This window comes from Triturus cristatus, chromosome 5_1 (assembly GCF_964204655.1).
Source record: "Triturus cristatus chromosome 5_1, aTriCri1.1, whole genome shotgun sequence".
NCBI classification, from domain to species: Eukaryota; Metazoa; Chordata; class Amphibia; order Caudata; family Salamandridae; genus Triturus; species Triturus cristatus.
In genome coordinates, this window is record NC_140587.1 from 440,854,338 (window position 1) to 441,142,695 (window position 288,358).

A 288,358-nucleotide genomic window follows, 5' to 3' on the forward strand; every position below is an offset into this window, starting at 1 on the left:
AACCCTCCGAACCCTCCTTATAGGGGTTCGGGCTCGCTCGCTATGCTCGCTCGCTATGCTCGCTTGCAACGGTGCAGTATACCAATCATTTTACGCCTCACCACTTTCAAATGTCACCAGCCGCCCCTGTCCATCGCCTTCCATCAGTCACCACCCTATGTGAAGCCTTGCCCTCCCTAACTTCTGCTAGATCCAGGGAGCAGACAGGACAGAGTGAAACAGAGGTGAACCAAAGTACAAATACCTCTGTTTTTTAATTCTGGGAATGCCAAGTGTTTTACTAATACTGTATCCCAATTGTGTTTAACACAGGGGGTTTCCCCCAATTATATGGACACTATCGCCCTAGTTGGAAGGCAACTTCCACAACCTGCATAGCTGTCAGCCAGGCAGAAGGGCAGGCGAAATTATACGTTATCGTTACTCAAAACAATGGTACTTGTTTAATCGAACTCAAGGACGGGATAACAAGTGAACCACCAGGATCTGCACCTGTAACCAGAGGTCGAACCCAAGCCCCTCTAAGTTCTGCCGCTCCACCTGCCTGTGAACATAAATCCCAGGGCAGACCACAGGCACTAACCCATGCTTGGCCATGTCTGCGCTAAAAACTTCTGAAAGGCATAACAACACGCTAACCACCAACATTGCATTCTGAATGTTCGCTGACAACTGCCAAGGAAAATACGCTTAACTGAAGCAACTGGTACCATGCCATCAAGCTATCAATTTAACCTTCTATGACTGCACGATGTGCCCTGGTGGATGTCCGAATAAGTGCTGCATCCCCTCCATATCAGCACTAACAAGGCAACCCGCACTCAGTAGGGAATCGCACACACCGCACCAGCTGACAGGAAGTGCCTATTCACGTGTAGCCAACTGCCTTACATGTATAACTGACGGTGTACCAGGATATGTTGAAACTAGCTAGTTCTACCGCTTAGTGCCCATTGCACAATCACCGGTACATCTTGGCCTAATCAGATACTGGCTGCAAAGCTTTATGACATTGCCAGCTCCCATCCCAGGCGAGATAAAAGAGTTTTACTGCTACCTCTGTGAGCCGCTGCAGGTGCTAATGATGGTACAACTAGCACCGCTAACTAGCCGTGGAGAGATCCTGAGAAAAAGAGGCTACCCCACCACTACCACCATACCCCGCCTGTGAATCAGTAAGGTTTACCTTCTCATTTGCCGTAGTGCAGCCCCAATTTGCCGGCATCTAACCTGTGCAGTATCCGGTTCTGTGCAGTCGCCCACATGCTTCCACTGGGCATCTCTGCCAGATGTAAATGACCTAGGTACAATGTCTCCCTGCCTGGTACCGCCAGTGAAAATTACCTCACATACACCATAAGTACCCTACCTGCCTTTGCGCTTTTGCTAAACTCTTGCCTGGCCTTCCTACCTTCCCAGATATACCCATCAAACTTGGCTGTACTCGGTCGATCGACCCGACCAAACATCAAACCCCCACCCGTTTGGGCCATATAACCTGCCCCCAAACTCTGCTGAAACAATGGATAAGCAGCATATGACATAAAGGAAGGGGAACCCTGGTTGTACTTTAAATTTTTGTACTGCCCAACTAGAGGTGTCCCTCGGAAAGGTACCCCAATCGCTTTGGATTTGAGCCTCGCTCAGCACAACCGTTCATCCTGGACCTACCTCCCACATGACGTGTAATTGAGCGCGTTGTAACCTTAGGGGTCTGCTGGCTCTGACAGAAAAGTGACAAGATGATGCATGCTACCCTGCCCCCAAACTCCCAGCACACCCATGTGTGCGAGCTAACCACCACTGTTCTGTGAAGTTAGCCTACCCATATGTTTACTTCCCCTAGAACGAGATGGGGCAGTCCTGTCCAAAGGTGTATGTATCGAACCATATGCGACCTGTGAGTACCAAGACTTTAGTACAACTAAATAATTCATGGTACCTGGTGTTTTTATAACTAATAGCCGGTCTGACAGCAACACACGCATCCTCAGCTATCCTTAGGAATGTTGGATAACGGGGGATCCGGTGGCAAGAAAAATATGACAGCCTCCCATCTAACCAACAGTGGTGAGAACCACTCCTGTCTATTCTAGTACACATCGTCCCTGTTAACCTGGCACTGCCTGATGTGTGACCTAAATGCATGGTCCCCTTGCATGGCGGCCTGCCAGTGAGACAAACATCAAATACACGATGAGTACCACTACCTGCCTACGCTAGAATCTTGCCTGGCATTCCTTCATGCCCGGCTGTACCGGGCAACAGTGGCTCTCCTCAGTCAATTTACTAATAACCGATCTAACAATGCAACTAGGAAACTACATGCCGTCCATTCGCCTCACGGCACAGGGCGTTGAAACCCCCCACATAGAACCATGTGTGACAAACCGGGAGGTTACAGTCAGGCTAACCCCAGTCCTACGAGGAAAGACCAACCACACGGCTGTGCCCAAATAACAACCATCCCGCATCATACTGAGCATGTCGTTGCATCCCTATATTTACTACAAAAAGAGCACTAACTCCCACAAGCCCATCTGTTGGCTAATCAGTGCTTCTAATAGCATGAGGTGAGGTGAGCCACCCTTATAGCTCAGTTGCATAGCCAACCGAGAGCTCGCCGCCCACGAGGAGTTTGTTTTCCCTAGGCCTGCCTCATTCCCATGCTGACTACAGCAAAGGGCCCTGCCCCTGAGTGTTTATCTAAATCGGAGGCAAAAGGACATGTGCAAAGGCCCATCACCCGAGAATTTACATTTGATGTTATGGGTGGCCGAAATAAATGTGAAAATGATTAGCTACTTTGAGACGCTTAATTGATTTGTCAGGGTGTACTGAAACCCCTAGTCCCACTGAAGCATGTCCGTGATCGGAGTCTCCTAGGACGGCTCGCGACTGCACCGCCCTAAAACCAACCACGAGGGCAGAACCCACTATCTTGCCATCTAATAAAGTTTGTACAATTGAGGAAAAGTTGCGCCTTGTGGTTAAAACACTACATGAACCATACGGGCAAACCTGCGCGTGTGATAACTCTGGGCCCGTGTCCATCCCATTGAAGGATGTGCATTATCAATTGTGAGAGCCGTAGTCATACTGGTGGACCCAGGCAAAATCAGGCAGATCTTTGCTTCCCCAGGTCTATTTAAATCATTTGCTGAGATACAGCGCACGGTAAGGACATCCGCAAAGCATACCCACCAAAATACGTATGTTGAGCCGGTGGAGATTTAGATTAATTAAACAAAGGCTGGTAAAGCAAAGGACACTGAAAGATTTGTCACTTGAGATACTCCGGGTTGGACCAATAAATTCATCTACATTTTTATCCGTAGCTTGTATACACTATGTGGTAGCTCTGCCTTCCAGGACCATAGTGCATCTCCATAAATATAATTTCGATATGACACTAGCAGGCAGGAGACTGATGAACATTCAATATACTTCAATTAGCTTGACCATCAGTGTGCTTCAATGCATCCATTGCTGGGAAATAACTTTATAGTCACGGTAGAATGAACGGTATGCCAGACACACAAAGCTCATTTTCCTACTGTGGTGATATTAATAAGATGCCTATTCAGGGTCACCACTGTTCTTGATGCATATTATTTACCACCAACAGTCCGCACATACAGACAGAAGACCGACACAATCAATACACAAGTGCCATAACGAGTACTAGGCACCAACGGCCCGAACACTGTCTGCACGTAACCAAGTACGAAATTTTCTCAGTTATTGGTATCCCGTGAAACCTTAGCACAAGTCCATTCATCAGAGTTACCCCGTGCTAGAAAAATTCCATCGTAAAAACCAACCTCCCCGCCTCCTGCAGTCCATCCAACAAGAGTGTCACACAATCTACTGGGCCAGGTTCCTCGCACCTAGCAGCCGGATACTAAAGAGGAATTACAACTCTCCGTAACAAGCACAGATGCAGCCACTCGATAGACTGAGCCTGACTTCTAGATCTCCGGCCCGCACACACCGAAAACACAAGGTACAGCCGGCATTTCAAGGCATTGAGCTCATTCGTCTTGAAGCTGTAGCATGGCCGCACCCCCACAAATTAAGAAAGCAGCAGTGACCAAGTGACCAGCTTAAAACACCCGGTGAAAAGCTGATGCCCGAACCCGAATCACTAATTCTCTAAACCCAGGTCGGGAAATGCAAGTAGGATAACCGGCCTCACCTCCGACAATGTGTGCCCGCCTGCCGAGAAGACAAGGCGAAATGGACAAATGCAGGGGTGCCCTCGTGGCGATACCCGGCCTGCAGGCTGCCCGTTCTCAATCTAGGGGTTGGTGACCAAACCGAATGTGGCGTACTCTCCGCGGAAGCACAAAGAAGACCACAATGTCAGGGGAAGTACCAGCAGGCCCGCCCACCCAATGGCCGCAGAGCACCCAACCCACTCAAACTGGCCAGATGCGAAGGCGCGACAGCAACTGCCCTGCTACCAAGGGAAAAAACAGCTAGACCACGACCTGTTGATCGACAACGGGAAAGGCAAAGTGTGCGGACAGTGCAAGAGCAAGGTGGGGGTGGAATACCCCCCAGCCTACGAGACGGAAACGAGATCCCACTCCCCTGGACAGTGCAGACCAGGCCCCACACCCGCATGTCCGGATTAGCTGGGGTTCCCAACCCCCATGCACCCGTGTAGAACTATGTGTCCAGCGGGGGCAAGAGCCCCTCAGGACTCAGCAACAGTGTGTGGGAGGAGATACGCCCATCGTCATCACGACTGCCCCACCTGACATTTAAACATGTGAAACAACATAGCGGAGAGGGCCGCATGCACCTCCAGGAAACCCCACGCACCAAGAGGCCGCCCAACTTGACCCACCGCCCAATATCCAACGTTCAACTGGCGGTAATCCCCACAGTATGTGTCTCCCCCGGCGGCGCAGAGGATGGGAATGCAGCATTCGGTCTGGTCCCTCCCGCGACTCAAGGACCTTGAGGCCATCTCCTCAAAGTGCACTTCAGTTCGAAGAGTTGTTAGCGTGCCTCTGCCGAAGAGTTACTGTAAAAATAGCTGTCTTGCTTCTGTGCTCTCCAGAAACAGGTTTCAATTATTCTTGGGAAACAAAGCAGGAGTTGTTGGCAGAGCTTCGGATTAGCAATGGATGGGACCTCTCGGGGAATTGACCGTGCAGCAACTTCAGTCAGCATTGAGAGAAAGGGCATTCCCCACGCGCGTCTGAGGAGAGCAGCCAGTTTAAATGTTTGTTGCATTCAGCGCTGGCCGGCCATCTAATGAAGTGCTTGCGTTCCAAGCAGCCACTTGGCAGATGTTCCCGTTCTGTTAGCCTAACAGGACTGGCCATCGCGGGGAGCGGGCCACGTGGCGTCAAACAGTGCGAACTCGACCCGAAGGATGGAGCCTGTACGTGGGCACCCTAATTACCTTAAATCTTTAGTAACGGAGATATCAGATGATTTGTCCCAAAAACGTTGGACGCGGACAATGCCTCGAGGCTCGATCCCCGGGTACCTGCACCAAAGCCAGCAGGGTGAGACTCGGAGCACCGCGCCAACCAGGCGCTCCACACCCCCCACTGCCGTGAATTGCACCTCCCCCCCCCCCCTGGGATGCCTAGCGACCAAAGGAAACCGAGGTAAGCGCCGCCCCGCAGCCCCGGCAAAGCGGACATCTCGGCGCCCGTCCTCGCTACTCTTAAGAAACAATAATGACTCTTCAGCCGCCGGGGGCGGGCAACGTGGCGTTATATAAGCGAGCTCGACTGAAGGATAGGAGCGCTGAGCGTGAGCACCGTAATAACCTAACATAATTCAGTCACGGCGTATTGGTGATATGCCCCAGACACCGAGACGGATGCGGCTCCCCCGTGTAACCAGCGCAGGGAGGGAGGAGGAAGGAATCTCCATTGGGACATCCGCCCCCTGTGCAACAAAAGGCGGGGAGGATGGAGCAAGAAATGTACCCTGGGGCATCCGCCAAACGCGACTCCCATTTCGTCGGATAGGTGGAAAATCAGTCAGTGCATGAACAGACTCAGGCAACTGAGCCTACGACCTCGGATCGGGCCCAACTGGCAAACCTCAATGCCTGCAGCACCTGCTGTTCCCAGGCGGTCTCGAACCTGCAGTTGGACTGCCTCCGGGGGGCCGCGGGTGCGAGATGAACTAGAAAGCTCCAGGGCAAGCGGGACAGGGGCGCGCAGCGTGAGGCCGTGTAGCATGGGCCCCCAAACCCACCCCAGGCCAAAACCCTACCCCCAGCCCCTGCCGCGGGCACAAGCCACATACCTCCTACGGGCCGTGCCAGAGAAAATACTGCTGAGACGGGATTCCACACGAGCCATGGCCACCGTGGTGAGATCAGAAGGGTGGTGAAATACGTCAAATAGCAATATGTCGCCTATACATATAGCGCGCTCGACCCGAAGGTATTGGAGCACTTTCCACAAGCACAGCATTTACATCACACTATCAGGCACGGGGCGATTAAATGATTTACCAGCATCACAGGCTGTGGCCACAACTCTGAGGCCCGAACCTTCGTTTCAAGCACCCCAGTCGGCAGTCTAGCCGACGGACCACGTCCACTCCCCGAGAGTCTTGCAATAGGGCAGGGACACGAACCGTGCCCGTACGTGGACAAGTCTGCCCTGTTTGCATGCTATGCTATCAGAGCCGTTACAGAGGGTGAGGGGGGGCGACTCATCTCACGACCCAGCGTACTAATCGCACGACCCTACCAACAACAGGTCTCCCTGGCAGCACCACCCCAACGGCGTGTCTGGCGTGAAGAGGTAGCTGGGGCAAGCCTCATCCCCCCAGGCCCGCTGCCCGCCAGCCGTCTCTTGCCAGTCAGCTTCTATGGCTCTACGGATGCCGGTGCTGCGCTTGACCTGACTAGAAGCGCGCGGGCCGCCGAGCGGCGTGAGGCCCCTCTCCTCTGCCCCCATCGAGGTCCTTCACAGCAAACACGCTGGCGTGAATAACCCCGAGGGCCTCAAGTGGCCGGACTGGCCCGAAACACATGTATTCAGGGCAGAGGGTGGGGGGGGCACCCGGGGCCGCACTGACCTCATTTCCAATACACCGGGGACGATCAAACAGCGACGTTCGGTCAACCCTTCCGACGGCGTCGCTAGTGAGCAAGGCGAGACGAGAGGGACAAGAGGGCGAGGAAGGGGCGGGGACAGCCTAAATACCCCTGCCTCCTCCCCCCTCCGCCGGAAGTAACCATTTGCCGGACGTCTTCCCTGGCTGAGCCCAGGGACTAGACCGGGTGCCCGCAGTGCCTTCATGCGGCACTAAGGCGGCCGCCCTGTTAGGGGGGCTGCTGCGAGCTTCAGTAAAGAAATGAGAAGCATAATCCTCGCCTCCGTTGTCCTTAATAGAATTGAAAATTCTTGTCACGAATGTTCGCAAATTTTTAACTGTCCCTCATATGCCACTTATTTGGGGCATCCCTGCCTCCGAGGAAGTACAAATAAGCCAGAGCGGCTAAAATGACTGTGCAGTTCTGTGGGACATGGCACTGCAATTTGCCACCCTATGGAATTCACTGGTTCCTGGTGGCACTGCCGATATTATAACATGGGAGTGCACGTGCCTGGAGCGGCTTTTCTCATCACTTCCTAAAATGATTCCCTGGCAGAGTTAATTCTGGGTCCACAGCGCTGCTATTCTCCCTGACTGGATAATCCATTGCGTAATTTCCATATCTGTGCACTTCAAGGAGTAGGAGACCAATGGCAATGCTCTAGCTCAGCTGTTCTAGCTAACCGGAAGTGAGCCGTGCAATTAGGCCTCCCAGAGATGACGTTGTATATAGAATGCAAGGGTTGCTGCTAGGGTTCAGCTAGGGAGGGCAGTATTCCACTGAATTACTCATGAGGGGAACAGGCGGGACCCCCATCTAGTGTCCAGGTGGTTTTGGTCTGACAGAGGAGTCCTGGCAGATGTTGTGAAAACAACTGCATTCAATAGGAACAAACTGCTTAGAAGACAAAGAGGCCACCTGCAAGTACTGACAAAGCTGTCACAAAGCCAGACCTATTGGTTTTGTCAATGCTTGTTGGCCGTTGCTCTCCACCGCTAGGGTGACCAGATTCTCAAAACAAAAAACGGGGACAGGTCATAGACATAGAAGTAGGACTAAGGTTTGCCGTAACCATCGACATAAAAGTAGGACTATTTGACAGCTGTCATAGACATAGAAAAAGGACTACAAGGACAGCTCCCTCCGCAGACCGAGATGAAGCATTACAGACGATATTAGTTTTTGTCATACCTCATGTGGGCTACATAATGACAGAGATTGTCATCAGACTTGCAATTATACATCTTGGAAGATCTTGAGGGGCCTAATTCAGAGTCCTGCGGTTAGGGTACTTCATCAGAAACTTGACTGACTACCTTGTCTGGAAAACCCTCTGCTTGCCCACTCTATTTTGATTAGGGTAGGCTGCCTGCGCTCCAACGGCATTGCCCCTTCAGGCTCTGCTCACGGAAATTTCACTTCGACTGCCCAGCAGAGTATGGGCAGTTAGAGTAAAGGCATCAGACGGTCTCAATTATTTCGAGTGAACAATATGATGTGCCCTTCTTTCCGTCCATCACTGCCCAATAGAAACTAGTGGTCACAAACAGAAAAACAAATAATCATACCCAACACCAAGATATAAAACTCTCATGGTGTGGGGGCATTTTTGTATTGTTTAGAATAATCTTCCACTTTAGAAGTTTGTTTCGAATAAACAAATATGTTTGGAGCGCGGTCATCAGAAACATGGCGGGCATGCACCAAACTTTTTGAGCAACAAAGATCACTGCAGGGCTGAAGGTGTTCTCTTGATAAGGTGTCAGGCCAGACTGATGGAGGCAATGACCGATGGCTGCCACGTCATGATGACATAGGTTACGCTGCGTGAACAAAGAGAAGGGAAATCCCGAGAGAAAATGTCTCTCTTCAAAGGATTTCCCTTCCTGCTACAGCGCTCAACAGGAGCGCAACACCCATTGAACTCAAAGTGCTTCAGCCCCCCCCCCCCCCTCTGCCCCCCTCGTGTGTGGCAGCCCGGGATGAGACCGCTTCCCGGGCATGCCAGAGCACTTCACAGGTCTTTAAAAAGACCATTTGCATTTAATGAGGCCTCGCTGTTGTTTCACCCCTTCTAAGAGCCCCTGCAGCTCCACTCTGCCTAGATTCAGCCCCCCCACCCCCGAAATCAGCGCCACTCTGCCTACTGTTTAAAGATTCAGCCCCCCCCCCCGAAATTTTTGCTTAGCCCCCCCCGAAATTTGGCTCTAGTTGCGCCTCTGGCGCTCACCACAGTGAAGTCACACGCAGTGAAACCAGAGCATGCGCGCGGAACAGTAAAAAACCGGGACATTTCTGTGTTTAACCCGGACACTGTTCTAAAACGGGGACATTTGACTCACTTGGAGAGAAGTGTCGGGACACGGGGACACTTCTCTAAAAACGGGGACCGTCCGAGGAAAACCGGGACGTCTGGTCACCCTATCCACCGCACAAGTTCCCCATCTAACTTAAAGTAAATTTTGCACAAGGGTAATTCCAACATGTTCTGCAGTTTAGCAGTGAGGGACTGCTGCATTGTTTCCGTGAGATGAAACTGGTCGTATCTCAGTCACGAGCACCGCGTGTTTGCAAACTTGTTTATTGTTTCTGCAGTTCCTTGCGTAATGGAGAACATGTTGTACAATAACCGCTGTAAACTACTTACATTTTGCAACTTAATGAAAAGAAATGCCAGGGGAGTGAACCACGCGACCATACCAAAATATTACAAAAGAGCGAAACTGCTAACATTTTAAACAGATATGAATGAAAAAAACTGATGTTCAGAGATCTTTGTTAGTTGGCAGCACGAGAGGGAAATATTACAAGCAGCACTTCTGTAGAGCACTGCTTCTGCGCCTCCTGTCCGTGCTCATAAGACGCGCTGAATCAAACAAGCACATGAGCGCAACCACACACGAGCACACCCTTACAAGAGAAGCAGAAAAAATTAAATACTCCAATAGAAAAAACAATGCACCCCATCAGCAACCCCATGAGGATACATCAATGTGTATCTAATCTGTAGACCTGAGCTTGGATACGTGCAACGTCTGTCTCTGGGGAGCACCAGCGCCCCTCCCATTGGCTTTGGGCTGGCTGCCAGTATAACACACTGTAGATTAGGATCAAGTTTGAATGGCCGACACAATCCCAATGAAACAGCTGTGTATGCTGACCAGGCAGCATTCAGAGACACTCAAACACCTGGATAAGAACACATCGGCCAAAGCCAGCTGCTAAAGATTCCAGTCTCATGATCTCACATAATACTCTTTTCTAGAAAGCTTCATGAACAAAAAATCTGAAAATATCTGTTTTTCAAAAAGTCAGGGCGCAACAATTATCATTTGTTTGTACCAGTGAATTACGGCGATGTTATCCACCAAGGTGTTCTATGAAAGACATTGAATAGACGTGAGTGAAAGTTTTACCCATTGATAATCTTTTGTTATTTATGATGTCCAGAATCACCTGCCCTGTTACAACCGCTGCGCATGTGCAGCGGAGTAATGGGGGGAGCCATATATAACATGGCCCCCCCTCTCTATAGCATAAAAAAATCTGGCCTACCACCCACCCCATTCCCCTCTGCGCCTTCCTTTGCCCTCCTCTCCCACCCTGGCGTGCTCTCTGCTCTGCCAGCGCTGCAGTGACAGGCTCTGTGAGAGCCCGGCCAGAGCAACCTGGAACAACTTTATGACGTGGCAACAGTGGGCAGCAGCTTTTGTTAACAACTGTTGCTACGTCATAGCAGTGAATTGATAGATTTAGAATCTGGCATTCAAGCTAGTTATCTCTCTGATAAATATAGATAACATAAAGAATTATAGATGGCTGACAGTGAATTATGGGAATATTTTTCACCAAAGGGTTTGAGTGACATTAGATAGACAACTATCCTGTTTGCGCACAGCACCCCTCTAAATAAGGTGAAATCTGTTGCAGCGCAAATGGGTAAAATTTACATATTCCCCCTATGTCACAGATGCGTAATCACAACAACTCATCCATACACTCATTCATTGGTGGGGCCCATAACACCAACACACACTTGTCTCATTCGAATCCGTGCATAGGAGAAAAAGCGCTGGACATGTGGGTACCTTATTACCTATCAGGATTACATTTCTTTACATTATATACATTTTATACATATGCACCTATAGAATCCTGGCCTTAACATCAAGGCACTCCACCACTTGGTCGATGGACCAATTAGTTGGACTGGTTGATGGTGAATTAGAACCAGCTAAGACACAATTAAAGCCTAGAAAATATTTGTTTATTTTCTGTAATCAATTAAAGAACCACAAACGCATTTCTTATTAATCAATTTTGGTTTATCTAATAATATTTTTTCTCTGCATTAGCATTTATGCACTACAGTTCATGGTATAAATTCAGTTTATTTTCAAAGAGAAATCGGATATTTGGTAAATAAGAATAGATTTAGGAAGCGCATTTAATAATTACCAATTAGCAAACGTTGGCAACTTTCTGAGTAAAACAGGGAGTTCTCTGCATCCTCTAGTACAATATCCAGGATAAGCTGTCCGACCCACAGCAAAGATCAAACCATCAGACTAAATAACTTCCCGAAAATCAAAGAAACCCAAGGCAAACCATGGAAATCTTCACCAGCTCAATGCAGACCAACGCCATGAAAGATCAGCCCGATGACCACCCCCCCTTTGGCGGATGAGAACCTTATATACCCTTTTTCCCTATTACTTCATGCTAACGTGCAACAAGATAGGGGTAGAGAAATGTTCTGATTGGACAGTTCGAGGTTATCTGTGAGTTTTTCTAAAGTTTCCCAGGGTAAACTGGTTTCCCATGAGACTTGGCATAGGAAGGCGTAATTTGTATAATTTCCTTTTTCTCCCAGGCGAAAGTTGCAAATGTTACATTTAGAATAGGAGAAGACATTTCTCCACAGGTTCTGTATTGTCCCTTCCGCTGTTCTCACACCATCGTCAGTTGGCAGACAAACACGTTCATCCTTGACAAGGAACACGGTGTCACAGATCTGAGGTCATTAGGAGATCTCCATAGCCATCCGATTCTGCGCAGAAACCATCGCGCTCACATGGTGGCGTTCGCGGTAGAGACTCCATCTTGGGTACTGCGGCCTAGTAGGCCCGAATGCCAACTTAAGCAAAAACAGACATAACAGTAATTAAAATATAGAAATGGAGATTCTAATATTTAAACTCACTCTAATCCCAATTTTTATTAGTATTTCCCTATCTGTAGCAACATTTAAAGCGATAATACTCACCATTGTGTAATCCTAAAAGCACAAACAATCATGCAATTTTCTATTTCACCCCAATCTAAGGTTAGTCTGTGTACCATAATTAATTAATTATTTATTCTGCCATGCATTTAGCATTTTAGTCCCACGTGTATCTCGTGTTTATCAAGGTGTAAAAGTTGATTAATAAATTTCACTGCAAACCAGTTAGTACAAGTTAGATTTAGAATGATTACATAATTAATTTCATGCAATTTAGAGGAGGTATACAAAATGTTGTTTTACCTGCTCCCTCAATCCCCCCTTTGGTGATTTTAAACATCACCACTAATCACTAAATTTTCTAAATTTCTCTACGGAAATGGTTTTATTCAGTCCCACTTGCATTTGTTAGGTTACATCATAGTGTTTCCCATATCGTTCTCTTTTGTTTTCTTGTACATATTATCTTGCAACTCTTCTAATTCTATATCTTCTATCTCTCTTTCTCTTATTTCTTTCTCTTTCCTTTTCTTGTTTTCTCTTTTTATCTTATTTTGTAATTTTCTTCTTTTTATGCACACACATCCTAATCTTAATAATAACACTAAAAAAATCACAAAAGTCACAGGTATCAGTATTTTCCCAACAAAGGAGCTACCTAATTTTGTTAATAGATTCTTAATAGTGGAAAAACCCTTACCAAGTTTCTCCCATACACATTCAACCTCCAGTGGAACAATTTCCTCATGCAAATCAGTAATATTCTTAAAATAGTTCTTTAAATTCTGACTCTCGTCAGGAATATAAGTACAACAATGTTGTACTTTCAGCATTCCACAGACTCCTCCCTCTTTGGCTAATATAATATCAAGGGCAAGTCGATTTTACATATTAATTGCTCTCATGGCAACTATTTCGGTATTTACCATTAAGAACCCTCCAGCTGTGCTTGTTGATAACCGATCCACAACTGTAGACAATTTTCTAATTTTATGTGCATTCAGAGATATTCCAACTTCTGGTATCAGTGCTCCAAAGATATCGCCTATAATTTCTGACCAACTTTCCCTACTTCTACGTGTTAGTTGCCTACCTATTTTGTGCAAACCGTCATTTCCCCTTTCCACGTGAAATATTTTTGGAAAGACCAGGCCTAGGTAACATGTCCCGTACCAGGGGTCCGCTAACCTATAATAAGCTCTGTTCCCACAGATGTAATATATTCCAGGGAATACCGGATCATTCCCTCCTTTAAATCCCCATCCTCCCATGATTTTATATAAGTCATGGCATTCACTTGCACCGAGAAAATAATTATCATATTCAGTATTATCTCTACTAATGCGCAGCTTCCCTTTCTGGGGCCAATCTAAAGCCATTGCTGGATTTGTTTCTCCCTTTAAATGATTTTCCTTCCCAACATCCCAAAATGTTGTGTCCATCTTTTCCCCAGACACCTTCTTTTGCATTTTAACTCTCCTCTCCTCTACCATGTTCAGAAAAGTTTCTCCTCTTTTCTGAAACTACAAGTAAGGTTGTTCTTAAACACTTCTTCTAAAATTAATTCTCTTGTTTCCAGGAAAAGTTCACCTAGTATTCTACCAGGAATCACTTTGTTTAGTTCAGGAACTACAGGAATCTGTGAGAAAATATTATCTACATCAGTGTAATAGTATTCTAATTTTCCTGTTTTACAAAACAAACTAGCTAAAACACTACAAGTTATCCCATATGTCAAAGGAAGGTGATGATAAGTAACACCTTCTGATACTGATGCAGGTAACTGTATGCAAACATAACAGTCCCTAACCTCCATTGTTTTCACATATTCATACAATAATTTTGAAAAAACATTATTAGAAAAATCATTTATGGACTTATCTTTGTGGAGTTCTATTCTATCTACCAGTTTTGTAACATGACTTTCATCAGCCTTTTCACTATTAGTTCTGTTTACTGTATGTTCATCTATATTTTCAAATGTTACTCTTAATGAAATTGTTATTGCTAATATGATCCAAACAAGCATTAGTAATACTGTACAACAAAAACACATTTTACACCATCTTCGGAGAAACCCACATGTTGGATTTCTATTTTTATTGTTTGCCATTTCAGTAATGATCAGTGTCTTTTGACTTAGCCTCTTTTCTTCAACAATTTACCTTTGTCTAAACCTAAGGCTTTGGTTGCCTACTTGGTTCTTTTCTGGTCACGTGTCTTGTCCGGATTTTAAATTCCTGTGATTTCCTTTACCATTCAATCAAATGTATGAATCGTTTTTGTCTTTAGGTTCACAGTCCTTGTTCAGAATTTCCTGATCATCCGTTTCTTCTCTGGTGTCAGATAAGATAACTCTCAGGATTTCCGAATTTTCTTCTCCTTCGTCCACTTTCTGCACAGTCACTCTTAGACTTTCTTGGCTATCAGCTTCCTCTTCTATATCAGGAAGGGCCACATACATCCATTCCGGTGACTTGTACTTATGGTTCGGTTTCTTTATCCTCTTTGCTCTTTGCAAGTGCTTCTGATCAGTGTCTTCTTGTTTTTCTTGACTAGACACTTCATTCACTTGTTCAGCATTGGCAGATTTTATTCTGGTTAGTCGGTATCTCAATCTTTTGATTCTGTTGGGCCAAATATCTTCTTTCAATGACCTTTTTAATTTTGTTCCTTTCCCTTCTCGCTCTGTTTTCCAAGCTCTTTTCCTCAAAGTTCTTCCACCTTTGCTTTCTTCTTCACTTTCTTCTGATTCTGTATCTGTTTGAATTTTACTTTCTGTAGATTTTATCCTCAAGACCTCAGGTTCACTGTCTATATCTATCCCTCCTCGTGTTTCTTCCACGCAATCTTCCTGCTGACTATCTGTCCCTTTTTCTACCTGTGTGTGTTGCGTCCCTACACCTCCTCGGGATTTTTCCGCAATTATCTCACCCTTAATTTCTGTATCAAATTCCTCACCTTCTATGATTTCGGGCGGAATTTCTCTTGTGCTTGTGCTCGGGATTTCTTTTCCAAAGATTACTTGTTCAGTTTTTCCAGTGTCCTCATTTATTCTTTCTTGTATTCCCACTGGTTCTGTCTCAAATTCAGAACTGGTATCAGAAATTTCAAGGCGTCTTCTTAGCGGTATATTTTCTTGCCCAACAATTTGACTTAAACCCGTTTCTCCTGCTTCTGGGTTTTGTCTTGTTCTTGTTTCTTCTGATTCTGATTCGGAACTGGTATCTGATACTTCTCGTAGTTCCTCTTCAGATTGATCTTCTGGATTTGGGACTCGAAGAGTGTGACTGGCATGAATCCAGTTCTTCACTCCTGCACACTTCACAGCAGTCGTTGTTGTCAGAATCACTTGTCGTGGTCTTCCCCAGCGTGAAACCAGACAATTTGTTCTTCTGTGTACCTTTGTGCGTACCCAATCTCCAGGACTCAAGTCATGAACTGGCTTCTTTTCAAGAGTGGTTGCATCTGGTCCAACCTGATGAAACACAGAAGGTACCATATCAGCCAATCCTTTGCAATAATCCAAGATGAAGTCATCAGATATAGGCAGCAGTTTGTTGACGGGAATAAAAACATGTCTCATCGCTCTACCCATGAGAATTCCATGGGGGCACAGACCAGTTTTCCTATCAGGAATTGATCTAATTGTCATGAGAACTAGAGGCAAGACATCTGGCCATTTTAGTCCTGTGGTTAAACACATGTTTCCCAATCTGTTCTTTATGGTGCCATTTATTTGCTCCACCACTCCAGAAGCCTCTGGTCGGTAGGCACAATGCAGTTTCTGTTGTACATTCAATGCTTCACAAATCAATTTTATAATCTCATTCTGGAAATGTGTTCCTCTATCTGTTTCAATCGTCACCGGGAAACCAAACCTAGGAATGAACTCTCTCAGTAGGGGTTTTGCTACAGTAACTCCATTATTCCTTCGGGTCGGGTAAGCCTCCACCCAACGTGAAAACAGACAGACGTTCACCAGTACATATCTTAGCCTGTTACATGAGGGCATTTCAATGAAATCAAGCTGCATTCGAGTGAAAGGACCTCCCTCCCATCCTAAGGTTCCCAAGCTCACCACAGGTTTCCTTCCTGGATTAAATTGCTGGCATATGAGACATCTCTGACAAAGGCTCTCAGCTATAAGCCGAAACTTGGCATTATACCAGGTCTGTTTAAAAAGTCTAATCATAGCATCCCTACCTATGTGAGCCTGCCCATGGTACATCCGTACCATGGTAGAGATCATGCTATTAGGCATTACTGGTCTTCCATCAAGGTAAACCCAAACTTTGTCTGCTTCTCGTGGTGTACATTCTGATTTTATCCACTGTTTCTTTTCCTCTTCCCCTGCCTCTTCCTGCAGCTGTCTCACTTCATCCCATGTACTTACGGTGTTAGTAAAAAGCAAGGGACATAAATCCATTTCCTTCTCCCTGTTACAATTTAATGAAGTTTGGTTTCGGGCACAATACTGTGCTAGATCATTGGCAAACTCATTGCCTGCTGACACATAGTCAGTTCCAATTTTTGTGAGTGCTACATTTTATGACAGCGATCTGTTTAGGCAGCTGTATCGCCTCAAGTAATTTTCCAACTATTTCTAAATTTCTGATTGGAGTTCCACTCGACTTCAAGAAACCTCTTTGGGACCAGATTTGCCCAAAGTCATGCACCACTCCAAACCCAAACTGACTGTCAGTAATTACTGTGACTCGCAAATTCTTTCCCAACTTGCATGCTCTATCAGTGCAAACAACTCAGCAACTTGAGCAGATCGTACTCCTCACAAACAAGATGCTTCCAACACAGTCGGGTACAGGGCCTCTAAGGGTGGCACAATGAGTGCTGCAGCCCTTAGAGGCCTTCCCTGGTCACAAGGCTCTGGGTACCTAGGGTACCATTTACCAGGGGCTGACATGTGGCCAGGGTTTGCCAATTTGGGTTTGAGTTTTTTGTAGGGAAGGAAAATAGGCCCAGGGCACCTGATTGGCAGGAGTCCAGGGCACACTCAGTCAAAGTACATTCAGCAATTCAGCAAAAAGTGGGGACATACCATGCAAGAAAGATGGCACTTTCTCACAGTTCACATTAGTGCATCTTACGAGACTCACATTTGTAGCACCCAAAATCACCTTTTCATATTTAGTTAGACGGCTGTGCGTCATGAACTGTATTTTACTTCTTGTCAAAAGGATCACCACATCATGGGGAACAAACACTCTCACAGGGTATCCCACTACAATTCCTTCACTTTGTTCCAAGCTCTTACAGGTGGTTGCTACGGCCTTCAAACAACCAGGCAACGCTACAGCTACTGGATCTAGTACAGCTGAAAAATATGCAATTGGTCGTCTCAATCTTCCATGTCTCTGCACTAATACGGAAAGAGAACACCCATCTCTCTCACTGCAATATAGCCCGAATTCTTTTTCATAAGCAGGCATTCCAAGAGCCGGTGCATCACACTAGCTGTCTCTCAATTGTTTAAAAGATTTCATCTCTTCTTTGTTCAGCTCAAGGGAATCTTTCACATCACTCTTTGTCAAACGTACCAATGGTTTTGCGATCAGCGAGAAGTTGCTGATCCACTGTTGACAATATCCCACCATTCCAAGAAACATTCTGACTTCTCTCTGTGTCATTGGTGCTCTCATTCCTTTGATTATTTAAATTCTGTCCATTGTCACTGTTCTCAGGCCCTTTTCAATCTTATGACCGAAGTATTGTACTTCTTTCTGACAAAATTTTAATTTTGAAGGGGATAATTTGAGTCCTCCATCGGCCCTCCCTCCTACGAATTATTGAAACATTGTTTATGTGCATTGTACCTTACTATGCTCTTGTATCTGATGTAACTTTTAACGCAACGATCCTAAATGTAAAGCGCTCTTATACCCTCCTGGGTCAAGTTTGCGCTATATAAAACTTTATAAATAAACTGTGTCAACCACGTATGCTTCTCGCGTCTTCGATGCCACAAATAGGTCATCGATTTATTGCATGAGCACTGAACTTTTGGGCATTTTTAAATCTTCCAGTGACTTCTTTAGAATCTGATTAAATATTGATGGACTTTCTGTATACCCTTGAGGGATACGGCACCATGCCAAAATACGCTCACCGAACCATAACGCAAAAATGTGTTGGCTATCAGGGTGCAATGGAATAGAAAAGAAAGCATGACACAAGTCAATGACTGTGTACCATTCTGCATCATGGGGAATCTGACATAGAATTACTGAAGGGTTACGCACAATGGGACAGCAAACAACAACAATTTTCTTCACTTTTCTCAAATCCTGTACTATCCTAAAGGTCCCATTTGGCTTTTTCAAACCCATGATCGGAGAGTTACATGGACTACTCATTATCTCTCTCAGAATTCCTTGTTCAATCACTCTGTCTATTACAGGCGTTACTCCTGCAATTATCTCTGGTGTTAATTTATACTGAAGAATATTTGGGTAATTTACTCCTTCTTTTACAGTTATTTTCACAGGATCTACCCTTTTCATTAATCCAACATCCTCCCCTGTGAAATCCCACACTTCTGTTTTCACCGTTTCTTTTAACTCCTGAGGCAATCCTTGCGGATCAAATACAACAAATGCCTCAGTAATTTCAGGTTCTATGTTTGCCATTGTCATTCTATACAGTACGTCTTCATCAGGAGTTTCAAAAGCTATACCATCAGGGGTATAAAAGATGGTGCAATTCATCTTGCACAACAAATCTCTCCCCAACAGATTTACAGGACTAGTGTCGCATACGACAAATCGATGCATATCATTGAATTTCCCTATTTTAACATTTACAGGATCAGTAAGATAAGCTTTTATCTGTCTGTTTGAGACTCCAACTACTTGGATTGTTTCAACCGAAAGAGGAAGATTTTTCACTTCAGCTGATCTAACAGTTGAACGAGTAGCACCAGTATCCACTAGGAAAGTAATGTTTACTTCATTCTCCTTCACATCCACAAAGGGTCCTGTCTGGTCTACCTCTAGAGCTGCGCCAAGTACGCAGTCCTCTTCCTCACCAAGGCACCGTCAATAATTCTCTTCTGACTCACCTGACACTGTTGGGTAACAACCTGCTGCTGTCACGGCGGTTGGCAACTCACCTCATTCTGCACCTAGGGGTTCAATGATGAATTATCACCATTAGCTCTCGGTGGCAATTTACACTCGGATTTTCAATGCCCTAATTTTCCTCAATTATGACACGGCCATTTCTTTTTAGCTTCCTCTATGCTGATCTGTCCTTTTCCTTTTCCGATATTAGGCTTTGGCTTTGCTTGCCCTTTTCCATTAGCTTGCTCGATTAACTGAGCTTCTTGTCGCTCGGCTACCTTAACCTGTGCCCACATTGCCTTTTCTTTCAGTTTACGCTGTTTGGCTTCAATCTCATCACTAAAATATTTTGCATGCCGTAACACTTCGTCTATCTTTTTGTTCTGCCAATCTACTGTATGCTATTTAATCATTTCACTAACTTCAGGCCTTAAACCATAAACAAATCTGCACACAAAATGACTCAAATCCTTTTCACTTAATTTCTCATCTCCACTGTATTGTTTAAAAGCCAACAATAACCTTTCATATTACGCATGCACTGATTCTTTAGCCTCTTGGTGAGTTCTGTCAATCTTTACCCAGTCAGTTTCTTCCGGAGGTACTTTATTTTTCAAAAAAGTAATTATCTGATCATATTTTTTCATTACTTCTGGATCGGGGGCTCCCGTCTTAGGATCCCTAGGATATTCTTGTGTTGGCCAATCTATTGTAATTTTACATTCTGCCCATAAATCTGCAGGTACAATTATATCAAAAAGACCATTCAGATCTATCCACAACACCTTTAAAAGTTTGACAAACCTTTCTACCTGTCGGTACCATTCAACTGGTTTTTCTCTTAACCTTGGAAAATCATTTGTAAATGACAAAATATCCTGTCTAGTCCATGGAACATGCACATATCCTCCTCCAGGAATTTCTCTCATTGGATATTCTGTTACCACTGACTTTTTTTCTCTCACTGGGAAAGCTAGAGAGACCTTATCTGTAGTTTCCTCTCTCTTTCTAAACCATCTGCTTTTACATCGATCCACATCACCCCATTTCCTCAACAATGCAATCGGTTCTTTAATTTGGGTCAGTCTCCCTGCAGTATTCAAGTTTTCAATATCCTTTTCAGAAAAATCTACCCTATATGGTTTTTGTAATGACCTTATTTTCTCAAAATCGATTTCCATTTCGCTCGCTGTCTCTTCTATTTTCTCATGCAAAGTCCTTGCTCTCCAAGTTATGCTTTTACATAAAAACATTAGCTCTTCATCTTGATATGCTTTTAATTTTTCAGTTGGAATTGTTCCTACGATTAACTCTTCTAATGTTACTTTTAATTTGGCTACATCTAAGGGTTGTGGTTCTGTATCTTTTTTCTGTAAACTTCTGAACCAATCACTTAATTCTTCCGATGTCGGTCCTACAGGTGTTTTCTCTATTCTCATTTTATCTATCATTCTCTCTGGAGTTTCGGTTGCTGATTCTGTTGTCATAGGTGTCTTACTCGCTGGACTTTTATTTACAGTTAGATTTTTAGGGGTACTTAATCCTGATGTTCCTGCCATACTCTTCCATTCATTTTCTACGGAACCACTCCTTTCTTTCTCCTTTTGCATACCGTCATTATATGGGACTGTTAAGCAATGCTCACTATCTTTTTGTTTATCAAAAACAGGTATCACCGGTCCTATAGTTACAGGCACAGTCACTGCTTCGATATTCTTAGTTAATTCTCTAATTTTCTCAGTTAATTAATCTGCTGATTTTTCATTTTCAGTTCTTACGGTCTGTGACATTTCAGAATCTTTAAACTGATTATTTTTTCCCCAATTAGATGGCATTTGCTCAAAATTTTTATTCATCACAGTCTCCTTTGCCGGTGCACTCGGCGTCACCAACGTAGAATCCTGTTGATATGGAGGTGGGTTTTTATAAAACATGTCTTCCAGCACTTCATCTTCTGATTCACTCACCCCATATCTGTAACCTTCTGGCCCTGTGTTATTTCTCTTTTCTGTGCATTTTCTGCCACTCATCTCTTCAGCATTTCTCAGAGGAAACATACCATCAGTCATATTTGCATTTTGCCATCTTCTCATCCTGTCATCGTGACTCTCTTGACCACAGTGTCTATCAAACATATAATTATACCTTCTCCCATTCCGATGCCTTTCTCTTTCATACATCTCTTCTTCCCATTCAGTCAAAGCCTCAAATTGGGTGGGTCTGGGTTTCGGTTCTAACCTCATCATCCTCTCTCTTAAATTTTGTAATACTGCCAAACTAAATGAACCATTTTCTGGAAACGCTAGTACTCCATCATCTCTGGTATACTTCGCCCAATTCTCTAATCAAATACATGTATGATAACCATATTTCGCTACCATAAAAGATGCAGGCGATTTCGGTGGAGGAAGTATCTGTCCTTCCCTAGTCACAATCGGCTTATCCTTCTTAAATAGGCCTTTAATTTTTCCAAACCATGATTTTTTCTCTTTCTCAGGTGGATCGTACTACATCATTTTTATTTTTCAAAGTTCTTAATCAACTAAGCTTTGCAGATCACTTCCTTCACGGCTTCTCCGTGTTTTGTCCAATCCCAGCGTGACTCACACTAACGCACCAATCCTGGGCATCTACGTCACTCCTGAAAACTTCCAATCCCAGCGTGACTCACACTAACGCATCAATCCTGGGCGTCTACGTCACTCTGGTAATTCTCCACTCCCAGTGCGTCTCACACTAACGCACCAATCAGTGAAAACTTTGCCTCTCTACAGCTGACCAATCCCAGCCCAGTCTTTCTGACGTCAGCCTTTCTCGCTACTCCAGCTCTTGCTGACCCCTCCTTTACAAATTTTTTTGGCAAACTTTTCCTACGTTCCTTCACTCAAAATCTGTTAGTAACAACATAAAACATCTCCATTGCCTGTTTCGCTAAACCAAAGAGATAGTTTTTTTCATTTACACAAGAATTCTGGCTTTCCAGTAGGCAGCGCTTACCTCTACCCTACCACAGAATTTTCCGTTACGCCAATAATGTAACACCTCCCTCTACTTTATCCTTCTATCAAGCAATAGGCAAACTGTTACTCTGGGGATAAAACACATGTGGAGACTAAAATGCTCCTGAGAATTAAGGCCAGAGTTTCACAAGAGAACCTATTACTCTGCCACTCACACACATTCACACAGAGATTTCCCTAACATAACACAAGTCAGTGTTATCACAATTCTTGAAACCAGACAATGTTCAATTCCATGTGACTTCTCTTGCCACATAAATCCACTCCCTACTTCTCGAATGCTTCAAATTTCCAACTTCATTTAACGTAGACAATACTCAATATAAAGTGTTAAACATAAATCGATAATCACCAAACCAATGCAATAAAACCATCAATCTGCTACCAAGAAACCTGTTGCAGTGCAAAGGGTGAAATTTACATATTCCCCCTATGTCACAGATTCGTAATCACAACAACTCATCCATACACTCATTCATTGGTGGGGCCCGTAACACCAACACACACTCGTCTCATTCAAATCCGTGCATAGGAGAAAAAGCACTGGACATGTGGGTACCTTATTACCTATCAGGATTACATTTCTTTACATTATATACATTTTATACATATGATCGTACGGAATCCTGACCTTAACATCAAGGCACTCCACCACTTGGTCGATGGACCAATTAGTAGGACTGGTTGCCGGTGAATTAGAACCAGCCAAATCACAATTAAAGCCTAGGAAACATTTGTTTATTTTCTGTAATCAATTAAAGAACCACAAACTCATTTCTTATTAATCAATTTTTGTTTATCTAATAATAATTTATCTCTGCATTAGCATTTATGCACTACAGTTCAAGGTATAAATTCAGTTTATTTTCAAAGAGAAATCGGACATTTGGTAAATAAACATATATTTAGAAAGCGCATTTAATAATTACCAATTCGCAAACGTTGGCAACTTTCTGAGTAAAACAGGGAGTTATCCGCATTCTCTGGTACAATATCCGGGATAAGCTGTCCGACCCACAGCAAAGATCAAACCATCAGACCAAATAACTTCCCGAAAACCAAAGAATCCCAAGGCAAACCATGGAAATCTTCACCAGCACAATGCAGACCCAATGCCACGAAAGATCAGCCTGATGACCACCCCCCTTTGGCGGATGAGAACCTTACATGCCCTTTCTTCCCTATTACTTCATGCTAACGTGCAACAATTGAGGGGTAGAGAAATGTTCTGATTGGACAGTTCGGGGTTATCTGTGAGTTTTTCTAAAGTTTCCCAGGGTAAACTGGTTTTCCATGAGACATGGCATAGGAACGCGTAATTTATATAATTTCCTTTTTCTCCCAGGCGAAAGTTGCAAATGTAACATTTAGAATAGGAGAAGACATTTCTCCACAGGTTCTGTATTGTCCCTTCCGCTGTTCTCACAGCATCGTCAGTTGGCAGACAAACACGTTCATCCTTGACAAGGAACACGGTGTCACAGATCTGAGGTCATTTGGAGATCTCCATAGCCATCCGATTCTGCGCAGAAACCAGCGCTCACATGGTGCCATTCGTGGTAGAGACTCCATCTTGGGTACTGCGGCCTAGTAGGCCCGAATGCCAACTTAAGCAAAAACAGACATAACAGTAATTAAAATATAGAAATGGAGATTCTAATGTTTAAACCCACTCTAATCCCAATATATATCAGTATTTCCCTAGCTGTATAGCAACATTTAAAGTGATAATGCTGACCATTTTGTAATCCTGAAAGCACAAACAATCACAAAGCAACATAAATCATGCAATTTTCTATTTCACCCCAATCTAAGGTTAGTTTGCGTACCATAATTAATTAATTAATTATTCTGCCATGCAATTAGCATTTTAGTCCCACGTGTATCTCTTGTTTATCAAGGTGTAAAAGTTGATTAATAAATTTCACTGCAAACCAGTTAGTACAAGTTAGATTTAGAATGATTACGTAATTAATTTCATGCAATTTAGAGGAGGTATACAACATTTTGTTTTACCTGCTCCATCAGTGCACCATGCGCAAACAGGGAAAGTGCACTCTATTGCAGTGAGTGCGCTGCTCTCAGGGCAGCTGCAAACTCGCACTCCCCCAGGACAGCAGATTCAAGTGAAATACAGAATGGCTGCTTCAGAGCTGCTCAGTGTTTCACTGTGCAGACGGCAATCCGCCTGCAATTTAAAGAGGAATTAGCGATCCCTTTGCAGGCGGGTGCAGTGAGTGACTGTACCCGCCTGTAAAGGTTGTCTGGATGTTCCATATGACCTCCTTTCCCACCTCCTGCCCGCTGCCTTTAGGAGGCTCACTAAGAGTGTGCCACATTTATGTGCTGCACTTTTAGTGCACCTCCTAAAGGCACGTTTGCCTCTACATCTGCATCCATAAAATGGAACGTGCGCAGATATAAACTGATTCCCTCATTTGAATGATAGCACTGACGCAACAGGTGTATCAGCGCTATCTGTATTACAGAAGGGAACACACATGCACATACCTGTTGTGCCCCTGGGACACAGTGTATAATACGGCCCCGGGAATGTTAAGAGATTTTCACCATCCTATGCAAAATGGTATTAAGGCTGTTGGAGCACTGGCCATACAAAACCATTTCTCATGCCATTTTTAGAAATTCAGCACTACCAGAAGGAGGTGCGGTCAGATGTTTCCTGCCATAAAATAGGAACTGTGGGTGAGTGAGTTGAACCCAGGCCAGGGGAAACCTTTGCTGGACAAAAGAACTTGGCTGGAAACCTACGTCTCCCACCCACTAGGTGCACAGGTATCGGGAGGGGACACAGGAATGATGCATTGTCCAGAGGCATTCCCTACCCCCCACTCCAGATCAAGGAAATCTACACTTTTTGCAGCACTCACACAGGGTCCAAATAGATTCTGCCATTCACCAGTCCACTGTTAAAACACTCATGCTAAGTGTACACCAACATGCATCCTTCATACATGCTCCAGATATGATGAAGGCAAGGAACCCAAGGAACTGGACAGATAATTTACTTGAGAGATTCCCTATGCAGCCTCCCCACAGGGGTAAGAAAGCCTGTGCCACTGGACAATACTCTTGCTGTCCCCACCCACCACTGCCAGTCACCACGTAGCCTCGATTGAGGGTGCAGTATATACTCTGACTCAAAAAAGAGATGCACATTTTCTGTCCCTCTGACGCCAGGCAGCTCTGGTTTTGAGCAAAAGCTAATGATAAGGTGTGTGTACGAGATGTTGACACGGATCTCACACCTTGCATTGTGTCCCTTGTAGCTATGATGTCACTGGAGTGCTAAAGTGATGAATAATGCGGCCAACCGAATGTAGCATGTTTGAATTGGTGCCAGTGTTGCACATTTCAATGACTCTCCTTGGCTTGGATTGGTGGTTTGGGGAGAGGTGGGCGAACTTGAGCCCTACCCCCCCCCCCCCCCTCAAGCTTGTTGGGCGGGTGGAGTAGTCCAGGAGCAACGGGTGTAATAGTAGTTAGGACAGTAGAGGTGGCCTTAGGGATTTAAAAGGTTTGGGCTGTTAGGTCTGCCCCGACTTTTATAGCCAGCACGACACCTTGTTACCCGTCCTCCCCCTGAATTTAGGAGGGGCAGTACAGTAGTGGTGATGGTGATAACTGTCCTCTGTGGGGCCGCTTTGGCGATACATGGGACATATGTACAAAGAGTTCATGCCACCGTAGCATCGATTTTTTGACGTTACGTCAGCTTTTTTTTTATCACCTTATTTACAAGTTGCCGCTAACCTCAGTTAGCAGCATTTTTCTTGCGAAAACGTGAATTTTTAAAATCGCCACTTCTGTTAGCAGGAGTTAACGAAAATGGGATGCAAGGTAGGCGTTCCCATGCAAAAACCGCCGCTAACCCCACATCGCGATATTTCCTTGTATGGTGCAAAACCAAAAAATAGCTGGTCTTAAAAATGGTGCAAACACTTGGGGCCTCCTTCCAGAAGGTTTTGGCGATGGACAGCACTGCAAGGAATGTTGCTGCGCTGCCCAGCGACAAAACTACAGGGCAGGAATGTGTACCATCAATAGGATAGGGCGCATTCCTGGGCCTCATTCATGAAAAGTGTTGGATCACTGCAACAAAACAGTGTTACACCACTTATAACTACGCCCTTCTCGCAACACCCTGGATGCGCTGTATTCACTGTACGGAGCTCCATGTCGCAATTAATGACAGATACATCAGGAATTCTGACGTATCTGTCAGCGCTAAAGTCATGCATTGCTGCAGTTGTATCACAAGCATGACACAACTCCAACAATGCATGGGGCCAGCCTATCCCTGTGGCACTGAGTCACCATTACGCCTGCCATGAGGCAGTTGTAAGGTACTGACGCAGTGGCATCCTACAATTGTTGCAGTGAAATCTGATGTATTTCACTGCGCCACTCCTATGAAGCTTTGTTGCATTGGGAACTCCCATCCTGCATACATCATATCTGATGCAGGTATAATGTGGCACAGGGCTTCACAAGGTCACGCATATGCCTAGATGCGTCACTTTGCAAATACGGCGCAAAGTGGTGCAAGTATCACGCGGCAAGTACGTCAAGAAAATGACGCATTGGTGGGGTGAAACTGTCAGAAAGGGCTCATGAATAAGCCCCCCTGTCTTTTTCCCCAACGCTGGCGCACAATGGCTGTCATGCGCCAACGCAGGCACCCTTGTGCCATTGTGCAAGGGTGACTGTGTTGTGGAGTTGATTGATGTTGTGGTTCCATCTCTTTTTGAGAACTCTGCAGGTGCGTCTGGACTAGTGGAGGGTGGGAGTGAACCAGTTGGCCTTCTTGGAGTGTTGTTTGCCTGGTCTTTTCTTGAGGGGGGCGAGTGTTTCGAGGCACTTGGAGATCCAACGATGGAGGTTGCCCGCTGCGCTCGTGTCATCTGTAAGCATTGGTGGAGTGGTGGTGTTGAGGGAGTTGACAAGAAGTTCTTCGGTGGCCTTGATCCAGCTGCGAGGGGGGTGATGACAGCGGTGGTATGCGGTGGGCATGGTGAAGACTTGATCTATGCAATGATGGTCAGTCCAGGAGAGTCCAGTGCTGTGGCTGTCGTTGAAGTTCCCGCTGGCGAAGAAGCGTGCTCGAGCGTATGTCCAGCTATGTGGGTTGGTGGGGTGACTAGCTGCTTGAGTCCGAAGTTGGTGAGGTTCCCCAAGAGGGAGGTGGTGTTCTGGTCACTGGTATTGGCCAGGTGGAACTTGAGTTCTCCTAGTAGGATGTAGTCGGTGGATGGGGGAGCCTGGCGTGCAATGAGGCCTACAATGGCATCGGTGAATGGTGGTCCATAGCCAGGGGGCCTCTAGATGAGGGTGACGCAGAGGATGGTGTTGGGGTTGGTCCAGATCTGGAAGTGGAGGTGTTCCATGGTCCCCGTTGGGTCATTAGAGTGCATGGTCAATCGGAGTGTGTTCCATGGTCCCCGTTGGGTCAATAGAGTGCGTGGTCAATCGGAGTGTGCTTTTGTAGATGATGGCAATGCCTCCTCCTGGATGGTCGCGGTGGTCCTTGCGGGTGATTTAGTAGCCGTCAGGGATGGCGATGTCTGGTCCAGAGCAGTGGTTGGTCCAGGTTTCTGTGATGAAGGCGATGTCTGAAGAGGTGACGTTGAGGAGGTCCCAGATGTCTGTGGCGTATTTGTGGATGGTCCGCACGTTGAGCAGGATGGAGTTGAGCCAGTCGGGTTTGCTGTTGGTCGGCTGGGTGGCAAGAGGCGCTGGTGTGCTAATATGGCAGACGGTGCATTTGCAGTTTTGACAGGCAGAGGGTGCAAGGGTATTCATTGGTGATGCTAGATGGCAGGCGGCATGGTGTCCATGGTTGAGGGCGAAGAGGGTGCTGGCGTTGTAGCGGTGGAGTGTCCGAGAGGTAGGGTCCTTGGTTCTGGGCACAGTACAGGGACGGACAGACACAGTCAGGCTTGCCTTAGGCTTCCCTTTGGCGCACCAGTGGCACGCCCGCTGCACATGGCTGCACAGCATCCGCCATTAAGTAATACTGCAGGGGGGCTGGACAACTGTAAGGTGGGAAACGCAGGAAAGGACACTGGAGGAGGCGGGGATGCAGGTGATCGCGGCTGCAATGAGGAAGAGGATAGGGGAAAAGGAACTGCAAAAAAGGACAAACAAAGTCAAACACAGCAATGATTAAAAAAAAAGAAAAAGGTAGGAAAGCAACGGAGATGAGCAGAAAGATGAACAGGAACAGCAGATGAGAGGGACAGTAGGGCAGTCAAGCTGCGGAGCAGTGACGCTTTACCACTGGACCACCAGGGATGAGGCGCAGGCAGGAGCCTGTGCTTGGAGGAGGGACTCGAACACCTGACCTCCTGGTCAGAGGAACCAGCAGCAGCAGATGTGGACAGCAGCAGCAGCAACCAGACAGCACAGCGCTGTGGAAAGAGGAAGTCCACTAAGGGTTAGTCCCCCGTACACCCAAAAGAAAACTAACATGGGGCAAGGAAAGGCAGCACCACCCAGTTGCCTCTTCAGATCTGACAGTGGCAACCAGATTCCGTGTTCCCCAGCAAGTAACAGGGGATCAAGCTACATACCCAAGGGCCTGGGCCAGAATTGGACCCCGTGCCCCTGGCACCCACTGCCACCCACTGCCACCAATGGCCGTTCTCAGGGAATTGAGAGAGTTTGTGGAGTCCCCCACCAGTCTTGTGTGGGGCCCTCAGTGATGTAGGTCAACGCAGCACAGGGATTGCTCAGGGCATGGTGTGCATCACCAACAGGCGCTAGGTCTGGGCCCGACTCTCCCTTTGGCCTCCTCTGCTACGGATCCCACCTTCTCCTCACCTGGACAATGACACCGGGGCTCAATGCGCTGCCCTCTCTCCAAATCTGTGACTCAGCCAGCAGGATCCTCAGCCAGGTGGGATTTCACAAGCCTGGGTACAGCAGTCACTGCCAAGTGCGCTAGGGAACCTCCCAATGCAGGTGTGGCAACAGGGCCCCCTTAGGTGCAAAGTTGCAGCGCTCCCACCACACCACACAAGTTTGGTACAGCTCAGGGGCCTCACCCTCCACAGCGTCCGGCCAGCACAACATCCTACGGCCCACGGCCTTGTTAATCTGCTCCGTGCATCCCATGGTAGTGGTGGATTGTAGTATGCGATGCAGACCTCCCTACGTTGGTGCGCAGGAGCTCCTCTACCGTTCTTCTCACACAGGTCAGTAACATGTCTCCATGTGACCTGCCAGATGTCACCACCAGGTAACGGCGATGGCCGTGCCTTGATATCTACCGCCACGACCCAGCGACTCCATAGCACCTCTGCATCCCATTCCGGGTCCCATACGCAGGCCCAGCGAGGTCTCCGGGCCCCGGGGACCGTCCGTGCTTTCAAGGTTTTGGATGCCATGGTGTTGCAAGGAATGCGCAATGAAAAGTGATGCATCCCTGGTTTGGCACAGCGATGCACCTCTTTTCATAGATGTAGCCCTGAATTTCCTCTTCCAATGGGACCCTGGCTGGTCATCGTGGCTGATGGGGGGCTTGTGGGGGGTGTTGATCTGTGCTGCACTTGGCCCTGGCTGCTCCATTCTGCATGCCATTGGTTTTATTCCCTATTTTTCGTTGGAGGTGGACTTACAGGCTATTTTTGCCTCTAGAGGCAAAAAGAGCCACGCTGGGCTGACTAACGTGAGTTTTTTTGCCGCTAATAGGCCTTTCGTCAGTTTTCGCCAGCTAACGTCAGAATTTGTATCACCTTCTTGCTAGTGTTACCGAAAGTTTTCAGCACAGCTACCTGAAACTATCGCTATGTAGTGACGTATTATAAATGCATCGCTAACAGGGAGATAGTTTTTAGTAATAGGCTGCGTTAAGAAAACTGCGGTTAACTAGCGTTAGCGTTAGTTAGCGACAGTTCTTGTACATATGCCCTATGGTCTAAGTAATGTTTTGGGAGTTGTCTAGGTTTGTTGCTGATGAACAGGTACAGCAGGTCAAGTGGGGAGGTTTAGAACAGGATTTCAGGATAGCAAAGAAGGCTTGCTTCTGTTTGCCTTAGGTTGAGAGGTGCGGGGAGAGAGTGGGGTGTGACAAGTTGGCCTGGTATATGCTGTCCACTAGTTATAGTGGGCACCTTGCACCAGTCCAAACAACCCCTTATTGATGATAGGTTAAAGACAACCTTTATTGAAAGCTATCCTAGTCATAGCTATGGAGAGCAGCCTTCAGGCTAAGTCTTGAAGGAATGTAAATCAGCTTGTTTTACCAGTCTATAATCTCTTGAATGGCTAAATGAAAGGCAACCACACCAGGTATATATATATAAAATATATGTATTTATTACTAAACACACCCTACTAGTCTCTTTATGAGGCTAGAAGTCCAAACACATAAGTTACACTTCAAATATTACAGTAAAATAGCACAAATAAACGTTAGACCCTAGGGGTGAGCAAAACCATATACTAAAATAGTGGTATAAGAACCACGACTTAACTAGAGACAAGGCCTAGAGCCATTAGAATCGCTGGGACCCCAAGGAACCACCCAAGTAGTGACACAGGGGACCCACGGGGGCCGTGTGCAGTGTGAGAACACAGCCGCGAGCTCCCGTTAGCTTCTATGGGGAAAGTCGCTGTTAGATTTTTAAAGATTAGGGACACTTAGAGATGAGCTAGGACCAAACACTTTTGGACTTAAGAATTTCTAGGGTCAACACCCACGGGAGCACCAGAGTACTCGAGTTACCTCACCCAGGGAAGCCGGGTGCATAGGTGTCAAATGGTGTCGCATTGCGTCGTAGTTTTCTATGGAAGCTGGCGAAGAAGTGCTGCTGCCGGGAAGATGCAAAGTGTCCGAAGAGATCCAAGCCTGGGTCAAAGATGAGAAGAACCTGAAAGCAGAGGGGACAGAGTCTGGGTCACTAGCCAGTGACCAGGGGCACGATAGACGAATGCCCACCGATGTCCGGTGATTTCAGGTGAAGGAGGTGAAGCTTGACTCTTCAGCCACGAGGACCAGGAGGCGTTGAGGACAACCAGGAGCTGGATTCGAGCTGTCCCACGAAGGATATCGAGTGCTGCAGCATCGGTGCCCGGATTTGGACACAACAAGCCTTGGCAACAGCAACCCACGCAGAAAGGAGAAAGATGCTTCGGTGTAGACCAGCAAGGTCTGAGGGACTCACCACGCGGTGGGGAGTCAGGGCAGATCTGGAGCAACCAGGGAAGCCTAAGGAAAATCAGAGTTGCCTTCACAGGGTCCCACCAGTCAACAGACCAGGGATCACGAAGGAGCCTCGAGCAGAAATGCAAGAAGCGGGCTCACGGAACACATGGAGTGCAGGCCCACAATCTTCGGTGCAAAAGGTGCTCGTGGCTTGGGCTACACGTAACCCAAAGCACGACTTCAAGAGACATCGAGAAGTCAATGCACTTGCAAATGTGCAGGGTGACCAGGAGTTCCAGTTCCACATTACTCACGACAACTGCGGGTCTCAGCTTTGCTGGGGACTCGGTTCAGCCTCTGAAGAGTATGGAAATCCTCTTCCTGGGCTGCAGGTACTTTGTAGTCCACCGGGAGATTTGGAGATGCAGACCAGCAATTGCTTCAATGGTGCCTGCCAAGCAGGGGAGTCACTCCTTGACCCCAAGGGAGATTTCTGCAGTCCTCTAATCTTAAGTAGAGCATCGAAGTTCCAGGATTCAGTTGCAGAGTTTCATCCAGGGATATCTCAAGTCCTGTTGCCAGGGGGTTCCTTATTTATCCCTAAGAAAGGGGTTGGACTAACTCAGGGGACCCACCTATGGGAGGGTTTGGAAAGAGGGGTGGCTACACCCATTTCCTTTGTTCAGTTTCATGCCAGAGCAGGGGCTGGTAGCCCCTGAACTGGTTTGAGCTGGACTATGCACAGGGACACCAAATGTGCCCCCAGTGCAGGACTTCAAAGCACTCTCAGAGTGCTCCCACCCAGCCCCAGTACACATCAGTCTGTCTGGAAGGTGGTTACACCTCCCTGTGACAGGAAACCTATTGTCCAGGCCTCCCCTGCCAGAGTTTCAGTCAGCAGCAGGAGGCCAGACCCGTGTCTGTGGCTGCAGCATCCATTTTGTGATGCCAGGGCTCTTTTAAGTTGGTACCGGGTATACCGGTGCTGTCATGTCTCTTCCTCTAGAAGGGTGGGATCATACTCCCACACCAGTTACTGGTGAGGGGGTATGATTCCAAGGTGGCTGACACCAAAACGAAATGTTTCCGTGTAGCCAGTCCAAAGTTAGCATTTACCGTTTGGTTATAATGCACTTAAGAGTATATGGTCAGGCTGCACTACTGACAACCCCGGAGGATGGATTTCAAAGGCTGCAGAGGGGCTCAGCTCATGCCTGGGCACCCCTCACATATACCCAAGCACCCTGCCTTCAGGATTGATAAGGCCTGCCGTAGGGGTGACTGATAGGTTTCTATGTGCAGTTATAGATGAGATATAGTGAACCTATATCTCTGTAAGGGGTGCATACACCACCTTACCCAGGCTGCAGTAGCAGACCTGTGGTGTCATTTTGGAGGGCTTCTCAGGGGTGGCATAATACATGCTTCAGCCCTTGGTAAGCCTCTGGGGTACCTATGCCCTGGGTACATAGTAGACCATATACTAGGGACTTATAAGGGCACCCCAGAATCCAATCTGTGGTGTACCTAAAGTACATGGAATCAATTTAGAAAGGAAGCAGCTAGGCTGGGGTCCTGAATAGCAGGGCCCCAGCCAGACTAAAGTCAAAAAACAGTGTTACAGCAGCAACAAAGTGGAGGTAACCATAAGAGGCAGATCCTACTCTCCTACATGGGGGAGGTGCACATTGGAGGTTAAGAGGAGGATACCAAAGTTTAGAGTATAGTTGTGATGTTGTGGATGGGTGCAGCGAGCGTGTGGGCGATGAGAGTTTGTGTGGTATGGGGATGTTTCAGGGAGGGTTGTTTTATGTTTAGTGAGGCCGGAACTGTTATAGTCTATATGGCTAGTTGCCGAGGGGTTTTGTTTACCTAAATTGCACCTGTCCAATAAAGCGGCCTTTTCCATACCTTAATTTGGCTCATGTGGTCTCTGGCTGGGCTGTCCTGCCTAATGTGAAGACGATGCCATAGGAGAAACACTAGTAGATGTGAATAGGGAGCACCCGCTGTAAAATGTCGAGGAGAACTGAGATTGAGTCACTGAGTGGGCAACTATGTTGGCTTGAGATAAGCGTGGGTGCTGGAGTGATCTGCTGGCCACAGAGAGCTTTCCGGCTCCTGGCACAGGGTTCAGAAGAACGCTTGGAGTTCCCTCCTGCTTCTGAGTGGTGGGGTCAGACAGGAGCATGAGGACCATCACCTCCAGGCAGAGAAGGAGTGGTGAAGGACAAGTGAACTTTTGGGGATCCACTCACCTCTGTCTTTGTGTACACCAGTGCTTTAAATGAAAATATAAAAGTGCAGGTAGTCACTGTTTAGAGTACCTGTTTCCTCCTGAGAAGTGCCAGTACTCTCCTATTAAATGTATTGCATTTGCAGCAGTGCAGAAAAGTGCAGTTACTTTCCCTTTCAAAATGAAGAAGTGCAGGTACTGAGTACCAGGCATTTACAGCAATGGTGTAGACTGGTGAGAAGGAGCATGCAGTGGTCCTGCTGCCATCCATGACCTAAAATATTGCAGAAGCCGGAGTCAACATTGCCAGTTTTTTTGGGCACAACCGAGCGAGCAGCGGCACCGAAGCCCAACATTAAGGAGGCGGTACTGTGGCACTTCAGCCCTTCAGACATTTCTAAAGGAGTGTGAGAGGGCCTGGTGGCCCTGTTTCTTTTTGTGTTAGATTTACTGAATTGTATCCCTGCTCTGTCAGACGCCCACCTGGGTTCCACTGGGGCTACTACTAAGGAGGAGGATGAAATCCTGGTCTCCCCCCACTTTCTCGCCATCGCGTCAGGGGTGGCAGTCAATGAGGGCCCGCTAGCTGGGCAGTGTCATGAGAATGCATTATAAATGCCCACAGGGGCCACAGTCAAGAGTCATCAGAGGTAACCAAAGGCCAAAAGTGACTTTTGTGGAGTGTGCTTGAGTTGGTATCTCCAAAGCCTTGGTGCTTCCTTTGCAGTGGCTCATCACTCCATGATCAATGTGGATCGGGCACTTCCCCCTACTAGAAGAGAATAGAAAAGACAGGAGTAAGAAGAATTACTTCTGGGAGAGACTGAAACTTGTGGTACAGTAAAGCAGAGAGTGGATCATTGCCTGGGACCAGGACAGTGGTTGTTCTCAGCGAACCAACAAACCTAATAATGCTGCTGGTAGAGTGTGGAAACAAACAAACACTGTGCTTTGTCTGCAATGTTTGTAGGGGGAAATGTGCCTGCAATGTAAATAGCCCCTCCATCAAGCTAGTCGAACTTACCAATTTTCCGTCTTCTTGTGAGCCTTGTGATCCAGTTACCCGGGCAAGCAATGGAAGTGTCAACAGCAACCTTGTATGTATGGATGTATATTTGTATGTATATGGTATTTCTATAGCTCAAACATAGCCAAAGGGCAGGGGAGCAATGTACAGGGTTAAAGGCAAGCATAAAGTCAACAACTGATAGGAGAGGTAGCTGGGTTGTGGATGGGTAATGTATTGTGATGTAGTGTTCTTTAAAAGAGATGTCTTCAACACTTCCAAAACTGGAGAAGCATTGGAGTGGTCCTGATGGATACATGGGTGTTGTTCCCGATCCTAGGTACATAGCCGGAAAAGGTGTGCTGCCTTGTTTTTCCTTTTTTTCACTTCTTAGTCTGTAGGCCGATGGTGACCTTGCTGCAAGTGTGCCAAGAACCCACAGAGAGGTTCAGCTTGTGTGCAAGATAAGCAGGAGTGGTGGTCATGACTGATATGTAAATAATGAAGCTGTTTTTGAAGATGGTACAGGCCAGCAAGGGGAGGCAAAGAGTACTTTCAAGATGGTGGTAATGTGATGTTACTTCTTCATGCCGTGGATGAGGTGTGCAGCTGGCGGTGTGGAGACAAGTAGGCCATGGTGCAGGACATTACCACCCTCCAGATGCAAGAGTGCAAGGGCTTGAACAGAAGTTCTGAAGTCCCTTTCTGCAAGAAATGGTTCCCCTTTCTTTAGAAGAGAGAGCTCGTACCAAACTGCCTTTGTTTCTTTGGCAATGTTTTCCTTGATGTTGAGGTTGGTGTCCAGGGTGAATGTAAGTGACGTAGCATTTGGTGAAATTTGGGGTGCTAAACCGTTAAGGTTCATGTCATTGATCTAGGTCTGTACTGATTCTTGTTTGAAGTTCTCTGAACGTACTGGTACCTAAATGAAATTGGAGTTTGTGGGTGAACAATCTAGGCCAGAGGAACTGCAGATCCCTCTGGCAGCTGCTCAGCTTGAATGACTGGATTGGGAGCCTGTGGACACATTTTTGACTGAAGAAACATACGTTGCTGAGAGGAAAGAAGTGACTCTGCTCTCACAGCTGTTTTTTAAAATGTTCCTCTAAGTCCTAAGGGTAACGCAAAGACACCACTGACCCTTAGCACCACTCCTTCACCCTACTGCATACTTCTAATTTCTCCTTCGTAGACCTGTATCATTTAATGGTTTATGGGCCTGAGGGTGTGGCCTTGGCATTCAAGATGGCGGTCGCAGATTAACTCTGCCCCGGACCTCCTCACCAATCCGCGGCAACCATGCCCATAATGTACCCCCACCAGCTGCTGCCTTTGGGCCACTGATGACGCTGGGCTGTCTGCCACTGGCTGTTGGGAGCCCAAGTTCCGCGGGGACCAGAGAACATGAGACAACGCGGCCTAACATGGTGGACCGGGTAGCGCTGGGCCGAGCAGACGGTAGCAGTGCGAAGGAAGGAACTGCTGTGCCCCGGAGCCGCTGTCAGTGCAGTGGAGAGATGAGGGGACTTTGAGGAGGAGGCAGTGGAACGGTCACCAGCTGTGACATCCAGATACTGGAGACTATGGGGCTGCAGTGATCGCAAGGAGGTAGGCAGCGAGTGACGCCCTGTTTGAGTGCCTCCCTGGGGACGCCGAGTGTCTGCACCGGCCTGCCCTGGGTCTGAACTGGGTGCCGATTTCTGTGAGGCTCCTCCGCTCTCCTCAGTGAGCTAAGCGGGGGCCTCCCTCCTTGATGTTGTTGGGCATCTCAAAGGTGGTTGGGGTGCCATGGGGGAGAGCTGAGGGTGCCCACTTCATTCAGAGACTGGGAAGCTGGGCTGGGGCCCACGTACAGAGCCCAGAGCACCAGAGCCTGTGCCTGTGAACCTGGAACCGGCAGAGCTGGGCGACCCGGGTTGTTGAGGGATCTCTTGCTGGTGGGCCCTTACCTGAGGGGGTGCATCCCTGCCTGAATTTCTGGGGTGCCTGATGAGCCACTGAGCCCCCTGGTTGCTGTCCCTGGTGCTCCACTCGCGGAACCCAGCCATGGTGGGCCTGAGTGGCCTGAGACCCTACTTACCACTGTCGACAATCCTTATGACACCATCTGAAGGTCTCTTCCCTGGCTGCTCGTGCTGCCCACTAGGGATAAGCAGGCCATGGACCTTTGGGGCCATTCCCTCGTAAAGATATGGGTAGAGACAAACCTCCGCCACCGGAGCAGGCACACACAAAGATTGACCGGCCCTTCTGTGTCACAACGGCACCTTGAGACCTCTAAACTCGCTACAATTCTCCAAGCCATCCAAGATTCATGAGATGTGATGGAGATCAAACTGTGAGAAGTCAAGGTAGAAGTCTCGCTCCTACACAAAGACATTAGAAATGTCGCCAACCTCAGTGGAAGATGACATGGCCACCCTCAGAAAACCGGTCTCGAAACTGCTCTCGACAATGGCTGTCCATGAGGAGCGTGCTTAGGATGCCATGGTTTACTGGAGAACTCAGAAACTTCGGACATAGAGCATTTTCTGGAGTGCTGGTCGTGGTCCTGGGTCCCTGAAGGCAGGCTGACACTATGGTTTGCAGTGAAAAGGGCCTACTGGTCCTTGGCCCAGAATCCCCCCCCCCCGAGGCATGCTGTGCCTGCAGTGACTTTGCTTTGTCGACCCGGAGTCCTGAAGCCTCCCCGTATTTGTCCAGCAGCTCCAGATTACTAAGGCCCAAGGACTGCAGGTTGGTTAGAAAGGGCAAGATGTCATCAGGGTAGAGCACAATCCTTTCCTCCTGTCCACCCTACCAGGACCACCACTGTACCCAACCATTGCAGCACATGATCCATGCCAGAGGCTCAGTAGCCGTGTCAAAGAAGAGAGGGGAAAGAGGACATCCCTGCCGAGATACTCTGCGGATAGAGAAGGGTATTTCATTTCTGATAACACTCACAGTGCGTTCCAGCATGCGGTATATGGATATAGTTTGTACTGGAGGAGTGGATGCAGGCCCGCTGCACCCAACTTTCGTTCTGCTAATGGTGAGCGCCGGGCCAACTAAGTTCTAATTCTAATTCCAATTTAAACTCCTTGGGTGTTAATGTTAATCCTGTCCTCCCTGACAATCTTCACTTGCAAAAAAGCATGCCTCTCTTAGAATTGATGGACTTAGACAAAATGAACACTCCAGCTGATATAAAAGTAAAAACACTTCTACATTTTCCTCGGATGGAAGGAGGGGGAGCTTAACGTCCGCAGCACTAAACCAAGGGACTTTGCCCAGCCTCTTCCAGTTGATGACGATCGCAGGATGGGCCCACCCTTGGCCCAGGCTTCACCCGGGTGCGTCCCGTGCCACGTGGAACCGGTAGCGCTTTGAGCACTCATTCGGAGGGCAGTCCTAAACCCTTCCGGGCTCCCAATGATCACGCCTCCTGGCGTGTGGTGAACTGGGTGTTGGAGTCTCCCCTGTGTGGCAACTGTTGTGGCAATGGGTGAGGGCGCACACGCCCCCTGCAGCACCTCAATGCTGTAGTTTGTGTGTAGTGTTATGTTATTTTTTATCATTGTTGATTAACAAGCGTGCTAGCACTTGTGCCTTTTGGTTCGAATTTTGGGAGGATTCCTGGGTGATAGGGGACAATTGTAATGATGATGGTTTGGACCAAGATCAGAGTGGAGGTGTGCTGCGTCTTTCTTGTTTGCTGTTCATCTAAATAAAGATATTAACTGCTCCTGTTGTGAGAATCATCATTACAGTGTGCTTCTGAGTCCAGCACAATGGCTAGAGCACTGCTGCAGAAGACCAAAGGTCTGAGTATCTGACTGCTTCTCCTGCTCTACAACATGAGGAGATGGTCTGTGCAGTAAACCTTGGCATAACCATCTGTACAGATGAGTAGAAGTGGTCATTGGGGAGAACTGCAACTCAGATAATGGTTGGCTACCTTTTCAACATACATGGAAGGTAGTGCTTTGTGGTACTTTTGGGCGCTAGTTAAGGCACCAGTGACTAGTGTTATGTGATAGTTGAGTCTGAGAATGATCTACAAACGTGTTCTGGTGCTGAAAGATCCTCTGCATCTGATGTACATCTGAGTTCCACTGTGGTAGGAAGGCCATAAAGCGTTTACATATTTTTAGATCAAAGCCTACCAGACAGAACAGCTGTCTGGTTTGCTACAGACGTCTTGGGGACATTCAGCAGCTGACCTAGGAATGCATTCCATCAATTGCTGACCATTGGCTTTTTAGTTTGCAACTCACATTTTCTGGCTTTCTTTTGCTGGCTTTATTTGTTTTACGCTGTCCAGCTTGAGTTCGTCCCTCTCGTTGACCAAACCTTGTTTACTGTATTCTTCCACGTGCTCACTTTTTGTAAGCAGTGTAGGAAGGTGGATATCTGACTATGGTTACCCCCAACTTTTTGCCTAGTGTCTAGCTGGTTTTTCGACTTAGTTGGCCTGAGATCCTGCCATTTAGGGTCTCAGGCTGTCTGCTCTCTCTTTAAAATGGACTCCATGTACCCTAGGTACATACCCAATTGGTAAGGATCACCTTATTGGACCCTGTACAGTGTACCCTAGGTACCCAGGGCATAGGTGTACCCTAGGCCTCCCAGGGGCTGCAGCATGTATTATGCCACCCCTGGTCTGGCCTTCCAATCAGACACAACTGGCTGATCACTCAGCTGGGGCAAGGTCGTGTAATCACCCCTTGCTTAGATATAGTATACCTGTATCTACCCTTAAAATAGACACCTGTGTACCTATCAGCCACTCCTATGGCAGGCCTTAACAATCCTGGAGGCAGAGTGCTTGGTAACATGTGAGATGGTGCTCTAGCATGAGCTGAGCCTGTCTGCAGCTTTCGAAACCATGTCCTTATAGCTGTTCTATGATATAGCCTACCATATACTCTTAAAGTGCCTTATAATCTTAAACGGTTATGGTAACTATGGTTTGGCTTTATCAAAACATGTTGTGTAAGGTGTCTAACACTTTGGAATAATACCCCCATACCATTTCTGGTGATGAGGATATTATTCCCCCCTTCTAGAGGGAGAGACATGTTAAAATCCTACTTTGCTGTTTAACTCTGACCAAAGCCTCAGCATCACAAAATGGATGCTGCTGCCACAGACACGAGTCTGACCTCCTGCAGCTGGGAGCCCTCCCAGTCAGGGAGGCCTGGACAATAGGTTTCCTGCTTGGGGAGGTGCTAGCACCTCCCCAGACAGACTTTAGTGTATTGGGGCAGGGAGGGCTGAAAGGAATGAGACATGCCTGGGGCACACAAGGTGCTCCATGCATAGTCCAGTTCAAACCGGTGCTGGGGCACTCCAGCCCCAGCTCTGGCGCGAAACTGGACAAAGGAAAGGGGGTGTAGCCACTCCCCTTCCTGGTCCCACCCATAGGAGGGACCTTGCAGGTAGCCCAGCCCACTAGCCCAGTATATTAGTAGCTAGTTGGGCCCTGCTAGATTAGATTATCCTGAACCTGCAACTTGAACAGAAACTCTGGACCTTCGACATTCGACGAAAGAAGAAGACTGAAGAATCTCCCTTGTGGCCAAGGAGTGGCCACCCTTTGCGAACAGGCACCATCAAGAGACTTACCCTTTGCTTTGCTGAAGTTCTACGAGGGACCGACTGCAGAGCCTGACCAGAGCCTTGACTTCCAGACTTCTCCGACCCTGATCCACATCCACAGCCGAGCTGAGATCCGTGGAGGCGACGAGAGATGGAGGACCGGCTACCTGGGAAAAGTGGCGAGTATCTTCCAGCGCAGCTTCTGAGGCACCCTCGAGGTTGTGCACCGGGGATTGAGAAGCCCCAACCCCAAACACCATCTGCACCGAAGATCAGCCCCCACACTCCACGAGTCCTGCGTGGGGCCCTTCTGCATTTTCCTGCTTGCCGCGTCTGTCCGGTTACTTGCCCGTTGGCTAGTAACCTCTGTGACGACACACCTTCAATTTTCCACTGCTGGTTTGGCTCCTCCAGACTGGCTCCTGCTCCTCTGTGAAAGAGAAGCACCCCAGATCTTCCTGGTCTGCACCAGAAGCAAGTCCTCCATTCTTCGTGTGTTCCGCTTGCCAAGGCTTGGTGAGTCCTAGTTCGACTTCGACGCCGCCGACAGCACGAGCCTTCGTGAGACAGCTCGCCTCCTGGTCCTGGTCATCCTCGACGTCTCCTGGTACCCGTGGCTGCTGTGACAAGCTTCACCTCTTCACCTGCAATCTCCCGACATCGCCTGGTTCCTTCCTGGTTCCACGTGGTCACTGGCTAGTGACCCCGACTCTGTCCCTTCTGCTTGCAGGTATCCTTCCTTCTTGATCCCAGCATTGGGATCCACCGGACACTCTTCACTGACTGCCTGTCAGCATCTTTCCTTCAGGCATCCATAGGAGTCGACGACGAAACCCGATGCAACTTCACACCTATGCACCCGCAGCCCGTGGGCTAGGTAACTTGGGTACTCCGGTGCTCATCAGGGTATTGACTATCCTAGTGTCTAGTTCTCAAGTCTCGACTTCCTAGTTACTCCAGAAGTGTCCTAAATCTTATTATTTCCAAACTGTACTATTTCTATCGATTATACGCATTACGCATGAGTGTTTCCACTCTGCACCTGAATCCCGTGGGCCTCCCACTTCCTAACCTTTGGTAGTATAGTGTAGCCCCAGCGATTCCCTAGGCCTAGGCCTATCCTATTTCTGTGACAGTGGTCCTTATACCACTTACTTAGTATATGGTTTGCGTGGCCCCTAGGGCCTAACTGTATTACTTACCTGTGTGACTTAATGTATGCTTGAATAAGACTGTGTTGTACTTACCTCGAATCTCATAAAGAGTGCTGAGGGTTTGACTAGACTAAATACACTTTATTTTATATATATATCTGTTGTGGTGTCCTTTCATTTGGTATTCAAGGGGTTACAAACGGTATAACAGCTGGCTTCACATGCCATTCAGAGTTTAGCCTAAGACGGCTCTTGTCCATGCTACCACTAGGATAGCTGGTCTATAAGCTTGACTTTACAACCAATCACCATAAGGGTTGTTTGGACTGATATAAAGTGTACACTAGAGCTAGTGACATCATACATCAGGCCAACTTCTCACAAGCAGGCCTTTAAATCTTGTTCTTACCTTGTCACATTTGCTGTACATTCACACTGCGTGGCTTTGAGTGGCCTCATAAATCATGAGTAAAGCGACGCAGCGCAAATCGCTGCGACACCTTACTCTGGGCCTGGAAGGCGTTACATGGACGTTGTGGTGGATTTTCCCATCCAATACATATGGAATTTGACCCTGCCCCAGATTTATAAAGTGATGTAAACCTGGGAAAGCGTCAAATCTATACGCCTCCTGAGGTGAGGCGTAACAAGGAGAAATATGTTAATTTCTCCTAGTTTTTTCCTCTTTCTATGTGAACATAGAAAGAGAAAAATGCCTCATAGGATTGTTTTTGTGCAGGAAGATGCCCCTTACTGCACAAAAAAAATCCTTCCGGTAATGGAGGCATCCTTGCACCATGATGCAAGGGTGCCTGCATTGGCGCTAGATTCCCAAGGGCAGGGAGAAAGGACAGGAATGCACTGTATTGCTTTAATACGGTGCATTCTTGCCCTTTCCCTTTGGCATAATTCTATTTTGGTGTAGGGTAGTGCAGCAAGGCACCTTCCTGCACTGCCCTACACCAAAATAGCATAAATTAAGTCACTCCACTCAACGTCACGCCACTCCAATCTACAAAACTCACTCCATGACACAACAGGTCATTCCACTCTATGCCCCTCCACTCCACACCACTCACCCCACTCCACCCTATGCCACTCCAGTCTACCTCACTCCACTCCAATCCACCCAACTCCACCCCACTCCACCCCACCCCCACCCAAATCTACTCTACTCCAATCTACCCCTTCCCAATCTATCCCACCCCAATCTACCCCAATCCAATCTACCCCATGTGCTAAACACCAATATATCCCACTCCACCCCAATCCACTGGAATCTACCCCACCTCACTCTACCTGCTCCAATCCAACCCACTCCACTCCAATCTACCCCACTTCAAACTACCCCATTCCAGTCATCCCTCTTCAATCTACCCCACTCCATACCAATCTGCCCTATTCTAATCCAGCCAATCTACCCCACTCCACTTTGCCCTAATCTCCACTCTAATCTATCCCAATCCACTTCACTCTTCCCCAGTCTATCTCACTTCACTCCAATCTCAATCCCACTCCAATCTATCCAACTCTACTCTGCCTCACCCCACTCCAATCTACCCCACTCCACTTTACCCCAATCTACCTCACTCCAATTTACCCACTCCAATCCACCCATTCTACCCCACTCCACTCTACCCCAATCTACCACACTCCATTCCAATCTACCCAATGTACCCCACCCCACTACTATCCAATCTACCACACACCACTCAAATCTACACCAAGCCAATCCAATCTAACCCACTCCATCTTAATCCACCCTACTCCAATCTACCCCCCACCCTAAACTACCCTACTCCAATCTATGCCACAACAAACTACCCTAATATACCCCATTCCATTCCATTCTACCCTACTACAATTAACTCAATCAACCCCACTCAAATCCACCCTACTCCACTCCTCCCCAATCTATCCCTTTCCATTCAAATCTACTCCAATATATCCAATTCCACTCAACTTCAATCTATCCCACAGCACTATACTCCAATCTACCGTTATCTACCTTACCCTTATCTACCCTAGTCTACTCCACTCCAGTCTATCTCACTGTACTCCAACCTACCCCGCTCCACCCCAATTTACCCCAATGTAATCTAACACACTCCAACCCACCACGCTAATCTACCCAACTCCCCCACTCCGATCTACTCCACTCCAATCTACCTCACTACAATAAACCCCAGTCCACCCCACATCATTCTAACCCATTCTACCCCACCTCACTTTACACCAATCTACTCCATTCCACCTTCCTCCAATCAAACCCCACTGCAATCTACCCCACTCCACGTCATGCCACTAACGTTTAACCATGCTGAGCAGCACACATTGGAGTACAACATGGCTAAAACACCTTGCCAAAAGCTTTCACATTGGTGAGACCTACTGACTTTACGAATGCTTGTTTTCATTCACCACTATTTAGCTCGCACCAGATTCTGACTGGCTGTACCACACATTTACCCAAGATGATAACGAGATTAATTTTCAGAAAACTGAATAAAAGCTTGAAGTCTAGCCAGGATGAACGCCCTCTTCAGATCCCGTCCCCCCGCACCTTTCCCATCAAGCTGGCCTCCTAGCCTGCGCTCTCGTCATTACACCCAGTTCACATGACCTCCTCTCAGGGTTCTTAAAATTAAAGCAGTTTCGGACACAGGACCAAGCATCAGTGCTGCTCAAGAATAGGCTCCGCTAAACGTTCTGACATGCTTACATTATATATGCCAAGCCGAGCCGATCTGCTCCTATTTATAGATTGGCGTCTAAGAGCACCCCCAAGTACGTCAGAGTGCTTTATTTCACTTTAGTGCATTAAAAAGGTTTGCAAACGCAGAATAACTAGTAAGAGTTTCACTACTGTTGGAAACCCCAGCAAAGGATTCTTGCTTGGTAAGCTAAGTGGCTGGCAGCGCCATTTGATGCTTTTAACTTAATAGCGTGAAAGGAGTTCTCCTCGCGCCTAAGGTCAACAGACGAGACGCATTTAACCTCCGAGGCCGTGCGTTGCGCAACGAATTCTGCTGACGCGGAAGGCGCGAGCCAAGGGGAAGTGGGAGCCCGTCTCTCAGCTGACTCCCGAGGCAGCGGCTGACGTCGTCTCTAACGCAGCCAGGCAACGTTAAATAATGGAACGACTTGCACAACGCGGGCTAAAGTGCTTTCTGCAGCTGAAAAGAACCTTAAAGAAAACCAAGACAACATCAGAATAAAGGGCATTGAAAATACTCGGCGCGCCAAGCTTTCCACATGCATGTACCTACGTTTGTACTATACATCATATATAATAATCACAGAGATGTTTTAAAGGCATGGGCAAAGTAGGCTCTGGCCCAGGGTCTCAGCCTTTCACGGGGCCCCTGATAGAGCCAGCTCTGTTCAGCAGAGAGTCTTGCCCTGACAATTTGTTGAAGATACTGGAGAAAAAGACAGATCATGGGACTTCATGACGTTTGTCAGCTCATGAAGTCCACCTGCAGGTTGTCTTGTGCTTTGAAATAAATTGCTGTCAGTGATAGTAAATTATGTCCTGCCCAAGCTCTGGTCGTCATGGCTACCAGATTGAGAGAGGTACATTTAGTGCACCCCTGTCTGTTTCTATAAGCCATGGCCACCTAATTATCCATTCTCACTGGAACATATTGATGTAGGAGAGATTGAAAATGAGTCAATGCCCTTAAGATTGGAGTCATCTCCCTCCAGTTTGAAGATTGTTGCCTCTCATTGTAAGTCATCTTCCTTGAATTGTATGGTTCAAAAGAGTCACTCCTCAGCCTCTTCCAATGGCATCCGTTGTTAGTACTTGAAGAGGACCTGCACAGAGAGGAAATCCCTTGGCTAGATATTCTGGCATTAGTCACCATTGAAGATGCAAAGAGATCCTACCAGTTACTGGAATCTTCTCATACTCCATGGAGTGTTTCCCTCTTCAATGGAATCTTCAGAATACATATGTTTACATTTCTTAAGTCTTTCACCATTAGGAAGCCTCATGCTGTCTTTGGGACCAAGTAGATAATTGATAAACTGATGGCCCTCTTTAATATTAGGGAATGCACGACTGACTCCAGTACTTATTTCTTGATCAGATCGCCACGGCATGCTGTACGAATGATCCCTGCTTTGGATGATGCAAACTCAATCTGATAGCCATCTCTGACAATCCTCACAACCCAGGCATCTTAGAAGTACTGTTCAAATGCTAAACTGAAGTGTCTTATCTGACCTTCAATCTTGCCACTTTTAGCCATTTCAAACATAATAAGGAGTGCTGTGATTTGCATGGTGATAAGGTCTTAGTCATTAGCTCAGAATGACCACTGAAGCTCTTTCCCCTGTTGCAGGGATTTCTTGGTAAAAACAGAAGTAGTATGCAGTTCCTAATTTATGGTGCAGGTAATGGTAAGAGCTCAAAGGGTAAACGGGTGTGGATAATAAGGCGTGCAGGAGAAGTAATTCCTCCTTTCGGAAAAAGACCTTCACACAATACCCGATCAGGCACCCATGATGGGGCCTTCATGGCGGAGATCTTTATTCCCAATGTCGTTGGATGTAGTGCGTGTGAGGGCCCTAGTGGATATGTATCTAGTGTAGGTGATGGTGATGTGTAGGGATGTGAGAATAAAACAGGGATTAGTGATCCACTCAGAACAATTTTAATGAGTTGTAGTCACTACACTGATTAAAACCAGAAGAAACACACACTCTCACTCTAAGGTATGTGAGGATATATGCTAGTGAAAAATGGTCAACATGTTTCTTGCCTGTTATCTATTGATGGCAATTCCTCAGGACCCGATTTCGAATTACCTACACTTTTTGGTGGTGGTCAAGACCTCAGTGAAGTATAAAAGCGACCACACGTACAGCACCCTAAAAAATGTGGTACCAGTTGATCTATACCAAGACCCAGGTTGGGTCAAGGACTAACGGCATCGTGTACCGGTAGAGGTAAATACTTAGGTGTAGTGTCAGTTTCGGCGTGAAGAACCTTCCGTGTTCCTACCCATTCACTCAGTTGATCTATACCAAGACCCGGTTGGGTCAAGGGCTAACGGCATCGTGTACCGGTAGAGGTAAACACTAAGGTGTAGTGTCAGTTTCGGCATGAAGAACCTTCCGTGTTCCTACCCATTCACACTAGAGTGAATGGGTAGGAACACAGAAGGTTCTTCACGCCGAAAGGATAGGATAGTGTTAAGCATTTGTTGTACTCACTCAATCAGCAAATGATTGCACACAATCAAAGACTGAACTCAGGGCAATTTGCTTTGTATAAAAATATTATTTAGATATATTTATTTCTTAGGACTAAGCAAGCCTGGAACAGGTAAGTGATTTATACTTTGCAGTAACAATACAGTTTGAAAATGCAGTTGTATATATACTTTGGTTTGATTACAGTAGAATTACTGGAAATGTAATACCTTAAAATATGTAAAGATACTTTATAATGACTTTTCAATAGCAGATAATGTATATTACTTTGCAGATCAATTTTCTTACACAGTGTAGTATACCTGGATACTGCACTGGGACATCTCCTGTAAAAAGGTAAGTAAATGCGTTTCGGTTAATTGTACACAGTTGTATAGACTTTTTTAGATTTTCTAACTCTACGCTTAGAAACTTTTTAACCCCTTCCATGCCCATGACGGAACGGTTCCGTCATGAGCATCGGTTGAGCTGTGCTCATGACGGAACCGTTCCGTCATGGCCCCGCCCGCGCTCGAACCCTTCAGCACCGCGGAGGAATCCGCGCAGCGCTGAAGGGGTTAATCAATGTTATCCTATGGGAGGAAATAGAGTCATCGGTTACCAGATAAGTACTTTGTTGTGGGAGTTGGTTTTCTGGGGATAGACTCAGGGGTCTCCCAGGGTCGAGGATGCACTCTCAAAGCACCCTCAGAGGCACTAGGATGGCCGGGTGCAGAGTGTTGAGGCCCAATGTTATCCAATGGGGGATAGGAGGCCTCTGGTTGGTGGCTGCTCAAGAGTGGGCCACAAGGTTGTGGGACCAAAACTCCTGGAGTTTAGCTCAGGCAAATGGGGGTTCAAGTTAGCACCAAAGGTACACTTTCAGCGGCACTAGGGCGCATGGGTGCCGGGTGCTGTTTTGGTGTCGGGTGCCCTGTTACTTTCAATGGGGATCCTCCTGTTTGCAAACACACTGCAGGCTCGGGGACAAAGGTCTTCTGGGAGCGACCAACACTTGGAGTGGTAAGTTGGGATGCTGGAGGTGGGCTAGACACCATCGGTTGGGCCACTCAAGGCCGTGGGGTGTCGGGTGCAGGGGTTTCTTTTAGGGTTAGATCTTATCAGCTCCTGGTCGCAGTTGTGGGGACCCTCCGGATTGAGGCTGCAGGTATCGGCTGGAGGCTTGAGGCAGGTCAGGGATCACTGGATCTTGGGTCAGGATCACCAGGGAGACCTCCTCGTGGCGTTGGGCCACTCGAACTCGTCTGTGGGAGACGGGTGCAGAGTGGTGCAGACTCGCGGATTTTCCCAGAGCTGTAGTCTGTGGATGAACAAGTCCGGTGTTCACAGGAGACAGAGTTTTTTCTTTGGAAGGCAGGATAGGTCCTCGGGGTTCTTGAGGTTGCTGGCTGCAGGACACACCGGAGTTTAGCTTCTGTAGGTTCGAGGTGGGGACAGGCCGGTAGGGCTGGGGCCAAGTCAGTGGGCATCCGCCTGTTCTTAGCTTTGGCACCGCTGTTCGGTCCTTCTCCTTCTTTTAGTCGTTTCTTGTCTGAAGAGGCAAGGTTCAGGTGTGCCCCTAAATACTAGATTTAGGGGAGTTACAGGTAAGTAAAAGGTTGGGCCCAATGGGTCCCTTCCTTGGGGTGGGTACACCTATTATGCCAACCTCCAGTGGGAGGGGGCATATGCCTCACTCTGGTTGGCTGGGTCCCCCCATCTGCAAGATGGCAGGGACTGAGAGTGGTGCTTCTCCTCGCCTCCCCCACCTGAGGGGTGGGGTTGGCAAAGTTGGGCATACCTTCCTTCTTCAATTGGTTTTCCTGCCGGTTCTCCCGCCAAAAGTGGGGGTCAGAACCAGTGGGGACCAGTTGCTGAAAGCAGCAAAAGGCCTTGGGAAGCTCACAAAGGTGGCAAGCCTTTGAAGCCTCACCTTAGTGGACCCTGCCCATCCTGGGGGAGGAGGCTTGGCACCTCATCCCAGGATGTACATTGTTTCAGGCCCCCGAGAGCAGCAGGCTATCGGCCCAGGGGTCTAGAAACATGTTTGGTGGTGGCAGCTGGGGAGCAGCCACTCAGCTTGGACACTAGTGTTAGGTCATTTTTTAAGGGGCATATCTAAGATGCCCTCTGTGTACATTTTTCATTAAATCCCACATTAGCATCAGCGTGGTTTTAATGTGCTGGAAAGTTTGATACCAGTTTTCAGTAAAGCCATTATGGTACTGTGGAGTTCGTAATTACAAACTCCCAGCACCACATACTCTTAATGGCATTACTTCACCCACAATGTCTAAGAGTTGGCTTAGGCACTGTAGGGGTACAGAGCTCATGTACCAGTAAACTCACCACTGGTATAGTGCACCCAGCTAGAGGGCTGGCTGCTCTATGCCAAGGCAGTGGGTTGCAGGCATGGAACACAGGGATGTGTGCTATGTCGACTCTTCATTTTGTTCTGCACCAAAACACGCAGCCTGCAAAGGCAGTGTGGGAGTGTGAAGGTACAGGGCCTCTAAGGGTGGCACAATAAGTGCTGCAGCCCTTAGAGGCCTTCCCTGGTCACAGTGCCCAGGGTTCCTGTGGTACCATTTACCAGGGGCTGACCTGTGGCTAGAGAGTGCCAATTGGGTTTGGTCTTCAATGCAGTTTTAGGTAAAGAACATAGGCACTGGGTACCTGATTGGCAGGAGCCCAGGGCACACTCAGTCAAAGTACATCAGTAGTTCAGTAAAAAGTGAGGGCAACCATGCAGAAAGAGGACACTTTCTCACACTAACAATCTGAATGGTGATGTTAGCTGACTAGTGTGTGCAAGATCGGCATATTATTTAGAAGCAGGATGATATTCGCTACACTAACAAAAATAACAGAATCACAGCAGAGAGAAATCTTTTATCCTCCAGTCTGGGGGAGTGTGTTGTGATTAAAATTACAAAGCCATCCAGTCTTGTGCAGAACAGGCGTGGAAGGAAGAAGGAAGCAGAATTAGTAACAGTTGCTTGCCTTAGGAACACATCTCTAACAGAGCCACTGCTTGTACACTAGAGTGCATATACTAGAGGCTTCCCTTGTCTATAGAGAACCATTTGTACCCTCTGCCCCTCCCCATCGTGTTTTTATTCTAGTTTAAAAAAGAAAAATAGGGGGATGTTTCTCTTCTGATGGACTGGGCATCTGCACGTGTCTTCCAGGCTGCTCCTTTATCTTTGATATCCTTTATTGCATATTGTTTTAATTTCATAGTAAAAATTTAGCAAAGCTCATGGGAACAATGTGTACAACCAGAAGGTGAGAGGCTGCTGTTTGTGGATTTTGCGCTTTTTTTTGATCAACAACTGCGTCCTCACATACATTTCTCACTAAAATATAGCACCAAATGTCAATTTTGCATTTCATGAAATTACATATAATGTTGTATATTTTTTCCTAAATTTCATGTAATTATGCAAATGTGAATTATGCACACCAATAAAGCAAGGCTTATTGGCTTTGCCAATGCTTATCTTTAATGATGTAGCCATCTATAAACAGCACTTTGGAAAAATGTGCCCTAATATATTCAAAGAAAAATGATGGATCCTGCATCCCACTAAGCAATGACGGGGTACTCCCATTTCCTTTGGGGCCCAGTTTTATTCAATGGCTTGCTATGATGCTGGCAGGGACTGTGACTGAACTAGTGATGATAATACCCTGGACTGTCAAATGGCCAAGGGAATCAGAGTGAAGTACAGCTTGACCCGGTGTATCCCCTGACAGCCCTTGTATTTGACACTTAAGTATGCCTTATAAAAGTATTAAAATGAATGCCAGTATTATGTGCTTATCATTTGCTTGCTTTCGATTTTCTGGCTTTATTTGTTTTAGTCTGTCCAGCATGTCTGTGTCCCTCCTCTGGAGCATAACCTGTTTACCACCTCTCTGACTCGCTCCTTGAATTATACCTTGAGCGCTCACTTTCTGGAAACAGACTTTTACATTTTGTTCTTATCTTGTCACGTTTGCTGTGTATTCTAATACTGAGGTCAAATGTCAGGCTTTGTCTTTTCTTGGGAGATTGGTGTTTACATTTCTTTGTCTGACTTCAATGGGAGAGGATTTATGTGACAACCTGGAGTTGTGAAATGAAAGGATTTTTTCTAGCACACAACTAAATTTAAATATCTGTAAATGAACTGTGCAAACATTTCAGAATATATCAGAATTATGAAAACACAAATGAAGCACATTTGTTTGTACTTCTGAAGTGTGGTGGAAACAAATATTTTAATATGATCAAAACAAATTAATGCACTAGGTGATGCTATTTCAACACATTAGTGTTTGTGTGCTGCATAATTTTATCAGTAAAACTGTATGTCTGTGCAAATGTAATGGTCATTTCTTTTGAAAATGTGTTGTCTGTAACGGCAATGAGCTACCACACCATGTATGCTCCACTCTATGAGACTCTATTCCACTCTATGCCACTCCACTCCACTCTACTCTGCCCCACTCTACTCTACTCATTGTCACTCTACACCATGCCTCTCTACTCTACTCCACTATATGCGACTCTACTCTACTCTACTTTATGCCACTCCACTCCATGCCACTTCACTCCACTCTACAACACTCCACTCTATGACACTCTACGGCACTCCACTCTACACCGCTCTACTGTACACCATTTTACACCACTCTACTGTACTCCACTCTACACCACTCTACTCCACTCTCTGCCACTCTACTCCACTTGACTCCATTTTACTACAATCTTCTCCACTTGACTCCTTTCTATGCCACTTCATTCTACGACACTCCACTCTATGACACTACACTCTATGACACTCCAATCTATGACACTCCATTCTACGGCACTTCACTCAATGACACTCTACTCCACTCTATTCCACTCCACTCTACAACACTGTTCCCCACTCTATGGCACTCTACACCACTCCACTCACCGACACTCCTACTCAACTCGACAACAATCTACGCCACACTACTCTATGCCACTCTACAACACTCTATGCCACTTCCCTCTACTACACTCCCTGCCCCATTACGCCTCTCAACAACACTTCATGCTTTTCCACTTCACTCTCTGACACTTTCCTCCGCTTTATGCTATGCCACTCCACTCTACTTCACAGCAATCCACTCAATGCCACTGCACTCTACTCTACGACACTTTATTCCACTGTAAACTATGCCACTATAGTACTCAACGCCACTCTACTCCACTCTAAGCCACTCTACGTTTTGGCACTCCACGCCACTCTCTGCCACTCTATTCCACTCTGCACCATTCTACTCCACTCCATGATACTCTACTCCACTCGATAGTTCTCTATGCCACTCCACTCTGCAACACTCTACTCCACTCTACACCCCTCCACTGTTTGCCACTCCACTCTATGGCACTCTACTCCACTCTACGCATCTCCCTCTATTCCATTTCACACCACCTTACTCCACTCTACCCACTCCACTCTGCTTTATTCCACGACACCACTGTACACTACCACATTCAACACCACTCTCCTCCACGATACTCAACTCCAGTCTGTGCCCCTCCACTCTATGCCCTTCCACTCGATACTCCTCTGCTTATTTCCCCACTCCACTGAACACTAGTCTACCCCACACTACTCCAGTCTACTTTACTGTATGATACTCCACTCTACTACACTACACTCCACGACACTCCACAACACTCCAATCTACGATATGCCACTCCATGCCACTCAACTCTACACCACACCATTCTACGCCACTCCACTCCACTCCACTCAAGGACACTCTACTCCACTCCACTCTTTGACACTCAGCTCCACTCCATGCCACCCTCCTCAATGCCACTGACTTTTAGCCATGCTGTACAGCAGCCACGCTGATGTACAACATAGCCAAAACACATTGGCAAAGTCAATAGCTCTTGCATAGGCGAGACCTATTGACTTTGCCAGTGCTTGTTTTGATGTGCCCATTTGGCTTTCCACTATTTCCATAGTTTGTCTTGTACTTGCAGCGCCTGTAAGTACTTTCCTTTTCCAAAAAACGTATTTTGTTTAAACATTTATGTTGTTGTGTATTCTCACTTGCATGCTAATTTGTGGTTATGGGTTTACCGCTGTTGCTGTTCTTGCATTGTTTGTAATCTTTTGGTACAATTCCGGCAAAGCCCCAATAAAACTACATCCCATTTTGGATATTTACTTCACCATGCCTGTAGACTTGCTTAATCTATAGTTCTTCTTTCTGATGCCCATTTCCTTGAATTCGCCTCCCACTTTGTGGTTTTTATTGTGCTTTTCAGTAGCTCGTTTGTGAAATACAGATTTCGTATTCAGTCCGTGTTTCCCCTGATTGTTTTCCCAAAATGTGATTCCTGAAACGCTTTTCAGAAAGAAATAAGAAGACGTATGCCGAACAGTTATGAATCAAGAACAAGTTTAAAATAAATGTTTAAAGCAGTGGTTTTCTAATTTCTGGTCTATGAGTAGAAGTAGCAAAAACATAAATGGCCTGATGTATCAAAGGGTTATACCCATTCCGTGTTCCTACATATGGCCCAAAGTGTGTCAAGAGACTATATGCCAGAGTGGGGCCTTGGATGAGACTTTTGTGGGCTCACGATTAGTACTGAGACACACGCTGATCCTTATCTTTGGTTCGTTATTTGTAATTCAAATCAGTGTTCAACTATTTACATGTTTACTGTTGGTTAGTTAGTTATAACTTTATTCCATTTTCTTTCAAATCATAAAAGTACATAGAAAAAACATCATGCAGTGTATAAAATCGGTATCCCAAATATCCCAACATTCAATACAATATATACATAAAATCCACTTAAAGATAAAAAAGCATAGAATAAAAACAGCTTATCAATTAAAAGAACATCTGTCTATAATTTATTTTCGAGAAAAGGGGTAACCCGGTGTCCCTCAGAACCTGGATATAAAGGTTAACAAGCAAATTGGTTCTGTCGGGTACCAAAGAGATATTTCATAAGCGCAAACAATGTCGCAAAATCAAAACATTCATAAAACATTGCTATCGCCACAGCCTATGCATATATATACACTAATCATCATCATCATCAATCAATCAATCAATCATGGAACTTATATCGCGCACTACTCACCCGTAAGGGTCTCAAGGCGCTTGGGGAGGGGGGTCTGCTACTGCTCGAACAGCCAGGTCTTGAGCTGTTTCCTGAAGGCCAGGTGGTCCTGGGTCATCCGCAGGTGGACGGGTAGGGAGATCCAAGTCTTAGCTGCCAGGTAGGAGAATGACCTTCCTCCAGCGGTGGCTCTCTGGATGCGAGGGACGACGGCGAGGGCGAGGTTAGCGGAACGTAGCCGGCGGGTGGGCGTGTAGAAGGTGAGGCGGCTGTTGAGGTACCCTGGGCCTAGGTCGTGGAGGGACTTGTGTGCGTGGGTGAGGAGTCTGAACGTGATCCTCTTGTTGACCGGGAGCCAGTGCAGGTCTCTCAGGTGGCACGAGATGTGGCTGCGTCGGGGGACGTCCAGGATGAGTCGGGCGGAGGCGTTCTGAATTCGCTGAAGTCTTTTCTGAAGCTTGGCCGTAGTACCGGCGTAGAGGGTGTTTCCGTAGTCTAGTCTGCTGATGACGAGAGCGTGGGTGACCGTCTTCCTGGTCTCGGATGGGATCCATCGGAAGATCTTTCGGAGCATGCGGAGGTTGTGGAAGCAGGCTGAGGAGACGGCGTTGACTTGTCTGGTCATCGATAGGGAGGAGTCCAGTATGACGCCCAAGTTGCGTGCGTGGTCCGTCGGTTCAGGTGCGGTGCCTAGTGCCGGGGGCCACCAGGAGTCGTCCCATGCGGAGGGTGATGGTCCCAGGATGAGGACTTCTGTCTTGTCCGTGTTCAGTTTCAGGCGGCTGATGTTCATCCATTCAGCGACGTCTGTCATCCCTTCGTGCAGGCTGGCTTTGGCGGTGTCGGGGTCTCTGGTGAGGGAGAGAATTAGCTGGGTGTCATCGGCGTAGGAAATGATGTTGAGGTTGTGTTTGCGTGCGATGGCAGCGAGGGGTTTCATGTAGATGTTGAAGAGAGTGGGGCTGAGCGACGATCCTTGCGGGACGCCGCAGATGACTTCGGTGGCCTCGGAGCGGAACGGAGGGAGGCGTACTCTCTGTGTTCTGCCTGAGAGGTATGAGATGATCCATTCCAGAGCCTTCCCTTGGATGCCGGTGTCGTTGAGGCGTTGGACTAGTGTGCGGTGGCAGACAGTGTCAAATGCTGCGGAGAGGTCTAGGAGGATGAGTGCCGCTGTTTCGCCGTTGTCGAGCAGGGCTCGGATGTCGTCGGTGGCTGCGATGAGGGCGGTCTCGGTGCTGTGGTTGGCTCTGAATCCGGACTGTGATGGGTCGAGGGATCCGTTCGTCTCGAGGAAGGCGGCCAGTTGCTTGTTGACGACCTTCTCGATGACTTTGGCGGGGAAAGGAAGGAGCGAGATGGGGCGGAAGTTCTTGAGGTCGGTCGGGTCCGCTGTTGGTTTCTTCAGCAGAGCGCTGAGTTCGGCGTGCTTCCAGCTCTCCGGGAAAGTTGCTGTGTTGAAGGAGGTGTTGATGATGTCTCGGAGGTGGGGTGCGATGGTAGAGGCTGCCTTGTTGAAAACATGATGGGGGCACGGGTCGGTCGGAGATCCGGAGTGGATGGTGTTCATCATGCGTGACGTGTCTTCGGGGGTCACCTCGGTCCATGTCTGGAGGGTGGCGGCGGGGTGCGAAGGTACGGCCGATGGGTGCGGGGGTGAAATGTCGAAGCTGTTGTGGATGTTGGCGATCTTGCGGTGGAAGTACGAGGCGAGGGAGTCGCAGAGGTCCTGTGAGGGAGTGATGTCGTTGTTGCCGGTGCTGGGGTTGGAGAACTCCTTGACGATGTTGAAGAGCTCCTTGCTGTCGTGGGCTTTCTTGTCCAGTCGTTCCCGCAGAGATTTCTTCTTGGTGGTGCGGATGAGCTGGTGATGTCTGCGAGTGGCGAGTTTCAGTGCTGTTCTGTTGTCGGCGGTCTTGTTGAGGAGCCAGGCCTTCTCGAGGGTGCGGCAGGCCTTCTTGGAGTCCTTAAGTTCGTCGGTGAACCAGGGGGCCTTCTTGCTTCTGGGCCTGGTGAGGGGGTTCTTCAGTGGCGCGAGGTCGTCGGCACAGGAGGTCAGCCACTGCGTGAGGTCGAGGGCAGCTGTGTTAGGGTCCGTGGTCCTGACAGGTGGGCTCTGGCTGAGGGAGGTGGCGAGCTGGTCGGCGGTGATCTTGCTCCAGTTTCTGTGGGGAGCCTGCTTCGGGTGATGGTGGACCGTGTTCTTTCTGAAGCTGAAATGGACGCAGCTGTGGTCGGTCCAGTGAAGTCCGGTGGAGTGGCTGAAGGTGACGTGCTTGCTGGACGAGAAGAGTGGGTCGAGCGTGTGGCCGGCGAAGTGGGTGGGGGTGTTGACCAGTTGCTGAAGTCCGAGGTTGGCGAGGTTATCCAGCAGGGCGGTGGTGTTGCGGTCATTGTTGTTCTCCAGGTGGAAGTTGAGGTCCCCGAGGAGGATGTAGTCGGCGGAGGGGAGGGCGTGAGGGCTGATGAAGTCGGCGATGTCTTCGCAGAACTGTGCGCGTGGTCCCGGGGGTCTGTAGATGAGGGTGCCTCTGAGGGTAGTCTTGGGGTCGGTGTGGATCTGGAAGTGCAGGTATTCGGCGGCGTTGAATACGTCGATGGAGTCAGTCGAGATGCGAATGGTGCTCTTGTGTACGATGGCGATGCCTCCTCCGGTCTGGTTGACGCGATCCTTCCTGATGATCTTGTAGCCGTCCGGGATGGCAATGGCGATGTCGGGGGCTGAAGAGTCGTTCATCCAGGTTTCCGTGAGGAAGGCGACGTCTGGAGATGCAGTGTCGAGGAGGTTCCAGAGTTCCACGGCGTGTCTGTGGACGGAGCGGGTGTTGAGCAGGATGCATTTGAGGTGGTTGCTGTTGTCCGTCTTGGTGGGCGTGGTGCTTGTTTGGAGGCAGGAGAAGTTGCAGGATCTGCAGGCGAAGGGTCCATGGGTGCGTTGCGGGGACGCTCGGTAGCATCCGGTGGCTCGGGCGGTTTTGAGTGCGATGAGCGTAGCGAAGTCGTAGGTCCTGCGGGGGGGCTGGCGGGCGCGGGGACCAGGGGGTCTGGCGCTGGGCGCGGTCCAGGCGCGGACGGGCGCAGACGGGCTTACCTTTGGCGCACCTTCGGCGCTCAGTCGGCGCTCCCGCTGCGCGCGTCCGCTGCGCGGTCGCTGAGGGGGCGTCATAAATAAGGAGCCGGGAGGGAGGGTCAGCGGGAGGCGGGAGCGGGGTGGCCAATGGGCAGGGAGGGGGGGCGGGACAGAAGGAGGAGGCGGGAGTGGGAGTGTGCGCCTGGGGCAGCGGCGCCGAGAAAACGGCGGGAAAATCGGCGGGAAGCGACGGAGCCCAAGGAGTGACCAGGTAAGTTGCGGTGGTCAGCGGGCGTGGGGAGTGAAGGTAGCGGCGTGGGTGGCGACCAGGAAGCAGCAGGCGGTACCTGGGAGGCGGCGGAGGCGAGATGCAGGCAGCGGCGTCAGGTAGGTGGTCAGCGGAGGCAGGTAGGTAGCAGCAGTGGGAGGGAGCGTCCGTCTGTGCAGGCACAGGGGGTCGCACTGACCAGCACGCGGGGTCCCCTTAAATAAGGAGCCGGGAGGGAGGGTCAGCGGGAGGCGGGAGCGGGGTGGCCAATGGGCAGGGAGGGGGGGCGGGACAGAAGGAGGAGGCGGGAGTGGGAGTGTGCGCCTGGGGCAGCGGCGCCGAGAAAACGGCGGGAAAATCGGCGGGAAGCGACGGAGCCCAAGGAGTGACCAGGTAAGTTGCGGTGGTCAGCGGGCGTGGGGAGTGAAGGTAGCGGCGTGGGTGGCGACCAGGAAGCAGCAGGCGGTACCTGGGAGGCGGCGGAGGCGAGATGCAGGCAGCGGCGTCAGGTAGGTGGTCAGCGGAGGCAGGTAGGTAGCAGCAGTGGGAGGGAGCGTCCGTCTGTGCAGGCACAGGGGGTCGCACTGACCAGCACGCGGGGTCATCAAATCTTTATTTCGGCCTCCAGGGCCATAAAAGAGTACAAATATACATCATTACTTAAACAAGATAAAAGACAATAAAAACAATTCATAAACAATGAATTGAGCTCATTAGGGTATAGGACTCGGTGGGAAAGACTTCAGGTGGCGCATGCGAGTAAACCACATTGATGTTAAAAATTTTGCCACCGCGAATACTATTGGAGGGGAGAGGTCTGATTTCAGTATTCTAAAAGCGGGGTCAAAATGTCTAAAACCCATGTTAGTCAGAAGGGGGCGGAGCCAGTAGTTCCTTGCTCTGCGATAGGCCGGGCAGAAAAATATAATATGTAGATCCGTTTCCTCAGGGAGTGAACATATGGGGCATTGAGCAGTGTGGTTTGAGTGTGCCCACCGAGCCGTATAAGCCCTTAGGGGCAGTGTGTTGTAACGCCATTGCATAAAGAGTTTCTTCGTTAGAGGCGGGCCCATATCATCATAAGTGAGCTCGAGACTAATCATAAATGATCACAAAAACACATCATTTGTATGTCTATTTTCCTTTTTATCCAAAATAGAATCATTCAAATATGTTCCATTTCCGATATACTCAAAGTTTTTGCTGCAAATAGTGCTCAAGTGACATACGTGCTCAAGTCAGAAAACAATTTGTGCCTTATATACACTGTGGTACAGGGTAAATATACAGGGGATAATGCACGGTTTCTTTAATGGCCAGCCGTATAACCATACGCCCTGATTGCTATCAATGCTCCTTTTGTAATACAGGGCTGTGGTTGGTCTGGGCCTTGGTGTATCGTCGACCTTTCAATCCTAGAGGTGCTCCTTTCGGTAGTCACTGCGGGTCTTCATCAGGACTGCGTGCGGTGGGGGTGGGGGGGAGGATAGCCAGCATCAAAAAGTAGGTACCACTCAAAGGGCACCACTTTTGACACATTTGTGGGGTTGGAAGATTCACTCACTACTCCTGTCCTGACAAAGCTCCACGGATCCTCCTGACCACCAGTTTGCAAAATATGTTGACTGACTAGATTTGGACCCTAAAGAGGGAACTCACATCAGACTACCAGGGTACTTTATGACCCCAATTGGTAGCATTTGCCCATACAGGTTTTTAATCTGACAGGGCGGTCCAGTTATTAAAAGTAGTTGGTGGCCTCCCTGACCAGTTTTAACCCACATCATCACACATGAGATACCACCCCACCTAGACTCTACCTTGCATGCATCATAATGCATACTAATGAAAGAGCTCAGCCAAAGTGACCCTTCGGGGGACCCATTGGGCATTGCAGCGCCGGCTCAACGAGGAGCAATAGCCCTATGATGAAGCATGACATCCCTTTGTCTGTATGAGGGAAACATGAAACAGTCCTGTTGACTGCCACCGTCCATATGCCCGAGCCCTGGACAACCTGGCAATATCTCCTCTTTCTCTTTAGGAACAGTAGCCCTATTTTTTATTTGTAAAATCATGATTCAACAGAAGAGGCTGGACTAAATTGTGGTGCAGCCGATTAAATCTAGGACACATTATAACATTATGGAAAGTATCAAGAAGGGGCATTTGATCGCAAGAGCAAGGAGGGTGATCCGAGTCTGTACACTAAGCCCCTCTAGGTAACAATAGCTGATACATCTTGTTATACCTGAAGTACGTCGGGAGCCTCCTATGGTTCATTACCCTGTGCTGTCTTGATCGTAATAAATTGTTGAAAGGAAAGCTTATGAAGGGCTAAGGCTTCCCGTTCTGAAGCCGCCCTTTATAAAAAAAAGCCTGTTTTACCCAGGGAATGTCCCTCTTGACTATCCCTCAGGATTGGAAAATAGCTCAGGTCGACCCAAAGACTTAAAAGCAAGCTTGATATAGGCTAACCAAGAAATACTCATCGCTCCTTCCAGCTCCATGCAATCGTGTATTATGAGCCTATTAATCAAAAGATCTTCTTTTAACCAGACTGATAGATAGAAGATCAGGGGATGAAGGGCAATCCAGTCTGGTATGTAACCAATGCCTACATCCTCATGCAACAGTTCGGAGGGGATGCTTGCTGGAACTTTGAGGAGGCCCCTAAGGAAAGAGTTTTCGACCACCTGTAGCTGGAGACACGATACATAACCTCAAATCTCACAGCCATAACTGGCCAGTGACACACATTTAGCCTTGTAGACCTTTAACATCACCTCTACATTAGCTTGGCCCAAGCTTCTAGCTTAAAGGGCAACTCCCACAGTGGCTGATTTAAGTTTCAGCGAATTATTCTTAATCAGGGAGTCTAAAAGAATCCCTAGGTAGGAAAAGTGCTCTACTATGAGATGGAATGAACCTTTGACACAAAGCTTTTTGACCTGGTATTCCTAGGTCCCACCACCATCACAGGGGATTTGATATGGTTTGTGGAAAGGTCCAGTCCTTCCATATACCCTACATACAGCTCTTCCAGTCATTGCAGCCTGTTGGCAGTCCCAGACATGAGGACAGCATCGTCCTCATATAAAAGAACTGGCAAACGGTGAGCACCTACTAATGGGACGTCAAGATCTTGTTCCAACAAGGCCGCCTCCAAACCATTAATATACAGAGTGAAGAGAAAGGATGCTAAAATATACCCCTGACACACTCCTCTCTTCAATTCCAGGCATGATGGGCAATCTCCCTCTGATCCAAATCTAACCGTGGAGGAAAGGCCCTCATGGAGGGCTTGCAGGAAAGAAAGCAAGGCCGGCTCAACCCCAATGGACTAAAGTACAGCCCACAACTTAGCTCTGTTGACACGATGGAAGGCTGAACTGAGGTCCATGAAGGCTAAGTGGATCGACACTCCGCTTGCTCAAGTATACTTGTTTGTCAACAACATAAGGTTAAGGGTCTGATCCACTGTCTCCCGGCTGGGCCTAAACCCGTCCTGAATCTCTGTGAGAATGTTTCCCTCACTAGCCCATGATGCCAAGCGGTCCAACAAAACCCTTCCCAGGACCTTAACTTTGCTGTCCACAAGGGATATAGGATGATTGCAGGCAGAATTAGTCCTGTTGTATCCCCTAACTAGCGAATGACCGTCTCCACGTACTCCATTCATGAAGAGAGAGCGTCCACTATGCCAGTTATAAACTCCTTCAATGATTCATAATGTCAGGTAGGTTAGGCTGGGGGCCTTGTTCCAACCAAGGCAGATCTGTTTGAGTGCCCACATGAGCAACTGAAAGTCCTTTCCGGACCACTCCCCCTTTCTTCTTCCCATTGTTCTTTAGGATAGGCTGTAGGCTGGAGACATATCTCTCGTCTACTGACCCAATAAGTGAGACTTCCCCCCCTCTTATTTGTGGAAGTCAGAAGCAGGGATTCTACCATATTCCCCTTCTGGGAGCTGGATGGCTTGTGAATAGTAGAGCCTGAAGGAGTGGCAGGAACCTCCTGTACCCTGGTGGGGTCACGGGAGGAGGAGACATGAACCGTGCCTTCCCTAAACAGGGAGAGACTCCTTTCCAATAAATCAATTTCCTTAGGTACTACAATAACCGCGCAAGTCAGAAACCCCTCTATAGTCGTTTTACGGGGTGTCACCTGACATGAGATAGGGGTAGGCCCAAACCATTTCTTTTTTCCCATGACAAAACAAAGACTCACGCCCCCTTACCCACAGCTGCCTTGTATGCCCGAACAGTTATGCGTCAAGAACAAGTTTAAAATAAATGTTTAAAGTAGTGATTTTCTAATTTCTGGTCTACGAGTAGTAGTAGCAAAGAAATAAAAGGGCATATTTACAATAAAGTGGCAAAGTTTGTCGTTAAGCAAAGAAGGCTAACAACACGCTTCGTCACTATTGGAAATGCAGGGCTGCACTATATTTACTAGAATATGGTGCAGCCCTGCATTTCCTCTGCGCTGGCACTACCTTTAGCTGCCTAGAGCCAACGCTGGCACTCTTGCACCATAGTGCAAGGGTCCCTGTGCTGAGGAGAAGATTATTTATGTGCAGGAAGGTCCCTCTTCCTGTTAAAAAATCTTTAAATGCCATTTTGTAACTTCTATGTGTGTTGCTTAATGCAGCACACATAGAAGTTGCAAAACAGCATTTTTTTTAAATGATTGTTTATGTGCAGGAAGAGGGACCTTCCTGCACATAAACAATCAATGGCAATTTGCTGTTTTTATGTGTGCTGCACAAGGCAGCACAAATGGAAACAGCTAAAACGAGGAGAAATGAAGCATTTCTCCCCGTTTCACCTGTTTAAGACCAGGTTTACCCTGGTCTTAATTTTGGAGCTGCCTCCTATTTACTCTGCCCTTTTAAATAGGGGGCAGCGTCAAAATCAATAGGTGTTGTGGTGGAATGCCCATTACCCTCCCCTTTCACGCTACATACAGTGTGAAAGGGTGCGTTATTTACGAGGCAGCGTCTAGCCACGTTAAGTGGCTTAACGCTGCCTTACAAATAAGGCGAGGCCCCTATCGCCACCACAATGTCACTGAAAGTGACGTTTGGTGGCAGTAGTGGCTTGTAAATATGTCCCAAAGTGTGTCAAAAGAATACATGCCAGAGTGCGGCCTTGGATGATACTGTCGTGGGCTCACGATTATTACTGAGACACACGCTAATCCTTATCTGTGGTTCGTTATTTGTAATTCAAATCATCAGCGTTCAACTATTTACATGTTTACTGTGTATTGCACGGCTGAGAGTTCAGAAGTCCCGAGCATCTTACAACATAATTTCCCCACATTAGGAGAGCTGTCGATCTACAGAGTAAATGAAAAATAAGAATAAAGATGTCATAAAAGCCACCAGAAATCATTACAAGGCCTAAATATTTATTTGTGTTTTTCCAAGATCTTTAATTACAGACGTCGAACGTTCTATCATGTTCAGATCTCAAGCTACCAATACCTGCTATTCTGACTCTGACAGATGTGTGAAAATTTGAAATTAAACTATGAAAATAAAATAATTAGCAACTATAAAATATGTTTTAAAATCTTTAAAAAGATGCTAATTATTGGTGGAAATGATAAGATGATAAGTTCTATGGAAATCACAACAACATGGTGAGACTCCACAGAGTGGGAATGCAAAGCTAGGGTGGATTTTGTTGTTTTTATCTCTAGGTTAATATTCATTTTAAACTGCTTCACGAGTCAATGCTTAATCAGCAAGCAAATCAGGCATGTACGTTGTTTGATGGTAGCCCAACCAAGTTAAGGGGAGGTTTCTAGGCATAAACGAGTGATACAACCCTTCAGGAACAGAGGCAGAATCCTTCTTTACAGAGCATAAACAAGGACAGGAGAACAGCAAAATTCTTTCTCAAGAGTTAGCATCTCCTGTTCAAAGAATTACATTTTAAAATTACATTTAGAGCTCTGATCTGAAGAATTCTCCCTTTAATTGCATTTGGGTATAGACACCAAGACCTGTCTTTTTCTGTTGCATTTGTAGGGAAGACCTGAATGCATCACACTTTGAACTGCACTTTTGGCAAAGCTCACAACTTCCTCTATAAAATGACATTCTTGTCCACACTATTTTTAGGGCTAGTCTGCGACAGCACATACACTATAGTGCTTGCAAGAGATATTGTATACCAGTGGCGGCCAGCTGCAATTACCACAGGTGAGGTGACAGACACACTGACGGACACTAATAAAAGCCAGCACTGCCCTTAGGCTCAAAGCCAAAGACCTCTGAATCGTGGTCCGTTTAAAACTGTAGGCCATATGTACAAAGAAGTGGCTGAGCGTGTTGTTAGCTTCCTAGGCTTAACGACAATCTGTGCCACTTCTGAAACGCAAGACTGCCCCATATTTACAAGCATGTGGTGCAGCCTTGCGTTTCCCCCTGCGATGCCGCTAAGTTTAGCAACTTAGCGCCAACGCAGGCACCCTTGCACCATAGTGCAAGGGTGTCTGTGTGCAGGGGAGGATTGGTTATGTGAAGGAAGGTGTCCCTTCCTGCACATAAACAATCCTAAAATGCCATTGTGTAACTTTCATGTGTGCTGCTTCATGCAGCACACATAAAAGTTACAGAATGGAATTTCTTTTAAAAGTTTGTTTATGTACAGGAAGGAACACCTTCCTGTACATAAACAAACCATAGCGTTTTGCTTTTTCCATGTGTGCTGCACAAGGCACCACACATGGAAGACGCAAAAATTTGGAGAAATAATGCATTTCTCCTCATTTCGCCAACTTAAAACCAGGGTTTTCCTGGTCTTAATTTTGGCTTTGCCTCCTATGTACGCCACCCTTTTTCATAGGGGGCAGCATAAAAAACAATGGGTGGTGCGGTGGAACGCCCACCACAACAACCACTGCACGCCCCTTTCACGCTAACCATAGCGTGAAAGGGCACCTTCTGTACTAGGCAACGTTAACCCACATTAAGTGGCTTAACGCTGCCTTGTACATAGGGCGCAGGGCCTATCGCCACCACAACGTCACTATAGGTGACGCTGTGGTGGCGATAGGGGCTTGTACATATGCCCCTGTGTTTCTAACGGGCCACAATTGAGAACTCTGGAGTTAAGACTGATGTCACTAAAAGTTTCTCCTAGTGTCTGTCAATGAATTAAAGCAACTTTATATTAAAAAATAAAAAGATTTACTTACCTATTGCCTCGTGCTGGGTGCTCCCCTTCATCTCGGTAGCACAGGATCCAAGAGCTCCAGCAAGCAACTCCCCTCTACCAATCCAGATGCTTCTCTCAGCAGCATGAGAGAAGCACCAGGATTGGCTGGAGCACACTGGTGCAACGCTCCTTAAAAAACTGGGGTTCTGTGCTTGCTCTCCACCCAGCTGTCTAAGACAGCTTGACTTGGAGTGTTTAAAGTGGGCATGTCAGGCTGGCAGTTGCATAATGGCCAGCCAAAGTGACATGCACACTTTAAACTAGGTACACAGTATTACTCTCTGCTACTGGCCCACCCCAGATTTGACTGCTGCCAGCACGAAAAATAAAATGGTAATAAATGTGTTTTATTACCATTTTATTTTTCATGTTTCCTGCTCTCCAGCGGAGGAGCGATGCTCTACCCCATCCTGGAAAGAAAAGTGGAGGTCGCCTACTTGTTATACCCTTGTTCTTGCAGGAACTCCAAGAGGGTCATCCATGTAAACCGCCTTAAACCCTATTTTGAGTGGACAGATGTGGCCATGCTCATGGTTACAGATGAGGATCAGGAAGCAGAGAGTGAAACTCTCCCTGACCCCTGTTGAACAACCCAAACGATGGACGGAGTGATCTTGTCAGACACCCTCACTACCCACCAGCAGACTGATTGCAGGCAAGTTCTAAATCAGTTTGCTGAGCTCTTCTCTTTGACCCCTGGTCAGACTAGCTGGTGTACCCATGATGTTGACACTGGTAAAATCCTACCTGTCAAAAAAAGATGTACAGGAAGTCTGACCACATGAAAGAGAGCATCAAAGCTGAAGTAAGCAAGATTCTGGATTTGGGAGACCTAGAGCCATCTGAGAGCCCCTGGACCAGCCCAGTCATCTTAGTCCCCAAACCTTATACCCCCGGTGGTAAGAAAGAAATAAGGTTTTGCGTGGACTATAGCAGTCCCTATGCTGTGACCAAAACCGATGCACACCCAATTCCTAGGGCAGACAAATTTATTGACAGGTTGGAAGCTGCCAAATATCTTGAGTACTTTTGATCTCACATCAGGGTACTAGCGGATCTGCATTTTCTACCCCAGATGGGCATTATCAGTTTACTGTAATGCCTTTTGGTTTGAAAAATGTACCTGCCACTTTTCAGAGGTTGGTGAATAAAGTCTTGGATGGCTTGGAATCCTATAGTGCAGCTTATCTTGACGATATTGCTGTGTACAGCTCCACCTAGCCAGATCACCTGATCCACCTCAGGAAAGATTAGAGGCTCTGCATAAGGCAGGCCTCGCTGTCAAGGCAAGCAAGTGCCAGATAGGTCATGGAAAGGTTGTAAACCTGGGTCACCTTGTGGGAGGACGCCGGGTTCAACCCCCACAGCCCAAGATCCAGACTATTCTGGACAGGGTGACTCCAACAACTCAGACTCAAGTCAGGGCTTTTCTTGGCTTGAATGAGTACTACCAGAGGTTTGTGAAGGATTATGACACCATGGGGGCCCCTCCCACAGAAGTGACCTCCAAAAGAATTCCCAAAAAGTTCAACTTGACGGTGAGCTGTCAAAAGGCTTTTGACGCTCTGAAGGAAGCAATGTGCTGTGCACCTGTTCTGAAAGCTCCAGATTATGCCGAGCATTCATTGTGCAGACTGATGCCTCAGAACATGGGATAGAGTGGTCTTATCCCAACTAAACGACAAAGGTCAAGACCAGCCTGTGACTTTCATCAGTAGAAGGCTACACCCCAGGGAACAGCATTGGAGTGTATTGAAAAGAAAGCCTGTGCTATGGTCTGGTCGCTGAAGAAGCTGAGATCATACTTGTTTGGCTCTTACTTCCTTGTTCAAACCACCCACAAACCTCTCAGATGGTTAATGCAGATGAAAGGAGAGAACCTTAAACTGCTCAGGTACATATTTTCACTATATATATATGCACTGCAGGTCTATCACTGAGCACCCAAATGTCACCTTGAAAAACACACCTTGCTCTGTTTTTGACAGCAGTGTTGACAAATATGTGAATGTATTTGAATGCTGGAATTCATCTTAATATCATCTATTGCAAGCAACTTTAACTTTGTTCTCCTGTCTTGTGTTCCATTGCTTCCATGTTTTGCATTTAAGGCATGACTTAAATCATTATATTTAAAAGAAATGTCTGTGTGACAGAGCTCTTGTTTGCAAAGGAATAGTTTATTCCCGACAGAACCATTTGTTGTTGTACATATATTTACCCAGGTTCTGAGGGACACAGGGTTACCCCATTATCGTTTACTTCCACATGCTGGTTAACAGCACGTGAGCAGGCCAGGATTGTTCAAGGGAGTTTTCTGGGGCCTGAACTGCAGTCCCTGCATAAGAGGTCGGAGTGGGAAGAGGACGCCGTTGTCATGATCAGTAAGTGTTTTATATTTTTTTATTTTGTTTGCCCGCCCCCCTCCCTCAGTAGATGCCAGCAGCCATTGCCCCTTCCTCCGCTCCAGTGACAATATGAAAAACAGAAAAAGAGAAGGGGGAAACTTACTGTTTTCCCTTTCCACAGCTTCTGCCTCACTCATTCCTCTGCGCAGTAAATATACCGGGGGGAGAGAGAGAGAGGGAAAGTGAAAGGATGTACATTAGAATCTTGAAAAGTTGACAGCAGCGGGTTATAGCAGTTTTTATACCCCGCTGCTGCTCTATTGACTTCAAAGGAGCAGTCAACATTCCAGTGTTCTACTTAAAGATGTGAAATTTGAGCTAATTTCAATGATGTCAACCTGGTTTTAGACATAAATGTCTAACTGCTCCACAAAAGATTCTTCCACATGATTCTGTTTAATGCATAAAAACAAGTCTGGTTAGTGTGGTGGCAGAGTCACTATGCTCTCACTGTGCAGAGGCTACTACTAATCTCACTCATCTTTTAAGCATATAACTATGAAGTGTAAGACTGGGTGGGAATTTTCTACGATAACTGCTGGTGTATAGCAAGTTCCAGATTATAATGCCTCACTTTACCTGATTTCTAATAGTTTCCTGAGGAGATGCATATGTTAGTAAAAGCGATTTTTTCTGGAAAAATCTAATTAAAATGTCAAAAAAGTTAATCTTATGAAAATTCTAAGTTACTGCAAGGCTTTATTTTTACAGTTTTTGGGAACAGTAGTTCTGTGACAGTTAGAGGTACCCCCACGCAGACTACCACATGCTTTTAAATTTCCTCTTAGAATGTAATGAAACATTGGGTCGTTTTTTTAAATCATATATTTATACAGTTTTTAAATGTGCACATCAAGCATAAACAGTATCATTTCCCTCTTAGGCAACTGTCACAACACAATCCATAAGCTATATAGTCAGTAATACAGGCATTGACAGCAGCCATCCCACAGGTTTGAGGTGACAAGGCCTTGAAGAAGAGGGACGGGAAGGAGAAGGGGAACACAATGGGAAAGGATAAGGGAAACAAAGCGTGAACAAGAACAGGAAGCACTTCTAAAAGAACATTCTTTTCCAAGAAAAGTATCATTTGTGGCAAACATCTAGGGCATTTGCATAGAAAAAATTCTGGGTAGTCTCCCACGAGCAGAGTGGAACCATATCCCCTTGTGAGAGCACCTCATTCTAGTGCCCCTTCTATTGGCTGTTCTCATTGCCTGTTTCAGGACAAGTTAATCGAGTAAATATCAGAGCTTTTCAAGTAACGGCAGGGTTAATCTCTACAAGAGGAGGTCTCCGCATTATCTTGTCAGCTGTCTTCCCCTCTCGTCCCATGAGCCAGACATTCCATGCAGGCCACATTTCCTTATCAGATCAGGCAAGTGTGTAGACATTTTCCATCCACACGCCTGGAGTTTTATGTGAATTTTAAATGGCTTACAGGGTTTTTCAAATCACAGCATCTTATTAGGTAAAAGAACTGTTCGTATTTCTATAGTGTATGCCTACTCTATCTTGGACCACTAGATGCTTGAGTGGGGGTACAGTTAAATTTTTCCATTATTGGGCTAAAGTAAGTTTCCCCAATACTAGAAAAGTGTTAAGGGTTTGGCTAAGGGAGGGTTTGTGGATAATACATTGTCTAGTTTTAAAATCACCCCAATACCATTCTCCAGTGATGCGCTTTTATATTTTAATGTGGACACAGATACTACAAATGTAGCTCAGACATCACCTGAATAGTAAACAATGTCCAGGTTAGAAAATACAACATTACTTGGGGGGATTTGTTATATGTCCTTTTCATTGTGTCCGAATATCGATTGAAATCAGTGAAAACATGTGGTTAAACGTTACTTCCTGAATGGCAAGCTTGAGGTATTCTTGATAAGGTTGTCATATTATTAACCAAGAAAGGAATAAATGGTGTGAAAGAGAATATACAGAATTGATTGTCAATGCATACAGATTGACCCCAGTTGGATGTCCTCGACACTGTTTAAATCTCAAATACAAGTTGATAACAGTCACTGAAAGCATCACAGATAGATTTAAAAAACGCAAGAGGTGGAAGTAAAAATGCATTTTCTGTATAACCAGGTTTTTTAATCCAAGTCTAGTACATCTGAAATAATTTGTATCTGTAATGAGCTATCTGCAATTCCAGATGAGATTCATTTGCATACATCTTCTAATGACATTTGTAGTACAGTTGTTGCAGGGATTCTGCGCATGCTCAGAACTATGCGCAGGAAACCAGGACCTCAGTGAATTGTGGTGTACCAAAAACTCACCTCAGAACCCAGAACCCCTATCCGACCAGCATCAGTGTTCCATTCGTTCTCCGTATTCTCTTGGAGGTCCCAATATATAGACAACCCAGAACAAGCGACTTAGAGTACTCTCAGGAATGGTGGGAATCAGAAATACCTGTTCGCTATTATTCTCATATCAGTCCACAACAAGAGTAATCAGAGACACGGTAAAGTTTAAAAGGTTTATTTTATAAACTACGTGTCCTAAGATACAGTACTTTGGCTAACATAAGCAGACAAATGATTAAAATTAAAACCATCAGCATTGTTACAATACCATAGAAAATGAAAGGAGAAATCATAGTATAAATGACAGTGGAATGCAGCCACCTTCCTTTCGCTAGTAAACTAATATTATTATGCTAATAGAAGGTCTCTAGGCTTGAATGGGGAACCCCATACCGTAAAGATCAGCTTAGGTGAATCACATCACAGGATCAGCTATGCTCTGCGCCTGGAAATGTTCTTCTCCAGAATGTGTGTGAAGCATGCAGCCTGCAATATTAAAAGCACTCGACTTTCATTTATTTGCAGCTGTGTGCGTGTTATGGCTAAATAGTGGGCCGATCAACCTGAACTCAAAAACATGCATTGTCTGGCGACCCAGACTGTTTCTTTACACAATGTTCCGACCAAGGTCGCAGCGCACGTCTAGGGATGTGGACAACAGACAGTTCTCATGTGAAGAAAAGGCAAGCAAGCAGTTTTCAAATAATAACATGTCTCTGCAGTGTCGTGTGCAAAAGCAGCAAAAGTGGCAAGATGACTTTCTAACATCTAACGCGCTTATGCCAACATAGCAATGTATGTATCTAAATCGCCGCCTTCACTACACGGTTGCGCGCAAATTTGTTGACTAAAGTGGAAAGAGCTGGGATTGGCCGAAAAGTGAACGTAGAGTGGTAGGTGTCTCCACAATCCACTGGATCAGTCTTTCTCACACATTGAATTTCTTCCTTCCCCTAATGGGTCTAAAGGGCTGATTTGGTGAAGAGGGTACTCCATCGCTACAGAGTACAGGCGTCAGAGGTTAGCCATCCATCCACCGCCCAAATTAGAGTGAGAGATCTGAGTGTTTTTTCATGCTGTCCATCATCTCCAGTTAAAACCTAGTGGTGAGGGACAGTAAAAAGAAATGCCTCCCTTCACCAGTGGTTCTTAACCTTTTGACTTCTGGAGACCCCCACATAATCATTACTGGATCCCCGGGACCCCCACTAAATCATTATTGAAATCTGGGAAACCCTCACGGATTCATTACCGAGGACCCCGGCATAAGCATTGTTGATGATTTGAACCACAAAGCAACACACAAACAATACAGAAAAAAGCATTAATCAAACAAATACACAAATTATGAAATTTTATTCAATTTGCAAACATAAATTAATTAAAAAAAACATTTATTTTATTTTAATAGTAATGGTGGAGCTTTTCTAAATTCAATTGAGGCCAATCTTCTTCATACTATATTCTGTTTGATGCACCTGCACTGCTCCCACGAATCAATCCGAAAATACGAATTACATTTTTAGCCTCCAATTTCAAATTCCTTCACATTTACAGTACTTTTTTAAATGTTCAATTGCGCATTTAGCTTCTTTATTTATGTACACTTTGTTAATCTGTTAATATTATTAAATTTTCTAAATAGTCGCTGACCCCCTGAGGAGGCTTTGCAGACCCCCAGGTGTTCCCTGACCACAGGTTGGTAACCACTGCCCTACACCATGAGAGAAACTGCCATGCGTTCGAGCTCAATAGTTTATCATTTATCAAAATCAAACTTAAGCTTTGGAAGTTTATTTTTGAAAAATGAAAAACTGTGTAATAGTTTGATGGGGGGCTATCCTTTTTGACAGAGCTATCTGTCAAACCATTACAATATTGACAGAAACCACAGTGATGGTGGTTCCTGCCAATGTTAAGAAATGTCCAAGGGGCCGGTGGCCATCTCTAGATTTTAGGGATGTGATGTCTGTCAGGACAATGGACTGATTTACTTAGTCACCTTGGTGAGCATAGCTCCGTCTTCCAAACTGAAAATCAGGCCCAAAATTTGTTTTTGCAGAGTTACTGGTAGGTGGACCACCCCAGTCATGGTCACTAAAAATAACACCAGAACCAGTATAAGATCTTTTGGAAGGACTCAGGGGCATATGTACAAGCCCGTATAGCCACCATAATGTCACTTTTTACGAAGTGGTGGCGATAGGGGCTGCGCCTTATGTACAAAGCAGCGTTAAGCCACTTAAAGTGGCTTAACGCTGCCTTGTAAATAAGGCCCCCTTTCACGCTATGCTTAACGTGAAAGAGGTGGGCAGTGGCTGTTGCAGTGGGTGTTTCACCGCAACACCCATTGATTTTGACGCTACCCCCTATTTACAGGGGCAGCGTAAATAGGCGGCAGCGCCAAAATTATGACCAGGGAAAACCTGCTTTGTGCAGCACACATTGAAAAAGGCAAAATGCCCTGGATTGTTTATGTACAGGAAGGTCCCCCTTCCTGTACATAAACAATTTTTTCAAAAAATTCCATTTTGTGACTTCCATGTGTGCTGCATTAAGCAGCACACATAGAGGTGACAAACTGGCATTTAAAGATTGTTTATGTCCACAAAGGGGGGACCTTCCTGTACATAAACAATCTTTCCACTGCATGCAGACACCCTTGCATTATGGTGCTAGGGTGCCTGCGTTTGCGCTACACTGCTAAGTGTAGCGCTAGCGCAGGGGGAAACGCAATGCTGCACCATATCATTGTAAATATGGTGCAGCCTTGCGTTTCTGAAGTGGCAGGGTGAGGCGTTAAGCCATGATGGCTAATGCCCCACTTCCTTGTACATATGCCCCTCAATTCTTAAATAGTCACTGGAGTAGTCTGAGTTGCTCTTAAACTTGCAACAGTTATTCCTCTATTAAAATGCTAAAAGCTATTGTGAAAGACACTGTTCAGTTTTGCCCTGTTTATTATGTTCTGTCATACGTTGATCGGATTCTGGGCACAGAGGTGATTCGGAAAAACCAAGGGCCTGATTTAGAGTTTTGCGGAAAGTACTGTTACGAACGTGGCGGACATCCAGCCCCCTTATTTCAAGAGCATTATACTCTAATACACATGTAATAAGACGGACAGGATATTTGTCATGTTTGTGACAGGATACCCGACCTCTAATCTGTAAACCAGGCCCAAGTCATTTTCGCACTGAATGGCTGTTTCTGTGATTGTCAAGGAGTAAGCCCTATAGAAGAATGGAAGTCAGCAGGCCAGACTGGTCGTAGCAGGCACCAGGCGTTTCCCGGTGGCAGCCAGGGTGTGGGCTGGTTTTGGAACCAGGGGGGGGGGGCTGTTTTTGTTACCGGGGGCCATTTATGCAGCTGCAATGTTTTCCAATAAATGAAACCCCTTCCCCCTCTGTATTCCCCCCAACCCCCGCTGTGCCCGGTCTGACTAAATTGCCAGGGCCGGTTTACATTCCCAGTGCGGCCTTGCTGAAGTTAGACTCTTTCTGATCAACTGTGGAAGTATAATCCTTTTTAGGTCTCGGCTAGCGAAGGCTGCGCTTGCGCAGTCTCGCTCGCGAGATTTAATGACTTGGAGTAGTGGGGCTTGAACCCGCCCCTCTACTCTCCTCTTCTCCATTGGCTGTCCTCTTAAATGCTGGGCAGCCATTGGAGAAGAGCTTTGTCTCTCCAAACAAGCCCCGTCTTTTTCGGATTTGTGGCCGTGTTTTTTCGATTCTTTCTCTCCTCTGGAATGTAAACATTCCGGCCAATGGCAAGAGGAGAGAAAGAAAAACACGCCCCCGAATCCGAAAACGCCGCTTCCATCTCACATGGTCTGAAGGCTAGATCGCCGTCTCTGGTGCTGGAAACCAAGGTTCGGGTCTTATCCTGTGCAAATCACTTAATCTCCCCGTCCCTGAATGTGTCGTAACCGGTGCTCATGAAAAGTGCTGCAATGCTTTATTTAAAAATAAAATGCAGCGAGATATTAATTTCTCAGGCTGAATGAGACCTGCCTATGCTTCTACGAAGCGTAATCACATTTCTTCTATTTGTAAATCGCAGTTTAAAATTAGCAGTCATAACAAGAAGAGAGCTGTTTAAAGGTAAAAAAAAAAAATAGTATTAAGGTTGGATCTTCTTTGAAAGTCATTGTAGGCTATTGAACTTTGCCTTTCTAAGATGGTCGCCACCATATTACATAGACATATGGACGCAGAGCGGTTCGCTTCAACGTGTGTCCTTCTTCTTTGTTTACTGCACTGTTCACTTCCTAGTGACTTCCTGAATCCGGCTGTCGCGTCATATACACAAAGAACTTGTGAATGAGGAAGTGAAACCAACAATAACAACCACAACAAGACCCAGCAACAGGAGCGTGCACGGCGCTCACAAACTGCAGGGATGCTGCGGGGTCTGGGCAGCTGGCTCGGTCTGGAAGCGGAGGAGCACCCTGCCCAAAGTCAGGGTCAAGTAGAGTCTAAAATTGGGGTAGACATTCCTGAGCAGCGGCGGCAGCAGCCCGAGGAGGAGGGGAGCGGAGACCCTCAGCGGCTGGGAGACCCCGATGACCAGGAGGCGCTGCTGAGCCAAGCCAAAGGGCTGGGGAGTAAGTGTCACAGTGTCGTCTGTTATTATGGTAAACATTGGGAGCGGCAGATGAGCGTTCTTATATTTGGGGGTATGTTCCGGGCGGGGCGGTGGAGAGGTACATTGGATCCGGGGCTTTAAGTGGGCCGGGTCCAGCCGGTGCTAACAGCAGGTGCTTAGACGGGTCGCTATCGGGCTGTCCGTTTTTGCCCTTATCCTCAGGTTGAAAAAAATAAATATTAACTCTGCAGCAGTACGACCCTAAGCTGCCTTAGATGTAACTTCTTATAGTTCTTTTACAGTCTCATTTTTTCAGAACAGACGCATTTTCAATATGCTCTACAAAGTAGCCATGGTTGTTGCTTATTTATCTTATCTATGTATCAAGCAACCATTTGCAAAACCAATAGTCATGGCTTGTTACTTGTATTGTATATTTGGGTACGATAACAGAAGCATCAAAATACCAGTCGGGCTGCACACTGTGCTAAGCACAGATTTTCAGTTTACATATTTCTAAGCCACGTCCTTAATTACATCAGCCACGCCCCTGTGAAAGACCCCCCCCCCTTTGTGTTTTTCATCCAACTTAAAGCCCTGAACTGGTTCAAACATAGTAGAACCACGCATATCACACAACTGACCCCCGCCCCTCTAAGCCGATGTCATCCTCAATTGACTTTTTTGCATCCTCCACATAAGCTACTTGCTTCCCTTACACTTAAGCTGGGTACCTTTAGTTAGTTACACATTTTCCTTCCTCTGTGTGGGTGGCTCTGTGTGTGTGGGTGGCTTTGTGTGTGGCTCTGTGTGTGGGTGCAAATGCAATAGGTCTCGCATTTGAGAGAGATTAAGCTATTGACATTGTAAATAACAATGCCGTTTCTTTAAATGTTTTAAAAACAAAAACAAAAATAATGTCATGAGCAATGCCAATAGCTCTAACTTTAACAATGCCGAGACCATTGCATTGTAAATGCTTGTTGGACTGGGTGAGGACATGCAATCGAGTGAGATGACAGGTTGGATAACCTGAAAACGTCCGCAGTTTCCTGTCCAGCCTCCCATATTTTCCAGTGTTCACATGTATACATTAGTGGTCCAAAGCTGTGGGTAGCTTTCTTGCACGTCTGCATTTAGCGTCTGTGTACAAAGGTTGTGAGTCAGACAAATGGAGTTATTTTCACAGTTGTTTCGGTTAATCATTGAGCAAAAAGGTTTAAGGCCAGGAAAAATAACGTGCTTTCGGCAAATGCTAAAGTGCAATCTAAAATCCCTCGCGAGAACCATGGACTTGGAAACCTGTTTCATTACAAATCTCATATTATCACATCAGAAGACATCGTTTTTGTAAATTGGCTTATATTTTGGAATTAGATAATGTTCCATCAGCTATCATACTTTTGCAGGTAATTTTGTAGAAAATGTATCAGTTAAGTAGAATAATTTCTGCAATTGAAAGAGATCAAACCACGCAGTTTACTTTTGGAGTGCATTGTGTGATGTATTAAATATGGAATTGCAGGCACGAAGGGTCTGTCAGGGCCAGCTCTAGGGCAGTGCGACCGGTGCAGCTGCACCTGGCGCTGATGATCTTTGGGGATGTAGGGGAAAGGGGGGGGGTTCACCGTGTTTAGAAATGATACCAGATCCTACTGCAGGATTTCTTGTGTGCCCAGTAGGTTTCAGGCAACAATAAAAATGTCAGGATAACTCTGGTGATTAATGTTTCTGTTGGAGGGAGATTGGAGTTTTTTCTACTGGCAGTTTCCGTTCATGATAAAGTAATGCAGAGGGATAAGATGCCTGCTGCAAAGAACGTGTACCACACACACTACTGAACTATGGGCAGGATGTATCGAGCATTTTTCTGTTTGCAAATGGCCGGATTCGTCGAATTGCAGTTTGGAATTGCGAATACATACCGATTTAGTATTAAAAAGGGGTGTGTTTAGGGAGTCTCTTCCTAATACTGAATCGCAGTGGTATGTGTGAATGTTTTGTGACTGAAATGCAGTCGCTAAACTTTTTCATTTTACCACCTACTTTAACTAGGTGGTAATCCATACACAAACAGAAAGGAGTCCCCAAGGGACACCTTTCCTCTTTGTGAATGTTCGTAAAAACGTTTTTCAGAGCAGGCAGTAGTCCCACGGATAACTGACTGGTCTTAGAAAATTAAAGGATAATTTTCATTTTTTTTTTTAAATACAGCCCATTTTCATTTAAGGAAAATGGGCTGCATTTAAAAAAAAAGATTGGTTTATTTAAAAACAATCACTGACCCTATCAGGCCACCATCCCCGTGACTTTAGCGATTCCTACATGGTCGCAAATTGCGACCTACTACTCAGTAGGTTGCTGCTTTTTTAACAGATTTCCTTCTATTACTTGCAGTTCATACGTTACAACACTAATATAGCACAGTGACCTATGAACTGGCATCTAAGAGTAGCATGCAAACTGCATGGATTCGGTTGGAACGTAATGTTTTCCCCCAGGCTTTCATTACCCTAATGTTGCTAAAAAAAGGCTAATATGGTCTTATTAGTTAAGCCAACCACTGTGTACGTTTTAAATCCTGAGTTTGTGCTTCTCCAGACCAAACACTCCTAAAATATACTGCCTACTAGAATTGATGACATGTGACTCCTACACCTTGTAACCCTCATTGTTTTATGTAACATTTCCTATAGACTGCTTTACACATGTATGATTCATTGGCTTTGTAAAAGGTGTGTGCCATGTATTGGGCTCTGACACCCTACATTGGTATAAGTAGTGTTATAAAAACAAAATAAATGCATATGAAAGAGAGACTATGGAGAGATGAGGGACACTGGTGAAGCATGGTAGTTAGAGAATTTGTGGAGAAGGAGATTTTTGGGGTGAGATCGCACCAAAAAAGATTGTCGCACTGGGCACAACCAGTATTGAAGCCGGCCCTGGTTTTTGTGTACATGGATGGACGTATCTTCATGGTGCTCCAGCGTAACTCTTTCACTGAGACCGATTGTGGAGGCCTTAAAGCTGCTGATTTTTTTATACATCTGCGTGTGAAAACTTCAGAGGCACAAGACTGTCCAATCCCAATGTGCTGTGAATAAGACTCAACCCTTTGAAACAGAGACAAACGGGCCTCCACTGCCATTTACGTGAATCCCAGATGGCGCTAAAGTGACTTGTTAAGACCTTCAGGACGCCTGCGACAGGGAGTGATGCATAGAAGCACAAATACCTGAGTGCCCAACTAGATGTGTAAATAGCATCCTGACTTTTATTTTGGCCCTGCATTGCTACTCTAGTGTGTGCACAGATGCCCAGGACCTGCGCTGTGATCTGGATGGGTACACCAAATGTGCCCTCATAATGGACAGAGGACTATTGACCCTGTGCTATATTTAACACATATAGCATGGTGGCAGTGTTCCTTGTTTTGGGATATTATAGTTGACGAGAACATTTTTATCTGTGTCACTGAGAATGTGACCTACTGCCCCCTTGGAGGACCCAAGTTTCATGTCACAAGAGGGAGGATGAGGATAGCTTCTCCAGGCATTGGACGGATATTGTGTGCATTCCTGTGACTGGAGGGTGTAGATCTGGACACTGAAGTGAGGAGGATGGAGACAGGGACAAACTAAGAAATCCCATGAGGCCCTTGTTCACAATGGGCTGCTGATTAGTTCTTCCCGAGCCTTGCAATTTGGCAGATGGAAGGAAAGAGTGGTTGGACTGCAGTTTATATTGAGGATGTTTCTAGGTCAGGCTTGCCTTTTTGTCTGTCCCTTAGTACTGCTTAAGTGAGACTGATGACAGCCAGATGCAGAAAACTCACAATTCATGATACCCATTTTGTGGGTGCTCTAGTTTGGAGACCGCACCTCAGACCCTGTTTAGGAGGCCACAGGGCAGGCAGGAGCTACTGGGCCACAACAGTGGGGGTTTGCCACTGCTGTTCCGGGGCCTGTCCTACTATGCCGCTGGAAACTGGGACAAAAACAACTCTTTCTGCATTTGACTCTTAGTGTTAGCAAGAGCGAGCGGTGACTAGCTTCTCAGAGAGGTTAGTGCAGGTGTCCTTATGCTCAGGAATCAACACCACCCCTAGCAGACCAAACCAGTTGATGTCCATTCCACTGCTTCTCTTTATATAAAAAAACAAATATTTTATTACACAGAAACCACATACTCCTACCACACATACAATAATGCATTGATAGCTGATTTTCAGGTGCAAGTCTTTATGGTTATAGGGACCTTTTGCAGCTAGCTCAGCTACCCATCCACCTGTCCCTTGTGGGGCCCTCCATTTGTCTTGCAACCCCCCTGCCCCCCACCCATAAGGTCCAGAATTTGAGGTACTACCAACAGGTTTAGCTTATGCTCCCTCCCCCTGTTTAGTCTTAGCACTTAGTCTCTAGGGCAGAGGTCTTCAAACGTTTTTGCTTTGAGACCCCCTAAGCAAGTTGTTTTGAAGTTGGAACCCCCTCCAAAACGTTATGAGAAGGATTGGGGGAGCAGTAGTGACGGGCTGAGCACAGAGGGCAAGACTTATGAGATCATTTCAGTGGTACTGTAGTTCACAGTCCACACTGAATGTAAAACAGCAAATACATCGAACAAAACCCATAATTGACCCAAAAATACTACTCCCCGTAATTGCGGTGTTGTGAACCCCTCACACTCCTGGGCCTCAATGCAACTGCGCCTGCTGCACCAATGATAACTGAAGCCCTGCGTAGCAGGCTATCACCTCTGCTGTTTTCACCTCTTCCCTCCCTTGCTTAACCCTCATGCCAACCTTGCAACAGGCTCTCTGTCCCTTTCAAGAAAAAACAGAAGCTCCCACATGATATCCCTCTTTTTTCTGCAAGGGTGCCCTAATGTTACATATGACAATAAGTCCTCTAGACCCCTTTTTAAAGTGAAAGTCATAACTGTGATGCACTGTGTCCCTCAGAGCCCTGGACTTGCGAACCTACTGATAGCTTTTGCCATGCAAAGCGGGCTATCTCCTCTGCCATTTGTGCCCCTTTTTCTGAGCCATATCTTTGTCACTACCCATGGATCTTGTTCCTTTTGTGGTTCTCCTCTGTCATTACTAATTAATTATGACTTACATATTCACAGTGCTTTCTGTCACAGGCTGGGACTAAATAGCACTATAAATACATAAGTCAGTATTTCACACTGTGCCAACTAGGATACAATTCTGTGCCTGTCTGGTCTCGCCTACACACACACAAACAAACACACAGACATCTACAGTGATCACATTAACCAACTGAGATGTCGCATTTGGCACAATAAGATTACTTTTTTTATGGTAGTTTTATGTAGCGCAAATTTGTCCCGAGATGTTGCAGTGCTTTACATGAGCACAAATTACATTCATTACACAAGGTCACGTTCGTTTGTAGGCATGGGAGATTAAGTGATTTGCCCAGAAAAACAGGATGTTTAACTTGCATTTATTTTGTATTTCATGTTGTGCCTTTGTAACTGCATATAAAATGACACAATCCTTACAGAATAGGTTGTTCTTCCTAGCCACCTCTTTGACCCTGCCACCACACTCAATGTCCTTAGACCCCATAGCACTGCGTTTCTATACTTTACACTTCAAGTCTGTTTGTAAATGAAAACGGCCTGGTAATGCGCAAAGAAAAAGAAGGTCACACTTCCAGGCTATTTTCATTTACAATTCTTTGCTGAGGCATTTGCGCGCCGCTGGGAATGCAGACACGGACCCCCAGGGGGGCTCGCCCAACAGTTTGAAGCCCTCGGCTCTTTTTAGATTCTCACCCAGTTCATAGGAGCAGTGCCAGGCCATGTTTGTCCCCCTCACCCTCGTCCTACTGCAGCATGACCTCCCCAGTAGCATGAAGGTTCCAGGAGGCACACAGCAGTCTTCAAAAGAGCTGCCTGGCATGCTGTCATACAGCGCATCACTCAGAGGGCCTCTGTTGATGTGTTCTTCTGCGCTGGGAGTAGATCACAGCCCATGGCATGGCTCACACCTGTGAGTAGGTGGCACTTTATCTTGAGCCAGACAACAACCCCGCAGATGATTGTTTTGCACCACAGTACTTGCCAGGCACTATTTTTGGCACACAGTGCCTCAAACTGACAACCTCAATTCTTCACAAGGCACCCCAGGGGCACCTCTCAGATCACTTGGTCTTCCAGACTAGTTCTGACCCAAAAGCCCACTTTGACAGTGCCGTGGTTCTTCCACAGTCCACTTGTGGGGCACATTGGCTATCAGCAGGTGCTTATCCCAGCTTCGGTCACGCCTGCCACTTGGGCACACAGCTCCAGGTGCTGTGGTAGCACCGATGGGTATAAATGACAAAGATTGCACTGCCGCATTCCAGCACTACCATGATTCTTTTAGCTCAGCTGCTAAGCGAGTCCTGTTGGATGGACCTTATGCCAGGATCAATAATGGCAGTCCCTTCCATGATCAGCTCCTCCTGCATGGTTGGCACTTCCTTCCCTCTCTCATACGTAGTATGTCTTGGCTCCCAGGACAATTCAGTAATTCCTCTTTCAGATCAGACTTCAGATGTTCACTTGCGTCTGGGGAGATGACTGTTAGTGCAAGACCCTTCCCTTAGCTGATTAGTAGTTCCTGAGTACTCTGCCGAGTAGCCCGTTCCGTGAGAAGAGTCAACAACAACGACGATGGAGGACATGTATTCCAGGTTTGCTTCCCTGAGACCAATTTGGGGTGGTTCCCCTTTAATGTGTCCTGGTCAGGCCATCTTCCAGACCTGGCCTTTGTCTTCAATGATGCTCAGACCAACAGGGCAGTCCCCATTTGGTGTGTCCACCACAAAGGTGCAAAAAAGATGTGAGCAGGCTGCACCCATTTCTTTACCACTCCTCCTCACAGAGATCAGGAAGAAAGACAGCAATCTGTGCCCCCTCAAAGAACTACTTTCTCCAACAACAGATACTGCAGGGCTCACCCTGCACACCCTGTTATCTACCTAATAACAGTTACAGTCAGAGTAATTTACAGCCCAATAGTATCAGGAAGGGCCCTGGCACTTCTAAAGAAAGCCTATTTCCTCTTTCCTCCCTATAGCATCTGGTGTTTCCCCCTGCTATTTAGGAAATACCAGCAATAAACATATGCTATCTGGGGAAAGCAACCTCTCCTCCATCTTGTACTTTGGTCCAGGCGGTGGGCTTCCAAAATGGAACCTGCCAGCCTGTATCACACTTGCATGGCACACTATCAGTCCTATCACGCATTCACGGATGTCGGCATTCAGGATCCCAGGTTCATCATGAGCAACAGAGCTTCAGATGAATGGGCCTGTAAGTGCAAATTCACTGGTAAAAAGGCCTGCCACTACAATTCCCAAACATGGTTTGCTGTCACTGTGCATGAAACCTGCAACTAGGATGGTAGTTCCCTGCCACTATGAAGGTGTGCTTGGTGCGCCCCTGCTGGTTCAGGACAAGGCCAGAACCTATCATCTTCAAAGACTGGGCCTAGGTCAATGCGCGCACATGGGATTAGTATGTGAGAAGACCAGAAATATAAAACCAGGATCACAGCTACATGCAGTTTGGCATGCAGGGCAGGGGACACTCCTGTACATCATGCAGGGGACAATCTCATCCCAACTAGTGCTACCTGCTATGAGAACTAGCACTTTACACAAATGCTGCATCAGGAGAGCAGGCTGAAAAGAACACTTGAAAGAGAGGCATCCCAACCTGGTTCTGAAGTTTGAGATCCACATCCCCTGTATAGAAAATGTGTATTAAAAGTGGGACTCACTGAACCCAACTTTCATCCAGTCCCAAGCTGTTCATGACCAAGGAATAAGGTGCTTTGCAGAGTATTTGAAGGACTGCTTAGTGACCAAGGCTGGTGTCTGTGAGATAGCTTGTCTCTCAGAGGTGAAGCGATAACACCTGTAATCTCCACTTTCTGCTGGAGGAGCTACGAGCCTGCCTAATGCCTCAAATCCTGCCTGCAGGGAGAGAGAAGGAGTCTGATTGACCCTACAGGAAGAGAGACTGTTTAGGAGGAAAGCCCTATGTGCCTCTGGCCTCAGGAATGCCCTGAGAAAGCGGAGTGTCTGAGAGAGAGAACCCAGGAGCGACATGATACAGAGGATCTCCTGGTCTCTAAAGGCAGTTCCTGGTGAGAACAGAAAAAAACTACAACAATAAAACAATGGAAGAGTTGAAGAGTATATGCCTGCTTTTTGTAAATTAGCATCCATGTGCAATTTTGCAAAATTTATGATGAAAGGATGCGGGACAAGTTTATGCTCGAATGCAAAAAGGATAAAATATCACAAGATATATGGCTTGAGGGAGATCCCAAACTAAGTAAAGTCCTTATAATTGTAAAATAGGTTAAACATACTTTTTGCTGTGTTGAAGAATTATGTTGAGGCAAGGGGGTTGCCACCTTAATCCAAACTGTTGGAGCCAAATCTAATTTATCCTTGAAGTGCAAAGAACCCCTCAGGTTTAAAACCGTTTGTTTTAGTTGTGGGAGTCCAGGACATGTTTTTTAATCTATTGTGTTTTAAATATGTGGCTTTGGATCCCATCTCCATTGCCGAAACTGTAGTAGTTTCTTGAAGAAAAACAGACAGATTGCTAATTGGTTTCTAGAGAAAAAGAGTCTCCAATTCATAAGAGTAAGTTGTAGTTTATTATAGATAAAAGAAACTCCACCCACCATCCAGCAAGTACAAAGTCCAACTCCAATAGCACCCTTTCACATTCATAATATAACGTTCCAACTCAGAACTGGATGGCGTGCTGAACAAACGACTAGAAAGCTGACCCATAAACAATTAGCTAACCTCAGATATCACACCTACGTACATCAATACGCTGGCCCAAGGCGGATGCATCTACCTTGCTGTGTGTATTGGGGTTGCAACTGCCTTTGATTTGCATCAGCCAGGGGTGGGCTGCATTTACCTTGCTTTGTGTGTTCCCTAGGTCAGGACCCGGGGCATAGCTTCAAGTGGGGGGGGGGGGGTGGGGGGGATAGGGTGCTACACCCGCCTAAAAAAGTATTTTAAAGTAAATAGTTGGGTATAGGTGCTTTAAGTTGGGCATTGTGAGATGTTCGTCGGATTTCATTAGGGAGTTTTTCATACACGTACAGACAAGCACACACACACACTTGTCTGTGTTAAAGGTCTTAAAATGGTTTATTTTACAAAATATTGAGTTTTAAGTATCCCTAACAACCCACACTCCTCTCCCTTTCTACTGTCCCTAAGCCCCCTTTCATGCCCTGCTTCTCATATAATGTATTTTAACTAACATGATTGTTGGAAAATCTGAAGCTCTTTTTCAAAAGGAAAATCACAGGGGGGAAAGTAAACTTACTGCGTCTGTTGGTTGATTGAGGCATTCCGAGCTTGTCCCCCCCACACTACCCCTGTGACTTCTCACCTTATCAACCATGAGAGTCAGGTGCGGAAAGGGTTTTACTTGGCCCCACTGGCAAAGCAGTGGTAGGATGGACCCCAGGACACCAGTGGCAAATGACCTCAACCACCACAGGTGTGGCCCAGTCATCCCTGTATGCCCCCTGCCCCCTCCCCACCCCCCACTCAAATGGGACCATGGTGAGAAGCAGAGACATTGAAGGGTAAGGGCAGGACAGGGCCTGGCTGCAGAGGCCCTTTGGATGCTGGTCTGCAGCATGATTGAGGCAACCACCTACTGCCACAAGTGAACTCTGTCCTGCCCCTTGTGCACATGAGTGTACTATATTATCTTTTTTAATGAAGAGCAGAGGTGTTGACGCCTGGTGTCCCTAAGTCGATGCATTGCCTTCCAGTGATTCTAAGAATACCATGGAGTAGAAAGAGTTATTTACATCTTGCCAAAGGCCTTCTCCCAGGTCTCCAGATAGACAGAGGATGAGGGAGTCTTGGCTGGCCAATCTTTCTCCGGGGTAGTCTCTCCTGTTTTTAACTTTTGATTTTGATGCCACAACTCAGAACAATTGATAGGAAGGCCTCCATTATAAAAAATACATTTGAGAAAATGGGCATGAAGACAGACCAGTCTGAGAAGCAGGTGGGGAGCTTGGTCAGAGAGAGTCAACATTGGTGAGGCAGATGGGAAAAAAGAGGAGGATTTGCGTCAAGATGATAAATGTGCGCTGTAACCAGTGTGACTCGCCAGGAACACACGATTCAGACACCAGACAATGCAGCATGAGTATCTAAAGTGATGGTCCCAGGCATGCGCCAGCGCCTTGGCACCAACGGGTATTAGTGTGCTTTATAAATCCTCATCTTATCCTATCCTATATATCGCTGAAAAACAAAATATTGGGGACCTGGTGCTCTATTTTTTTGTAATTGGATGTACTAGGATCAGGCAGCAGAATAAGACAGGATGCTCACAAGATTACCGTCGATCCACAAGAGGGCCAAGAGTGACACTCCTGGAAGCAGGCACTGTCTTGTAGGACTAGGGTAGTGCAACACACCGTGCTGCTGTGATCCAAGCAGCATCCAGGGCGAGGATTTACAGTCCAGTTACAAGAAACCCATTTACCTTTATGTTGGTCGGGCTAACCAGGATAAGAAAACGGAACTTCAAGGAGTCAAAAAGGAGATCCTGCCTCTGGGTCATGAGGTGTCACTTTGGTATCTGAAACTGAAAGTGACTTGTGATGATAGAGCTTACACGTTCACTGACCCAGAGGCTTCACAAGACTTTTTAGAAGGCCTAAAATCTTTAAAATGAGGTGGGGAGCAAGCCAAAGAGAGGGACACGTGGTTGTCGACTTTAGAATTTGCGAAGAGATGCATAGCCAGTTTCCTCAAGAAGGGAGATGAGATGGAGAGACAGGTTCTGCCCAACATTGCATTGAATGATATGAAAATGCTCTACTTCTCTTCCATCTGTCTTCCTTTTGTCCCTCTTTCTGTCTTCCCTTTAAGGATTTAGGAGGGTTCTTGCCATGCTATGATGTGTGTCTTAGGATGGGATGTGATATACGTAAGGAGGAGGCCTTTGTTGCCCTTGCACCACTGTATAGTGAAGTTGTATATTTTCTGTATGCTCAACTAACACGATCCAACTGGAAAATAAGGAGCTACATACATTTTCAGCCTTTTACCCACAGTCTGATAATCAGCGGTGAAGCAGAAAACAAACCATTGCTGTTCTGCATGTTGTCAGTGAGGGTCAGGATAATTGGACAATATTATCTGTTTGTGTGTGTTTGTTCATTATGATGTATAAGTCAACAATTGCAGCGGGCGAGTCTTCAAACATTTGCAGAAAGATATAGAAAACTATGAGGAGCCTGGGAGTTTCCTGCATGATTGGCTCAGATGTTGGACATTAGAAACAGAACTGTCTTCCTGCTTCATCATAGAGTGGGCCCACCAAGCCCTGGCTAGTAGATGTCCCTGGGGGTGTCCTGCATTGCTAGGGTCTTGGACTATAACGACCGAGATGCCATCTTGCAGGTGTCATGCAGACAGGGTACCTGTGTTCATGGATCACCTGCGTTCACATATTCCCCAAGTATGCATGTCTTCTACAGCACCAGGAGAAATCCTCTGAGGGAGTTAAGCAGAAACTTAGTGCTCTGAAACTTGAGTAAAGTCTGCTCTACCTTGCAATACCAAAGGTCTTGCTACACTCCAAAGCATCATTTCAGATAGTCTGGAAAAGGTGTGGGATTTCGCCGCCAAGCACAAACTCGTTGGATTGAACTGCTGACCTAAAGGGAATCCAGCAAACCAGAGGAAACCAATAACACCCACAACAAATGAGAACAGAGGAAGCCACCGGCGTCATCAGTTCTCCAGGTCAGGGGGAGGTGGAAGTAGAAAACAGTCACACTGAGATTCCGATTCCAAACCTGTCTCAGACATAGCTGAGCATGAGAGGAACTCCCTCATGGCAGAAACTACAAGAACAAAAGATTTATCTCATTAAACAACATCCTCCTTCAACAAGTGAGTAAGACAAAGTACAACTAGGTATATCAGAGACAGAGGGATAGGCGGGAAATATGTCAGCTGTTTTTTAAATCCTGATAGCAGTAGCGACTCGCACCGGTAAGAGTGGTGAAGCAGTGCAGGGTGGGCAGTGGTGGAATTCGACAGACACCGGGATAAGTAATATTAAATAAATAAAACCACTTACTTTGTGCTTGCCGCATCGCAACGTCGGCGATGAGCGACAAAATGGATAAATTATCACAATGAAAAGAAAGGGAAAAGAACAAAAACAAAGGTTAGAGATAATACTTGCAAACAATTGAAAGAGAAGAAATGAGCAGAAAAAGAGGTCAGATTTGATGAGAAGGCTAAGTGCAAACAATGAGCTTGAAGAGAATTCAGATAGGAAAAGGAAGGTACCACAAGTCTAGATATACAGCAGGAGGCTAAATTAAGAAAGGAGAGAGGAGTGGGTGGAAAGAGGGAAAAGATCAGAGGACGATTGTAGTAAAGATAGAGAGAGGACAAACTCGATTTACATGCCTTAGATCAGTGTCCTAAACTGTGGTCAGTGAGTCACAAAAGTTCAAGCAATAAAGAAAGATGCCTTCAAATTCTGTGTTTATCTTGTCACATATGCTGCCCTTCAAAGACAGAGATCAAATGTCAGGCTATGCCTTCTACTGCTTTTTTTTTTAGCATGGGGATTGGAGTTTTACAGGCTCGTCTCACTTCAGGAGAAAGAAAAGATTAGTGAATTATGTGGCAATCTTGTTGGGGTACATGAAATGTGAAAGGAAAGGCTGTAGGATGTCATTTTTTCGTAACACATAACAACATGTAAATATTTGTAAATGAACTGTACATATTCAGAAGTTAGAATAGCAAAAAAGAAGCACATTTTTGTAATTCTGAAGTGTGATGGAAACAAAGATTTTAATCGAACTTGAACAAATTAAGACACTTTACTGGTTTTGCACCCATAATAAATATTCACTGGAACCTGATTTCCACACATTATCATTTGTGTGCTATATAGTTTTATCAGTAAATCTGTATGTCTGTGCAAATGTAATGACCATTTCAATTAAAAATGTGCTTCTGTGAAGGAGAATGGGCTACCATATGATGCTTTAGTTACATTAAAAAACTGCCCGCCTCATGTCCATTAAAGTTGGGTGGATCGCCAAAGTTTGTTGTACTAAAAAGTGGGTTGTGGTTCTAAAAGGTTTGGAAAGCGCTGCCTTGAATAGAAGTGTTGGGACATGAAGCATCACCTCTTGGTGTGCACTGTGTCTGCTGCGCAGGGCACAGATACCTCTGAAGCTTTTATAGCTGCTCATGTCAGCAGGTGGAAGGGCGGGTTCTTTCGAAGTTGGTAGCACAAAATCACTCCCTTTTGTTTGGTTGACCTAATTTCAACATACCATGATTTAGATATAGTTTTATTTATCTATAATTATGTAGGCACCACCCTAATTCGAGATGATTTTTTTTTTATGAGCCTGTTGAAGCACTGCTTGAGTAAAGTATGCATCTACTTGTTGTTCCGATTTATTCTACAGTCTGCTGTTCTGCTATAAAAGGTATACTCTATAATTGGTCGTCACCTCACAATTTATGGGATTTCCCAGAAGCCAAAGAAAATGAAAAATTATGCATCAGTCTGCTGTGTGTCATCGTTAATACTTTCTTTGAAGAGCATGTGTAAATGTGCCATAACCATTGTATTGTAAACAGTAGAAAAAAAACCCTTGGCGGTGGCCAGTTCACCATGATTCATACATTGTTAGAGGAAGTCTAGGCTTCTGCAGAAATGGCCTCTGTGCAAACATGCAATGCTGTCTGAATAGTGGAGATTTCTTGGTTTTTGGGAGCCAGGAAATGACTGTCACAAAGTGATCTAGGGGGCGACGACAGTGGGAGGTCCTCCTTCCTGGGCTTGGGCGAGTGGTTTAGGCTAGGGACCAGGGGAGACAGGGGCCAGCAGGGGGTTGCACAAGGCAGGTTTGAGGTGGTTTTGAGGCAGGGCTTAAGATCAAGGATCCCCTTTAATCCTTTAGGTTAATTGCTGGGTGCATCCTTGGGAGCCAGCGGCTATTTAGTAGCGTTAGCATTAGTTAGTTGGATTGGTATTTGGGTAGTTAGTAGAGGCTGAAGTAGGTGGTGGAGAAAGATTGTGTGAGGAGTAGCAGTGCAGCTCTGGGGGTGGGGAGGTGTCCCCCAGCTGACACACCCACATCTAGGCATACCTGTTACACTTAGGGTCCGATTCCGATCCCGGTCAGAAATCGGTCCGACTGACACGGATCTGGACCGACCTCCGACCGACTTGTACACGCGCTGTCCCAATGGCCTAGTACGATGCAATGCCTGTCAAAGACAAAGGACTCGCTCAGAGTACAACACGGATGACCAACTCGTACGGAAAACAATCTGTCCGTGCGAAACGACCGGGAAGGAGCCCGACGCGACCGACTCGTATGCGAACGATCCCACATAGCCTAGCATCAGTGCGACGCAACAGACTCGTACGCGATCGTTGTTACCTAGACTAGCATCCGTGCGACACGACAGACTCATACGTGAACGATGCTACATAGCATAACGTGAGTGTGACAGACTCAGACAACCCCGCAAATCCTGAGAAAAGCATCCGTCGCGGTCAACTGAACGTCTCCGTCATGCTCAACGGAAGCCAACAGAAACAGACAGAAACAGACTAAAGAAGCATTGTCAAAGAAAAAAAAAATCCCAAGTCATGTAAGACACACCCACAACTCCACCTACATAAAGGCCCAAAATCCTAACCATGATCCTTTGCAAATTCCACAGAACTACTAGCAGAGAGAACTACCACACTGCACTGAGAAAAACACTCACAAAGCACCCACCACACAACCTTTACACCACTAGCACCCCTCTAAAAGCACACTCACAAACACCCAGCTTCACTTACACTTACTCACCCTCATTTCCACACTCACACACACATCCATCTCCACCACGACCAAAGAAGAATCCAAAGTTCACAGACAGTGAGTTGGAAGTCATGGTCGATGAAATTCTCAGAGTAGAGCCACAGTTATTTGGCACATTGGTCCAACAGACCCCCATGTCCCAGAAAACCAAGATGTTGGAGAGGATTGTGAACAAGGTGAACACAGAAGCATCTTGCCTCCGCACAATGGACGACATCAGGAACAGGTACTATGATGTGCGAAGGAGGGTCAAGAAGCTGATTGGCAGAGACCATGCCCTGAGCCAGCAGACCGGCGGTGGCCCTCCTGCAAAACCTACGCACTTCACTTCCTGGGAGGAGAAGGTGCGGGCCATCTTCCCACCGGAGTGCATCCATGGATTATCAGGAATACCAGAGCCTGGTGAGTACATAAACAACTAGGCAAAAGTGTGAGGCAATACGCACCCACAGACATCACTGTCAGAGGGTCAGTGAAACCATTCCCTGTTAGCAAAGCCATATCAACCCAAAGCTAAATATACAGTGATGTGTATGCCAGTTAGATAAACACAATACCTGCAATCTCAGAGTAACATGTAACTATGTCATAACATGTACAACTTAGTAACAAATACAGCAAGGCTTTGGCTCAAAACCCCAACAAACACTGTCAACCATCTTGACAGCACAGTTCCACTCACTCCCAGGGAAGCAGAGTCACAGGAAAAAAGGTTGGCTTTGCGGGAAGGTGGGTGTAGCCAAAAGCATGATGGGAGTCGTAGTCACAGTCAACAGTCCACCTCCCACATGGCCCAAGAATACCACCTTGCACCATGCTCACCTCACAGGGAGTGGAAAATTACTACCAAGATGGCTGACACTGGCCTCTGGTGTAGGCAGCACAAGGCCCTGTTGGGAGTATTGCACAAACAAACTCCAGGCCCCAATGTCTGACACCTTGCCAGCACTGCATCACTCACTCACAGGGAAGCTGCGTCACAGGAAGGAAAGTATGGTTTACTGGGAAGGTGGTTGTAGCCAAAAGCATGATGGGAGTCGTAGTCACAGCCAACAGTCCTCCTCCCTCATGGCCCAGGGATACCACCATGCACCATGCTCACCTCACAGGGACTGGAAAAGTACTGCCAAGATGGCTGACACTGGCCTCTGGTGTAGGCAGCACAAGGCCCTGTTGGGAGAGTCGTGCTCAAACAAACACCAGGACACCACTGTCAGACATCTTGCCAGCACTGCATCACTCACTCACAGGGAAGCTGCATCACAGGAAGGAAAGTATGGTTTGCTGGGAAGGTGGGTGTAGCCAACAGCATGATGGGAGTCGTAGTCACAGTCAACAGTCCTCCTCCCACATGGCCTAGGAATACCACCATGCACCATGCTCACCTCACAGGGAGTGGAAAAGAACTCCCAAGATGGCTGACACTGGCCTCTGGTGTAGGCAGCACAAGGCCATGTTGGGAGTAGTGCTCAAACAAACTCCAGGCCCCACTGTCTGACACTTGAATGTAAAGTCTGACTCACTGTCATGGAAGCATGTTTCTTGGTGGCCTATCTGGGCTGTGATGGAGGAGGAGTGCTAGCTCTGACCACATCTATCAGCAGGTCCTGTCACACACACACCCCTCCCACCCACACCAAACACCACCCCTGGGACAATGCTCAAACTGAGACTCAAGGTAAATTGACTTTCACGATGCCTGACACTGGGTCCTGAGCTGAGGAGCACTAATCCGTGGTGGGATCTGTGTTTAAATTTAGATTGTAACTAACAACATACCTGCAATGTAACAGGAAAGCTCAACAGTCACACATATGACAAAACTCAGCACAAACTCACAGCAAGGCAATGGGATCCAAACACCAGTCACATGCAGCAGCCATCTTGTTTGCACACATTCACTCCCAAGGAAGCTGAGTCACAGAAAGGAAAGTATGGTTTGCTGGGAAGGTGGATGTACCCAAAAGCATGATGGGAGTCGTAGTCACAGTCAACAGTCCACCTCCCACATGTCCCAGGAATACCACCATGCACCATGCTCACCTCCCAGGAGTGGAAACGTACTGCCAAGATGGCTGACACTGGCCTCTGGTGTAGGGAGCACAAGGCCCTGTTGAGAGTTGTGCATAAACACCCACCAGGACACCACTGTCAGACACCTTGAACGTAAACTTTGACTCCCTGTAATGGAAGCATGGTTCATGGAGGATTATCTGGGCTCTGGAGGAGGAGGAGGAGGTTCTGCAATGACTCCAACTGCTAGCAAGGCCTGCTCTACACACACCTTCTCAGACAAAACAAATTGCACTCTTGGGACCAGTCAGTTCATGACAATGAAAGTAACTGCCCTGGGGGTGATGTATGAATTGTCCACAAGTCACACATAGGCACTGGCACTCTCACACATGTTCACACTCTCAGCCATCTTAACTGCACATTTCAATTCACTGTCTGGGGATGCATTGTCTCAGGGGCGCCCCCTGGTCTGATTGTGAAGGCGTGTGGAGTACAGGACAAGTGGTGACATGCAGACATAGCATGCATCAATACACACACAAAGCTACATATACATCATTGACAAGGGATAACTGACAGTGAATGGAATGGCCACAGAAAGATAGCGGACACTGTTGCATGGTGTCATTTACACAAAGCACTGCAGTGAGCTGCTTTCAACTCCTACATCATGCAGCGTTCTCAGCATCCATGCCACTACACTCCCCTCACTGTCATTTACACTTTCCACACAAGGAGTAATATGGACTGGTTTGGAGGAGGCGTACAACTTACAACACCATAACGCAAACACACAAACCTCTGGACCTCACTGTAATCAGCCTGGAAAAGCAAGAAAGCAGCCATGCCTGACTCCTCCTTCCATGGAGGACATGGACAAGATAAATGACGTCATCACGTACAAACCTCAGCAGCAACTTCCTTTGCAATGGTAACACAATCACATGAGTGCAATGAGATGAGAACTAGGAACACATACACCCAAAAAGTACCTCTCACTTCATCACATACATACTGGACTGTGACTATGATGTGTGACACACCAATGTGACGGAAAAATACATGCACAAATGGCAGCACACATACACCAATCTTGCCACACGTTGTAAGAGGAAGTGCACGTATGTCATTTGGAAAGCACAAATGTAGAAAAAAATGACACACCGGTGTCTGGCCCAGGGTGGCACTTGAGTTTCAATGGCTATGTACAGTCAATAAATCAATACATGAGTTTCTCATGCACAAAGCTCTACGTGCTCATCAAAACGCTTCATGTTGTAATTACAATGTCTTTAACCAGTATAGGCCTCTGTCTGTGACAATTGAGGACAATCAATGTACATACACTCATCATTAAGTACAATAGCAACTGTAATGTGTGTGATCCGTTGATGTGTGCAAAACCACAACATACATTGTGTGTTTCCCCTACCCACAGGACCTGCTGGGGACTCTGCAGGAACAGAACAAGAATCCCAGTCCCAGACTCTGGTTGACCCTGAGCTCTCCGGTGTCGATGTTTCTCAGTCCTCTTTGGACGACGATGAACGACCTGGTCCCTCCGGTGTGGATCGGAATGCAGCACCAGCACCTGTACCTCCAGCACCCCCTGTGACCACTCCTGCTATATCTCCCAACACCCAGATGACCTCTACCAATACAGACAGACCAAGGCAAGAGAACACCGATGGCACAGCTACACAGGGCACCCCGGAGTTGGCGGACAACAAAACCACTGTCAACAGTGAAGGAGGCTCAGTGTTGTCTGTGCCTGCAACGGCAGGTCCTGATCGTGTAGGTAGGGGTGATGTGAGGGAGCGCGGGGTGAGGTCACGTCCTGAAGATGGTGCTGCTGTGGAAGATGACCCACAGTTAGGACATATCATAAATGCATACCATGAATGCACCGGAGACTTTGACCAGGTCGTTGGGATCCTCAGGGACATACAACATCAGCAGTCTGCCCATTATTCCAGAATGGACTCCCACATGTCCAGGGTGGAGACCCACATGTCCAGGATGGAGTCCAAAATGGATAAAATGGATGACCTCACTGCGGTGCACAGGGACATACTCACATGCCTCCGCCAGATTGCTGACAACATGACCACACCTCCCTGTGTGTTCACTACATCTGTTGCCACAACACATGCAACTGCCACAGGGAGGGATAAGGACTCTGGCGCAGAGTCCCCAGCACCACTGCAGCCTGCACCTGAGGGTCCCCCTGAAAAGAAGAAGAGGGGATGTCCAAAGAAGGGCAATTGAGAGACTGATGGCCATGCATACCCCCCAGGAAGTGAACACCTGCTCCTGATATCCTCCATTGTGTGCAAAGCGTTTACCTTGTTGACTGACATGGAACTCTTCCACATGGGATGGAGGGTCTAAGTTGGAACAATGACTCATATGACTGTGGACTTGGCTCTGAAAATTTCATCTACCAACACCAACAATTCCTCTGTGAACTTTGGATGTATATCACACTGTACAGCACTATCAATTTTGTGTACTATTTCACGCATGCATATAAATTAAATCATGATCACACAATACTTGCCTATGTGGTGAATGAAACTTGGTTTTTAACAAAGAAATGATGACCTGCTCTAAGCAAATACTGTTCAGGAAAACAACTACAGCAATTAAAACACAGTCATGGGGATGTGACACATATGAGAGATACACACTGCAAGGTCAACACAACAAAATATTTCCAGGCCACACATACTCATTGCCTCCACTATAGTGAACTGAAAAGACACCAACATGCACATACTGAGGAAATATGAATTTTGTGATCAGTTATGTCCCCTATCGTAGACCCCAACGGCTCCATGTGCATGCTATAAGTACATGTATGTTCCCTCCAGTTCCAGTTTTGAAGACGCAAATATATGTGCGTCCACCGTCAACATGTCCTCTTTCAGCTCCGCCATGAATGGGTCAGATATTCCATTCCTAAGTATGAAAGGCCACCGACTTTATGTGGTTCACTTTCCACATTTTACAGATTCAGGCGAGTAGGCCCTGAATTCTGTCATCAAGCCTTTTCCTGCCTTCTGCCTCTGAAAGCTCCAGTCCGAGCCTGCATCTGTATCCATGAACTTTGTCCTACTCCCTGCGCGGCTAACGGTGCCTGATCCCGCCTGTTGCCTGCCAAAAACTGTATTTCACCTTCAAGATTATCTGCTCCGCTCCTCATCCGATGCATTCCTGTCTAGTAGTTTAGGTAAACATTCTTCCAGCTACCATGCTAAGGGCCAGGCCTCACTGTCCTCATGCAAGTAATTCATAGCCCCTGTTACCATGGAAGATTCCTGCCCCCTCGCATCTCATGTAGACACTTAGACGCTTGTACACGCACTAACAGTCAGTATAGAATAGATTTCATCATAGAGACCTTTCCTTTTGGATAATACAGTTCTTTAAACATAAGATGTTAGATATGATTTGGGATTAGGTTGACATGACCCTCCAGACTTCTGTCTCCACATGTAGAGCTAAATGTCAAGTCCCCTTCACCCTCTAGTTGCACGTCAATCACACGTCATGCGGCTGCGCACGCATCTCTGCCAAATATTTCTGCTGACATTGCAGGATTCTCTTAGGGATCCACCCACTTGTGACATCATGTATAATGACGTTTACTAAGTTACGCCTATATGTCCGCCTTTTTTAGTTACGTACGCATATTTTATCTGTATTATCAGCTGTTACGCCTCTTGCATCTGTCTTAATGTAATGCTTTCCATATAAATACCATTACTTGTCAATAATGTATCGCCTTCCTTCCTGAACCCCCACGGTGATGGAATTGGAAGCCTGCAGTTCGAATTGTAATTCCTTTGTAGAGGAATAAAGCCTTTTAGAACCTCTAATACCACGGATTCTGCCTCTTATATTTACTGAGTTATTCTTACTAGACTTTACCGCATAACAAATAGTACCGGTAATGAAATATTTACCACATAAATTGGCGCCCGAATAGGGACACTTTCTCATCTCACGCGCCGGAGGTGCGTTGCAGGCCCGGTCTCCTGCCACAGCTGAACGGACAAAAACGCGTACCTGCAGGATTTCCTGTATCTCCCTCCGGCCAAGCGGGGGTGACTGAGGCTGCGATCAACACCCAGACGAGGCGGTGAGAAGTGCGAAGTATCCCGACCAGAGCCTAGCTGAGAGAGCAAGATCCGAGGTATACAGAGGCCCACCAGGTTCCGAAGTTCCGAGTCCAGTCGAGTCGAGTCCAGTCCGGTCCAGTTTCAGTTCAGTTCCGAGGCCTTCCGTTCCGCGCTACCCGGTGAGTACCATTGCCGGGGAGGCATTTAACGTGCACATAGTCTGTGCCGGTCAAGACGGGTTTGGGTACACAAATCCGGTCTGCACTGTTTCAGCAGTGTATCTGTACTGTTTAGCAGTATATCTAGTATGTCTTGCATATAATTAAGTATTATCTAGTGTCAGTAATATGTCAGTAACTAGTTTTCTATTAGTTATTATCGTTCGTTAAACCTGTTAAATGTTAAATGTTTTAAATACGTTCTATATATTGTGGTGTGAATGATTGTTCCTCATTGTGTTTTACTGTATTACGTGTGTTCGAGGTTAAGTAACCAGATCTAAAAATGCCGCTCTTTTCGAAACTAAGACAGATCAAAACTAGAAAAGGGGTACTCGAAGAAGCTGTTCCCATTCCACCTAGGGACACTCCAGGGTACTTTATGTATCATAAGCATGGCCTAGATGCCGTATTATTTCTTGATTTATGGGTGGACTACACCAAAGAGTTACCAGAGAGTCAGAGATGGCCCGCAGCGGGGACCTGGGATGCAGATTGCATCATGAGAGTAGAAGAAGAATTATGGAAAAAGAAAGCCAGACAGTCACAGAAAGATGCCATTGAATTATGGCGTAAAGAATCATATAGACGTACAGAAAAAGCGCTCAGACAGGAAGAGAAAGGTAGGGAGAATTCAAATAAAGCCCGAGAAAATCTATTAATTGAGGAAGGTACCCGAGTAAAATCAGAACAAGTAGATAGACAAAGAAACACTCTTATGAATGGTATGTATCCTCTTCTGGCCGAAGGGTTACCTAAGGCTACCCCGGAAATACCAAAAGACTTAACTCCTCCATTGCTCCCGATAAAAGCACATCCCAAAACACATCCCAAAACAGCAAAGGACGTTTTCCTTTCCTCCTATTTAGATGACGTAGCTCCCGAGTATGCTAATACCATACCACACTCACCGCATGACGATGGTGTTCAACGTCAAGATCATCCGTCTGTATCCCCGCAACAACAAACTCCTACGCCCATTCCCACAGGTCCATCCGTTTCTACTGTTTTTCCCGCATCTACAATTTCTATCTTACGTCCAACGAATCCTTTCTTGCCCAGCACCTCAGATGGTGCTACAGGAGGTACGACAGACATGTTTGCCACACCGCCGCGAAATAAACAGACCCTTAGAGATTTAGCACTCCAACGTACACCCCAACTAGCGACATCCGACATGTTTAAAGAACAGCTTGTGGATTGTAGATACGATCCAGTACCAGGTAAACAGGACAGATTGCTAATATCATCACTACGTATACGACGAGCTACATTGTATTTAATGACGATACCAGGAATGGTTGAACACCTAGACAATATATATCACTTTGTCCAAACAGGGCGAGGTCCAGAAAGTATTAACGAAGCTATGGAATACCAAAAAGTGGATGTCCAAAGACAACTACTACGTTTTTTCATAAACTGCGTGATTAGGAACCAAGACAGGCCTGGGGCAGATCATGATACCATACAAAAACTTGCCAAATGGGGTCAGAACATATCAGACGAGAAACATGATAAACAGGCGTGTATAGTCGCCATGTATCGAAAGATCCGCAAAGAAGTAGAAAGAATACATAAAGAAAGACGAGAAGCAGACAGAATTGAATCAGAGGAAGAGGAGGAGCAAGAATCAGAACAATTAGATACGATAGCTTACGTAGGTAGAGGAAGACCCCATAATAATGCTAGAGGCTTTAATGATCCGATACGTCCGATACGTCCAGAATGTAATAGACATTTTCAACCCCCTATGTTAAATATAAGGTCCCCTGAACACCTATTCCAAGCCGCTGATAAATTACTCCGAGATCGAAGGGGGTACCATATGCCCGATTCCATGGACGAACAAGAATTAGCCAGGTCAGCGGTACAATGGGCTGACAGTCCCAGTAAATACAGTGATGATGCACTAGCACACACGTTTCTGAATCTTGCCCCAGACGAACAGCGTTTAGCTAGTATATACATGATTCAACACCTCCTTATATTATATAAAAGCCAACACTCCGATCCTGGACCCTTACCTGACATATTGACCGAATTACTCACGAATAAATGGAGAGGGTCAGGTACTGATTTAATTAAAGAAATTCTAGAATTCCGAAACCAGTATATAGCTTTCGTATGCCCAGAACACGTTCCAATTCCCATTATGGGAAGAAAAATGTATCACATAGATAGACAGAATCCGTTACGCGAAGTACACCCAATCAGAGGTGAAGGTAATAACTTTACACGCGTGTTTGTGTACACGCCTATAACCAAAATTGAATTATTAGAAATGAAGAAAGTAGTACCCAGCCATGACAAAGATCCAGCAGGTTTCCACCGTGAGATAAAAGACATGTTACTCATGGGAGAGTATACTTACCCCGACATTATGAAAATATTGAAAGTGTTAATGCCTGCCGGTATTTACGAGAAACTCAAAGAAAAGGAATGGGAGGTGGGAGACCAAAAGATAGATTGGACAGCATTAGAAAACGAAGAAAAGGCCCGAGCTGCAGGAGCAGGGCTTGGGGAAAAGACTACAGCACTACCAGGATTACTAGTGCAGGTACTGCCACGTTTATTAACCACGAAAAAGGAGGACTGGGGTGCAATCTCAGCATGTAAACAAAAGCAAGATGAAGACACTAGTGATTTCTATTCCCGATTTGAAAAATGTTTTGGTATTAATAGTGGCATAAAAGCAAGTAGTGAGTCATATCCACATCTGTTTGTGACAAAATTAGTTGAAAATTCCCTGCCACAAGTTAAGAATAGAGTATTGAAATTTGAGAGTACCTGGCAAGGTAATACCCCGTCACAGATGTTACAGATGTTACAATATCACCACAATAGAATTAGAGAAGAACAAGAACACGAACAAAGACGTATGAAAGATACAAAAATGAAAATGCTTGTTGCTCAGTCAGTTCCAGCTGATGGTCATCAAAAGGGTGATTCCGCAGGTCCGACAAAAGGGACATGCAACTATTGTAAACAACAAGGTCATTATATACACGATTGTCCAGTCCTGAAACATAATATTGCCACAGGTAGAACCCAGGAAAGACCACGTCCACCTAGACAGGATCAGAATCAACAACAAATCCTTCAGCATGCACAACCTAGGTCAGCTCCGCAACAACTAGCTCCGCAACAGGCAGCTCCACAACAGACAGTAGCACCACCACAAGCGCAGCCTATTGCTGCCACACAAGCAACAACGCAACAGATGTACCAGTATGCACAAGCAGATTATCCCGATTATCAGCGATACACATGAAATAGCCTAGAGAGGGAAGTTGGCTTACCCCTTATTGAGGTTCCTGTAGATCAAGAGGGACCTTATGTACATAGTGAACTATTAGGGGAAGACAGAAAGTTTTTACTTGATACAGGGGCAAGCAGAACAACTATACGACGCAGTGAAGTTCCAGGGGCACCCCTCTCAGGCTCCCAGAATATTTCCCTTGGATTCTCAGGAAAGCCTATCATTAATGAAGTAACGCAACCTCTTCCACTCACGGTTGGTCCATTGACACGTACTACAGATCTATTACTTACTAAATCATGCCCAGAAAACTTGTTAGGAATAAAAACATTGAAAGCTCTAGGAGCTATAATATGTTGTTCTCCGGAAGGAGTACGACTATTTTTACGTGACTTTAAAGGTCACTACGTGTCCAGAGACATGGATCACCGGCTGCAGAACTTACCTACACATTTATGGGCACAAGGCCCCACTGATGTTGGTTGCATGAACATTACACCATATCGTGTCACACTAAAAACAGGAGTAGTACTACCACGAATGCGACAATACAAGTTACCACCAGATGCTGTTGTGGCTTTGCTGCAAATCATTGACGAGCTCATTGCACAAGGAGTGGTTGTAGAAACTGACTCCAATGTATGTAATTCCCCGATAATTCCGATTCTTAAAAGAACGGATCCAAAAGCACCACCAGTATATCGATTAGTTATTGATCTGCGTGAATTAAATAAATGTATTGTACCACAATACCCTGTGGTCCCAGATATCTCTTCATTACTAACAGCTATTGACTCAGAAGCAACGTTCTTCACTGTAATTGATCTCAAGAATGCTTTCTTTAGCGTCCCAATAGATCCGGAAAGTCAATATCTGTTCGGATTCAGTTTAAATGGACGAAGTTTTAAATTCACACGCGCACCTCAAGGATTTACAGAAAGCCCCAGCATCTATAGCCAAGCACTGAAACGAGAACTTGACAGTATCCACATGCCAGTTAACACTGCCTTGCTTCAATATGTCGATGATCTGCTGATCACCGCCCGAAGCGAACCTGAATGTGAAACAGCGTCACTGACGGTTTTAAAAAATTTTTGGCTGACAAGGGGCACAAGGTGTCCCCTTCTAAGCTGCAATTCTGTGTCCAGCGAGTTGTTTACCTTGGGCACTCGCTGTCCAAGGAGGGAAGACAGCTTACACCCGACCGCATCCAGTTAATTGCTAACATGTCACCACCCAAGACACAAAAGGAGATGCGGGCTTTTATAGGTCTCACTTCATACTGTAGGCAGTGGATCCCTCAATATGCATTTCTAGCAAAACCACTCATCCAGTTGACAACACAGGAGGCAGCCACATCGACTGTCCTCCCTTGGACTCAAGAACATACACATGCCTTTGAAAGCTTAAAGAAAGCTTTATGCCAAGCACCTGTTTTAGCAACACCATGTTATAGTAAACAGTTTACACTCTTTGTTACAGAACGCGACGGTACTGCCTTGTCAGTACTCACTCAGGAACAAGCAGGATCACACAAACCATGTGCTTATTTCTCTAGTACATTAGATCCAGTAGCTCAGGCTCTTCCTGCGTGCCTGAAATCAGTGGCAGCAACAGCTTTAGCAATCAGACAAAGCGATGCCATAGTGTTAGGACATCAATTGACAGTACAAGTACCACACGCAGTAGAGGTTCTCTTGAACCGCACACAAACACAACACTTGACTATAGCGAGACTCACCGGTTACGAATTGACATTGTCACAACAGACACTGAAGTCATTGAAACAAATCGTATTAACACTTTGTCAGCTCAAGCAGCAGAGCTCATCGCTCTGACACAAGCCTGTATCCAAGCCAAAAATAAGAAAGTCAACATATACACAGATTCACGTTATGCATTCGGAGTCGTCCATGACTTCGGCGTACTGTGGCGAGAGAGAGGTTATTTAACTTCTCACGGTGCCCACATCCAACACGGACCCCTCATTCAAGCCCTATTAGACGCGATTCATCTACCTACTGCAATATCGATTATGAAATGCAAAGCCCATACAAAAGTTACTGATATCATTTCTCAGGGTAACGACTTAGCTGACAGAACAGCTAAACAGACTGCTCAGAACCAGACTCATATAACTGACGCGACAAAGACAATAGTTCTGACACCAACACATTGCATGACAGTTAAGGATCCTGCCCTTGATGTAATTGACATACAGACACATGCTACACCAGAAGAAATAAAGAAATGGACTGAATTAGGAGGGATCCAAACGGATCAAGGATGGATGACGAAGGAAAAATCTATATGGTTTCTTCCCGACTCCATGGTTCAAGTCATCATTAACACAATACATAGTCCAGCGCACCTAGGAGAAAAAGCTATGCTAGACAGTATTCAACACATTTGGTTCAACAAACACTTGCGAGCAGCAGCCAAACAGAAAGTACGTACCTGTATGATATGTTGTCAGTTTAATCCAGGTAAAAGCATCCCCGTAGAGCAGGGTGGATTTCAACCTCCCGATCATGCTTTTGAAGCCCTCCAGATGGATTATATCCAGATGGAACGATGTCGAGGATTCAAATATGTTCTCGTAGTTGTTTGTGCTCTCTCCCGTTGGACAGAAGCCTACCCGGTTTCAGATTACACTGCCCCGACTACTGCCAAACAGTTAGTTCGAGAATTCTTCCCACGGTATGGTTTGCCACGTGTTGTTTACTCAGATAACGACCAGCCATTCTCATCCGAACTAATGAAACACGTTTCCCTTTTGTTAGGCTACCAATGGAAATTCCACTGTGTCCGACATCCCGAGGCAGCAGGTCTCGTGGAACGCCATAATCAAACTCTGAAAATTAGATTGTCCAAAATATGTAGAGAAAAAGGTGTCGATTGGATAGTAGCCTTACCAGTTGCACTCTTTTACATGAGAATGGTAGCACATTCTCGAACAGGGCTATCCCCGTACGAGGTGATCTTCGGTAGACCACCAAATATGTGGGGGACGCCTATACCTCGCAAAATCACTGATGTTGACTGTAATATGCTGACAGATTACCTGGCTTCCTTGATGTCTGCACTACAATCTTGTCGTTCACAGGTAGCTGCAGCTTTTCCCGATAACACTGAGGTGAAGCCCCATGACGTGGTTCCAGGTGACTTGGTTCTGGTACGGAATTTCGACCGGAAGACCCAACTAGAGCCTAGGTGGAAGTCGCCTAAGCTCGTTCTACTAACAACAAGGACAGCCGTGAAGATCGAGGGACGTAAAGGGTGGTTGCACTCGAGTCATATCAAAAAATTTTATGGACTACCGTCCAGTGTGAACACTCAGCCTGCATGCCCTCACAGACAGACTCAAAGCTCCCCTTGGTTGAACCAACAAAACACGAACTTTATAAACTGAAATTAAGGTCTAGCAAGTCAGACAATTTGATTGTTTAAGTCCTCTCCAAGGTGAATCGGTTGAATTTGTCTCTGACATGTATCCTCTAGACCGGAATAGAGAAAGAAATCGACAGATGCAACTTAAAAAGCATGCGTATTGTAAATCACTTCGTAGTCACTGCACAGTAACATTATTAATTTTGTTTTTTCTAAGTCTTCTGATCATCATTTCTAGTATATTGCTGCATATGTATTACCCTATGTCTAAACGTGCTTACAATGTTACTGCTGAACATTCTTTTAGTGAATTACCTCCGCATGAGTTGTCCTATAGATTTGCGCTGCGCAACAACACATTCATTAGTATGTTACATCATTCCCATCAGACCAGCAATGCTACAAATTGTTGGATATGTGGCCGACTCCCTCCCTATCAGAACTATAAGGGAGTTTTGCCCCTCTTTCCATATCCGTTCACACACAATGGCTCCTGTGGAGCATGGTTTAGTTTGATTAATTCCCTAGATTCAAATTCCGCAGTTTATCAAGACAACTGGGTATGGGGAAACCTGAACCTAGTTTTGCTTAAAGTCTGCTACCCTAACAAGGAGGGACTTCCCAAAAGAACAGGAACTGATCTAGAAAATGAAGTATATGGATTAGGTAATTTTACACTTAACCTCATGATCCTGAACGTTGAATCTGAAACTACACCAATCTTGCCCGCCATGTCAGTATTCCCAGTTAAAGGGGAATTATGTGTAAGAAAGAATGGTTCCATACACATGGGCCATAGTAAATGCACCACTGTAATAAAATTCAGTGATCAAGGCAAGTCTACATTTAGAGCTTCCCGTCATTCCTACTTCATATGTGGCCAGACCGCATATATACGTCTACCTCTAGATTGGGATGGTACCTGTTACATAGCATTCCTTCTGCCACCTGTTTTCCTAGCTCCTCCTGATTATCATAGAAATACCCATTTAGTACACAATAGACAGCAGAGAGATCTCCCGATTGTCGATTACACTGAAACGGCATGGGAGCAATACACAGATTTCAATAAAGGTTTCTTTCCCTATATAGGTACAGTCACTAATAGTAAGCTGATACGTAGATTAACTAGAACCCTTGAAGCAGTAGTGAACGAGACTACTTCCGCCTTAGGCAATTTAACAGAAGAGCAGTCTGCTATGCGGATTGTTGTGCTTCAAAATCGTCTTGTCCTTGACGTCATCCTGGCCGATAGGGGCGGAGCTTGTAGGGTCATCGGATCAAGTTGCTGCATTTTCATACCAGAAAATTCGCCGTCAGTATATAAAGCCATAACCCGCATTCATAAGATTATAAGCCAGATACACCAGAGTCCAGGCACCTGGACTTGGTCCGGTTGGTTCTGGGGCGTGTTGTCCGCCTGGGGATGGAGGATCCTATCCTTCCTAGGTATTGGCTTCCTCATACTATTCAGTTGCTGCTTATGTCTACAATGTGGGCCAGCGATTTGCGGCCTGTGTGCCACATCGTGTATCCCACCTCCAAGTTTTCGTTCAAAATCCCGGAAGAAGAAAGAAGAACAAATGATGCTATATGAACAGATCGATGGATTGATGAAGATCGATATCACCTGAGGGTCCGTAGGGGACAAGGAGGGAATGAGGAAATATGAATTTTGTGATCAGTTATGTCCCCTATCGTAGACCCCAACGGCTCCATGTGCATGCTATAAGTACATGTATGTTCCCTCCAGTTCCAGTTTTGAAGACGCAAATATATGTGCGTCCACCGTCAACATGTCCTCTTTCAGATCCGCCATGAATGGGTCAGATATTCCATTCCTAAGTATGAAAGGCCACCGACTTTATGTGGTTCACTTTCCACATTTTACAGATTCAGGCGAGTAGGCCCTGAATTCTGTCATCAAGCCTTTTCCTGCCTTCTGCCTCTGAAAGCTCCAGTCCGAGCCTGCATCTGTATCCATGAACTTTGTCCTACTCCCTGCGCGGCTAACGGTGCCTGATCCCGCCTGTTGCCTGCCAAAAACTGTATTTCACCTTCAAGATTATCTGCTCCGCTCCTCATCCGATGCATTCCTGTCTAGTAGTTTAGGTAAACATTCTTCCAGCTACCATGCTAAGGGCCAGGCCTCACTGTCCTCATGCAAGTAATTCATAGCCCCTGTTACCATGGAAGATTCCTGCCCCCTCGCATCTCATGTAGACACTTAGACGCTTGTACACGCACTAACAGTCAGTATAGAATAGATTTCATCATAGAGACCTTTCCTTTTGGATAATACAGTTCTTTAAACATAAGATGTTAGATATGATTTGGGATTAGGTTGACATGACCCTCCAGACTTCTGTCTCCACATGTAGAGCTAAATGTCAAGTCCCCTTCACCCTCTAGTTGCACGTCAATCACACGTCATGCGGCTGCGCACGCATCTCTGCCAAATATTTCTGCTGACATTGCAGGATTCTCTTAGGGATCCACCCACTTGTGACATCATGTATAATGACGTTTACTAAGTTACGCCTATATGTCCGCCTTTTTTAGTTACGTACGCATATTTTATCTGTATTATCAGCTGTTACGCCTCTTGCATCTGTCTTAATGTAATGCTTTCCATATAAATACCATTACTTGTCAATAATGTATCGCCTTCCTTCCTGAACCCCCATGGTGATGGAATTGGAAGCCTGCAGTTCGAATTGTAATTCCTTTGTAGAGGAATAAAGCCTTTTAGAACCTCTAATACCACGGATTCTGCCTCTTATATTTACTGAGTTATTCTTACTAGACTTTACCGCATAAAAAATAGTACCGGTAATGAAATATTTACCACAATACACTAAACTCATTCAGAGAAAGTGGCAATCATGCAACAGGTACAGTATGCCAAGGATGTTTGATGTGTGTATACAGAAGAGGCACCCCCCAATGTGGAGTACAGGTTTATTACACAATAACACCATGTCGCCTCAACAACAGATGCAAGGTAACCGCATCGTGACAATGCGCACAGAGCAACCAAGAGGGTCAGAAATGTCAGCACTGGGTTGTGTGGCACCGCATCCGGTTTCAAAGAAAAGTTGCACTCTGTAACAGCATTGTGTGTTCTGGAGGTCACATAACACCAGACAACAGCCAAAGGACCCTGTGAAGGACAGACAGAGAACAGTATTGAAATTAAGGGTGGGCGCAGTGCTCCGCTCCGTCCACGGAGTGTGCGTAGTACCTCCCACTTCGCGCTGCGCAAAATAGGCGTAGCAGGGACAGACTACGCACACCCCGCGGCGAAGCAGAGTTGCCCGCCCTCATTTTACAATTATTACAAACATTAGATAAAGAAAAATTACTTACCTGAGCTGCCGCGTCCCGGGGCTCCATCTTGTTGCTTCCTGGATAGCTTCTCCCTCACGAATGCGCATGCGCGGGCGCCCGCGCATGCGCATTAGTGAGGAAGAAGATATCCAGGAAACAGCAAGATGGAGCCCCGTGACGCGGCAGCTCAGGTAAGTAATTTTTCATTATGTAATGTTTCTAGTAATTGTAAAATGAGGGCGGGAGGGAGGCGGGTGGCGCGTAGTGGGGCTACGCGAAGTGTGCGGTGGGCGTAGATTTGCCCCCACTCCGTATTGCTTCACGTAGCCTCACTACGCCCACTACGCCCAGGGCTGATTGAAATACCTAAATATCTGCATACATCTCCAATGCACATTCCACAAACAAATCACATGATTTGTGGCAACAACCTAGGACACATATCAACACTGTAATGGAGAACATACTAACTTAACGGACACATAACTGCAAGGATCAGGTCAAGTAGGATGCAGCCAAACGTGCGTAGAGACATTGCACTACATACACATGTCAGGCAAAGAAAAGAGCTGAGTCAACTCATCACTGTATACTCACAATCATGAGAAAATGTTGTTGATGAGCTGGCTCCGAACATCACCCTCACCCTCATCACTGGCAACATGACCCAGGGCTGGATCCTCCCCTGCTGGAGGCTGCTGATCGTCATCAACTTGGATGAGCGGTACCTCTTCCCTCACTGCCAGGTTGTGTAGCAAGCAACACACAATGATGATCTTACACACCTTTTCAGGCGCATATTGGAAGTCCCCGCCTGTCCAGACCAGGCAGCGGAATCTGCTTTTCAGTAGTCCAAATGTCTGCTCTATCACTCGCTTGGTCCGCCCATTTGCCTCATTATAACGTATGTCAGCAGGGGTAACAGGGTTCCTGAGTGGAGTCAGCAACCATGGCATGTTGGGCTATCCGGAGTCACCTACATACAAACAAAGAAACATATCATGGTTCTGAGAAGATGGTTCAAACCAGAGATACAAAAAGCACACAAGGTAAACAGACATTGCACGCCAACAAGCCATGCACACTGGTTTTGCAGCTGGGACATCATCTGCGGGATGCTACTATTCCTCATGATCTATGCGTTGTGTGCGGATCCGGGGAAACGTGCACAGACATGTGAGATTGTCATGTCAGGCAGACATATCACCAGGGCATTGATGGAGTGAATATGTTTACGATTTCTGTATGTGTGTTCATTTGCTTGTGGTGGTACCAAAGCCACATGTGTCCCATCTATGGAGCCAATGACATTTGGCATCCCTCCCAGAGCTTAAAAATCACTCTTGATATCAGTAAATTGTCGTGGAACTGGGAATTTAATGTACTGGTTCAGCAAAATCAACATAGCCACCAAATCATCACGTAGCACACGGCTAAAAATTGTGTGGGACATCCCACCAGTCGTAGCCAGAGTGTACTGGAAGGTTCCTGTGGCAAAGAAATGTAGGGCTGCCATCACCTTCACCTTAGGGGTCAGCGCTGATGGATATGGCCGTCCAGGTTGCAAATGTTGTGCCAACTGTTCAGCCATATCCTCAATAAGTGGTCTGGTGAAGAGGTAACGTCGAATGCTGTCATATTCAGCCATGGTTTCTAGGTGTGGGAAGGGTCTGTGGACAGCTGGTCTTCTGCGGTACATAGGTGAGCAAAGAAAGATTAACATTTTGCTTTCATATGTGGAAACGAACATGCAATAATTTCCATGCTCCATCATAGCATGACTCAATGAATTCAGGTATGTGCTGTTGAGCATGGGCACATATGCTAGCTATGTGCCCCTCAAAGAACATTTCATCTCCTGATGGTGACACAACAAGTGCAATGGTGTGCTGTCACAATACATCTGAGCAAATGTCACATACCAAACAAACACCTCAGTGACTATTGAGGATAGATGTGTTGTCAAAATGACAGGTGTTTGTAAGGTGCACACACAGGGATCTTGTAATATCACATGGACACTGTCATTTTTGTAGCGCCTAATGTAAACGTACCATCACACCCATGAAACACACATGATGTACTCCCAGATCACTTTGCATGTCAAACCCTAATACGCAGACTCCAAGACGCAGGGATCCAAGACAAGGCCCTCAACTGGATCTGCTCCTTCCTCTCTGGCAGAACACAGCGGGTCAGACTCCCCCCTTTCCTCTCTGACCCTACACCTACCACCTGCGGAGTCCCCCAGGGGTCCTCCCTCAGCCCTACACTCTTTAACGTCTACATGGCTCCGCTCGCCTCCATCGACAGAACCTACGGACTCAACATTGTGTCATACGCAGACGACACCCAACTCATCCTCTCCCTATCCAACGAACCCAATACCGCCAGACACAATTTTCGAGAAGTCATGGAAGCCGTCGCCAAATGTATTGAAAAACAGCTGCCTACAACTAAATACCAACAAAACAGAACTACTCATCATGGGCCCAAACCCCGACGCATGGAACGACACCTGGTGGCCCCCCGCCCTCGGAAGCCTGCCCACCCCCACGGACCACGCACGCAACCTGGGAATCATCCTGGACTCCGAACTCAAAATGGACCACCAGAACAACTCCGTCTCGTCCTCCTGCTTCCACACCCTCCGCCTCCTACGTAAGACCTTCAAATGGATCCTCCTCGAACACAGAAAGACCGTCACTCACGCCCTGTTCACCAGCAGACTCGACTACGGCAACGCATTTTTCGCTGGACTAAACAAAAACCTCATCCGCAAGCTACAGAACATTCAGAACACCGCCACAAGACTGGTCCTCGACCTGCCAAGACACTGCCACATCTCCCAGCACCTACGCACACTCCAGTGGCTCCCCATCGAAGCTAGAGTCACCTTCAAGAAGCTCACCCACGCCCACAAGGCCCTCCACGACACCGGACCAGCATACCTGAACAGCCGACTCAAATTCCACACACCCCAGAGGACCCTACGATCTGCCCAGCTCTCCTACACAGTGGTCCCCCGCACCAGAAAGACCAGATCGGGAGGCCGCTCCTTCTACTTCCTCGCAGCCCGAGCCTGGAACGCCCTGCCGCTCCACCTCAGACAGACAACATCGCTCCCCATCTTCGCAAGAAACCTCAAAACCTGGATCTTCGACAGACCCCCGCCTTGGTGGACTGGATCCTGCTAACCCCACCCCCCCAGCTCCATGAGACCCTTACGGGTGAGTAGTCACGCTTAACAAACGCCTGATTGATTGATTGATTGATTGATTGATTGATTGATTGATTGATTGATTGATTGATTGAAACATGGATGTCTGTGACACACAGACCCAACAGCAACCCACATGCCATATTCTGATGGATGTTGGAAACGATTTACATCTACCACATACCAAAAGACACATGTGCGTAGCACAATATGCAAATACTCTGGATTAACCTCACAATGTTAGCTCAGGAACACTTTGTTACACACAGTCCATTTCAGCTCTAAGTCAGGGTTTATGTAACATGTGAACACACAATGGGCACCTGGAACTGTGTACAGGCCTTGGGTGGTGATCTGCAGAGTTGTCACTCACAGTGTGATGTGCATCACACACAATGGTTTTTGTCCCCATGAAGCATGGCATAACCAGGGAGTGTGTACCACAATGTGCTTCCTACAATATGAAATGTGAAGCCATATACACACACGTCATTATGCGTGAAATGTGACTTCATATACTGTATGACAGGCTGTTTGTCTGTTGTAAAGCACCTGAGTCTCTGCCAAAATATTGTGGGTGGCATCCTTTGGCTGTTTTCTGTAATGGTGACAGACGAGGGGTGAGTATTCTAAAAACTCGTCGTACACTCGATGGACCAAGCCGGGCGCATGCCTTGACTATTGACTGTCAAGGAGACTGACACGGGTGAGTATTCTAAAAACGCGTCGTACACTTGAGGGACCAAACCGGGTGCACGCCTTGGCTATTGACTGTCATGAAGACAGACGAAGGTGAGTTTTTTAGAGACGCGGCATACACTTAGTGACCAAGCCGGGCGCACGCTTTGGCTAATGACTGTCATGGAGACAGACGAGGGTGAGTATTCAAAAGACGCAGTGTACAGGTATGGACCAAGCCGGGCGCACACATTGGCTATTGACTGTCATAGAGACTGACGCAATTTTGCTACGTGTACGAATCACAGGCAAACAGATTCGGTTGGCTCACAACAACAATGTATCAAAGTAAATGGTGTCATGATGCAGAAGATTTGAAAGATGTGGAATATTCGAAAAACGCGGAAGGCGTGTACGATGCGTGCAATGTCATGTCTGTTCCCCAGAGACTTCACTTGCCTGCACTACATGCCAAAGGATTACATCTCTGACTACCACTGCTGCTGTCTCTGCATCATCTGGGTTCTGCAATGGCACGGACTGTGGAGAGGGCCCCAGCATTCACTGAGGAGGAGAGCAAGGCCCTGCTGGGCAGCCTCCTCCCACAGTACGGTAAGCTGTATGAGAAACCAGGGGAGCAGGTGAGTGTTGAGCACACTGCTCTTTCATTTGTACCAGTGCCTAATTTATAAAATATTAAGATCATTCTAGCTGTGGCTTCCAGAAGGTGCCTTGCAGCTGATCTTCAGTCCTATATGATGTGCAAGGTCCAGACAGTCTCAGTGAGCTACATGAAGTCAAGTGAGGTATTGCTCTCAGGTTTGCAGGTGGCATGCAGTCTGTAATTACAGGGAGGTCCAGCGTTTACGCTGGTAGTGCAGGGTGCGACAGTGTTTTTTTGCTGCCCCCCCATAACCTCATTCTCCATTAACTCCTTCACTACCACTCTCCTACAGTGCTCCTTATCACTCCATAACCTCACTCTGACATGCATTCCATTTCTTATAGTGCTACTCATAGTTCACTCACGCTATGTTCTGTGATCTACATAGTACACGTTCTTTGCAGCAGGCACATTAACCATCCACACTGCTTTATGATGAGCAAAAACTGCCACTAAATAAAATTCCAATCTCTCACCAGTAGGAACATTAATTAAATTGACATTTACATTGTTGCCTGAAACTGCTAGATGAACAGGGAAGTTTATGAGTTTTAAAAACAAAAGTTATGTTTAAATATAGTACCCCCACCAAAGTCAGAGCCAGATGTGGCTGCCCTGATCGAACCTCCCTAAAACCAGCCCTGAGTGCAGAAACATGCACATCTCAATTGCTTCTTCTTTATTCAAAGGGTAGATGTAATATTAGAAGGTGAGGCATCAGTAAGAATGTTTGTGGGATTATAAAATGTCATGTGAGAACTCGGAGTTAAAGATATTATTTGGGCCTTGTAGGCCGGTGTGCGTGGGAAGTCACAGAGAGCATTGAAACACTTCACAGACATGTCCAGGCCTCACCCCAGCACGAGGTAGGCAGGAAAATTGTCAGTATATTTTGCAAGCTGTCAAAAAAGAGAGTGCTATGAAAGATTAACATCACTGAGAAACTAGAGTGAAATGTAAACCTATATACGGGGAGTCAAAGCGGTGCTGAGTATCTCTTGATGTGGTTATTTCTCTCTCTCTCCAATGAGCCCTCACACCTTGTCAGAGACATCCTGCAGTGTCAGGTCTGGCAGCGGGGGGTGGATTTCAGCTCAGGTGCACCAGTGACCCCCATGGGCTCAGAAGAGTTCCCTCATTGTGGAAAGTCTGCATGCACAGATGAGAAAAAATATCGCCCATTTGTGTGAGATATCACCTAACTGGCAGAGAACACTGATTACCCAGGGATGGGTTAACTGTGTGATGATATTGGCTCTTCACTGAGAGACAGTGTGAAGTGCCGATATATTCCGGGACACACTTTGCCACCACACCATGTGAGTTGGCTGGTGTGTCAAAGACCTGGCTCTGAGAAATAAGTGCCGGTGCTAAGTACTGGAAAGCACCTTCACAAATTAAGCACTGATTTGTAGATGTTATCTTGCTGGCACTACTGGCATTCTGATCACCAAGGGCAAGCATGCACATCGAGTAATTGTAAGTCTCAAAGTGTGCAGATACATGTACTGTACAGGTACAGTGATGCAAAAGTGTGTTTTTTCATGGTTAGGATTTCAATGCACTGTTCCCATGTTGTTATTGCAGCCTTGCACACAGGACAACTGCCCATGACCATAAATGCACTACCTGTATACATCATATGCTCTTCTGACAATGACATGTATGCCCAACGGTGGGATCAACAAACATGTTGCTTGTGTAGCAATGGGGTCTGACTTTGTCATCCTTACAGGTTGATGCCCATCAGAAGCATGAGATTTGGCAGACCATCATCCATGCAGTGAGATCTGTGGGGGTCTTCAAACGCCGCATCCGCCACTGCCAGAAGAGGTGGCAGGACCTTCGTGGCTGGACCCGGAGGATTGCCAGAGTCCAGCTCATGCTGTCGCCTCCTCGCAGAAGGGGCGGACGACGGATACTGACCCCCCCACATGCTCCGGGTCGTGGCGGTGGTCTTCCCTGACATTGATAGGCAGTTGAAGGCCAGTCAGCAGGAAGGAGGGGGTAAGTTCATTCCTTGTTGGTGAACTATGTCTAACATGCAATTTGCACTCCTTCCGCCTGATAACACTCCCACAGTTCATCTGTCTGCTGAGACAAGACTCATGTGGCTAAATGTGGTGATGACCCATTTCATCTGATGACCAGGTGTGCCCCTTTTCGTCTGTGACATGTGTCACTTGGGTTGTGTGTATTTGCTGTCGTCGAGGGTTGATGTTGAGAACAACATCTGTAACAGGTGCATTGAGTTGAGCATCATGAGTGAGCCAATTGTCTGACATGTGTCAGCAAATTGACTGACACATATGACCTGTACTCTGAGTGTCCCATACATTAATGTGCGAATAACTGATGTGGGTCAGCATAGGTGTCTGAGGTATTTACTACACACCCACGCAGCAGGCAAGACCCATGTTGAGGCCTCGGACAAATGAAATGTATGAGTGTAACAAATGTGTAGTCACCTGCCTAGTGCCCCGGGTAATCCCATGTTTCACATGGACTAAAGAGAGGTAAGCCAACTCCAGAAATCTGAGACACTGTGGCCTCCTAATTAACCCTGGGCGTAGTGGGCGTAGTGGGGCTACACGGAGCATCACGTAGTGTGGCCAAATCTACGCGCACTCCGCGTAGCCCCACTACGCGCCGCCCGCCTCCCGCCCGCCCTCATTTTAAAATACCTTAAAGTGGTTAAAAGTAAGAAAATGTCATCCCTGAGGTGCAGCGTCCCAGGGCTCCCCCTTCCTGCTTCAGCGGCACCTTCTTCCTCACAAATGCGCATGCGCGGGTGCCCGCACATGCGCATTTGTCACGAGAAATGCGCATGCGCGGGCGTCAGCTCAAGCGCATTTGTGAGGAAGAAGTTGCCGATGAAGCAGGAAGAGGGAGCCCCGGGACGCCGCACCTCAGGTAAGACATTTTCTTACTTTTAAATACTTTAAGTTATTTTAAAATGAGGATGGGCGGGAGGCGGGTGGCACGCAACTCTGCACCGCCGTGGCGTGTGCGTAGCGCTGCCTGCTACGCCTACTTCGTGGACCACGAAGCAGGCAGCACTATGCACACTCCGCGGGCAGAGCGGAGCACTATGCCCACCCTTACTCCTAATCTTGGGTGTCAGCCAACAGTTTGCCCTTTGTGAAATTAGTAATCATGTGTCTGACTCGGTGTCAGTGTGGACTGGCATAGCTTTTTGGATTACAAATGTGACCCATATGTTTGTTATGGACAGACATCTAGTATGTGGAAATTGTCTTTGCACACAGGACTAAACATATGTGTGTTAACCCTTGACTGTGCCTAATGGTTGATTCAACTGATATGTGTATGCAACTTTACTTTGTTATTGGGAGCATGCAATATGTTCATGTATACATATTTGTTGAACCACAAACTCAAATGTCTCATGAGGTTAACGTGGGATCAGATGTTTTCAAGTGTGTGTAGCATGTGGTGGACATGTGTACTTGACCACTACAGAGGTTGCTTTAACAGACAATGCATGAGTGTGAGACCGTGCTGACTGTTAAATCGGGATGCTGCTCCTGTGACAGGAGTCAGTACAGACTGCCTGGCCAGACGGGCCTGTGGCATGGTGTGCCACATGAAAATCTGGGAGTGCAGATTTGTCACTTGTCTGTTGTCCTGCATGCACACCATTCTCGCATTGACTTTCAAAACATGAGCCCATCATGCTGTCTAAGGATCGAAGTATGTTCATCATGTCAACAATGACTTTGGCCATCCCATTTGCTGTGCCAATTACAGTCACTTGCACGAGATGAGATGTGTGTAATGACACATGACACAATCATTGCAGATCAGAGAAGAGACAAAGTGATGCAAGCTTGCCCATGTAATTAGTGAATTCATATATACATCTGACAGATGGGTCCATTGCCAGCATGTGTACGAGAAGCATGGTTCACTGGCAGACTGACAAGTGCCTGGTTCACATTTGTGTCAGTCAAGTAAGCAGTGGCTTTTGAATTATGCAAGGGCTTGCTCTGTGATGTGTTGCAATTAAACTCATGGGTCTAGTCAATACAGGTGACTGATGTGATTCTGTTTCTCCTCCTTGTTCACAGCATCATCTACGGCTACTGGAGGAGACAGCTCCACGGACCAGGAGGAGGCGGAGAGCCAGACTGGGTCCGCTGTGGAGGAGGTGGAGGGACCCAGTGGCACGGAGGGTGAGGGGAGCCACATCGAGGGACGCTCTGCAACATCGACGTCAGCTGAGAAACACTCCAGCTCCAGTGACGACTCCCTTGTGGAGGCGGGTGTGACTAGACCACAGACCATAACTAGCAAGTCTGTCCCCGCCACCACCACCATCTCCACCCTCCCAGCTGCTCCCATCCCAAATGTCCGTGGAGCATCCTGTGTAAGGGAGCATGACTCCTTTGGTCCAGGCACCGCACCCCTTGCCTCCGTCTCCCCTGATGCCCTGAGTGTGGAGTCTGTGGACTTGCTGAAGCAGATCCATGTGGGGCAGACATCGATGCTGAGTGTCTTCCATGCCCACACCAGTTTTTTAACGCAATTGGTGTCTTACACAGAGGGCATGTCATCACACATGTCTGCCCTACAGCGGACCACTCAGTCCATGGCCTCTTCACTGACATCAGCAGTGTCCCTCCTCCAACAGTCCCTCACTCCTCCTACCTCTGCCCCATCCACACTCCCCACTACCCTACCTGTCCAACACACACTCACACAGGCACATGCACTCACCACTACAGACAAAAGCAGCACACAGCAACATCAGGCAAAGCCAAAACTAACAAGCACGCACACTCAGGGGACTGATGGCACACACACAGGGACTAGGGTACAAAAGCACACACAGCCATCCACACGCACTCCGCATTCCTCAGATACCTCTCCCTCCAAAACCCCTTCCCTTGACTCACCTGCAACCCCCCTTCCCAGAAGCTCTTCCTCTGTGACCTTGGCATATTCCCCACAGATCCATCTGACCTGACTCACAAGGGGAAGAGGAGGTCACCACACACAGAGAGGAGATCCCCCACCACATGCACACCCTCCCCCAGGAGCAGGAACACTGAGGCCCCCACCCGAAAATCACCCAGGACCAGGAAAAGCAAAACCCCAGCACAATCCCGCACTCCCACCACACAGTCTCCGTTTTCCAGCACACAGACGTTCCCCCGCCTCACCCTGTCTCAGGTTCCCCCACACACCGTTACACCATCCCCAAGATGATTAGGCCCTCCCCCCTACCAAAAGCACTGCCACTCACACAACATCGCACCCTCAGTCAGTTCCTGCAACTGCAGTGAAGATCGTGTCCTCTCAATGCGGCTTGCCTACTGCATTTGAGCCCCTGCCCACTCCTTCGGACATTGGCACTGCAGTGGAGATCCCGCCCACTCCATCGGACATGGCCACTGCAGTGGAGAGCCCGCCCACTCAGTCCGACAGGTCCAGTGCAGTTGCCTCAGAGACTCCATTTCCCACCACCCCTTCCCAGCCCCATACTGGTATCCCTTAATCTTGTCCCTGCGGTGCCTGGTCTGTCCCTATGGATGCCTATCCAAGGGGAGATGTCCCCTAGTCATGTCAGTGCAGGCAAGCAATGTTTAACAACCTGTCAGGTGTCAACCATGAAGGACTGTTGACATGGACTGGCCATTGGCCTTTTGATTAATCAGGATCTCTCACTTTCTTTTTTGTCCAGCTGGATAAAGCTTATTTTTGTTATTTTGTAGATTTGCATTTAATGTACATGATGTTGCTTATGAGTGTCCTGAAGTTGCTGTTGTAATAGTGTTTGTTGACAAGAAGTAACATGGTGATGTGATGGACCACATGTGGTCTATGGTATATGTGTCCCATTACAGTGTGTATCCATGTTATCATTGGCTGTAATTTGAGATTGGCATGATCCCAATCATTTGGCACAGGGAGTGTGACATTCTTTTCATCACTTCACATCTTTGGCGTACACTGTTGCACATATGTTGGGCTGACATCTGTGCACGTTGTACATTTTTCTGACTGTAGGCCTGTCTCCACTGGACATGCAGATTAGCACATTGATGATGAACTAGTCATCTGTGTCATCAGTGCAACTTGCTGAACATGTGTTTTGGGTGTGTGCAGATGACTTGAGAGACACTCCTTTACACAGGATGATGTGACCAGAGGTTTCTGTGGGTTGTGATTGTTGGTTCTATGTTGGAGTTTTATTCTGACATGACAGAGCCGTACGAAGCCAACGTCTGACACAGCTGATCTTCCACATGAGTGAAGTCACCTCATGGCAGTTTGTTATTAATTGACATTGCCTGAGCCCATGGTGTGGGTTCTGTGAGCATGACTGTGTGTTCTCATCCCTTTTTCTACACAGCCTGTAGTCCCTGCAGATGTACCTGTTTGTGATGCTTGCTGTGTTGTCCTGTGCTTTGTCAACATCTTTGAATTTGGGTTTCTGGGATGTAGATGCATGGAACACTGCTAGTCATTAGAGTGTCATTCCTGGGTGTGGTTAATGTAAGAGCCTGCACTGTATGCAAATGCACTTTTGACATATTCATGATTCCCCGAGTCACATTTGTGTTTCCGACCTCAGCTTGTTTTTACTCTGTGCTCTCTTTCTGTGATTTTGTCAATTGTATGTGTGTGTGACTGCTCACACTCATCGGATTCTAAGCTACAAGGTTGGATGATGGCAACTTGTGTACTTTGTGTGTCTCCTTGGGTTTTTTATCGGTCTGGGACTGTGATGAAGATCCCAATGTGTCTGATACATTTCACGTCATGCACATGTACCTCATACTATGCAGTGTGCAAGACATTCACAATGTTTGATGACTGGCCATGTGTAATGTGTTTGTACACCTCAGATCCCACCACCACTCCTGGGATTGTCATGGGTGCATGTGCTATGTCAACAGTCAATGTGGGCGTAGCTGATGCACATTGGTGCCGATCAAGGTGGGTGGCATTTAGACTGGCCAAATGTGAATTGTGTCATTGCTAGGCCCCTTCCTACATAGTGGCCTTCCATTACAGGCCATGCCCGGTGAGTTGTGATTGGGTATGTGTGATGGAAGTTGATCTGTCAAGAAACAGTGTGCACAGGTGAATGTGCTCCGTTGTGTGGGCAACATCCAAATTTGTCATCACAGAGGGTCATCAGACAGGATACTGTCACCACAGTGTAGGGTCCTTGAGGGTACTGCTGGAGTGGGTCTGTCTCTTGATGTGTTGGTTGTTGTCCCGCCCAGCTTGTTTCATATGTGTCTGTTGTGAACCCGCTTATCTAACAATGCCCAATTGGCCACAAACAGGAACCCAATTCAGGAGATATTTCTGGATTGTACTGAAAATGCATATGTGTCAGTGGAGTTCAGCCCCCCATCATGTGTGTTGTTGTAGCCTGGAGACACTTACACACACACATGTTGTGTTTGTTCTGCAGTGTGTGGCTGGCTGTTTGTGTTAGTGCATTTGCAACCATGTATTTATATTGGCTTTGAGGATTTTTCTACAGGACCTGCAACTCCGACATGGTCAGTCTGCACATTCATCATGTTCACTATTTCCCGTTGCTGGAACAGTATGGAACATGATCTCCAAAATGCTGTGGTCTCCGTGGGTTCCTTTGTTTGTGTGTCTGTTTGTGAGCAAATGTATGTTCATGCATCATGATGGTTACTTCTTACATTGTCCAATGGAACATTGGAGGAATTGTTCACCCTCTTGGGCAATGATTGTCTGCACATGGCTGAGGGTATTTTTAAAGGCACAACAATGTTTCCCTCAACAGATCTTTGTTTGTTGGGCACACAACCACTACTTTGTCACTACATTGCTAGTGGTTTTAGGACCAGGAATCATACGTGATAGTTTGCACATGCTGGTATTTTGAACCTCAGACTCACCCTTTGGTCACTGCAGTGAGGGCCAATTAGACCCCATATCCCCATTCTGTCTCACAATGCTGGTATTTTGAACCCCACACTCACCTTTTGGTCACTGCAGTGGGGGGGCGTTAGACCCCATTTCCCCATTCTGCATCACAATACTGGTACTTTGAACCCCACACTCACCTTTTGGTCACTGCAGTGAAGAGGAATAAGACCCCATTTACCCATTCTGCCTCAAAATGCTGGTATTTTGAACCCCACACTCACCTTTTGGTCACAGCAGTGAGGGGGGTTAGACCCCTTTTCCCCATTTTGCCTCACACTGCTGGTATTTTGAACCCCACACTCCCCTTTTGGTCACTGCAGTGAGGGGGGTAGACCCCATTTCCATGTTTTGCCTCCAAAGGCTGGGGGTTTGCACCCCACACTCACCTTTTGGTCACAACTGTGATGGGGCTTTCAGTGCTTTTTCCCTTTATGTGTCACTATTGTAAGCAATATGGACACATGACACAATCTTGGCATAATAGTGGGGGGAGAGTGTTCAGCCTCCACACTCTATAGGGTGGACAGGGCTGGGAGTGATAGCCATCCACCTCCCTATGGGTAGCGACTGCTGGGAGTGATAGCCATCCATGCTCCTGTGGGCTGGACAATGCTGGGAGTGTTAGCCATCCATCCCCCTATGGGTAGAGACTGCTGGGAGCGATAGCCATCCACCCCTCTATGGGTAGGGACTGCTGGGAGTGATGGTCATCTACCCCCTATGGGGTGGGCAATGCTATTGGAGATAGATATCCACCCCTTATGTGTGGGTCACTTTTCACAGGTTCGTGACGTTTTTGTGTGTGGTAGGTGTCTGACTTACAGTCTGCAACGTACGCGTCGGTTCCAGTTGTTGATTCGGTCATAGACGTACTGTACAGGGATGACTTGCGTAATGGGATACATGGTTGGTTTGTCTCGTAGGCGTAGATCGTTGGTTCGTCTCGTAGGCGTAGATCGTGTTGTGGCGCGATTCGGTCCTGATATACTGCTCTTCCGGATGCTGTGACGTGCTGGAGGTGGTGACCTGTGTGGCGCGTAGGAAGTACGCACCGTACTTGGCCGGCCGGAAACTGCTGTGAAAATGCTTCTGGACGACTTCATTCCACGTTTACGGTACCGGCTTGTACGGGAAATGTGGCTGGATTCGGAGCATACGTGTCGTTCGGGATTTGGACACATTTGCGCATCGTTCTTCATCGTTCAGACTGACCGGCTCCCGGAACGAGCCGGTCGGCAGGTAATGCTACGGACAGCTCTGGGAGGGCTGTCCGAGTGAGATCGGAATTGGCCCCTTAGGGTGTCACTCTGAAGTCTAAAAAAAGTGATGGATGGAATGCTTGAAGTAATCTCAGCCACTGGTAATTACTTGGGGCTGCATCCAAGTCATTATTTTGCATAGCATGCCACCTCAGTTTTGGCCTAACCATATGCAAATCAGTCTTGACCCTGTTCCAAATGGAGTGAGAGGGGTTGTCCATAAAAAGGAATTAGAAATATGGGGGGATGGTGGTCAGATTGCTTAAAGAGGGTTTACTGACACAACATCGATGTCATAAATATTGATGTAAAAAATATCGATTGAAAAATATAGACTACAAAAAAATTAACTCCTATACCTAAACGGGTAAGTACAAAAATATTGACTAAAAAATATTGATGTAAAAAAAAGAATGTATAAAATATTGATTTTTATATAAATATAAATTAAAACATTATATATTAAATATATTAAATATTACAATCGATTTAAACAAAATAAAACACATTTAATATACATTTTAACAAAATATAACAAATAAACTTAATAAAAAAAGAAAATACACAAACATAATTATTTCTACATATATATTTACTTTAACACAATTAATAAACTATTATTTTTAATTTATGTTAGAAGTTTAAAATTATATAAAACATAAAAATATATATCAATCATTTAAAATATAGAAAACAAAATTCTACAATAAATTAAAACATTAAACTATTAAAAAATATTTAAACTTACATTTCACAATACAGTCAGTGCAACAGTGGGGAAAGTGTTGGATAGCGGAGGGATACAAATTACTATTCCCACTCCAGTGAGTGCAACATTAGGGTAAGTGTTGCATGGCGGAGTTTTAATATTCCAACTCCAGTCAGTGCAACAGTAGGGAAAGTGTTGGATAGCGGAGGGGCAAAAATTACTATTCCCACTTCAATAAGTGCAACAGTAGGAAAAGTGTTGGATAGCGAAGGGGTAAAAATTACAAGTCCCACTCCAATGAGTGCAACAGTAGGATAAGTGTTGGATAGAGGATGGATTAAATTTACTATTCCAACTCCAGTGAGTGCAACAGTGGGGAAAGGGTTGGACAGCAGAGAGGTAACAATTACTATTCCCACTCCAGTGAGTGCAACAGTAGGGAAAGTGTTGGATAGCGGAGGGGTACAAATTACTATTTCCACTCCAGTGAGTGCAACAGCAGGGTAAGTGTTGGATAGAAGAGCAATTACATTTACTATTCCAACTCCAGTGAGTGCAACAGTATGGAAAGTGTTGGATAGCGGAGGGGCAACAATTACTATTCCCACTCCAGTGGGTGCCACAGTAGGGAAAGTGTTGGATAGCGGAGAGGTAAAAATTACTATTCCCACTCCAGTGAGTGCCACAGTAGGGAAAGTGTTGGATAGCGGAGGGTGAAAAATTACTATTTCCACTCCAGTGAGAGCAACAGTAGGGAAAGTATTGGATAGCAAAGAGATAACATTTACTATTCACCCTCCAACAGTTAAATATATATTAAAAATTAAAAATAAATATTTTAAAAATTAAAAATCAAATATAGTAAACATATAAAAAGAACAAATATTATGATATTAATTACATATAACAAATACCTACAAACAATATATAAAATAATAAATACATTTTATAAACTTCTTTTAAACTAGAAAATATTTACTAACAAAAACATTAATTAATACATAAATGTATTTATTTTATTTCCTACCCTATAACACCACACCAATAACAACACACTTCTACATTTTAAAAAGAAATGTACTTCCATAATTAACATAATTACTAATCATGGTAAGTAGGTAAGTAGGTTAGGTAGGTCGCTCCCCCTTCGCACAGCACCGCCTGTGCGTCCTGTCCCTGCCACAGCTGCCGCTGCTTAGGTAAGTTCTGTGCCCCGTTTTTCTTCTGTGCCCCTGTGATCTGTGCCCCGTTTTTCTTCTGTGCCCCCGTGATCTGTGCCCCGTTTTTCTTCTGTGCCCCCGTGATCTGTGCCCTTGCCCCTGTGCTGTCCACCGCTTCAGATCCCGCCACTGCTTCACCTGCGGCCCTGCCCCCTGACTGTCCATTTGCTACCCCTACCTCCTGCCTCCCGCCTCCCAGCTGCTCCTCCCTCCCTTCTCCCCATACATGGCGGCCGCTGCGCGGTGAGGTGAGCGACCCTTGACCTTGTTAGGTAGGTTGCTCCCCCTCCGCACAGCACCGCCTGTGCGTCCTGTCCCTGTGCCATCCACCGCTCCCGTTCCCGCCACTGCATCCCCTGTGGCCCGGCCCACCCTGACTGTCCATTCGCTGCCCCTAACTCCCGCCTCCTGCTTTCCAGCTGCTCCTCCCTCCCTCCTTCGCATATATGGCGGGCGCTGCACGGCCACGCAGCGGATGTGTGCAGCGGGCGTAAGGAAAGCCCGTCTGCGCCCGTCCGCACCCGTCCGTGCCTGGACCGCGCCCAGTGCCAGAGCCCCTGGCCCCTGCGAACGCCACGACGCCCGCCTCTGCTACAACACCAGCACCCTCCACGCACTCAACGCCAGACGATCACGCACCTGCTGCCTGGCCAACCCGAAGCGCACCCAAGAACCCTTCTCCTGCCGGAACTGCAGCTTCACCAGCATCTGGCCCGCCAACCCACCTACCAAAAAACCCAACCACCTCAGATGCATCCTTCTCAACACCCGCTCCGCACACAAACACGCCGTGGAACTCTGGGACCTACTGGACTCCAACACCCCAGACGTCGCCTTCCTGACGGAGACCTGGCTGAACCCCTCCTCGGCACCCTACATCGCCATAGCCGTCCCGGAAGGCTATAAAATCAACCGCAGGGACTGCACCAATGGAGTAGAAGGAGGAATCCCCATCGTCCACAGGGACTCTCTCAAAGTCTCAACCAACACCGACGACACCCTCAGCACCGCCGAACACCTGCACTTCCAGATCCACACTGATCCCAACACCACCCTCAGAGGAACCCTCGTCTACAGACCCCCGGACCATGAGCACAGTTCAGCGACTCCATCACCGATCTCGTCAGCACACACGCCCTCGCCTCCACGGACTACATCCTCCTCGGGGACCTGAACTTCCACCTCGGAAACAACAACAACACCAACTCCTCTACCATGATCGACAACCTCGCCAACCTCGGACTCAGACAACTCGTCACTACACCCACCCACTCCGCCGGCCACACGCTTGACCTCAACTTCTCCGCAAGCTCCCACGTCTCCTTCAACCACACCACCAAGCTCCACTGGACCGATCACCGCTGCATCCACTTCACCTTCCGGAAGCCCACCACGCACCACTGCACCCAACAGATGCTGCGCCGCTGATGGAGCAAAGTCACCAAAGTCCAGCTTTCCACCTCCCTCGCCCGGAACCCACCCGCTGATCCGACCGACCCCGACACCGCCGCTCGCAACCTAAAACAGTGGATCAACGACTGCACCAACACCCTTGCCCCCCTCAAGAAGCCCTCCAACACCCACACTAGCAACAAAGTCAGCTGGTTCACCGAAGACCTCCAGGCCTCCAAGCGAACCTGCCGAAAACTCGAAAAAACCTGGATCCGTGAACAAACACCGGAAAGCTACACCGCCCACAAGAACGCCACCCGCAGACACCACCACCTCATCAGATCTGCCAAAAGGACCTCCTTCTAAGACCGCCTAGACAACAACGCACACAACAGCAAAGAACTCTTCAACATCGTGAAGGAACTCTCCAAACCCAGCTCCAACACCAAAGACATCCCACCCTCACAAGACCTATGCGACTCGCTGGCCACCTTCTTCCATCACAAAATCGCAGACATCCACTTCAGCTTCAACACCGTCACCACCCCGGCAACCACTGAGGCCCCCACTCCCACAACCACCACCCGCACCAACCGCCTGATCTCCTGGACCAACATCAACGATGAAAACACCATCAAGATCATGAACACCGTCCACTCTGGATCCCCGGAAGATCCCTGCCTACACCACATCTTCAACAAAGCCAGCAGCACCATCGCACCCCATCTCCGGAAAACCATCAACATCTCCTTCGAGACAGCGACCTTCCCGGAGAGATGGAAGCACGCAGAGATCAACGCCTTACTCAAGAAACCCAAAGGCGGACCCCAAGGACCTCAAGAACTTCTGACCCATCTCCCTGCTCCAGGCGAAGATCATCAAAAAGGCCATCAACAAACAACTGACCAGCTTCCTCGAGGAGAACAGCATCCTGGGCCCGTCCCAGTCCGGGTTCTGCAGCAACCACAGCACCGAAACTGCCCTCATCGCCGCCACCGATGACATCAGGTCCCTGCTAGACAACGGCGAAACCGCTGCCCTCCTCCTCCTGGACCTGTCAGCCGCCTTCGACATGGTCTGCCACCGCACACTAGGAACATGCCTCTACGATGCCGGAATCCAAGAGAAAGCCCTGGACTGCACCTCCTCCTTCCTCTCCGGCAGAACACAGAGCGTCCGCCTTCCCCCCTATCGCTCCGATGCCACCGAGATCATCTGCAGCGTACCCCAGGGCTCATCCCTCAGCCCAACGTTGTTCAACGTCTACATGGCACCACTCGCCCACATCGCACGACGGCACGACCTCAACATCATCTCCTACGCCGATGACACCCAGCTGATCCTCTCCCTCACTGAGGACCTCCACACCGCCAAAGCCAACCTCCACGAAGGAATGAAGGCCGTCGCTGACTGGATGAGGAACAGCCGACTGAAGCTGAACTCGGACAAGACGGAGGTCCTCATCCTCGGATCCACCCCCTCGGCCTGGGCTGACTCCTGGTAGCTGACTGCACTAGGAACACCCCCAACACCCACCGACCACGCCCGCAACCTGGGGGTCATCCTCGACTCCACCCTCTCCATGACGAAGCAGGTCATCGCCGTCTCCTCCTCCTGCTTCAACACCCTCCGCATACTTCGCAGGATCTTCAAGTGGCTCCCCACCGGCACAAGAAGGACGATCACCCAGGCCCTCGTCAGCAGTAGACTGGACTACGGAAACGTACTCTACGTAGGAGCCCCGGCCAAACGCCTGAAACGGCATCAACGCATCCAGAACGCCTCCGCACGCCTGATCCTCGACATCCCTCGCCGCAGCCACATCACACCCCACCTGAGAGACCTACACTGGCTCCCTGTCAACAAGAGGATAACCTTCAAACTCCTCACCCACGCACACAAGGCACTCCACAACACCGTATCAACGTACCTTAACAGCCGACTCAGCCTCTACACCCCCACCCGCCAGCGCCGCTCTGCAGACCGCGCCCTCTCCACCATCCACCGCATACAAAGAGTGACCGCCGGCGGCAGATCATTCTCCCACCTCGCTGCCAAGACATGGAACACCCTCCCCATTCGCCTGCGGCAGAACGAAGACCTTCTGACCTTCAGAAGACTTCTCAAAACCTGGCTCTTCAAACAGTAGCAGCTTCCCCCCTCTCCCCCCAGCGCCTTGAGACCCTCGCGGGTATATTGTGCGCTTTACAAATGCCATGATTGATTGATTGAATCAATTGAAAAACATTATTATTAAAAACAACTAATTATCATTAATGAACTACACACACTAACACTATAATGCCCACAATACACACCTAAATTAAACTATAAAAAACACAACTAAAACTTATTTTTAAATTAAAAACTATTACTATTAACACCTAATTATAAAGTAAATATAATGTATTTAATACCCACCCTTTACCCCTTTGGAAATAAAAACAACACACAAAAAATAAACAATTACCCAAGATAAAAATCCAATAATTAACATTAACAACGACATATTAATTAATTAAACACAAAATATTTCCTGCTCTTTACCCCTAAAAACACCACAACACACACCTAAAATTAATTACACAGTTGCCATGATGCATTTTAATTAAATTAATTAATATCAATTAACAAATAATAGTTAATAAAAAATAAATAACTTTCTTGCCACCCTTTACCCCTATAGACCCCAAAACATGCACCTAAAACTAATTACACAATGACCATAATAATCTCAATTAATTAATTAAAATTAATTAACAACCATCAGTAATTCATCAATTAAAAATAAATTACTTCCTACCAGTTTACATCTATAAACACCAGAACACACACCTAAAATTCAATACACAATTACCATAATTAATTAATTATTAATTAACAATCATTTATTAATTAATTAATAATCCATTACTTTACACAGTAAACACTATAACATCTCAATTAAATAAATATTAATAAATAAAAAATAATCAATTAATTTAATATAATTAAATTACCTCCCACCCTATTCCCCTATAAACCCACAACCCGCTACGGAACTAAAAACGCAAAATTCAAATACAAAAATATTAATAACAACTAACCTGGTAACACATATATTAAAAATATAAACAATTCTTATACAAAAAACATACATCACATACATGTAAAATACATATTAAAATACATAACATTATTTTAAAAATTTATATTTTTAACAACTATATTTTTCCAAACGATATTAAACACTTCGATATTTTTAATATTGATATTACTTACCGTAAGTTGATATTCTTGACCACAATATTCTTGCTGTTGATATTTCTGAATCACGATATTTATGTCTCGATATTTGTCCTGCTCGATTTTAAAAACTCGATATTATGTCTGCACACCCTTTAAGAGATAAATGCAACCTAATTGGGTGGCTATTAAAACTTTCTTTCCTTCTGTTGGGTGGTAAAACAAGCTTAATTTGGCAAGTAGTTAGAATTTAATATTAGAAGGATGCACAGTCAAAGGTAGGGTGAAGGGGGCACCATTGGGGGAGTCACTGCTGACTCTTCTGAAACTATTAAAAGGAAGAAGTTGTCCCAATGTGCTGGTCGTTCACTTGAAAGAGATTGACTTAGTGCAGATAAAACGGCTGGACCTCCTAAAAATATGAAGTGACTTCAAGGAGATTAGGGCTTTCTGGGCAGGGCCTGTAGTGGGCTGGACAGAGCTGATTCCCAGGCAGATGGGTAAGAGAGCATTTAAATAGGCAGCGATTGGGGCTTGATGTAAATATAGAAATGAGAATGATTGCAGCGAACAAGGGGTGGGCCAGGTGTGTCGTAGAGAGATACATTTTGAAGAAAAACTGTGTTTTCGGGACAAAAGGGTGCACATTGGCATGGAACTGCACTCAATGGAGTCATGTGGTACCTTGGTTACATTGCTGGGAGTAAAGTGTTTGAAAGTACGACATGACTGAAAAATAGGTTGAGGGGATGGGTAGGACAGAAAAACTCCACAAGAAAGATTGGTGTTTTGCTGGTTGATTGGTTGTAAGAGTTTTAGACAGTGGCGGCTCGCAGAGGTAACCAGGGTGAGGCGAGGCGGGCGGGGCTAGGTGAGGGGGTAGTGGAGTCCGACATACAACTACAAAGGTGAACGTAAATAAATAAATAAATATCTGCCATCGTGTGTCGCACTCCACTATCCCCCGCCCCACCCAGCCCCGCCCCCACCCCGGTTACTGCCCCACAGCGTTACTTCTGCGAGCCGCCACTGGTTTTAGATATCAGGTGCGTTCATGGTTGGTGGATCAGCTCGTGGGAGAAAGATGGTGCAGGGAAGTTGAGGGAGTTTTGAAATGCTTATAGCAGTTTAAATAAAATGTGGGTCAAAACTGTTACCCTTGGGCTGCAGGCAGAAAAGAGTTTAAACATTAGCAGAGATGGTGAGGTTTTTACATAGGAGTTGTCAGAGGCCATTATGGAGTCGGGTTCTGGTGTTCAATAATGTATAGTGAGGCAATGTTGCTGTGATTTGTTTTGTGATACACACCTGCTTCATCATGGTGGCCTTTACCACACTATAAACGGTCTGGTTCTGCGCTGTCTCGTCCAAAACGGAAGGGAGGAGTTTAGACTGGGGGAAGGGAAAAGCCTCCAAATTCTGGAAGAAATGCCAAAATGTCAAATCTAGAAGAAAATGCAAATATACAATTTCCTCCACTGTATTAAAGATAGAGTAATAATACTAGTAATGAGATGATGTAGGAATTTTCACAAGAGGGTTTTCAGACTTTCAGATGTAGCATTTCTTCCAGAAATCCAATGTTTATCGATTAACAAACAACTTTAAATGAACCACTAAACCGGACTGAAATTATTAAAAAAATATAAAGAAGTTACATAAAGAAACTCTAGTGAAAAGGGGAGCACTTCCAATAGAGTGGCGACGAAACAGTAAAAATGTGCCGTATTTCACTATTACACAACTGCATTGTTTGTAAATCTTTTGAGAAAGATAGCACTAATACCTCCCAGAATGGACATATCTTGAATGATTACCGCCGTCAAATGGCTGTTGGTAAGCATGGGTGGAAATATATGTAACAGCGTTCGATATAAGGGTTGCGATATCAGTCCCTGCTGTACCACACGTTTTCTTTCTCACTCAAACTCTAACTCCTGCCATAATAGTGCACTCCGACATACGTTATTACCGCATTACGGTATTACCAGTGCTTTAAATGGGCTGGTTTTATCCGGTACTGAGTACCAGCATTTTTTTCTTTTGGGAGGGAGAGTACCAGCACTTCTCAAGAGAAACTTAATACTTTTAATTGGAGAGTACCGACACTTCTAGAAACAAGCAGGTACTCTGGTATTTTTCCATTTCAAGCACTGGGTATTGTAGTGTTGCGGTCCAGCCTTCGCGCAGTCATGTGACCCGCGAGAAGTCATCGCGGGAGGACGTGACGCGGGGGGCCAGCATTCGGACTGCAGCACAGCGGGAAGAAGGAGCGCTCTCCATTATACTTGAATCCACTTAAAATAAAGTAACAGTAACTGGCCCCATAGTCTCCGCTCTTCATTTTGTGGGGCCTTACTTTGAAATCCCACAGTGACGACGAGAAGGAAGGACCAGCGCGCCGCCCACTTCGGCCAGGTAGGGGAGAGCCGGCGCCTGTCACGAGGCAGGGGGCACACCGCTTCTCGCGCTCCACCTTGCCCCCGCATCTAGTAGCAGCCCACCGCAGCGCCGCATCAGTGTGCAGTCCAGCGCGGAGCGAGGACCATGCCCACCTTACTCTCGGCACGCATTTCGGCACACGGCGCAAGCACCACGCTGTTCCCGGCTAGGCGTGGCCTGCAATAGGGGCAGCCACCACCAGGCCCCGTTCCAAGAGGGGCCAGCCACTGCACAGCATAGCCTGGGGCATGAGGGACAACCACCAACAGGCACTAGGGGCAGCCACCACCAGGCCCCATTCCAAGAGGGGCCAGCTACTGCACAGCATAGCTTGGAGCACAAGGAGCAAACACCACCAGACCTTGGTGCATGGGAGCCCACTGTTACGTGGAAAGGCCGTGCGTTAGGGAAATCGCCCCCAGGCCTACCTTCACGAGGAGCCACCCTCTGCATGTGGCCAACTTGGCGGGCACATCGGCGCGCACCATCCTCACCACCTACACTTCCAGAGGGCTGCTTGCCCCACCGATTACGCTTACAGAGGGCCCCTAGCTGGCCTCCTGTGGCCTTAGCGACCACAAGGCCACACAGCTGCCTTACCCACCAGCACGGGAGGCGTCCCGGAGCGGCACGTGTCAGCCTGCAACCTAAAAAGCGGTGCTCTCTCAGCCCACGCAGGGGTTGCAACCCCTCCAAGCCAGCAGTAGCCCCCTGGGCTCTACGTATACCGTAAGGTTCCACTGCTGTCTCCTTAACAAACCCAGTGCCCTTCCTGCCTAAACCCAGGGAGCCGGCCAAGAAATGGGCTGATTGGAAGGGGTATTTCTTGAATTACCTCTCAGCATTGGAGGACGAAGGCGAGGAGGAATTTTCTAGCAAACGGCGGAAGAAGATCCTGTTACACAATCTAGGGCTGGAGGATCTGCGCGTTTACAACCAGCTGGTGAAAAAGACCAGGGCTTCTACCGATGACGACGTTTTCCAACACACCCTCGAAGACCTGGTGAGCCATTACCAGCCCGTAATATGCACAGCCATTGACCGTTACTTCTTCCAACGGAAACGGGCAGAAGCGGAGTCAATCAATCAATCAATCACGGCATTTGTATAGCGCGCTACTCACCCGGGAGGGTCTCAAGGCGCTGGGGGAGAGGGATACGTCACTGCTCGAACAGCCAGGTCTTGAGCTGCTTCCTGAAGGAGAGGTGGTCCTGGGTCAGCCGAAGGTGGATGGGGAGGGAGTTCCAAGTCTTGGCTGCCAGGTAGGAGAAGGATCTTCCTCCGGTGGTGGCTCGGCGGATGCGTGGTACGGAGGCGAGGGCGTGGCTGGTCGATCGTAGCTGGCGGGTGGGCGTGTAGAAGGTCAGGCGGTCGTTGAGGTACTTTGGGCCCAGGTCGTGGAGAGCCTTGTGTGCGTGGGTGAGGAGCCTGAACGTGATTCTCTTGCTGATGGGGAGCCAATGCAGGTCTCTCAGGTGGCCGGAGATGTGGTTGTGTCGTGGGATGTCCAGGATGAGTCGTGCGGAGGCGTTCTGGATGCGTTGGAGTCTTTTTTGAAGTTTGGCTGTGTTTCCGGCGTAGAGGGTGTTTCCGTAGTCCAGTCGGCTGGTGACGAGTGCCTGGGTGACGGTCTTCCTGGTTTCGGTGGGGGTCCATCGGAAGATCTTGCGGAGCATGCGCAGGGTGTTGAAGCATGATGAGGAGACGGCGTTGACTTGTCTGGTCATCGAGAGGGAGGAGTCCAGGATGAATCCGAGGTTGCGTGCATGGTCCGTTGGTTTGGGAGTGGTGCCCAGGGCAGGGGGCCACCAGGAATCGTCCCAGGCGGAGGGCGATGATCCCAGGGTGAGGACTTCCGTCTTGTCTGAATTCAGTTTCAGGTGGCTGTTCTTCATCCACTCGGCGACGTCTTTCATCCCATCGTGTAGACTAGCTCTGGCGGTGGTGGGGTCGTTGGTGAGGGAGAGGATCAGCTGGGTATCGGAGTCAGTGGAGGACTACGTGGTGGCCCTAGAGAAACTGGCCATCAACTGCAAGTTTGGCACCCTGCACGATGACCTCATACGAGACTAAATCATCATGCACTCCACCCACACGAGTGTCCAGGAAAAGCTCTGGGTTAGCGGCGAAGCGCCCCCTTCCAGAGATCATTGTGATTGTGAAACAGGCGGAATTATCCAAGCGAAGCACTCTCGCGGCCAAGAAAGACATGGCGCCAAAAGCCACAGTATGCAAAATCACAGAGCGCAAGGCGCAACCATCAAAAACCACGACGGACTCCGCCTCACCCCGCCAATCGACGTCTAAGGGCAGAGGTCTCGGTCGCGCCCCTCAGGGTAAACAAGGTGCCTGTTACAGATGTGGCAGCCACTCCCACATGGGTAATGACAAAAAATGCCCGGCGTTCCACGTTAAATGCTCGTTCTGTGGAATCTCAGGACACTTCGGCAAGGTCTGCCTTCGGAGGCCCAGAAACGCTTCAGTAAAATACGTCTAGGACGTCTCCGAAGATCAAGAGGGAGCAGATCTCTCAGACCCAGACAGCATTCTGTGCATCGAAGATCACATCCTGGGCATAGGGGGTGTCGCAACAAAAAATCCCTCATGCAAGATGTCGATAGGGGGCGTCCACGTCGTCATGGTAGCGGACTCCGGTTCGCCCTACACCATCATCCAGAAACAGATTTGGGACCGAGACTTTGCCCGAGTGGTGGGGGACCAGCTTCACCCCACGGACGTCCACCCAGTCACATACACGGGAGAAAGGATCCCCATGGTAGGCTTCCGGCAGCTCCTGTTCGAGTTCAAGAGCGGCACACCACAGCGAAATTGTACGTGGCGAAGAAGGGCCCATCGGTCCTGGGGCGGGCTGACCAGGGAGCGCTTGGCATCCAGCTCAAACCCGGTAGCGACACACAAGTGCTCCTGATGGATGACACGTCCATGCCGTCCTCACTCCAAGCAGAGTTCCCTACTGTCTTCAGCAACCAAATTGGCAAAATGTGCAAGTTCTCCAACAAGATTGTACTTAAAGACAGGGCGGTACCAGTCCCCCACAAAGTCTGGAACATCCTGTTCAATTGCCGAAAAGCAGTACAGCTAGAACTGAAGCGCTTAGAAGACAGCGGCATCATTGAACCGATTGAATGCGCTGAATGGCTCGCGCCTTTGGTGGTGGCGTGCAAACCTAGTGGGAAGATTCGCCTATGCATTGAGCTCCACGAACTTAACAAAAACATCATTGTGGACAAGTTTCCATTGCTGAAAATAAGGGAACTGCTCAGCCAGACCAAAGGTATTAAGTGGTTCTCTACCATCGACCTCAAAGCCGCCTACCACCAGGTATCACTCCACCCTTCGTGCCGAAAACTCACATCCTTCATCACACCCTTTGGATGCTACAGGTTCAGATGCCTGCCCTTCGGGCTCACGTCCGCGGCGGCCGTCTTCCAAAAACTCATGCACAAGCTGTTCCAAAGTGTTCCAGGAGTCCTCTACTTTCAAGATGACATCCTTGTCATGGGAAAATCCAAAGCTGAACACGACGACATCCTGCACACCGTCCTACACACACTCGCTGCGAATGGCCCCACGGCCGAATTAGAGAAATGCAAATTCGGTCTCCGCAAGGTCACATACCTAGGACATGAAATCAGCGACACAGAAATCACCCCCAAATCGGCAAAAGTGGAGGCCATCATGTCAGCTTCCTCCCCGAAAACCAAAGACGACATTCGCTCTTTCCTGGGGCTGGCAGGGTTCTACAGTAAATTTGTCAGGAACTTTGGGACAAAGATGCCCAGCCTACGCCAACTGCTCAAGGAAAAGAATAGTTTTGCCTGGTCGGAGGAGACGGAAGCGCAGTTTTTAGCCATCAAACAGGACATCTGCAAGGCTGTTCCCTTACATGGGTTCGACGGCTCTGCTTCCAGCATCCTCACCACGGACGCCAGCTACATGGTACTGGGAGCAGTCCTGTCCCAGAGGGCTTCAGATGGCACCGAAACCACGGTGGGGTTCGCATCACGATCCCTCACCCCCAGTGAAGAGAAGTACAGTGTAATCGAGAAGGAAATGCTAGCCACCATCTGGGCGATGGAGAAATTCCAACAGTATCTGTGGGGATCACACTCCGCACGGACCACAAGCCCCTGATCAAGGTCCTCACATCCAGCGGAAACGTGACAGCCACACCACACATCGCTAAAATGACATTGCGCCTATTGGACTTTGTCTACGATGTGGAGTACATCCCGGGCCCGCAGAACAGAGTGGCGGATTTCCTGAGCAGGGCAGCAGCCATGGAAGAACCCGTCACATCATGGAGGATCATGAACACACCATCAGTGCCCAGGACTGGGCAGACACCTACACGCAGGACACAGAATTATCCCAAGTCATGTGGTACGTCACGCAAGGCTGGCCGGAGAAGAAGCACATCGACAGCAGCCTTAGAAAATTCTGGGAAGTCCGTGAGGAACTCTCCATTGGCGAGGATTCCATATTCCTGCTATGAGGTGACAAAGTGGGGTCCCCGAAGGCTCTGTATGACCACATTCTTCACATCAACCACGAAGGACACCTGGGCATCGTAAAAGCCAAAAGGCAGATGAAACTGCTGTACTGATGGCCCGCCATGGACGCCCAAGTTGAAAGGTTTGTGAGGGACTGCGCCCATTGCGCCAGAGCTGACAAAACTCTTGTCACGCTGAGGCCCCCCCCATGGGCGAATTCTCCACTCCCAACAACCCCTGGGAGGACTTATCCATCGACATTGTAGGCCCAGTCCTAGACACCTGGGGCACACCCAAACACCTGATCGTCGTCGTGAACCGTTATTCAAAGTGGCCAGAAGTCGAAATCTGTGAATCGGTTGATTCTGATGCCGTCATCAGCTTCCTCACCAGCATCCTCTTGAGGGAGGGCATCCCCAAGTCCATCACCAGCGACAATGGACCCCAGTTCACATCAGCCAAATGGACGGCCTACACCAACAGAAACGGAATCCAGACAAACCGCACTCCGGTCTACCACCCAGCGGGTAACGGTCAAGTGGAACGCTTTAACCGGGTGATCATGGGCTCGATCCAAGCAGCCATCAGCGCCAGTAAGAACTGGGAGTCCGAAGTCAGACACACAGTATGGGCCTACCGCATCACACCTACATTGACAGGCTACAGCCCGTTTAAGATCCTAAGGGGCAGAGAACCTTTCACCAGAGACAACACAGCCTGGATGACCATGAGACTCCAAAACAAATGGTCCCCAGCCACTGTCCGCAGCAACATAGAGAAGGCACAAAGCATCTACAATGCACATTATGACAAAAGGAGCAGTGTGCATGAGGCCTCATTGGCAGAGGGCGAGTGGGTCCGAGTCAAAAAGGGCCAACCTTGGCTCAAAGGAGACAGCAAATTCAGTGAGCCCATGCGGGTGATAGAAGCATACACCCGCTCTGCCTCATTGAGTGATGGCAAGGTTTGGTCCCAATTCAGAATGGCCAAGTGCAATAAGATCCTGCATTGGGGCATGAACAACAGTGAGCTAGAAGAAAGCCCCAGCGTAGCGAGAGCGGCAGCACCCTCTACTGACCACGTGAGTGCGGCCGGACCCGCAACCAGTGCGGAAGTACAATCACCCGGACAGCTGACACTGTGTCTGCCCAGCCAGGACGCAGACGGAGGGAGCATTCCGGGCAAGACACCCAACGCCTCCCAGAGAGATCAGGAGGAGAGCGCGAGGTCAGACGGACCTCGCGGAGGAATGGAGCAAGGGACCGGAACGCACATCCACAAGGGCCGTGCGGTGAAGCTGCCGAAACACCTCAGTGACTTTCAGTTGTGAATCTCTCTCTCTCTCTCTCTCTCTCTCTCTTTCTTTCTCTATCCTTCTTCCCCACACCTGTGGGGACAGTCACAGTTATGTCTGCTATTGTTAAGGGGGAAGATGTGTAGTGTTGCGGTCTAGCCTCCCCGCTGTCACGTGACCCGCGAGAAGTCATCGCGGGAGGACGTGACGCGGGGGGCCGCTCTCCCCTATACTTGAATCCACTTAAAATAAAGTAACAGTAACTGGCCCCATAGTCTCCGCTCTTCATTTCGTGGGGCCTTACTTTGAAATCCCACAGGTATTACCCCAGTGTTTTGTAACTTTCTCTATATGAGTGAAAGTAAAACAGGCAGGGGATTAAGGGTGACATGGCAGCCCCCCAGCCCATGTGCACCCACAGCATAAGCTCCATCCATGGCCATATGTGCCCGACAGTACTGAACGACCATAGCTTCTGCCCGGGACTTCTTCCACACGGTTCCCCGCACAGCACTCCCTGTATTTTCACTACACGCGTGCACTGAAAGCATTTAGCGCACATGCTGTAATGATGGGCCCTAGGCCCACATGCTAGGTGAAGGAGGACACAGGACACATAGTTGGGGATAGTGGGAATGGCCACGAGCACGTGCGCTCGGCCCCTTTTATTGACAGCGTCACCTGACACAGTGACGTCTGTGGTGGGTGGGTGTACAGTGTAATACAGCAGGTCGGAGCACTAGAACGTGTCCATGCATGGACACTACATCCCTCCCAATTTTTAATAACAAAACCCAACGTCAAAGTTCAACCTGGGGGAGAAAGAAAGATATACACAGTTGTAATACAGTGACCAAACTTCGCAGAATCGCTCACGCTTCAGCTGCTTGGAGTCGCAGAAGATGTTCTTCCTGTCGCGGACGATGCTCTTCCTGTCGCAGACGATCACCAGTTCACTGTGGCACCAGTCATGGGTGCTCGATGGATCTAGTCTGTTTGACGGCTCTGCCTTGAAGTTGTTCTCACAGTCTTTTCTTCGCTTTACTTTCGGGGCGACAAACGCAGTTGAGTTCTTGTGGTTTACCGCTAGATGTTGCCGTTCGTCTTTTGGTCCAGTCCTTTTCTTTATCTGTGGCGTGTGTTCTGTTTTGCAAAAGACGGATTGGTTGCAAGACACCCCTCTCACCATGATGCCTCTCTCGCAGGTGTTCCCCTGCCACGGGATATCCCTGAGGCCCTCTGGCTCGTCCTGAGCTGGGTGTACTGTGTCGTGTTACTCGCACGCCGATCCGTGTGGGTGCAGAGGAGACGACAAGTCTCACCTCGGGTTCTGCAGTCGTGCCTGGAGGGTAGCTGTTGGCTCCTGTCTTCGCACACAATGTCTTCATCCTCCTGGGACCTTTGCTGGAGGGCGGCTGATGACCATCTCTCGTCGCGGGGACGCTCTCTCACTGGCATCCCTGAGGCCTCTGCCCCTGGGTCACCACGGCTGGCGTTGTCCAGTGTCCGTGTGACCCCAAAGGTGGGTGTTTCGAATAGTCCGGCCTGCTCACCCCTGCAGATCCCAGGTGCGCTGACAGCATCATCAAACAGATGGTCTTTTCTCCGTGCCACGGGTGTTCTTCAGGACTTGCGCACCGTGCTTGTCACCTTCCTTGTCTTTGAGGTGTGAGTAGTCTTGCCACCCTCTTCTCTCTTTCCTCTCTTCTTTCTCCGTGAGGATGTCATGTCACTCTGACTTCTTCTTTGTTGCAGTGGCAACCGTGCCGTGCCACTCCGATATCTTCATTCTTCTTTTCTTGTAGTGGCAAACGTGCCACTGCGATTTCTTCTTTCTTCGTAGTGGCGGACGTGCCACTCTGGTCTCTTCATCTCTTCGCTTCACGACCTACTCTGGACCGTTTCTGTTCTCTTATCTGGCCAGGCTTCTCCATGCAGCGCGCGCACTCTGCACGTGTTCCCCCTGGTCTTGTCCTCGTCCGAGAACACTCTCTTCATCTTCCTCAGCATTCCGAGTTAGGGTCGTGACCTTCTCTTCATCTTCACCTTGTCACCAGTTACTTCGGTTGAAGTTCGTGGGGCCATGCTCATGGTCCGCTTCGGTCTTCTCCCTTTCACCAGTTGCTTTGGTTCTTCTTGAGCTTCTTTGGACCACTTGACGGTCCGCGCTGCCGATCACTGGCAGGATATCTTCGGTCTTGCGTCAGACCTCTTTGTGCGACTCCTGGCGAGTCGGCTTCTTTGGTGCGACCATGTGGCAGGTCGGCTGGGCCTTTGTGGTGCGACCGTTCGGCTGGTCGGCTTGACCTTTGTGGGGCGACCGTTTGGCAGGTCGGCTTGGCCTTTGTGGTGCGACCATTTGGCTGGTCGGCTTGACCTTTGTGGGGCGACCGTTTGGCAGGTCGGCTTGGCCTTTGTGGTGCGACCATTTGGCTGGTCGGCTTGACCTTTGCGTTGCGACCGTTTGGCAGGTCGGCTTGGCCTTTGTGGTGCGACCATTTGGCTGGTCGGCTTGACCTTTGTGGTGCGACCATTTTGGCTGGTCGGCTCGACCTTTGTGGTGCGACCGTTTGGCAGGTCGGCTGGGCCTTTGTGGTGCGACCATTTTCTGCTGGTCGGCTTGACCTTTGTGGTGCGACCGTTTGGCAGGTCGGCTGGGCCTTTGTGGTGCGACCATTTTTGGCTGGTCGGCTTCACGAGGTGTGTCACGTCGTGTGACTACCTGTGTCCGCTGCCTTGTCAGGCGCTGGTGCGTGCTACTCTTCGTACCGTCGTGGTACCTCTTCAGTGTAGCGTTGCTCCTAGTATCAGGATCACTTGATGTGGTGGCTTCTTGGCGCCACTGGGTGTTGCTCTGCATCCATGGCCGCCAGTGCCGGATACTTGCTGCGCCCATCCTCTTCAGTGGGTTCCTCTCCTGTGTAGGCGCTGCAGTGTACTGTCCGCGTCCGGGGTACAACTGCGCTGAGTCCGTTTGTTCTCTTGAGGGTTCGCTCCACTTGATGCGGCGACAGCGCAGTCCTCGCTGGGGTGGATGTGGCTCGACACCGTTCTTCTTTCTTCCTCCTTGTTGCTGCGGGATGGCGCTGCATCCCTGTGGCACACCGTCTCTTCTTCCTGTGCTTCTGTCGCGTTCCTGCGCGTCTGGCACATTCCTGTGCGCCTCCGTCGCTCACCGTCGCATTCCCGTGTGCTCACCTTCGCGCCTCCGTCAGACCTTGCGGTACTTGCCTTGCTGCCTCTTCTCCCTTTCCGTCGGTCTCCTGTAGCTGCTGGACTTCCTTGGCTTGCTGTAGGCTTGTTGGTTTCTGTGTGCTGCAGTACCACCAGTGGCCACTGGGTGGCAGTGTTGCTTTTCCTTGGCTTCAGCAGCAACCTTCTGTACTGCCAGAACTCTATCCCTTGTTTTCCTTTCCACTGCTCCCGGCTTCACTCGTGAGTAGGAGAGCTGGAGGGAAGCTGGAGCCAGGCAGACCAGCGAAAGGCAGGACCGGAGCTGGGCAGCAGGTAAGTCTTTATTACTTGACTTTCCATTTACTTAAGAGGCAGGGGGCACCGGCACTGACATTGCTAACAAGAGAACGATGAGGCATCACTGGCAGGCTGGATGAGAAATGCTCTGTCCTCACTGCGGGTAGGCTCCGCTTCATTTCTGCAGCTGCATGGAGGGCACAGGCATGTGGGCTGCGCAGAGGGCGAGGCAACACTCCTTGGGGCATGGTGCCATCGCGCACACAGTATAAGTTGATTTTCGGCGGCGCTGGCCGCTTGCTACTTGTGTGAGCACTGCTGGGGGTCCGGCGAGGTGGGGCATATCTCCCATGGCCGGCGGCGGCCGTTCTTTGCCTTCTTGATCGCCCTCCCTGCCCGCGGCAGCTACATGCAGTCCTCGCGCGGCAGGGAGGGGTTAGGGGCCACTCGCAGAGGTTTCCTTTGCGCCGCTTTTACGGGCGTTTTGTTCATTTGTGGAGCGTTGTCAGTACCCTGTGCACCTCCCTCCCGCGGCAGCCTCGCTCCCTTCTCCATACGCTGAGCGGGCGGGGGGGGGGGAAGAGTAGACCCGGCGTGTTGTGCTGCGGGTGGGCTCCGCTTTCACTTTATGCAAATTCCGCCCCCACTGCAGCAGCGTCTCATAGCTCCCACGCTGCGGGTGGGGGGGGTCACGGCATACCTTCAGTCGGCGGGGTGAGCTCTCGTCCGGCTTCCTCGCACGGAGCTCCACTGCACTCTCGGACGCGGGGTGGGCTCCCGCGGACCGTGGCCGTTACTTCTAGTGCGGCTCCTCACCTTTTGGCCGGCGGGCCACTTTTCTCCCGCGGGTGGGCTCCGCGTGGTTTGCGCCACTTGCCGGGTCGCGGCCGATGCGGGTGGGCTCCGATCGGTCCGCTCCATGTTCGGGGCGATCCCCCACCGGGATCACGGCAGCCACGCGACGGGGTCGGGGTGGGCACCCGACTTCCTCGCTTTTCCCTCCGGGGCGGCCTGCCCGCCCGCCGGACTTCGCAGCGGTGGGTTCCGATCGGCTTCTTCGCGCCTGGGGCTCTGCACATGCCCTGCGGCGACCGGGCGCTTGTCGCCTGCTGGGAGCCGTCGCGCCGGCTGCCCTCTCCCCCTCGTCATCAGATGGGCTGCTGCACGCTGGGTCACATCCCATCCTCGTCGCCAGTGTAATGATGGGCCCTAGGCCCACATGCTAGGTGAAGGAGGACACAGGACACATAGTTGGGGATAGTGGGAATGGCCACGAGCACGTGCGCTCGGCCCCTTTTATTGACAGCGTCACCTGACACAGTGACGTCTGTGGTGGGTGGGTGTACAGTGTAATACAGCAGGTCGGAGCACTAGAACGTGTCCATGCATGGACACTACACATGCGAAGAGGAAACGGCAGAGTGAAAGGAAATAACACGCCAAGAGCATGCCACATTACACATCTGAACCCCCGCTGAAAATGACTCAGCATTTCATAGTGCTGCGGTTGATAAAATGAGCACCTTTGAGTTGGATAACAAAACACCGATAATTCACAGACATATACAAAATAGTGCGAAGGAAAAGACAGTGAGACAACTTCACAGAACAGCCCCCTCAAAAATATTTCAGAGATCGGTTCGAAGGTGTAACCAGTGAATCGGTATGCAGGAAAGAAATGTACTAAGACATTCTCACACCACAGAAATAGCATAACTGCCTGTCATGCACGACAGAGGAGACAGGAGGAAGTAACCACAGAAAATATTGAGCCTAAATGACACGCCAGCGCCATGTTAGACTGCCGTTTTAGATGTGTTGTGCTTCAAACGGAGATAGTTTCACTTGTGTAAGGACAGGCTCTCCAGACAGGTAAATCAACAACCACCCATGTTGTGACAAAGGAATGAACTGATAGTTCTCAGCCAAAAGGAGGAGGCGCGGGCCCCCAGGGCAAGGCGGTCCCTTAATCCCAGTTTAATCACAGATACGAGGTGAAGCTGGGTGTTCCTGCTGATCTGGTCTGACGGACTAGTTGCATAAATTCAATGTCAATGTGGTGTCACCAGGTTCGGACTTGCCTATCAGGCAATCTGGCACTGCCAGAAGGGTTGGTCTAATAGGTCAGTGCGTGGAAAGTGTTTTGGTTGTTTGTGGGCCTGTTTTATGGTCTGGTGGACCGGTTTTAATGTTGACTTCCCTTTCTCTTCCGGTTTTTAGAAAACATAGCTATTTTCATCCTAGTTGGTGGCTCCGTGCTTCTCCCTTCTCCTCCGTCTGCCCAGCGCCTTGACACCCTCGGGCATAAGTGCGCGCTACAAATTGTATCCAATCCTATAATACCACAAACATCACCTGCAGAAAAACACAAATGCATGCAGTGGCCCATTACTTGCAAAACAGCATGTCTTTACAAGGTTAAAACTGCCCCAGTTACTAGAATGTGGGGTGGGACACGTTTTACTTATCTAATTGACTAATGTGAGGGGGATCTTTAATTTTGGTGCTTGGGCCTATACTTCGTTTTTGTCCCTGTCTGACCCTGGGTGTGATTGCAATAACCAGCCCGGAAGTCTGAAACAATAGAAGCCCGTTGTGTTGAAGAAACAAGTCATGCAATGGTGGTGGAGCAATTTTCAGAGTGAGGGTGCTGCCAGCAATATTACATCAATGAACTTGCAGGGACTGTGAGAAGTGCAAATATTGCACAAAGAACAAGTGTAGCAAATGAGCCGCGCCCATTTCGCCAGAGAGCGGAAAAGGTGTAGTAAGGTAGTGTATGTGGCTGGTGTCGCATTTAGGAGCACACTGTCACAAATATATTACTAAAGCATGGGATTGTAGTGCCCTATCATTTACAGACAGCGCATTTTCCCTTGGAGTAGCAACTAACTTTGCACAGACATATTTTTGCTGATAAAATTATATAGCGCTCAAACAATATTATGGGGAAATTGGATTTCAGTGAATAGTTGTCACTTGTGAATCGCCAACTAAATTGTCTTGAATTGCTTTGATCTATTAAAATCTTTGGGGCTTAGTTACAAGGAGCATGAGCCACCAATGTGTCAAAAGGTTTGCCACAGTATCAGCGCAGTCAGTGTAGTTTAGTCCTAATAGTACCCTGTCATGCAGTACCTACGCCGTTTATGGATAACATATATTGTGGCTCTGGTGGCAGACTGACTCCGTGCACCCCCGCCGCATATGTTAGCCTATCGTTTGCATTAGCTAGCTCTCACTGCCACCAGAATCTCCTGCCATCAGAGAGATTCGTTTTTGGCAACCTCAGAACACAATAACCTCAGACTCGTGGAAACAATATACTACTTTTCAACCAGTCACTCCTGCTTGCTTGTTTAGCTCTCAGATAGACACAGAGAAGAAACAGTCGAGCGTTTTTACAATAAGAATTTATAGTACTGTGGTTCTTCTCATGTAGAATAAGTGCGCTGTTACAACTGTAACACAGTAGCAGAGATATAGAACCAGCAGGACAGTGAATACAAAGGAATAGTATTGTTCTACCATTTTGCAATAGTCACGAACATATACATGAACATGAAATGCATTTATAAAAATAAAGTGTGTACTCCTAAGATGCCTAACTAGATGTACATAAGTGTTCCTACCATGTGAGTAGGTGCAACAGAGCCTAAGCCTAAGAGCCTATGAGTCAAGAATCCCGCTAGGATTGAGTCAAACCCCCATACCTGAATAGTGAGAGTGTGGGACTTCGTCCTGGACTTGAGCTGGACACCCGGAAGGGATCGTCAGACCACTGTCAGCTGGAGCGATGGCATGCCGGAGCTGCAGCGTCTCTGGTCAGTGTGTCTGTCTTGAAGTCTCGGTTCCCTCTTGCCTTCTGATAGCAAGAGGTGCTGTATTTATACAGTCTATGTACGTGTGTTACCCATTGTTCAGTATGAGGATGACGTTGGGGATTAAACCTTGTGCGTCGATGGGAGAGGTGAAGTATGCCTCGTGGAGAGTGTACTCATCAATTATTCATATGTGCTAAGGATGACGTCTTAGCAATATCGATTGGGAAAAACCCACCCTCGGCATGGAACTAGGTGAAAGATTTAGTCCATAAAAGGCTACAGTCCTTATAAGGCGTGATGTCCCTATAAGGCATTCTGTCCTTATTTGGAGTTATGTCCTTATAAGGCTCGTTCATATGAAATAACAGGAGCTGATGTAGGGAAAGAGTACGATGTATATTAGGGTACCGATATGAAATATAACTTGTACTTAACAATAATAATACACTTTCTGAGATACACATTTTCATAACAGTGTCAGTGTATAAAATTATCAAGCAGTCATTTAAAATGTTTCTAAAAATGTTTTAAAAATCATTTAAAAACAGTTTAAAAAATGAGGGAAAATTTTCTTTGTAAGGTTTGACATTGTCGTAAAGTTCCGCAAATCACAGTTCTGAACGAGTTCGATCACACAAGTAGAATTACTGCAAGCGTACTTAGAAGGCCATGCTTCGTGATGGAAAGTGTCAATTTGAAAAAGTTATTTTAGAAGGAAAAAGTTCCATATTTGTTCCCAGCACACGGTGAGCCACATTTAGATTAAATGTCCTGGCTGGGAGACATAATATTATCACTGCCAGCTACAGCAGGGGACAAACATTGCAATACCTTGCATAGCACGTCAAGTGTGCACAGATGAAACTCCTCGCTGCCCACAGCTGGTGTGTAGGCTTCCGGTACCGGATTCGAAACCTCAGTGTCAAAGCTGGAGCTGAAATTAATTCAATCGTGAAAGGCACCTGCGGTGTCTCAAGGAAAGCATGCGTCAAGATGGGAATATGATGGGGACAGAGTCGTGCATGGGACCACATAGGTTCCAGCCTGGAGTCTAAGTCCGCTGGCATCTCCATCAGAGGTGTCAGACAGATGTCCAACTCGCATTTGCCTCCGCAGAACAGGTATCAGAAGACAGGTACGATGCAGTCCTCAAAGACTGGTCTGAAGGATAAGAACGAAGAAGCACTTAGTTCTCGTAGGCAAGGTACACTGAGATGCTTTACCATGCGCTCACGGTAATGTCTCTCCAGAAGAGCCTTCGCAATCTCGTTGGCGGATGGTCCGTCCATTGCACAGCAGGTAGACAATAATCAGGATACCAGCTACAACGAGCAGTATCAGAGTTAGACCCCAGAAAATACTTCCTAACACGGAGTGTATGAAGTTAGGGATAACTCAGAGGATGATCTGGAAAGTGCTAAGGAATCCGGACCCTATGGTCTTAAATAGGTGTATAATGCCACTCGTATCTGACATATTAAAGATACGTCCCACCATTTCTACGAAATGTAGGGGGCAGTTTTTTCGAATTAGCGCCTGTATCTCGGTTGAGGTCCTTACAACTTGAAGTTCAAAGGTTTCTCGAGCGGAGGTCAGTGGCACGGTTTTCTGTAAAAGCATGACTTTCATTCTGCTCAAAGCATCAAGCTGTTTCAACAAAAAATTCAGTGAAGGCCATACTAGCGCCACCCTGACTGTATTTGTCGGAGGAAACAATACTTGCATACAGCAATTAACCCTGGTGTTCACGGTGACCAGATATGCAATGCCTGGAAGCATGCCACAACAACCTTGATCGTTCAGCATCAAGTAACTCCCATTCGAAAGTAACTCGAACACTGGCGATTTTACGTCAGCTGGTGGTCCTTTCATGTGGCAAGACAGATTTGAAACTGAACAATTACAGGCTCCGTGCAAAACGATATCTTGGCATATGAGAGAACCGCTAAAAGCGTTCTTGCAGTTAGTACCACTAAGAAACACTTCTTGATCCCCACTCCGGCATCGAAATCTATATGGTAAATCCCAGAATTTCTTAATCTATTCTTTACCCAATTTTTCATATCTGCCTGCCTGCCTTTGCTCAAGGCAATAGTGAAACTGAAATGTAGTGACCGGGAGAGTGATTTGGCCATGGATTAGCCACTCAGTTGATGGTAATTCAGCTACTGTAAATGGTAGTCTGTCCAGTTTTTCAATTTGCAGCATTGTATATCTAGCTCCCTTGGTGCCATTTCAATCTGTGTATCAGTTAGATTGTATTCTGAAAACAGAGACGTACTATTTATAAAACGCCAAGGCACAAGGCCTGCACGCAAAGATTGTAGCGTCCAGCTCACTAACATAATAGAACGTAACTGTGATTGGCCATGTTGTAATATGGCTAAATCCTGTTCCAGTATGTCAATAGCAGAAGATACAATCTTGCCCAATGAATAAATTCTTGAGGTCAAAGTTGTTAACCCGTTATCTACCACAGCAAAAGCTTTTTCTAAGTTTATACGGTCTATTTCCCGTATTCTCTCTGCAGCTTCTTGTTAGGAAATCTTCCAGATTTCATTATAGGCAGCATAAATGCCTGCATATATGAAACGTTTTTGACGTTGTTTCTTAGGTCCTAATAAAAAGTCCCTAAGATCCATGTCTTGTGAGAGTAAAGATAAGTGTTGTTTCACTTCTGTAAGTGTTGAGGTTTCTAGCCGATCTAAGCACAACTTCCCAACACTATAGGATGTCACTACCCCTGGATGTTCTCTCTGTTCATATCATGGATCTGGCCTATGCATACTGAGTCCCTTGGTGATGTTAAGGAACCGTTTATGACATGTGTTATGACACCTACTCCTTTCAATATGGGTCTGGTCTATTGTACTGTAGTATGTCATCAACTGTAGCCCCTTCCTTTGTAGAAGAATTCTGCCACCCCTGTGTTGGTGTAGGTAACCTTGGAGTGTTAAGGTCCTTTATCTTGGCTATTCCAACACAGGATGTCTATTGCACAGTATCATTTAAAAAGATCATCTGCTGTGGAATGAGGCATGCTCTAAATAGTGCCTCTGTACCCTGGTGTCAGGTCCCCAACTAAAGGGTCTCATATCAAGAAAGGTATCCAGTATAAGAAGAAAGGAATGATGGTTGTCGTGTTGTCTAAACTGTGTAAACAGCATTGGGTGCAAGGTCGATTGCAACATGGCGGCAGTTTGTTCCTTAATAGGAAACGGGTCAGCGCTCTAGTCAGATTGGCAGATTGGAGTGTTACAGGTGAGGCGCGCAGAGAGCTGCGCACTTCACCTGAACAGTAGGAGGAGTAGGAGGTGTCTTCAACGCGTCGCGTTAGTTTAGGGAAAAGAAGCTACGCGTCGCGAGAATCCTGAGGAAATATTTGAGTTCGTGTACAGTCAGCTATCCTAAGTAAGACAGTTCCAATGTTGCTTGAGAAAAGGTCCGTAAAACTTGTAACTGCGTATGCTCGCCAGAAGCTCCGTTTCCTTAGAGCGAGTGCGCAGTATTTCTGAATAAGTCATCTTGTAGGAGTCTAGAGTCAGCACAAGTCTTGAATATTAAATAGTACAAGGTACTCGACAAGAGTTCTGAGAGGTGGCGGCATTTTCGTTTGAAGTGAATGCCGTTTCCTAATAGTCCTCATACAAATTAGAGAGTGAAAACAGGCATGAGGTCAGAATTCATATGACCCAGAAAAGATTAAGAGAATAGAAATAGCGTCTAACCACAGTGACGAAAAATAACAACAGTGAAGCAACTGTAGTTAGATAATAAGACATATATATATATATATATAGGTGAAGAAGAAAAAGAAACTTACTAAGGCTGCAGTTCTCTGTCATGTAAGTGAGCACCTGTGGAGAGAAATTAGAAGTTAGAAATAAGAGAAAGAATAACAAATAACACAAGTCCATTACATTACAGTGAATGATACTAAGAACAGAAGAACAAGTAGCATAAGAAGAGAAGCAAAGGCACACAGCTCCTGGGTAGGTTTAGAGCGAATTTAGGAGAACAAGGTTAGAAAGAGAAGAGGAGTCAGAGAGTGATTTACATGTAATTTTATTTTTCAGCATACTAGAACAGTAGAGCAGAAGAAAAATAGACAATATAAGAAGAAGAAGAAAGGAAGACAACACGTGTGTGCATTCTCTTCTCTGTCCAATTCCCCTTTCCCCATTGGGGCTCTTCTGGCTACGCATTTAATATTGTACGTGGCTGGGGAGTTCTGAGGAGGAATTGGGAGCTTATGTCGTTCTGCTCCTGTGTCACCCGCCAGCGAAAAGAGACGAGCTGGTCCTGACAGAGTGAAGTGCCCACGAGGTAAAGGCACCTGAGCAGAATGGCGGAAGGTTTGGATTTAAAGAAGCTGGGGGACATTTTGGATGAGATACAAAGAGAATTAATTACAGTTAGAGAAGAAAATAGAGAACTCAAAAAGGATACCACAGAATTGGCACAAAGAATAGGGAGTTTAGTTTCAGGAGATGGGTTTAAGTTGTCTTCCCCAGTTTTGGGTTCATTTGGGGAATCAGCTTCATCCCAGTCAAAGGTAAACACACAAGTAATACATTCCTTATCTCCGGTGATTCCCCTAGCACCCCCTAAACGCTTTAGTGGAGACCCCCAGAAGGCTCAAGTCTTCTTAACACAATGTTCCTTGCACTTTATGTGCAGACCTGCACTGTTTCCTGATGCGCAGTCTCGTGTGGCATTTATCCTATCTTAAGTGGGGATGCCGCAGCTTGGTCAATGCCCTTGGTCACCAGAAACGACCCTGTGCTATTTAATTTAGATGACTTCAAGAAAGAGTTCATGCGAATTTTTGATCGTCGAAAGGTGTCTCAAGCTACAGATAATTAACTTTTGGAGATCCGACAAGGAAACAGAGAATTAGTGGCATACTTGGCACAATTCAACAAGTTGGTGTTAGAGACGGAATGGCCAGAGAACAAACGAGCAGCAGTATTTTATCGGGGGCTAAAGGATGAATTAAAGGATGCTTTAGCGCAAGTTCCCAATCGTCCTACTGACATCTCCGCTTTGGTGGACCTAGTATTGGAGATTGATTTTTGCCAGAGCGAGAGAAGGGGCGAGAAGAAACGAGATTATCGACCCAGTGTACCGTGTTTTGATAGGGCCAGATACGAACCTCACAAGGAACATGATTCAAATCGCGGAATTGAGCCCTTGCAAATAGGAACTATCCGTGGACCTCTTACAAAGCAGGAAAAGGAAAAGAGGCGGAACAATAAATTGTGTCACTATTGTGGAGGAAGCGGGCATTTTGTTCGGGATTGCCCCAAAAAGCCCAAGACACAGTCGGCGGAAAACGCCACGTGCCACCAGTAGATGGAGTTGGACTGGTGGTTGCAGAAACAAATTCAGCTCCAAGGAATCATGCTTTGGCAAATACATTGCAATCAGCCACTCCTCATTTGGTGATATCTGTAACTCTGAGCTATCGAGAAAATAGATGGGCACAGATTGCTGTGATGATAGACTCTGGAGCAACGGGTAATTTCTGCGATTTACAGTTTGCAGACAGAATTAGATTACAAGCAATCCGGAAAGAGAAGAGTGAACCAGTCAGAGCCGTAGACGGTACCAAGCTGTCATCAGGCCCCATCGTGAGCCACACAGAACCAGTGCAACTAGAAACTACAGAAGGACATCGCGAAATTTTACAATTCAATTTAATTGACGCCCCCCAATTTCAATTGATCTTAGGGTTACCTTGGCTCACCAAGCATAACCCCACCTTAGATTGGGCAGCAAGAACGATAACCATGAACTCAAATTACTGCAAGGAAAATTGTCTCAAAGACTGTAAAATCAGAACAGATCATTCTCCTGCTTATCATTTAAGTGAAAATGAAAATTCGGTCTGTCTGATAGACACGGTGACCTTACCTGAAAAGTATCAAGAATACCAGGATGTCTTTAATGAAGTCGAAGCAAAGAAATTACCTCCTCACAGGGAGTATGATTGTAAGATAGATTTGGAACCTGGAGTGAATTTACCCTGCAGTAGAATCTATGCTTGAGCGAACAAGAAGATAAACACTTAAAGAATTATCTGGCAGAATATCTAGAGAATGGTTTCATTCGGCCTTCGCAGTCTCCAGTTTCTTCCCCCTTGTTTTTTGTTCCAAAAAAAAGTGGAGAATTACGAACGTGCATAGACTACAGGGCAATAAACCGGATAACAATCAAGAACCGCTACCCTTTACCTCTGATTTCCACTCTTCTGGACCAGGTGAAAGAAGCTAAAATCTATACAAAACTTGATTTGCGAGGAGCTTACCACCTGGTCCGAATCAGAGAAGGAGATGAGTGGAAGACAGCATTTAGAACTAAGCAAGGTTTATTTGAATACCGGGTGATGCCGTATGGGCTATGCAATGCACCAGCAGCATTTCAACATTTTATAAATGATGTTTTGAAGGATTGCATAGATCAGATAGCGATTGTATATATCGATGATATACTGATTTACTCGACAGAAGTAGAGACACATGAAGAACATGTCAAAAAAGTACTACAAAGACTTTGTGAGAATGGGTTATTTGTCAAACTGGACAAATGCGCATTTGGTGTAACCTCAGTCGAGTTTTTGGGATTTGTACTCGCTCCTGGAGGAATCACCATGGATGAACACAAGATAAAGGCTGTGATTGAGTGGAAATCCCCTACATCAGTTAAGGAAATCCAAAGTTTCATAGAATTTGCCAACTTTTATAGGAAGTTTATCCAGGACTTCTCAAAAAAGTTAATTCCAATCACACGTTTATTGAAGAAGGGAGTTCCTTTCCAGTGGAATGCGGAAGCTGAGGCAGCATTTGTGCGGTTAAAAAAGGATTTCACCACAGCGCCTATTTTGTTGCATCCAGATCCTGCGGAACCGTTCTTTGTTGAAACGGATGCATCGAATCTGGCCTTGGGAGTAGTGTTATCACAGAGACACAAAACTATGGGCCAACTCCATCCAGTGGCCTTCCGCTCTCGAAAATTAACACCCCTAGAAATCAATTATACTATCACATGAAAAGAATTACTGGCCATTAAAGATGCTTTCAAGGAATGGAGGCATTATCTGATGGGAGCTCGGCATGTAGTAACAGTGTATACTGATCACCGAAATTTGACATTTTTAAAATCAGCCAGAACTTTAACTCCCAGACAGCTACGCTGGTCCTTGTATTTCTCTGAATATGATTTTGTCATTACTTATCGACCCAGAATGGAAAGGCGGATGCCCTATCCAGATTAGAGACGGAAGGAGTTGTAGAAAAGGTTCTAGATCAGGCAATTATTCCAGCGGAAAAGGTAATCAAAGCCGTATTATAAGAAACAGTTGAGAATCGAGAGAAATCTGATACCTTGAGTTGTGAAGAAATGAGGAGTTGGTTAAAGGAAGATTCCAGGAGAGAAATTCGAGAAGGTCTACCCTATCACAATGGAGCATTATACTTGCCCACTCCAGAGATGCAATTAAAGGCTTTAAAAGAATGTCATGATAGTATCTTAGCAGGGCACAAGGGCATCAACAAGACTAAGGACGAGACGAGAGGCAACAACCTCGAAACACGTGTCCAGGGATGGCTAACGCTATTCACACTTGCACTCACGACACGAGCATAGGTGTACTCGCCGACGCTGACTACAGGGACCACAGTTCTTTGGGGTAACACGCAGGTAGGTCAGCAGTGTGCGACCATTTTGGATTTAGTTATTTAGTGGCTCCTTGAGCCGGGAGAGCCAACGGGCTCTAGGTTACGCACCTGCGTTGCTACGAGAGGTACATACCTGATAATGATTTTAGCAGCCTACACAGCAACCCTGCACTCTTTCCTACTCCCTGCTGACGAGAGGCAACAACCTCGAAACACGTGTCCAGGGATGGCTAACGCTATTCACACTTGCACTCACGACACGAGCATAGGTGTACTCGCCGACGCTGACTACAGGGACCACAGTTCTTTGGGGTAACACGCAGGTAGGTCAGCAGTGTGCGACCATTTTGGATTTAAGACTAAGGAATTGGTGCGCAGACGGTTCTGGTGGCCAAACATGATCAAGGACATACATCAGTATGAGGCAACTTGTGAGACTTGCGCAAAAGGAAAATCAGAAAGAAGACGTCCACAAGGTCTGTTACAGCCTTTACCCACCCCTCCTTTTCCTTGGCACACTGTAACCTTAGATCTCGTAGTAGATTTACCCTCTAGCCATGGTTATGATACCATTTTAGTTTGTGTGGACGCCTTTACAAAGATGGCGCATTTTGTGCCTTTAAAGGGGGTGCCATCTGCCAAGGTTTTAGCGGATGCTTTCAGCCAGCATGTAGTTCGCGCACATGGCATACCTAAGGTTTTAGTGTCAGATAGGGACTCTCAGTTTCTGTCTCATTCCTGGAAGGCATTCACTAAGCGTTTGAACATAGAGAACAAATACTCCACTAGTTTCCACCCAGAGTCTGATGGACAAACAGAACGCACCAATCAGGAACTGGAACAGTATCTAAGAATGTGTCTACTAGAACATGAAGGAGACTGGCCAGATTATCTATGGGCAGCAGAATTTGCACATAATAACACTACAAATGCTTCTACTGGTTACACTCCGTTCTTTTTGAATGCTGGTAGACATCCACAACATTCCCTAAACTTCCAAGAAGTTGATGTTCCCGCAGTATCTGATTTGGTAGAACAACTGACACAAGTTCATAGTAGAGCTATCCAAAATTTAACTGTAGCAAAGGCAAATTACAAACACTACGCAGACAGAAAGAGAAGAAAAGAACCTGAGTTGGTAGTGGGAGACAAGGTTTGGTTAAATACAGAGAGATTTGTTTTTGGCAACCTCAGAACACAATAACCTCAGACTCGTGGAAACAATATACTACTTTTCACCCAGTCACTCGTGCTTGCTTGTTTTGCTCTCAGAGAGATACAGAGAAGAAACAGTCGAGAGTTTTTACAATATGAATTTATTGTACCGTAGTTCTTTTCATGTAGAAAAAGTGTGCTGTTCCAACTGTAACAAAGAAGTAGAGATATAGAACCAGCAGTACAGTGAATAAAAAGGAATAGTATTGTCCTACCATTTTGCAATAGTCACGAACATATACATGAACATGAAATGCATTTATAAAAACAAAGTGCATGCTCCTAAGATGCCTAACTAGATGTACCTAAGTGTACCTAGCATGTGAGTAGATGCTACAGAGCCTAAGCCTAAGAGCCTATGAGCCAAGAATCCCGCTAGGATTGAGTCGAACCCCCATACCTGAATAGTGAGAGTGTGGGACTTCATCCTGGACTTGAGCCGGACACCCCGCAAGGGATCGTCAGACCACTGTCAGCTGGAGCGATGACATGCCGGAGCTGCAGCGTCTCTGGTCAGTGTGTCGGTCTTGAAGTCTCGGTTCCCTCCTGCCTTCTGATAGCAAGAAGTGCTGTATTTATACAGTCTATGTACGTGTGTTACCCATTGTTCAGTATGAGGATGACGTTGGGGAGTAAACCTTGTGCGTCGATGGGAGAGGTGAAGTATGCCTCGTGGAGAGTGTACTCATCAATTATTCATATGTGCTAAGGATGACGTCTTAGCAATATTGATTGGGAAAAACCCACCCTCTGCATGGAACTAGGTGAAACGTTTAGTCCATAAAAGGCTACAGTCCTTATAAGGCGTGATGTCCTTCCCTATAAGGCATTCTGTCCTTATTTGGAGTTATGTCCTTATAAGGCTCGTTCATATGAAATAACAGGAGCTGATGTAGGGAAAGTGTTCGATGTTCCCTGGACCTATATTAGGGTACCGATATGAAATATAACTTATACTTAACAAGAGTAATACACTTTCTGAGATACACATTTTCATAACAGTGTCAGTGTATAAAATTATCAAGCAGTCATTTAAAATGTTTCTAAAAATGTTTAAAAATCATTTAAAAACAGTTTAAAAAATGAGGAAAAATTTTCTTTGGTAAGGTTTGACATTGTCGTAAAGTTACGCAAATCACAGTTCTGAACGAGGCATTCTGTCCTTATTTGGAGTTATGTCCTTATAAGGCTCGTTCATATGAAATAACGGGAGCAGATGTAGGGAAAGTGAACGATGTTCCCTGATCCTATATTAGGGTACTGATATGAAATATAATATCAGTTCTCTACATTTACAAGCTGACGCATCTAGGCCGATGTGTCACTTTTAGTAGTCCTGCGTCGAAATGTACGTGTGCCTGAACCGGCTGCGTGACATAAGTATTAAGATATGCAAGGTAGGCGTTCCAGGGTAATCTCCACCATAAAATCGAAAAATTGATATTTACAAGTTCAGGGACAAGTGACGCATCACCGGAAAGTGTGGCGCTGAGGGCCAAATGCATCAAAATGTCTGTGCTTAGGTGACCCACACGTGGGGCGTCATTGGCTTTAGAATATACAGAGAAGCTAGACAGAACAGTCTGGCAAGCTCAACTTCACCATGGAGCTCCTGATTTTGCAGCTGGGAGTTTCAAGGAGATGACCACCACCCCTGCCCCCCTCACCACCACAAAAGTAGCGCAGGAGAAGGGAGCGTGTTTATCGGCCGCGGAATTTCCTCATTGATCTCAAGGAGGATAAGTTCATCAACTACTACCGGCTCCGGAGGGAGTCCATCATCCAACTGCTACAACAGATAGTGCGAAGGCTCTAGCCACCAACATCCCTCCGCAGGTCAAGCTCATATTGGCATCTGGGTCATTCCAGATTACAACAGCCAGAGTGGCAGGAATCTCATGGCCATCTTTCTCAGCTTTCCTACCCTTTGTCCTGGGTGCCATCATGTGCCTAACACCGCAGTACCTCCTCTTCCCCAACACACCACAACTGCGGCTGGAGATCAAGCAGACTACAATGCCGTTGCCGGTTCCCCACATGTGCTGGGTGCCATGGACTGCACACATGTGCAACTGGTCCCCCCTGCAGCTACATTCTGTTTCTACAGGAACCAGAAGCATACATACTCAATGAATGTCCAGGCCTTCATGGACCATCGGGGCATGTTCACCAACATGTTGACCAAATACCCAGGAGTGTGCATGACACATACATCTTTAGGCACTCCGTCATCAATGAGCGCCTTCAGAATGGGAGATATAGGAATGGTATACTGGTTGGTAAGTACATCTGAAGTACACTACAAACCTAATGACAGTAAATAATTAATGCCCTAATGGAAATATCTGTGTGTGCTACCTGAGCAGTGAATATGTAGAATGGGTGGACCTCATACATGCACCATTCATCAGGGCACATTTGTCATGTAAACCTGCAAGTCACACGTGTCAAGACATGCTAAGCCACTGTGTGTCTTTCAATAGTGGGAAAAACCTGAGCAATGCAACACTTGCGCAAATGCCATATTGCAAGACTGTGTGGAAGGAAGGGCTGCTGTGGCTGTTTTCTGTGTCTCCAAATGTAACATGTCTCACATGTACTCACCACATTATACTTCCGAAAGGAAGTTAACAATTCAAAGGCTCAGTCATCGGTAGGTACTGCAGCAATGACATCAGTGGTTCCACAGGGAGGGACACATGTATGTGTGCGTGTGAAACAGGTTCGTACAGGTACAGCGTACCTATGGAAGACAACAACCCCCAAAATACTCTCACTTACAGTGGCAATGGACCCACAAAACACCTATCACACTAACCACAGCACAAATGTGTATGGCCCATTATGGCAATGTCAAAAGCAGCAAGTCAGGCACATGTTTCAGTCTGACACAGAGAAGAGGAACAGACTTGTGGAATTAATTGTGCTAATCTTAATTATAACCAATTGCGTACAATAGTGGTAGAATTGTGTATGAGTCTTTCAGTACACATAACAGACATGTAATTGAATGTGGGTTGATCAATCACCATGAAAATTGAGTGAATGTTCTCCCTTTGTCTTTGCAGTCATGGGTCATGACCTTGTCTGCACATCCCCAGACAGAGGCAACAACGCACTGGACAAGACCAGGGGTATCGAGGAGCAGACTTTTGGGGTACTAAAGTTTCGCTTCTGCTGTTTGGACATGTCTGAGGGGTGACTGCTTTACTTCCCCCCTACAGTTTGCAAAATGTTCCGGGTTTGTTGTGTATTGCACATCTGTGTGCGGGCAAATGTCCTGTGGAACCAGTGTCATGAGGAGAAGGAATCAGAGGGTGAGTATGAAGATGAGGACAGAGGGGATAATGTAGGCACCATTGCTGGGACTCGGCAAAGGCAGACTATTGCGCAGAACTTTTTCAGTGAAGCCTGAATCAGTCGGATGGCCAAAAATCTTATTTTTGTTATGAAAGATTATAAAAACATGTTAATAAATGAATGAACACTACCTTTGTGTAAGCACTTTCATTTAACAGTCACTGTAAACATCAATACACTCACATCTCACCTAATTGTATTTGCCCCATCACAAAAGTCAGTAGCTAGGTGTTATTCTCACCAAAGGATAATATTATGTGGTCCAAAACATGTGTGCGTATCAACAACATGTGCCAAACGCATATGTGTGTGGAAGAGGCATACCGAGGAAAGGAAGCAATGTGGACCAGTGTGCACATATCGTGAGTATGTGTGGTGCAACTGTGTACTGACTGTCAAACATCCTACTACAATCCAAAGGGAGTGTAAATGTAAACAGTGTGCAATGACTCAGTGTGTGTGTTGTAAGTCATTACATTTTCCACAGCTGTATACTCTAGAGAGGACAGTATAGTGACCTTAATGTCCTGTGACTGTGAACAGAGGCTCATATGATGTGCATGGCCGCACAATGCAACCCAGTTAGTATACATATGCTACACAAACGTTTGCAAGCACATACCAAAATCAGTGTGGCATCTCACCTAACACCTAGTAATGTGGACTCTTTTTTTTTTATAAACATTTTTATTGGCATTTTTGGTTTACAGCTACACACAGAGTAAAACAACCAAACAGACAGGTCAGTATTGAGCACCACCCCCACCTCGCCCGCCCTCCACCCCCACCCCTTCTCTCATCACATCGGAGGTCTGTTTCGGACTTATGCTGCGGGTGACTCCAGCGTCTTCAGTATACACCACTGTCTGTGCCCTAGGGCTGTAGACGTCATCCATGAACCATGCCGGCCCCCTCCATTCCACCGCCCCACTAGAGCCCCCCCTCCAGGCCGTGATACCTCCGCCATCTGGACCACACCCTGGTGAATTTTTTGGGGCAGCCTCTTGCCTTGTACGTGACCCTTTCTGCCGTCATGTAGACGTCAAGACCTCTCCTCCACTCCTCTAAGCGGGGTGGCGAGGGCGCCCCCCAGTATTTTGCTACGTCCCTCTTTGCCACCACCAGAGCCAGCACAAGGAAAATCAACAGCGGGCGGGGGAGGTCCACATCATGCGTCATACCCAGTAACACTAACTTGGGGTCCTCCTGCAGTGGCACCTCCAGCACCTTACTCAGTTCCCCTAGGATCCCCCGCCAGTACCCCTGAATCTGCGGGCAGAGCCAAAGTATATGATAGAAAGTCCCTCCCTCCCTTCCGCACCTCAGACACGACGTGTCCCCCACCCGTCCCATTTTGAACAGTCGGCGTCTATCAAAGTACGTTCTATGCAGAATATTGAATTGGATCAGCCGTAGTCGGGACTTAATCGCCACCTCTCGTGGGTGCATGAGAACTGTATCCCAGTCCACCTCGTCCATCTCACCCACGTCCGCCTCCCAGGTCGCCCGAAGCGCCCCCAGATTATCGGGCATATTGTTCATGAGGGTCCGATATGTGAGGGACACCGCCCTTTCCACCATGTGTTCCTGCAGCAATCTTCCCTCTAGAGGTGCATATTCGGGAAGAGAAGCCGTCTGTACCCCTTCTGCCTGCCAAGCATGTTTCAGTTGCGCGTACTTATAGTACTGCGTGGGGAGCAATCCAAATTCCCTGCGGAGCATCGAGAAGGGTTTCAGCTCCCCCCTCACTAGCACGTCTCCCAGTGTCGACAAACCGATGTTATCCCATTGCGTGAACCCCCTCAACTTGTTTAGTTCTGGTAGCCACGTGCAACGCCATAGGGGCGTCTATCTACTTAGTTTCCTGTCCCAGCCAATCTCCCGGATCGCCCTTTTCCAAATCGCCAGGGTGATTTTAGTGGCCATCAGTAGCCGTCCCGTACCCTTGCCACCATATAAGTAATAATGACACGAGTGGGCGCCCATGACATGTCTTTCCAAAGCAAACGTCGGGTGCATTGCTGGGGCGTGAAGCCAATCATTAATGTATACCAGGTGTTCCGCCCAGTAGTAGGCCTCGATGTTGGGAAGCGAGATCCCCCCGCTATACTGGTGCCTCTGCAGGGTCTTTATCGCCACCCTGGGTTGTCTACCAAGCCAGAGAAAGCTACGGAGTTCCGAATCAATTTCTCGAAAGACCCGCCAAAGGACCGGATAATATTTGTTCTGTAACGCATACAGGAACCTGGGCAGCATTATCATTTTAAACATGGCTGCACGCCCCTGCAGCGTAAGCGGCAGCCGACGCCATCGTTGCGCATCCTCCACGAAATTGGTCAGAACCCTCCCGACATTCCTGTCGTAGGAGACAGTCCGGTCTAGGGTTATAAACACTCCCAGATATTGAAACCCCTCCGTCGTCGCCTGGAGCCTGTCTGGGAGACTCGGCCAGTCCCCCCGCCCCTCCGGGGCATATAGCACCGACTTATGCCAGTTCACCCTGTAACCCGAGTGGGCACCATAGCGCTCTAGCTCTGAGAAAATTACCGGGATTGTCGTATCGGGGTGCGTAATATACAGAAGGACGTCGTCCGCATAGAGAGATATTTTTTCCTCCAGGTCATCTAGCGAACCCTTCCGAAAACCACGAATCTCCGGGTGTTGTCTGACCCGCGCCGCCAGCACTTCTATCGTCAACGTGAAGAGCAGGGGGGACAACGGACATCCCTGCCGCGTACCCCTGCAAATAGGGAATTCCCCCGATGTATCCCCATTGACCCTCACCCGCGCCCTCGGGCCCGTATACAGTAATCGCACCCATTGGCGGAAGACAGGTCCGAATCCCAGACGCCCCATGACGCCCTCCAGGAAGGGCCAATGCACCGCATCGAACGCCTTTTCCGCGTCTAAGGAGAGAAACCAATGAGGGTCCCGCCGGCCCCGTACCACCTGTAGCCAGTTGTGCGAGCGCCTCAGATTCAATCTCGTCGCCCTACTGGGGAGGAAGCCCGTCTGATCCAGGTGGACCAAGTCTGGGATCACCCGCCGCAGCCGGAGGGCCAGCACCGTCGCCAGTAATTTCACCTCAGTGTTAAGCAGTGAGATCGGGCGGTACGACGTGCACTCCTCCGGCGGTTTCCCCTCCTTGAAAATCGGGACGATCGTGGCCAATCTAAGATCCGGGGGGAGACACCCCTCTCCCCGCGCCCCCTCAAATAACGCCAGCATATGGCGGGCCAGAAGATCCGCCGTTTTTTTAAAGAATTCCGCGGGGAACCCGTTCGGACCCGGCGCCTTCCCCACCCGCAGCTTGGTCAATGCCTTTGTAACCTCGTCTAACGTAAGGGGGGCCTCCAGCTCCTTGATGTCTCCATCTGCGAGCGCCAGTAGGTCTAAATCCGTCATGTACCGTAGCGCGTCCTCTTGCGAGCCCAGGTCTCGAGCAGCATAGAATGCCCGGAAGTGCCCTGCAAAGGCTTCCGCGATCTGCGCGTCGGAATTCACTAAATTCCCGCCATCATCTCGCACCCGTTCTATCCACCTTGCATCTCTCTCTTTTCTACTGAGCCACGCCAAGAGCTTGCCTGACTTATCACCGACGTCATATAAACGGTGGAGTGTTGCCAACGCCTGTTGTTTGGCTGCTCCCGTAGCCAGATCCCGGTACTGCCGCTGAACGTCAAGCAACCGGCGCAGTGTCTCCCGCGCCGGGTCCGCGAGGTATTCCCTGTCCAACTGAAGTACCTGACTCTCCAGCGCCTGTAGCTCCCTTTGCCGTTCCCTATTTTCCTCTGCAATTCTATCCTGGACTCTACACCGCATGACCACCTTCATAGATTCCCAGAGGGTCACCGGCGACGACACCGAGCCCACATTGTCAGCTAGGCAGACTCTAACATCCGCCCGAATACCCTTCAGCACCTTCGAATTCTGGAGGTCCCATGCTGAGACTCGCCACTGCCCCCTCCCCGGTACCCGGGGGGCCACTGTCACCAGAAGGGGCGAATGATCCGACAGGCCCCGTGCTTTATATTCAGCTCGAACCCCCTCATGCAACATGTGACGCGCCATGAAGATATAGTCCAACCGGGAAAACACCCTGTGGGCCCCTGAGAAAAAGGAGTACTCCCGCCGTGTAGGGTGTAACCTACGCCACACGTCCGTCAGACCTAGAGTCTCCATCGTGGTGGCGAGGGCCGTCCGAGGCCGGTCCCTTCCCCTATCTCCCGTCCTGTCCAGTGCCGGGGCCAGTACATCATTGAAGTCGCCCCCAAGCACTTGCACCGTGTCGGATGTGGCAAGCAGTATTTCCGCCACGCCTTTTAATGTGGACGCCTGCAGCTTAGGTGGAGCATAGACCGACACTAACGTGTACTCCCTTCGGCGCCACACTCCCCGGACCCCCACGTAAGTTCCCAGTGAGTCTGTCCACGTCTGTGTCACTCGAAATGGGTTAGTTTTTCGGACCAGTATCGCCACCCCTCTTGAACCCTGGGTAAAGCCCGCATGTGCTAGAACCGTGTAGTGACCCCGGGCTAGGAATCCACAGTTAGTCCCCATAAGGTGCGTTTCCTGTAATAACGCTACGTCTGGGCCGGCCCTCCTAATGTATGCGTTTATCAGGCCTCTCTTAATTTTGCTACCAAGCCCATTGACATTCCACGTTAGGACTGAGAGCCCTTCCTCTGCTACACCTTGTGTTACCGTCGTGGTAGGCATTGCAACTCCATCCGTGTGTGCTGTCTCGGGGGTACCTCGCTGGCGGTCAAGCCCCATGGTGTTTCGTGTGTGCCTGAAATGACCTGTCTCCAACCCCTCCCCGCCCAACCGTCCCCAACCGTCCCGTCCCCCCCCCTCCCGTCCCCAAACAAACCCAAACTGAAAATCCCCAACACTCCCCCGCTTCCACCCCCTCCCCACCTCCCCCCCCCACCAGTCCCATTGCTCACAAGCACAGGACTGCTGGCGGAGTAGGCCTGTCGCCCTCCCTCGCTATCCCACCCGTCATTAACCTATCTCGTGCCCTCTATGGGAACAGCACTAGAACAGTCTCAGTCTGCCCGACCCGAGAGCACCATACATCAACGACCAAATGAGAAGACTACCAAAAGATATACACAAACAGGAAATAACAAAAAAAGGGGGGGGGTGACCACTTGCGTGCTCCATCAGGCCAGAGCTGCAATCAAGATCGTCCGGACCAGTCTCTCTCAGGAGTGGGAGTCTTGGGTGTCAGGCCTCCTCTCCTCCGTAGGGTCGGGTACATCCCGCTCTAGATCTCGGATCGCTACTTCCAGCGGGTGGATGGAGCTCTGCGTCGTCCCGTCTCGTCTCGGCCCGTGGGTCGTATCCTTGACGTCCTCCTCCGAACTGCCACTGTCCGCCAGGCAACTAAAGCGAGATCCCGGCACTCCAGCCCCTCCGGATGACGGGGAGTCCCTCTTGCGGCGTCGTGGCGAACCACCTTCCGAGCAGGGCGTTTTACGCAACCTCTTCCCAGTTCTCCGCCCGACCGTCCCCGGGACTGCCGGAGTGTCAGCTCCTTGGGACGTGCTCCACTGCCACCCGGCCGCTCCCGGCCCTCCTCCCTGTCGGCGGGGCGGCTGTCCGTCATCGATCGTGTCTCCAGCCATTGCCAGGCCTCTTCCGGGTGAGTGAAGAAATGCGTACCACCATCATAGATCACCTTTAGCTTTGCCGGGAAAAGCAGCATGTAGGTAAAGCGGAGGTCTCTGAGCTTCGCTTTGACCGCGTCAAAGGCTCTCCTCTGTTTTTGCACCTCCAGACTGTAGTCTGGGAAGATCATAATGTTCGTGTTTTCTATCCGGAGCGCCCCCTTCTTCCGGGCCTCCCACAAGATCAGATCCCTGTCTGCAAAATTGAGGAACCGGGCAATGACAGGACACGGCCGCGCCCCCACCGGCGGCTTCACCAGGAGCGCCCTATGTGCCCTTTCAATCATAAAGCAGTTCGAGAATGGGGCCTGCGGGAACGTGTTCTTCAGCCAGGTGCGGAGAAACTGCGCCATGTCCGATCCCTCAATGCCTTCCCTAAAGCCCACAAAGCGAAGGTTATTGCGTCTCGCCCTGTTTTCCGCGTCGTCCACCTTCCAGAGTAGTTGTCGGTGCGATGCCTGCAGTTCCGCCACATCTCTGCGGAGATGGGTGATGGTATCCTCAGCCTCACTGATCCGGGTTTCGGCCGTCTGCACCCTTTCCGACAGGTTGCGGAAGTCCTGTCTCAGTAGCGTGACTTCGGAGCCCACCTCACCGATCTTAACCTCCAGCGCCGCCCTGGACTCCTGAATGTCCGTCCTGGAGGCTTGTATGGCCTCCATCAGCAATTCCGCGTCCGAACGCGCTGCCGGGGGGGGAGGCGGTGCCCCCGTTTGCATCCGGGTGCGGGTAAAGTCGTCCATCGTCCCCTGCCGGGCAGGTTTCTCAGGCGGGGCCTTCTTCCCCATCTCCGACCTTGAGCTCCAGTCCCCAACGGGCCCCCGGTCAGTAATTCGCCTCTTGGTCTCTGGGGGGGGGGGCTGCGCCGTCCTCCTCTACCCCCGCAGGATTCCGCCGCAACGTCCACTCCACCCCGGCGGCGCCGTGCTCCTGGCGGGGCCCCTGTCGCAGATTCAGGTGCGGCCGCCGCTCGTGCCGGGGGCAAGGAGGGAGGGGAAACAAGGGTCCAGCCGCGTCGCTCCGGGCCGTGTAGAGATGCGCCCAGGGTCCACCAGTGTCGCGGGCCGTCATCCCGCCGAGGCCTCAGATGGTCGCAAGACCAGATGTCCGACCGAGTGTCCCCCGCCGCTTAGCCTCAAGGGCTCCGTACCCGGAGCAGCCGGCGCAATGCAGTGGTGCGCCTGGCGGATCAATCACCCCGCTCCTCGCCTCACAGGCCTGCCAAGTCCCCCCGCAGACTATTTTCAACATACATTTTGCCTCTGACACCATTGATCACAACATTTGTTTTATCAGCTAGTCTGTTTAATGACTGCGATCTGCAAAGCAATTTTTTACTTATCAACTTTTCGGTTCGATGAACACTACTCGTTAGACATACACTTATTGTATACAATAGACAGTGACATATATATTTACATTTGTACAGTGACTTCAAAATGTGTCGGAAATACCATAAAAGCTATCAAATCTATTTTACATGACCATAGTCAATTGTCCGAAACTTTTTGATTTGTGGAACTTGAGCGATTGGCTCTTATAGTTATGGCTATTATTGCGGTCCTGGGCAGAGTCGGATACTTGTGGCTATAAATGGTTAAAACAAGAATGCAAGTTGTAGTCTTTCTGTGCATTGGCTTGTGTAGAGGAGCTGATTCTCGCTTTGTCTTCTACAGAGGTGTTCGCGATCTCTGCTTGTATGCCAACGCGTTTCGACCTGTGTAGATGGGGACCTATGTGGTGTTTATAAGGTCGTCTTCAGGGCGGATGTGATGATGGAATCGGACTTCTGTTCCTGTAATTCAATCGTAATGGTATCTGATTACTGGTTGTGCTGTATTTGAAGGTTGTGAATAAACAAGGAATAATTCTGTGTCAACTTACGCTCACTCCGAGATGAGGTGGCTTGTCTTCTATGTGATGCCTTGTTCCGTGTACTGCCAGCTGGTGAGAAATGACTTGCTTTATATGTATCTCGTTGGTTTCTTTCTAGAAAAATGGGGAGTCAGAGGAGTTGGCATCTACACCCTCTTAATGGCGCCAATGCTATATCATTATATCTGGCGGGTTTCTAACTTGCGATGGTATTTTTCTTGCTATGACTGCTCACGCGCTTCGATTGATCGGTTTCTTTACTGCTTATTGTTCGTGGCTCGCGGTGGTTATACGTGTCTTAATCGTGCTGTTTTAATTTTGGGGCGTGACCTCTTTGGTGCATGCAGGGGATTTCTATAAAGGAGCTCCGCTTCGTCGTGCCTAAGTTAACACCATGCTGGTTACGAATGGGAATCACGGTTCTACTCATTGAGTGTGCATGGGCCGGTTCAGCGCGTGATGTTAGATCGGTTTTTTTGAATCGCGGCATGCTGTTTACAAATGGCCCGTGGGGGCTTGCTGTTCCGTACCTTTTTAATTGTGCGTGTTTTGGTCCGCTTCTTCGGTGCTCCGGGGTCTCCTCTCTCCTTTCCGGCTGCTGTCACTCTTCTGGCGTTTCTCGAAGTGGTAGGAAGCGCTCTTGCGGTTGGTGGATTTATATGGAGTTACGACGTATTGGCGCGCTGCGTGCTCCTGGTTGCAGCTGTTTTAACTTGGGGGTGTGTCGTAGTCATGGTGACCGGGTTGTTGACACTCGCAAGCACTGTTTTGAATTAAACTTTATTCAGCCGCTTTTATTTGGTAACGTCTTTCGCGGTCTAAATTACTGATTGTATTTATCACATACGTTAGTTGAGGTTGTATTGGTCCGTTCTTGCTGACTAACGTTTTGAGTTTGCGCTGACAGGCGCTCTTTCGATTGATAAATTTATGCGGAATACCAACGCGTTGGCATGCAGCGTAGCTGTCACGACTTGGAGGTGTGTGTTTGTAGTCATGGTGATCAGTTTGTTGTCACCCTCTAGAATCAATTCGAAAGAAACTTTATTGAGCCGCTCCCTGTTTTGATGCGTCTATTGCGGTCTCAATTGTTTTGTTTTATTGACTATTTGCAGTAGTTGGAGTGAGGCTATGTTTGTCCACTTTTGCTTACTGGCGTATTGGGGTTGCGTTTTAGGAACATGATCGTTGTTGGAGGGGTGCCGATCTCGCACTTTGGGCTGTTGTCAAACGCGTGATTCTTATAGCAGTCATGTTTTTGTTGGTGCGCAGAGGCATTCCGATACGGGCGCTGTCCCAAGTTCTTCGGAGCACCGAGGGGAGGCGACACGCGTCCCAGCCCCCCCGCTCCAGCCCGTCACTTCTCACCTGTGCAGGCGAGCCCCCACCAGTGCATTTGGGGCAACCAGGCTACCTCTTGCCGGTCTGCGCCGCACTCCGTCCGGCCGCGGCTCCGTGATGTTACTCCTGGCAAGGTAAAATGCACTGACGCATTCAAAGTCAGGATGGTGTAACCTGTTAATAAATGGACATAAGACTATATGGTGTGAATGCCTGCCCACATTCATGTAAGCTCTCTCCGTAGCCGAATATTGTGATGCATTGAAAGGCTAAACATATTCCTACTTGGCAGCTATCACACTTGATAGGCCTACACAAGCATGACTAATTGGATATTGGCTCACAGTTTTCGCTGACGCTGTTCTGCAGGCATAATGTGCATGTGTCACACATATAGTGGCAGACATCACGCCCAGAGAGCAGATGGGTGTACCCCTATATCATATGGTGGTCGTTGGGTATCATAGTCTGCTATATGATGTCATGCACATAGGAACAGTTGACCTGTTGGCCTAGAAATATACCTTTCAAATCTATACAGTCAATCTGTGAGCTGGATGCCACATACACTGTAGACAGGCTGAAGTAGCCAGTGTATATCACTTCCAGAGTGAAGGAGTTGCTGGAGGAGCAGGATGACCAGTACGACTTGATGACAACTTGATAAGACACTTTAAAAAATAGCTTTTGAAAAATCGATGCTCCAGCATTTACATTGGCCCGTATCTATTGAACGCTTGAAAACAACTTGCAAAACTGAGATATGATTATCTCATTTACACTTCTACAGCTTTGGAAGGACGATCAAGTAAAAAATATTAAGAGGAATTGAAGAATTGTGGCAGACATTTGGCGTTGTTATCGTGATCAGCATTTATTGATATTACTTATAGTGCCCTTAAGAAGCCCTAGTTGTAGGGCAAAATGTGTTGGTTGTGGCTACATGACATAGAAGAATTTGGAATATAGAATTTTCGGTTCATACTTGGAACTGTGGATTGAAACTATTGGAAACTTGACTCTTTATCTGTGATCATATTGCCTCTCATTTTTTTGTTATATTTGCATTTGATTTATGACCGTGTGGCAGCTGGTCATTTGAAGTGGGCAGTATAAAAGTTTGTAACTTGGGAGTTACTTTACAGGGTGGTGCAGCAAGTTGTGTCTTGCTGCCATTCTTTGTTTTCACTTCCAGAGTGGGTATTGCATCCGTAACAGATCCTTTATCAGTAATGCAGACAGATCATATGATCTTCAAGTATGGGAATCATCTTATATGACAATGTGGATATCATGTGCATGGGAGTGCAAAATCCATGAACAAAAATGCCTACTATGCAGATAACTATATCAAGGCAAGCATAATACAAACTGTAATACATATCGATTATGTCAAGATATGCACGTTTGTCAATATGTTTGTATATTTCACAGCAATCTATTGCCTGTCCTAGTGTCTGCACCATGGACGCAAGGAGTCACCCACATGAGCACTATTAACATACACTTGTGACACATCCCAAGTCTACAATCATGTCATCAAAGATAATTTGAGCAAGAAAAGTCATCCCTAGGAGTGTTTACCTGCATGCACCAATCAGTACACTGTACCACACACTTAGGGCTAGTTGCAAAAATGAAACACACACATTGCCCATTTCACTAACAAAGCGTCTGACAAAAACGATGCTTTAGTAGGAAGCATGACACTTTAGAAGGATACGTGACACATTAGTAGAATATGTGATGCTTTAGTAGGAAACGTGACGCTTTAGTAGGATGTTTGATGCTTTAATAGGATATATAACGCTTTAGCAATAAACCTAATGCTTTAGTAGGATATGTGATGCCTTAGTAGGATATGTGACACTTTAGTAGGAAACGTGATGCCTTAGCAGGAAACGTGATGCTTTAGTAGCATATGTGATGCTTTAGCAGGAAATGTGATGCTTTAGTAGGATATGTGACTATTAGGAAATGTGATGCTTTAGTAAGATATGTGACGCTTTAGTAGGATATGTGACCCTGTAGTAGGAAATGTGACGCTTTAGTATGATATGTGATGCTTTAGTAGGATATGTGACGATCTAGTAGGAAACGTGACGCTGTTGTACAATATGTGACAAATAAGTCGGAAACGTGACGCTTTAGTAGGATATTTGACGCATAAGTCAGAAATGTGACGCATAAGTTGGAAACGGGACGCATCCTCACAGTAAATGATGCAATGGCTCAGCCAAGCTGCAAATCCAGAAGTGTGAAGTTCCTTTCAGTTTCACTTACAGTCTTTTTGTCTGTGCTGGCTGTTGGAGGTGTTTAGTGTGTGCTCTTTATTTGGTGTGTTATTTGGTCTTGTTGGTATCTCTGCAGTCCCTGTTGTGTAAGTAAACTGTCATTTGTGTTTTGTAATTGTAATTTGTAAAGTTTTGTGCACTGTATTATCGGGTGTTTGTCCATTCAGGGGTTAGTAGTTTTAGGGGTAGGGGGAAGGGATAGTTCTTGCGCCTTTTGGGTTTAGGGTAGCTAGTGTTGGTAGGGAGATGTCGGGCAAGGGCAGATCCAAGAACCTGTCGTAGGAGGAGTTTGCTGACCTGCTGTGACTGTTGGTGCGATATATGCCAAACATGATCAGCAGTGGAGGTTGGGTGATCCAAGTCTACCCTACATGTGAGAGGGTCCAATAGGTGCTGTGGACCCATCCAGCACTGTGCAGGGAGTATTGTCACCCGTTGTTATCCAAGCAGCTGGGACCCAACTCGAATAGATGAGACAGCGGGGCAGGACCCTTGATGGCGGTTTGACTACAGGGCTACCCCACTAACTGAGGTCCAGAGTGAAGTGGAACCTCTCCCAAATTGGGATGGAGTGACGACACATTGCATGAATATAGATAAGGAGCAGCTACCTGCCCTTAATAAATCGAGTGTAATGAAATTCCCTTATCTCCATTCTACCAGGGGGGTCACAGTTTTTGCCCTCAAGAAAGTCCAGCACCCTTTATGGGGCACCAGTGGACTGAAACATGTTGGCAGTAGGGTCCTAGGACCATAATATCCCACACAACCCTATTCCTTTATCTTTTTAATGTCCCTGCCAGATCCAAGAATAAATGGAAACCAGGATCTGACAGAGGAGGTTCAAATCTTTATCCCCCTCTGGCCCAAAAAATCTTCTAAGAACTCCCTGAGATATGGATGAGCCCACCCTGACTTTTAGGCATCAGGGTGTCCCGATGATGAAGCATAACACCACTAGGGTGTGTGAGGGAATATAAAACAAAAGGAGTTGCCTTCTTTCTTACCCAAAGGTGATGCACTATCCTAGCTTCACGTAGGGACATTCCACCAGTATCAACTTAAGTCTTACCGTGATCCGGGTCCCCCGGATCAACAACTAGGGGAGTACTTTTTGTGTAATAGTATTGTCACCCGACCTGCTAGATCATTACTGGCTCCAAACTGTGGGGGCCACCCACCAAGTTTGTTGAAGGGCATCGCACTCACTTGGGTGCCTCACCTTGGATGTGTAAAGGATCACATGCTCTTGGTTGAATTTCATGATGTTATGTTAAAATTATTTATTCAGTGCACATACACCAGTTGGTTTCTTGGCGATAGTATAGGAGTAGTTGAGCCCCGCTAGATCTATTCGTGAGCCTGGACAAAGAGCCATGCCTTAAGGAGTTTTCTAAAGACAGATAGAGCTGTGCATGATCTAATTTCATAGGGAAAAGAATTCCAGAGATGCGGAGCCAGCACAGCAAACCTGTTGCTGCCTAGTCTCTTCCGTTGATAGGAAGGAATGACCAGTAAATTCAACTGGGCTAATCTCAGATTATGTGTGGGTACATGTCTCTTGATCAGTTTAAAGATGAATTTAGGGCCCACATTCTGTAAGGATTTAAAAATAAGGCACCCAATTTTGAAGGTGCAACGTTGATATATTGGGAGCCAGTGCAGCTGCCGCATAAGAGGGTGGCACATTGCCATCTTGACTGCTGAAAGATGAGTCTGGCAGCCTGGCTCTGCACCAGCTGCAGTTTCCTAACTAGATATGCAGGTAACCAGAGCTATAAAGAGTTTGCGTAATCTAGGTGAGAGATGACCAGCGCTAGGACAACCTGCACCAGTGCATCTCTAGTGAGGAATCTACCAATCTTCCTGATCCTCCTTAACTAAAAGAATCCGGTAGAGACCACATTTGTGACCTGAGACTTCATAGATAGATCATTATTTATTGTGACCCCAAGGCTCTTAGTTGAGGATGCTGGCACTGGAGGGCAACCCAGCTCCGAAGGCCAAAAATGGGAGCTCCAGGGATTTTGAGAGCCACCAGTCAAAATCAGTTCAGTTTTGTCCGGGTTTAACTTCAAATGTTTGCTATTCATCCAGGTACTGATGTACAGCGAGATGGTCTGAAAGTCAGAGATGGACCCAGTTGAGGTGTTAATGGTGAATATAAGTTCTAAGTCATCTGAGTAGTTAAAGGTGTTCACTTTCTGCTCCCTTAAGAAGCAAACCGAAGGGAGTAGATATAGGTTGAACAAATGTGGGGATAATGACGACCTCTGTGGCACTCCACAATTGGTCTTAACCTCCGGAGCGGTAAAGTGAGACAACCAAACAGATTGAGACCGATCCTCCAAAAAGGATGTAATCCACTCGAGGGCTGGTTCCTGGAGTCCTGCGTCTCTGACACGATCCACCAAAATCCCATGGTCGACCGTGTCAAAAGCCGCGGAAAGATCTAATAGGACCAGGGCTTGAGGGGTGCCCTTATCGGCTTCCTTTCTGAATTCGTCCAGTACCGACAAAATGACTGTCTCCGTAGAGTGGGATGGACGAAATCCCACTTGATTGGGATCAAGGAACTATGATTGTTCAATGAATGAACATAAATATTTGCTATGTGGGATTCCAATATTTTCTTCAAATAAGGAAGCAGAGATGTGGGACGGTAGTTAAGTGGGTCCAAGGGATCTGCCCCAGGTTTTTTCAGAAGGGGAACTACGGTAGCTTTTTCAAAAGCTCTAGGGACACAGCCCTGCATCAGAGATTCAGGAGACGAAGGGCGGGGCGGGATTAACAATGAATACTTCCTTAAGAATGTGAGGTGGACAGCTGACTGTGGGGGAACTAGATTTAACCTTTCCCAGGAGTTCCAGGAATCCTTTGGTTATTAATCGGTCTGAATTGATGTAAGGAGGAAGGGTTCCTCGAGGCAGTAGGCAAGGCCTTTCATGGGGAACTTACGTTAATACTGGATTTGATCTTTGCAATTTTATCAATGAAAAAAGTATTCAGTGAGTTACAAAGGGACTGAGATGGTGCTGGGTTTATTGTAATTCTATCAGGATTGGATAATTCATTGACAATAGTAAATATATCTTTGGATTTGTTAGTGGAATTCATTATTTTCACAGAAAAATAACTGACCTTAGTGGTTTGAATCGCTTTCTTATACTCCTTGAGTTGAGCTAGGTAGGGGATTTTCTTGTCTGGAGAATAGTTCCGTCTCCATCTTCTTTCTAATTGGCGCAAGGTCAGTTTTTGGGTCTTTAAGTTGTCAGAGAACCATCTCTGAACCTCGGGGGCACCTTGCAACTTTAATTGTACTGAGAGGGGCATATATGTTACTGGCTACAGTTAGCCAATAGGTCATAGTTTCGGTACTCGGGTCGATGTCAACGGATGGCTGATCGATGGGAACAGTATCCATCAGTGTTTTACAAAAGGCATCAATATTGACATTATTCCATTTCCTTGCCTTCAAGCCTCCTTTGGTTGGGGTTTTACTTGTGATTACATTACTAGACACAAATTCTATTAAGAAGTGGTCCGACCAAGTACATGGGGACACTGTCAGATCGGTGATTGCAAGATTAGATGTCCATTTGGTCCAAGGTATGTCCCTTAATGTGTGTAGGGGAGTTAACATGATGTGATCTATGTTAAAGTGTTCCAGGTATGTCCATGTGTCATTCTTGGGGAAGTGTGCAACAGGTCTGTTGATTTGGAGGTAGCTAGCCACGGTTCACTGACAAAATATCGAAACTTAAAATATCATCCTACAAAAATATTGTGACAGAAATATAGAAGCCAAAAATATTGTCGTCCTATATTTTATGTAAATGACAAAAATATAGGGTTAAAAATATTGTTGTCACAAAATATCATTTTTTTAAATATATAAAATTATTTATAATTAAATATATTAAAAAGTAATATAATACAAAATAAATATACTTAATTCATTTTAAAATAAATATAAATATTATACTTATTCACAAAAATTAAAACACATATATATTAATATATATATACATTTAGTTACACATATATAATAAAAAATATTATTGAACTAATATATATATACATATATATTGGAAAATTTCGCGAGGATTCGTCAACCGGCGCCAGACTTATTGGGAATAGAATGTTGCGGATTTCCTATGGAAAATAGGTCCTAACTATAACTACCTACTGGCCTACATACCAATTTAATTACAAAGAAAAAATTCAACAACATAAAAAATTGTGATATACTATAAAATATTGCATTTTAAAAACATTAATAATTAAAATGAATATAATTTTAAATACAATAAAACATAATAATATATATTTAAACAACATAAACTAAACTATAAAAGTATACAAACAATACATATACAAATCCCTCTCCAATTTCTGTAATAATAGGTAAAGCTTTGGACTCAGTAGGGATAAAGTTTACTATTCCCATTCCTGTTAGTAAAACAGTAAAGAAAGTGTTGGACTTCAGAGGGGTAAACTTAACTATTAGCACTCCAGTCAATGCAATAGTATGGAAAGTGTTGGATTGCAGAGGAGGAAAATTTACTATCTCCACTCCAGTCTATGCAACAGTAGAGAAAATGTTGGATTGTGGAGGGGTGAATTTGACTATTCCCACTCCAGTCAATGCAATTGTAGGGAAAGTGTTGGATTGTGGATGGATAAGATTTACTATTCCCACTCTAGTCTGTGCAATAGTAGGGAAAGTGCTGGATTGCGGTGGGATCAAATGTACAATACCCTCTCCAGTCTCTGCAATAAAATAGGGAAAGTGTTGGACTACCAAGGTGTAAAAGTTATTATTCCCACTCCAGTCAGTGCAACAGCAGGGAAAGCGTTGGTCTACAAGGGATTACATTTACTGCTCCCACTGCACTCTATGCAACATTAGAAACAGACTAATTCACTTCAAGTAAATAAAATATTTGCAAAAACTATACTAAATAACAAATTAAATAAATATTTAAATATAAAAATTCAATATATTTTTTTCAAATTAAACAATATTTTTTATAATCTTTAATGTATATAATAAATGATTACTTAAGTCCGACCGCCACCTTAGCGGTAACTGCACCGCCCGCCAGCCATGCGGCGGTCTCGCCGCCCCAATCATGATGCGACCGCCACCGCGGCAGTCGCATCAGGCATTTTAACATTGCGGTGGGTGCTGCTAGCTGCTGGCTGCAGCACCCGCCGCAAAGGTGACATGCCATGTTGCGCATTGCCATGCACAACGTGGCAGGCACCGCGGGGTACCATAGTTACCCCCAAGTGCAGCCCCCACCCCCCCGGGGGCCCGCAACAGGCCCCTGAAGTGAATCCTGCCAGCCTATCCATGGAAAGGCCTTGAATGCCACACGTCTGGGGGGGGGGGGGGGCTGCGCCGTCCTCCTCTACCCCCGCAGGATTCCGCCGCAACATCCACTCCACCCCGGCGGCGCCGTGCTCCTGGCGGGGCCCCTGTCGCAGATTCAGGTGCGGCCGCCGCTCGTGCCGGGGGCAAGGAGGGAGGGGAAACAAGGGTCCAGCCGCGTCGCTCCGGGCCGTGTAGAGATGCGCCCAGGGTCCACCAGTGTCGCGGGCCGTCGTCCCGCCGAGGCCTCAGATGGTCGCAAGACCAGATGTCCGACCGAGTGTCCCCCGCCGCTTAGCCTCAAGGGCTCCGTACCCGGAGCAGCTGGCGCAATGCAGTGGCGCGCCTGGCGGATCAATCACCCCGCTCCTCGCCTCACAGGCCTGCCAAGTCCCCCCGCAGAGGCATTCCGATGCGGGCACTGTCCCAAGTTCTTCGGAGCACCGAGGGGAGGCGACACGCGTCCCAGCCCCCCCGCTCCAGCCCGTCACTTCTCACCTGTGCAGGCGAGCCCCCACCAGTGCATTTGGGGCAACCAGGCTACCTCTTGCCGGTCTGCGCCGCACTCCGTCCGGCCGCGGCTCCGTCCCCTAGGTCGCGGTGGCCGCCGCCATCTTGCCGCCTCCAGGCCTCGGTCGCTCCTCGGGCAGCTTCGCACGGGATCCGGCTACCAGGCGCTCCGCGGGTCGTCCCCCCGCCACCGTGAATGCCTCCGGTCTCGGGGCATGAGATTTCCGTGTCCTGCAGACTGCCAGATTTATGTAACTCGCTGGATTCAGAGCAGCTCTGTCGGAGCTCTCGCGAAGCACGTCTCACTCGGCCATTGCGCCGGCCACGCCCCCAGTAATGTGGACTCTTAACCTGTGCCGGTGTTGGATAGGCTACCTAGCCACAATTCAGCCACACTTAACCCACTGGGCTAGGATGCAACTGCTACATGCAGGAATGGATGTGAGCATGTAGCTCTGTCTTACTCTGAAACAAACAATGCTGTAACTCCTACAGCTCCATCTATGTGTGCTAATTTGTTAAGGACACAAAGCAAATCTAATAGCCAAATACATGTCAAGTTATAACTACATGTGATGTTACTCCTGGCAAGGTAAAATGCACTGACGCATTCAAAGTCAGGATGGTGTAACCTGTTAATAAATGGACATAAGACTATATGGTGTGAATGCCTACCCACATTCATGTAAGCTCTCTCCGTAGCCGAATATTGTGATGCATTGAAAGGCTAAACATATTCCTACTTGGCAGCTATCACACTTGATAGGCCTACACAAGCATGACTAATTGGATATTGGCTCACAGTTTTCGCTGACGCTGTTCTGCAGGCATAATGTGCATGTGTCACACATATAGTGGCAGACATCACGCCCAGAGAGCAGATGGGTGTACCCCTATATCATATGGTGGTCGTTGGGTATCATAGTCTGCTATATGATGTCATGCACATAGGAACAGTTGACCTTTTGGCCTAGAAATATACCTTTCAAATCTATACAGTCAATCTGTGAGCTGGATGCCACATACACTGTAGACAGGCTGAAGTAGCCAGTGTATATCACTTCCAGAGTGAAGGAGTTGCTGGAGGAGCAGGATGACCAGTACGACTTGATGACAACTTGATAAGACACTTTAAAAAATAGCTTTTGAAAAATCGATGCTCCAGCATTTACATTGGCCCGTATCTATTGAACGCTTGAAAACAACTTGCAAAACTGAGATATGATTATCTCATTTACACTTCTACAGCTTTGGAAGGACGATCAAGTAAAAAATATTAAGAGGAATTGAAGAATTGTGGCAGACATTTGGCGTTGTTATCGTGATCAGCATTTATTGATATTACTTATAGTGCCCTTAAGAAGCCCTAGTTGTAGGGCAAAATGTGTTGGTTGTGGCTACATGACATAGAAGAATTTGGAATATAGAATTTCCGGTTCATACTTGGAACTGTGGATTGAAACTATTGGAAACTTGACTCTATCTGTGATCATATTGCCTCTCATTTTTTTGTTATATTTGCATTTGATTTATGACCGTGTGGCAGCTGGTCATTTGAAGTGGGCAGTATAAAAGTTTGTGACTTGGGAGTTACTTTACAGGGTGGTGCAGCAAGTTGTGCCTTGCTGCCATTCTTTGTTTTCACTTCCAGAGTGGGTATTGCATCCGTAACAGATCCTTTATCAGTAATGCAGACAGATCATATGATCTTCAAGTATGGGAATCATCTTATATGACAATGTGGATATCATGTGCATGGGAGTGCAAAATCCGTGAACAAAAATGCCTACTATGCAGATAACTATATCAAGGCAAGCATAATACAAACTGTAATACATATCGATTATGTCAAGATATGCACGTTTGTCAATATGTTTGTATATTTCACAGCAATCTATTGCCTGTCCTAGTGTCTGCACCATGGACGCAAGGAGTCACCCACATGAGCACTATTAACATACACTTGTGACACATCCCAAGTCTACAATCATGTCATCAAAGATAATTTGAGCAAGAAAAGTCATCCCTAGGAGTGTTTACCTGCATGCACCAATCAGTACACTGTACCACACACTTAGGGCTAGTTGCAAAAATGAAACACACACATTGCCCATTTCACTAACAAAGCGTCTGACAAAAACGATGCTTTAGTAGGAAGCATGACACTTTAGAAGGATACGTGACACATTAGTAGAATATGTGATGCTTTAGTAGGAAACGTCACGCTTTAGTAGGATGTTTGATGCTTTAATAGGATATATGACGCTTTAGCAATAAACCTAATGCTTTAGTAGGATATGTGATGCCTTAGTAGGATATGTGATGCTTTAGTAGGAAACGTGATGCCTTAGCAGGAAACGTGATGCTTTAGTAGCATATGTGATGCTTTAGCAGGAAATGTGATGCTTTAGTAGGATATGTGACTATTAGGAAATGTGACGCTTTAGTAAGATATGTGACGCTTTAGTAGGATATGTGACCCTGTAGTAGGAAATGTGACGCTTTAGTATGATATGTGATGCTTTAGTAGGATATGTGACGATCTAGTAGGAAACGTGACGCTGTTGTACAATATGTGACAAATAAGTCGGAAACGTGACGCTTTAGTAGGATATTTGACGCATAAGTCAGAAATGTGACGCATAAGTTGGAAACGGGACGCATCCTCACAGTAAATGATGCAATGGCTCAGCCAAGCTGCAAATCCAGAAGTGTGAAGTTCCTTTCAGTTTCACTTACAGTCTTTTTGTCTGTGCTGGCTGTTGGAGGTGTTTAGTGTGTGCTCTTTATTTGGTGTGTTATTTGGTCTTGTTGGTATCTCTGCAGTCCCTGATGTGTAAGTAAACTGTCATTTGTGTTTTGTAATTGTAATTTGTAAAGTTTTGTGCACTGTATTATCCGGTGTTTTTTCCATTCAGGGGTTAGTAGTTTTAGGGGTAGGGGGAAGGGATAGTTCTTGCGCCTTTTGGGTTTAGGGTAGCTAGTGTTGGTAGGGAGATGTCGGGCAAGGGAAGATCCAAGAACCTGTCGTAGGAGGAGTTTGCTGACCTGCTGTGACTGTTGGTGCGATATATGCCAAACATGATCAGCAGTGGAGGTTGGGTGATCCAAGTCTACCCTACATGTGAGAGTCCGGAGAATGTGAACTTACAAATAAGTAGGCTCTGTAATGTCCAGCGGAACATCCACCAACTGAAGCACCAAAGGGCAGATTTCAGTTGAGAGGCAGATCTTCTCGAGCATCTGGGGATTGAAGTGGATGGAACTATCGGTAGGATCCTATATTCAATGAGCTAGTAGCTGTGTGGCTGTCACACACATCTTTAAATGGTTTTTGCGCAGGAAGGCCCTGATATGTAGTATGGCATGATATGGGCCAATTCAGTTAAATAAAAAGACTATGGCACAGGGGCCTGTTCAGAGGGGCATTACAATAGCCAAAACATACCATGCAGTGCAGGGGAGGGCAGGTCCAATAGGTGCTGTGGACCCATCCAGCACTGTGCAGGGAGTATTGTCACCCGTTGTTATCCAAGCAGCTGGGACCCAACTCGAATAGATGAGACAGCGAGGCAGGACCCTTGATGGCGGTTTGACTACAGGGCTACCCCACTAACTGAGGTCCAGAGTGAAGTGGAACCTCTCCCAAATTGGGATGGAGTGACGACACATTGCATGAATATAGATAAGGAGCAGCTACCTGCCCTTAATAAATCGAGTGTAATGAAATTCCCTTATCTCCATTCTACCAGGGGGGTCACAGTTTTTGCCCTCAAGAAAGTCCAGCACCCTTTATGGGGCACCAGTGGACTGAAACATGTTGGCAGTAGAGTCCTAGGACCATAATATCCCACACAACCCTATTCCTTTATCTTTTTAATATCCCTGCCAGATCCAAGAATAAATGGAAACCAGGATCTGACAGAGGAGGTTCAAATCTTTATCCCCCTCTGGCCCAAAAAATCTTCTAAGAACTCCCTGAGATATGGATGAGCCCACCCTGACTTTTAGGCATCAGGGTGTCCCGATGATGAAGCATAACACCACTAGGGTGTGTGAGGGAATATAAAACAAAAGGAGTTGCCTTCTTTCTCACCCAAAGGTGATGCACTATCCTAGCTTCACGTAGGGACATTCCACCAGTATCAACTTAAGTCTTACCGTGATCCGGGTCCCCCGGATCAACAACTAGGGGAGTACTTTTTGTGTAATAGTATTGTCACCCGACCTGCTAGATCATTACTGGCTCCAAACTGTGGGGGCCACCCACCAAGTTTGTTGAAGGGCATCGCACTCACTTGGGTGCCTCACCTTGGATGTGTAAAGGATCACATGCTCTTGGTTGAATTTCATGATGTTATGTTAAAATTATTTATTCAGTGCACATACACCAGTTGGTTTCTTGGCGATAGTATAGGAGTAATTGAGCCCCGCTAGATCTATTCGTGAGCCTGGACAAAGAGCCATGCCTTAAGGAGTTTTCTAAAGACAGATAGAGCTGTGCATGATCTAATTTCATAGGGAAAAGAATTCCAGAGATGCGGAGCCAGCACAGCAAACCTGTTGCTGCCTAGTCTCTTCCGTTGATAGGAAGGAATGACCAGTGAATTCAACTGGGCTAATCTCAGATTATGTGTGGGTACATGTCTCTTGATCAGTTTAAAGATGAATTTAGGGCCCACATTCTGTAAGAATTTAAAAATAAGGCACCCAATTTTGAAGGTGCAACGTTGATATATTGGGAGCCAGTGCAGCTGCCGCATAAGAGGGTGGCACATTGCCATCTTGACTGCTGAAAGATGAGTCTGGCAGCCTGGCTCTGCACCAGCTGCAGTTTCCTAACTAGATATGCAGGTAACCAGAGATATAAAGAGTTTGCGTAATCTAGGTGAGAGATGACCAGCGCTAGGACAACCTGCACCAGTGCATCTCTAGTGAGGAATCTACCAATCTTCCTGATCCTCCTTAACTGAAAGAATCCGGTAGAGACCACATTTGTGACCTGAGACTTCATAGATAGATCATTATTTATTGTGACCCCAAGGCTCTTAGTTGAGGATGCTGGCACTGGAGGGCAACCCAGCTCCGAAGGCCAAAAATGGGAGCTCCAGGGATTTTGAGAGCCACCAGTCAAAATCAGTTCAGTTTTGTCCGGGTTTAACTTCAAATGTTTGCTATTCATCCAGGTACTGATGTACAGCGAGATGGTATGAAAGTCATAGATGGACCCAGTTGAGGTGTTAATGGTGAATATAAGTTCTAAGTCATCTGAGTAGTTAAAGGTGTTCACTTTCTGCTCCCTTAAGAAGCAGACCGAAGGGAGTAGATATAGGTTGAACAAATGTGGGGATAATGACGACCTCTGTGGCACTCCACAATTGGTCTTAACCTCCGGAGCGGTAAAGTGAGACAACCAAACAGATTGAGAACGATCCTCCAAAAAGGATGTAATCCACTCGAGGGCTGGTTCCTGGAGTCCTGCGTCTCTGACACGATCCACCAAAATCCCATGGTCGACCGTGTCAAAAGCCGCGGAAAGATCTAATAGGACCAGGGCTTGAGGGGTGCCCTTATCGGCTTCCTTTCTGAATTCGTCCAGTACCGACAAAATGACTGTCTCCGTAGAGTGGGATGGACGAAATCCCGCTTGATGGGGATCAAGGAACTATGATTGTTCAATGAATGAACATAAATATTTGCTATGTGGGATTCCAATATTTTCTTCAAATAAGGAAGCAGAGATGTGGGACGGTAGTTAAGTGGGTCCAAGGGATCTGCCCCAAGTCTTTTCAGAAGGGGAACTACGGTAGCTTTTTCAAAAGCTCTAGGGACACAGCCCTGCATCAGAGATTCAGGAGACGAAGGGCGGGGCGGGATTAACAATGAATACTTCCTTAAGAATGTGAGGTGGACAGCTGACTGTGGGGGAACTAGATTTAACCTTTCCCAGGAGTTCCAGGAATCCTTTGGTTATTAATCGGTCTGAATTGATGTAAGGAGGAAGGGTTCCTCGAGGCAGTAGGCAAGGCCTTTCATGGGGAACTTACGTTAATACTGGATTTGATCTTTGCAATTTTATCAATGAAAAAAGTATTCAGTGAGTTACAAAGGGACTGAGATGGTGCTGGGTTTATTGTAATTCTATCAGGATTGGATAATTCATTGACAATAGTAAATATATCTTTGGATTTGTTAGTGGAATTCATTATTTTCACAGAAAAATAACTGACCTTAGTGGTTTGAATCGCTTTCTTATACTCCTTGAGTTGAGCTAGGTAGGGGATTTTCTTGTCTGGAGAATAGTTCCGTCTCCATCTTCTTTCTAATTGGCGCAAGGTCAGTTTTTGGGTCTTTAAGTTGTCAGAGAACCATGTCTGAACCTCGGGGGCACCTTGCAACTTTAATTGTACTGAGAGGGGCATATATGTTACTGGCTACAGTTAGCCAATAGGTCATAGTTTCCGTACTCGGGTCGATGTCAACGGATGGCTGATCGATGGGAACAGTATCCATCAGTGTTTTACAAAAGGCATCAATATTGACATTATTCCATTTCCTTGCCTTCAAGCCTCCTTTGGTTGGGGTTTTACTTGTGATTACATTACTAGACACAAATTCTATTAAGAAGTGGTCCGACCAAGTACATGGGGACACTGTCAGATCGGTGATTGCAAGATTAGATGTCCATTTGGTCCAAGGTATGTCCCTTAATGTGTGTAGGGGAGTTAACATGATGTGATCTATGTTAAAGTGTTCCAGGTATGTCCATGTGTCATTCTTGGGGAAGTGTGCAACAGGTCTGTTGATTTGGAGGTAGCTAGCCACGGTTCACTGACAAAATATCGAGACTTAAAATATCATCCTACAAAAATATTGTGACAGAAATATAGAAGTCAAAAATATCGTCGTCCTATATTTTATGTAAATGACAAAAATATAGGGTTAAAAATATTGTTGTCACAAAATATCATTTTTTTAAATATATAAAATTATTTATAATTAAATATATTAAAAAGTAATATAATACAAAATAAATATATTTAATTCATTTTAAAATAAATATAAATATTATACTTATTCACAAAAATTAAAACACATATATATTAATATATATATACATTTAGTTACACATATATAATAAAAAATATTATTGAACTAATATATGTATACATATATATTGGAAAATTTCACGAGGATTCGTCAACCGGCGCCAGACTTATTGGGAATAGAATGTTGCGGATTTCCTATGGAAAATAGGTCCTAACTATAACTACCTACTGGCCTACATACCAATTTAATTACAAAGAAAAAATTCAACAACATAAAAAATTGTGATATACTATAAAATATTGCATTTTAACAAACATTAATAATTAAAATGAATATAATTTTAAATACAATAAAACATAATATATATTTAAACAACATAAACTAAACTATAAAAGTATACAAACAATACATATATAAATCCCACTCCAATTTCTGTAATAATAGGTAAAGCTTTGGACTCAGTAGGGATAAAGTTTAGTATTCCCATTCCTGTTAGTTAAACAGTAAAGAAAGTGTTGGACTTCAGAGGGGTAAACTTAACTATTAGCACTCCAGTCAATGCAATAGTATGGAAAGTGTTGGATTGCAGAGGAGGAAAATTTACTATCTCCACTCCAGTCTATGCAACAGTAGAGAAAATGTTGGATTGTGGAGGGGTGGATTTGACTATTCCCACTCCAGTCAATGCAATTGTAGGGAAAGTGTTGGATTGTGGATGGATAAGATTTACTATTCCCACTCTAGTCTGTGCAATAGTAGGGAAAGTGCTGGATTGCGGTGGGATCAAATGTACAATACCCTCTCCAGTCTCTGCAATAAAATAGGGAAAGTGTTGGACTACCAAGGTGTAAAAGTTATTATTCCCACTCCAGTCAGTGCAACAGCAGGGAAAGCGTTGGACTACAAGGGATTACATTTACTGCTCCCACTGCACTCTATGCAACATTAGAAACAGACTAATTCACTTCAAGTAAATAAAATATTTGCAAAAACTATACTAAATAACAAATTAAATAAATATTTAAATATAAAAATTCAATATATTTTTTTCAAATTAAACAATATTTTTTATAATCTTTAATGTATATAATAAATGATTACTTAAGTCCGACCGCCACCTTAGCGGTAACTGCACCGCCCGCCAGCCATGCGGCGGTCTCGCCGCCCCAATCATGATGCGACCGCCACCGCGGCAGTCACATCAGGCATTTTAACATTGCGGTGGGTGCTGCTAGCTGCTGGCTGCAGCACCCGCGGCAAAGGTGACATGCCATGTTGCGCATTGCCATGCACAACGTGGCAGGCACCGCGGGGTACCATAGTTACCCCCAAGTGCAGCCCCCACCCCCCGGGGGCCCGCAACAGGCCCCTGAAGTGAATCCCGCCAGCCTTTCCATGGAAAGGCCTTGAATGCCACACGTCCTACACCATATTGTGGCCCAAGTCCGCCCGGCTGGCAATCGGAACGATTGCTGACCGGCGGAAAAGCGTCGGACGCACTTTGTGTCCGCCGCGATACCCCCGCCATTATAATATGGCAGGGGGTAAATTGGGTTGCGATGGCGGGCAGATCGCCACTGCCGGGCCGGCGGTGGCAATCCGCCCGCCATCCTAATCAACCCCTATACCCTCAAAATAACATCAACAAATAAATACAATATTATTTACAATTAAAAAGCAGAAATCAATTAACACATACAATAATAAATAACATAAATAAAATACAAATTAAATATTTTTAAATTTGCTATTACTTAAATAACTTTGTACCCTATACCTTTACAAACTACACAACATATATCTAAAAAAAAAACTTTAAATTATAATATTTACACATTTTACATAATTAGTTTTCAATTATAATATTATTAATAATTAACAAATGGTAAAATAATTATATTTATTTACCTTCTCAACCTTTATCTGTACAAAACTAAAATTCCACACCCATATATAAAAATTTAAAAAAACCTAAATACATAATTTACATAATTAATAATCAAGTAAACAAGTAATAATGAACTAATAATAAGTTAATTGTATTTAATTAACTGACCACACTTTGCCACTATAAATACAAGCCACACCTAATATATAACTTGAACAATATCATAATTACACAATTTGTATAATTAATTATCAATGACATAATCATTAATGTATTACACAATTTGCATAATTAATAAATAATGTTTAATAATTTTAAATTAAATTACTTCCCACCCTATACCCCTACAAAAACACACAACCCATAAATGAAACTTAGCTTACAAAGATATTAATTATACAATTAGCATAAATAATAATCAATTAAAGAATTATTATTAATTAAATTATTAATACATTATAAATATTTTACTTCCCACCATGTACCCCTATAGACCCCATAACCCACTACGGTACTAAAAATGACAAAAATGATTACATTAAATTGAAAAAACTACTAAAAATGTACAAACTGTATTTAAAAAAATTAACAATATCTATACAAACAATTTGTAATCTATCCAATTAGCATATATATTAAAATCATTTTTTTTAAATGATTTTATGAACTGATATTTTTTAACCTTGATATTTACAACATAGATATTTTTGTAATCGATATTAACACTTAATACACTTTTAACATCAATATTACTAACCTTAAAATCAATATTCTTGTCAACTATATTCTTGCTGACGATATTTCTGTATCACGAGATTTGCAACTCTATATTCATGTAGGTCAATATTAAAATTTCGATATATGGTTTAAATACCGCTAGCCATACCTGGTCTATGTTTCAACTACCTTTCACAGAGTCAAACTATGTTGCAATGTGTGTGGCCTTGGGTATTTGCCATAACAGTGAAGCACTGCTAAGGCACAGGACGTGTACTTGCTACACATTACTCATTTCACATAGGTGATTGGCCATAGACTTTACCCTCTTGTATGATGCACGGAAATCCCCAGGGAGTACCTAGATGGACCATGTGTACCAGTCCATGTGTACACAACATCATTGTTCAGAATCGATCTTTATATGCAGATGTGTATTGGACACTGACATTTCCTGTACCTACAAGGCCAAGATCTGAGTACTTTTGTATTTTAATTTTAGGAGAAGTACATGTTTTTTATGACGGTTGGTCTTGATACGCTCCATAGTTGTCTTTTTTTGGTTGGACATGCCACTTGTGCTGTTAATAGTAATTCATGCATGTAATTGATGACAACTTGGACAAATTCAGCTTGATCTGAGCATGAAGATGGATATCACTACCTTGGGGTCGGAAAGCCTTGGACAGGGCAAGCACCAGGCCAGAGGTGGAGGTGTCCCATGGTGGTGATTTAGAGGCAGTTCTGGGACCCTCCAGAGCACCACCAACTGTGGCACTACAAGCGGTCACAACAACACCTGCTCAGCAATCCGTGTTTGAAAGGCAGTGCCTGAAGGACAATGCGGAAATGAAGTTGAGGATGACAGGCATAGAACTGCAGGTGGCGACTCTGATCAGAATGTTTTACACCTTATAAACAATCTGTGGACAGGATTGAGCAGCAACTGTAGGCCCTCCCTGCGACTTTCTGCCCCTCCCCAGTTCATATTGGTTGTTTTTAGTGTATAGCGTTTTAGCATAGCTTAGGATAGGTTTTAGCATAGTGATAGGTTAGGTTAGTTTTGTTTTAGTGTTTTTATAGATTTTAATATTTATCTGTTTTTAGGTGGGGATATGAGTGGGTAGATTGTTAAGTGGGTGGGGAGTTTGCTGGCTAGTATGCGTGATTGTATACACCACCTGGGCAGAAAATTAATTCAGTCTTACTTGCCATTGGCCTATTGCTAATTGTAGCACTTCATGCATGTGACCTTGGTAACTAGTACTATTTTAGATGCACATAGGGATCACATAAACAATTTCAATTGGCCTGTGCAGATTTAGCCAGGGGTCTATGAAACACAATTCCCTTTTAGATAGTAGTTAGTGTCTTTAGGGTTAGCACATCCACCATGGTCTTCTTAGTCCAATCGTGAACAGACATACAACACACTGATTCCGGTAATTGATTTTATTGACACGTGAACTAAGGAACAAGTGGCAGTCCTTGCGGCAACAACCCCAACATAGTTTGTGAGGCACTGGATGTCCACACAGAGTCCATGGGTGGTAAATGTCATGGGACATGTGGAGTAGAGGAGAGTTCCAGTGAGGAGGAGTAAATGGCCATTAGGGAAGATAGGCCACATCAACAGTCCACAAATGGGTGAGATCAACAGGTGGAAAAGCAAATAGAGGTAAGGTTCACATCCGCCTTGGTGACTTGCTTTCTTTTTCATGATGCCTATACTGATTGTGTTCTGACATATTGATACCACCACTGTGCACATTGCACCTAGTACCCAGGGTGACTGCATTCCCTGTGACCAATACTCAGCCCACAGCTCCTGTGAAGGTGATGTGGGTTTGGTCATAAATTAGTTATGATCCTGCAGTCTGCCTTTCACACAGTACACCCTGGCATTCTTCATTATTGTTCTGTCTTGCAGGCACGTTGTGCTTTCATGTGGCCATGGGTTCCCTTTTTCACACATATCCTGCACACTTCCACAAAGCTTCCAACCCTGCTACACTGCAGGAATGTGTGAGGGAATGTACTTACCACGCTTTTCCTATTTGTGTATACTTTCGTGATTACATTGCACATGCAAACGGCTCTATATTTGTTAACATTAGCCACTGTGTACCAACTCTGAGGGGTTGGGCCCAGTCAATCTATGCAGATTGCTAGCACTGACGCTCACCCCGTTTCATCATTGCCAGAGTTGGTTATCTGCAGAGTATCACACATCGTTGACTCAGGTGCTCTCACTTGTACTTGTAAATGCCTCCTCTGGCAATCCTGATTTTAGGCCAGGGACTCAATTTACTACCACACATTGATGGAACCCAGATAATACACTGACTCTCATGTGCCTACAACACCAACAATATGCATGACCATATCAAATGGCCTGACATGGCTGGCTGTTTTTGAGGGCTATGGGTCAAGCTGTAACTCACATGCTAGTAAGGCTGGAACTGGTAACATGTACCTAGCCAGGTTTGCTACACAACTGGGCCCATCCACCTCAGTCTCCAAACATCCCTGACCCCTGCCCTTTCTGGTAGGAAACTAGTTAATCCTATACCTTGACAAATCCCTGTTTCTCATCCACTGACTTTGGCATGTGTGGCATGGTGAGACAATCTGCCTTCAGACTCCCTCCTGCCATGTGCTACATTTTCACACAGGGCCACATCACATGTAGGATGTCGTGCCACAATGGGATCTTCTCTGTCATCCCTTCCCAGCTATGACACAAGTGTGATACTGTCAGACTCAGCAGTGCTTGTGTCTTGGTCAGGCTACCTTACAGTACACATATCCCTTCTCACCTCCTTGCAGTGCAATGTCTCCCCATTCAGACAAAGTGGCAGTTAAACGTGCTCAGCCAACGCCTGTAATGCAGTGCACTACCAGGGGCCCATCAGGGCCACACACCATCTTTTGTTTCAACACACATGGTCCTCTGGTCAATCACTTGCATTCACCCCCACACCCTGTCTGATTTAGTACATGACAGGGGTTCAGCAGGTCCCTACATGACAGCTGATACATGTGTGCTCTCACCCAAGTCAGGACAGCTGCGTGCTATGTAGTTTCATGCAGTTTACTATACACATGGCTCTTGGCATGTTCCTATGTGTTGATACTTCACATGCCCCACACCTGAACCCCTCTCAGGTGAGCAGTTTCTCCTCTGACAAGCCCATTCAATTCCATTGTCTTATGGTCCAGATTTGTGTGCATGGGCCCAAGTTAAACATGGTGCCTCATGGTGCAAGGTGGCCTGCATTGTCACAGTCAGGTTGGGCAGGGTTAATGTTTCCATGCGTGATGTGTTGTTCCAGTCCATGTTTTTGCTTTGTATTCTGGGGCTTGTAGTTCTGGTGACTCATGTTGTACATTCCACTACAATTGCCAGTAAAGAAAGGGGAACCTGGACTTGTGCTGCACTTCACACGTGGAAGGGAGAAACGGGACGGAGCTAGACTGAGCTGTCCCACATGTAACTGGGCAGTGTGATTTACATTTATGTGATGTTTAATGGTACATGACCCAGATGCCTGCCCTTTTCCCTGCACACAGTGCAGTGGAGCACTGTGACATAGCTAGCTGCACTGCACAACTTGACCTTTTTCCCACATTGTCCCTTGTTGCGACTTACCCTGTAAGTCTTGTTGTTCCTCGTGGGTAGCAGTGTCCTGTCCCGGAACTCCTGCAACCAACTCTTCTGAGATGACAGCTGCCACCTGCTCCTCCAAGGCATCCAGCTCCTCCTGGTGTGCCAGTCTCCCTCCTCCGGTCTGCATGGCGGCTTTCAGGTTGTTGGCCAGTTTCTCCTTTGACCTGCGCTTATTAGTCATGCCAGCGTTTATTACAGTCAGTGACTGCCCTCTTCGTTTGTTCACGCTGTTGATCTTGGCCACTATGGACTGCCAAATGGCCTCTTTTTTTCCTAATGGCAATTTTAAGGTTACAAAGAGCTGATGTTGGTACTCTGTCACCTCAGTGATCAAGATGTCAGTCCTCTACTGACTGAAATTGCACTTCCTCTTACCCTAGGAGTCTGTCTGGACATCATGGTTGGTGCTACGGTTGCTGGGGTTGTTGTCCTGGCTGCTGCTCTCTTCCATCCACTTCAGCGAAGTGTGCCATTTTTTTCTCAAAAGATTTTTTTAAAATATTTTTTTTTATGCTTCAGGCACTAAAGCATCAAAGTTAGCGCTGTTAGCGTTGTTTTACGTGCCGCTTACCAGCCTTACGCCACGTTGGCTCCTGATGCGTCGGTTTCCGCTACAACATCACGCCCATGGAAGCATCAATTTTTTGCGACACAGCCTGTACCTTACGCCATGGTGTACCATTCCGTAAATACGGTGCATCCATGGCATTTAAAAATTATGTAGTGAAACACGACTCATTTTGACATGGCTGCCGCAGCGCAGGGATCCATCAATTCTTGTAAATGAGGACGTTAGTTTCCATCACACTTCAGAGTTACCGAAAAAGTACTTACATTGTGTCAGAAGACATAGCCTTACATTTGGGCTCTGTCTTTGAACATGCAGCAAATGTGACAAGATAAAAACAAAATTTAAAGGCATCCCTATTGCTCATTTACCTTCGGAACTCCACCATGATCATTTTAGGGGTGCTACAGCATCCCAGCACACATATTCCAGCGCCTGTGGGTATGGTGCACACAATCTCTCAAAAATCATCGTATGCAATAGATTTGATAGCTGGCCATCCTGCAAAGTCATGGTCAGTTCTAGGTTTGTTCAAGAGGATGTAAATAAAACAAAGAACACATCCACAGGCCACACCCACCCCTCCAGAAATGGACACATTGACAAACAGGCCACCTTTGGAGTTATTGCATTAAAGGTCTCATATTAGAAACCTGGGGGTGACTGAGCTTAGTGGAAATATGGGAACAAGTGGGGTAAAATGTCCTTGTAAGAGAAACATTGCACAAAACATGCCAAACAACAGATGCCAGGGTGTAAATGTCACCCCTCACAGTGGAAAACCTGATATGAAAATGTTAGTAACTCCTTTGTATGCTGTTATCGATTTCACGAGAAAACTACTAAACACAATGGTTTCCGATATTCTTATGTTATGTAGTCCTTTTAACCATTGTTATGGCTGTGGAGCCTCGCCATCTGGACATCCTTTCGTTGGAAATGTAAGGAACCATACTTTGAGAGCGCAGGTCGTTTGCTGGTGTTTGGTTATTTGATGTTAGAACAGAAATTGTTTAATGTTTAATGGATATGAGTCACAACCCATCTTGTGATGCGGTTTTATGCCCGTGAGGGCGTGTTATGTTTATGCTACTTTTAAATGCGTATTTCTAAGGTGTAAGTTGTTGTAGTGCACTTTTTGAGTGTGGCAATTTGTAGGTGAGACTGAAACGATGGTGTGGGATGATGTTATCAGAAAAGAACGCTATTACTTTTCCAATGGACAGTGGTGGCTCCTCCGCTAAGGTGGAGGAGCATTGCCCCACTGCCTTCAAGCAGCAAAAGAAAGGAAAAAATTAAATGGAAATAACTTAACGTTACTATCATTTAAATGCGTTCTCCAGCTGCAGCAGCTTGCATATGGGGGCGGGGCTGCAGAGTAGGAGAGGAGTGGTAGAACCCGCCTAAGTGAGCAATGACTGTTTGGCCAGCCCTCTCGGGCCGCCCAAAACAGTCATGCACACTTCCCCTGTTCTCCATGCAGACTGCATTACAGCTTGCGTGGAGAACATGCCCACCCCTCCAGCACCTGGTTGAGCGCTGTGTCAGGGCGCTCAGACCAATCACAATGCTGCTTTGCAGCGTTGTGATTGGCTGTGCGGAGCGTGGGAGCCCTGGTGATTCCTGCTTACTTTTTCTCCTAGAAGCCAGGAAGAGGAGGGGACGCAGAAGAGATGGCGGAGGCCGGGCAGCTGGCCGGCCGAGAGGTAAGTGATTTTCTTTTTAACCTGATTACCCCCCTTCACCCCTTCGCCCCCACCCGCCTCACTGCTGTTTCCAGGTAGCAGCCGCCACTGCCAATGAACCCAAAATATGAGATGTCAGAAAAGTGCTGGGTGTGTGTGTTTGTGGTGAGTGCTGTCTATGATGTACTGTGGGTGAATATGTGAGGTGATTCTGGGCAGCATCTGTGACTAGCTGTACATGTATGTGATGCTAAGCACTACTCCCTGATGGTTGGGTAGTGCGCCTTTCAAAGACAGTCAACTTAAGCATGGCCGGCAGACAGCACAACATTGCAATTTTAGAATCACTCCCCCCCCTATCCCCAAATAAAAGGAGTGAAGCAATTGGGGTCAGGAGAGCATAATTTAGAAATGACATTACTCTGTATAATGAATATTGTATATTTGGATTTTGTTACCTAGGCAAGACAGCAAGAAAAGCCAAAGATATGTGGCATGAACCTAAGTCAAACAAAAAAAAAAAGGCTCACAATTACCATTGGTCAGCGCTGGGATGCCTAAGGGTAGCTATGCACTTAATAAATGCAAATTAAAAATAATAATAATTGTCAATAAAAACATGTTGACGCAGATACACTTCAATCCTGTGGACCAAATGTAAACATTATCTAATGAAGAGGGTTGCAAATTACTCCTTGTCACAAAGCAAACCATTTTGGAAAAACATTTTAGATGGAATATTTCTAAGGGGGCTTGATCATTTGGAAGACTGTTTATGCGTGTTATGATTTCTACTCTTGTACATCAATTATCTGCAGATATCAGTAATCGAATGTGTTCCAAATTTGAAAAAATAGCATGAGGTGGATAAGGACAAGTAAAATAATTCAGGATTTTAAAAAAATATTTAACTAGCTAATGCAATTACACTACAGTCAACATGGTGTACTGCATACAAGATGAAGTCCAAAAATCATGTGAATCAGAAATAGGATTTAGCTAATTTGTGACGGGTTAGCAGTCTAGTGGTTGAAGGAGATAAACCAATGGAATTGAGTTTTTGAAAATATGGCAGCCGGGAGTCGATCTCATGGTGGGAATCGCAGTACAGCACTGGAATCTCTACGAATAGGATAAAAAAGAAGGGCAATATTAATGGGCTTGATAATATGCCCTTGGGAATTCCAATAGAAGCCCATGTTCTCAGTGGCGTAGCTAGGGGGGGGCGGTGGGGGCGGTCCGCCCCAGGCGGCACTATTTTGGGGGGATGTATGACGTTACAACGCACACTTTTACAACGCATGCACTTACAACGCATTTTTTACAACGCATAATCCATTACAACGCATGACATTACAACGCATGACACTACAACGCATTTTTAAAAAATACCTTTACAACGCATTGCCATTACAACGCATACTAGCTTTACAACGCATACCATTACAACGCATTACATTAAATTACATTTAAGGTAAGTATTAGATAGTATAGGGGTAAAAATTACTATTCTAACTCCAGGGGGTGCAACAGTAGGGTAAGTGTTGGATAGTATAGGGGTAAAAATTACTATTCTAACTCCAGGGGGTGCAACAGTAGGGTAAGTGTTGGATAGTATAGGGGTAAAAATTACTATTCTAACTCCAGGGGGTGCAACAGTAGGGTAAGTGTTGGATAGTATAGGGGTAAAAATTACTATTCTAACTCCAGGGGGTGCAACAGTAGGGTAAGTGTTGGATAGTATAGGGGTAAAAATTACTATTCTAACTCCAGGGGGTGCAACAGTAGGGTAAGTGTTGGATAGTGTAGGGGTAAAAATTACTATTCTAACTCCAGGGGGTGCAACAGTAAGGTAAGTGTTGGATAGTATAGGGGTAAAAATTACTATTCTAACTCCAGGGGGTGCATCAGTAGGGTAAGTGTTGGATAGTATAGGGGTAAAAATTACTATTCTAACTCCAGGGGGTGCATCAGTAGGGTAAGTGTTGGATAGTATAGGGGTAAAAATTACTATTCTAACTCCAGGGGGTGCATCAGTAGGGTAAGTGTTGGATAGTGTAGGGGTAAAAATTACTATTCTAACTCCAGGGGGTGCAACAGTAGGGTAAGTGTTGGATAGTGTAGTGTAATATTATGCGTTGTAATGGTATGCGTTGTAATGGTAGTATGCGTTGTAATGGAATGCGTTGTAAAGGTAGTTTTTAAAAATGCGTTGTAGTGTCATGCGTTGTAATTAGGGGTGGGCGGAATTTGCGGAATTAACCTTCGCAAATTATCGCGAGAATGTTTAAAATTATCGCAAACAAGCAGAAATATCGCGAAGATGCGGAAGTTTTTTTCCGGCATGTTCGCGCGATTTTCTGCATGGTTGCGGGTCGCCAACTTACCCATGTGGCTGCTTGCGGGCGCGGCCATCTTGTTTTGAGTTGTTCTCGCGGTGCATGATCGCGAGAAGAAAGACGTGATCGCGCGACGCATGACGTCACTGCGGGCGCGAACTGTCGCGAGACAGCGCAAATGGCTAAAAACAATACAACATCTCATGGAGAACGCGACCGGATCAAGAAAACTTGTCGGCGAACGCAGGGAATCAGGTAAGGCGATCGCGCGCGCGCGAGAATGTATCATTTTACAGCGCGAGCAAGAAACAAATTATCGCCAAGCTGCGGAAACCGGAATTTTTGACATTTTCGCGCTCTCCGCGGAACGCAAAAATGTCAAATTATCGCAATTTCCGCGAACGGAACGAAATTTTTGCCCAGGCCTAGTTGTAATGTCATGCGTTGTAATGGATTATGCGTTGTAAAAAATGCGTTGTAAAGGTAGTGCGTTGTAAAAGTTGCGTTGTAAAGGTTGTTCCCCATTTTGGGGGCGACAAAGGCATTCAGATAAGGCTCGGCTTCCTTTCGTGGACGTTCGGAGACGGGCAGAGAAGGAATAGGGCTCGGGCAATGTCCTCTTCTTTTTTGTGCTGGCAGCTGTCCCCCCCTTTCTCTTCCTATTATTCCCTCTCTTTCTGTCTTGCTCTTCACTTACTTAAAACCGTAACTTGAAGAAACGGTTCACAACCTCTTTCCTTCTTTTATTTAGTTACTTCCCTGTGAAATGGATCTAAAAAAGAAAAACACTCTTGCGGGATATGCCCTTTTTCTGACATTTTTCTATTCCAAAGTGCAGCGGGATGGAGAGAAATAGAAGGTTTTAAATATGAAAAATAAATACATAACTAAATAAAGCAAGACAGAGTGGTTGCAAAGTGGCCAGATTGGTTTTATTCACATCCAAACACATCAGCCTCACTTTACAGACTTTGCAGTGAAGCGCTACTTTTGTTTTCACGTCTTTCTTTGAACAGCATTGTTGTCCCCAGGTGGGGAAGTGCTCCATTCCTGGAGCTACTGCAATACCTGGTTGATGGATGGATTGGAAAACAAAATGTGTACCATGGCTCTGTTTATGGATGTGGTCTTTTTAAACCATACTGCTTACGTTTATTAAGGATATAAGCAATGGACATTGAAACGGTTCCCTTCAGGTCCCTGTAGCTATGTCCTTAACTTTTCAGGTAAAACCACTCGCTGATTTCTGAATAGTGAGAGATCGTTAAGGTAACCGTGTTGTTTCTGCTTACATTTCACATGCTTTACTTAATCTTGCATTCCCTATGAGTGGTTGCTTTTACTTTTTAGGCAGGATATTACTCTTATCAAGTGCATAATTTGAATTGAGCCACATCCAAGTGTTTATAGCGGGCACAATTAGGTTGTAGCTGAAGGCAGTGCGAGTTTCTCTCAGTGGGGCAGTATGGTGTTCAGTGGGGGAGAGGATGTGGCACTATGGCCAGAGCTGTTGAATTTGGAACTGGGAAACTGGCTTCAGCCTTCATGACCAGTCCACCAGACCACTCTACTGAGGGAGCATATTCCCATGCTAGACCTTACAAGGCCCGACTAGACCTTAGAAGGCTTGATGTCTTAGCACAAGCAGGTGTACCCTAGTGGTGTCAATTGTGAGTTAACCTTGAAGGCCTGTCCACCACAATCCATACTGAAGTTCATCTCCAGTCTTGCGGGCAGGCCTACGAAACAGCACACCCTAGAGAAACAGTGCTCCAGTCACTGTGACTCTGTCACTGAGGTCACATGAACCTTGAGCAGGTTAGGGCGGTGCAAACGGTGTGACCACACTGGGTACCTATTTCGGGTGGGTGTGTAGTGTTTGCAAGTATATTATGGTTTAAAAAAAACTTGCTGCCACCTTCCTGGCCTCCAGCAATTTTCAGAAACAATAAAAATGTCATGATAACTTCGGTGATTAATGTTCTTCCTGGAGCGTGATCCGAGTTTTGTCAAGTGGAAGGGTTCACTCCTGGAAAGGTAGCACAGAGGGTTAATATGCCTGCTGCAAAGAACATGTACCATGCAGATCACAAAGTGCACTGCTTTAATGGGGAGACCATGATGAATGGTCATTTAATGTCAGCTGTAGATGATGGATCCCTGAACAGTGTCATGTATGTGCATGTTTGCATTGCGCTGAGGGGATTACCAGGTAATTGTTCATGCAGCTCTCTGATGGATGTCACATGCGGTTTTTCTGAGTCACCAGATAGATCATGCAGTCTGTGTGTTCTCTTTTGTACTGCCAGTCACTGCCAGTCACCGGTGTATTCAACTGTGTAGCCTTGGACCGTGTCATGTATGTGCATGTAACTTGCATGATCGAGGTAACTATTAGCGGCGATACTACGTGTCTCTCGGTCCTCTTTCAAGTGCTTGCCGTCCTTTTTCCCCAGCAACCCCCCCCCCCCCAGGGGCGGCAATCTGAGGGATAGCCCCGGGCGCCACAAGCTCTAGCTATGCCTCTGCATGTTCTGGTGTCAACATGGGCTTCTATTGGAATTCTCAAGGGCATATTATCAAGCCCATTATCACCGGTTTAGCGGCCGTTTTCTGCCGCTAAAGCGGCGATAATTTTAACACCATGCTTGATAATATGCCCTGAAGTGCTTGCTGTGTTTATGGAAGCTTGGCTGAGACATTAGTGAAGACAATGAAAACAATATGAGGCATTTGTAATACGTACTAAAGAGACAGTGGAAAATATCTGGCTGTTGAAATTTTGAAAAAGTTTGGAGCATTAATGTTTGGATTCCTGGCAGCTGAAATCATAGCATGGTGCACTATTTTGGCGTAGGTTGGACTGGGACCAATATAATACACTTCAAAAACCTTGTTGTAAGATTAGAAAATGATTAAGGTTTTTGTTCTATCTTTTCCATATACGTTTTCAACACAAATTACAAGAAAGTATCCTGATGAGCACAGTCTCCAAAAGAAAAAGATGGCCCAATGTATTACCATGAAGAAAACATTGATTAGTTACAATAGAATTGAATGGCTTGTTGCGACCTGGATGGCCAAGTTGATGGGGCATTTGGGTCTTATTTTGGTGTATCACCACATTTGATTCTATGGCCTTGAAAGTCAGCGCTTGGCAGTGGCGTCTTCTCCACTAGGGCCGAGGAGCATCGCCCCACTGCCAGGAGCAGGAAACAAAGGGAAAAATAAAATGATGATAACGGAATGTTGTTATCATTTTAGTTTTTCCTCCTGTCGCGGCAGTGCATGAGGGGCGGGCGGAACTGCAGGGGAGGAGTGGTAGAACACTCCTGTGCGCAATGACTGTTTGATCGGCCCTCTCAGGCCGCACAAAACAGTTATGCGCACTTCCCTGTTCTCCATGCAGGCTGCATTACAGCCTGCATGGAGAACATGCCCACCCCTGCAGCCCCTGTCTGAGTGCCGTGTCACGGCGCTAAGACTAATCACAATGCTGCATTGCAGCATTGTGATTGGCTTAGGGGTGGGAGCCTGGCTTCCTGTTCCGATCTGGAACCGGACATAGGCGACCAGGAGAGAAGACGCGGGACCCGGCAGCAGCAAGGATTTTTTTTTTTTTAAAGAATACCACGCCCCCCTTGGCCCCCTGCGCCCACCTCACCAACCGCAAGCCGTGCCGGCCGCCGCTGGTGCTTGGGAATATTTACAGTGGCGGCTCCTTCGCTAAGGACGGAGGAGCGTCCTCCCACTACTCTTCAGCAGTTAAGAAACAATAAAATAAAATGATAATAACGTAATGTTATTATCATTTTATTTTGTCCTCCTGCTGCGGCAGCTTTGCGTAAGGGGGCAGGGCATGGCTGCAAAGCAAGGAAAGAGTGGTTTGCCCACTCCTAAGTGCGCAACGACTGTTTGGTCGGGCCTCCTAAAACAGTTATGCACACTTGCCTGTTGTCCATGCAGGCTGCATTACATCCTGCATGGAGAATATGCCCACCTCTCCAGCCCCTGGCTGAGCGCCGTGTCACGGTGGTCAGACCAATCACAACGCTGCATTGCAGCGCTGTGATGGGCTTAGGAGAGGGACCTGGCTGCCTGCTTCCTGTTCCTGGAGTCCGACGCAGGAGAGCAGGCGCAGAAATGCGGGACCTAGCGGCAAGGTAAGTGTTATTTTTGTTTATTTTTAACATTGCAGCCCACAACCACCCCTCCCCCCACCCGCGTGCTGTGCTGGCCGCCACCGAACATTTCACTAAGGTGAGTGAATAAAAATAAAGTACTTGCGGCTGACATCAGAGACAATAAAGGCATGGGCAAAGTGGTCTCTGGCCCAGGGCCCCAGCCTTTCAGGGGGCCCCTGATAGAGCCAACTCTGTTCTGGAGAGAGTCATGCTCTGATGACCTTGAATAAACAGATTGTTTTAAATACATTTTTTAATTTCTTTTTTATGCAAGTGATCTGTGGGGGTCTATTACAGACATTTTACAGGGGAATGTTGTATTTATGTTTAATGCAACATCCATTTTTAAAAAATCTTTCCGATCAAAACAGGACCTCACATATGAGAAATGGGACAATGTCACAGAGATTACTTGCAGTAATATTAGTGAGCTGCTGCTGTTATACAATATTGAAATACACAACACTATCCCTGAATATTAGATGTAAACACATTTAGAATATGGAGGAGAGTGCGTGTACACTATCAGTGACTTGGTCGAAGAGGGCATAAATTCAAAGCTGTTGGAAACAGAGGCCCCCAAAATAATGTTTAGCCCAGGGCCCCCAAAATCCTTAAGATGTACCTTGTTGACCTCTCTGCATGATCTGCAGGTCACAAGTTAAAGTCCCAGCAAGGTATTGATAACCCCTGGGTGAGTGCCAGGAAAGGCTCTTGCTTTTGCTCTTTGTTGTCTCTGGACCAGGGGAGGCTCTCGATCACGCTACTGTTATTCTCTGGATTGCTTTGTTTTATGATATCTTTTCTACAATTGTTGATATACTCATTAACAGTTTTCATTTAATTACTGTTGGGGGACAGGAGACTCCGCATGCGGTGATATGTACTGACAGGCACGGTACGCAGAGACTCAAACAGGCATGGAAGTGGGGTTAGTTATGTCAGGGCTGGAAATTGTACAGGAAAAGTACTGCATCGCCTTAATGGTGTGACACAGAATCAGAAGCCAGGTAATAGCCAGTGGGCCTGAGGTCAAAGCCAGGGGCATGCAGGTGCTTGCATGGCAAATAACATCTTTCAAAAATGTCAACTTGTTACTTGGAAAGTCAGGATGCTGAAAGATGTTCTGAAGAGGCAGAAGGTTGTCAAGCTATATGGAAAGGATGGGATTCGGTCTAAACTCTGTAGCCTGGGTGAAATTCTTGTACCCTAATCCACTGGCTAAAATACGAGTTAGTGGAACTCAATTGAGACCATCCAACATTGACAGAGGGACAAGGCAGGGCTACCAACTTTCAATTTGCAATGTTAGTGGGTTCTTTGGCAGAGGATACAGATGCTGTGGGGACTGGGATGACCACATCTCACTTTACGCCACATAATTTCACTTAACTTCCCTGACCCCAGATTTTGCCCATTTTTACCACATGGTCCTAACCGCCTGTACTAGACTTACGGCTCAAAGGGAAAAATACCCATTTTAGATTCATATGTCTGTGGATTTCATGGAACCTGAATAAACTAGACTACCTGTTCTGCAAGTTTGGCACTGGCGTGTTACAAACCCTTACAGCAACTGGACCCTTTAGCCTTGGTTAACATGACTACACTTCTTTTTCCTGTACATATTACAAAACATGCCACACAATATCCCATACAGTACTTTAAAAACATGACAATCTGATAGGATTCCTTTCATGGTCAGGAGGAGCACCCAGAATTCTGTTTTTACACAGAACATTGTTACTATGTCTAAGCACAATACATGGGCGTTATTGTTACCCGGTTTAGTGGCACTCAAACTCAATTTAACCACTGTGGAAGGACAAGTTGCTGAGTTGTCCATGCAAGTGCTTTATTATTAGTATTTAAAATAATAGTAATAATAGCAGGTGTAGTTGTAGTACTATTGGGGTCAGATATTAATAATAATAACAAAAAAAATAACAATAATGGTAATGAATACCAATATTATTCATGCTAGCAAGCTATTCTCTGTGTTCAGGGCGCCGAACTCCCTTCTGGCAGAATCCACTGAATCTGAACATTTCTTTGCATGTTTGTCATCCGTTTGCCACACGGGCGCATGCGCTGTACGATGAAAGTGGTGTTATGTTCCTTCCGCCCTGGGATTGTTGTATTGCAGTCGTCATCAGGGAAGCTGTCGAGAACTCATACAAAGCTGTCCATGCAATACAACGCTCTGCCCCAGGTTCCCTCGAGAGTTACTGTGGCCTTTATGTCCAGTCACAGGTGCACTCAAGCCCATGCAGCACGCTATGCTACCTCTCCTCTGACATCACAGATCAGAGCAGAGGGATATCGGACTTAAATGGCGTTCGTTTCATTATAGAGGCCACTGAATGCAGGGCCCTCACCATCCTGCCACACACACTGCCTCCACTGCAACCACAAAGGAGTACGAACCTCAGTATCTAATTGGCCCAGTATGCCCAGGTCCAGACCCGAGGTATGATGCTGCCATCTGAATACCAGGAGGGGCTCCAGATTAATGGGAAGGCACCGATGTTTGAACTATATCCTGTAAGGTAACTCACCTCAGGACCCAGGCCGGGGAAGGCAAAGCCGGACCCAATAGAGGCCTAGGGTAAAACGCCGGCCGGCGGCGGGACCCCTCCATGCCACGCCCCCGCAATCAGGAAAACCCGGCTAAGCCGGGGAGGGCAGGATAGGCCCACAAACAAAAGAAGCTCCCCCCACCAATCGGGGGGTGAGAAAGGTAGGCAAGGGGGAGATTAAAGGGGGCCAACGGCCCGGGAAAGTCAATCACAAGGCTCCCCCTCGCCAAGAAGAAGAAGAAAAAATCGGCTGGAGTACCTGCGGAGATCATCGGGCTTTCGCGCCCAACACCAGCAGGACAAAGGACCCCGGCAGGCTCCAGGCGACTTTCCGGCCGACGGGCCGTGCCCCCACGCGAGGGGGACTGCAGAGAGCCCCCGCACCGGCCGGCACGTTCCGAGCGAAGGAGGCAGGGACATCGGGCTGCCCTCACCGGCAGCGGCTGAAACAAAGTGAGGTGTCCAGAGAGCCTCGCAGGGAATCGCGAAGCCAGTAGCACAGCTCCACGGCTCCGTTGGGAATTCGAACCTTTGGATGCACTGCAGCAGGTCCCCACGACCCCTGCTTAAGGTCTGGAAGAAGGATGGGATCAGCGGCATCGTGGGTTTGGCGCCATTGCAGGGAAGACGGAGACGAAGGACGCGCCATCGCACGGAAGGCAGAAAGTAAGGCCGGGGAAGCCAACCCGACCGGGGAACATTTCGCGCCTTTTTGTCAGAAGGGAAAGAACGCGGCGATCACCCCCCGCCCCATCTGTCGTCGAGGGACGGCCACCACAGATGCAGGACTCACGGGCACTTGGAGCCAATACGGCGGTGCCCGGAGCAACAGGAGCAACGACTGGCGACTTCGGGCGAGCAACTGGCAAAACATCACGGCAGGACACGAACCACGCGAGGGTCGGTGCGGGCGACGGTGCCCCCGAAAGGCGGAAGACTGGTGCGGGCGGCGGTGCCCCCATGGCGAGCCCAGAAGCAAAAGTAAGCGAGAGAGGTAAGAAGCGGGGCTACGCCAAGCTAGGGCTAACCAAAGTAACAGTAAGGAAGGGTCTAGTAATGTAGATTTGGCGGGTTACATGCAGTTACGGAAGGAAAGTTAAGGGCTCACTAGTCGATAGTGGAACGTTAAGTTATAAATTCCAAGGAGCAGATGATGTCTCTGTGGGTTGATGTCTCTGGTCATTTTACGGCATAGGCAGGCGGTAATCTACTGGGTACACGTTTTTGGCGGCAGGCACTCACTTCGCCTAAGTCGCACGAGTGTTAGAGACAATTGCGCGTTAAATTATAACACCCAAGCATATGCAGTCGGTAATATACGCGGGACACGTCTTTGCAGCAGGCATAGTAAACCCCTGCACTAACTTCACCTGAGTCGAAACCTCAACGTTAGAAAGCGGTGAGCTCGCTCCATGAGGAGAATTAATCAAACGAGTTTTCTTGACAATCATGTGCGGCCTGGTAATTGCCGGCGGGACAAAAACGCCGCGGCAGATGCTGCAAAGAGCTTCGGAAACTTTCAATGTTGCCGCCCACGCCCCTACTCCACCACGCACTCGCGTACTAGCACCCTTAACGGCGACCAAGCCACCATAACCACACGCTCGCAGGGGCATTGAATTAGTTATATAGGGCCTCCACAGCAGTGTGGGGGTCCGGGCACCTGGCATCACACACGCATGATGCAGTTACACAGCTGTGGAATATATATTGTTCAATGTGCTTGTGCATTTCTGTTGATCTCGCTGCAAAAAAAAAAAAAAAAAAAATACTATATTTATTAATTTAGTAAGCACAGGCTTGTCTTTTAAAATATGTTCTCCCATACTTTAAGTTAAAGGGACGGCAATGAATGCCACGACAGGAAAAAGTTGTACTCCTGTTTCATAATTATGCATGACATGATGTCAAGGTAAATGGATTAGCCTAGCCCCCTGCTCGTGTAAATACAAAGAATTATTGGCTCTACATAAAAGTAAAGCTGGAACAAACTGCACCTGCCTTCTAATACTCACTGCTAGCAGAAGTTAAAGTCACATATCCCTCCTTTAGACTACTCCCTAGTGTAAGACCTTGGGAGTCAGAACAGCAAAAACAGAAAAGACTCGAGAGCCATACGCTAGAAAGCCACTTAGAAACATGTGGAGGAAAAAACACACAATAACACAACTAAAGTCGTGGAAACTAAAGAGAGGCGACAGTTTATGGGGGTTGAGGAAATAAAAAAGAGACTGCCAACCCTGACCGGTGCAAACAAGAAAAGTGTCCTGTATGTCGAAAGTGGCGGCCATCTTGGTGATAATACTGTGAAGTCCGTGCACTTCTCTGCAGGGGCTCAGTGCTCTTAACAGGAGAATACTTGCACTTTTCAACAGGAAGCAGCCACTCTCATGGTGCGTGTCTACTGTTGTAGATTTTACTTTCAACCACTGAGTGTAGTATACCCAATCAGTAATAGATTTCAGAGAGCCCTGCACAGAAGTTAAAGACACGACTACGGTTACGTCTCGAGACTCTTTCAGATATAGAATATTTGCATCGCAATTCTCTGGTCTTTGGCTTTGTCCGAAAAACCTCCCCATTAATTTTGATTCGCCCATTCGCTCATAGTATTACTCAGAGGGCGGCTACCGACTGGAGCATTATTTGTCGTTGTAGGAACTTCCTATACACATAATCTGATTGGAGCACTATGGTGACGTGTTCTCGGAGCACGAGGCATGGCGTCGGGTGTTGCTATGGTGAACCTTCGAGTTTGTTGACGCGCGACCCCGGCAGACTCGCTGCTGTAGACAAGCAATCGGACCCTGGTACACTATGTATTGTGTCCATGGGGTTATTCTGTTCCCCGAAGGGCAGCAATCCGAGCCAGTAGTGAGCCGAACTAGTAGTGATGTTCAATTACCGCAAACTCGAGGTACTGGTAATGTGCTGTGCAGAAAGTAAGGCAGGGGTAGGTGTCCTTGAGATAGAGAGCCATCATATTATTCCCAAGGCGCAGCACTGGAATAGGCGACTGGTAGAGTAGTCAGCTGTAAAAGGTCTGTAGAAGGTCTGAAAAAATGGATCTGTTAAAAGACCCGAGAGGGCGTGGATTGGTCGGAGTGTGCTGTTCTTTTTGGGAGTTTGAAAGAACAGGGAGTACACCCCCTGTCGTATTTGGTGCGGAGGAATCAGGGTAGGGCCGTCGAATCTCCCCGTGCACTGGCGCGCGGGAGTCACGGAGACGGCGACAGCCCCCTCCCAGTGAGAAAGATCCGCGCTTAAGGCGTTAAACGCGCACATGGCGATTTCGAGGGCAGGGAATTGACTTTGAGGCCAAATATTGGTCGAACCATGAGGGGAGGTCTCCTACGCCCCCTCAGCAGTACGCATGCGCACGAAGGGTTCACGAGGCGCAAGGGAGGAGTTAAAAAAGGGGGGGTGAGGAGTGGCCTAACGAATGAAGCGTTGACAACTTGCGGGTCTCCGGGCAGAGCATGTAGTTTCCACGGGACTTAATAGACGGGCCAGGGTTCGGGCATGCGGAGGTGCCTTTAACCGTTGAACCCACTTGAGCCCACTTGAAGCTGTGTGATGACAAGGATTGATTCGTCTGACGGGAGCGGGTTTTTGGTAGATTGGGGACAAACATCCCCTGGCAGATGCAAGTTTAGAGGCGCCAGGAATGCGATCGTAAACTAAGACCTGTGTCTGGCTTGCGACAGGCGGGCTCCCAGAATCAAGAGTGTTTATGTCGGCACTAGGCCGCGAGGGGCCCGCTCTGCTGTGCTCCAGCAGAGGCGCGAGGCCAAACCAATCCATCCACCTCCAGTAGACAAATAGCAGGGTTCAAAGGGTGGCCGGCTTATCAAGGCCAGCCTCAAGCACCTGAGATGGGAAGCTTGACAGCAAATCCCATGCTGGCTTAGCACAGCCACGACAAATGGCCCGACCACCCCACAGGTCCCAGTACCTTACAGATTACAGTGCAGAAAAGACTCAACCGGTGCCACCAGATTAAGTTGCTCAACTAGCAGAGAGAAACGCAATTACACGAAGTACACAGGGAGAGTTGGCTCCTGGGAGACCTTCCTTTGCTAGAACAAACCAGATGTATAGTGGCCAGCGGAGGTGCTAGCACTTTCCAGACTAAACAAAGATCTGTGAGTTGCAAATCCTTGCAGGTACAAGGCGAGTTGGTAAGAAAAAACAGAGCAAAATAAATAAATAAATAAATAAATAAAAGAAATAAATAAATATACGCATAGCGGCGGTAGCAGCAACAGTGGGGGCATACACAAAATGATAGTGATGTGTCCCTGAGGTGCGCAGGCCAACCCCAATTGTTGCGGTCATATTAAATATCATAAGTTTCGAAAAGAGCAAAACCCGGACAGGGCAGTGCAAAAGCTACCCGCGGTCAGGGCGATGGTCAAGTTAAGACCCTGGGGAAGCCGCGTTTAGGCTAGGGGAGGGCTCCCCCCAATCTCCCCAATGGCAATTACGATCAGTTAGCCCAGCATACCTGCGCCACGCAGCAAGCATAGTTAGAGGAGGCGAAGCCAGAGGGCATAGGTAAAAAGCCTGACGAGAGCTGAACACCATCAGGGACAAAGCGGGGATGTCAGGCAGCACGGGTGCATAAAACTGGTAGTAGCCAGGGCAACGTCTCAATGAGGGGGTTATACCACACGGAGACAGGAAGAGACAAGTTCACGCGATACATCGTGGGCAGATTCGAGCTAGGAGGTGGCGAGTAGGTAGCGAGGTTAGGCCGAGCTAAGGGGGGAGCTCCCTCCGATCGAAAAACCGTAGGGAGCGTGGCGGAGCTGACACGAGGAACCTAGTAGAGAACGAAAGTACTAGGAGATAGATGAAAGGCTCACACAGTGTCCTTGGATGCCTCACGCCAGGGGCACTGGGGGAGCCATTGGGCGGCGTGCCGCCAGAGAAAGAACAGAGATGACACTCCCGCAGGACCCCGGGGATGCCTCACGGCAGGGGTACAGACGGAGAAGATGACAAGGACCCAGCCGCAAGAAAATAGAGTAGATGCTCAAGTAAGGTCCTTGGGATGCCAAACGGCAGAGACCCCTGGGAGAAGGGAGGGCCCCGAAAGGATACAGGACGAGCGGGACGGCACTTGCAGCCCGGGCATGCCCAGAAAGGGACACCCTACAAATCGGTAGCAAGTTGAAGCCTAGACCCGTGAATCGAAACCCAGGGATTGGGGCCCCTCCCTCCCCTCCCGGGCTATTGGGGCGGCTGGGGTCCAGAATGTGAATAGAGAAAATAATGAACAATAGATAGAAGTGAAACATGGTCGTTGAAGGACTATGGTAAGACCATGAATGTTGAAATTCGAAATATGAAGATTTCCTGTTACAAAATGCTTGTTGTAAAAAATAAAACTGCGACCTTTTCAGGCACCAAGAAGTGGTCAAGTGCTGATTAAGGGAAAAGCGCGCAGCGATGGCAACAACCGGGGGGGAGCGGGGAGGGAGTGCTCGCCGCCTGGACGGGGTTAGGACCCAGGCCGGGGAAGGCAAAGCCGGACCCAATAGAGGCCTAGGGTAAAACGCCGGCCGGCGGCGGGACCCCTCCATGCCACGCCCCCGCAATCAGGAAAACCCGGCTAAGCCGGGGAGGGCAGGATAGGCCCACAAACAAAAGAAGCTCCCCCCACCAATCGGGGGGTGAGAAAGGTAGGCAAGGGGGAGATTAAAGGGGGCCAACGGCCCGGGAAAGTCAATCACAAGGCTCCCCCTCGCCAAGAAGAAGAAGAAAAAGCCCACCCACCCACACCTATGGATACGGGCGTCGCAGCCGTAGGGGGGGAAGGGTAGCGGAGCTGACACGAGGAACCTAGTAGAGAACGAAAGTACTAGGAGATAGATGAAAGGCTCACACAGTGTCCTTGGATGCCTCACGCCAGGGGCACTGGGGGAGCCATTGGGCGGCGTGCCGCCAGAGAAAGAACAGAGATGACACTCCCGCAGGACCCCGGGGATGCCTCACGGCAGGGGTACAGACGGAGAAGATGACAAGGACCCAGCCGCAAGAAAATAGAGTAGATGCTCAAGTAAGGTCCTTGGGATGCCAAACGGCAGAGACCCCTGGGAGAAGGGAGGGCCCCGAAAGGATACAGGACGAGCGGGACGGCACTTGCAGCCCGGGCATGCCCAGAAAGGGACACCCTACAAATCGGTAGCAAGTTGAAGCCTAGACCCGTGAATCGAAACCCAGGGATTGGGGCCCCTCCCTCCCCTCCCGGGCTATTGGGGCGGCTGGGGTCCAGAATGTGAATAGAGAAAATAATGAACAATAGATAGAAGTGAAACATGGTCGTTGAAGGACTATGGTAAGACCATGAATGTTGAAATTCGAAATATGAAGATTTCCTGTTACAAAATGCTTGTTGTAAAAAATAAAACTGCGACCTTTTCAGGCACCAAGAAGTGGTCAAGTGCTGATTAAGGGAAAAGCGCGCAGCGATGGCAACAACCGGGGGGGAGCGGGGAGGGAGTGCTCGCCGCCTGGACGGGGTTTTGTGCCGGCACAGCAACACACGTGATAGGGCACTGGCAACCACGTATGACTCCCACTTCCAGCCTTCATTTCATGCTGAATAGATCTGATGGGTGCCTGTGATTATATGAGGTATGGAGACAATGAGCCGTTGGGGAATGTGTGTATTTGCGCGGGGGATGGAGGAGCGTGTGTGTGTTTGTGCGTGTGTGTGAATGTGCGTGTGTGTCTGGCTGTCTGTCTGTCTCTTGCACTGTTCCTGCGCTCACGGTAAGACGGAGTACAAACAGAAGGCTTGACAAAACACTTTTCAGAGCATCCCACCATTTTACCAAGAGAGCAAATGTAGCAAACAAGCCAGGTTTTCTGAAGCTGAGACACAGATTTTGCATTTGAAATACATTTTGGAACTGGGGCTGAAAGGTGCATTTCACAGAATTATTTGTTAAATATATTGCCATACGTTGTGCAGGTAGTTTTGGGAACTTTTTAAATCTTGACAGTTCAAATTTGCTACAGGAGCATCATTTGTTTTGGGTGTACAATCTCCCACAGAGGTGCAGCAACATGATGATGGAATGGGGAAAAAGTATTACAGAACCAAATGCTCTTTTCTCTGTGGCTGGCGTGGATCAACACGTGGGCACCATGCATGATTTCCTGCGCATGCGTGGGAGGTGGCGTTAAGAGGACAAAGGGGCGGGAGGCGGGGTGCTAGTTCACCGTTTGACTGGTACAATACCTTCCATAGCCCCCTGAGCATTGCAAGCACAGGAAGAATGCAATGGACAATAATATGGTGACTACTCGAGTCCAGATGGGTTGCACTGTTTGTGTGTGCAGGATGAGAGATGTCTGCAACACTGGCACACTCTGTCCTTCTACTAGCAGACACATTCTCGAGTGACATAACAATCAGCAAGGGTCTGATACTTTCTGCAGACATGCCAACTCTCCCGATTCAGGCGGGAGACTACCGATTTCAAGGCTAGACTCCCGCCTCCCGATTCCTGTAAGCAAAACCCCGATTCCTCGGGGGTTTCAGCTGACAGGGCTTGGTATTGTGTAACGTGCTAATTCCTCCAGCAATACTCAGAGTGGCGATGCAGGGGCTCTAGAAGGGGTGAAAAACCAACAAAGCCCCATTAACAAGCGAATGGTCTTTTAAAGACCTGTGAAGTACGCAGGGGGTGGCTGTGTGTGTGTGTGCCCTGGAAGCTGTTTCAGCCTGGGCTACCACACAGGGGAGGGGGAACGGGGGTGGTGTATGCACTGCCAGCAACCTGCCAGGCCAGTGCACAACACTTGCATCACCCTCTCTCTGCCTGCCATTGCGCTCCATGCTTCTGAAAGGTAAGACAAAAACGTGCATTTGTGTTTCAAGTGTCCGATCCTGCAGCAGCACACTTCCAAGGCCCATACATAACAGTAACCCGATTCAAGGCCCCATTCTCCCGATTTTTTTTTTAAATCTCCCACTTTGCTCTTCTGAAATGTTGGCATGTATGTTTCTGGTACCTTTCTTCTCCAACTCATCCAGAATCCACTTGTCAGATCAGTTTCGGAGAATAGCTCTCGCTATGTTCTAGAACAGCAGCAGCGGGCAGATTTCCACTGGTGCGGGCACCACATATGCTGGCACTTACTGAAGCCATCATGTGCTGGCCGCTGTATTATTAGTGCATGTTATTTATTAGTGCATGTTATTTATTACCCCTGAGTCTTCATCGGGGGTATCTGTGAGCATTCACAGTGTAGTGTCCTGAGAGATAGGGCACTAGGACCTCGGAGAGGGCAGAGGGCAGGACAGGTCACCGGACACCAGTTCCGGTCAGGGGAAGCGAGGGGAGAACACAGGAAGCAGGGAACGAGATAGGACGTGCAGCGTGCTGGCTGTAGATGATGTACAATAAAGAAATACCGACTAACCTGGTGTTGTGGTGATCCTTGCAGCAGAAGCGACGTGACAACTGGCGACGAGGCGGGATCGAAATCCACGCGTCGCGGCGACTGTCGGAGCCCACCCGGTCGCGGAAATATAGTCGGAGCCAGGAGCCCATCCTGGTCCGAAGTGCCCAGCAGAAAAGAACATCGTTGCGGGAGCCCACCCCGGCACTGCTAACGCAAGTAAGAGCAGCGCGAAACTGAAATTGACGAGGCAGCCGAGAACAAGATTAAAATCCCTCCCGCGCGTGAGTTTCAACGAACTCTCGCGAGAGGAGGCGGCCATTTTAAAGTCAGGCAAATTGGGCCACTCCGCGTCCAAGATAGACGGCGCCCATTTTGAAGGGTGAGGCAAAGTCCCGAACAGCGCGAAATCGCGCGAGAGTGCGGCGGCCATCTTGGAGTCAGGCAAATTGGACCAATAGCAGCACAGGAAGGCCGGGAGGCCATTTAAAGTCAGGCAAAAAGGGAAAATAGACTTAAAGGGTCTAAATTAAAGGAGAAACAAAAGGAAAAGGTACCAAAGAAAGAAAATAGCACCAGAGGAACAAGGAAGAAGAGGAAAAGAAATAAATAAATAAATAAAATAAAATAAAGGCAGAATGGGTGACGAAGAGACAAGGAGCACACAAGCTGTGTTCCGCAGGCCACTGCCATTTAATATATCGGAACCGCAAGCAGGCATCAGATGGGAGAGATGGCTACAACAATTTGAACGCTACATGCGCGCAACGATCGTCTTAGAGAGCAAACAACTAGATCTGCTGGTTAACCTTGCGGGAGACAAGATAGAAGACTTAATGATGACACTCCCGAGTGAAAAAACGGCGGATTACAAAGGCGCGAAAGCGTGCCTCACGGAGAAATTTGACCCCCAACGCAACATCGATTGTGAAAGGTACACATTCCACACAGCATGCCAACAACCAGAAGAGAGCATGGATGACTTCGCGACAAGATTGCGGAAGCTGGTGACATACTGCGAATTCGATAAATTTGACAATGAAGAAGCAATACGAACGCGTCTCATCGTAGGGTGTCTGTCAGTAGAGTTCAGAGCACGCATTCTAAAAGAACCAACAACACTTGAAAAAATACTGACGATGGCCCGCACAGAAGCACGGGCCACGGAACATGCCAAACAAATACAAATAGGCAAAGAAAAAGGAACAGCGATGGCACATCGGATGACGGAAAATTTCAAAAGGAACGACAACAGGGAGCAACAACATCCCAGGAAACAAGCGGTCACATGCTACAGATGCGGCCTTGATTTCCCACACGTTGGCACCTGCCCAGCAATGGGCCAGAAATGCAGAAAATGCAACAGGGACAACCATTTCGCAAGCACCTGCATGAGCCGGCAATTCAGGAACGAGAGGGGACGAACAGCCAGCCCAAGGACAACAGGCACAAGACACGCCCGACACATGGAGACAGCAGAGAGAGGCTCGTCTGAAGAGTCGGATGAATAGACGACGGCTGGGAGAGAAGCACGACTATACCTCATGTCCGACACACCAAAAGAAGGAAGACAGCAGGAACACATCCAGCTGGTGGAGAAACAGCAAATAAAAAAGACGGCCACAGTAGACATCGACGTCGAGCGCCACAGAACAAAATTTGTGTTAGACAGTCATGCAACATAATGTGCATGTCAGAGTACATGAAGATGAGAATAAAGCCAACGTTATCACCATCAAAAGTAGATGTGTTCACGTGGGGATCAAAGACACCAGTCGAAAACATGGGCAAGTTCACTGAAACTCTGACATATCAGGACATGACATGTCAAGAAGAGATACACGTGCTGAAAGGGGACATCCCAGCACCCTGCCTGCTGAGCAACGTCACGGCACAAGTCATGGGGCTGTTGGCTATGACATATCACATGACAGAAAAAGAGAACATACTGCAAGAATATCAAGAAATACTGCAGGGACTGGGGAAGCTGAAAGACAAACAGATCACCCTACACATAAACGAAGCTGTGAGACCAGTGGCACAGCATCACAGGAGAGTGCCGATTCATTTACAACCGCAAGTGGAAGAAGAAATAAACAACCTACTGCAGCAAGACATAATTGAGCCTGCAGACGGGCCGACACCATGGGTATCACCGATTGTGGCAGTCCCGAAGAAGAACAGGTCCAAAATACGGATCTGTGTAGACATGAGAATACCGAACACTGCAATATCGAGGGAACGTCATCCAGGACCTCATCTGAACGACATGATCAGCCGGCTGACAGGGGGATGCCGATTCTCAAAGCTAGATCTGTGCAAAGGGTATCACCAACTAGAGCTGGACCCACAGTCAAGGTACGTAACAACATTCTCCACACACCTAGGACTATTCAGATACAAAAGGCTCAGTTTTGAAAATTCGTCAGCGGCCGAAATATTTCAGGAGACAATAAGACAGGTGATACGACCAGTGAACAACAGTTTCAACTACAGTGACGACATCCTAGTGTTTGGGAAATCAGACATCGAACCCGATAGCGCCCTAAGGCAAGTGTGCAAACAACTAAAGCAGGCCGGACTAACACTGAATGGAGAAAAGTGCGAGCTAGGGAGAACAGAACTGATATTCTTCAGGCACATATTCTCGAAAAAAGGGATGAGGCCTGATCCCAGCAAAGTGGAGACGCTGAAGAACACAAAGCCACCATCAGATGTAGCAGACATAAGATCATTCCTAGGCCTGGCAAGCTACTGTGCCAGATACATACAAGACTTTGCCACGGTGAGCACGCCGCTGAGAGAACTAACGAAACAAGGCCAGACATTTGTCTGGTCTCAACAATGCAATGAATCGTTCGAAGAGATCAGGAAGGCCGTGATGACTGTAGAGCACCTCGCATACTTCGACCCTCTGCTCTGCACCGAGCTAACGGTCGATGCCAGCCCAGTGGGGCTAGGTGCGATATTAGCACAACACTTGACAGGAAAGGAGTCACCAAGGAAGATTGTCTCATACAGCAGCAAAAGCCTGACAGACATTGAGAAGGCATACTCCCAGCCGGAGAAAGAAAGTTTGGCGGTGGTATGGGCATGCGAGCGTTACCACATGTTTGTGTACGGGAAGCCGTTCACCATCATCACAGACCACCAAGCACTAGTAACAATCTACGGCAACCCAGCAGCAAAGATGCCGCCCCGCATCGAGCGCTGGGGCATCAGAATAATGGATTACGATTTCAAAATTGTCCACAAACCAGGGAAAGAACATAATCCAGCAGACTACATGTCACGGCATCCACTACCGCATGCAGAAACAAAGGCCTCAATGGCAGAAGAATACTTAAACTTCGTGTTAAAGCAAAGCACACCTGCACCAGTAACTCTAACAGAAATAGAGAGAGAAACGGGAAAAGATGACACTCTCCGAGCGGCCAGAGAAACGATGAGACAGCAAAGGTGGAGACATGTAAACAACAACTGCACATGGAAGGGAGGAGTAAACAAGGAGGAGATGCTGGCTCTACAGAAAATAAGCGGGGAGCTCTCGGAGACAAATAGTGGAATTGTAATGCGGGCACCAGGATAGTCATTCCAAGCTCACTACGACGCCAAGTGTTCAGCATTGCACATGAGTCACACAGGGGCATTGTGGTGATAAAGAAGCTGCTGAGAGAAAAGGTGTGGTTCCCCGGGTTAGACCGTCTAGTCGAAGATATGATTGCGGCCTGTCACCTCTGTCAAACGACAGGTCCACCTGCAAGACAAAAACCATTACACATGTCGGAACTGCCAAGGGCTGTTTGGACAACAATGGCTGCCGATTTCTTTGGACCTCTAGACGCGGGAACTTACCTGCTGGTCATAATAGATGAATACTCCAGATTCCCCATTGTGAGATCAGTCTCCTCAACGTCAGCAGCCGCAACATTACCTGTTCTGGACGACATATTCGCAGCCTGGGGCTCGCCAGAGACATTGAAAACTGATAATGGTCCTCCGTTCTCAGGAGAGGAATTCCGAAGGTTCATGGCCTACCTCGGAATACAGCACAGAAAGATCACACCACTATGGCCGCAAGCAAACGGCATGGTCGAAAGGTTCATGGGAAACATCAAGAAGGCAGTTCAGAGGGCGAAGCTGTCACAGATTTCCCTGGGCCAAGCACTATGCCAAATACTGAGAGACTACAGAAACACGCCTCATGGGTCTACAGGGAAATGCCCAGCGGAGCTAGTACTAGGGAGGACAAGCAGAACGAGGCTGCCGCAGGTAGAAGGACTGACCGCGCCAGGCCATCAAATCACACCTCCATGAAGGTGATACTGTAGTAGTACGACAGAGACAACAACGGAAGTCAGACAGTCCATTCGGCCAAGACCCGTTGACGTTAACACAAGTGAAAGGAACAATGATAACAGCAGAATCAGACAGCCGACGAATAACAAGGAACAGCTCACATTTCAAAGGCCTAAAAGAAGAAAAGGACGAAGAGCAAGTGACAGGCATCGAAGAGACAACAAAAAGGGAGTGCAATGGAGCAGGTGCAGCAGAAGCCACCAGGCCAAAGGAAGGCCAAGGACTTGTGACGAGGCCGAGAAGAGACATTGTGAGACCAAAGAGACTAATAGAAGAAATGTGAGATGCCGCTCTAGGCAGCATCTCACGGGTCACATCCATCGACACTTTCACATCTTGCAACAGACTATACAAAAGAAACTGTCCCATTTGATTACTAACTAATGCTACTGTCGTAACGTCTTTGTGACAAAGGGGGGAGATGTAGTGTCCTGAGAGATAGGGCACTAGGACCTCGGAGAGGGCAGAGGGCATGACAGGTCACCGGACACCAGTTCCGGTCAGGGGAAGCGAGGGGAGAACACAGGAAGCAGGGAACGAGATAGGACGTGCAGCGTGCTGGCTGCAGATGATGTACAATAAAGAAATAACGACTAACCTGGTGTTGTGGTGATCCTTGCAGCAGAAGCGACACGACACACAGCATGAGTTACTTCCTGCCCAGCAGGCAGCGTGCACGTTGCTGATCTGAAATGGAAGTCCCCCAGTCCCACCCTTCTGTGGTTCTTGTAGGAAGCAATGTTTACCGGCAGCCTTGCTAGAATCTGCTAATGTATTTCCGCCTGGAGGTTGCAGTGGAAGTTCAGATAAACGCTGTAACGCTGCCTTGGTAAATAGCTTAAATACACCTGTTTAACCTGTTCTACGTGGAATACAACCAGTTCATTTGCCTCAGGACGACAATACTGTATGTACCGTGAAGACGGGACTGCGGTCAAGACTCAAAGAAGACCCTGTTTGACTCAGCGTCCACACAGGATACAATGACAGTGGCGCAGATGTGGGCACAGTGGAAGGCACGGCTGATATTTTAAGGGAAGAGGAACATTGGTGACATTAAAGCAGAGAGCAGCACGTTTGTTCACGTCCCACTTGACTGTCGAGGTGTCTGCAACCTGTAGAAGTGGCCTAGTGTGAGGAAAGGGATGGCTGTCTTTGACCTGTAAGCAAATATATTTGGCAAAAGGCAAAGGTTGCATTAATAACTGTGCCCCGAGCAATCAGGCTTCTGTGAAAGAAGAAAAGACATATGCAAAGTGCACAGCAAGCAGGGCGCAAAGGCTTCTGAGGTATGCAAATCATTCGAGGATTCCAACGCTGGGAGGCGGCGCGAGGCCCGGGTGTTAGATGAGACACTCGTAGGGAAACTCCAAACTCCGATCAGTAAACGCACAAAACTGTAACACCCTTGCTACATACCCCTCCCGCCCCTCTCTTTCACCAGCACAGGAACACAATAAAATGGTACAGAAACATAACATCGACTAAACAGGTCTTACAAAATCCTTGAGATGATGTGGACACAAAAATGGACTGTTGCTACGTCTGAAGGAAACACATTCATGTTGAGCAACAGCTTCTTTCTGCTCTGGCCCTTGTGACATAATATGAGGTTGAGTAACAGGTGAACTACTAGCTTCTCCAATTTGAACGTGCACCTTCTTCACTTTAACGGAATATGACAGAACATCCCCGATGCTAGGATCAGAAACAGGTCCCGGCTTGAACCCTGTTTACTTTAGTATCTCTCACTTCAACCCCATTTCCCATCAATTACAATCTTCCTTTCTAGCAGGTGTTTCAGCAGCTACCTTACATGATTCCGAAAAAAGTGACACTCCTCATAGTGTCATCTTAAGATCTTAGAGGTCCCCTGGATGGACTTTTTAATTTTATTACACATAGCCTGATAATTCATACCCCAGTGGAGCCAAACTAAACTAAATTATATGTTAAACTTTAAAAGTGTCGACAAACAGCATTTGCCTGGGGCCCGAGCAATCCTTGAAATGACACTGGATAAAGAAACTGAGTCAGGGGTAGAGGTGTGTGGGGAGGGGGGGTTGAGAAAGAGAGAGAGAGAGGTCGAATAGACAGAATCAACTAGAGAGAGATTTAACAGAATCAATTAGACATAAAGTTCACTTTTCTAGAGGGGCTTTGAAAGATGGGGTACTGGGCAATTTCCCACCTTGCTCATTCTCTTTCCTTTCATCATACTTTTGGTTTCTAAAATCTTCAACTAATCTCCCACTAACACATCCACTTATCTCACAGATTTATTTTGACCACAGCGTAATCATGTTTCTCAACAACTCTTCTTTAGGCTGAGTCATATGTGGCTGCCTTAACTTTACTGTCTTTGTACTTCTAAACTATCCAGGCTTAAATCTTGACAGGAATTATTTTCTTGAACATTTCGAACAGAGACCAAAGAGAGGCTCTAGGAAGTACACAATGACATTACCAACATTTCTCTTTAAAATAATATTTGCTTTGAAAGTTATTAGCTAAAGCCATCTGCACACCTTCACAAAATGTTATTTTTCATCCAACTATGTATTCTTAGGAAAGTGAAGGGGTACTTTAACCGCTCATTTGGAGAACACCCAATATCATCTGAGAAACAAACTGGATGCCATTATCCGTGGTGACGGAAATAAGCAATCACTCCCTAAAGAATACTGCACCTATGAAATCCAGCACACCCTCCTTGGTAGGCATCCTCCTAAATTTCCACCCCACTCATTTGGAGAAGTAATCCTTCCTCAAACTCTATCCTATTTTCCTCTTCCTCTTCTAAAATTGTGAAAGGTTAAGAGACAAAGACAGAGTCAAAACTGTCTTTATTCACTCGTTGTTAAACTTAGAAGTCAAAATTCTGGCTAAAGTTTTGGTGAATAGACTTCTGGTGCCCATTCTTACTCTGATACACCCGGATCAGTCGGGCTTTATGCGCCACCGAAGTACCAGACTCAATTTGCAATGACTGTATGGGGTAATGCATCTGGAAAGGTCCAATCCGGGGGTGGAGACGGTCCTCTTGTCACTTGACGCCCGCATGGCGTTTGATAGTATTGAATTGAACTATCTGTTTGAAGTCCTGGGGAGGTTCGGCTTCGGGCCCCGGTTCCTCGCCTTGATCAAGTTGCTCTATACGCAACCCATGGCCAGTGTACGGGTAAATGGCTCGGTGTCTCACCAATTTACTCTGCAAAAGGGTACAAGGCAGGGATGCCCCATCTCACCGATCTTGTGTGCACTGGCGCTTAAGCCCTTGGCGGCATGGGTCAGAGGAGATCCGGTAATCTCGGGTATCTATAGGAGCGACCAGTGGGAGGAAAGGATATCATTTTACGCTGATGATGTCCTCTTGTACGCAACAAGACCACGGTTTACAATTAAGCGATTGCTCCAGATCTTTAAGCTTTTTGAGGGCTACTCCGGGTATCAGATCAATTGGGATAAGTCCCTCCTCTATATGCTGTCAGATGGGCCGCCCCCGCGACTAGGTGCCAACGCCAAACTCCAGATCAAAACTAGTCTTAAATACCTGGGTATACAGATCGAAAAATCTGACACAGCGTTTTTGGCGAGGAATCTAAAGCCACAGTTGGATCGTCTGAAGAGTGACGTCGCACATTGGAGGAAGCTGACAATTTCCCTGATAGGAATAGCAGTTCTCTTCAAGATGATGTTGCTGCCACGGATACTCTATGTTCTACAAAATACCCCCTGCCAAATACCAGACACATTCTTTAAGGAGTTAGCCAGTGAGTTAAGAACGTTGCTGTGGAATGGGGGGGGTGCACGGATACCATTGGCCAAACTGCAGAAAGGGGTGTACGAGGGGGGTTTGGCCGTTCCAGACATCCAAAAGTTATCATTGGGCGTCACAACTTATGGTCATTAACAACTGGGCCTTGGCAGATAGGAACGATCCACCATATAGGGTCGACCACTAGGCAATGGGGGCAGACGGATACCTGCGCGGGAGAGACAGGACGGTATTCCCCCGCATACTCAGTTAGTACGGACGGCATGGACTAAGGCTACTAGATTCCTGGGCTGGGCTGGACGGCTGACAGAGCAGACTCCTTTGTGGACCAGTGACATGCTCCGTGAGGTGGGTCGATTGCAGGGCTTCTCGAAATGGAAGCTAAAAGACATTGTACGTTTAGGGGATGTGAGGCGACGACAGGCGGTGTTATCATTCTCAAACCTGCAGGCAGAATTTCTGTTGACACCCACGGAACACTATAAATATTTGCAGTTGAAGCATGCGCTGGGCAGACATCTTAAGGATGGAGACCAGATCCCTGAGTTTAGTCCTTTAGAAGACAGATTGTTGCTAGACCCAATGCTGGAACAGGCACTGTCCTGTGCATACAAGAAAATTACAAACAACTCACCAGATTTATTAACCAAGGTGCGAGAGGCGTGGGAGTCCCATGTGGATGATGACTGGGTGGAGGTAGTGCAGAGTTCCAGAGAGGTGGCGATCCACCCAGATTTAGATTAGTCCAACTGCGGATTCTGCACAGGTCCTACTACACCAGCACACTTATGTTTAAATTAGGGTGCATCTTAACTGAGAAGTGTCAGAGGGGGTGTACCCAGGAGGGAACGTTTTTTGATACCTGTGAGATTGCCCGATCATACAGATATACTGGACGAAGGTGGTCCGGATTATGTCAAAGGTGTTGGAACAGGAAGTCCCCCTGGACGCCAGATGGCATATATTGTGTGTAACTGGGGAACTGAATTGGCCCAAATATCAAAGAATCTGGCTTCAGGTGGCTACAATGGTTGCTAAGAGGAATATTGCGGGGGCATAGGTGGCGATTCAACCGCCTTAGGTCTCAAAGTGGAAAGAGGACATGGACTGGTGCTGTGCCGCAAAAAAGACCATTTACGAAAGCAGGGGATGCCCCGGGAGATGGGCAAAATTCTGGCAGAGGTGGGAAGACTGCAGGGGGTTCAGGGGGTATGATCTAGTTAGGTGGGGAGGGCACGGGGGATGGTGTGAACTGAGCTGTTGAACGCTAAGGAACCATTGATAATATGACATGTCTCTGTATATTGGAATGTGTATGCCATCGACAAAGAACGCAACCCAATGTAGGACTATTATCATGTTATTGCAAGCTGACTATTGTTTAATAAAAAGAGTTTTTTTTTAAAACTGTCTTTATTCCAGGAACCCCAGAGCCCAGGGAGGAGGGCATTAAGAATTCAAAAAGATTCACAGGGAAATCATTTCAAGAACTTAATGCTTGAAGGCAGCACGAGGCCAACGCTTCAAATAAGCCAAATCGTCTGAGGCGAACACAAAACATAACACAGAACAGCAACTGTACATGCAAAATACCAATTGCAATAGTTTTCTCAAGAAGTTGTAAGCTGGGATGATGCCATGCATAGCTGAGTTCTGAAAATGTGCCTCATCGTGAAAGCCACTATGCAGGAGCAGCAAATGTCAGGCACCACCGTTTAGAGAAGCAGAAGACAACCATCATGAGATTGATTCTATCTACTTGATCTTATCATTGAGGAAAAGTAGTCAGCTACAACAGGAAGAAACCTTTAGACCACAAGTAGGATAAAGGGAGACTTGTGATTAGTGCTGAGCAAAATCTTTTTCATTCCGCAGTGGGAAGAAGTGAATTCCAATGAAGTTCCATGGAATTTGCTGCTGCCTACACAGAACAAAAAATCTCCCACACCGAGACATAAGCAGGTTGGGTAGTTTTGGGTAGTTTGCATGGCTCTCATCAGTGAAATGAGATCCACAGAGAACCACAAATACCATAATCGCTGCATGGCTCCTGGGTAGTTCCGACAGTTTTTGAGGTGCTCCATGGGCCTTGTGTTGTCAGGTAGAACCACAAGGATTGCCCAAATCGAGAAATCCTCTTATTCATTATGTTCACCTGTGCAACAAATTCTGGTGCTTTTTGTAGCCCAGTTTCATTCACAGGAGAATTAAAACAACAGGTAGATTTCACCTATTTTCAGTCCTGCAAAATGGTTTGACTCAACCCAAGTTGTAATGCATAATCTGATTATGGGCAGGGAAAGGGCAGAGATGCAAAACAAAACAAGATATAGAATCATCAGCAAAGTGATCATGCAAAGGATCAATATTCACCACACTTCATTGACTATTAGGTAACAAATAATGTGACTTCACTTATGAAACGTAAGATTGCGTGTATCGATGTTGAGAATCCACAACTGAAGACTGCCCTGAAGTTGTGCAGTGAACAGAAGTAAGAGAAGCAGTCATTTTAGTCTTTACCACAACCATCTCTAAGATCTTCTGACTAGGAATCTATCAGGCATGCTATCTTCACCAAATGTCTATGAAGTCTGAAGGATTGCCCACACACTTTTGAGCACCAGGGAGAAAGCTTAAGTCATATGTATTTGACTGCAAGGCTGTGAGGTTTACAGGTTGGAATGGATAGGGAATCTCTGACACACTCGACAGCACCCAGTATGAGAGTAGCGATGATTAATGCACTTTACAACACTCCCTTTTACTATGTGCAGCACAAATGTTTGCTAGCGGTTTAAGAACACCACAATGAACTGCTGCTTAGAATTGTGCATTGAATCACCCGGATGGACATAACCTGGGGGAGGGGGGGGGGGGTGTGAATGAGGATAACATACAATTACTTTGAATGAAAAAAATATCTTTGTGATAAAGGGCCATAAATTGGAGTAAGCTCTAAGAATCGCCAGCTGATACTGAATATACATTTTAAATATGTTACAGGCGAGCAGTTGAAGGGAATGCAGCAGCTCAGGTGAAACAAATATCATCATAACGCATAGTCCTGCGACACGAAGAGGCAGGAGAATGTGGCCACTTAGAAGTATCCGCAACTGCGGGGTGAAGGAAGGTATAAAGCACAATTTCGAGTGCATTATGAGTTGCAATCCACAGAGCAAATTCAGGAGCCTAGCAGATCACTTTCACTTATCCCCCCGCCTGACCTCCATGTCTTCATCTATGACTGAGAATCATTGCTATGTGTTTGGGCCGCAACCTTCTCCATTCTCTTTGATGTCCTAACTCCCCTAACTCAGCGCCATCCATGGGTGTCATTCATAAATTAAACTGCAGTTGTGGTGCTATCTATTGACAGCTTTCATCTCATTTTTAAAACTTTAACCTTTTGAATATTCAGGATGTCTACTGTGCTCTCTGTAGCATCTCACTCATTAGAGATTGGCTTCAAAGGGTTCATCTATATGCTTTATTATAGCCTCAGGTAATGCACTAAGATTGACCCAGGACACAGTGTTCATGTTTAAGCAAAATGTTAAGAAACTGGTCAGTTCTGTGCATAAATGTAATTTCTCCAGAATTTTGTATTGATATTAAGTTTGCTCAAATCATTGTTATGTTATGTAGATATGTAGAAAGCACTATCACCCAGGAGGGTACCCTGAGGCTTAGCAGGTGAGAGTCTAGCCAAACCTAGGACCTAGTAGGACTACTCAAAAAACGAGGTCCTCAGCTTCTTTCGGTGTCAAGAAGTGAGGAGGAGGCTCTTATGTGTAGCGGTAGGTCATTCCAAGCTTTAGGAGAGATGTAGGAGAAGGCTCGACTGCCAGATCTATTTTTCCAAATGTGTGGGATTTATGCTAGTAGGAGACCCAGACGAGAGGAAGTGCTAGGAATGTTTGTAAAAGCAGATGCGATTGTTGCGGTATTCTGCAACAGTGTTATGGAGTGCCTTGAAAATGTGGGTCAGGATTTTGAATTGTGCTTATTTGTGAATTGAGAGCCAGTGGAGTTCCTTCAGGTGTGGTGTGAGAGTGATTCTTGCTGCTGAGTTCTGAATTGTCTGCAGCCTTATGGTGAGTTTTTTGCAGATCCCGGCATGAAGATGTTCCCGTAGGCTAGCTTACATGTGACCAGGGAGCGTGTGACAGTTTTCCAGGTGCTGATTGGGAGCCATTTTAAAATCTTCTTCAGCATCTTCAAGGTATGGAAGCATGAGACAGTGTCAGCATTTAATTGGGTGGTCACATCGAGTTTGCTGTTGATTCCGAGGTTCATGGAGTGGGTGGGTTTTGGTTGTATTTCTCTTGGCGCTCAGGTGGAGTTCCACAGTGATGTGCTCTTTCCGAAGACCAAGATTTTGGTCTTGCCGGTATTCAGCTTAAGACAGTTGGTCTTCATCCAGTGGGCGATTTCAGTCAGCAGGATTGAACTTGATCTGGGTACAGGACGTCTTGTCCTTGAGGGAGAGAATGATTTGTTTGTCATCGGTGTAGAAGAGGATGCTAATGATGTGAGAGAGAATGGTGTGGGCTAAAAGGATCCTCTATGTGTTGAAGAGGGCCGGTCTCAGGGAGGATCCTTGCGGAACTCTACAGATAAGGTTGTGGGTGTCGGAGGTGTAAGGTGGCAGGGTGACTGACTGGGTCCTTCCAGTCAGAAAGGAGTAGATCCATCGAAGTGCATGTCCTTGGATTCCTATGTTGTGTTGGCATTGGATGGGGTGGGAGACTGTGTCAAATTCTGTGGAGAGATCTAGGAGGACGAGAGCTACCATGTCTACTCTGTCCAGTCATGCGGATACCATCCATGGCAGCAATGAGGGACGTTTCTGTGCTGTGGTTGGGTCTGAAACTTGAAATCATTGCACTGCAGTACCTATGTTTATTTCCACCCCTAAGCTTACTGCCACCCCTATGTCAACCCCTAATTATATTCTCACTTCTTCCTCTACCCCTACTGCTATTATCATCCAAACATCGTCATCTTGCCGTCCTCTCCCCTGTACTTCTCACCTGTGCAATCTGTAAACGAGCCCACCTGTTCCTTGAGGCAGCCATACAACGCTTCATTGCCCTGAGATCAAACTACAGAACTGGAAGCCAAATTATCCCTGTGATTACCTCAACAATTCTCCACTATCTTATGTACAAGATCCACATAGATTTTGTGTTGGGCATTGTAGTCACTTTTTTCAGCCATGTGCAATATGTTTGCTTTGCTAGTAGAATCTTACAGAATGTAGAGTTTATGAGATAATGGAATGTTAGGTGGAAGGTTGGTGACACTTGGGAAGAAGAAGCATCCTGGAGTAGATGTGTCTTTGTGCTCTCCAGTGCTAAGATTTTGTTCGAATAAATAATTGACTATTCTCAACTCAACATGTGGCTTCTTTATTACAAATTTGGGGACGACTTGCACTGGCACCACAACACATCATGGATCAGGTAGACTGTGTGCTTCTTCAAGGAGAGGATATAAGTGTATGCAGAGGACCGAGGTGAGGCAAAATATTGTTGGAGCGTGAATTAATTTCAAATTAAGACTTTATTTTACTCTGTGTAAGTCAGTTTATTGACCGTTCAATTATTTAAAATCTTCACAATAAAAAGCTAAAAATCTGCATCCCGCTCTTTACTCTCCCTCCAGCCACTTAGTTGCTTGATCCCTCAATTCATACTGTTACCCCTTTTGTTGATAAATCCCTTCTTTGCCATCCAGCAAGAGGTTATTTTTATATTGCACAAACAAACAGAAGAGGTCTGTGAGTCTCTTCTGTGCCATCAAGCAGATGGTTATGTTTATATTGAACGGCCATTTCCTTAAAAGCTATTAAAAAATCTGTGAGTTCTAGGTGCCCATAGTTGGGCGCAGGAGTCCTGGAAGGTGAGGCGTTGTCATTGACCTAGCTGATTTGTGGGTGCTCTGCTCTGGTTCTTGATCTTCGGCCAGGCTATAAAATGTTCAAATGTGAAGGTCTGGAATAAGATGTTACTACCTCGTGGTATATTGCTGTAACAGTAGCACAACTGTCTCTTGTGATGGCCCTACGGGCGCTGCTTAGGAGATGTGCGCTTTTCCGCTGCTGGGGGCCAGATTGCAGCCCAGGTTGGGGGTTTTATTGATGGAATCCGTCTGTCAGATTTCACAGTAGGACTGAGAAAGGACCAGGCTATTGTTCTGTTTCACTTTTATTGCCTGCCCTTGATTCAGAAAGCTGTGGCAGGGTCTTGAGCATCTTTCTAATTGAGCGTATGAACTTCGCCACCCTCGCAAGAATGCAGGTGTTTGTTTCAGATAAACACCAGTCCGAGGCCTCCTTGCAGGACCTTGTGCCCTTGACCCTAAAAATGGGTTGAAGCAACCAATGACTTTCGCTGGCCAATTTAGGGCAGCAACATAGTAGATGAAGCAAGGATTCGTTTTTGGTAGTTGCATAACCGACAAGAGACTGCACTGCCTTTTCGAGCCCATGTTGAGTTAAAGTTCGAGATCTTGAGGGCGATGAGCCACATGAACACAATCTTCCTGCGAGCCTGGGCTGATAATGCTTCCTGTAGGTACTGTTGGGCTTTTCCTGGAGTGTAGGACGCATCAAGTGCCACTGTGTTAGTATTGTAGTCGAGTGAGGCACGATCCTTTTCATACGAGATGGAGCAGACCTGCCACCTTACGGAGTTTGACCAGGCAGATTGCGAGATATCAAGTAAGGGCAAACTCTCTGCTTCGATTTTCAGGGTCCCTATTGCTTGGCCCAACTTGATGTGCCAGGAAGAGTCTACTTCCCTGAAGATCTTTTCCAGTTGATGTTTAAGGGAGTTGTCCGAGGCTATGAGGATCCTGATGTAGTACTTGATTAAGTCCCCCGTAAGTGCCGAATCTGGTCTGCAGAGCCCTAATTCCAGTCGTAGCCTGGTGGTCCTTGCTTGTCTGGGTGCCTGCAGCACTGTCTGATATGCTTTTGCCTGAGCTGCTGCTATAAGCTTGTCTAGAGCTCCTGGGATAGCCAGGTGAGCGTAGTTGATGGCCGGTTTTAGTTTTGCCTTAAGAACTGTCAGCATTGGCCCTGCTGTTGGGCTTGACAGGCGTTGGCTTAAGCGCCTCAGTGAGAGGATTACACGGTTCGTTTTGGCGTTTAGATGTTTCATGTGTGTTGCCAGAGTGGCCCTCTCAGCTAGCCAAATCCCCAAATAGTTGTAGGCTGCTGTTGTCCTGATTTGATGGTCTCCCAATTTCCAGGCAGCTTGCCTTTTGTGAGGATATCTGCTGAATACTATTATCTTTGTCTTGCTCTGATTAACTGACAGGCAGTTTTCCTTATTGTAATTTTCGAGTTCCTTTAAGGCTGTTTGAAGGCCCAACCTGGTGTGGTCTTTTACTACCATGTCATCAGCATACTGGAGGATTGCGAGACTCACCTTGCCCAGTCTCAGGGGCAATAAACTGGCTTCTTTCTGGGCAATCCCCATGTCTGCGGTGTAAAGGTCAAATACTAGTGATGGCCAGGATGCTGCCCTGATTGAGTCCGTTGTTGGTTTCGACTCTTGATGCTACGGCTGTGTGGCTTAATTTGACTTGGACCCATGTCCCCTCTTAGAGAGCTATAATTTCCTTCAGGAGTTTTGAGGGGATCCCCCAGGCTGTCAGTTTTCCCCAGAGTTTATTTTACTTGTCTGAGGCCTTTTGGATCTTTGCCATTGTATTAGAGAAGAGGAGAGCAATGCATCAGATAAATTATCATCATAATCATTAGTATATTTTTAGTCAATAAAGAGAGTTAGGTATGAGTTAAAACATTAAAAGGGTTTTATTAATCAAAATCTTTTAGTAGATCATCTTAATTTATTCACAAAATATGATTATTCAAGATTTATTCATTAGAACCTTACCAATATCAAATATCAATAAATAAACAATAATATTGAATAAATTGCATTAAGCATGTTCCATAGAGGAAAACGTCCCTATTCAGGAATATGGGAGAAAAGGAGTCAGTCAGAGCCCATAGGGAGTTCTAGTTCGAGAGAGTGAGAAAAAACATAAAGCTTCAGCAATAAATAAGCTTTATAGACCAAAAATATAAAAGCAGAACTGGAAACAGGATAACTCCACGTCTTCTCACCATGAGTACAAAGGTCTTTAGACAGCACTGTTAAATTTGTATCAATTGTAGCTTAGTGTGGGTCAGTTTCTCATTCAGATTCACTTTCCCACATATACCTCAACCCTTCTAACCTTCTAAAATTTTATATCTGCACAATGTTGAAGTTGAAACATCTGTATAACGAGAAGAAACCGGATGTATGTCGTTACAACGCACACTTTTACAACGCATGCACTTACAACGCATTTTTTACAACGCACAATCCATTACAACGCATGACATTACAACGCATGACACTACAACGCATTTTTAAAAACTACCTTTACAACGCATTCCATTACAACGCATACTACCATTACAACGCATACCATCACAACGCATAATATTAAATTGCATTTCAGGTAAGTATTAGATAGTATAGGAGTAAAAATTACTTTTCTAACTCCAGGGGGTGCAACAGTAGGGTAAGTGTTGGATAGCATAGGGGTAAAAATTACTATTCTAACTCCAGGGGGTGCAACAGTAGGGAAAGTGTTGGATAGTATAGGGGTTAAAATTACTATTCTAACTCCAGGGGGTGCAACAGTAGGATAAGTGTTGGATAGTATAGGGGTTAAAATTACTATTCTAACTCCAGGGGGTGCAACAGTAGAGTAAGTGTTGGATAGTATAGGGGTAAAAATTACTATTCTAACTCCAGGGGGTGCAACAGTAGGGTAAGTGTTGGATAGTATAGGGGTAAAAATTACTATTCTAACTCCAGGGGGTGCAACAGTAGGGTAAGTGTTGGACAGTATAGGGGTAAAAATTACTATTCTAACTCCAGGGGGTGCAACAGTAGAGTAAGTGTTGGATAGTATAGGGGTAAAAATGACTATTCTAACTCCAGGGGGTGCAACAGTAGGGTAAGTGTTGGATAGTATAGGGGTAAAAATTACTATTCTAACTCCAGGGGGTGCAACAGTAGGGTAAGTGTTGGATAGTATAGGGGTAAAAATTACTATTCTAACTCCAGGGGGTGCAACAGTAGGGTAAGTGTTGGATAGTATAGGGGTAAAAATTACTATTCTAACTCCAAGGGGTGCAACAGTAGGGTAAGTGTTGGATAGTATAGGGGTAAAAATTACTATTCTAACTCCAGGGGGTACAACAGTAGGGTAAGTGTTGGATAGTATAGGGGTAAAAATTACTATTCTAACTCCAGGGGGTGCAACAGTAGGGTAAGTGTTGGATAGTATAGGGGTAAAAATTACTATTCTAACTCCAGGGGGTGCAACAGTAGGGTAAGTGTTGGATAGTATAGGGGTAAAAATTACTATTCTAACTCCAGGGGGTGCAACAGTAGGGTAAGTGTTGGATAGTATAGGGGTAAAAATTACTATTCTAACTCCAGGGGGTGCAACAGTAGGGTAAGTGTTGGATAGTATAGGGGTAAAAATTACTATTCTAACTCCAAGGGGTGCAACAGTAGGGTAAGTGTTGGATAGTATAGGGGTAAAAATTACTATTCTAACTCCAGGGGGTGCAACAGTAGGGTAAGTGTTGGATAATATAGGGGTAAAAATTACTATTCTAACTCCAGGGGGTGCAACAGTAGGGTAAGTGTTGGATAGTATAGGGGTAAAAATTACTATTCTAACTCCAGGGGGTGCAACAGTAGGGTAAGTGTTGGATAGTATAGGGGTAAAAATTACTATTCTAATTCCAGGGGGTACAACAGTAGGGTAAGTGTTGGATAGTATAGGGGTAAAAATTACTATTCTAACTCCAGGGGGTGCAACAGTAGGGTAAGTGTTGGATAGTATAGGGGTAAAAAGTACTATTCTAACTCCAGGGGGTGCAACAGTAGGGTAAGTGTTGGATAGTGTAGTGTAATATTATGCGTTGTAATGGTATGCGTTGTAATGGTAGTTTGCGTTGTAATGGAATGCGTTGTAAAGGTAGTTTTTAAAAATGCGTTGTAGTGTCATGCGTTGTAATGTCATGCGTTGTAATGGATTGTGCGTTGTAAAAAATGCGTTGTAAGTGTAGTGCGTTGTAAAAGTTGCGTTGTAAAGGTTGTTCCCCGAAGAAACCATTTAACAGCAAACATTTACTGAAAAGGAAATACAAGTTAGTTGAAAGGTTCAAGGATCAAGTTTAAATACTGATTCTACATGTATGAATTCTTCATTTCCCCATTAAACTAATTTCTAATCATTTGCTAACAGTGATCTTTGTATAAGAAGAAACATTCTGTGGAAATATATGAACATTTATGTAACTCTTACTTATTATGAAAAGCATTCCATCGAGAAGTCAAGAGTTAAGCATTTTTGTTACCTTTGAATTCTTTAGACATTAGGTCCTAGTCAAGAAATGAACAATTTATGCATATTTAAGCATTCTAAGCAAATCAACTATTGAAGAAGTGCTACTTAAGTCATTTTGATGCCTAGTACATGTATATATAAAAGCCTTGTTCAATTTATTGAATTTTAACCGCATTTTACTTTCATTAAACTTGCACGACAATACGGCACATTCATTATAGACTATATTATTTTACATTTTAATAAAACTCTCCCTCACTATTGTTCATCAATTCCCTTTTTTGAAAAGTATGATGGCAACCTTGTAACAAAGTTTTACCTCAGGCAACAGAATGGAGAAGTACCTGGTAAGGGCACTTGTGACTGTGTTGCTAAAGATCATTCTGTGCACTCAAGCTGCTTTTGTTTCAACGCGGCTGTGTCAGCATGTCCGTGCTTCTGTTCAAGTTCCCGGCTTTACATTGTCATGTTACACGCCCTGCGCACACATGCACCGTTACATGTGACCATTTTGGATTGGGTCTTTGACTTCATTCAAGTTCTCCGTGGAGCGCATCTTTTCCTAATCATGTTACAGGCGTTCAGGTATAAATGCAGCCATTTTAAATGGGAATTTCTGAGTGTGCAACGCAATACCTGAACTGATCACGATGTATTAATTTGGCAGATGATGACACACAACTTGAATTTAATTTTACTATTTTCAATACAATATTCGTCTCTGCCGTCGTCAATTAACGGAGGCAAACTGTTTTCCTATTATTCATTGACATATTCTGTTATCTGCTACACAGAAGTTGAAACATGACTATTTCAAATGCAATGAATCTCTCGCCACCACAAACCTTCAGTGTTGCTTTGGGTGTATTGTGTATGAAATGGGAAATGTGGCGACAATACTTTATAAATTACATTGCTACCTTTGATAAGGATGATGACATGACCCCTGATAAGAAAAAGAAAATGTTGTTATACTGTTTGGGTTCGGGTGGTCTAAAAGTTTACAATCGGATAAAAAAGAAACCGAGATCACCAGATCAAGGGGGTGTGTTTTCTGATGCTTTAAGGGACCTTGATGCTTATTTTGCACCCACAGAGTGTGTTGGGATTGATACATACAAATTCTGTCATAGGACACAGAACAAAAACAAAAAGATTGAAGATTTTGTGACAGCATTAAAAGATCTTGCTTTGACTTGTATATTTGGAAATCTACAAGATGAACTTATCCGTGATCAGATTATTATGCATGCTTATATTTCGAGCATAAAGGAAGGTCTTGGGGCAAAAGGTGGATCATCACTTCAGGATGTAATAAATATTGTTAAGGGAGCTAAACTTACAGGAAGATGTGCGAAAGCAGTCCTATTTGATGAAAAACATAAGGATGATAAGGTGGATGGCTAAAATAAAATCTAAAAAGAAAATTACAAACGCCAAGAATTTAAAAAACTCTAGCAACACTGATATAGCATGCAAGAAAAAGTTCCATAGGATATAATGGAATTTTAATGTGGTGGAAGGGATATCTGTCATGTTTGTGATGGAGTATCCCGCCTGCCAAGATCATAATCAGGCCAGAGTATTTAAGTTCAAGAACAGAGAGGCTATTTGTAAACGTTATTTTTCAAAGAAGAGTCTGTCAGTTTTAGGATGGAGGGATCAAGGAGAACTTTGAATAATACTTGATCCCAACAATACAGAACCGGTTTTAGTGGTAAATTCTGATGGGGATATGGATTCTGAGTTATTGAAGTCATATCCAAGTGGTTATTCTAGTAAAATAGGTAAATTAAAAGGGTTCCAACATGAAATAATACTGAAAGAAAATGCTAAATCCTCTGTCTACTAAGTCAGAAACATTTCAATTAAAATCAGAAAGGAGGTTTCATTGGAACTGGAGAAATTAAAATTGGCTGGAATCATTGAACTTATTGAGACTTCGGACTGGGTGGCTCCATTAGTAGTTGCACGAAAGGCTAATGGAAAAATTTGATTGGGATTCGACTTGAGATACTTGAATAAAACATTCTAGTGGACCAAGTTTCTTTACCAAGGATTAATATATTATCACTCACAAAGGATATTAAATGGTTTTGATCAATAGATTTGACTTCCACATATGGTTCCTTAATATATTCACAGCAGAAGGCTTACTGCATTCATTACACTATTTGGGTGTTTTCAATTTGTACATTTTGGATTGGCATCTGCAGCAGCCCTGTTCCAAAGGTTGATGTATAAACTATTTAAGAGTATGAAGAATGTCATATTTTTCTAAGATGATATTCTGGTCATCGGAAAAACGAGGGAGGAACATGACACCAGGTTATTACAGGTTTTGGACTTTTTACAAAATAAGGGTCTTACAACGGATTATACCAAGTGTATGTTTGCATAAGAGAAGTTAACTTATTTGTGCCATCAGGTGAGCGGAGCAGCTATCAAAATGAAGGCTGAGTTGGTAGATCCATAAAGAATTCACCATCACCTAAAAGTAAGGACGATGTCAGGGCATTCCTTGGCTTAGCAGAATTTTACTCAAAATCTGTTGATAGTATTCCAAGTAAGACTTATCTCATTAGACAGGTACTTAAGGGTAAACGTCAATTTGTTCTTTCTAAGGAAAGTCAAGTTGCTTTTCAGAATATCAAAGACAATATATGCAGGGCATCGCCTTTTAAGATTTTGCTTTACATCGTATAGTAACAACTGACTGACTGGGCAGTGGCAGAGGAAAAGCAGATGCAGCACACCTACTCAAATGCTAAACTACAAGTTTACATAGAAGCTTGGGGCAAACTGTGTAATATGTTCTCGGGCCCGGAGGGAAATGCCTCGGAGACGAATCCATGGCACCTAGCAGTATTAGTGCTCAACTGTAACTCTTACCTCCCCTGTTCTGCTCTGCCATTGTTTTTGTCAATATGATATAATTCCTGGTTTGTCTATACTGATATTTCAATGTGACATTGCTCACAGTGCTGCTTTGTGGTTAGTCGTTGATCGTTTATAAACCAATTAATATAGTTTTTTTTTTAAGTATAGTTACAACTGATGCTAGTGGATAGGCTTTAAGTACGGTGCTCTCCAAGAGTAATCCAGATGGGAAACAATGTGTGATAGCCTGTGCCTTACATTCACTCATGCCCACGGAGGAGAAGTACTGTGTGAAAGAACCTGAAGTTCTTGCCTGTGCATGGACCATTTTAGGCAATTTAGTTGGGGTATATGTGTAATTCTACGTTCTGATCACAAAATCTACACCAAGGTTCTTACTACTAAGGTTTTCATTAACACTTCTCACCATCTTGCTCGTATGTCTATCAAATTGATTGATTGTAACTATGAGGTACAGTACATGCCTAGTTTAAATAATAGAATTGCAGACTTCTTGAGTAGAATGCCTATTCCTGTTAAAACATTTGCTTCAGAAGTATTGAAAGGCAGTATTGTGGAAGTGAGTGAAGAATTTACTGGCCTCTCACAAAGAATGAATGGATGCACAAATTAATGATATAGTTTTGCAAGAAATTCAAAAGACGTTGGTTGAAAAGAAAATATTAAGTAAAGAATTGCATGTATTTTGGGAACTGAGACATTAACTTTCAATTGTTGAGGCTAAGGTGATGAGAAGTGGCAGAGAGAGTTAATCCTAAATATTTGTCAAGAAGGGCATCTTGGTATATTGAAAATGAAGAGTAGGATGAAAAATGTGTACCTGTGGCCTGGATTCAATGTGGCGATCGAGTAATGAGTCAGATAAATCCCAAATTGTTTGTAATACACCATTAGATCCTACTGACAGTCCCAGCATGCCCTGGGATAGGCCTGGACTGGATATTACAGGGCCTGTCAAGGAGACGGGTGAGTCAAAATATATCCTTACTTTGATGGATTATTTGTTCAAATTGCCAGAGGTTGAAGTGGTAGCAAGGGCTGATTCCAAGGCAGTTGTTCTTTTATAGACAACATATTTATAAGAGAAGGTCTTCCAAAGATTTTGCCAAGTGACAATGGTTCACAATTTATTGCGGATAATTTTAAGGAACTCCTAAATAGGAATGGCATCAAACATATAACTATGCCAATATATCATCCAGCTGGTAATGGTGCTGTTGAGCATTTTAATATAGTGGTAAAGGGTTGGCCAATAATGGAAATATGAATTGAAAAATTGAACTGTTGCATACTGCGTGGGCTTATAGGAATACTCCATGTGTTTCTAAGGGCTATCGTCCATTTGAATTTATGAGGGGGAGAACTCCTTTTTCCAGGAATAACTTAAGGTGGATGTGTGGATCACGGAAAGTAGGCTCGTCCCCAACTGTTGTGAGAAAGAAATTAGTGCAGGCTCAAAAAACATACAAAGCACATTATGACAAAAACATCGTTGTAAGGAAGTTCAACTTGCTGTTGGTGATATTGTTCAAGTCAAGCTTTCTGGTTCGTCAAGGAAAGGTAACAACAGATATTCATAATCTTTACAAGTAAAGACATTTTGTTTTGTAATTCAGCACTTCTGAGTGGTGGAAGAGTTTGGCATATGGGACGCATCTCTATTTGTAAGGGTGCTACGGCGATCAATATTTCATAGTCAAATCAAGAATGGTTGCTTGAAAAGTATACAGATAAGGATGAAAATATGTATGGTTGTGGAAGTGAAGAGGAAAAAGGGAGGGTGGATGATGATGGCATTTCACCAATTTGTGACAATTCCTGAATTGTGGCAATTTTTCAGATTGTGACAGTTCTTCAAACTGTGACAATTCTTCAAATTGCGATGAAGTTGGTTTTCTGCCTGATGCAGGAAATAAAGGATTGAAAGAACTATTTGGACCTACTGGAAGATATGGTTATCGTAAGGAAGCACATACCATATGAGGATTACTTGTGTAAGTGAATCCATAGTTGCATATCAATGCATTATATAAGATTTTGTTTTGAGGTTTCCATGTTGTTTTTGGGTTGTTTGCTTTTTTCCTGGTTTGTTTGGATTATTTGTTTTGCTGTAAATATTTTATGGGAGGAGGATGTGTTGTGCTGGGCATTGTTTTCACTATTTTCACCCATGTGCAGTATGTGTGCTTTGCTAGTAGACTCTTACAGAATATAGAGTTAATGTGGTAATGGTACATTAGGTGAAAGGTTGGTGACAGTTGGAGGAAGAAGCAACTTGAAGTAGCTGTGTCTTTTTGCTCTCTGGTGTATGGTGCCAGGATTTTCTGAGAATAAAGAAATTACTATTCTCAATGTGTTGATTCTTAATTACAATAGATACCAAGGCTTTTTAAAGGCTGGCCAAATGAGTCATACTATGCTCTAGAACTCTCCTTTACTCATTTACACATGCCTTCTGTCATAGCCCTGGCACAAACGCACCCCTCCACAGTATCGAAACTGTTCACCGCCTGCAGCAGCACAATCTTGGCATGTCTCAAGATCCAGGACCCTGGAAATTGAACAAGGCACCTCAAGTCCAGAGCTTAGCTGAGGAAGCTGTTAACTGTATGACTAACTGCAACACAAGCTCTTTAGTATGCTCTGCAATCAACCAATCAAAGAACAGTATTTCTGGTTTAGTATCAGGGGTCAAAAACATTGTTTAGAGCAGCTAGGCCCACTTTATTTACCTCTCCTCCACACTCCCTTGACCATGAATGCCTGGGTCGATCTGACTACACAGCAAGCTGGTCTAGGAAACTTTACAATGGGCCTGCAGTCAGTGAGAGGGACCAAAAAAGTTCCGTTCCAGAAAAACAGGTGCAGATCAAGCCAAGCAGCAACCACTGGCACAAATTAACCACTACCTAAAAGCGTTTACTGAAAACCGCTAATGCAAATAATCTCATCAGTAATAAATGTACTGACACACCTTCTAGCGCAAACTCCTATCTAATGTGCAATTTAACAAATGTTGAGTCAACCATTGCTCATCATCCTGAAATCCGCAACCTCATTTCTGACAATGATTTGGATATTCTATATGTATTAGGATTATGCTGTTTTATGCATCATTAATAATCAATTTGAACTCTTTATGTTTTCCAACAAAAGTCATCCTAAATCTCCATAAAATCTTTTTGATTCCGTGCTACGTTAGCAAACAAAATGTAACACATGGCACAAAACACGATCTTATCTGTGAATGCTTAGTCATGTGCATTGATGCACTGTTCTGAATTTGTTTTTTAATTTTACGTAATTTCCTCTATTTTATCAGTTTGAAATCTTGTAAAATAATGCATACCTACCTGAAACATTATAAGGATTGTGTAAATTAGCTTAGAGTGCAGTGCCTCTTATCTGTATAAAATGTGAATCCTCGTGCCAAACATGACACTGACATACATGATGATTTGTGATATATTCATAATGTATAGTTTAGAGCAGAGGTTCGTAACCTTTTGACTTCTGTAGACTCCCGCTTAGTCATAGGGAATCTGAGGACCCCGCTGAATCAGCAATGGAATCTAGGGTTCCTCACTGAGCCATTACTGGTAGCTGGGACACGAGGCCTAAGCAATTTCAATGATTTGAACAGTAAAACAATATTGAAAAAATACAGAAACAAGCATTTATAAAACATATGCACAAATGATAAAGTATTTTCTTTAATTCACAAACAGAAAAATGTCAACATTTTAAATTTTATAGGGAACATTGGAGCTGTTCTAAATTCATTTGAGGCGACCCATACAATAACTGTTTGATGCACATGCACTGCTCATACATACCAACTTAATTTTTAGCCTCCAATTTCACATTTCTTCACATTTCTTCACATTTACAGAACTTTTAAAATGTTAAATTTAGCATTTTGCTTCTGTGTACATATATATATATATGTGACCAAGAGCTGTATAGCTCGAAACGCGTCTTCCTCTGTGCCCGTGAATAAAGTTGTATTCTCAAGAACTGGATTGGTGTGGCCCGTATTTCTTAAATTGGAAGATTTTCCTGTTTGATATATATATATATATATATATATATTATCTACTGGCGGTCGCCAGTAGATAGTTTTAGTTAGGACTGAGTTCCCATAGGAAATCTGAAAATTCTATTTTGAATAACTTTGGCGCCGGTTGACTTATCTTCGTGAAATTTTCAAAACTAATGGGGCGCTCCGCTCAGCTCCTACCCTAAAAGTCTCGGGTGATTCATCAAGCAGGGGCTGAGAAAAAAGGGGGATGCCAAAACGCGTTTTCCCCATGCATTTTCCCATAGGACCTTTAGTCGAAGGTACAGCCCGAACGGCTGAACAGAATTACTTGAAATTTGGCAAAGAGGTAGTCCTCAGGTCAGGCATGTGCCTTTTGCATATATGGTGTCAATCTGTTCAGTAGTTCCTGAGAAATTTGCAGTCAAAAGTACATAAATATCTATATGCGTGCACCGTGCGTGCACGGTGCGCGCACCAAATGTGCGCGAGCGTAATTCTGATTGGTGGTTAGATGTCAGTCAACATTCGAATCGGTCGAAATCAGGAAGTGTCGGATGCCATTTTGTGCGTGGCAGTGAAAAAAAAAGGTGGAGAACGTGAAAAGGGGGCAGGGTAGAGAGTTCCTGACCCCCTAGCCTTTGTCAGGGGGCCCCTGAAGGACCCCGAAGGGTGAAAAAAACATTTTATTTTTTTTCAAAAAATCGCGGGGTGCGCACACGGTGCGCGCACGGTGCGCGCACAGTGAAAAACCCTTAAAAAAAAAAAGCATTTTAAACTGTTTATAAGTTTATAAAAGATATTAACTATGCTGTTCAACTTTATCCAAATCCAAAAAAAAGGAGCTGAGCCATTCCATATTACAGGATACAGTCAATCTATAACTATATACATAGGTAGTTTATTGTAAAATAAATATATAAAAAATATAATAATACATACACAAAAAAACCTTACAAATTCACTCAAAAAACCATAGGTTTCACACACGTTATAGTTAGAAATTAGCATTTAAAAAACCTTCCAAATTCACTTAAAAAACCATAGGTTTCACACATGTTATAGTTAGCTGGACATTTCACTCGTAAAAAACCATTGAAATTCCCCCGTTATAGTTAGTTCAGCTAACTATAACTCGCGCGACCGCAATCCACTGCTGATGACGTCACATATTACATCACTCATGACATGGTCGGTGACATCACTCATGACATCACTGATGACATCTCAAATGACATCACTGATGACATCACTGATGACATCATCCAGTGAATATGTGTCTTTCTGAAAAATAAATATTTTTTATACATGTATATCTAAAGGTTAATGGAAGAATAAATGGGTAAATAAGTGTGTAAATGGATTTTTTGGGTAAAATTAATAGTATAACTGACTTATTAACAGTATCTTAGTGAATACAGTGATGTAATATGTGACGTCATCAGTAGTGGATTGCGGTCGCGCGAGTTATAGTTAGCTGAACTAACTATAATGGGGGAATTTCAATGGTTTTTTACGAGTGAAATGTCCAGCTAACTATAACATGTGTGAAACCTATGGTTTTTTCAGTGAATTTTATATATATATATATATATATATATATATATATATATGTATATATACACAAACACCTTATTAATCTTTTTTAATTGTTTAATTTTCTAGACAGTTGCGAACCCCATGATTAGGCTTTGTGTATCCCCAGAAGGCCCTGGACCACAGGTCAAGAACCACTGGTTTAGAGGGTTTATTTTGTATAATGCAAATCTATTAATATTTATTTAATTCATTGATATGAGAAATAATTTTTTATATATCCTCATAAATGTTTGACCATAATCTCCCTACCACAGGCCACTTGAGGCATCAGCAGCAGGCCAGGACAACTCATTATAGTTGAGTTGTGGGATCAGTGGCAGCTTGAAATACCATTTAATAGTTGCTTTCCAATGTCACAATGCTTGCTGCCTGAACCAGCACAGCCTCGCTTCTTAAACATGCTATTACACTTAGAACTCTATTTTGAAATTCCTTTCCTGTGACATTTTTCTGATTGTAGCGGAAAAAAGTAAAAGCTATTGTTCCTGTTTGTTTTGCCACTGAGTGCACCAGAGTTCATAGTTCTGAACAGGAAACCAGCAATCTGCAGCATGCTCTCTCAGATTTTAAATTAAGAAGCCTTGAAAATTGTATATTACTGCTCCAAACATGCTCCTGCTACAATCCACAATCCTGTCCTACATCCTTTCTATATCTCTGCATACCGTTACACCCAACGACCAGATTCACGAAACAACGGGCACACATTTGCGAGGTCAAATGTCCCTCGTATGTTTATGTATGAAGCTCTGAGCCCACAGGTCCTAGTTTACAATTAGATCATTGGTCATGGTATTGGCCGGGCAGGAAGCGTAAATGCTGCACTCGCAGTTTTGACATATTCCTTCAGGCAGGGTAACAAAATAGCCAACAAACATTGGCAATGCCGATAGGTCTGGCTTTAAAAGAATGTTGTATTGTAATGTAAAACATTACAAGTAGATAGCGTGGGAATGGGTTTGTATTTATGTCGAAGAATTGTAGGATAATATTGATGTGGGTTAAAAAGTCAGACGACAGTTGCACTGTCAAGCCAGACTTAAAAATCCATGTTGGTTAATGATTTCCCTCCATCCATCTGTGCTGCTGCTAGAGAAAATCATCATAAATTATCTAGTTATCTAAGAAACCTTATTAGCATTATAGTGTCATCTGTCTACCCCTGAAAAGACAAGCTCAGGCAGCTGAATAAATAAAATTAATGATGACAGCTGCATGGAGGGCAAGCACTTTTTGTGGGAGCACACAACTTCTGCCCAATCAAAGCATGTACTTCTGACTCCCAACATGTGGGCAGAGCTAAAGCCCTTCACCTGGTGATTCACACATAATTTTCTAGCAACAGGTGTGCTGTCAAGCCAGACTATAATGAACACCCACTGTTTCCTTAAACATTGGCTTCCACGAGTCATGTGGGCAGGTGAGAGGCATGCTGAGGCCAGCAGACCTTGCACATGTGACTAAATAGAGCACACATACATGCAGAGGCCTCATATCGTAGAACTCTTGCATGTCAATACTTTGATTAGACATCCTTCTGTGCCCTCTACCAACTAGTGCAAATAGACCCCTTCATTTCCAACAGTTGGCCTTCTGAACCTAATACATGTGGCAAACCTTTCCAGACAAGTAGACTGGTTGTGCACAGGAAATTGTGGCACTGATTCCAAATTAAAGCCCCAAAAATGTCACAAAGTTTTAATTGCTATACTGTAAAAATTCAGCTTTTGTGCTGCAGAATGTACTAGTCCATGTTGCAAGTTCTTGGGGGTAAGGGGGGTCTGATGTATTGTGTATATTTGACTGAATAGTGGAGGGTACGACTTAAAAGTGTCATCCATCATCCATGTGTTACATTGTGTTAAGGTTACTAAATTGTTACTGGTAGCATAAATAAGAATTCTTTTACAATGACTGTGGTTGTCATATAGTAAGGAGGGGCCTTTTATATGTGATTAGTAAATGCTAGGGTTTGTCTATAACTTCATATATTTTAGGTGCTTTTGGTTTTTCCCAGGCTGTTCTACATGTTCTGGTAATTAATGTTTTTTAGGTTTAGTAGGCCAGGGTGTTGGCCTGTTTATTTAGGAACATTTGATACAATATTTTTAAATATTGTTTTTGTTGGCTCTTGTGAGCTGGTATTAGTCTCTTTCAATGCCCATAAAATATTTCTGACTTCTATTTCCGGAATATTAGGGGGATTCTTATGTTCTGTAACCCTTTTAACTATTTAATTTTTAGTGCTAGCAGTGCCAATACATGGATTTGAACAATATATGGAACATTTCTAGTGTGTTTTCTTACTGGTGGTGCTCTCCTTACCATAAGTATATGCTCTATAATTTAATAACAGCTTCTCCTTTTTGAGATTTGATGTATTTTACTGCTTCCAACATTTATCCGTGGCTTTTAGTGTATAGAAGATATATATTAGTTAAAAAAAGAATATGTGGTTTATTTTAACATTTTTACATTGTAGGTGCACATTTTAACTAATGTTCTGGATGTCCATTTTATTTGTAGATGTTTGCAGGCCTTTTTGGTGTTGTTTTTGACACAGTTTTCTTTTGTTGTAGGTTGTTGAGAGGTAGAGAGATTTGTTATTCAGGTTGGTTTATTGTTTACTTTAAAATTCAGTGAGTAGTTTGTTTCACTTTATCTTTTAATATATTACAGCATTATTTGTATTTTAGTTTTGTGCTTTGGTTATAATATTTCCTTTCTAGGTGGTTTTATTTATTCCAAGTAAATCTGTGTGTGTCTTTATTTTCCCCTCCTTAAACCGTTTTTCCTGCTTGTAGAGGATGTACCTGTATGCTGGAGAAATAAATATGTAGCATAGTTTTAGTTATTTGTAATCTTAACATAGATTTAGTTATTTATTAGTTTTGCTATCTTTCATTTTTTGTCAAACCTACTCTGTAGCATTTAGTGGTTCGTTAAAGTCTTTTGCAGGTCTGCAATTCGTCAAAGTGATGGTGTTGTGCTGTAATTGTTTTACAGAAAGCATTTTGTAATACGTTTTTTAGCCCTTTTTATACTGTTCATTTTAATTGGTAAAGTGCTTCTATTTGTAAACTGTTTTTAAGTTAAATTTAATAGGTTGGTCGGATAATAATTGGATTTTTGTTTTTTTTCTCTACTTATGGAAAACGTAGTGTTTTCGTTATATATTTAAAGTATAAGAGTGTTCCAGTGTTTGATATTTTGATGTTCATTATTTTTTTATTATGTCTCCTTAGTTTTAATGTGCAGGCAGTATCTGTAATTTCTGTATATTTATTTTTACGATATTGCTGTATTTTAGGTATTTTTTCCACTATATTTTTGTCAACGATATTTGTGTCTAAGTAAAGGATCGTGATCTTTGTTTTTTTTATATTTTCTGGTGATATTTTGTGTATATTGAAATTGGTTTTCTCGTTCTATGCCATAGAACCCGGTACTGGTATTGTGCTCCCACATTGGACATTTGAATATGGTCATGCCAGGATCCATTTGAGAATGGTCGCTGCACATATATATATTTCTGTGTACTCATGGAATTAATCCATGACTTTCAATATCTTTATACGATATGGTATAGGTTAACAAACATTAGTAATATATTTAAATTTTAATGTAATTTTAAAATTTACCTCCAGTGAAGAATTGTGGCATACAATTGAATAAAACTACATGAACGTAGATGGCTTTTTCATGAATTCTTTCTAAACGCAGACTTCCCAATGTAAGTATATAACATTTTATGCACTGAAGATAGGGTCCAAATCTGGTGCAGTGTACCAGTGAATGGAAAACAGAAAAAGTCTTGGCGTAGTGCATAGGAAATGTGTACACATTGGTACACGGACACTGACATTATTATAAATGTCTGTGATATGGAGGAAGATGGCCTCGACTCCTCTTGAGCTACTTTAGTGAATGCATAATGAGACCAACAAAATGCTTCAATTTAGAATTCCGTACCATACTTCGGCTGTTTCTAAGCACGGTAGATAACATGGGATTATTAACTAATTTATAGTGCTCATTTGACCACCCTCAGCAGGTTGGAAGGTTGAATTAGACTTGCCGGGATTCAGACTCATGATCTTCAGAATGTCAAATTTGTCAGTGGCGTGCATGCCACTCACTGAGCCATCCTCCCAGCACCAATAGCTACAAAGTGGATGTTAGGCTATTTTGAAGCACTTTGGCATTGTTTATACAATGTACACTAACTAAGCTTGCTCTGGGATTTATAGGATGGCGGGAAGCTGCAGACATCTGTCAGCCATTGGCAGGCACTACTCTTCTTATTGCCTCTAGGTTGAGATTGACAGGAGTTGGAGAATGTGATTGTGTCTGCCAAAATCCCCAATCAATATTGCATAGTCCAAGGACTAGTTTTATTATTTAATGGATGCTATTTCTTAATACTTTCCAATCTTGCAATACTCATAAATGTGGAACGCTTATACATTTATTTACAAACAAATCCATTGGCAAAAGAGATTAGCAGCAGTTGCTGCCTGTGGCTACCCTTAATTGCCACTTAGCCTTTGTGTTGATTGTAGGTATTGCCTCTCTTACCGTATCCTTCTCTCTAAAGAAGGGATGACACAGGAGACTTTCTATGGCATGGCACCACCGTCGTCCAGGGTGTCTGAATGGACAATGGGGGGATGCCAGGTAAGGCACCAAAAATATTCTTGCTCCAAAGATGATAGTAGACAAGGTATTGGTGATCTAGAGGAAGGAAAAAGTAACAGGGCACAAAAATCTGTCATAATAATAGGCAAACAATATAATGTAACAAGAAAAAATATTTAAAAAATACCAACATAATAGACTTTAAAAAAAACTCCAGTAACTCGAGATAGCAGAAACAAAAGGATTGACACAGTGTGGGCGATCAACGCAACAAAGATAGAAACTTTGAACAATGAATAGACAAAAACAGGTCCTTTCTATAGGTCCTCACACATGATCTGTCTTCACACAACGTTTAAAGACTTCCCCTCCAACTTGTATGACTATTATTCATAGAAATTATTCTGCCTGTTAACTAGAAAAAAACCAATAAAAAACAAGCCTACGATGTGATGAGGGGTTTCATGTCGCAGAAGTACATGCTTCAGAAAATCTTCCTGCCTTTTCAAATCAATTTTCGGGGCAAACTCCACCTTACTCGTGGCATGCCTGGACTTTTTGCAATACCATCTGCAAAAAGCTCCCTAAAAAAATCCGAAGATAGTTAACAATATATTTAAAATCAGGTTTCAGGGGGGTTCTGAGCCACCACAAACGGTACCATCTCACCTGCCTTGAATGGCTCCATGGGCTCCCAGTAGATTTGCAAGAAGCACCATTTGTTACTTAGGTCACTGTCCCCCCCTTAGCCACAGACTGGATCAGCCTAAATTCTAACCCAAGGGAAGAATATACCCACCTGCATTTCAGTAAGCACTATAGTTGGACCGGTACACACTTACTTTTCATTATGTGTTGTGGTGAGGCTAGTGACCGAAGGGGGCCAGGCACTGGATAGGTAGCCACACACCTCATCCCGTTGTAAACTGAGCCCCAAAGTGACCAAGGATGTCATGTAGCACTCTACAAAATGTTTTCAACAATAAACAAATGCACATTCAAATAAAACTATTGGTTTAAGTGACATGTAAGGTAAACAGGAAAACATTGTTTTCAGGCTGTTCCATTGCAAGAGCATGCACACATTTAGAAGTAAATGAAACCAGCTGCATCTGCTAAGAATGCTTCCCCTATGAGTTGTGGTGAAAAATCTGGGCTGGACTCGGTGCCTGAGAGTTCCCATATATTAAAAACAGAATTGACATACTTGCAAAATGACAACTAGGGGCAATGTTGTTGTTTTTTTTGCATTTCTGAAGGCAGTATCAAGGACCCGTCTCTCCATGTTGTTAGTTTACAATACTACATTTATAGTCAGTGGTTGTTGAACAGAAGTACACAGCGCAGACTTCACTGACACCACAGTTGACCATGACAGACAGTGCAAGGATGACGCAGGGCTGGGTTTTTGGTCTCTAAGGTTAGACACTTTTCCAGCCCACCCTGACGAGTATCTTAACTACCATACATTCCTCTCTCTGTTTAGAGAGGGCAACTGAATGGATGAGACTCTGTAGCACAAAGGGAATACAACATTTCCTAGCTTTCGTGATGGAATGTTTCAATTCTATTAATGACACAGAGGCGAAGATTACGCTGTCTTTCTTCACTTTCACTTTTACAGCAGCCAAGATTATAACATTTAACAACTCCCTTTCCCTTGAACCTTAGGGAAAGGAAGAAAAAAACAACAGTGAATGTTCAGCCAATAGCATCACAGGACACGCTACATAGTCCTTCCTCTCTGGCTGCTCTTCCTCTTTCTTCATGCGACTTTAAGCATTTATTTCCCGTTACTCCTGATTTGAAGATTCACTACCTACCAAAAACAAAAGAGGCGTATTAAAGGAAGAAATAATCTCAAAGAATCACTTGTATGCAACAGAACAGAGCAATGCATTAACATGTATCCACACAGTTTGATCCACAACAAGCACTCTTGATCATTAAAAGCATGTTATTCATAATAGACTTAGATTTACTCACCAGGTACATATCTAGTACATTAGTTGCCATTATGTGATTTCATAGGGAGGGATAAAGTGCCAGATCTCCAATCCACAGGTAGGTAGGTAGATCCTCACTTCAATGTTCTTAATACAATTGAAACTTTCCATCACGAAAGCTAGAACATTTTGTATTCTATGCCAGGACCTGAGGCAATGACTATGCTAATTCAAAGCTTACTCACCACCAGTGAAGCCAATTGCATCACCAGCTTGAAGGAGAATCTTTTGGAGGTGAAAACGGAGGGCCAATCGGACAAATTGACATTAACTTCCAAGTGAGCACCCAACTTGAAAGACGTACCAGCCACTGCGCCCCTAGCTGAATGTGCCCCAAAATTGTGAGTATCGATACACGCTTCTTGCATCATTCATCTGACCCAGCGGGCAATCATTGGAGAGGAGACAGACTTGAACGGCTTTTGTAAGGAAATGAGTGGCTGTCTCTCACTCTGAAGTCACAGTTCCTCCGTCATGACCTCATAGGCCTTAATGCATCTTACAACACATAATTTGTGACCGTCATCAAATGCCAGGTGGGAAGCCATCTTAGAGTATGTCTTTGTCTATCTAGATATGTGGAAGGCAATGCCATTTGGAGTGAATACCCTACCTGTAACATCTAGAGCTCAAATATCAGAGGCTCTTCTACAGGAGATCAAGCAAAGTAGCATAGCCAGCTTACCTGATAATTCCTTCCTCGAGAGGTATCTATTGCCTTGCCAAGCGAGAAAAAGATTAAGAACCTTATTAACATCCCAGAGCGATGAGTACCTGGATTCTGGAGGGACAGAGAGGCACGAATCTCTCATCAACTTCTGCACCAACTGATGGTTCCTCACCAAAAGGCCATCTGTGGGGTTATGACCTGCCAAAATAGCTGATTGGAGTGAGTTTGCAGACCTGTAAGCCATACCTTTGGATGCCATCTCAAAAATAAATTCAGGACCTGTACAACATCTGAACCCCACAGGATTCAGGTCCCTCTGCATGCACCAACCCAGCCATTTAGTCCAGACTGACTTTTACGGTGTGACTGGAGAGATTGCCCAGGCCTTCGAAAAAAGAGATTTAGCTTGTTTTGAAAAACCTGGAACTTCCATTGTCGTCCGCTAATCCTCCATGCTATAAGTCGTAGGGTGCATTCCACCACCAGCTTGTGAGGATTCCCTGATGGATCGCGCAGAAGATCCAGAAAGAGGGTGGTAGAGGGATTGTAGAATCTCAAGAAAGTTCCATTAGAACCAGATATCAGACTTGAGATTTTCATGAGGGTGTCACTATGACCAGGTTCGCCCGCTGCCTGCTCACTTGTGGGGAGATGTTATGTTATAACACACTTATAAAGCTCATGTTCACCATAGGCTTCTTGGAGCTAGGGGAAAGGATGCAGCAAAAGCTCAGATTATTGGCGGTAGCCTTGTGTAACTAACCAGGTTTTCAAATGCTTCCTGAAATTCATATAGTTTGCTTCCAGTCTAATTTCAGTTGGAAGTGAATTCCATGGGACCTGGGGTCCTATCACTGAGAATCTCACCCCTCCCATTCTTTTCTGCTTAAATCTCGGTACCGTTGAGAGGTTCAACTGGGATGATCAGAGATTGCGCGTTGGGGTGTAGCTCTGAATTCTTGAAGATATAAACTTCAGGCTTTTGTTCTGGAGTGATTTATGGCTGTTGCAGCCTGTTTTAAAGATGGCCTGTTGGGCCACCGGAAGCCAGTGCAATTTCTTCATCAATGGTTTGATGTGACAGTGCCTTGGTTGTTGAAAAACCAGCCTAACTGCCTGATTTTGAATCATTTAAAGTCTATGATTAAGGCCTATCGGGAGACCCAGGTAAAGGGCATTTGCATAATCGGTTTTCAATAAGATTAATGAAATGACGATTTGAATGATTTCCTCCATGGGGCAGTATTTCCTGACCTTCCTGATTTGCCTAAGTTGAAGGAAGCATGAGGACGTCACTGTGCTATTTGTCACGACATGGAAAGAATTTCATCAATTTGAACGCCCAGACTTTTTACTGTTTTTTTACAGGTGAGAAGCAGATTTAGGTTATCATTGAAAATGGGGGGAATCAGGTCTGGCCTCCAACTGAAGAACCTGTCCAATTGATGGTCCAGCCTGGAGGCTAAAAGTCTTGTTCAGAGGGGCCCCAGCTTGAAAGGCAACTCTTTGACTATCTAGGGGTTGAGTTTCCAGATGCTTGCATCCTGCAGGTGTCTGAAGCGCCAGTCCGCTACATTGTTTAAAGAACCCGAGAGATGTTCCACAGTTACCGATATCATGTGGGCAAGTCAAAAGTCCCAGAAGTCCCTGATCAGATCCAAGAGGGCCTTGGACTTTGTGCCCCCTTGGTGATTTACATAGTGCACTATGATATTGATGCCCCGGGCCCTGCAGATCTCCATTGCTGGTTTGCGCACCTTGGTGAAGCACCAGGCTCCTGACAACAGGCCGAAGGGTAGAGTAGTGAACTCAAGCTCTTAGCTTCTCCACTGGAATTTTAAAAGTCTGTGGTGGGGATTGCAGACCGTAATCAAGAGTTCTTGAAGTCCAGCTGTCCCAACCAGTCCAGAAGGCATAAGAGGTCTCTTAAGAGATGGACACCCTCCATCTTGAAGTGGTTGAATACCAGCCACTCGTAGTACTCCTTGAGATTGATGACCAAGTGCTGGCGCCATCCCATTTCTCCACCAGGAAAAGGTTGCTGAGGGAACCCCTTCGGTGCCAGACCGACAAAGATATGGCCCCTTTTGCTAGAAACACCGAGACTTCCTGATCTATGAGGGAAGCGTTGTGTTCCAAGAAGGCTAAGGGGCACTGTTGGCGGGGTGGAAAGTGGATTCAGAGAATTCAATCTGAAAACCCTAAAGGGTTTGCAGCACTCAGGCGTCAGACGTTAGCGCACGCCAGTTGTTATTTGATAACTATACCATACATACTTCAGATCAGGGGCAACAGACTCCAGGACAGGTTGGAATCACTAAGCTCTGCGATAAGTGCGCTGCTCCTTTGAAGTTTGGCTCAGCTTGAGCGCACGATCGCAGCGACAGAGAGGCGGGCATGTGTCTTAGAATGCCCACAGTATCCTCTGCAGGTCTGAGGGCCTGTCCGCGTCCTACTGCCCTGTGGAGATGAATCACCGGCTACAGCCCATGTAAGGAGCAGCTGGGGCTCCCACAGGATCATAAACCTGTAGGGAGTAAAAGCAAACAGGCAATAACACCACCAATGCAGTAAACAGGATAGAAAACCAGATCTCATGCGGAGACTAGGAGAGGCTTAACTGAATGGCAGCGGAGCAGTGAAGAAAGAGGGAAGTCAGACAGAGAGGAAGGACTGTTTAGTGTGCCCTGTGATGCTACAGGCTGAACTTTCGCTGTTGTTTTTTCTTCCTTTAGTTGTTAAATGTTATATTCTTGGCTGCTGTAAAAAAAATAAAAGTGAAGACATAGAATCGGCCTGAGCAGGAATGTATGCAATTCTCCAACAGGATATTCATTGGGGGTGATGAATGAATGTGCCTTGAAATGTGCTGCAGGTACCGGATACAATATTTTTCCAGTCAAGCAATCTTCAAATTTCTATAGCGCCAATGAACAAGAAATGTCACCTAAGCGCTGTCAATGCAGGTCACGTGCTCCTGACCAAAGAGTGTTCTACGGAGTATCAGTCGGGATAGCGTGTGCATCCCTCCTTTCCTGTGGCTGCCTCACTCCTGTCCTCTTCCCATGGACCCCCCCTAGCAAGGTTAGCTTGCTATCACTCTCCTTAGCGAGGATTTGTGGAGTCAGACTAGCAGCAAGCTAGATCACCAGAGTTAGAAAGGGGGAACACATATTACTCCATGAACCGATGTCACAACAATAGTAGCAGGTGGTCATGACCACTACGCCCTTAGTACCTATACAGGACTGATCCTTGATGAAATAACCAAACAGTACCCTAGCTCAAGTAGCCCCTCCCGAAATTTGTATTAGCCCCCGCCCCCCTCCCCCCGAAATGTGGCTCTAGATGCGCCTCTGGTGACGAACATTATCTATGTTTCCCGCTCTGCTTATCTCTCCAGTACACAATAATATTGGCGGCCATCTGCCCACTGTTTACACGCGCACTTACACATAAGCAGTAGCTGCTGCTAGGGCTGAGAACGCCAATGTTTCATTGTTAAACACTTGGGCTGCTGCCTGGAGCACATTTCCTGATTCAGGAAGAGCTGTGTCCACGAGCCAAGTGTTCCAGGGCTGATGGTGACTGCAGACTCTGCCCTGGTCGCAGCAGTGACTTGGAAGTCAAGGGTGGGTGTGTGACGTTGTTTTACATAATAACAGAGCTGCAGCAGCTGGGGCTCCAGCACAGAGATCAGCTGGGTGGATTATTAGGTTGTTTTTTGCCACCCGCTTACTGCTCCGGATGAAGAAAGAGTGAACAAGTCAGAAAGGAGTAAACAGGAGGCGCGCGCGGGTGGACAGAATGTTCTACTTGGAGCTGTAAGAGCAGGCAGGGGCTGTGTGGAAACATGAAGCTGAACCACATCCCTCATGACAAGCAGCCAGGCTTCAGGTCCAAGAGTGACACTGCATCCATGGAGGGGCCAGAGAGGAGCACCTCTTTCCTCTGGATGGAGACAAGAAAGCAGCTCTAATAGGCTCCGCACAGGGCACCGCTGAGCAAGTCCTACTGAAAAGATGCCCATAGGAGCCGGGCCAGTCCTCAACACACTGGGTGCCGCTCCTAATGTACCCACTGTTCACTAACTACAATTGTCCTCTTGCATCACAGACAATTCCCAATCTATGGTCACCAAACCTCATAGGTTTTCAAGTGGCTAATACAGAGGCATGGGAAATAGCTGTGTAATTCCTTTAAACAAAGCTGCAGGACCCAGCCCCATCACATGCACTTCAGAAAATGCTTAAACATTGAAGAGTTCAGGCTGGGAGAGTCACCTCCTCCCAAATGAATGAATGATGGACTTTTAATATAGCGCTGACGAATTAAGTGGTAGGATACTTGATACGCGACTAAATTTAAGCCAAGTTTTAAGATGTTTCTCGAAAATCGAAAGTTCTGAGATGGTTCTCAGTGTGGCAAGTAGTTTGTTCCATGCCTGTGCGCCCAGGAGCCCAAAGGACCTGCTCCCCCCCCACCCCTCCCATACAGGCCAAACGAACTTTGGGGGTACGGACAAGGAAGATCTTAAGGTCCATGCTGGGTGTAACGGTTAACTCTTTTGCTGAGATAGCTTGCTCCTTTTCTATGAAGGGCCTTGAAACCCACTAGGGCTTTGAATTGGATCCTTTCTTTCAATCGCAGCCAATGAAGGGATTTGAGAAGGGGGACATATGACCTAATGTGTTAGGCGTCACGGTGCTTTACAGGAAACACACCAAGGTGCAGTTGCTCTGAAGCAATCATTGCATAGCAAAAGAGGTATTAAGTAATCGAGTCCAAAAAGTTTTGTAGGTAGACAACAGTAAGTTACATAAGAATGGTCTGCATACGGTAGGGTTACTTATGAGAGCAAACCATGGCTATTGTGACATCAAGGTGAGAGGAGGAAAGCAAGAGAGAGACTTAGCAAAGGAGAGAAGTGCTGGAAAGGAATGTTTTTCGTTTTTTAAGGAATTTCAGAAGGCTTTTCTGTTGCCTCATTTCAAGTGGCAGAGGTCCTTAGTGAGTGAGAAACTCCAGTGAAGGATTCCGAGGCAGCAGTGTGACAGCCCAGCTTTAGATTCCACGCTGTGTGCTGTTTTTTTAAGAACATCAGCATCTCTGAAAAACTTGAGAGAGTTGTGCAGGTAACTTTGAGCACTTGGTATATTATGAAATCAACTCAGATTTTTTTCTCAAAAGGTAGTTAGTGGAACTTTTAACGTAGGGGTTATGTAGTTAAAGTTATTCAATCACATTTGATAAACTGAAACCTAGCACATCAGTAAGTACTAATGAGAAAGATATAGATATGTGTGTGTATTTACAATGCTAATGCGAAGAATGTAAGTCACTAGTATAAATTCCATATAAGACAGCAGTCTCATTTTTAGGTCTGGCTTCACAGCATAGGTTGTCTGCAAGGCCTATTGTCAGGGCCACTGGAATTAAGCATTAGGGGAGGGACAATTATGTGGCTGGGTTGAGCAAATTATACAGCAAGAAAAGGCCAATTATGCTGCATTGTGTGGCACATTTTGTGATAGCATTACTTATTTTGTTGTTTTTAAACTTGTTAACACTGTCCAGGCATTAGCTGCACCTCATCAGTACCAGTTTAACACCAAAATATACCAATCTGCTACAGCGAGGTGACTAGTCAACCTTTGCAAAGTGCCTTCTACTGCACAGCAACAGGTGTCACTGCATTTTTAGTATCTTTTAAGCCGTTTGAACTAGAAATCTGCAGGTTATGTAGCAGATGATTGATTATGTGGCAAATCCACAGTTATGCAAAAATCACCACACATACGCAAAATTCCAGTGGTCCTGCATATTGTTACAATTTCTTTAAAATATCCAATGCCTGGGCTTTGCCTTCAATCACAGCAGTAAGTGTCTCTCTCCCCCATTCTACTGGCTATTTGCTATATCATTCCACATTCTAGGAAGCGGACCACTTGGAATGCATGACGGATTTTACAATTGAAACATACACTCAATCATAACACTCATCCATACTGTCCATCACAATAAATTATTTATCTCCAGTATGCACAGTGTACGGAAAGCAATCTATGTTGGCTTCTTATTCTCCAGTATTAGTAAAATCAACAAGATTGGCTTTCACGTGATAAAACTCACATGTGCTTGCAACACACACATTAGCATTTGTGAATTTCATAGTTTACATGTGTTGGTGCATCAAAGCAAGACTTGCTGGTTTTGCCAATGCGTTTGTATGTACTGCAAGTTGTTTAACAGCTTGGGTGGATGTCATATTCAAATCCTGTGCACTACCTCATTGGTGAGGAGGACTTGAATGTCTCATCCTTCCACCAAGAAGAAACAAAATCCTCTTGAGTGATAATGTGCCCCCTCAATCTACCTTCCCTATCATGGGGGCCCCAGAAATATATTAGCCCCCAGAGGCTGATTTGAATTAAAAAAACCAAAAAGGGGGAGGTGTGCCAGCCCATACTGGCATCAGGATTTGCCCAACCCCCACCCTTAAAGCCCCAGCAGTCTTTTGGCCCTCCTATGATCCACAGCATCTCCATTCCCATCGTAAACGAGAGGAAAGTTGGGTTGTTTTGGGGGCAGTTTTGACATATCGGCCAGCCAAGAGCTGTTCCCCCCATTGTGTCTCCCCGAGTTGGCAGAACTGCAGTCTGGTGTCCAAGGGTAGGGGTGGGAAACTCAATGCAGTGCCAGCAAGGGCACACCCCATTCTGTTTCTCACTTTTTATGGTCTGTTTCTGTGACTTTCTGAACCTGCCCCAATCCCCATACCAACCCTTGGACAGACAGAGGTAGTAGACGCCCCAATTTGCATACCCAAGGAGGCTGAATATCTACCAGGCTACAGGGGACAAAATGAGAAAAAAAAGAGGTGGGTGCTGGACCATCTTGGTATTGATCCTCACATGCCGAGCATTAGACAGTATTTCTTACCACAAGGGGATGCTGAAATGGGGTTTACTCCCTCTCTGCCAGCCCATGTGTCAAAATTATACACAAAGAAATTCTAATTTCCTCCCATTTGCATTGGGGAAACAGCAGCTCTACTGGGCCTCTGAATCAGCCAGCAATCAGGCAAGCCTACCATCCTGGAGAATACCTGAAACCTAGAGAGCACAGGAATCTAGGACGGTGTGGCTTGCATGGATCCCAGCAGGTTTTTGTTTTACCAACAATGTCCTGCTGGGGGCGTAGCTTAGCCACAAAATGAAATGGCCGCTACTCCGTAGAGCTCCGGCACCCGTGAACTCTACCTGTCGATCGCCACAATTATACGGCTCCAGAAGCGCTCCAAAACGCACACACAGCCCCACTGACACGGCCCGGCCTAGGACAAGGGCTCGGGAGCAGCGGTGGCCGATTTGCTCGGAGCAGAAGACTGAGGCCTGGCTGTCCTCCCTTTTCTCTACTGCACTGCTCTGTTGGAATGTTGCATGACATCATGGAATGCCTGGGTGCCTCTCTAGGGGAGATTGGCAGTTGGTGTACTCAGGCTGAGCTGAAAGGAGCTTGCTCCTGGTGGGGCTATCTTTCTACTATCTAACCTCTTCTACCATCCTGATCTTCTGTACTGGAACCAAGCTATCATTAAAGAAGTAACCTACATGAACAGATGGACTCTGTATCTTCATTTACAACACTGTCCTCCCTGGTGACGGGAGAACGCAATGCAAAGCGTTGGGCGTGGCTGCCTGCACCGGCGAGCCACTGCCTACGAGAGGCCGTGGTTGAGGCCTGTTGCCCGCCTGGTATCATCGGAAGCCCGTGACCGGTGGAGAGCGAGACGCACCTCCTGGCTGTGGCCTTGGGTGTAGGAGGGACCCTGGGCCATTCGACTGCGGCGGAAGGACGTGAGGTGGGAGCTTCTGACTGGAGCAGCGGCTGCGACACTGGGGCCTGGCTGAGTGAAGGAATCTTGACCATGTCAATAGAGAACCCAGCAGCCCTTGAACTAACAATTAACTCAGCACCGCGATTATCCCATCCTATTTTGCCTCCGTTTTTAATAAAGGACCCCCCGCAACAGAAAGCTCCCAAGGGAGTGGCATTACAGTTTGACATACTGGTGTGACACACTTTCATAGACTTTTAAGCGGGCCCACTGGGGTGGTGCCCTGACTTAATTCCTCCCCTTTGCCCAGACCCTCCGTGACTGTGGCCCGGGCGCCCCCTCCCTTAAGACGCGCCTTCCGTCGTGGGAGAGGGGAGCGTCATTGGAGCGCTGTGCCGGCGGAGGTCTAAATTGGGCTTCCGCCTTCTGTCTGCCCCTCGCTGTTCTGCCCGGGCACGGGGGGTGCGGTCCAGGCATTGACCATCGTCTCTGGGCCCTCATCACCCGAGGCTAGAGGAGTCTTCTTTGCCAGTACCCCGGAGTCGTCCATATTCTGCCTGGCTGTCTCCGGCACCCGGCATATGGTTCCGTCTGAGGTGGAGCCCCGGTGAGTTGGACTGCGCGAGGGTAGGCCCTTCCTCAGTGTGCATAGCTGCTCGTGGCACTGGTGGGAGTGTAGTGGCTGCGCCAGAGATGCTTTGGGGACATCGGTGGTGTTGGAGGCACTGAAGACCGGGTGCAGCAGCGACGATGTCAGGGACCAGAGGCCAGAAAATGGTGCAAACTAACAAGCTTGACAAGTACGCTTGCTCGAAGGCGACGCCTCCAGACCCGCACCACACAGCAGCCACGGCGAAAAACATGGAAGGGGCAGCTGCGGAGCTAACGCTCCAGGATGTCATGGATGCCATCTTTGGCGTACGGGTGTCCCTGGAACAGAGGATGGAAACCATTGCAACGGAGGTAACACTCCTTAGGGCAGACCTCACGAAAATTGGGGAGAAGGTCAAGCAACTGGAAATAACCACCTCCAGCTTGGTCGATGACACATCTCAGCTGCAGGGAGAGGATGAGGACCTTCAGGTCTTTCGGAAACATGCAGAGGAGAAGCTGAACGATTATGAAGGCCGCACCCGCCGCAATAATGTGCACATAATTGGGGTATCCCTGACAAAGCGGAAGCGCAGGCTACAGACCTGTTCCTGGAAGACCTTATCCTAACCCACTTTCAACCCAAGGGACTATCGAAATTCTTTGTCATTAAAAGGGCGCACAGGGTCCCCGGCGGGAGGCCGAACCCTGGAGCGCCGCCTAGGCCGATCCTGGCCAGACTACTAAACTACCGAGATCGGGATGTCATCCTCCAGTCCGCTCGGAGTGGCCTGCCACTTTGCAACGAAAACGTAGAGATTTCCTTCTTCCCAGATTTCACCCTGGCTGTGCAGAAGCAGAGGAGATCCTTCTTGGCAGTTAAAAAGAAGTTGCGAGACAGGGGGGTGAAATATGCAATGCTGTTCCTGGCCCGTCTCCGGGTGGAAACGGATGGTAGAGCCTGGTTTTTCGACTGACCAGAGGATGCTGCGGACTGGCTTGAGGGCAGAAGCAGGGCGGAGGACCATCGCGATTGTAGTTGATCCCACGTGAGCTGCTTGGGGCACTGAACAGTGCGGAACTGTAAGATGCGATCTTGTGACTTGGGGAGGGGTGGTCGGGCCTGCACGGGGTTGTTCTCGTTTTATTGCCACTTCAGTGGGTGCTAGTCAACATAATGTGGGGAACTGTGTTGTTTACCAGCGGACTTGTTACCTGCAGTCTTGCTTTCAGGAGCCTTACTGATGCTTTTTGATGGGAGGAGTTCACGAGGGAGTGGCCGTCTACCCCCCAAGTTTAGCTACCGTTAGATCAGTTTGGGCGACAAGCACTCTGCAGTGTTATCGATGGGCAGTTCTAGGCCCAGAGTGCAGGGGAGCAGGGAAGGGGAATGTTGGGTGGGTTTTGGGAACGTAGTTTTGTTATCTTTTTTCATTATTTGTTTTTCCATGTCGACTGTATTATTCTGCGAGCTGGAGCACCTGGGTGTGTACTGTGTTATACACAATGGGGAACGGCCAAGACAGGCAGATTAGATTGTTAAATTGGAATGTCAATGTCCTGGGGGATAAACTCAAACAAAGCATAGTTTTACAGTATGTTAAACGTCACTGCCCAGAGGTGGTGCTTCTCCAGGAGACACACCTAGTCGATAACACCTGTAGGGCGCTGGACAGGTGGGGATACAAGCTGGTGGCTCACTCTGTATTTACCACTGGGTCCCGGGGTGTTGGTATCCTGCTTAAGAAATCCTTCCCGTTATCTGTGCAACGCATTTGGTTAGATGACATGGGGAGGTACGTGGCTGTGTCCGGCCAATGGGAGGGCGTAACCCTTAATCTAGCGACAGTATATGTCCCACCGGGACTACAGAGCCTGACATTCAGGGACTTAGGCACTCTCTTGCTCTCACTTCCTGAGGGTCCGTTGGTACTGGGTGGGGACTTCAACTCAGTGGTCTCGGGACACCTAGACTGCCACCCCCCACGGGACATGGTACAGTCTCAGAGATGACTCCCTGACTTTCTTGAAGCTATGGGACTGGCGGACTTGTGGCGCACACTACATCCTGTGTCAATCAAATAAGGAGACACTGTTCCATTAAAGTAGAAAGGAGAAGAAAAAGAAAAAGGTATGTAAAGACGGTCCTAGGCTAGACGAGACCCAAGTGTCGAGGGAAAAAGCAGAGCTTTTCTCTTGTTGCCCTCACACACCCCGAGAGGTGTCATGCTTCATCATCGGGCATTTTGCTCCTCGTCGGGCAAGTGCTGTAATGCCCTACGGGTCCCCCGAAGGGTCACTTTGGCGGAGATCTTTTGAGAGAAAACGCCGTATGGTGCATGCGGGTTTGTGGTGTGGGTTCTAAAAACAATTGTGGTGCAGTGGTGTGTGCAACGTGATTTCTAAAAATGTTTAAGGGTTGCTCAAAGGAAATTTTTAATGAAAGGGGGTGGCACCCTTGACAGGTTAAAAAAACCCGTAGGTTGGGTGTTACCTTGGTGGGTTTAATGTCCCAAAAGATAACTACAATGTGGTCAATGTGGTCGACATGTTTCGTGCCCCTGTGGTCCAACCGGATCCGTGGCGCTTCCTCAGGACCAACTGAAAATGTGGGGTGTGAGTGAATGTGATCTGAGGGATACTACCCTCAGTGTGTATCCGGGCATTCAAGGCCTAAGTGACCCTGCTCTCTATACTGTTAGATTGAGATCGCTCCTGGATACTGCCTAAAACTAGGGAGAAAGTTGCTCCATAGACTAGGGGACGAGCGCTCACATCTTCTTGGAAGTTTTACTGGGGTGTAGCTTCTAGTGCACCTACCCCAGCCGTCCATCCTGACACTACTCAATACACGTTTGACTCTGGTGCACACAGCAGTTTCTCCCGTATTGACTACTTGCTGGCCCTTGCGGCCCTGCTTACAGACACTCAAGAAATTAGGCACATGGCAAGGGGCATCTCTGACCAACTCCAATCTAGGTGCATCTGGTCCTTGGGGGTGGAAAGGCTGGAAGAGTTGTGCCGATTAACCCTTGGTACCTCCGCAACCCCGCTGTCAAGAAGACACTTCTCCAGACAATCACCAACTATTTAGGTGACAATGAGGGTACGGTCCAGTTTGCGCAAGTCCTGTGGGAGGCGTTTAAGGCGGTGCTACGGGGACAGGCACTGTCCTCGATCGCCGGGATTCTGAAGGATAAGGTCAAAGAATTGGTCCGGGTGGAGGGTGAGATATGTCACCTCGAAGACTCAGAGGTGGACGGTCCCTCACCAGAGACGCTCCATGCTCTACAGCTCAGACGGGATGAGTACAGGAGCATTGCCACGGACATGGCTAAAACACTGGGGAGAGAAAAAGCCGGGAGACTGTATGACCTGGGGGATAAGGTTGGGAAATTGTTGGCCTGGCTGGACAGGAAGGAACTGGCTAATAGGCTGGTCCCGGAATTGACGGACGAGGGGGGACACACAGTAACTGACCCACAAGCAATCGCGAATATGTTTGCAGACCACTACTGCTCAGTCTACCGATCGTCCTCCAGCTCCTCCGTTGCAGAATCAGAGCAGCTCCTCCAGGATACCTGTATGCCGACCCTCACGGCTGACGAAAGAGATGCACTTGACAGTGCCCTCACGGACGACGAACTGGCACAAGCGATCCGTGGCCTTCGTACCGACAAGGCATCTAGTCCTAACGGATGGCCGATTGAGCGGTACAAACTGAAACCGGACGCTATTGCTCCCCACATGCACAATATGTTCAATGAGAGCCGTGAAAAGGGACATTTGCCTTATGACCAGCGAGTAGCAACACTGGTGACAATATACAAGGACGGCAAGCCCAAGACCCATACCTCCTCCTATAGGCCAATTTCATTGTTAAATGCCGAACCCAAAATCCTTGCCAAGGTGCTGGCAAATCACCTGATACCAGTAATCTGTAACCTCATCCACCCTGGCAGTCGGGTGTTATGCCCCCACTGAAACACTGTGCTAAATTTACAGCACGTTCCTGGCATTCTGGGCAGAATTGACACCATTCAAGAGGCGGCGGGGGTGGTCTCAATGGCGTTCGATACGGTAGAGTGGTCTTATCTCTTCATGGTCCTGACTAAGCTGGGCTTCGGCCCGGGTTTCATTGGCTGGGTGGGGCTCTTGTATTCTGAGCCCCTGGCGCAGGTAGTAGTCAACAACAAAAAGTCAGTGACTTTTGGCCTGAGACGGGGGACCGGCCAACGGTGTCCTCTCTCGCCTATACTTTTTGCCCTGTCCTTGGAGCACCTGGCGGCATGGATCCGTTGGAGTCCCTCAATTCGAGGGCTCAAGTGGACAGCGGGATGGGAGGATCGCATTTCCCTTTATGCGGACGATATCCTTCTATTTTTGGCCTCCCCCAAGTCCTCCCTTACAAGTTGTCCTCAATATTTTTACTGTCTTTGGTACCGAATTAATTGGAGCAAGTCTCTACTGTATGTCCTCAGCGGGGACCCCCCATCCCTACACCGCAATTGCCCGCTACAAGTGGTAAGTGAGGGTTTCCGATACTTGGGCATCTTTATTGCAGCTTACCCCAGGTTTCGCTATGAGCATAATCTGCTCCCCCCACTGGTGAGGCTCAAACGTGAAGTCACGGTGTGGAGGCAACTTCCGCTCTCGCTCCTGGGGAGGGCGGCATTATTCAAAATTATGTAACTACCGCGCTTCCTATACGCTCTGCAGAATTCCCTCGATCTTGTCCCAACAAGTTATTTTAGAGAAATAGAAGCTCTGCAGAGAAATTTGTTGCGGAAGGGTAGGACTCGGATAGCACTACAGAAGTTGGTCCTGGGTTGGTACGATGGGGGTATCGGTCTACCAGACATAAAGAGATATTACTGGGCCGCGCATCTGGCGGAAATAAGTCATTGTGTATACAAACCCAGGATGATCCTGCTTACATGATGGATAAATGGTTACTTCCTGGGGGCACAAACCACAGAGCCCTATATTCCAGACCCCGCCGGTATCATCTTATGGGCCCGAGTGAACACTCGGTGGCTGTGTGGCACACGGCGAGCAAAATCCTGGGGTGGGATGGGAATCTCTCTCTGGCAACCCCCCTATGGGACTCGGAAAAGCTGGGCACCACCAAGGGATTCGACAAGTGGGATCTGATCGGGATCTCTACTGTCGGTGACCTGTGGAAGGGAGGAGGGGTGGTACCGCTCACAGATTTGCAGCAAAACCACGACCTCGCGGAATCAGAGTACTTTCGATATCAACAAGTCAGACACGCATTACAGGCGAACATACCCGGGGACACCTCCCTATTGGACGCTTCACCACTAGAGGACAGACTATTGGATGGCTACTTACTAGATGGGGTCATATCTCTGACGTACAAAAAGCTGGTCAACAATATACCTGATCCCCTGATACGGCTGAGACAGCGCTGGGAGGGAGATGGGCTTGAAACAGATGACGAGGAATGGTAGGAGGCTCTCGCCTCCCCAAGAGAGGTTGTCATCTCCTCTAGATTACGCCTGGTACAATTAAAGATCCTCCACAGGACATACATCTCTGGACCAATTCTGGTTAAAATGGGTAGGATGGATGGGGGTGATTGTAGGCATGAATGTGGACAGATTGGCTCCTTCATGCACATAATTTGGGAGTGCCCCCTCATTCAGTCCTACTGTTCGGGAGTGCTTGAATGTACGATTCAGGTGTCAGGGGTAGTCACACGACCGGAAGCAAAGAGATGCCTCTTGAATATCTGGGAGCCCACAGACCTCAACAGCAGACATAAGATATGGGTTACACTAGGTCAAATGATAGCCAAGCGGAACATAGCACAGTCGTGGGGGGCGAGGGAGCCACACAGGGCGATCTCCTGGAAACCCGACATGGGCTGGTGCATGTTGTGGGAAAAAACTGTGTATGTCTCCCGTGGCTGTCCCAGGGAATGGTCCTCCATCTGGGACATATGGAATAACTAGCGCGGATGTATCTGTACTCCCCCCCCGGACCCTGTCTCAGATGACCAACTTACGCCATAACCCCTATTGCTATTTAGTGTATTTTGTATGTTTGTACCCGTGAATGCTCTAGGACTCGAAGCACATAAGTATGTATTTCTCAATGCTCAGTATTGTCGACTTTTTGGATGGTTAATAAAAAGAATTATTTTTAAAAAAAACAATGCCCTGCTAATGGCAAAGATTGTATTAAAAACGACTATTTTCACATTTTTGTAAAAAAAAATACTTTCACCACTGTCTAGCGATCGGTGAAGCGTGCCCCGTTCGCTCTCTGCCGCCCAGGGCTGTAATTACCCATTACAATCGTTGTCTGAGCACCCGCCTGGAACCTGAACACCCCGCTGGGAAAAGACTTATACAGGGCATTCAGGGACACAATCCAGGTGGTTATTAGTTCCCCAGATACTACAGGGGGTTTGTCTGTCCTGTCACTGCCTCAGGCTACTATCTGAAGGAGTTTGTACTCTTTATTCCTGGCAGTGAACAGGTACATCTGCCCTCTTTAAATATACATAGAACCATCCATAAAGAATATTCACATAAATATAAAGTATATCCTTCTGGCTTTTTCTAAAGCATTGGGGGCTATAACAAAATGCAGAGCCTGGCTGATTGTCTGGGGGAAGACTCAGGGGAGTATCTGGAGGAGGAGGAAGTAACTTATCTCCTAATTGACGAGAAGTTCTGCCAAATTATGGATGTTTCCATTTTTAAGGCAGTTTCTCACTTCGTGGCGTCCTTGTAGAGGAAAATATTACTACTCCACACTCAGTGCCTACAAACCCTCGGGCAGAGGATAGGACCTTCTGGGCCCCGACATCCCTACCTCCAGGGCAGCCTCAGGCATAACTTGAGTTCAAGCGCAAGCGCGCTACTGACCTCTGGGTTAATTTAGATGCTTTTTCTCACCTCAAGAAGGAGTTTATGGTGTCTCAAACCCCCCTTCCTGAAAACCCCGCTCCCTGTACTTCTGGGTCCCTCTCCTTTTTTTCTTCCCCTCAGGACCCATTGGATGGGAATGATTCCCCAGCTGCCAAAGACACTGAGGACGATGGAGAACCAGATAGACCATGGTAGCCGTCTAATGATTTCCCTTGCTTGCAGACTAGACCTCCACTGCCCCGGATTCTGAGATGCTGGACCCAGATGACCTACTACATCGGCGCTCCACGGAGTGGGTCCTAGCGCTAAAGGTTTCCACCTTTATAGCAGGTCGCATTTGGATAGGGAGGTGCGCAGTTGCCTCCGAGTGGAATGCTTGTGTCCTTCTTTAGACGGTAAGGTCGCTCTTACACCGGATATAGATGCACAGATGGCCACCTTTCTGGCCAAATTTGTGAGAGATCCTAAGAAAGGGATTGACCAGTCCTGGCGGTCCTGCCAGGACAAACTGTTGGATGTGGCAGGGCTAATGGTAAAGATCTTGGGCATGGCAGAGGATGTGAAAGCATCTGGTACCCTTATTTCTCCTGAGGCCTTATTATGGTTGGCCCAATGTGCGATGATCTTTTTAGGAAACGCGAACTGCACTATATCCACGAGAGGCGCAGATCCTTACAGATTAAAATTGACTCCACGTAAGGGGAATTGGCAACATCTGAGGCAGACCCCATTGCACAAGGCAACCTATTTGGGGAACCTTTTATTTGAGAGCTAGGATAGTTTGTTAATACATTCATTTTTCTCAATTAGGAGGATTTTTACCCCTCATGTTTTCACCAAAACCGGTCGAGGTAGGCGCGCTCGACTGGCCAAGTCATCCACCAAGTCCCCTGAGGGGCAGACGGCTGATGAAGCCAATGGCAGGGCTCTTCCTGCTTCGGGCATTTCTACGCTACGCAAAGCTACCCCCACAACCGGGGTTCGAGAGACAATTAGAAGAGCAATACCTCCTACAACTCCTCTCAAAGTGAGTGTTCAAACCCTCTCGGGGATCAAACATGGGTGCAGGCTTTCACTGTTTTTCCACAATTGGAAAGTTCTTACATTGAATGCCTGGGCACTGCAGACCATGAGGGGTTTCCAGATAGAATATTATGGGTACCCGTGCAACCCCAGAGACAGCAGCCCCTAGTATTCACACAGTTCCAGTCCAGCCAGGTGATCTGGGAGGTCTCACAACTTCTTGAAAAAGGGGCGATCTCAGACATGTCCTCATCAACCTCTTTCTAGTGGAGAAAAGGGATGGTGGTCAGCACCTAGCAATTAATTTGAGAGAGTTCAACGAGTAGCTGGTGTTTCGCCACCTCAAGATGGAAATGATACACCTTCTAAGGGATTTGTTACAGGCCAAAATCTGAATGGTCTGGTTAGACCTCTGGGATGCCTACCTTACAATTCCCATTTTCCCTCTATACAGGCTTTTCCTCCAGTTCCAATGGTGGACCCAAATATTCAAATTCACTTCTCTCCCTTTCAGTCTGTCATTTGCAAGGTCCTGAGACCAGTGGTGGAGCACCTAAGGGCCAAAGAAATAAGATTACTTGTTTACTTAGTCAACATACTCCTGTTGAATCAGTGCTGCAACAGTGTTTCCCAAAACTTTTTCAAACCGCAGCTCCATTGACCCATTGGCCATTGCCCATGGCTTCCCACTGTTACTTTTTTTGAAGGGTGGGGTGGATGTAAGCCCCCCTCGGGAGTACTTGCATTCTTCTCCCTGAAAATAATTGGGATGAAGTTGACGAAGGCATTATAATCATATACGCCGAGTTTCGTATTACCACGGCGGCGCCTCTAATAAAATATTCCTAATTACACTTCTTTGCCCATGCCTTTTTTTAGAGTACCCACTCAAACTTTTTTATCCCACGTACAGTGCTAGATAGCACCCATAAACTTGTATTCCCCATTGCCAAAGTGTTTGTGGGCTTGAAGAATATTTGCATGCACTTCCCTTTCTACCCATGTCATATGTGCCAACACACCTGTCTCAGCAGGGTGACTCACGATTTTTTAACCACATACAGCTTTATTTTTGCTGTCTTTTCCCTAAAGTGCCTCCAAATCAAGTAAATAAATTCCTGAGATTTCTTTTTGTTTTAAAGGTCCCTATTTCTTGCTTCCAAATGTTGACATAATGCCGTATACGGGTGTTTTACTTCCCTGTGATCAAGGACAGAGCAAGCCTATCTGGAAACGTGTGTGTACTGAAAGAAATGTGCACTGGAAGTACCTATGATTCAAGTAAAAATGGCAATACTTATTAATATGTGTTTAATAGACAGGACAACTGTACTTTCCCATTAACTTGCATTGGTGTAAAATGCATTTGGATAAAAACGAAACTATTAACGAGCATAACAAAATAAATCAGGCATCTTCCGCCTATTTTGGGAGTGTTGGAACACGGGGATCCAGTGAAATATGGAGGTAATCTCCCTGGATGTTTACAGCTTTAGGCATGTCACTTACAAATCATCGACATCATGCATTTAAGTCTAATTAGTATAACTGAAGCCAACAGACCCTTCAACATTAAATACATTAAAGTGCTTGGTGCACGGCTCCCCTGGCTAGGTTTCACGGCTTCCCAGGGAGCCACGGCTCACAGTTTGGGAACCACTCTCTAAAGTCCCTCAGTTTCGTGATCAAGAAACAAAAATCTTCTTTGATACCATCTCTGAACCAACAATTTCTGGGGTTCATGGTTGATTCGGTCCAAACCACACTTAGCCTTCCCTCGCGGAAAGTGTCCAGGATCAAACACAAGCTCAAGAAAACCCTGGCCAACCCAACACTTCCTTACGACAGATTGCCTGCATAGTAGGTTTTCTTTCATCCTCTATACAGGCAATTTCCCCGGTCCCCCTGCAATATCAGACCCTCCAGCATCTAAAAATCTCCCCCCTGCAGAGGGGGCTCATGTACTCTCAGTTGGTACCCCTCTAAGAAGATGCCAAAGAGGAGTTACAGTGGTGGATTTCTCACATAGAAGCCTGGAATGGAAGCGCCATTTTAGGCTCCCAATCTGACCTAATTATCTAATCAGATGCCAGTGGTCCTGGTTGGAGGGCAAAGTGTGGAGAATTAGCCATAGGATGAAAAGGGTCTTCCACAGAGCAACATCTCCACATAAATTGCCTGAAACTTCTGGTGGGGTCCTTCGCAGTGAAATGCTGGACCAGAGAGAAGGCTCAGTCTTGTGTCCTGCTCAAGATGGACAATGTAGCAGCAGTACGCTATGTCAATCACCTAGGAGGTACAAGATCGAAAACATTGGCAGATCTATCGAAAGATTTCTGGACTCTCTGTCTAGACAATCAGATTTCAGTAACGGCGGAACACCTGCTGGGTACAGCCTACCAGATAGCACCACTGGCGGGATGTCAGTCTTTGGCAACTTGACACACAAGTGTTCCGGGAGATCCAGATGGGGCCTGTTTACGATGGATCTCTTTGCCTCTCATCTGGATCACCAACTGGAGAGGTATTGCAGCTGGAGACCAGATCCCAATGCTGTGGCAATGGATGCCTTTCTGCAGGGTTGGAGCAAGGAGACACAATATGTGTTCCCACCCTTTGCCATGATTATGAGGGTGTCTACTCAAATTCGGAGACAACAGGCGGATCTGATATAGATAACGCCAGTATGGAGGTTTCAAATTGGGTTTCCGGTTCTGATGGAACTTTCTTGGGATTTTCCAATCCCATATCCCCTGTTTCTGGACTCCTTCGAAATTCCCAGGGCAATCGCCATCATCTGGTCCAGAGGGCTCGCTCCATCTCATGGCATGGAGAATTACTGGGAATGTTGGCAGGTCCCAGCATTTCACAAGAGGCTGCCGTGTTACTCGCTGAATCTTGGGGAGATAGCACAACCAAATGTTACCGCTCGGCCTGGTCAAGATAGTTGGGTTGGTGTCATCAATGGCAATTGGATCCCATGGGGACAGAAGTTGTCCATATCTTTTCTAGCCTCCCTAGCATCGGAGGGTCTGGTGTAGAGATCCATTAATACCTTTAGAACTGCCCTATCAGCAGGCCATGTGCCAATAGAAAGACAGCCTGTGGGAGAACATCCCTCAATATGTAAACTTATGAGGGGCGTTCGATATTGTCTCTTCCTCTAGGCCACAGATATTCCACGCTTTGGGATGTCTACACGATGTCTACATGGCCAGCTAACAAATATTTGTCACACAAGCAGATGTCAGCAAATCTAGCCATGCTTTTGTGTTTGATCATATGCAGGCAAATGTCAGACATACAAGCACTGGACATAACAAAGTATTCATACCGGATGGCGTGACATTCAATATTTTCAGACGTACAAAATGTAATTTAATATGCGTTTCATTTTCCATGTTTCAGGATGTAACTAAACTATGACTGGTCAAGGATATAAAGGTTAACGTAGCCATGACAGAGGATCTTCATCCTGCATGGGAATGCCAACTTCTGATTGCTCTGAACAAACCTCAAAGTGTTTTTTCTCCTACGACTGCCAGGTGGGAGCGTTGGGTCATGCAAGAGGCTGGTATTGATACCTTAGTGTTTGGTGCGCATTCCGTAAGAGGGACTATGGACTCAAAGGCTTTTGTTTTGGTTGCCTGTATATAAATGCCCCTTTTTGCATAGTTCCCCTCCAATTTTTTGCCTGATATCTGTTGCAACCTGACTTGATGTACCCTGTGTCCGTTCCAATCAGGTTCCCAGGGCATGTGTTCTCTTCCAAAACTGCACCTTTTTACCCACAATTGGCACATCTCTGGCCACAGGTAAGCTCCTTGTAAATGGTACCATGGGTACCAAGGGCACTCTGACCAGGGAAGGCCTCTAAGTGCTGCAGCGCATATTGTGCCTCCCTTAGAGGCCCTTCACCTTAACACCCACAAACTGCTATTGCAGGCTGCTTGTTATGGTGCAGTGAAAAGTTAAGGGTCGACATGGCACACATCCATGTGTATGGTCAGTGAACGGGGAGAGGGGGGCACAGCTCCTAAAAGTTCAGAAAGAGACAGGGGAATTTCTTCTTCGTGTTTTCTTGTCTTGTCTCCTGTTCCTGATTTTTTGGGGTAGCCCATCATGAAGAACAACCAAGGCTTGAGCTTTAATGATTAAACGGTATCTGAGATTCTAAGAGCACCATCACTATTAGAAGCAGATGGCTCAGCTCTATCCAATAACCAACGATCGGAATACCATTATTGGAATGAAGAAACACTACGCACAAAAAGCCGCACCCCCCCCACTTCAACAGATGGCTACTAGAAAGATCTTTGGCAAGGAGCCCCTTAGAGGGTGTCAGCCAAGCATTGCAGCGCCGGTCGGATGACGAGCAAGCCCAGTGATGAAGCAGGACACCCTCCGGGGTGTGTGATGGCACCTGCTCCTAAAAGGAGCATTACCTTAATACTGGAAAACAAAGAAGAAACTGCCTGTCTCTTTCTCTTAATGAACTTTCAGGACCTGCACCCCCCGATCAATGACCATATATGTACTTAGGAGCAAGTGTGCTGGACCTGTCCAAAAAGCTCTTGGTTCCCCTTTTTTGCAAATAGAAACATCCCTGTGTGTCATGCCTACAATCCACTGCCTAAGGCCTAGGTAAGTCACCCCAATAGCAGGGTGCACTAGCCGCCAGGTGAGGGTATAGTGGCATGAGCCCTGTACCCCTACAGTGTCTAAGCCCATTCTTAAGATATTGTAAGTGTAGTGAAGCCATAAAGAGTATACGATCTGGAAGTTGGTCATTCCGAGCTCCATAATGGCTTTACTGAAACCTTGGAAGTTTGGTAGCGAAATTCTCAGAATATTAAACCCACACTGATGCCAGTGTGGGATTTAATGTAAAAAGCACTCAGAGGGCATCTTAGATTTGCCCCTGAAAAACGACCAGCACTGGTATGGTTCCTGAGTGCCTACCCACCATTTGCAACCACCAGACAGGTTTCTGGACCCTGGGGTAGAGAGCCTCCGCTCTCAGAGTCCAGAAACAAAAGCCCATCCTGGGCAGAGGACTCAAGCCTCCTCCCGCAGGATGGGCTGGGTCCACTATAGGGAAACCCTCAAAGGCCTGCCATCTTTGAAAGCTGTCCCTGCCTTATGCTGCCCCCAGCAACTGGCTCCCCTTGGTTCTGCCACCCCACTTTGGATAGGAGAATCAGCGGGAAAACCAAGCTAGAAAGAGAGGTATGCCCACTTTTGCCAACCCCACCCCTCAAGTGAGGAGAGTTGAAGTACACATCTCCGTCCCCTCCATCTTGAAGATGGGGGGACTCAGCCAATTAGGGAAAGGCTCATACCCCTCCCACTAGAGGGTAGCATAATAGGGGGCGTACCAACCCCCAAGGAAGGGACCCACAGGTCCCTGCCTGCACACCCCTTTTAAACCCTCCTAAATCTAGTATTTAGGGGCCACCCTGAACCTTGCCTCCTCAGATTCGAGGAAGAAAGAAGAAGGACCAAAGAGCTGTGCTGAACAAGGAAGAAGAGGACACCAACTGCTTTGGCCCCTGCCCTATTGGCCTGTCCTATCTACAACCTGCCTATAGCAAGAACCCCAGCGAGTCTAGCAGCCAGCAACCCCCAGAGCCCGGAGAAACTGCCTGCACTTATCTAACTGACTGTCTCTCATGAGCACTGGGTTTGCTCAAGCCAAGACTCACCCACAGAATCCAAATCTAGCGGCTCCGCGATTCTACACCACTCTGCACCAGACGCACATAACCCGAGTTCGAGTGGCCCAATATCACGAGGAGGTCTCTCCAGTGATCCTGACCTGGAATCTGATGATCCCCGACCTCCCTCAAGCTTCAAAACGACACCTGCAGGCTCAACCTTAAGGGTCCCTCCGACCGTGACCAGAGCTGTTAAATAAAGCCTACGCCAAAAGACACCCCTGCACCCGACGCCCCACAGCTTTGGGTGGCCCAACCAACGGTGTCCAGACATTCCCCAAGAACCCAACTTACCTCTACAGCCAGTGGTCGCAGCCAGGAAGTCTTCCTGCCTGAGCAACTTTGTTGAATTGTCTCCATTGGAAAACACAGGGTCCCGATATCTTCTTGTCTCCCTGCCACCCATGTGCCGCTGGTGGTGCAGCTCCTGTGTTGATCGTTGGCCCCTGAAGTGCTGACCTTAACCCCAGGAGCTTTGCTCCCACACCCAAGCGGCCTGCTTGCAAGCAGTCTGTTGAAAATGATTTCGTAGTAATCACAGGAAACAGGAGGATAGAGTAAAAGTTTTATTTCAGAGCACAACCTGGCATCGATCCAACTCAAGGAGTCAAGATCAACTGACTCGCTTGGAGTGTTATTCACCTTACATCTAATAATGGAATCAGAATGATAAAACATCATCATAACAAATCTCCTTCCCTTACACAAACGCAAATCAAAATACAGCAAAAACAAAAAGAAAAAAAAGGAGAGAATAAACTGAAGAATAACAAGGGTAAAGAAATGCAATAGTCACCTCACCCATGTAGCTTCAAGGAAGAGCAATGTAAAAAAAAACAGCGACATGAGCACTTAAGAGTACACACCATAAAATGAGTTCACATACTTACTTTGTGAAACAAAGCATCACTTTCTGGCGGAATCTTGTAAATAAGCAGGAGGCCAGCGAACCCTGACCACATCCATGGTCATGGAACCACTAGCACCAGATGGCATGAAAACTTGTCCAGAACCATGACACCCACTCATGAACTCTTCATCATGCATAAACATGGCATCAGAGCAACCCTCATCATCTTCTCTCTTCAGACAGACCCCTCCTCTTTGGTACAAAGCAACATTCCTCAAGTTCCACCTTTCACCTCCTTCAATAATTACAAAATATTTCCCAACATTCACCACATGGAATGGACTTGCTTTCTGATAGGTTGACGATTGGACAAAGCAAGTTGAATGGTCTACTTGACCAACCTATTGGCCCTCTCCATGATACTATTACCCATGAGATTGTAGAGAGAAGTACAGGAATGCTTGATCCCACATCGTTCCAAAAACTGATGCATATCATTAGAAGTCAATTGAGTACCATTGTCTGTGAGCAGAACATTATGAATCCCCTCTTCATCGAAATTTTCCTCCAACATTGCAATTGTGGATTTGGTTGTGAGGTCTTTCAAGAATATTACAATCAACCATCTAGAATGTACATCTACAATAACTACAGCAAACCTGAAGTCTCCAAGTATCTTTGACTTGGGCCCTACAGAGTCCAGGTAAATAGTATGCCAAGATACTCCAGTATCATCAATATGGCCACTCACGCCCTGACTGCCAACTTTCAAATGTTTTTCACTTTCTTTGCAAATAATGCAATTTTCCACCCATCTCTTGACCTGCTCGTCTAACCCTGGACACCAAAATTCTTCTTTAATTTTTCTGCTTGTCATACCTTGACCAAGATGTCCTTCATGCGCTAACTTGAAAATGTGAAACCTCAACCCAACGGGTGGCACAAAGCGATCACCCCTCATCACTGATAATTCGTCCAACACCTTCCAGAAGGGCCAAGCAGGCACAGACAGAGTGCTTTCTCTCGCTACCCCCTTCTTGATCATTACAATGGCTTCCTTTAACACTTCATCCGACCGCATTTCTTCCTCCGATTACACTCTCGTTATGGCACCCAAACTGTTTTGAACCACATCATGAACAAAAGCTACTGCCTCTTCAGAATCAGAATTTTTCACAGCCTGTCCATCCGCAGCTTCCCAGTTCAATGACATCCACGACAAACAATCAGCTTAGACATTCTTCCACCCACGCACAAATTCAACTTCATAAAGATATTCTTGCAAGCGTGCAGCAAATCTGGCTAACCATGCTGACCCTTTGCCTGCGTCATCAGCAGACAACATTTTGATCAAGGGCTTATGATCTGTCCTTAAAACAAACTTCATTCCCCAGAGGTACACTCTAAAATATTCTGCACCCCAAGCTACAGCTAGCGCCTCTCGCTCGATAACAGAATATTTCCGTTCAGCCTGAGTGAGGGTGCCTCAGGCAAACGCAACAGTTTTTTTCAGATCCTTTTGTTTTTGTGACAAAACAACACCTATTCCGGTAGCGCTAGCATCTACTGTCAGAAACGATTTACACTTGAAATCAAATGAAGACAAATGTACTGGCCTTCCATAATAACTTACGAATATCCTCAGTTTTATCAGCAAATCCTCTCACAAACTTAGAGTAATACTCTACGAGACCGTGAAACAATCTCAATTGGTCCTTGTCCTTGGGATCAGGTGCAGATCCGATGGCTTCCAACAAACAGCGCTTTGGATTTATACCTCCACTAGACATGGTGTAACCTAAGTACTCCACGTGTTCTGTTAGGAATACACACTTGTCACGGCTCAGTCATACCTACATCCTCCAACCTTCTCAAAACTTGCCTAAGGATGACATTATGTTGTTCAGTAGTCTTTCCTGAAATCAGAATGTCATCTTGAAAATAGACGACCCTTTCCAAGCCCTTGAAGAGGTGTGACATCATCCTCTGAAAAACGCAGGCAAGACCAATCCAAACGGCATGCATGTAAATTGTAAGGCCCCCTCAAAGGTGATGAAAGAAGTTAAGGCCTTGGAATCTTGGGGAGAGAATGTGGTCTGAAGGCTATATTGCCGACTTTGGTGCTCGAAACCAAGGTTCGAGCCTCGGGGTCGCGTCCACATCCTATGATTCTGGGCAAATCACTTAATCTCCCTGTAAAGTAACCGGTGTTCATGTAAAGCGCTCCAATACCTTCGGGCAGAGTTTGCGCTATATAAATCTGTACTAAAAAAAAATATATATTGATGCAATCTGATTTAATGATAAACACTCCTCAAATCTATCTTAGAGAAGTATTTACCATCATCAACAGATTGCAAAAGTTCACTGATATTGGGAAGTGGGTACGTATCAGCCACAATGTCGCGGTTAAGTGGTCTTAAATCAAAGCGGAATCTCAGGCGACCGTCAGGTTTCTGGGTGATGACCACCGAAGAAATCCATGGAGAGGCCTCAACCAGCTCCATCACGCCCCCTTTCAACATATCATACAACAAGTCTTTGAGAACATCCCTAACAGAGATAGGTACCCTCCTAAGTTTGTGCTGAACAGGCTTGGCATCCCCTTTGGGTACAATTCTGTGCCCATAGCCCTTTAGACAACCCAATTTGTCCTCAAAGACTTTGTGTGCCTCTTGTAAAATCTTGTGCAAGTGTATGTCTTCTACTACCATGTCCTGGCAGGGTGACCTTGGGTTGATGATATTTAGATTGAATTTATGCATCCAACCAAGTATGGAGGGGAGCCTCTCTGGAAATGTACACCTTTCCTTCAATGTGTTTGGTCCCAAATCTTATCATACCAAACATGTACCCCACAATATCTATGGACTCGCCTTGGTACCCAACGGGATTAATATATTTTGTCATCAAAGATACATTATGCCACAATTTCTTGAATAAAAGCTCAGGAATTATAGTTTGCTTTGAGCCAGAATTGATCATAAGTTCTACATTGCACCCACATATTTCAAACATGGCCACAGTTCTCTTCAATCTACTTGCGTCAACCACTCCTTCAGATGTTACTTCACTTACAGTATCTCTCACCATCAATATTCTGTCCTTACATTGTGGCACTAATTGGTGCACTTGTACAACATTGACCATAGACTTGTACCTATCAGAGACACCACTTTGCTTGCACATGCATGCATAGTGACCCTTGCGGTCACACCTCGTGCTCTCTTCATCCAGAGCAAAACATTGTTTTGAGTCTGCTAAGTGAAAGGGACTTCCACAACACAAACACTCCTTTCCCTTACCCCTAGAAGCTATTCCTAACAACCCCTTCACATTTTTTTTGAGACAGCATTAACTTTGTCAACATTTTCCTTGTGGCAGTCTAAACTTGCAACTTCACTATTCGCTATGTCCCTTTGGCCAATTCTTTCATGCACTTTTGCGATTCCTCAATGAACTTCGCTAGGTCAACAGCTTCTTTTAAAGATGGGTCCTTTGCAGCCCAAAGTCTTTCTTGAATTTTTTTTTCTCGACAATGTACAATTAGTTGATCACAAATTAGCTCCTCAGTCATTATGCCAAAACGGCATTTAACAGATAATTCACTCAGTCTAGCCATGAACTCTTCAATAGATTACTGAGAAAGAAAGCTTCCTTCCTGCCTGGAGAAAGGTTTTGACCATCAAGAGCAGTAATATAGTTTTCTAGCATTTCGATCCATTCTTCCCATGCGATAGATGGAGTGCCAGGTTGTGATAGAAACATAGGTGGCATTATAATGTTGGACTGCATAGCCATAGTGTAAGTAAAAAGACAAAGAAGTGTAAGTAGACTGTAAAAGTCTTTTAAATTTGGAGCACTCAAATGAAGGTGTGCAAATCACTGTGAAGTGACATGCACTGGTTACCCACCGCAAGTTTTTTAAGGTGTGCAGATCGCCGTTGTTGAGCTGCGGACAAACAAACCCCAGCTCGTGTCGGCACTGATACACATTTCCACTGTGTTGACAAATGGGGCTGTAGCAGTTTTAATGAACACGTTCGCACTGCGTTACTCGAGATCAACGAGAAAGGGCTGATGTCGGGCCGCACAGAGAATGATTCAAAATGGCAGCACGTTGACATGAAGGCGTTGAAGAGCGTTGTTGTCCGTAGCTGGTCAACGACGTTGAAGAAGGTAGCACATCAGCGTAAGGAAGCGTGAGCTGTGCATCGCGGTTCAGTGACGTTGAGCAGAGTGTGCTTGGCTCGCGTATAACGGTTGAATTCTCAAGCTGTGGTGCGAGGCTCTAGCAGCGGTAAGTTCTTTTGCTTAAAAAATAAATGCACAGTACATTGAGATCAGCCGGAGTTCAGTGGCCCACTCGGTGAAGTAAGTTGAGGATAAATTTGAAGGGTTTTTCTTGCTTCATGAAAGATTTACCCCACAAAACACTGATGTTTCGATCCGTGCTGCAACTGAACGCCAGGATGTGTCAGAGAAGTCGTTGTAGATCACCACCACAATGTTGAAAGTGATTTTGTAGTAATCACAGGAAACCGGGGGATAAAGCAGAAGTTATTTTCCAGAAAACAACCTGGCGTCGATCCACCTCAAGGAGTCAAGATCAACTGACTCGCTTGGAGTGTTCCTCACCTTACATTCTAGTAATGGAATCAGAATGATAAAATATCATCATAACACAGACCCTAACCGGAGCCCCCCCTTAGCCCCACTGGCTAACATTGTCCCCTGCACTTGGCTGCCCCAGTGGCGCTGGTGGTGCGACTTGGGTGCCTGCCTAGAACTTGGGGAACCTTGGTCCTAAGCCCCAAAATTCCCACTCGTAAGACCAGTACTTAGCTGTAAAACCAATAACCATTTTTCTCCTATAGGAAGCCATGTTATGAGTTTTTGTGCCTAAAATGTGTTGAACTGCTGTTTTGTATGGAGGAAAAAGTAACTAAACCTTAAACCAAGAAAAGTATTGCTTACCTTGTATTGCAAGATACCTCAGTGTGGTATCTAGGCATACCACCCCAAGTAGTCGATGTAATCTGAAAGTAGTCAAAAAGTATTCTAAAAGTAATTACTGTGTTAATCTAAACTGCTTTTTGAAAGCATACCAGCCTGTACCAATTGCAAATCCATTCCCAATTTCATTTCTGTGTAAAGGTTTACAATTGAAAGTACATTTTACCTATCTGTAGCAAATCTTGCTTGGTTCTAGAAATAAAATATAAGTATACCTTTTTTATACTTACCCAATTGGTCTGGATTCGGTCTCTGAGTGTGTGCAATCAGTCCTTGAGTGAATACAATATATGCTTAACACAACCTCTGAATAAGCCTAACTGCTCAGCCACACTACCACAAAGAGAGCTGTTAGTACTTATCTAATTTAGCCTCTGCTATACCTTTGGGGACTACCTAGACTCTGTGCACACTATACCTTACTTTGGTATAGTATATACAGAGCAAGCTTCCTACAGTGCCCACTTGGAAGATGTTCTCAGTGGCACAGATTGGCTCTCGCACTCTAACTTTAAGAGGTTTTACTTCAGGCCAGTGCAAAACCTGGCATCTCTAGTGCTGGAAAAGCTTAATCCTTGCCTCCGGGCCCTGATATAGAATCAAAAATGTCCAAGCTATTGTAAAGCAAAGTTTCAATTCTATTAAGGACAAGGAGGCGAGTATTAGGCCACTGTACCTTTCTATTGAGTTCCTACCCTCCCATTCGAAATTTTATGAGTTCTGCCTTTCAGATACATGGGGCAATTTGTAAGGTGAAATAACTGTTATCTAACTGAGTAGTATGATTATACAGTTGCAATATATTTCTAATCTATTATCTTTTTTCCGAGAGGAAAACGTTGTAAATGTTGTTGACAGTTAACTGATACTATGATATATATTTTTCTCTGGCACAGAGTCTGGTAAACAAGAATGAATCTCTGAGGCTCCGGCTGTGGTCCCAGGAAGAAAGAGGGCGAAGGAGCATCGACAGGGGATTATAAAGGACGACGTTGAACTTGGATTGGATGGACTGCTCCCTGTGTTTCATGGGAAATGTAGTTTCCTTTTTGCAATGGTTTGACTGAATGTTTCCAAATGTTAAATGGCTGCTAGTTAATAAAAGTGAAGAGAGAACAGTGCCTAATCCTCGCTTCTGTGTCCTTAATAGAATTGAAACGTTCCGTTACGAAAGCGAGGACATTTTTCATTTCCACACAAAGGTCAGGAACTCAGGAGACCAAAACTCCCCAAACGTTCAGGTTTTGCATGGAACAGCCAGCCCGAAGAAACAACCACACTGTATGAACTGCTTGAGCACGGAGTAAGAACAGGGTACTTGGGCTGAGAGTGATCTGAGAATCAATAGTCCAGGTATTTTCTTCTTTAGGAAGTGATTTCATAGGTTTGTTGTCTGTCCGTTCATGTACCCTAGTTTCTATTGGTAGGCTGCTTTCATCCCGTTCCAGCAATTGATAGGGCATCTACTGGAGGATAATCCACTGGTGGAGGTTCATCCATGTTAGGGATGCGATGCTGGATTTTCCACCAGGGCATTCAACACTAAATTTAGCACTTTCCCCAGAAATCCGGATATTTCGAATAACCAGTCAAGTGTAAATCTGGACCTTAAGGTGGTCAGACTGCCTAATTTTTTGTGAATTATCTCTTACAAGGATATTTGGTTTTCCTCCTGTATTTTCGGAAACTGATAGTCTGCTTTGTTATGTACTCTTTTTATGTGTATTGACAAATTTGATGTTTTTCTTCTTCTTTCACTTTACATCAGTAGTTTGTGGTAATTATATTGCCAGTTTAAGAACATTTTATCAGCGATTTGGGCTGTATTCTGCGCTTAGGTAAAGCACATTTCCTTCCATAAAGTCGTTCAATTTCCTAACATTCTCTGAACATATATGCATTTCTGCTATTACTTTTTTCTTCTGAAGCTAAAACGCCCGACTTGCTGAAGGGAGAGTCGGTCGCAAATCTCTCTGTTCTTGGTCCTTCCCAGCTAGTTGATGGTGCTGCCTGCACTGTAGATGCGATAGGAAGGAAAAGTGTCACCCAAAGGTGCGGCCCCATGAAAGTTTTGCACGCCTGCCTCATTCCCTACCAGTTTAATTTCCTGTTTTTTCCCATCTTTTGACATGACGTAAGAAAGGTAATGTCATCCTCTTCCGCCTTTTGAGGATGTGTTCTACTTTTTGCTGTCTGTCTTTCTGGAGTAGGTGTTTTTTCCAAAATGTTATCATTTTAATTGAGAGTCTTAAAAAAAAGTTCCTTTTCTGCGCCTGTTGAACTCCGTGGAAAAGAAAACCGGAAATGAACTGGCGGAGGCTTTATTTATTTGTTTTGCTGGATACCAACACAATGAGTCAAACCCCCCCTCCCCACATCCAACAATGGTAGCTAGCTTTGACATCGACACTGTTCACATCTGCACACTATGCTAATCACCACACACCCAGAAAATACTGCACAATTGATGGAAATGTTACCAGCCGTAAACACAAACAAAAGAACTGTTGGAGGTAAGAGCAACCTGGCTGCATAAATATTATCCTACAGAAGGGATAGTAGCCCGATTTATAACCAAAACACTGAACACGGTCCCTTAGTGGCTTTGTGGAGGAATTTCATTTCAGTATTTATCAGCTCTGCAGCCTAGGGAACAAGCCCAGAAGAGAAGCACATCTAATTCCCACACAAAAAATGAGAGAAAGGGCGGTGATGGCTTTATATAGAGGTGCCTTTCATCCTTGCTGCATTGTGAAATTCTCAACAAAAACAGACTCGGAGCTCCTCATCAGCATTGCTAAAAACGTATGTCTATATATATATTTAATATGTATACCTAGACTATATGAGTCAACCTGGCTAGGAAGCAACGGAGCACTGTACAAGGGGAGGTCGGGAGGCTATTTTAGATCAAGTTGGGATATAAATACATTTCACACATCACTTTTACGAGGGCACACAACATGGTCCCCAGGTTCCAAGGTCGGCAGCAATAACCACTAGTCACATTTCCATCCAATAGGAATGATGGTGACCTTTAATCTTTGGTTGCAGACAATTGGAAAAAACGATTCTATAGAACGGTGACGATTAGAAAACCAACTCTTTCAAACAGTGCTGCTTTGAAAGCTTCTGTGGGGCCATCGTGATCTAGAATTGCTCCTCAAGTCTACCCTACGTCAGTAAGGGAGTTAACATGATGTTAGAACCAGTCGTGGCCGGCATGGCTCGCAAGGGGAGGGTTCATGCGGGGCAGGGGGATCACGGGGAGGGGGATTTCATAAAAAAAAAAAATTTAAACTTACCTTGACGACGGTCCCGCGTCTTCTCCGCTCCTGCTCTCCTGCCTCCGAAAGGAAGAGGCAGCAGGCAGCCAGGCTCCCTCCCCTAAGCCAATCACAACGCTGCAGGCAGCGTTGTAATGGGTCGGGACGGCACCCAGCCAGGGGCTTATGGGGTGGGCATGTTCTCCATGCAGGCTGCAATGCAGCAGGCAAGAAGGGCAGAGTGCGCATGACTGGTTTGAGCGGCCAGAGAGGGCCGATCAAACAGACTTGGCACACTCAGGAGTGGGTACACTACTCCTCCCCTGCTCATAGAGCAGAGCAGCCCCACCCACCCGGCAGCAACGCAAACATAAAATGGTAATAACTTAGAGTTATTACCATTTTATGTTACTTGCTTCTCGCACTGCGAGAAAGCAGTGGGGCGACGCTCCTCCGCCATAGCGGAAGAGCCGCCCCTGGTTAGAACATTTCAGGCTAGAACGTTTCACTTTCAAAGTAATTTCTAGAAATTGACTACAGGCGTCTATGCACAATGTAATTTCTTCTCTTCACATCTGCACACTGAACCTATCACCAAGACAGGCTAGATTAGTTTGTCTGACATAACCTCCTAACTGCTCTTGGGTTTTTCATCACTAAGACTTCCTGGAGACGGAAATTAGCAATGAAGCACTTTTTTTTGGTTAAGACAAAAGTATCTCAGTTTCCACCATGCCCAAAGAACCTCTTCGAATCCCTCTCCTCCCCTCAAGCTTCCTCTAGTTATACACTGCAGTCCAACACGATGGCTTTTCCTTCACCGACCACCACAGTTCACAATCTAGTCTACCTTGGACATTAAATAGGACCTTAGCATACTCAGGTAAGCAAAGTAGCTTGTGTCTGTTCAGCTTTCCTATGGGGGGGTTTGGGTAGACAGATTTCTCCCTGTTGCCTAGTTGATTAAAAAAAAAAAATAGATGTAAAGACCTTAATATCGTTAAGAATTGAGAACAGGAGAGCAACTACAGATGCAGAGTTGCTCTGGTAAACCTGTGTGCCCCCACGAACGGTGGGGGCTTAGCGGCGCGCAATTCTAGCACTTTTATTTAGCAACTCAAATGCAGTGGATTGCGCATTGGTTATCAGGCAGGTATCTATTCGACTCTGCCACATCTGGACCTGGGTGGTCCTTGCTTCAAATAACCTGTTTCACCCTTGCACGAACGCACAGCTGCCGGATCCCTTTATTGGATGTGGCACACAGATGCTACCGATGGTGCTTACAAGTCACTAGACACGTTGTACCTTATGCTCCAGGACTGGCCCTACTGGGCACTCCCAAGTCTGCTGAACTGACGACAATGACAGAATTGGCGGTATGGCACGCTGCAGGCATACATACCCTAGGCGACTTCTATAAGGATGGTACATTAGCAACATATGAGATGCTGATGAATGATGAAGGATTACCCCCGGGTCACTTCCTACTCCACCAGTCATTGATAGCCATGCTACGTCATCATTGGGGGGACATGAGTAACATCCAATACACCTCACAGTACAATATTTACAGGTGGTGCTGTGGTGGCAGACACCTCACGCGCTGGCTCACTAATTCAATGAGCCCCTGATCTCCGTAAATTACGTCGAAACTGGGAAGCAGATCTGTCTTGCCCCTGCACAGATAGGGAATGGACTTCCCTTCTGGAAGGCCCAAGGTATAGCCCTGTACCGATGAAAGGATAGCAGACCAGGCGGTCTTTAGAATGTAGCTTCTTTATTGTGGCAGGTTAAGCAGAAATTGATACAAAGGAACAGGACCCAAAGCGTAACAGGTTGTTCAAGCAGGAGCTCCGAGACGGGAATGAATCCAAGCCGGATTCTAGAATATAGAATGAGAGAAAGAGGAAAGGAAAGAGATAAAGGGCAAAGAGTAGAAATAGAGAAAAGAGGATAACAACATTACACATCTTCCCTTTTTTAGGACAAATTACGACATAAAGTCTTTAAAATGTGAAGGTAATCTACAAATTCTTCTTGGTGGTAAAACAGAATTACTGCGAGATGGAAAAATAGCAATGGGAATAACAACAGGAACATCACTTTGGGAAGAAGATACAGGCATGCCTGGAGATACAACACAACTATTCATAGTGGTAGCAGAACCACTAGGGCAACTTACATTGGTGTGAGGTGTTTCAAACAAGATAGAATCATCTGAACCGGAAGTTACAGCAGTTTTCATGTGAATGATAGCTTGTTCATTGGAGATAGGAACAAGTCTACTCTTGTTTCACCATCCTCTGTCTTGCAACAAACAAGCACTTAGTCCAACTTTCACAATTTTGCAAGGAGAAGTAAAGGCAGATTCTCCTTTTTTAACACAAAAAGGTTTTTTGACGAGCACCTAAGAACCAGCAACAAAGTCCTTAATCTGAACGTGTTTGCGATGATCAAAGTGATCCTTTTGCATGTTTTGTGCTAAAGAGACAGATTGGCGTAGAATGGCATCCCTACTTGTATTTAAACTGTTGGAAAGCGAAGAATGTCGCTCCAACCAAGAAGGTAGGAGTTTAGTGCGGCATTTCCTGCATCTCAACAACTCAAAAGGAGTGAAACCAGTAGTGGAATGAGGTGAATTATGATAAGCACTGATCTTGTCTTTAAGAAAAATACTGAAATCTAATCCAGAAGAAAGAGCAGATTGAATGCCCTCTTTGAGGAAACAATTAGCTCTCTCTACTAGACCATCTGCAGAAAGGCGATATAGAGCTACTTGAAGATGTTTAATGTCCATATTTTTCAAAAAATCTTGCATGGCAGTAGACACAAAGTGAGTGTCATTGTCAGTGACTAATTCTTTTGGAGGACCTTCAAGAGAAAAAACATTCTTGAGAAATTGTAAAATCGAATGAGTGAAGGCTGACTCAACAAAAGAAATATAAATACATTTTGAGAAGTAGTCAATAAGCACCAGTAAATATTTTGACGAATTAGGTAAAAGATTGAAAGGTCCAGCGAAATCCAACGCAACTTTCGTCCAAGGATTGTCTGGTAAAGAAACTGGACGAAGAGGATTTTGCGTGGTCTTCCAATGTTTATCAGAGACAATGCACTGAGGGCACAGATCAACAAAAGAGGACACTTGAGAATTCAAGGAGGGCCACCAATAGTTTTCCCTGAGTTTTTTACATGTGGCAGTAACTCCTAAATGTCCGTCAGGTGCAATGGAAATAAGTTTATTCCTAAGAGAGGACGGAGGAATAAAACAACCATTTCTAGTGCAAATATCATGTTCCAAAACCAACTCAGAAGAAATTTGAGCATAGGGCTTTAAATCATGAGAAATGTTTCGAATGGGAGGCCAACCTTTAAAAATAAAGTCAGAAACTTTTTTTTAAGGTCTGATCAATGGAAGTAGCATCAAGCCAATCCTTCTCAGATATAACACCATTGGAGGAAGAAGAGGCATCAATTGAAGCTACAACACAATCAAACTTATCAACAGTGTCATCAGTTAAAGGCAATGGTAGACGAGAAAGACAATCAGCCCTGAAATTTCTTCCGTCTTGAATATATTTAACAGTAAAATTATATTCTTGCAATTTAGAAAGAAGGCGTACCAGGCGAGCAGAGGCTTTGCCTAAACCGTCACCTTGCAGTAAATAGACAAGGGGTTTGTGATCAGTGTAGATTGTAAAAGGACTGCCCCAAAGATAGGTTTTGAATTTGGTAACAGCCCAGACACAGGCTAATGCTTCTCTCTCGATTGTACTATATTTGGATTCAGCATCAGATAAAGATCGAGAAGCAAATGCAACAGTTTGATCCTTATCAAAAATTTTCTGACCAAAAACAGCACCAAGACCACTTAAGCTGGCATCCACTGTAACAGTGCACTGATGACCAGGAACAAAAGGACTTAAAGCAGGAGCATTAACAACTAAGTTTTTGATGTTTGTGAAAGCCGTATTAATGTCATTGGTCTAAATAAAAGTAGTGCCTTTTTTGAGCAGTGATCTCAAAGGTTGAAAAAAGGAAGAGTAATTAGGTACAAAGCGAGCATAATATTCGCAAAGACCTAAAAAAGTTCTAAGGGCATCTTTGTCAGACAGAGGTGGAGCCTTGACAATAGCTTCCACATTACAAAATTTAGGTTTAATGCCTTCCGGAGTGATGGTATGACCTAAATAGTCGATTTTTTCAACCAAAAATTTACATTTTTCAGGTTGGATGGTAACACCTCTAGAATTCAAAATGGGAAAAACTTAATATAAGGTGTCCAAATGGGCTTCCTTGGTTTCGGTAAAAACAAGGACATCATCCTGAAATGCTTGAACATTGGCAACATCTTTAAAAAGAACGTCCATGACTTTTTGAAATACCGAGGCTGCTGAAGCTAAACCGAAAGGTAATCTCAAGTACTTGTATGCCCCAAAAGGAGTGACAGAGGTGGTAAGCTCTTGAGATTCAACATTTAAGGGTATTTTGTGATATGCCGAATGCAAGTCAATGGTTGAAAAATATTTAGAGTGACCAATTTTTGAAAACATTTGTTAGATATGGGGAAGAGGATGGCAATCAACGATGATGTTGCGATTTAAAGACCTGAGGTCTACACAAAGACGAAGATCACCATTTTTCTTTTTAGCGAGAACGATGGGAGATACCAATTCAGAGGAGTCAGTAGTAGTAGTTATGCCATCCTTGATAAGCTTTTCCATTTGTTTTTTAAGATCAGGCTTGACACTAATGGGAACAGGTCTGACTGTGAGTGATAGGTGTAGCATTGGCCTTAAGCCTAATGACATGTTCAAAACCTTTGATGGTACCAATGCTGTTGCTGAAAACAGAAGGAATGTTTTTTTTAAGTAAAGCAATTGGATTAGAATTATCAAAATTACTGTTGTCAATAGAAAGAATAGGAGCATCTCCTAGAACAATAGGATTTGTATGGCGAGGTTTTAAAATAATAACTAATCTGGCTAGATCTCTCCATCCCACCAAATCTCTGTCTCTGACTGCAACATAAATTTTAGTTTCAGTGGATCTTCCCAGAATTTGCAAAGAGCCAACAAAGAAACACAGGAGATCAATGTCCTTCTCACCAAATGCTTTGGGAGAGATGTCAGGAGTTTGAAGGGTAATAGAATAACCCCAAACATTATAGGAGGTAGCATCAGCCAATACAGTAATGGGAGCTCCAGAATCAGCCATGACTTTTAAAGGTTTGTTATTAATGAAAGCCAGGCAGAGGGGACGTTCATATTCAATGGAATTGAAAGGTTCATCTATGGAGAGAAGAAGATTAGAAAATGTATTAGTGCAGTCAGAGACAGAAGAAACACAGGTTGAGGTGGAAGGAGATTGTAGTTCTACATTGTGACTCCTAACATTAGGAAATGAACGTCGAGATTTGCAAAATTCCTGAAAATGACCTGTTCTTTTACATTTACCACATTTCTTTCCCAAGGCAGGGCAAGAGGGAAAATTCGCAATGTGGTTTTTAGAACCACAGCGAAAACAAAAACTGGGTTTAACCTATTTGTTAACTCTGATGGCAGAAATGGCAGAGGAAAATTCAGAATTATCCGAAACATAAGAAATAGGAGAATGACCCTCTTGACCCGATAATGCTTGGGAAGAAATTATTGAAGGTTCAATACTTTTTCCGATATCGATGACCTCTGAAAGAGAAGGGTTACGAAAAGTTAGAAGACGCTCTTGCATTTTTTTTGAGAAACAATTGAAGACAAACTGGTCTCTGATGGAAATGTTTGTATAATTTTCTAAATTGTAGGTAGAAGCCAGAACTCGAAGGGCAGCCACATATTCTTCAACTGATTCATCGCTGGCTTGTTTTCTTTTAAAGAAACTGTGCCTCTCCATAAGGACATTAGGTTCATCTAAAAATTGTTTTTTAAATCTATCTTTAGATTCAATATAAATATTCCAGGCACCATCACCAGAAGGTAGTGGAAAATGAGGTAAATTATCAAAGATTTTTTGTGTAGCAATACCCAAATGATTATAGAGAAGGGCATTCTTTCTTGCGGGAGAATATTCTGCTCCATCAATGGCGATGAGATGATTTTTAAAAGTATGAATCCATTGTTTCCATACGATTTCTGGTTTGCCTGGTTTTTGCAGAAATGGCGGAGTATGTAAAGCGTTGTCAGAAGATGACATAGATCCTGGGAGATTAAAATAAATTAGTAGCTTGAGATTGCTTAAAATAAAAAATTCTTTCTTTCCTTTGTTTAAAATAATAAAATGAACTGACAAGCAAAAATGCTTAGGAAGAAATGTCATAAACACTGGAGTCCCAATGCAGCATGGAATGGAGATGACCTCATAATGGAAAATTGGAAAAATCTGCTGCAGACAGAATTCCAAAGAGGTAGAATGCTGAGATAATCAGGCCGCATTGGTTACAATGGAGATGCTGATGTAATAAAGATTAAGCGTCATAAAGCCAAAGCTGTGTAGATAAAAATGAGCAGAGCGCTGGAGAATGAAGAGACACGTTGGTTGCTAGGAAACGCTGACGTCGGGAATGCAGAGCGTAACAAAGCAACACGCGAGAAAGGAAATCGCGTTGGCTCGAGCAGGCAAGCAACAGTTGAGGTTGAGCAGAAATTCTGTCGAAATTGAAGTAAAAAATAAAATAAAAAAATAAACAGACCTGACAACTTGTGGGTCCTTTTAACAATTGAAAGAACTCAGTCCAGGAAATCGCTGCAGGAAACAGTCCAACAGGATTACAGCAACAATGTAGCCGATGTCCGTTGGTTCAAAAGGATTACCGCAACAATGTAGCCGATGTCTGATGGTGGGAAGGGAGAAATGTAAAGATTTCTCAACCCCACTCCTGGTACCAATTATGTACCGATGAAAGGATAGCAGAGCAGGCGGTCTTTAGAATGTAGCTTCTTTATTGTGGCAGGTTAAGTAGAAATTGATACAAAGGAACAGGACCCACAGCGTAACAGGCTGTTTACGCAGGAGCTCCGAGACGGGAATGAATCCAAGCCGGATTCTAGAATATAGAATGAGAGAAAGAGGAAAGGAAAGAGATAAAGGGCAAAGAGTAGAAATAGAGAAAAGAGGATAACAACATTACAATCCCTCGTAAAGCTTGCTTCAAACTTATACACTTTTACATAATACATAGGGCTTACCTTACTCCTCAAAACATCAGTGGGTTCTATCATAGAACAGCTGCTGCATGCTCATGTTGCCTAAGTGCTGACGCGCACTTATTGCACATGCTCTTGGCTTGGCAGTCACTACATACGTACTGGAGTGCCGTCCCAGCAGCCTTGTCTGGCTGCACAGAGTGCTTAGACCTACATCATTGGCAAACATGCCCGCTTAGGTTATTCTGCGGGAGCAAAAAAATAGGGTGATCTACAGATTACTAGATTTGGGTTCATTGTCACCAAATGCCTTTTAACTAGAAGATGGAAATCTCCCATGCCCCGACGTTTGGGACATGGCAACGCTCAATGAACAACTGGGCATAAGCAGAAAGTGTGGCTTTGTGTAGGGAAGACGCGATTGGCCTGCGAAAATATCCTATCGCCACATACTGGAACACTACTCCTACTCGCCTTACACAGCAATGACAGACAGAAAGTGACCGGAACAACGGACACCTTGCCCTCAAACCAGGTGTGATCACCTCTGAGGGGGACCCCGACCTCACCCCTTTAGTTCTTTGCTCACTAACATGGTATCCCCTGCCCCCCCACCAACCTCCACCAGTTCCTTCCTTTCTTTCAGACACTTCATCATTTTATGCAGTCCATCACACAGTCTGCGAGGCAGCCAAACGGCACTGGAGTACTTGGACGTCAAGGTCTGTGTCGTTGAGGGTTTAACATGTTTAACATGTTTTATGGTTCAATGTTTAATGGTAAGCTAGAATCTGTGCTTTGTCTTAAATGAGCACTACTCATGTTGGGACCGGCTCTGTAGCAGGGTTAACAGTAATACTTCTATATATCCAATGTATAAATGCTTTCCTTCCTCAACGAATAAGGTCATATTTCCTAACTGATAGACAAACCTCTCCCAGTTGGAAACATGTAGTAGATTACTCTTTCTTACTGAGGATTACAATTGGGACACTTTACAAAGCATTCCATGGTATGTGTTATAGACCCTGACACAATGATGCGTGCAGCATTTTATGATTGATTGTAAGCTGTTTGTACTGTATGACGTACATACGACCAACAACGAAGGAAAATGCAAACATAACAGACATGTAATAAGGTAAAGTTGAGGGAGGGGGAGGGAACTGGTACTTAAACCGATTCAAACAAAAAAAAGATTGGAGCACGGGACTTTCCAGGTAACTCGTTCATTTGGAGCAAGTGGGACAAAATTAACGTAGGTTTTTGTAATTGCAAGCTACAGAACACAATGAAAACTTGGACCGGCTAAGGCTTGAACAGGCGTCTCGTCTCAGCCGTAATGGCCTTTGAGTCCTTGTTCATTGCACACCATGTCAAAAACGATGTCAGACCACCTTGTCTCCTACGTGAAATTATTATTGACCTCCTGTCTGGTCAGAGCTCAGGTTCACTAAATGCTTTGCAAATGCTTTGCAAGTACTCTAACAAAAGCCAGAACAGGGGCAACTCTTTATCTTGTTCCCTAAAAGTGGAATACCATTCCCATGTAAAATAAAAGATATTAAACTGTTTCAAGGGAAAAAAATCCACAAGAGTGGGTTATTTTATAAACTGTATTAGTCTACACAAATGAATGGTTTCTCTCCCTAGCAAGTGACGTTTTTACTTTCAAGGCTTTCTCTAGGAAAAGCTTTGGGTGACTGCACCCAATGAAACTTGCCGACTAAGAAGAACAAGCTTTTGCAATGCAATAGGTCTCGCATTTACGCGAGTTCGAGCTAATGGCATTGTAAATAACACTCCGCTTAGGGCACCATATCTTTTACCTTCTATTTTTGGTGATTCAGTTATACGATGTTAGCACTCCAAAGGTATCACATGTCTGGGTGATTTTGTTTCCGCTGAGGGTGTTTTTCTTCCTTTTGATGCACTTAGACAGAAATTTGATTTATCTAATAACCAATTTTTTAAATATTTACAGATCCGTGACTTTCTTCACAAACGTACCACGTCGCTGTCTTCAATTCGCATTATTGATGCTATTAGATCTCAATCACATATTGGAACTATTTACAAGGAGCTTATAGCTCATCGTATAGATGATATTGATAAAACAAATGAGAAGTGGTCATGCCGGCTTTTATCTACATCTATTAGCATTCAAGAATCTATTAAAATCGCCCATATGGTTCTTTATTCTGCGTCACTAAAAGCCCAACTTTATAAAACTATTTTTAATTTATACCGTACTCCGGCGGTGATGATGAAATGGGGTAGCTCTTCTCAATACTCTAATTCGGGTGAATGTTTTCGTTGCAAAGCTTGTAAAGCTGATATAGTACATGTGTTTTATGCCTGTCCTTCTTTAACATTTTTTTTTTAATCAAATTTCAAACTTTCTGTGTCATGTTCTCGGTAAACCTGTTTTATTGTCATCGAACTTAATCTTATTGGGTATTGGGGAAGAAACTACCCAAGGGCATCCTCTTTTTGAGTTTCGTTTTTTTCTTTTTATTATAGCAGCTGTGATACATTTGTCAATAGCAACAGCGTGGTTGCAGCCACAGGCGCCGAGCTTTGACATATGGCGTTCTAAGCTATTTAATCTGTATAATCTTGAAACTAGTATGTATATGCTGAAAAAACCACGCAAGAGACGATTTGGCCTCACTATCTGGCGTCCGTTAAAAGATTATTTTGATGAGTAAATAACTATGTTTAGCCCTGTTATATACGACAAGCTATGTGTAATTATTATGGTTTTATTTTCTTTTTATTTTTCTTGTTTTTTGCAGTATATTAATTTTGTTGGTCAATTGTAACTGAATGTTTGTTGTGGAACATTAATTAAAAAAAAAATTTTTTTTAAAAAGAAAGGCCCGTCGTCCTGACCAGACTCTACCTTGTGTGTTATTTAGCATCATACAAAGCATCTGGTTGCAACGTAACTTCAGTAAACTAGATCTATCCATCGGATTTAAAACCATAATTAATCTAATAGTTCAGACGTAAGGAATAAACACATTATTTCAAGTTGCAAAACCCTCAAATTCCCCTAGTGTGAGAAGCTCATCAAGTGCACTTTTTTGCTCTGTGTCCATGGGTGTCTTGTCAGGTTTAGAAAAACACTATGTAATAAGTTAAATACAATATATAAAATGTTCGAAGCATGGGAGGAGGTTGAAGTTTCCATTAATTGGAACAGCTCCTTGATTGCTTGGAAACCTCTGTTTTTGCTTAACTTGGAACAAGAAGCATGCCACAGGCATTCCCAACCGAATTCATTGATGCCATGCTTGTCACCCTCGGCCAGTCCTATGTTTTTGTTCCATTCTGGTACGTATAGTATGTAAGGGTTTCAGAATGACAAGTACTATCTATTGTCTAGGAACTAAAAGGCCATGGCTGGCTGAATGCGTCACGTGATAACTGTGCATACTTGATCTGGATGTTACACAGTATTGCGCAGTGCCTTAGGCTAGCCACATAAAATCAATGCCAAGCAGAATAGATTTGACTTCCTTTATAACGCTGCGCCTTTCTTCGTAGTTCTTGCAGAGTGGTATCTGTCGTGCTTTTTCGATCCAGGTTTGATAACCAAACAGACAAAATGGAAACCTTAAAACTGAATGTAGGGGGGCGTGGCCAAGTGGTCCATCATGGCGGACGCGGCTCAGCCAGCTCTCTAACCGTTTAATAATACTACCTGATCCTGCCGGCTCTGGTGCTCAATACATCCTGTTTAGGACTCTCCTGGCGCAGAAGAACATCTTGGACTCAGCACTGCCTAATTGCTGGTGAGGTGGAGCAGAGCGTGCCGGGCGGAGAGAGGTGGCGGCCGGGACTGGTCCTAAACCATGGGAACACGCAAGCAGCGCCGGTGTTCAGACGTGCGTGGCCGTGGTCCGCGGCCATAGGGAGTGGTGCCTGCCCTGATGTGCAGATTGGAACGGCATGGCCGGGAGTGTCGCCCTGAGGCTGGGCGAGAAGGCGAGTCGGAGCTGCGTTGGACTGGCTGTGCCCCCCATCCCAGGGATACTAAACTATCACGATCGAGATGTCATCTTACTGCAGGCCCGAATACAGAAGTCCCTTACGTATGACTCTCACTCAATAATGATCTTTCCAGATTACACCAAACTTGTCCAACAGCAAAGATAGGCTTTCACGGCCACGAAGACACACCTCTGAGAATTACAAATTCCTTACAGGCTACTCTTTCTGGCCCAACTCAGAATCATCTACAAAAACAGCATCATATTCTTCGATACCCCAGAAAAGGTCTTCCAATGGGCTGACGAACATCGATCTGTTCAGCCTCACACGCCACTGCCCTGGGATTCTAATTCTTCTTCTGGTGATCCTCATCAGCGTCAAGTCCACAATCAGAAGGATAAGCAACGGCGCAGGTCGTGGTCTACATGGCGGTCCCGTTCCCGTGGTGACCAGCAGGCGAAGACACAGAACAAATGACACTGACCTGCCCTTCAACAAACAGTATATACAACATCACTAAAAATACAGGCGAGTCCGGCATGAAAATGGCTACATAATAGAGAACTGATTGTTGTGGATCCCTTTGACATTTATTAGGGATGGGATCTTTTGGGTACCGTTGGATTGTCTCAGCTTCCCTCTTCTGTTGGTATGGGAGCTGTCTGCACTCCGCAACAGACGCTTCATTGTTACTGGAGGTATTGGGGTGGGTTTGGGTGGATGAGGAAGAGTGGAGGGTTATACAGTTTTCAAGATGTTGTACGTTATGGTTTCTGAAGTGTCCACGGAATGTAAACAATCTTAGACGTCAATGTCTTCTATTTCACAATTCTGAATGTCATTTAATATGACAAACCACACTAACGTAGTAAATCACACAGGGACTGTTACGGTAGTCACTTGGAATGTCAGAGTTCTCTTTGACAAGATTAAACGCAGGGCTGTGTTCAGACATGTCAAATGCATGGGGGTGGATGTTCTGATGATGCAAGAAACACACTTGTTGGGTGCTACGGCGCCATGCTTGGCCCGATACGGCTATGTTCATGTCTTTCATTCTGGGTTTACTAGAGATTCGAGAGGGGTGGCAATTTTGATACACCGCAGATTGGCTTACACACATACGTACACTTGGGCAGACACCTCTGGGAGATTTATATTTATACAAGGAGTACTCAATGGAGAATCAATTGTTTTGGACTGTGAATACGCCCCCCCCCCCCACTTAGCCATACGATGACTGAAAGAACTTTAGATCTATGGAACTTGATGCTGGTACTGGGGGAGGAGCAAGATGGCGGACTGACGCCGTCTGAGGAGAGGCAGCACACTGAGGAACTCCCGGGTACCCCCACCATATCGACTGCAAAATTAAAATGCTATAGCTTCTTGCTTTTCGAGGAGGTGAGTGGCTAGCCAACGTGGCATGAAATACAGGTGTAAAACTACAACTTGGGAGAGAAAAGAATACCTTCTTGAGTGCTTCACGAGTTTTATGAGCTTCACGAGGGCTGCTGTGAAAACGCCAGGAAAGCGGTGGAGGCGAATGCAGTATATAAAGGCAAACACTCAATGCTGCATATTCTGTGGAGTGTACTGGCTTGACCTACAATTGGGGGTGGAAAGAACATACCTCCACGAGTGCTGTGGTGAAGACGCCTGGAGCTCGGCGGTGGTGGCTTATGCAGTGTATGCAGGCAAAATTCAGTGCTGGCCGGCGCCTGCACATTCTTTGGAGCGTCCGCTGGGGGGCTGGCTATTACTCGGCAATCAGCTGGCTGAGATTTTCGAATCGAGAAACCAGTATGGCTCCTCCCAACAGTACGCAAGCGGCGCAAGCAGGTCGGGTGCCGGTATGTGAAGGTAATAACGTGCATGAGGACTCTACTGATGTGTCAAAAGGAGGAAACACCGTTAAGGGCAATTCGAATATTGGAAAGCCTTTGCTTCGCTTATTGCAATCAGGCAAGGTAACGGAAGTCTTAGATGTAAGCGTGCCTATAGATGATTCCCTTGCTTGCAACAGTATAGCCAGTGTACTTTGTGAGGCTATTCCAGTAATGCACTAGAGAGACAGCTGTTAGTCCTGAGCCTCTCTGTTGTAGTTTAAGCCCGAATAGCTGGAATAGTACATCTGAAGCAGAACAATTAGAGCAAACAAAAGACGCTGAGAGCGAGGCAAATCATATAAATGAAGACGCAGAAGATATAAGACAAAAGGAATCAATATTAAAGTGTATATTGCCAATTTCATCGGAATCAACGGCATCTACAGAAAAAGAAGAAAGCCCATTGGATATATGTGAAGGAGAGAGAGAAGTGACAGAGCGCCAGCTCGGTGAGGGGGAATCAATGCTAAAGATTCTGCTACTATATTCCTAGAGGTACCCCCAACTCTTGCTCTGTGCAATGAGAACTTGCTAATGGAAGAAGAGGGGCGAATGGTTCAACAACAACTGCCGCTGAGAGACTGTGCGATAAATGGTGCAGTAATTAGTAAAGCTCAAAAAGCGCAAACAAATCAAACCAATCAAGCTATCTTACAGGTGCGTAAGAAAACTACTGAAAAAAAAGACAGCCCAAAAGTAAGATTACTAGAGCCAAAGCACTAAAAGGAGTTAAAAAATCCATTATTGGCCAACATAATCTTAATTATTTGTGAGCCTGAGACAGTCCTCTTCGCCGCTGGGTTCAAACTAAAGGCGGGGACAAGTCTATAATCTCACGGTTATCGGGGGCTAATTCCCCCGACGTTCTAGGGGATGAGGAAATTACAGAAATAGGTACGGATACCTCAGATACAGAATCCCCTGCTTTATGTTCGGGTACGCCCCAAAAAGTGATACATCAGCGAACAGAGAAGGATCAGTTGGAGAAGACTCAGGACTTGGAGCAAGTATCGCTGTCTTCGATCTTTCAAGCTCTGCAAGATCAACGTACAGAAGTACAGGTGTACTATGTTCAAGCTAGAGCCGATAATCAAAATATTCAACAGTCACTGAAGGAGGTGAATATGAGGATAGGGACACTTACTAATGATATAGTGGAATTACAACAGAGGGTGGCGACCACTGAAGAATCCAGTGCTCAACTGCTGTCTCACTGCAAAAACACGAGGAATGTATTTCTGCCTTGCAGCTTAAGGTAGAAGATTTGGAGAACCGCCAGCGGCGTCACAATTTAAGACTATTTGGGGTCCCAGAGGATGAAGAGGGGTCAGACCTGAGAGCATTCATAGTCCAGCTCCTACAGAAGGCCTTCCCCGATCTCGGGGATTGGGACTGTCAAATACATAGAGCACATAGACTGCCGATGGTAAAATCCAAACAGGGATCACGGTATCCTAGGTCATTTCTGATTTTTGGGGGAAATTTTTTGTTACATCAGGCAGTATCTTTAAAAGCTCGTCCTAGCTCTCCAGTATCTGTTTGCGCTTATACTATCTTTGTTCGGTCTGATCTATGTACGGTAACAATGGACAGACGCTGGAAGCTGCGCCAACTGATTGATACACTAATGTCCAATGGAGCACAGGTTTTCTTGCAGGATCCTGCCCGTCTAAAAGTTATACGGGAGGGTCAATCATATTTCTTTATATCCGAACAGGAGGCAAAAGAAGCAATCCATTGATGGCAAAAAAAAACTCAGATTAAATTTAGGTATATGTGCGCTATCATAGATTAAGAATTTGGGGGAATGGGGGATGAAGGGGAGCGGAGGAGTAAGGATTTTAGGACTGTCGTTTGGATAGTGTGATCATAATCAAATATAATGTTTTGATTCCTCCCCTTCCTACCTCCTTTCTTCCCTGGACCTCCTGCTCTCTCTAGGACATAGTTGGGTTTTAGATACTCACTTATAATTTAACTATCTACTGGTGAGGGTGTGGGTTCAACTCGGGTAACACCGCGGGGTGCTGCCTCCCGTAGCTGCCATTTTAGTGGCAGCGTGTGAGAGGGGATAATTCCTCCTCTACGATACATGGTGGGGAGGGGTCTCCTCAGGAAGGGGAGAGAGGGTGGGGTGGGTTTAAAAGACAAGAAAAATTCAACAAAGGGGAATTTGGGAAAATTAGAAATTATTTAGAAGAAAACAAATTGATTATAAAAGCAGAGGGGCAAGAGGAATTGAGCAGTATGTTAATAACAAGCATTTGCAATGCAATCGGTCTCGAATTTGGGACCTTATATGTATTTAGCTATGCAGCACATTAGCCTGGGTGCTGAAACTTTTAGGGGTGAAGCATAGATTTGTATGAACCCCCAAGGCCAATCAAACCAGCTCTTAGAAAGAGACAAATAGAAAATGACGCCTCCACCCCACGTCAATGCCCAGTGGTACCGATCGCACCGCCCTAGAGCCGGCCCTGGGCACAATGCTGAGAGTGAAATGGATCCTGACATTTTGTCAGACAGCCCATACGTTGGACTTTTTACTGTGCAGAGAGGACATATTACTGCACTTTTTGCGTATCCTAATGATTTAGCGCAGGGACAGATTTTGACAGCTGTAATGTCCTTATTTATTGCACTTTGTAATAGGAAGTTTAAGATTAAACTCTGAGGCAGAGCCAATGAACAGAGATAAGATGTTAATTTAAATTTAAAATAAGCTCTTGGCGGCCAAAATGAGTTGCAGCATACAGGGTAGTAAATGCCGGAACTTTTTTCTTTATATTTTACAGACACTTTTGAATTGTCTGGGTGCGATATAGCTGCCCTATGTGAAGGTAAACCCCACCTCCAGCGATAACTCCCTAATATATGTGGCTCCCCTACGTGTTTTTTTTCATTTTAAAATCTAAATCCCGCATATTTGGGGCACGCACGTCTAAAAAAAAAAGGAAGGGTAGATTTGCTAAAGAAATTAATGTGGAAGTTCCAGTTCGGGAGGGGCTAATAAAACTTTGGGGGGGGGCTAAGTCTTCCAGCAGTAGGCACAGTTGAGCTGCAGGGGCTCAAAGAAGGGCTGAAAACACATCAAAGCCTGGTTAACAAGTAAATGGTCTTTTAAAGACCTGTGAAGTACTCAGGTGCGGCTGCAATAAGACGAATGCCAGCCCGGGAAGCTGTCTCAGCCCGGGCTGACACATTTCACAGACATTAACACCAATATTATGCTTACTGGTGATTTGCAGCCATGTTGTTAATAACAAAGTACTGTTGATAAGTTCTACACCGTTTCATCGTGCTTCTGCACCAGCCCTTTAATGCTGCGTTGCACTGCCATTAATTTACCGCGACTTCTTGAACTATAGGAAGGGTACAAATGGTGCAGTAGCTCATGACACCCAGATACTTGGATGGCGCACATGCGAAAAATCACGAAGGCATCAATCTGCCAATAAACCTTAAAGCGGCAAGAGGCAAATACATTGGTGAATGTTCCACTAAACAACCATGTACCGTGAATAAAAATACCCAGAAAAGACCCCTTCCGTGACATCTTAAAATTGTGAAATAAGTGCCTCTCTCTCACTCTCCTCTACCTCCAGGCTTCCTCACCTTCCCTCCGCCCCATATATCACTGTTTGCTGAGCCGTTGATGGGCTTTCCTGCATTTAGAAGACCGTAGTAAACACCCATCCACTGAGGGGGGTAGAATGCTTACAATTCGACCAGGGGAACAAAAGGCAGAAGAAGAGGGGGGGGAAGCAGAGTAGCCCAGTGAAAAGACAGACAGATGGTGGCGAGCTGCTGCTGAGCCCCGCGCTTCTCACTCGCTGCAGCCCCGCGGCTTCTCAGACCATCCACAGGGGATCAATTGTGTCTGTTTATCGGATCTTACACTTGGGCTGCCAGACAATTATTCTGTCTCTGTCACTTAAGGCGTCAAATTTACAGGGATGAAAAATCAAGTACGGTGAGGCAGCAAAGAGAAAACATTACACTCCACACACCACCGGCAGGCCCGAGAGAGGGGAGCCAGCGATCACTGGCTGCTCAGAGCGGCCTGTTGACTGAAAACCATAGAGTGAGCATCCGTATTTGGGCAATTGTCGCTCTTTATAAATAAATGAAACAAAAATTCACACTTGGTCCATCACACTCAATTATGCTATGAGTTCCATAACACGATAACACCTGGGTGGTCTTCACGCACTTCCAACATCGGATCAAAACAAATCCAACACACTTTCTGCCCACGAAGGCAGCTCTTCAGCGCACCACATAGGGGCAGTAAACTCTATAGAAATGTGCAATACAATACACCGATACATTTCCGATAAGCCCACAGCTGCTCCTGCTCGCATTACCTCCAGAACAGGCGCACACTCCTGACTTTTCTTTGAAGCTCAAATTCGAGCGACTAGTACGAAACAAACTAGCAGCGGGTGGGAGAGAAAGCATTTGGTTAACATTTAAAGTTATTCTAACCTCATTAATGACGCCTTGCAGAGGGAATGTATTTAATATACCAACGTCTGAGAACGAACCAGCGCCATAAACTTCAAGCACGCCGAGTGACCATGAAGTTGAATCCAACATTACTTGGAACCAGAAGAAATTGATACATTATTTGTATTACTTAGTTTACATTCCACCTTCGAATTATTTCTTTTAGAATACTTTTCAGACACGCCACTCTTTCTGGTTTAGGGGTGAGGCGACCACTTTCAAACGACATTGCCACAGGGACGAGATTGCGAGAGGCCTCCATGTTACCGGGGACACAATTGTCCAGTCCTGGTTTTCCGTTACCATCATTATGGAAGTTGTAGATTTGCTTCCTTTCTACTTCTCCAACTGGACTCGAGAACAGATTTGTAGAAGAGAAGCCCAGGACTGCGAGCAGGCGGCTCTGATGACATGGCGTCTCGAAGAACCTTAAATACGGCTCCGCTTCTGTTTGCTCCCTTTTTTCATGCTAAAGGTTGAATATGTGTGAGTAGAATTCATCTAAATGATGAACGCAAAAAAGTGGTAATTTAAAGACCAAAATAACGGGATAGGAGGAGGAGGCGGTTGGTAGAGCTCAGCACCTGGAAGTAGGGATACACTACCCCACAACCGTGCAGGGGCTGTAGGCATGCAAGTCTTCTGTGCACAGCTATAAAAACAAGTTTGAACCAGGCTGACATCCACAGAAAACAAGAAGGCAAAGAACAAGGGTCGGTTCTTCTTTACAGGAAAATGATGCGGAAATGTAAAGACAGCGGGAACAACAGGTTGGCTCTGACTTCCTGCAGTGCCCCGGAAAGAAACACTGTCTCGCCAAGCATCTTGTCCGTTGTCTGGACTTCGAGCTGCAAACCAATGTAAACAAGGAGCGTCGACCGGTGACTGGCCAGGCCGGCCGCCGCTTCGCTGCTTGTGCTGTCTCTGCCTCCCACAGTGAGTTTGAAAAACTGCACTGTTTTGTCTCGCATCCCAGAATGCTTGTTTCCGGTCCAAAGAAGACACGGCTTGGCAGTTCGGGCTGGACTGTTCCCATGAGGCACAGGGTCAGACTGATTTGCATATGGCCATGTCTGAACTGGGGTGGCGGAGTGAGCTAAAGAATGATGATGGATTAAACCCAGATCAGTTGACTAGGGGTGAGTGCTTGCACTGTTCGACACTCCGTCCATCACCCCCTTTGGTTTTGCTAAAGAGATATTAGAACAATTCTCTCTGTTTTATAAGGAGCTATATCGGCCAACTATAGACCCAGGAGAAGAGGAGATGCGGCAGTATGTTCAGGATAAAACCTTCCCAATAGTAACTGAAGAAACATCAGATTTATTAGAGAGATATTATAGTGGAGGAAATAGATCCGGAATATCCTCTCTTCCAACTGGAAAGGCAACGGGAGAAGATTCTATAACTATAGAATTCTATAAGATATTTAAAGATATTCTGACTCCATTGTATAGAATGGTCATACAAAGTATAGGGGTAACCGGGAAGGTACCAGAATCCTGGCATTTGACAGAAATTTGTTAAAACTACCGCTTGAACAAGGAGGACTTGACTTTCCCGATTTCAAAAATTATTTTTGGTCTGCTTTTGTAGCCCGTTTTCGTAGCCTCTTAATGCCTGAATACCAACATTTTTTCCATCATTTTATACTTGGTAAGGAGAGTAACATGTAGATATAGAGGATTAATGACCCAAACTATTTTAAGAGAGTCAAGTTTAAAACTATAAGGGACAGCACATTCGTCTGGCGCACTATGTCAACTAGATGTAATATGTCATTTTACCACGATAAACTTCCCTTATGGGATGGGACAACCCGATATTTCCAGAGATCTTCCATGATGC